This window comes from Amphiura filiformis, chromosome 8, assembly GCF_039555335.1.
Source record: "Amphiura filiformis chromosome 8, Afil_fr2py, whole genome shotgun sequence".
NCBI lineage: Eukaryota > Metazoa > Echinodermata > Ophiuroidea > Amphilepidida > Amphiuridae > Amphiura > Amphiura filiformis.
Window position 1 is genome coordinate 43,877,622 of NC_092635.1, and position 288,358 is coordinate 44,165,979.

General features: G+C 35.9%; 5 protein-coding genes across 7 annotated transcripts; 2 read left to right on the forward strand and 3 right to left on the reverse strand.

Annotated features, from left to right (window-relative positions):
* Window positions 1–26,915: 26,915 nt before the first annotated feature.
* On the forward strand, window positions 26,916–43,800 carry LOC140158373 (L-gulono-1,4-lactone dehydrogenase-like). Its single transcript, XM_072181465.1, has 8 exons — window positions 26,916–27,370; window positions 34,336–34,560; window positions 36,724–36,882; window positions 37,451–37,674; window positions 38,982–39,524; window positions 40,623–40,777; window positions 41,388–41,601; window positions 43,240–43,800. The coding sequence occupies exons 1-8, from the start codon at window positions 27,358–27,360 to the stop codon at window positions 43,798–43,800; spliced, it is 2,094 nt and encodes a 697-aa protein (XP_072037566.1). The 5' UTR covers window positions 26,916–27,357.
* A 16,299-nt stretch (window positions 43,801–60,099) lies between these two features.
* LOC140158272 (uncharacterized) lies at window positions 60,100–62,092 on the reverse strand. Its single transcript, XM_072181379.1, has one exon. It carries the CDS (start codon window positions 61,960–61,962, stop codon window positions 60,793–60,795), a length of 1,170 nt encoding a protein of 389 aa, XP_072037480.1. The 5' UTR covers window positions 61,963–62,092; the 3' UTR covers window positions 60,100–60,792.
* A 31,415-nt stretch (window positions 62,093–93,507) lies between these two features.
* LOC140159083 (uncharacterized) lies at window positions 93,508–184,560 on the reverse strand. 2 transcript variants are annotated; one of them, XM_072182425.1, is made up of 25 exons: window positions 184,372–184,560; window positions 129,636–129,770; window positions 122,026–122,142; window positions 120,345–120,641; window positions 119,539–119,925; window positions 118,917–118,973; window positions 117,922–118,098; window positions 117,371–117,477; window positions 116,226–116,453; window positions 114,819–115,047; window positions 114,238–114,396; window positions 113,382–113,445; window positions 112,794–112,971; window positions 112,055–112,104; window positions 111,305–111,437; window positions 104,344–104,453; window positions 103,140–103,239; window positions 102,461–102,623; window positions 102,171–102,237; window positions 101,533–101,593; window positions 100,048–100,133; window positions 98,782–98,908; window positions 97,863–98,019; window positions 96,289–96,581; window positions 93,508–95,593 (listed from the first exon to the last, which is right to left on the reverse strand). In XM_072182425.1, exons 2-25 carry the CDS (start codon window positions 129,694–129,696, stop codon window positions 95,513–95,515), a joined length of 3,489 nt encoding a protein of 1,162 aa, XP_072038526.1. In that variant the 5' UTR covers window positions 129,697–129,770; window positions 184,372–184,560; the 3' UTR covers window positions 93,508–95,512. The 2 variants fall into 2 exon arrangements, with proteins under 2 accessions (XP_072038526.1, XP_072038527.1); XM_072182426.1 differs by lacking the exon at window positions 100,048–100,133 and adding an exon at window positions 100,219–100,304.
* A 12,287-nt stretch (window positions 184,561–196,847) lies between these two features.
* Window positions 196,848–215,609, reverse strand: LOC140158273 (uncharacterized). 2 transcript variants are annotated; one of them, XM_072181381.1, is made up of 4 exons: window positions 215,478–215,609; window positions 212,347–212,409; window positions 199,765–199,898; window positions 196,848–197,127 (listed from the first exon to the last, which is right to left on the reverse strand). In XM_072181381.1, exons 2-4 carry the CDS (start codon window positions 212,387–212,389, stop codon window positions 196,906–196,908), a joined length of 399 nt encoding a protein of 132 aa, XP_072037482.1. In that variant the 5' UTR covers window positions 212,390–212,409; window positions 215,478–215,609; the 3' UTR covers window positions 196,848–196,905. The 2 variants fall into 2 exon arrangements, with proteins under 2 accessions (XP_072037482.1, XP_072037483.1); XM_072181382.1 differs by having other exon boundaries at window positions 215,470–215,609.
* A 1,968-nt stretch (window positions 215,610–217,577) lies between these two features.
* LOC140159084 (succinyl-CoA:glutarate CoA-transferase-like) lies at window positions 217,578–240,754 on the forward strand. The gene is made up of 13 exons (XM_072182427.1): window positions 217,578–217,681; window positions 228,990–229,112; window positions 229,799–229,871; window positions 230,441–230,514; window positions 231,005–231,090; window positions 232,568–232,618; window positions 234,025–234,145; window positions 234,753–234,844; window positions 235,388–235,531; window positions 236,195–236,365; window positions 237,217–237,314; window positions 237,784–237,950; window positions 238,663–240,754. Exons 2-13 carry the CDS (start codon window positions 229,004–229,006, stop codon window positions 238,836–238,838), a joined length of 1,362 nt encoding a protein of 453 aa, XP_072038528.1. The 5' UTR covers window positions 217,578–217,681; window positions 228,990–229,003; the 3' UTR covers window positions 238,839–240,754.
* Window positions 240,755–288,358: the final 47,604 nt, after the last annotated feature.

The window sequence follows — 288,358 nt, forward strand, 5'->3', positions numbered from 1 at the left end:
TGGTTCAAGTGCATTATCATGCCTAAATTATTCCAAAGTGTTTTTGTTCCGGAGACTGGAGAGTCTTCTTTGCTCCGTCCGAATAGTTCTTGCTCCGAAGATACTTGCCAAAGGGTTATTGACCCTTCGAAAGCTCGTTTTTTCGACGAGTTTTTAGTCCACAAAGTTAGTATTCCGGTCATTGTTCCGAAAAACAGAGTGCCCATGCTCTGAACATACTGTAATGTGTTTAAGGGTCGTTTTGCCGAAAACGCCTTGAAAAATTTGCTCCGCAGAGGCATGTTTTGGAGAAACTTCTGTCTAATCTATTTTTTTTAAAACTATACCCTTATAATATTTTCGGATAGGTCCACCTTCTGAAGAAAACTGTTCGGAATAGCAAACTTTGGATACATAATCTTTCCGAGCCTTTAAGTTTTTGGACTAAGGGCTGACATTTTCAGGCAAACAACCCTTTGGGCAAAGGAGCGCATGTCATTTGATATAGGCTATATAACCGTTCGGAATAAAACATTTTGGAATCCGGGTTTGGAATATCTGATATCAAATGATGATATCAAGATGTTCAGTTTTAATGGTGCTCAACTCACGCTATTTGAATTAGCATTTCGTCTGGCATAATTTTTTTGCATCCAAGGTTTTACCAGGGAGTGAGTGAGTTGCACTTTCCTGTATGGTGTTAATACTGACGTATTTTTTGGCTATACGCTTCACACCTGTGCAATTATTCTATACAGAATTTCTCTGAAACAACGGTACCGTCGGAAATTGAAAATTGGGCTATTCCATTTAATATCCACACTACCCCTGTGGAAGGTTTAGCTAAAGTCTTCCACAGAGGGAGTATGAGGTTAGAATAGAATAGACAACTGGGAAATTTCCATTTGAAATACTCACTCCAGTTGTGGAAGATATAGGTAAGCCCGGGGTGTCATGGGTGTATGATTTTACACACTCCCCTTGTGGAAGATATTTCAAAAATATTCCACAGGGGTAGTGTGGATTTCAACTGGAATAGCCTAATGTTTGAGTATTTTAAAAATTCCTGAAGCAAACAAGATTAAATAGGCTTATCTATGCAGTTGCATAATAGGATAGCTTTTTGAATTTGAAAATTTACAGCATCGGTCTACTTGAGAGTTCATTTTGAATCATTTACACATATTACTGGTTACACAGATTCATCATGTTCAAATTCATCATTTAATGATCTTTAATAGTATCAAGCACATAATCTAGTCAAACTATCGAATGACCCATTTATTATTTTTACAGAATCTATTTCACTTTTTTTTTTCAAAAGCTCACAAAAAATGGGAGAAAAAAAATATCAATAGTCTTTGAAAATCCAAGTAGTGGAACAGTGCCTAATTTGCATATATCCAAAATGGCCGCTTATATATTTAATTAAATTCCTTTCAGGAGCGATTGCCGAAAACTCTACTAGTCTTATTACAAGACTGCCCTACCCCTACCCTAAACCCTTACTCTAAACTCCGTAAACGAGGACTAGACTCAAGAATAGCAATTTAAGTTACACCCTATTCGGTAATTAAGTTTGTCAAACACTCTCATCATAAGGATTCAGAAAAGTATAGTTTGACCTGTCTTTCGACGTAGTTCTTGAGTTATAGGCAAATAGATCACAGATAGATTTCTAGATTGAAAAACCAGGTTTATCGACCGAGACCCCAAGTTTGCTCAAAATGGAGAAGTTGGATTTCCGAATCGAGAAACCGGTTTATTGATCGAAAAACCTGGTTTCTCGCCGAAAAACCAAATATCTCTCTTTCATTCAAGTGCAAAATACATGCCATAGAAAACATGTACAAATACACATGAATGTCCTCATTATTATGTCTTTCATGTTTTAAAAAACGGGGTCATTACCCTAACATCCATGTCTCCGATCATCTCCGCTGCGTACTGGTATATCCAGCTTGCGGTGGCTTGCATCCAAAAAAATCCTCAAATCATGTTATTTTTAGATTTTCTATAAGTCAAATCCAACCTGATGTTCGTGCTTTATGAGTAAAAAACCAGTTTTTGAACGGAAGGAAGTTGTATTGAGAATTGTGTAACGTTTATTTCTTTAGGGTGCTACGTACACGGTTAAGCAAACTTTGCGGCGAAAATATTAGCTTTTGGTTGAATTTGCCAAAGGGTTCAAGCAGAAATATCCGTGGTATAGCCATCTCTAGTACGTGTGGATGTGTGAGTTAGATCATCTATGACAACTAATAACCTTTTCGCGGCTCCCATTTGCACTTTTATTGGTTAGCATATGTGACAGATGATATTGAAGAAAGAAAAAGATGTGGTATAATAGAATATTGTTCTATTAAACTATTAAAGTTATACATCTGACAAGAATTAAGATATAAAATAAATACCGGTATACGAGTTAATTTAAGTAAAATAATGGACGCACCTATAGACAAAATTTGAATACAAATGTTTTTCTTGCAAGTGACTCTAAACACACTCCTGAACAACATATCCAAAAGGACAAAAATGACATGGTAATTTATATACATTCAAAATGGCCACTAATGCAGGGCTCAAATTTCGAAATTGGCCGAATATGGATTAAAAACCATCTAATTATATTCCTCTCTTTATTAGGATTCAGAAAAAGTATAGTTTGACCTATCTCAGATGAACAGTTCTTGAGTTATAGGCACAAAGGTCAAATACCAAATTTTGGTCTCCGCCATTGTCCACAGGGGTAAAAAAAATGAAAAATGCTCCGATTGTTATCAAAGTGGTCTCAAATTGTTCCAGGATTTTAAAGCAAAAATAACAACATTGGCATTTAGGTAAATTTTAAAAATAACATAATTAAGTATTAATCCATTGAATGTGTACGTGCAGACCGAATGTAAATGGGCTGTTCCGGGAAATATGCGCACACCCTCTACTTTTCAATAAAAGAAATGTCTTGATTTCCAAATTTGCTTTCTGAAAATGCGACTGCAATTCCATCCAGTTGCCAATTTTTCGGATTTCCGGTTTTGAACTTTTTTTTCTGCTGGAATTTTCCACTCGACACTTTAAAAGTTTGGATCTCCAACAATAATAACTGGACAAAAAGTCCGGAAATCCGAACTCTTCCATAAGGGGTGTGAATCTATTACCTGGAATAGCTCAATGTTTATGTTCTAGTGCTATACAAAGTCACGTATTTCCAAGTTCAGAACTATAAAAGATCTTAGTCCATCACTTAACCTAAATACACTGACAAGTAACCTACAAACACTTCCGATGTTAGCTGATTTATCTCTGACATAATTTATATTGTAAATCAACAAAACATCTTCCGATTTATCATGGTTATATAATATAAATAATAAGTCATTCATTATCATACATTTGAACTTGAACGTTTAAATAAACAATTGATAACAATTACTAACAAAGATGACCTTGAGAATGCAGCACATGACAAGATGAGCGAAAGAATCTAGGGTTGGGTCATATCTTACTGAATTGTAAATTATCCATTCATACATTGTTATTGAATGGGACTCTTTAAGGAAGTGTTTAAGGGGGCACACAGGATCACTCAAAGTCGGAAATTTTAAACATTATTTTGTGTTATATTTTTAAAAGTAATGATGATAAGTACATAAAAGTACATGACACAAGGAATCCAACTAGCACGGCAGATTTCTGCAAAAATGAGCCGGTTTTGAGAAAAGCGTCATAACAACTTACCCAAAATATCAAAATGGATGAAAATTGCATATTTGTGTTCTAAAGACACGCATCTAGAAAGTGTTTTCTTAAATTTTGAATTTTTCTTCGTTTTAAAAATATGGGCAAAAAAGATCAAAATTTGACTTTTTTTTTTCAATTTTGACCAAAATTTGAGATAATTTAAGGTATATTTTCAAAATGAAGAAAAAATTCATAAATTTGAGAAAACGCTTTCTAGATTTGTGTCTTTAGAACACAGATATGCAATTTTTGTCAATTTGATATTTAGGGTAAGTTGTTATGGCGGACCGAAAAAAATTGCCATGGAAAATCAATTTAAGCGCTTTTCTCAAAAAGTGCTCATTTTTGCAGAAATCTGCCGTGCTAGTTTGGATTCCTTGCATCATTTCCTTTCTGAAAATGTATACTTTTATTTATCATTACTTTTAAAGATACAATACAAAACAATGTCTAAAATTTGCCACTTTGAGTGGTCCTGTGTGCCACCTTAATACAGCTACAGTGAGAGTTGAACGTTTTACGCCTTTTTTTTTTTTTAATTTTCTAGACTAAATCAGCGCAAAGTTACCTTCATTTTAAAATATTTTGTGGAACTTAGTTGCATCCATGTCAACTTTATCGCATTTTTGTGTACCGGGATAATTTTTAACTATTCCAGTTGAAATCCATATTACACCCCATTTCGAAGACATGACCTTAATCTTCCACACAGGGAGTGTGGATTTCAAATGGGGTTACCTGAATGGGTGACTCCATTTAAATTCTACCTAATGCCTTCCATGGGAGGTGTAACACTCCGGCAATCACAACATTATGCCTTATAGTTATATGTTAGGAAAAACAATCATCAAGCACGAATCACGTTTTTTTATTTAAAACAAACACTCATATTGACCATAAAAACGAATAAAAAGAGCCGGCTCTCAACACGCGATATTCAAAATTCGCGCGCCGAAATTGCATGTGGCAATGACGTCATGGAGTTAAGTGTTTGGAGAACTGCGCAAGGAGTTAAAGTGTTTGGAGAACTGCGCAAGGAGTTAAGAGTGAAGAACGGCGCAAAGAGTGTTTGGAGTACCATTTCTGTGCGAGGATTTTATACACAAGGGATTTATAAATGCAATACTAGTGTACAATGGACTTGGCTGAACAGGGATTTTCGCATGATAAGCAAACAAGGAGATATACATCAGCCGTCCAGAACAGGCAATAGAACTCTATGATCACCAAGAAGAAGACTGCTGGTTAAGTATACCGTAGTTAAAATTGTGATATTGTGATTATATTGTATGTGCATTTGTTGTCATGTACCTATCATATTTTGTTTTCAATTAAAGACTTAGATTTTGTTAACTTAATCATACAATGTATTGTTGTTGTGCATTGGAGTGAATTTGGGTAAAAGGTGATTTTGGTCTTGAGTCATTGCGGCTCGTAACACTCTACTGTCTATGATTTCACTTGCTTGTAATCTATTGTTGTGATTTGGAAAGAAAGTGATTTGATTTGATTTGGTGATTACTTTATGAAGACACTGACTGTAATGTAATGACTTTTGTACAGGCATTCAGCCGTCACGTTGTGATGACATTGGAGTCGTGTGTCTTACTCATATTGATGTGTAGCTATTGTGGTTTAGCTGGGCCTTTTTCGTGCTAATTTATCTAATAAATAATTCCGTGTTTACGAGTACCATGTTTATCGTTTTTGAATGAGTTGATCTGTATAGGTGTTAATATAAATTATGGGCCAATAAATATATATTTATTTATTTAGAAAAAAGAAAATCATAAAACTCCTTACTTAAGTCGGAATCAGAGATGACTTAAAATTTCTAAGAAATTTTTGTAAGCGAATGTATTGATGAATTTGTTGCTCAAAATATTACTTACATTGCGCAGTGTTTAGCTGAATCATGACAATATAATAATAATAACATTTGGCAAAAAAAGGACACGTGGTATCTTGATCATTCTCTCAGAAGCATCCACATGTCAGAGATGGTAAACATAGGGTTATTTATGAGACAACTTAGCACGAAAAAGGCTCAGCTAAACCACAATAGCTACATATATCTCAACCTTTTTTTTAGAAAGGTGGGGATGAGGCTGTGGATCACATGCTCCTTTAAAAGTCAGTTCATTTTGTTGATGCCTTGAGTGCCTTAAGTTAATGTCAACCTTTCAATTCAAAAATGCAAATTTAACTATAAGGACCACAATAGCCTCATCCCAGTGGCATAGATCAATAACCTCAATTAACAATCAGGGTGCAAAATTTGATCTCAAGTTGCAGAGTATTAGTTTTTGTACTCAAATTTTCAAAGGTCATTCAATGGATGTGCAAATGTATTGGCGTTAAAGAACTGAGCCCTGATAGATGAGCATGTTGTGGATCCTAGTGTATACAGGCTGTCCCACTATCTTAAAAATAGTTGTATTAATTGAGTTCTGGTTTTCTGCAAGTTATACCTAAAATATTATGGCTTTCGCAAATTTTAAATACTGATGGTTAAAAACACATTCCTTGGAACCTGCTTTTTATGGGACACCCTGTATATAGGGATGTGTGGGTTTTTATTGGTAACAGTTACACCCAATTTTAACCAAGTAATATATTCCATAGAATACCGTACGGAATAATTAAAATATTCAAACATTCTTTACAGGAACTCTAAAAAAGGAAGGTGTAATAAAAATTAGTTGGATCGAAATGTTGGCACTTGAAATGACCCTTATAGATAAACCAAAAATGGGTTATAGTGTCTTTTTGTATAATGAGAAAGTGATAAACAAAACTGCAAATGAAATAGTAGGCGCCCACTGACATTCATAAAAAGGGAAGAATGAATCGTGGGTTAGCTAAATCTAGGGCATTCAGTAGGTAGGCTAGGATGGGATGCGCATCTTACTTCATCCACCGTTGGATGCTTCATCTAGATCGACAGAATTAATCGTTTTTACTAGACGAGTCAATTTGACGTTCGAGGTAGACGAAATTGGAATACCGGTGTTTTTGCTTGCCATAGTGACCCTAAACACCCTCCTGAACAACATATCCAAAAATGACAACAAAAAAAGAACACAGGGGAAAAATGGTAATATAATTTGCATATATCCAAAACGGCCACTACTAATGCAGGGCTCAAATTTCAAAATTGGGCGAATTTGGATAAAAAAAAACATCTAATTGTATTCCTATCATTATTTGGATTCAGAAAAAGTATAGTTTGACCTATCTCCGATGAACATTTCTTGAGTTATAGGCATAAAGGTCAAATGTCATATTTTGGTCTCCACCATTGTCCACAAGGGGTAAATAAATCAAAAATGCTCCGATTTTGATCAAATTACCATTTTTTGCCCTTTTTTGTCCTTATGATATTGTCCTTAAAATGACATATGTCCTTTTTTGTCCTTATAATACTGTCCTTATAATGACATCGGGGGAAAATCGTGCCATACTGATGGAATTTTCCTTCCCAGTAAATCTCAAGCTATGTTATACAGGGTGTCTCAACAAAGTGTAACAAAAAAAAACTCTGATTATTTTTCCTTGCATAATACCTTTTGTTATGTAATGCAAGCATGCCTTCTTTTCAGTATAACAAGACAAAGGAATTTAGATATTGAATGAGTTTCTGGGGTGCACCGCTCAGTCCGACACGCCGCTAGTGCGACACGCCTCTAGTCCGACACGCCGCTAGTCCGACTACACAAATTCCCTATACCTAGGGGTGCGTCAGTCCGAAAATGAAATACACTGCGCTAGTGTCGGACTCGATTGGCAGAGTGTATTTTAGATTCGAACAAGCGGCGTGTCGGACTGGTGCAGTGAATTTCAGATTCGGACTAGCGGCGTGTCGGTCTAGCGGAGTGTCGGAGTAGCGGCGTGTCGGACTAACGCACTGTACCCGAGTTTCTTGCCTATAGTTTAGTCACCTAAATCCTGGATCACTTTGAATTTGGAGCCGTCTTAAATTGGCCATATCTCATTAAGTATAGAGCATCTAACTACATGAAATGTAGTATGAAGCTGAGTTACTGTAAATATCAAAGTTGAACAGAAATTAATTTAATAGTTTGATGGATATAATTCAATTTTTTTCTATTTATGTTACAATTTTTTGAGACAACCTGTATGCCACTAGCTTATATAAGATATTTGATTATTTGCATAGCGAAAATGAGGAGGTGCGGGCATAGAGGAGGGGCAATTTATGCCTCTGATCATGTTCTAGGCCTACATGTTGTAGCCATGGGTCCAGGTAGCCACAGGTCTAGGTATCTGGTTCAAACCGATTAAATATCACTTTTTAAAATAATTTACCAACAGATGTCACCATGAAGTGTTGCCAAAAATAGTTTCAAAATCTTCCGACTTTATTTTTCTTATAATCTTTTCCATAATCTGCTCATACGACTCTGTCTGTATACGTCCCACGAGTATATTATGAGCATTACATAAGAAATGTTTTATAAACACACCTTTCATGTTCTATTTATTCTAGGTGTTAATGGGTAATAGGGGAGCAATATAAATTATGTAACCGGTACACTTCTGAACTCATACCCTCACCCTGGAACAAGCTTTACATGGTAACCTTTGATGAGCGGTCCGGGCAAATTGCCAGAATAGGAAATGTTACAACTCTGGTAATACCTAGCCTGATCTGGAAATGGGTCCTTGTGCATGTCTGTTGAATTCGACAACCTTAGGTAATTTTTTTTGATGGACACTTTTATTTTATTTTGATCATGGATCTTGTTTTGGACATTAGGTCTCTTATAAATCTAATGATATGTACGTGTATGTAGCTGGGAGAAAAAGCAGATCATCATTTGAAAATTTTGACCTTATTGAAGATATATCCCAAAAGACCTAAGGAGTTTTATACACAAATTTCAAGCTTTTACTTCACTCTTTTGCAAATAACTTTCGATTTTATTATAAATACCGTAGTTTCAAATTCTCTCAGAACACTGTGAGGTGCTGGCAAAACACCAAAAACAACACGAAAGAATGGAGGTATTGTTCAAACTGACTAAATATTTGATAATTTACGATTATTTTGAATGATGCTGTATAAGGCTATTTATTGTATTATGATTACAGTGTTTATTTCTTCTATTCTATAATGGGCTATTTATACACCTCTATGGAAGACACGACCTTTATCTCGCTTAGTGTGAATTTCATATGCAGTAACCTGGACAGTGAGCTTCGACTATATTTATAAATACGTTTTTATAAATACGCACGTGATCACCTCCGCGCTGCCATAACAGCTTGTAGACAGTAAGTCTCGAAGTGACCTTCTACATAGCGGGTGGTCTTCCTATACATGTGAATGCAAAGGCGGAATAACCTGCCAAAGATAAATACACCACTTTATCACAATGTGCACTTTTTAGCAATAATCAGCTCTACTACTTTCTACAAATTCTCAAGGACATGTCATACATTATGTCATGATCTGAGGTATATATCAGAAAGATATTTTCTCTCGAAAATAGTTTAAGAAGCCCTTGTTTAGAATACCCATATAGTAACAAGTTAGTATTGTTGTACACTATGGCATGTGCCCCCGAGGTTGTGCCATAAGTTTCCCTCGCTATGTCAAAGTTAAATGCACTAGTTTTTTGCAATGTGCATCAATATCATCAATAATCAGCTCTACTACTTTCTATATACTTATACTCTCAAGCCCATCACATGCATAATATGGTCTGAGGTAAGCATGACAAAGATATTTATCTATGAAACACAGTTTAAGAAGCCCTTTGTTAAGAATAACAATACAGTAACAAGCTAGTATTGTTTGTACACAATGGCCTAATTGTTGTGCTATTGTTTCTAATGTTTATTCTAATAATAGATATTTTACACCAAGAAAGCAATCCGTTTATAATAATAAAAATAAACTTTATAATAGCATTTGTAACTTCCCTATAAGTAGCTCGTGTAAATAAAAAACAAGGTGATGAACGGGAACGTAACATTTTCAGCTATAATAATTTAATCTTTTGTTGCACAATGGCCTATTGTTGTGTCATTGTTTCTCACGCTATGCCAAAGTTAAATGCACTACTTTTTCAAAATGTGCACTAGTTCAGCAATAATCAGCTCTGCTACTTTCTACTAATTCTCAAGCACATGACATGCATTATGATATTAGGTAAACATAGGAAAGTGTAGTTCTCTCGAACAGAGTTTAAGAAGCCCTTTGTTAGGAATAACAATACAGCCAAGCTAGTATTGTTTGTGCATAATGGTCTATTGTCGCGTCATTGTTTCTGACGCTCTGTCAAAGTTAAATGCACTATTTTATCACAATGTGCACTATTTTAGCAATAATCAGCTCTACAACTTTCTACAAATTCTCTAGTACATGTCATACATTACGATCTGAGGTATACATAAGCAGATATTTTCTCTCGAAAATAGCTTAAGAAGCCCTTTGTTTACAATACGCATACTGTAACAAGCTAGTATTGTTTTGCATTATGGCCTATTGTTGTGGCATTGTTTCCGATGTCCTTTCAAAGTTAAATCTTATTATAATGTACATTATTTTTGCAATAATCAGCTCTACTACTTTCTACATATTCTCAAGCACATTATAATGTATTATGATCAGAGGAAAAACATTGTAAAGCTAGTTCTCTCGAACACAGTATTTAAGAAGCCCTTTGTTAAGAATAACAATACAGTAAAAAGCTAATATTGTTTGTGCATAATGGTCTATTGTTGTGCTATTGTTTCTTATGTTTATTCTAATAATAGATATTTTTCGCCAAGAAAGCAATCCGTTTATAAACTTTATATATAATAGCTTCTGTAACTTCCCCTCTTATAAGTAGCTCGTGTAAATAAAAAAAACAATGTAATGAACGTAACAGTTTCAGCTATAATAATTTAATCTTTTGTTGCACAATGGCCTATTGTTGTGTCATTGTTTCTAACGCTCTGTCAAAGTTTAATGCACTATTTTATCACAATATACAATATTTTAGCAATAATCAGCTCTACTACTTTCTACAAATTCTCAATCACATGACATGATAATATTATGGTCTGAGGTAAACATGGTAAAGATATTTTCTCTCGAACACAGCTTAAGGTTAGCAACTATTTTAAACTGTTGCGGTTTGGTAGTTCACAGCATCTTACGAATGGTAGTGAGTTTTAGCAAAAATTACATCATAGCGAGCGTGTATAAGAATTCAAATATCACAGATATACTTTTGTAGGTCCTGTGGTCCTTTTGTAAAACGTACATAACTCATTAACAACAATAAATCAAGCACGTTTTCAAAGTATATGATTTGTAGAATGAACTTTTGCAAAACATCAAAGTGTTATTTTTCAATAATATATTGATTTAAATAATTTTTGGCTTCTTCGACCAACAATACGTCGTGTACCCTTAAGAAGATATTTGTTAAGAATAACAATACAGTAACAAGCTAGTATTGTTTATGCACAATGGCCTATACATTATTTTTAAAATGAATAAAAAATTCAAAAATTTGAGAAAACTATTACTAGTTTTGTGTCTTTAGAACACAAAATGCAAATTTGGCGCTTTTCTCAAAAACCGTTCATTTTTTGCAGAAATCTGCAGTGCTAGTTGGATTCCTTGCATCATTTTCTTTGTGAAAATATAACTTTTATGTACTTATCATCATTAATTTTAAAGATACAATAATCAAAACAATGTCTTAAATTTCCCACTTTGGGTGATCCTGCGTGCCACCTTAAGAAGCCCTTTGTTTAGAATAACAATGCAATAATGCAATAACAAGCTAGTATTGTTTGTGCATAATGGCCTATTGTTGTGCTATTGTTTCTGTAGTGTTTATTCTAATAATAGATATTTTACGTCAAGAAAGCAATCCGTTTATAAACTTTACAATAGCTTTTGTAACTTCCCATCTTCTATTTAGCTCGTGTAAATAAAAAGCAATGTGATGAATGTAACATTTTCAGCTATTTATTTAATCCTTCGCTCTCAATCAACATGATCAAGAAGATTGTTTTGAATGAATTTGTTCTTTCTCGAAGGGTTAGCATGTTTATTTAAGTAAACATGCCACCGGAAAATATTTTTAACCACTGTTTCATTTTGTCAAGTTGCGAAACAGTCGTTCAATGTTGAGAATGTTAAATAAAGGGCCCATTCACAACTATATCTGAAAGAAGCGCGATTTCCCCCGGATTACCAAGAACTGTAAGTCCGCATTTTTTAGGTTCTGACTAAAAACAATCAAATGAACAACATAGGTCTAGTGGATATAGCAAACCTTTCAATTTGTGAAAATCACGGGTGAAAGTTGCGTGATAAGTTGATATCTTTACTACACACGCAACATCGCGTGAGCTTAAAAAACAAAAGCACATGTTCTGATGAGTCCTCATATCACTGTAATGATGTTGCGTTGTCTGTTGATATGTCTCTCCCCTCCCATGATGCTATCTACCAACACGCTGAGGAGAAAAGGAAGAATGAGAAACCTAAGATCTGTGAATAAACACATCGAACAGCTTAAAGAATTTAAAGACATATTCGTTTGGAAACTTGTTTTACCAGCAAACACGAAACGTTTTCGACATCATTCGCAAAAGGTTATAACATGTTGTCAGGAAACGTTTAAATGTCGGGTTATATAAAGGGTATATTAAGAGTATAAAATGTTTTCATAACCTTAAAAAACATTGTTTGATAATCTACTGCTCAGCTAACAAAAATGTTTTACAGAAAACGTTTAAATATCGGGTTATATAAAGGGTAAAAAAACGTTTTAATAACATTCCAAAAACATTCTTGAAAACTTGATACAAAACATTCTAAACAAAATGTTATTTTGGGGTTGAAAAAATATTTTGCAAAAAATGTTTGCCCAAAATATTTTCAATAACGTTTTAAAAACGTTTTCATGACCTTTAAATAACCCGACATTTAAATGTTATTTAAATGTTTTAAAAAAACCATTTTAAGAACATTTCTGTGTTTGCTGGGTTCAAATATTTTAACATAATGTTATTTAAGTATTGACACAATATTTGGCAAAAATGTTTGCAAAAAGAGTTTACAATAACATTTTTTGAAAACATTTAAAAATATTGTTGTAGTGTGTTTTCATACAAAACGTTTTAAAACGTTATCATGACCTTTATATAACCCGACATTTTAATATTATTAAACGTTTTTACCTAAACCAAAAGCCAAAATATAACTTATTTAAAACGTTTTTAAAACGTTTTTGTGTTTGCTGGGTTGGTTAGTTTGGAGATAGCATGAATAGCCATCATCCGCATTGTTTATAGGAGGTCCCATGTCACCTGGTCACAGGAGAAAATATCCAAAGTTGACCAAAAACGGCAACAATAACAAAACTTGCACAACGTTGCGTAAAGTTGCCTAAACATTTACAAAGTTGCGGAATGTTACTCCTCGAATCACGCAAAGTTGTACACAAACTTGCACAAGGTTGCACAAAGCTACTAAGGGGTAATTAATTTTCTGTTATTAACGTCATATACCATTATATGAGTATGAGAGCAAAGGATGGATTTACGATTAGCTTAAGTCGTTTGGGTGCAAAGACTCGCATTTTCGGACGAATGAAAACCTTACGGAGGCTGTCAATTATGAGAGCAAAGGATGGATCTACGATTAAAGTCGTTTGGGCACAAAGACGCGCATTTTCGGACGGATAAAAACCTCAGGGAGGGGATCACTAAAATGAGAGCAAAGGATGGATCTACGATTAGTTAAAGTCGTTTGGGCGCAAAGACGCACATTTTCGGACGGATGAAAACCTTAGGGAGGGGTCACTAAAATGAGAGCAAAGGATGAATCTACGATTAGCTGAAATCGTTTGGGCACAAAGACGCGCATTTTCGGACGGATGAAAACCTTAGAGAGGGGTCACTAAAATGACAGCAAAGGATGGGTTTACGATTAGCTTTAAAAGTCGTTTGGGCGCAAAGACTCGCATTTTCGGACGGATGAAAACCTTCTGGACTAAATGAGAGCAAAGGATGGATTTACGATTAGCTTAAGTCGTTTGGGCGCAAAGACTCGCATTTTCGGACGAATGAAAACCTTACGGAGGCTGTCAATAAAATGAGAGCAAAGGATGGATCTACGATTGAAGTCGTTTGGGCGCAAAGGCTCGCATTTTCAGACGGATGAAAACCTTAGAGAGGGGTCACTAAAATGACAGCAAAGGATGGGTCTACGATTAGTTGAAGTCGTTTGGGCGCAAAGACGCGCATTTTCGGACGGATAAAAACCTTATAGAGGGTTGGTTCTAGGGTTACTGTACAGCATTTGGAAGAGTCAGCCTTTTCAATAAACCAGAAACTAATCATTCTGATCACTGTGTTTTGATGCCGTTATGCCTTATCTATCTGTTATAAATAACAACTTCCTTAATGATGTCATTACCGTGATTACTGCATGTGGACCTTCGTACAAATAAAAGCCTGCAGGAAAGAGGAGACATGCAGTGACAATACTGAAATAATTGTGAAATACTATAATAATTTTCACAAAAAGGGGGTCATTCAGTGTGGGTCTGCTAACAATTGGGTGTCATTGGCGGTGAAAACTTACTCTTGGGCAAATATGTGCGAAGTTTTGCCAAAATGTGTCCAAATTGTTCAAAATCAAACCGCACACAAATTTGCAGATTTGGTGTAAACTTCTTTTAAAAAAAAGGTCATTGGGTGTAGAGTTTACCTCAAAAACGGAGGTCTATGGACAGGCACATGACGCGTACCACGTATATACCAATATATGGGAGTGCCTCCCTGGGCCTAAAAACCTGCCGGCATACCTGGAACCTGTCAGGATGGAAGGGTGACAACTTCTGCTGGAGTGGAAGTGACGACATTTCGGCGTTATTAGGAAGATCCCAATGACGAACCAGATACCGTCTTAAAATTACATGAACAGAAAATTATAATTATTGTCACATTATATTATGTAACCAATGTATCTATAATTTCCTTCATGACAATCATTATCGACGGTCGGATGTATCACAAGGTGGGTGGACACCGGTGCGGAAAGTACGTGTCCATCGTACACGCCTTCTATTTCCGATCGTCAGCAATGCTTGTCGTGAAGAAAATAGTAGACAAGTTTGGTTGGATATAAGTGACAGTAATTTTACTTTCGTGTAATTTGATAAGTAGGAAAGAATAACTTATTCTGCATTTGTAACACATTTTAACTTCAATTCCTGACAGATAAAAATACAAATGCACAGGAAAATAACCATTTTTTCAAACATTATTTTGTGCTGACTCTTCTTTTGTCCACACGATAATAAACAATATGAAATATTTTTAAAAGCAATATTCAATTAATTAAAAAATTGCTTAAACTTTTTTGTCACAAAACATTTTTCCTTCTTTTCCCAAGCATACCGATCGGTTTCTGCAACTTGAATAACCACTGCAACCCGAGACACTCGTTGGATCATAATTTGACTCTTAAGTCAATTGACTCTCACATATCAGTACATGTTTCTTGTAGTATCGACAAATTATTTAATATCAATGATAAGTCCTCGGCGGGAGATTAAACTGTAAGATATACCTCACGCTGTTTTTTCATTTTGAATCCAAAAAAGTCTTTTTACTATAAATTTATCAGGTGAGAAAATACAATTGCGGTGTGGTAACCAGAAAGCTCTGGTTTCCGGGCCCCTGGCTGGCCACAGTAACCATATACTACCATTTACAAGTACCCAATTGATCCAGTAGCAACGTTATGAGTGTTAAAAAGGCTGAAAACTAAACCTAAGATGATTTTGTGGGTGCGAATCTGACAGTATCGTTTGTTGAAATAATTGTCATGTCAGATTCAATTTGACTTGACAAGAAACTGTCATAGTTATAGTGGTAACTGTGGAGTTGTAAGATCACTTAAATGGTGTTTAAAAAGTGGTCCCCGTTAAGCTACAACCAAAGCCACTAATCCGAAGGCTAAAACAGTTTCGACAATCTGTCAGTGTTGAGGTAACCAGTAGTAAAGAAGGGTCCTGAAAGATCACATTTTTGTGTGAAGTTCGTTGATCATTTTTAATGTCTTTGCAAGTATTAACAGTCACCTCGTCGTAAATGCTGGAAGATATTGGAATAGTACAGGTGTAAACTTTCAAAGTTTCATCCCAAACTGATCGAATTTGCTTTACATTAGCCATAGGGTTGATCAGGTGATAGTGTAATTGGATTTGATTTGTCAATTAGTCTTACGAAAGTGAACCAACTTAACTTTAAAGCTATCCTGTAATATCAATCTTGTATCCATACTTAATTTACGGATAATAGCCGTGTTCAGATGGTCATAGGATCCTCGCGGATCGGCGTGCTCGAGGATTGCGATCCCCGAGTCAATCCCCTAGTGCGTGTCCACACGACTCCGTCGTGGCCTGTAATCCTCGAGTTTTGCAATGCCTGATGACGTCAGTTCAAGAATTACAACCGAAAGCTGAATATGACCTCTGCAGTATCGCGCGAAATTGAACCGTGTTTTAACCTAGTGAACTATTTATCATGATTATAACTCGGCAGAACGTAAACAAACCATGCCACCAAATCAAAAGGCACCAATTACTGCGATTGCGATGTCACGATCTGCGAAGAGCATTTGTTCTTGTTTCTTAAATTCATGATGGAAAGTGGTGATGATGTTCTAGATTTGGCACTCGATACCGTTGATTGGGAGACGAGACTGTTGTGGAGAAAGAAGAGGCAGAATAAGCAACAATTGCAATATTTAATGTACATCTAGGCTACTGTAGTCACAGATATCTGTGCTATAGTGCAATGGAACTCCACCACCATGCCCAGGACGGTCAAGCTCAGTGCTCGAGAATCGCAAAATGTAGCGTTCACACGGCAGTAGAGCTCGAGCATCACTCGGGGTACTTGTGAAATCCCCTAAATTTCTAGGGGATAAATTCGGGGATACATTTGGGGAAAAACTCGAGGACTGGAATCCTCGAAAGCGTTCAGACGGCAGATTTCCCCGAGTCTGTGCTCGAGCAACGCGGTGCTCGAGGAAATAGCCCTCCGTGTGGACAGGACTAATAATACATCACAGGCACTCATTATTTTAACATTTGATCCACAATAAACTGGACGATCTTTACTCTACAGAAGTTATAATTCAAGCGTTTGATGTGATTTTTGTTTGGTGTTTGCAATGTGCTTTGCAACTTATACGTATAAAGACCCGAACCACCCTTTAGTGTCCTATTCAGAATTAAACATTAACTTTGGACGACATTTCCGTAAATTATGTAAACAGTTATCCTTCTTGATGTTGATTTACTAATGTATCAAGATTTATAAGTGACCCACTCCAAACAATAGCAAATTTGCGGATGAAAACTTTTACATAACCTCCACAAACTTGCGCTAGGCATTGAACAAAAATATTATCCAGGGATTATTTTTTGGTAGATGTGTTGAAAATATACACCCATTGAAAATTCCTAACATGTAGGGCCTATAATAAAAGAAATGTTGGACATCTATTGGTCACATACACATTCTAATCGATAGGCCCTGATCTTGGTAATGAAAGTTTGCAGAAACTTGAAGAAACAGAATGATTGACAGCTGTTGAGTCCTGGTATGCTACTTGAAGCGTAACAGCACATTTATGATTAGCATGATCGGTGACGGTAGGGCCCAACGCACTGCAGGGTTTATTGTTCTATTGTGTCCGATTAGAGCGCTGACACGCCAAGTTGTTACGGGTAATCGATCAGCAACTCTATTCAATTCATTTAAATTATGCGCCTCAAATAAGGTGGACGGTAAATAACTGTACATCGACGGCTAAAGTGTGCCTTTTTGTGCTTGTGGCTACTCATCACACCCGTGGGCTGTATGAGAACAAAAGATACCTCTCGCTCAAGTAGGCGCCTTCACAAAACTTTCTTTTGATCATCTATAGGCTGCCTAGTAAAGCGTTAATATGCTGTCAGTCAATTTACCGATTTTAAAATGGCGGAACCCTTTTGTCTTGAACAAAAGGTACCTCTCGATGAATAGCTTGTCGGCAAATCAAATCGGCACAAAGGAACAATGCGTTACGTAATTTATTGCTTCTCCATGTTATAATAGCTCCATGGGCCTACCATGAAATTCGGACATGAATAGAGAACTTTACAAAAAGACTTCCTGTGCAAGCGATCCCGGGCTCGATTCCCCATGGAGCCAAAAATCGTGTTACGATTATCCGCTCTTATTATACACGCTATTGGGCATGGGGGAACTCTAAATGATTCATCTAGGTTAAATAAGGGAAAAGTATAAACTCAAATGGAGTATTTCATGTACCATGAGCACTTATAAAACAGATCACGTGATGTTCACACGCCACATGTCTATATTTAGTTTCTACCCACCTGTATTCCAGGGACTGAAATACTTCACTTATCCATTCTATAAGACAATCTTTCAGCGTCTTCAAATGTGTTCTTTGTTTATATCTTACACAAGTATTGGGAAGTTCTATGGCGTCAATCTCAGTACCTGGTAAGAACCAGGGAATCGAGTGAACACACACATTCTAATTTTGTACTATTTTTTAAAATAGAATTCCTACTCATTTATTTTTGATCCCGTAACTGTTCATTATCACTTTGAACCGAAAATCTTATCAAAATGAATAGTTTTAGTATTATTTTAACAAGTAATTATTCAAATTGACAAGATACCCATTACTTGACAAGATTACCCATTTCATTTTGACAAGAATACTGTTAAGTCCCCCTCTGACAATACAAGCTATTCAAATTTAATTTGATAAGAACCTATTCATTTGGACAAATGACCTATTCATTTTTTAAATGACAAAGCAATCTGATCAAATTTGATGAGTTTTTTGTCATTTTGATGAGAATATCGGATTCCTTTTGAAGATAAACCGGTTCATTTTGAAGAGTAATCTTTTTTTATCTCCATCCGAATAGTTGCCCTTGTTAAATTTGACAAGTTTCTATTCAAAAATGAGTAGATCGTTTTAAGAGTGTAGAGAAATTTCGTGAAAATATAGAAGTACACTGGCTTCGTAAGATCTTCAACAGAGGAAGGGGGGACAAAACCAAATTGTGCTGATGATCAGAAAATTGGACCAAAAATAGGTCAACAAAAACGATTTTTTTTTCGGTATCTGATCACGTGTTTTTTTACTTCACTAGGAATTATTGGAAGTGAAGGGTTTTTTACTCCTGCGCCCAAATTATGGGGGAAGGCTAAGCTCCCACTAGCCACCCTGGTTCCGGGACCTATAAAGTAAGTATACGATTTTGTTAGACTTGAGATACAATGGGTCAGTTCAAATCTTTGATTTTGGTTTTCGTATTTATAGTTCTTTCATCAATATGTCATTTAACTATCAACATCCTTTGTAAGCGTATCGATCTTCTTTTTTTTTTTTTTTTTGTATCTGCTCAGTTTTTGTACTTAGGCTAAACAAAAGATACGATACGATACCAAAACACCCAGCCGTTATCGTTGCTTGTCAATCGTGTCAATCAAACCGGGTAATTCAACAATAGCTGTCAATCAATCCTTCAATAGAACAGTTTTCGGATTAGCCATTGTTAAGCGTTCCAACAAGTTGAACTGATGAGCCAGAAATGTATAAATACTTTTCATAATTGTTGACAAATACTGGACTAAGGGCCAGGCTATATAAATGTTTTTGCGTGCGTTTTCAGTTGCAATAAACGCAGTGGTTTTTTCTCCAATGCGATTTCGATTCTCCATTGCAATTTTCCTTCTCACATGCGATTTTCGATTCTCCATCACTTCTCCATCGCTATTTGTACTTCTCTATTGCGATTTTTACTTCTTTTACTGCCATTTTTGTTTCATGCGATATCCTTCTCCACTGTAATTTTCGCTTCTGTACTGAGTATTTTTGCCATTTTTGATTCTAGATTTTAGATTCACCACGGTGATTGTTGATATTTTACTGCGAATTTACTGTTAATTTTCTTCTTCTCTACTGCGATTTTCGCTTCTCGCATGCGATTTTCGATTCTCCACTGCAATTTTCACTTCTCCTTGATGATTTTCCGATAAAATGTTTAGAGGCTTTGTTCTTATTCTCGACGACGTTTTCAGTAGGCCTATCTGTTAAAAAGACTTGGTGGTGCCATACCAAAAAGATAATTGAAACTATTGCAATTCGAAAGTAGTGCCAATAATACATCGTTTCCCCTCAGCGTATACACACATTGCTATTATACTAACGAGATAGAGCAATAAATGTCCAATTGGAGATGATTTGGAGTGAATTCAAGCCATATTTTATAAATCACTTTTATTCTCTTAAACATGCTATTCCAAATTACAAACATTGAGAAGAAGCCAATATATTGAATTATTATTTAACCGTGAACGGAATGAATTCATTCTTGTCATCAAACCTAAAGCCAAGAATTGTCTGCTTTACAAATGCTAAATTCCGCTTTTCTCCGCTTTGTAATTTTAGCACATTTCTGACATAATAATATTTTAAATTGTTTGCAAACAATCCAAGAATAAACTGATTAAAAAGCCAGGCCAATGTGACGATCATTGCGATGTTGCAAAGTTGGGATGGGTGATTGGGTATCATGGCTGCAATGGGAGGTAGGACAGGCGTTGTACGGTAAATCTATGACGGATTTTACTTTATTTTGATGAATTTTGAAGACCCATTTCATTTAGTAGTTTATTCATTTCTTTTCAATTGTATTTTTTTCTTTTTCTAGCTTATTTTTGCTTATTTTTATATATTTTTTTCTCAGAAATGCGTTTTCCGCTTTACCTCCGAATTCCACGATTTTCGCGGAATTTCCGCAACGCGGAGAATTCTTGGCTTTAATGAAACCCAACAAAACATTCCCATGAATTTTGTTACCACATAGTCCTAGTTTTGAAAGTAATAATTCACGCTCACGCATGATCAAAACTCGACAGAAAGAATTGACCCGTAAAATTGTATTACCATTACAAGTGTGTGCTCCTTGATGCTCTGCAAAGTGTTCTGCGTGTTTTGAAATATTTTCTTAAAATATAAAGAGATATTTTAAGAACCACTGAACCAATACTAGGCTTGTTTGTACTCATGTTAATGCATTTTTCATTCTAATTCCAAATATGGTCATGAAAATTTACAATTTGCAAATTTTTGAATTTTGAATTATTTTTTTAAACTTGTCGTCTGTCGACACCCGCGTGGAAAGAGTTAAAATTGCGTGCATAAATGTAATTAAGAAGAAAGGTAACTAGGTAATCAAACTTTTCAATAGCTAGTTTAATAGCTTGTAATTATTACAATGAAATCGATTCTGACATGGCATACAAAGCATACAATTATAAATAAATAGTGTAATAATTAACATTTTGTAACCATCTCATATTGTTAGATATTTTTGTTTACACCATCACGCTCTTTGACATGTACTACCATTAACATAAGCTTTTTGCACCGTCATCAGGAACGTGTGCAAATGAACAGCGGGGCATAGAATAGAACCTTGAGGAATACCAACTGAAGTCAAAATGTAAAATCAGTTCATATACACAGTCAATTTATCACAGCTTGCTAAGATGAATATATAGCAAGCTGGCTTGGCACAAAGCAAGATCTCGGTCGAGTTACAAATCTACCCCGATAGAATTTTGCTTTATTACGTGTGTGGGCAATTGGATAGTTGTTCAAGATTCTGTTTGCTGCACTGGCTTGGGTTATATCATGGAAATAATGTTTAGTTTAGTTTTCTTGTTAATAATGTTATTTTCTCATAATTATTATATCCACCTCAGGATGTTGCAGGTGGTTTATTTGTTATTCGTAGTCATGTTTGTGCCAAATTACTGTCAGAATTTAATTTAATTTGATGTCGTGATGTTGAAAAGTTTCACATTGAAGGAACATTTAAGCATTGACTGAGACAATAATACTGTAGTAATCCGTTTTCATTTGGTATAAATAATAGCAACAATATTAATAAATAGGTACATATTGAGCAAAGTTCTGATACATTTCAGAAATACTTTAGAAGGCGCGGTGGCCTATAGCGGTACGTGCTCTGACTCATAATCGGAGAGTTGCGGGTTCGAACCCCGGCGGTGGTGTTATCGTGTTGTGCCTTATAGACAAGGTTCTTAACCTCTACTGTCTCTCTCCACCCAGGTGAATAAATGGCACCTGCATAATATATAAGTGTTGGGAAGGTAATACAGACTCGCTGTGTGGAAAGAGTAGCCCGGAACTCCCACAAAAAGTTACACGAAGTCTGGATGGCTCAAATGCCAAGGAAAAGGCGATGGACACTTTACCAAAAAATAATAATTGTCTGTATATTTATACAAACATGACAAATAATTAATGAATTAACAAGATAATTAGTGATCAAACTCGTGCTATATTATATTACAGTATTTGCTTCAGGTGCAGAAACCACAATACTTTCAAATCATTTAAATAATTGCTCCTGTGTTACAAGTATTGTGCAATCACCGGAATGGACCCAACCCAAAAATTATAATCCCTTATTTGTGGCCAATTAGACTGAATTAATCAACATGTTTATATTTAATAACTGAAGCGGCTTAAATTAGATCAGTTGACTTAAACTACCTTAAACGATTACTTAACTTAAAGTTCCTACTGATTATTACTGTTAATTAAAAGTATCCCTAAAATAAAGACGCGGATTTACTTATGACATATGAAACGTTTCATTTCAATTAGCATGATTATAGGTGCCCCAATCTATCATCTATAGCAGCCGATCAGGTGGTGTATGACATGCATTCCCTAAATTCAGTAAATTTTCATCGTCAACCGTGTAATTGAATGGGATTATTTTGAAATTTTAAAACGCTTGAAATATCACAAACAAATAGGCCTATGTTGATAAATAATATAAATACAAGCTAAAACCGTTGGGGTTCGATAATGAACCCCACAAAACTAACCGAGTAGGCCTATAGGGGCCTATGGAAAATGCCATACGGCCGGGCGGTTTACGAGTTGCCGGCTCGATCATGTCATCCGCCGCCTGCAGCCGATGTATACCTTGTCGCCTCAGTGTTTCAATGCGTAGAAATGCGGAGATATTCGAATGTTTGCGTCCGATTTGCGGGTGTTTTTTTTCGGGGGTCATTTCAGTCCCGTCAATGCACTAATCCAGGACAAATGCGGCATCCGCGGCATTGAATCGAACATAACTCTTCTCTAAACAGGAGCGTATAGCAAGCGGGTGGACCGTGGCCCATGTGGACAGGGTGGACGAAGTCCAGGGGCCCAGAGGGTTCAGGGGCCCGAGCAAAAGCAAAAATGAAGTGGGATAGGGATATGGCTGATAAAGGAGATGGAAAGGGCCTCGCACTGCTCCTTGTCCATGGGGCCCCGCGGCTCTTGCTACGCCTCTGTCTCTAAAACGTCAAAAATAATCAAGATCCACTAGACCAGTGAGTTTTAGCCTGGAGTGCCTGTTTAAGATTTCAAATATTAGTGGAACAGTCATTGTAGACATATACCTTAAATTCGTGATAATGCACCACAGGCCACATTCATTGGAATCGCAATATATTAAATGGAGGGTGCGAATCCTCTTACGAAAACTTTTTTGTACTTTGTAGTCTTTTTTGCCTTAAAAGAATTTACACCTGTCCTTGTATTGCCCAATTTATTTCGACGTTACAAACATGACAAACAGGTGAAATATCTTATTTTGTCGAGCCAATTATCTTAATTAGTGTCTGCATTGAGGAAGCTTTTAATAGCTATATACGCGTGTTTATTAATTTGAATTGCGTCACAAATGATTACATTTAGGTATATGATATTTCGGATAAACATGATCGTCTTACTTGGGTGAGTGTTAATGGTTATCAAAACCACGATCATGTAACAAAATGGTAAAATGAAACAGTTACACTCCTCATTTAGACCTTCATTTGCGTCACAATTCCAAACCACGTATGCGCCTAATTGGGCGAATTGGGCGCATTGGTCTCCGCTCCGCTGAAAACCCACCCACGATATACCAAAATCGCTAGACACCCCAAAACCGTGGCACATCCCCGCCCGATCCCCCGTACACCTTCAACCAGGAAGAACAGCCCTATCATTGATTGGCCCCCTCCCCGGAACCAGCGCACCCCTTATGTAGACAAATCACAGATATTGGTGGGAAAATGGTGTTAGTTTTTCCGGGGTTTTGTTTTGTTTTGTTTTGTTTTTTGTTTAGTTTTTTGCTCTTTTTGACAGGAAAGTGGTAGGTATGTACATTTATACATGTACGTTTCTAAGGACTCGCATTATAGTCTGTAAGTCTGTTACAAAACTACAGCACTCGCCTGACTCTCAGTATATGGCCATTGGCCCTATAGAATACTTGTCGAGTTTAATTACTGGTTTTGAAATTTTATGATTGACAAGAAGACGGTTCTTTTGTAATTTTTCCAAGTAATTTTCTGTCAACAAGATGGATGCTGAGTTTAGTTTAACTTGAGAAATGTGATCATTTAAAAAAAATTGTGTGAGTCACGGTGTAAAAATGCTGTTAATGCATGATCTTACGCCCAAATTGGCGATTACATTAATTAAGGGGAATGATGTGTTACTATGGTTACCATGGTGATGTCGATTGGTTCCTCAAGTTTAAAACTTTTGAACTTTAATTGAAAATCCTCTGTTGGAAATCTTAAGAACAGAAAATATGTCGGGACTGATACACGCCGGTCATTTTTCAATATGTTGATTCAGGGATGTTAGTTAATTTTTCTGTAACTTTGTAAAATGTTCCCGGGGGAGGGGGGGAGTGGCTCTCGAATATGCAAGTGACGTACCTGTGCCTACCGGAGCTGATATGAGTCCGACACTAGGGGTCTATCGGTGGCGATTTTTGTCGAAAACCGTGGGGGTAATTGTGTGGAAACTTGGGTGTCATTGACAGTGAAAATAACTTTCCATTGCCATTTTGAAGCTAAATTGCTACCAAAACGTGCGAAATTGTTCAAAATTCAGCGCCCCTGTTTTTCGAATTATCAGGCATTTAATTTGGTATATCGGCGAGAATCCAAGTTTTTCGATCGAAAAACTTGGTTTCTCGGTCGATAAACCTGGATTCATGGAAATTTGGTATATCGCCGATAAGCCAAGTTAAAGTTTTTTAATCGAACATGTAGAAAGGAGAATTGACAAATTCCATGCAGCAGAAAAAAAAAAGTTCCGGCTATAGAAACCTGGTTTATCGATCGAAAAACCTGGATTCTCGATGAAAACTTGGTATATCGGTCGGAAATCTGGGATTCTCGATCGAAAAACCTGGATTCTAGCAGATAAACTCGCTCGATCGAAAAACCTGGCTTGGGTATAACTTAGTATATCGGCGAGAATCCATGTTTCTTGATCATAATCCAGGTTTATCGATCGGAAAACCCAGATTTTTGACCGATATACCAAGTTTTCATCGAGAATCCAGGTTTTTCGATCGATAAACCAGGTTTCTAGCCGGAACTTTTTTTTTTGCTGCATGGAATTTGTCAATTCTCCTTTCTACATGTATAAGACACTTCAACCTGTTTTTACCCTGAACTGCTGAAAAGTGGCACTTTTCGGAGTGTCTTTTTTTTACTGATGGGTACAGAACATTTTGATACAGCCTGTATAATATGATAACTGCAGCGGACAATTTTGGCGTTTCAGAATTAAAGAAAAATAAATCAACATTGATAAAAACATATTTATTTAAATAGCAATTGCGTTAGGCGTAATTTAATAACATAATTAACTTTAATGAACTTCTGGGACAAGTCAAACATCGTCGTATACATGGTATACCCAGTACCCACCCGCAACTTCCGCCCATGAAAATCGGCGGCACACGACCGATACTCCCACCTGTAGAACGTGCGTGTGGTTAAACTGGGGGAGGGATATTCTATTTCTTAAAACATTTGTCACACTTTCCTTAATTATACCCACATGTCAAAGTGTGAAATAATTCTCATCAGTCTAAGATTTTAAAAGATTTTAATCTTAAAAGATTTGAGATTAAATTTTTATTTTTATTTTTAAAGAATAAAATGTCCCCCTTAAGGGGTGGGGTATGAACCTTTAAACAGTATTTTTTGTGGGACATTAGAACACATCAGACATATCGAATTGCAATGCAAAAAGAATGTCCTTCTGATGTCAAATAATTTTGATTTTTTTTTAAAATTCGCAATGTAATACACATTTTTTGGCAAATGATTAAAAATTGATATTTTTGATATTTAACAGTACTCGAAGCAAACTTTATAAAATCTGATAATGTACTTAAAGTGTATGTAGGTGGGATGAAAAGCCGACGATCAATTGAAAATTTTGACCTTTCGTATTGAAGATATGGATTGTTTTTCCCAAAACACTAACAATAATTAGGTCTTTTGGGGAAAAAAATCCATATCTTCAATATGAAAGGTCAAAATTTTCAATCATTGATCGTCGGCTTTTCCTCCCAGCTATACACTTTAAGAATATATCATTAGATTTATAAAATTTATTTCGAGGACTGTTATATATCAAAAATGTGAAAAATATCAAATTTTAATAATTTGCCATAAAATGTGTGTATTATATCGTGAATTTCAACAAATTAAAATTATTTGATATCAGAAAGACATTCTTCGTATTCAGAATGCAATTCGATATGTCTGATGTGCTCTCATGTCCCAAAAATACTTAAAGAATAAAAAATTGCAAAGGAGATACACGTTTAAATAATTTGTTTTAATAGGCCTCGTTATGTAACCTTGCAGACATGTAAGTCTAAGGACAATTAGCAATCGCCTATCGTAGAGACATTTATGATGATTTCCGCTTCCGAGTAAGGCATATAGCCTCCAAATTTAGAAAGACAACATTATTTTACTTAAGTGAAATATAATATGTTTCAAATATTATTCATGGATTTCAAGTTGATCAGTTATCATATGTTAGAAGGGTAAAATAACACGCATGATTTTAAATCATATTGCTTTATAAGACAATTACAATTTACCGCCATGTATATTTTCAATGATTATATTCTAGAAACACCGTTCTAATCAGCGTTAATGACCGCCTACGCAATTAACACAACTCTTGTTAAAAGAAGCACCACTTACTCAGAAGCTGTCACTAAATTTAACAGCGCCACGGGCTAAATGTGATGAAAACAAAACTTTTTCTCGTAATGGTAAATCCTAACACAGCATTCAAATGGCAGTGAAGCGAACCAATCCCTCTACGAAACCAGGGAAAATGTTTATATAAGTGCGACCTTTCCCGGGATTTCTCTCAAATTTCAAGCGAACTTCGCTGTGGAAATAGCTCTATCTGGCTTAGCGACCTGACGTCACATTGTATACAACAGTACAACACATATAGGAAGGAGAAAGTTTATAAACTGCATTCGAGATGATTAAAACTTCAGATGAGAGCTAAACCATTGAAGCACACGGACTATACTCATGATACTACTTTGGATAATATACTTTGATATAACTTTATTGGACAATTATAAGATATATAACTAATTGGAGATAGAGAGGGCACTTCGAGATCGCAACATGAATTATATAGGTAAGTTATTTACATTTGATTTGTTTTTTATATCTTGCAATAACATTAATGTATCACGCTTTTTCATTGCACACCGGGTGCTTCAAGTTTAATGCTTTACGCTTAGATATTAAATGACAAGTACCCGGGAACAATGACTTAATTTGAATTTTTCTTGATTGTAACATCTGTGAACATGATGGAATACAAGGTGCTGCATGCTGGTGTACGAGTATCAGGGGTGTGCGAGTTCCTCTTTTCAGCCGATTTCCTCTTTTTTTTGCCAAAAATGTTTTCTTTTATTTTCAGCCCCTATTTGGCGCTCTTTTCTTTGGATGTGGGGGACCCTGATTTTATGCAGTTTTTCAGCGTAATTTTCTTCTTTTTTGGTCTGTGGCCTCTCACACCCCTGGTGTATACATTATACAAGTAAAATCATTTAAATCTATCATTGTCACACTGAGGGACAGTTATTTGTTCTTATCATACCTGTCATATGAAATTTGAACCTATCTACGACAACATAATATTTATCATGTTTGTATGTTATCATTTTTCAAACAAAATGTCAAATTGTACAAGTCAACTAATTTGATAGGTGCGAGGTGGGACCCTTTCGTCTGAAAAAAAAAACTGTGCTAAACTAAGACAATATTTAGCCTTGTCGGCAAACCGCGGCAAGACACAAAATCTCACCTTAATGCTTACAGGTTAAATATTTCCTCTCGTCTACTGACAATATAAGATTGCTCGGGCATGCTAAAGTCATAATCCGAAAATATTAAGAGCGAAACAAGTTCTTTTCCCCATATGAATAATATTTTTATTACCCCATCACCTCATATCTCTCCCTTGGGCAGACACTTTTGCCCGACATATTTCTTGTGTTAAAGCAGTTGTAAGCAAAAAGATCGACAATTTATAGCCAAGTGGGAATATTTGAAAATTATATTTTAAGATAATAAAAAAAGTTATGCCATATTTTCAGACATAATAATATTTGGTTGTACTTTAGATAAGTATGCCAACCATTTTGTAACGACTGTTAAAGTGTCACGTGACAGATGCAGGTAGCTATTATTACCGCTTTATTTAGATATCTTTTATAATAGGGTACCTGCAGGTAATATGGGACCATTAAGGACGTTTAGCTTATTTGCATAAAACTAAAGAAGATATGCCCACAAGAGATTGTTATGATGAACAACCTGTCCTTTAAGATTAATAAAACAGGCAATGTTACCTTGTTTTTATGTTTGTTTGGACGCTATGACGTCAAAATGACGTCATCGTCAAATAGTGTCCCATATTACCTGCATGTGCAGGTAATATGGGACACTGTGTTATCTCTATGGTGAAAATCAAAAAGTTCAGAAAATCACTCTTTTGTTCTAAAAACATTTTTGTTACATGATTTTGAATGTTAAATGCAAATGTCTACAAGAAAATTCAATTTTCTAAATAGTTTTGCTTTTCGCATTGACAATGCACACAATTTCCTATGTGTCCCATATTACCTGCACCCATTCAGTTGAAAATCAGAGAAAATAATCATTTATAAAGGAAAGTGCCACTTGTCAGTGGAATTTTACCTGCTGATAAGCTTAACCCATCACCTAAAGATCATAAAAAATGACAAATGCCCCCTCAGTACCAGAGTTTTTGGATACACAATCATAAAATGTGACCTCATTGATTTTATATCAGGCCAAAAAAACGACATAATTTTTTGGGTAATTTCACTCTTTTTGCCATTGATTTCCAAGAGTTTGATACACAGACTCCAAAACTGCATTTCTAGAAGCACAATTGATGTCTCTAAACACTTAACAAATCAACTTAAAGTGTTTACCTTCTCTAAGCCTACTTTTTGTTAAAATGAAAACAGGTGTCCCATATTACCTGCTGTCCCATATTACCTGCACCTACCCTAGTTGGTATTTGTGTGGTATTTGATGACATTGGATATATTGATACATCTTTTCAGGTGTGTTACAGGTTGCTACTCCAAAGGGCCGTTAGTCCGAAAACCTAAATTTAGTTATAAATCATAACTTACCCTTTAACCCTAATTCTGAACTGCACTCTATTGTAGCCTATAAGCATGAGCCCTTCCTAACCCTTAACATGACCATGATGACCCTGACTCTCAACCTAACTCTGACCCTTACCCTATATCCCTAACACCAACCCTAACCCTAATTCTATCCCAGGAATACTACATTTTGTATAACCTAACCTTATCCACAACCTGCAACCTTTATCATAAACCTAAAAACCCCTAAACCCTTATTAACCCTTTTGACACTAATAACCCTTCGGTATAATAATAGGATGTTCCCCTCTTCTTTAATATCTTTGTTATGATTCCGTTTTAATAAACACGTTTTTTGGAAAACACCGGAACACCATACTTTTACAAACATATGACTAATATAAAAGAATTGGATCCGGTAGTAAACATATTTTGAAAAACACCGGAATGGATTAAACCCGATTAACTAATAATTCAAATATTGCGTCACCTAATCCTGTTTTGGCGGCTTGATCGAGAAAAATAACCAACATATTATGTCATTATTTGTAAACATTCCCACAACAAAGATTTGTCTTTATAGTATATTTACATATAACCCGACAAAATATGCCTTATTTGCATATAACATGTAACAGTATGAACACCAAGAGATTATTGTGAAAAGTAACTTATTCATTTCAAATGACTACAATGAAGTTTTTCAATTAAGTGAGGATGTTAAACATCAAGTCATTAAAAGGAATCGGATGTACATAATCGTCTTAAAGATAAAATACTGAAAGGACAACGTGTGTGTTCGTAACATATAGTGAAAAGAATGACACATTTTGCTATTTTCAAAATAGATTATGCGACGCGGCTGTTAAGGTACACACTTAACTTAAAGGTTAAGGTAAAAGAATCAAGCTTACATGCACTTAAGTCTCTTAACAATACGTATCAGTATGTTTAACGATGATACATCATGTTAATAATGATGATACATACATAATATTTTGTTTTACCAAAATACGTTTGAATCATCAATTCATGTTGAAGTGTATAGAAATTAAATTTGACAATGAACGATATTTACTTCCTTTTCGTATACACGCACCGTAAAAAGGAGTACTTATAAGTTTGGCAAGTTTTTTTCCCATATTGTAAATAATATTTCCAAAAATAAAGATACAATTTATTTTCCCCTGAGTCTTTTACATTAGGGGCTATAATATTCACTCAGTTCTGACAAATTGCTGAAAGTACATGCAATATTTAAATGGGGTTCTACTATTAGAGGTTAAGTGGCATCCTGCCAAAGACACAGTTACCTTGCAAAATGCAAAAGTTATACCAATGATAATTAAATATTTACATTTGAAAAGCGATTCATGGTCAGTATCATAAAAGTATACCATTTCCAAGAAAATGCTATAATATTTTACCAAGAAACCACGCGATATTTATTATATAGTTTAGAGTTAATGTGCCCTTGGACTGTTGTGTGATATCGGTTTTTTTGTGATGACAAATGAAAATCACAAATAAAAAGTAACACTCTCTATTTTCAATCATAACTACACCTTTATCTTGACAGTTTCTCATTTGCTCGCACTATTCCTTTTTAAGGGAATTTTTATTTAAATTTAAATTTTGTTTTAATATCATTGACATATAAAAACTAACTAAAAATAACAATATAATTAGCATTTAATATTTAAAAATCGTCCATTTCTTTTCTGCAAAAACGAAAAGGTTCTTTCTTGTTATATCTTTTACGAGACCCATTCTATATACGAGAACGTCTTCTTCTTTGATGTAAAAACCTCTTTATACCAGTCTCAAGATAAATATGGCATCCGCACCTGCCTGGGGTGTTTTCTCAAGAGGTCCAAAGTAAACTTGCTCTCTTGTAGTCTCTTCCTCTTGCTTCTTTTTTAGTCATTTGTTTAGATGTAAGCAGATTAGTGGAGACCCTTGGTGACATTCCTCACCACCTTTGTCACCATCTTCAGTGCTATCGGAAGTCTTTAAAACCCACCGCAACCAAACCGCTCGAACGTTGTCACTGGGAAAACTTTCTTCACATTGCTTCAGAAAACTTCCGTCCATTGTGGCTTCTCGCATCATTATCATTGATAGACCTACTTTTTTTTTAAAGCTTTTAAAATAAAATCATAATCCACAACTTCATCAGTCATCATCAGTATCAAAAGCTTTCCTAAACTCCCCCGGACGTACGTATTCCCTTGGTACTTGTTGCGTGTGGAAGAGGTTTTCACCAACCAACCTCTTTATTTATATTTTACCCATCATATAAATGGTGATAATTTGCCAGAAAATCGTTTTGGTATGAATGACTTTGTTTACCAAATATTACTGATGAGGCATGACACAGTTTGTTTTGTTTTTCTTGCCTAAAGTAGTAGCAACAAGAAGTGCGAGTAGTCAGCAATGAGTTCAATTTCAACACGTGGTATAGGTGGGTGTGGTGACAGACTAGGGATCGAGTGTCTTAATACAGCACTTTGAAGTGCTTCAAGAATTTCCACTTAAAAGTCATCTAAGCTGTGTATATTTAGGTTAACCGAGTTACCTACTTTAATCGAGGCCTAAGAAGTATCATATTTTATTAGTCATGTTGTACGTGCAACGTGGAAATACCGTACTGTTAATGTAAAAAAAAGGCGCGCTTTTAATCGGTAAAGTTACTCAAAATATTCAAGAGCTGTCTTAAGAACCACTGAACCAATGCTGGGCTTGTTTGTACTCGTGTAAATGCATTTTACATGCTGATTCATTCAATGTACAGCTCCGATTTTTTTTCAACTTTTGAAGAAAATTTGAAACTTGTCGTCTGCAGTCGAAACCCGTGTTAAGTAATTGAACAATTAAGAATTTCTGAATTGGTTTATAGTCTTTACTAGCGTTAAAATGTTTGACGAATTAAACGTTCAATCTCAAGTGAACATTCAATCATCATGATCATCACGCGATATTTGTTTACAGTGGTAAACATCAGTATAGTCCTACATTTTTAGCATTAAGATGAACTTTTAACACACCCCACCCTTTTAACACATTACACGCGTTATGTTACATGCTTAAAGCATGCTTAAGGTGCATTAAAACAACTGTCTCTAAAGTTGTACTTGCGCCAAATACAGGAATTTACTTAATTAAGGCACAATCATTCTTGGTGCTATTAATAGTAATAGTACGAGCTAAAAGACAGATCTCTTATACTTATAGGGAAACATGAGTCCGTCTTCTCTCCAGGTTTCTTCTTTTCTTTGCCTTAGGCAATCTTTCTTCCGAGGGCAATATGATGGAGCTTACACAAGCTGAAACCTAAATTGCAGAGAGCTGGAATCGAGAAAGAAAGTCTATAGTTTTACACGGCTTGTATTGTCAGAACAAGATTTTTTCTGTAATCGGAGAAGTCACAGACTGTCAACTCTGCCAGGCTTCTTCTTGATGACAACAATTATCTAGGGAAGTACCATTGTACTTTGTTGGTAATCAGAGCGCCACAAGATCGAACTAAATTTTTTGGAGTTTGGGACCTACGGCAGTTAAGCCCAATCGTCACATATAAGCGCACTTAAAATACCCTTAAAATGGGGGAAGAACTAGGAAATCACCCAGATGAAAATACCTCAAAAGTACAACACCGATGTATGTCAATATCTAACGTGAAAGATTGTGTAGCCGGCATATTGTTGACGTTTATACCGGTATATGCACACATTGAACAGTTAAAACGGTCTATTTCCCCACCAAAAATAGATGATATATTGCTTGTAAAGTTGTGGGTCAAATTCTCATTATATAAAACACTTAAAAGCGGTCCACTGACTTGTAATGCCTGGGAAAAAAGATACCGCGCGTTTACCATGGAGCAGTTAAGTGTAAAATAATAACATTAATCACAATTTAATCATCGATGTCCTAAATAAAATTCATTTAAAGCAACAATTCCATCATTCAAATGATAAGAACCACTTTTTAAAGATATTACACCTATTCCCAGGCACTTATTACAGATTATAGAACCACGTGTGTCATAAGCACGTTCAAATTAAGCAAACATTATTTTAGGTGATTAAAAATGTCTAGAAAACTGGCAACTTTACATCCTCCGACTCTACGCAAGTCTGAAAGGCGACGCGAACTCTCTCAGTCCTCGTTGCCTAAGGCGTATCTACTACACATAACTGCTAATGTTTGGGCGGGTGTCTAAAGCAGATTCTACTACCAGCAGGAAACCAGCTCTCACACGAACCTTGCTTCACTAGGTCCTCACTTTCTACTCACTTGCTACCTGGTTTGACATGCTGTATGGATGGATCTCTTATATAGCCCAATGTTATCATGGATCTTGAGATATTAACTACTGATGAATTGATGAAAATTACCAAATATTGTGATTATACAGATGATAAGAAGTCTTTATATAGGATCATTTATTGCAAATAAGGTTATTTGGTTTGACTGACTGGATTGTATAGCAACGCGAACGTTTATACAACTTTCTAGCGCTTGGACTTGTACCACCTCTATCCAGAACAGATACTGACCTTCGATAGTGGTGTTTCTTAACGGTATCCGCTGATTTGTCTTGGACAGAATTTCAGCTCAAACTGTTGTTTTATACTCATATATCGAATGCTACATAATTTGCATGTAAGTTGTTCAAGAAAGCAACCACCATGTTTGATTTCATCATGTTTTCATGCCATTTTCTTGTTGTTTGCACGGTGTTTTGGTCCCAGTTGGCTTAACGCCTCGGACCAGATCGAGTAATTTTTGTGCATTTTAGTAGGAAGGTATCTTGTGCTGGATGTATTGATATAAACTAAAACTCATTAAACTCATCGCAATCCGTGCAGTTATAGTAGCTTCCTTCACGTGACCATTAGTCTAACGGATTTTCTCTCTCCTCTCTCTCTCTTTTGCATATATCCAGGATCTTTCTTTAAAGACATCTATCAAAAGATGGCAGGATCTTGCGACATAGTGGATTGTTGCTTTGGACTACGTCCATGTCATCAATGTATCTTTCCTTGCATTAAAAAATGTGGCTATGCCAATAGAACTGTGTTTTATAACTACGATGGAACAGAGAGTGTGGAACCTTTAGTGGATTACTTCAAACCAACAAATTCACTCGCTACAAAGAATTTAGTCAGAGGTAAGTATGGTTACACCTATATACCGTAAAAACTCGATAGTTAGCATAATGTGCTTACTATTGAGCGTTTTTAAAACATGCAAACATGACGAGCCCCATCCACAAAACTGACAAAAGTGCAAAGGGTTTTGAGCAAATCATCGATACACATACGAATAAGTAAACCTGCAAATGTGTGTCTCAACTCCATAGCTCGCTTGGTAAAGCACCGGACTTTGGTACAATTTCAAAAGCGATCGATAGTAAGCACATATGCTAACTATCGAGTTTTTACGGTAATAAAATATAGATTATTAAAGAATCGTTTGTTTTTACAAAAGGTCGTGAATCATGAACTATTGTAATAGAAGAAACCAGTTCTGAATTACCAGAGCAAAAGAAACCCAAGTGTGATCAATTTGGGTTTTGTTTAGGGATTTGTATACCAATACTTCTTGGAAGTAACTAATCTTCAGAATTAATGTAACTTAACAATGTTAATGTACATTTCTTCTTTCGATACGTGAGACACATATTTCTTTCAAAGCAATGATTTAAGAAGCATTAAGTTTCGAAGGAGCTCCTGAGACTGAGGTGCGATTGCACTTTGGGGCTTTGATTACCTTTACCCCCATTTTTTTGTCAGACGGCCACCTGGTTTACTTCACCCTAGAAGACCCTTATAACCCCCTGACACCCTTTTGTAAAATCCCTTTCATACCAAACTCTGAAATCAATATTTTAAACAGCAATTTTCCTCGCTTGTGAATTTGCGCTGATGCGTGTATTTGCAAAGAAGAGGCGATCGCGTGTGTAGAGCCAATATTGCCTACAAGCTATACCTATGCTAGTTCAAATAGTTTTATATCCTATTGCATATCTGGCGTGGGAACTCCAGATACCCCTCAGGTAAACCCCAACCTTTACAAGTAGTCACATTTATACAAATATTGTTTTAATCTTTTCGGCATTGTGGAGGTTTCAATAAAATACCAAACTACAGATATGTGACAACTATATGCCACCAAGGCTATTGAAAAGGTGTGTCTCGTACATCATACAAAATGCAGCAGAAGTAACTTTAAAGACTTTTCAAATCCAAGATAATTAAACGATTCCCCTCGCAAGACTTAAGTTAAGACATGTACTAAACAAATGTTACCAAGGACGACAAAAAAGTGCTGTAACTTCATCATTAACATTGCCTCATTCAGCAAACCATTAAGGAAAGCTTACGAGGTCTGTTGTTTCCCCATGGGCCCCGCCCTTGACCATCATGAACATGAGAAAAAGTTTAGCTAGAGTCAAGTTCAAAGCACTTCCAATACATTTGTTTTGCAATGCCAGTTTGCATCTTTACAAGCAAAACACAATGTTAAGATAGGGAGTTTTCCCCTTATGTATATTTTCACTTTAAAAACAATAGGCTTATTTCAGAAAGTGCAAGTGCCTTTTGAGGAAGAAACTCTGCATAGTATTCCTCGTATTCTCTGAAATATCGAATACTTATTAAATTGATGACAATGATTAAAATAAGATAATCATATTTTGATTGAATTTGGTGGAGATGATATCTTAAGCTTAATTGTTCATTGCCAAAAACCATGACGTCTTGAAAACGATAAATTTTAGAAGGTGTATATAAATGCCACACTGTTTATACCATTCATTCTTAAAATGGTTACACTTCCTTTTCGATATCCTTACCAAAATACAAGAAGCTCGTAAACATGGTTACCGGTTATAAATCTATAAGCTGCAATGAAATGTTACCTTATGAAGAGTTTATCTCCAACTGTTCTAGTGGTGAAAACGTGTCTTGTCCTTATAAAAAGGGCAACATAAAGGCATAATAATAGTAATATCTATATATCTATCTATATATCTAGAGGACTATTCACCACATTGTAACGAGAGGCGTTACTACATTTTCTAAATAACAATTGTGTATCAAGGCAAATTTGAAACATAAATTAATGCTCTGCGTTTCAACGAAAAAAGTTCAAGTTTTGAAATATTTTCTCAACGTATCAAGAGCTATCTTAAGAACTACTGAACCAATGCTAGGCTTGTTTGTACTCATTTTAATACATTTTTCATGCTAATTCCAAATTTGGTCATGAAAATTTATATTTCTGAAATTGAAGAGAGTTAATAACTAATTTTTATTTTTTATTTTTGCAGGAATGTCTCTTGATAAGGCAGTTTTGAAGAAAGGTTTAACGGCCGTCGAACAGATCGCCGCTGTTATCAACTTTGCTCATGAGAACGAGCTAAGAGTACGAGCTGTCGGGACAGGTTCCTCTTGGTCAAAACTGACCAACGTCCGAGATATTCTTATGGGTATGTATTAAACATTGGCACAGAAAATGCTGATGATTTTTGTAATATCACGTTTTGTAACATGCTGGTTTTGTAATATCACGTTGACCATCCTTGAGAATCTACGATAAATATGCAAGTAAAAGTGTTATTTTCAGTGAAAATAACCCCCTGGTACCGAAATTTGCATCAGAAAGAGTGTTATTTTCATGCAGGTAGCACCATACACTTCTCTTTCACATTTGCACGTAAGAGTCGTGCGTGTGGGATCATTAAACAAATAACAGTGAATAACAAAAACACCTGATAAACAGTATAATTATGTCCCAAATATTTCCTAAAATGTTTTTTATTTTAAGAGAAAGAGGATAATTTTCAGCTCTATTGTGCTACAGTGTGAAAACATTTCTTCTTAAAACATTCAACTCTATACTATTTAATTTGTTTATAATACAGTTCTTTTTCAGAATTTGTGCGTAAAAGATATGTTTATGTTAAATAATTGAACAAATACTTAACACACTTTAGACAAACATACCATTTATGTATTAAATATTTGCCAAACACTTTTCTTTTTCTTGTTATACAGATATGACAAATTTGGACCAAATTCTGAAAGCAGAACCACAAAATGAAGATGGAAGCATCTATCACATAGAGGTTCAAGCCGGGATGAAGTTGCACGATTTAGTCCGGGAAATTGACGTGAAATATGGGATGAGTTTGCCTTGTATGGGGAACTACGCCGGACAGACAATAGCAGGAATAATTAGCACATCGACACATGGAACGGGGCAAGATTACCCCACAATGGTAAGCTTCAATGCGAAGTCATAATTTTTCTTACCAATTTTAATCAAGACATTCCTTAAATCAGTGCTGTATCATATTATTTCAAATCGACGAAAAATCGAAAGAAATGGTCAGATACATTATATTTACAATGCAAAAATACCATCATTTCTAAAGTTGCAATCTTGAAGTCGAAATATTCAAAAGAAGCCATACAGAATCGTTACTAGTAATTAATTAGCACGTTTGAACAATGCTGGAGGAACGGGACAAGATTACCCCACAATGGTAAGCTTGAATGCGCAGTCATATTTTCTTACCAATTTTAATGAAGATATTCCTTAAATCAAAGTACTGTATCCTCTTATTTCAAAATCGACCAAAAATCGAAAGAAATGGCCAGCTACATTATATTTACGATGCAAAAAATTCAACAATTTCTATAAAGTTGCCATCTTGAAATCGAAATATTGAAAAAAAAAACCCAAACAGAATCGTTAATTAATTAGCGCGTTTGGACAACTTGAGGTTCTCTCAAACCTAATGCATTGCTACATGTAATATAGAACTTTGAAGGTTTTCTGGTATTTTCTAAAGTTAAAACGTCATTTCAAAAACCACTTAAATTGCCCTTGTCCTTAAACAAGGCCTCTCCCTTAGGTTCAATATCAAATTGCTATAGTTATTAAGAACAACAACTGAATTAATGAGTAAATGTGTTTATATTGTATTAGTAACATGCTATGGCCTTGTTTCTACAATTGAAAGCACGTGGATTTGAAGATAAGGCGTAAGCGGTCGAAGTGTACAAATTATTGTTATAATGAAAAATAAAGTTGAAAACTTTCACTTTCTTCATAAGAGTGATGATATAAAGTGTAATTATTGATTTAGATAACTACATGAACTAAGGATAATTTATAAGTTGTATCGATTACAAACCAATTAAGGAAATTTAATTACGAGAAAACCTTCAGCCCGATTCAGCAACCTTACCTTGGTTGGCTCTGTTTTCTGCCAAACACAAAAATGGTGGTCACTTTATTGTTGCTATCATCCATTAATACAATTGTCACTAATTAACTGTACAGCCTACAGAACACTTAAGCACTAATTATCAAATTGGTGAATAGTTTTAAATAGTGATTAATCAGTTTGAAATTTGAATGAGGTGTGCGTCATTGATATGGAATGAAACGTACGAAAACTCAGTCTTGCACCTTAAAATGAAAAAGTCACTTTAATCATCATTTACACATACAAATTTAAGGTAATTGGTTTTTAATTACCATTGACACTTACTACTATTAATTTTTATTCAATTACAGTCTAATTTTGTGGTGGAAATTCACATGGTGATCGCCCGAGGGATTCAAATAAAGGTCAGAGCAGCAGCAGATGGAGAGGAAGATGAAGACTTTGAGTCTGTCGAAAGACGGATTAACGCTGCCAAATATGGCGATGCTCCACTTGAAATCCACAGTACTGACGTCTTCAGAGCTGTTGCAGTTGGATTCGGGTCTCTCGGTGCCATATATTCAGTAACTCTTGAATGTGTCCCTGTGTACAACATCGAAGAAACAAGACATTACATTGAGATGGATTGGCCATCTGACAAACAAACGGGACATTTTGAGACCCCTTCAGAGCTCAAAGAACTTGCATCGGGAGCTGGGAGATACTTTTCATTTTTTGTCAACCCATTTCCGAGAAAAAGTTGGCAAGATGCTGACAGAACTGTTCTGAGAAGTGTGTATTTCTCTGGGGAACGAACCGATGAGACGGGTAGTTGCCAATGTGACTGTTGTATGGCGTTCCAGTGTTGTGTCTGTACGGGGTGCAGAGGACAGAGTGCCTGCCAGATTGTCCAGGTTAGTAATGTGATGACAATGTTGACGTAGCCAGGACTTTTGCCAAGGGGATGGGGAAGGGGCAAGAGGGAAAGACAACTTTCAAGTGCATGGCAAACTTTGACAAATTGTCAAAATGGGTTAAAAAATACAAAATATCTTAAATATCAAGGCGGTCAGTATTCCACAGGGGTGGGGGAGACTTCTAACAGGGGCAGTTTCCCCTTGCCACTGGCTATCCCACTTATGATAAAAGTTGCAATGTAATGACAACACAGAGACATTATATGCAATAAAATTGACAATTGCTTCTATAAACTACAGATTTTTTTAGAAGTTTGAAGACTTTCAAAGTTGTGAATGTTTTTGAATGTTCTCAATGTGTTGTCATGTTTTCAACAGTTTGCTCTATTAAGCTCGGAATTAATTAAATCTTTCGTCATTGTATGTGAATCTATAAATATCTTAAACAAAATATGTCCATGATATTGCGTAATATTAAAGTTACATAGTTTGACATTCTTCTAAATGGGCGCGTAACGTCATGTCCGGTATTAGCGTTATGAAATCACGCATCAGGTTCCGCGAAACTTAACGGTCCTTCTTCCGGATCTTGTTAAACGTCTAAGCAAATAATTATCTATGATCTAATTAACACTTCTTTGAAATTGTCTTAATTACCGATGTTTAGCCTTCTAATTTCCCGATTGATACCTAACAAGTTGCAACCTGAATTTTCACGCTATTCTTAATTGAAAAGGAAAAATATCCGTTACCGAATTCTCACCTTGGCTAATCGCAATTATCTCTAAAGATCTCGATACTTAGATTTAAATATAAAGCTTATTTATTTACGAAGATGAACCAAAATGGAGTTTATGATTGTTTCATTCCATCGTGTTAATTTACACTGTAAAAACGTTGGGTAAAGCCGTAACATTAAAAGTGTTTTAAATTTTGCGCAATAATTTAACAATTAGCGCGGCTGGGTGAAACTTTTGTTGATATGTGCAATACAAATGTCTCGCCCAAATCTAATGTTACCTAAAGAATGATTGTTATCACCCCAGCTTAATTAATTATGTTAATTAATTATTGTTTTTTAATTGCATTCTACAGACGGACTGTGCGGCAACATGTCTTCAGATCGTAGCCAATTGTCTTCCATCATTCATTCCTTCCTTTGCTGATTGTGGATTGCATCAATTCGCGCGGGATGCGCCTTACATTCAGAAGTGGTACAACGTGTTAACATTCACCAATGGCAATTTACAGTAAGTTTAAATTATATCCAATTATTTTGGAGAAACGTTTAAAGCCCAAACACAATGTTTTAGTACGACATTAAACATATCCCGTTAGAACTATGAAAAAGAAAGTTGGACAGTAAATCAGACTGGGTACAATTGTGGTTTAAAATGCGCACTTAGGTACAATTCTTGTTTACCATGCGCACTTAGGTATTCTGGTTTGCGCTGCGTACTTAGGTACAATTTGGTTTACAATGCGCACTTAGGTACAATTGTGGTTTACCTTGCGCACTTAGGTACACTTCTGATTTACCTTGCACACTTAGGTACAATTCTGGTTTACCGTGCGCACTTAGGTACAATTCTGGTTTACCCTGCGTACTTACAATGACTTAGGTACAATTCTGGTTTACCCTGTGCATCCTGTATTTTATGGTTAGGGTTAGGTTTGGAGTTATAGTTAGGTTAACATGCATAGGCAAATAAGTCAGAGAAAAAACTCCGGACATATATGCCCCTGTGGCTACTTGAACACCAGACCTTTGGATAGTGCGTCCGATATATTACGTTATCATCTTTAATCTTAATCAATCTTTGCAGAAAATTAACAGTGTTATTTCCCGCCTTTTTTCAGTCTCAAGACAGCTGAATATTGTATTCCCGTGGAAGACATGGACAACGCATTAAAGGACATCGTCAGGATTATGCAAGATTACGGGAAACTTTACCGCGCTTACACTCTTCTACCCATCTATGTGCGCATGGTCAAAGCAGACGATTTGTACTTGAGTCCCGCCAATAGGAGAAGACCAGACGGCAAAGAAGTAGACAGATTTTGCTACATTGAGGTGAGATTTTAGAGATAAATTTAGCTCATCATGAGCATCTTAAGTCACATACAATTACATTTAACCTTTTCACCTCATTAACTTTTACTTAAAGAATTCGCCAAGTGACATAATTTGACGTAAAAGAATGTTTTGGCGCTACTTTTGATATAAGCATTAATCACTGTTCATGGCTCGCAGTGTTTAAGCTTAACTAGAATGTCTGTCAATTATATTAGTTTTGCCCCAAACTAGAATAGTAACATTCCATACATTTATTCCATGGAGGAATGAGTTCTATTTATTGACATTTGATGTTTGCACATGCATTATAACTAGCTGTTCTGGAGGTCTCATATCACGGAAGACATAATAATATAAAAATAAGGAGCCGAATTAATTTAGTTATTGCCATTTATAGAAATAAGACAAGTTTGATTACCACTGTGCAACTCACATCATTTGACAGTGACTTTTCAGACAATGCTGGCGGGTTTTGATAGTAAACGCTGATTGGTTGAAAGTTATGCATAAAATTGGGTCGTTAATGAACGTCTTTCCTGATCATGTGCTCTACCATGATGACGAGGAAGCAAAGTGTTTGCAAAGATTGGTATTATATGCCTTGGGGCTGGGGAAATTGTGGGTATGGCGAGACAATTTGGAGACCTGGGAAAATTATTTCCACTTGCATCTGATTTTAAAGTTTTGAGGTTCAGATTCAAAAACATACAAAGTGTATGTTCTTACATGTTCTATTACACCGCAACAAAGGCGTAGGGCAAACAGGACACGGTGTTTTGACTTTGAGAGTCCATCCCCTGTAGGAATCGAGGCACCACTTCCGTGATGAGCTGCTCAAAGTTTGTTTCCCCAAATTAAAGATCGTGGGAAGAGACGGAATACTGATACTCCTCGATTGAAGCTGGAGCACGTACTCGTGCTGGGGCAGCCCCGGGGGCGGCAATGAGCATGCGCCCTCCCGCTGTGACCCCTGACCTGTATTTGGGTAACGGTCATGTTGATCTGACCCCGTTTAGCGCTTACCTCAGGCTGTGAAAAGTACGCTTGCCTTTCGATCGAACTCCCATTTCGCTTACCCCTCAAAACGCTCATCCAACTCATCCAACATATTTCACTTCACCTACTTAAAGCTACAAACTTATTCAATGAATACATGACATTATGACATGATACTATAACTTAAAAACATTAGTTCAAAGGTCAAAAACTTTCCCCATGTTTTGTTTGCTCAAATTGCTGATTTGTTGTCTTTAGTGAATTCTTTATTCGGTAAACAATCGCAGCAGATTCATTGCCTATAGATGTGTTGGCTTTTTGCCCATTTTGATAATCGTGCTTTCTGATGAGAATTTTAATGCTACGTGAACTTGACACTTGTCGTTGGTAATTGGCAATCGTTCTATGTCGATATAGGGTTCAAGGCTGGTATCAGTGATACATGGCCATCGGGGATCACGGTATCTAAGTAAACTTGTAAGTTGACGTCTTGCAGAAAAAGACAATTTGCAGCATTATACTAAAAGTGAGAGCAAATGCATACCTATTAACTTCACTTTATTGTTAAAACAAATGCAACAATTTGGTGTCAGCCAAACTTTTTTCTAATGTGTAGTATTTCTCTGTTTTTATATTCAGGTTTCGTTTCTTCCTGGAGCATATGGCGTAGACGAGTTCCATCGAAAAGTCGAAGACTACATGTTCAAGCACTACATGGCAAGACCACACTGGGCCAAAAACCACTTTCTCAACTTCAACAGAGTGGATAAGCTTTATCCAGATTTGCACAAATGGAAGAGAGTCTACCTCTTATTTAACAGTGATGGAACATTCGATAATGAATTCACAAGGAAGGTCGGGTTCGAAGATCTGAGAGACTGTGAATGTAGTTCAGAAAAGCAACAAAGAATTAACTGCTCTCACAGAGAAACCGACCAAGTAAGCGAGACTGTGACGCAACAGCCAAGTAGAGTCAATGCCGCACATGCGCAAGACTATCAAAATGAACTGCACACGGAGTGTCTTCACAATCATCATTGCACAAGTAATGTGTCAACAGTTGACGCAGAGGTCATCAGTTCACAGCCAATGAAATCAGCAGGAGATTTTCTTCCGTCCCTTACGGCGGAAAACTCTTCACCCCGTCCTGCTAACTGCCGACAGCACTGTCTACACCACGTCAACAGAACCGACGGATAAAGAGGTAGCGCAAAATGCTGACGGTGCTTCAAGAACATTAGAAACAATTGTGTAAAGTTTATCATATATGTAGAGTTTATTTAAAGGTTTTGCATAACTTAAAAGGCCTCCTGGAATAAACCCGTTTTCATTCATTGTGTTGTAAAGCAACTGTTACGGTATAAGATACCTCATTGTTTGGCAATTAGTTTCCAAAACTTGTATTTATTTTTTTAATCCGAATTTAAAATGTAATGCAGTATTTTTTGGTGATCAATCAAAGACTCGCGGAAAAGGACAAGGAGATTTTTAATTAATTTATATCAATCAATCTAGGTTTTTACATTTGCCACAATACTGCCAATGTTACGTAATCTCAATTTCCGTATTTCCTCACCTGAATTAAATGATATATTTCCGACTTCAACTTAGAGTGGGGTTTTTCTAGGGTGGCCAATTTGTGTCATTGTGGCGTTCTACCTTTCTTTCTTTTTCGTTCATTGCAATAGTCTCATTGGACGTGATTAGTATGGCTGCGTAGGTATTACTCGCAGCTGTTATCTTGTCTAGTCTACTTGTACCTTAAAACTTTTTGACCTTCGTATTTGTACATCTGTTGTCTAACCGACTTTAAAGCAACATTCAATCACTTTAATTTCTTCAGATTTGATTACAATTCCAAACTTGCAACTGAAGAAGAACATTAATTAATGCAGTTATCCTGACACGAATCTTAATCAATTTGTTCCATTTATTTCAAAATACGCGCATCTTTATAATATTATTGCATTAAGGTGTGGTTCGAATAAAAGTGGCAATTTGCAGTTCGTGAAAAAAAGTCCGTTTTTTTAAGATTCGCGGGGAAATTTTTACGAGAATTTTACAGGAACTTGAGAAAGACAAGATCATACTTTTGCCACATGTCTTGTCAATTAATTTGATTGAAATTTGCCCGCTTACAATAGCGTGTTCATTTTAGCTTCAGACACCCTATCAAAGACGGTTAAAATTCCATTGTGATACGGTAATATGCTAAAAATTACTCTTGTGAAGTGAAAAAACTTGATATGGGTATAAAAACATATTCGGTCACTTAAAAAAGGGAGCGACTTATTATACTTCAGTAGTAAATAAAGACAATTTGAACTGTTGGTATTCGGACCCGTGAGGTTGCAAATTAACAGGTCACCATGACGGGACACGTTTGTACCTGTAGGGGGACCGTGAAGTTGATGGGATCGTCAGTTAGTGGTCTTGTACTAACACTTTGATGTATTAGACATGGTAGAGAGAGAAAAAGGAGTGTCTGATTTTCAGGGAACAAACACATCACCAGGGGCCACCCAAAAACTACTTAAGTTAGAAGGGAGATTCTTTTTGTGAACTTTTAGGAAGAGTGCATTGTAATTATCACCAGGTTTCCCTCTGGCCTATGGTATTGACGAGTCGTGAGGCACGGGGGATGAACAAGTAGTGTTATCTTCAATCATGATGGGTGAGATGTTAGGTTTTTTTTAAAAGAAGGACGGCGCGGCAGACCTCAGTGAAATCCGTGAAAAAAAGTTCCATGCGTTGCACCTGTTATCCATTTTAGGATAACCTGGGTATTGAATTGCTTATGTATCTCTGAACTTCCAAACTTCCTATCGGACCAAATCTCGTAAATCCCATTCTTGCTTATTTTACATCGTTTTCTGTCAGTTCTAAAGCTGTTGCAGAGAACCTAAGCAAACATTGACTGCTTAGTGTCAGAAGTGGGTAAGTGCAATAGCTGCCTTGTGAATATTTGGCAATTTGCATAGTATATTGTACTCATATACACATGGTAGCTACACATGGCAGCTATTGCACTTGCCCACTTCTGGCACTGAGCAGTCGATGATTGGAAAATCGGCAGAAATGTTTCGCATACCCATACACTGCTGAAATTAATTGTAGATTAATATTATTTGTTCATTTTTTTCTCATATTTCAGTGTTTTAAATCACTTTTGTTTACTACGTTCTGATTTAATGCAACATGTAGATTAAAAAAATAATGAATTTTATTATATTGAGATTACTTCTCTTTTTGCTAATAGTTTTTAATCAATATATTTCCACAAACCTTAGTGCAAAATCTTTTGCAACTCAGACCCTAAAAATCCCTTCTACCGTCTGCCTTTTTTTGCTGTCGTCTGCCACAAAAGTGTTTAAAAAGTTATTTTGCGCGGGAAAAGTGTGGCGCGTATAAAGTGCACTCACACTTAAAAGTGCTCTTGTCAAACAAACTCCCGACAATCTATCTCATACAGTGTATTTATTGAACAATTTACAGAAAAAATAACTTATATTTTATTGTAAAGATCAGGATAAAACAAGTAATTTAATAACATTGTATCATATTTTGTAATATTTGTAAAGGAGAGTAATTAACAAATCGGTGTGCAGTACTATGTGTGTGTATATTAACTTCTACTTAGTGGAGGCGGGAATTAATGCTGTTGTTTGCGTCAACGTCAGAAATGTTACGTAACCATGGTAACGTTGGTTACATTATACAGTGTACAGATTATGATGATGATCTTTACTATACATCTTATGTACTATTCAAAAAAGAGATTTAATTATTATGTAAGTATTGCAATATTAATATGTGTATATAAATGAATGCTTATTTATACTTATACAAATTCAGTGTACTAATTATCATGAACGTGATGATATTTAACACTTATGGATACTATATGTGGACGATACTTTCGTTCAAAATCCAATTTGCTGTATTGGTGGCCCCTATAATTTCAAAATATTTCAGGAGATGAATTGACAGATTTAAACTACTTTTATCAATAATGACGAAATGCCTTATGGTATGTGTAAAACATAATTCCATGCGTTATATCAAAACGTATTGTTTTGAAACACACTGTACACCCTATGTAAAAGGCAATGATGCTACTTTAAATTCAGGGATTCAACTAAACCCTGAACAAGTTAATCAATTACTTATAACATTGTTTAAAACACATTATGGTGTAAAAAAAGAAAAAACCATGTTGTAAGTAAAAAAGCGGCACATGCTCCTAAATTGTATTGAGTCAAAAACTACAAGAAAAACAACTTTTACCAACAAAAACTCTGTAAACACCATTCTCGTATTCAAATTGGAAGCAAGATACCAATAATATTTGTGGAGCACGCAATGAATAGGTTATACTTTCCTCAACTTAAATCTCCAAACTGCCCCTGATTTTACTCTCCAGTGTATCTCGTATTTATTTACCTGTGTTTTTACTTACAAACACTATACAATCAAACTTATCTGGTGAAGAAATAAAACTCTGCTGGTCACAAAGAATTTATTAAAACTAATGTGTGATTTGTCTTTATTTGTCTCAACCTATATATTTTTGTACCACTTAGGTGGACTGGCTTGTATTTTATCCAGGAGATCAACCCATAATACTAGGTGTTGTCGAGTAAGCTACTGTGATCGGGTCTCTGTGGTGGGCTACTTTCCCCAATCCCGGTGCCGCGTGAGAGGATGGCACGGTTGGTACCGTCACGAAAGGGAATGGTTAGTTGGCGAGTTATGTGGCGGTGAGTTAACGGCGAGTTACTGTTAGACCATTGGGCGAGTTACTGTTAGACCATTGGGCGAGTTACTGTTAGACCAATGGGCGAGTTACTGTACTGTTAGACCAATTGGCGAGTTACTGTTAGACCATTGGGTGAGTTACTGTTAGACCAATGGGTGAGTTACTGTTAGACCATTGGGCGAGTTACTGTTGGACCATTGGGCGAGTTACTTTTAGACCAATGGGCGAGTTACTGTTAGACCAATGGGCGAGTTATGGTTAGACCATTTGGCGAATTTAATTTGCAATTTAAATTTACAAATTTAAATTTACAAATGGGAACATTTTTTTGAAGTTGAATTTCTACTTTTTGCATGATTGTAAATTTGTAATACTTAATGGTGTACAGCATGTGAACTTTAGACTAACCTGGAAGAGCTTTAATTACAGTAAAAGTTATGTTTTTGTATATTACCAGAGATCTCCGGTTTTATTCAGAGTTCACTGATCGAGTGGTGGCTAAACACATTGCCTGCATTAATGAATCATTCAATCAGTGACGTATAAACTGTGTGCATATCGCTATTAGTCTTACGTCTTGTTTGTTCATCCTAGCTGTGTGAAACTATGCCAATATTCATGATAATAAGATGATCGGCGAGCTAACACACACATTGTATAGGCGCTGGAATGAAATAGCAATTTTCCTCGTTTTGCCTCTCTTGTTTGCCTAAAAATTAAAAGAGGACAATATGATCAGTGAAAACTAACATTTTAAAAATAGGAATCTATTCTTTAAATGCAAATCACACATTATGGCTTTAAAGGAACTGACCAAGATCATAATTTCCAACCTTTACTTTTTTCCACACTTGCAAACTCAACAACATCTTTGACCAACTCATCATGTCCTCTATGGCGACTGCTGATATAACTGAATCTTGACCGAATTAAAAAGACTAGTTTGCGTCGGACGTCATGGTAAAGGCGCGATTTGATCTGTTGCTGATCTGCGCAGTACAGCATTTTGGTCCAGTTGAGAGGACGTCATATGAAAACTAGTTTTTTTTTTGGTCTTCAATAATAAAAACAAGCAGGAAACAAGGATGGGCTGCCAATCTGAAGAAGCTACCAGTACGGTATTGAAATAGCACTAAAATTTGAGTAAATATCATCTTTTACTTCCTTTTCCTTAGAACTAGATACAAAGAAAACCAATATATAGTCTTTATTGAATATTCCAAAGATCTAAGGTTATTGATTCCCATGATCTGTACCATGAAAACACAAGAAACTATTTGGGTTTAGTGAATCTCCCCCCCCCACACACACCACCACCACCCCCATACACAAAACAACTTAATTATTGTTTTTTTGATAGAGTTCTGAGTTTAGTCATATAATCAGAATGACCCCAAAATGACCTTGCCATTTCTTGTCTTCGTTCAGTAATCATTCCCACCAAATTTCATGAACATACAACGATCTATGGCTATTTGACCTTGGATGGTCCCAAAATGACCTTCACATTTTTTGTCTCGCGTCAGTGTTCGTTCCCACCAAATTTCATAAACCTGCGACAATCTATAGTGATTTGACCGCAGATGACCCTGAATGACCCCAAAATTACCTTAACCCAACTCCCACACTCTACCCTACCCACCACACCTTAACACACCCAAGCTACAGTATAACTGCTTTCCACCCTGTTCCTACACTACACCACCACCATCTTAGCATATAATTATCCACCCAATGGTCTAACCGTAACTCGCCAATTGGCCTAACAGTAAGGCTCGCCCAATGGTCTAACAGTAACTCGCCCATTGGTCTAACAGTAACTCGCCCATTGGTCTAACAGTAACTCGCCCATTGGTCTAACAGTAACTCGCCCAATGGTCTAACAGTAACTCGCCCAATGGTCTAACAGTACATTAACTCGCCTAACGGTCTAACAGTAACTCGCCCAATGGTCTAACAGTAACTCGCCCATAACTTACCGTCACTTAACTCGCCATTTATCCATCCCCTCACGAAATAGTGATAAGCATATCCACCGTGCTATCACAGTAAATATGAATATTTTGGCGCACAGTTTAATAATTACTCCAATTCAAATAATTAAGTTCTCCAATCTGAATATTTTAGCACATGAAGAAACAATTTCTTTTATGCTTTTATGTAACATAATATAATTTCTCCAATTGGAAATAATTTCTCCAAGTACGAAATACGTTCTCCAATATGATGCATTAATTTCTCCGTCACGATTAATTAATTTTTCCATCACGATGTACTATTGCAGATCGTATTGGAGAAATTAAATTATTTAGCATTGGAGAAACCATTACCCACATAGTAAATTATTTCATTATGTGCTAAAACAAATTTACCTGGCGAAATCAATTTCACCGGTTAGTCCACGATAAATCTTTCTTGAGTGATCAGAGATTAACTATTTCTACTACTGACTACTATTATAAAACAGGTCCTACTGTATTCGACGGTAGATACTCAGGTATCTTTGGTCGGTAGGAAGGCGAAAGAGATACGACTCGTCTATAGCAAGCCATTGGGTCCATTACGTATTGCGGTAACGCGTTGCTTTCGCAATAAGCAATGTGTTGGTCCTATTGGACCTCCTATTTAAACAACGCGTTGATTTGGAAAGCAACGTGTTGCCAATTTAAGCTATGTTCCTGTTGTCTGGTTTAACAACGCGTTGCTTACTGAAAGCAACGCGTTGCCACAATACGTAATGTCTCCAATGGCTTGCTATACTCGTCAGACCAGGGATGCTCGAGTCCAGTATTACCATGATTACATTCTGGACATATCACATGCATTAAATGCCGCAGGCCAGCCAGGTGGGGTGAAATAATACCTCCAAATTTCATAGAGAAAATTGTCAAAACTTGCGTTTCTAAAGGTTTTAACACTAATATTTGACATGTTTGACATATTAGGTCAAGATAATAGCTCGGGAATCATGCCATACTCGGTTACATAATCAACCCTAAATGTAGAACAAGGAAACACCAAAATAAATGTAGAGTGTTAAAAATAGCAACGGTATTATGCTGTACCTTTAATGCGATGGTCAATACAAGGAGAGCTTACTCACATGTTAAAGGCACTCTCATATCAGTGATTTGCACAGTTTTTCGTTAAATCGGAAAATCTAAAAACTCAGCAAAATTGAACATCATTTTCACATTTTCAGAACTGCTGTTTCAGTTACGGCACCAGAAATCTTTTGAGGAAAATGGGGGTTAAGTACGGACATGTGAAGAATTGCCGACAATTTGGCAAATTCTTTTCCAAAATAGTGCGATTTTCAGTAACTTTTTATTCTGAATGGGGAAACCTAACTTGGGAGCAGACGACACGATGACGGTGGCCAAGCCTCGTTCAATGCGGCAACTACAAATATCGTAAAACAAAAAGGACGGTACACCGGCAACACTGTCTGGTGGACATTTATTTATCACCACTCGTGAGCCTGGCCTGTGAGCCGGGCCCGTAAGCCGGGCCCATGAGCCTGGCGCTGAGTGCCCGCAAGTTGAATGCAATATTTTTTCCGAGGTGCATTTTGGCTCTTTCAGATTCGCACCCATACACGAAAAAGAAGCAACAAAATATACGACGTATTTCCCAGAGCAATATGTACACCTTCACATGAAAAAAACGTGGGTTCAATGGAAAAAAGCAAACAAAAATACTACTTTTACTTTTTGCAGTGAACCGACTTTATAAACACCAACTTGAAGGATACAACGTTCACATTATACCCTGACGTCATAAAACTATAATAAGAAGCATCAGCAGTCCTCAAAGACAAGATTCATCTTGCTGTCTATATGTCACATGCCCGAGGTCACATGACCTAGATCTTAACCTCAATGGTCAGATTCCATATCAGGTGATTCCTTTATGTCCGTTCAGGGGTCCGTTCCATCAATCAGTTAAAGATGAAAATAAAACATCTAAGTTTACACTGACCACAGATAACATTGCCTCATCCGACCAAAAGTCGCCAATGGTCAACAGCGCTTTGCATACTTTAGTAAAAGGCGCTTTATAACTGTATAAGTCTAATTTTTTATGTTTATGTTTAAAAAGGGCAAGTCCAACACAATATCATATTCACTTCTACTAATGAAGATGTATGTCACGTATCGAAAATTCAAGGTTAGTCGAATTTGTTGTGCTGAGTTAGTCCATGGTCAGTATAGTAGAACCTCATAATGATTAAGTAAAATTTACATCAGAACTATGTAGTGTTTACTAAATTATGTAAAATTTTAATCAAATTAGTTAAACATTTTACAGAAGTTGGTAAAAGTTATACATGTTTATATAGTTCTGAGGTCAATTTTACCTGCCAAAACATCTTTGCCCCCCCCTTTTGGCTGCCAAAACATCTCCCCCCATAATTCGCCACCTAATCATTGCACCACCCCTGATTTAACATCAATTGGTGTTCTATATTCGTCCCGATCAGTGCGTAGATTTCTTTTTGACATGGAGGGGGGGGGGGTTGGAAAAAATATCTTGAAGTACAGTGAATTCAGCACCTTTTGTCGCCAAAATAAGTTTATGGTATCCCTGATGGTACAAATGCGCGCGCGCAATTGCCATATGGAAGCTAAAATGGTGAAAATGGTGCAAAGGTGGAACAAATTAATTAGCGCGAACTACTAAGTAAAAGTAATAATTACTTTGAATTTTGGGAGATAAATGAAAATCATGGATTTTTATGTAGAAATCTATGGTGGGCCCCACCAACCTCCCCTGGTCATTTTTGATGGTCGATCATACCCGGGGCATCATACTGTGGTGAAAATAAAAGGATCGCATCCCGCAAAGCATGTATTATATGCGATTAGCTCAAGTCGTTTGGGCGATGAACGCGTGTTTTATTTTGCCAGATTTAGGCAACAAAAAAAGTTTGTTTCCTGTAGCGCACGCGCATTTCATTTTGACGGCTTATTTTGCGCATTAAAATCTACAGGAAACAAACATGTTTTTTTTTTTTTTTTTTGGCCTTAAAACCTTGGGATCATGGTACAAATTGCACTCTTAAGGTTCGTTCATACTACCACCGCATTTGCGATGCGTTGCTTTGCGATGCCGATATATCGATTACTTTTTACCGCAACTCAACGCAACTTGTCGCATTTCCAAGTTAAAATGTATTTAACTTCATTGTGATATCGCAATGCAGTATTTTGCAGTGCGACAACGCACCACATCGCAAAGCAACGCATCGCAAATGCGGTGGTAGTATGAACGAACCTTTAGGCTAAAATGGGCAAATATGATATTAATTTGGTCAGAAACCCACATACATTGCATGGGTCAACATGGAGGGGGTGATTGTATGGCACATCCCCCTTATTTACGCATTTGGTCCCGATTTTTGCGGGGGGCATGCAGCCTGCTACCCGTCTGCTTAAAAATACGCCCCTGGGACTTGCATGTCTGCTGTCCCTACGATTACCCAGACACACTTGTATTAAGTTGCAATGAAGGTTGTTTTATCTACTGAAAACATTTCTGACCATGATAAAAGACAAAGAATTAAATTAAAGCTTAAAATGTCAAGCCAGTAGATAAAACTGCACGCACGAGTAAAGTGGAAGATGATATGATAATTATACGATAGGCCTACGATATGTTGGATCAACTCCAGATCAATACAAAATAATAGGCCTATTCGACGCCCACTAAAGGATAGGTATCTAAACTTTTTCAATTCAAGTTGTCTGTTCGGTAAGATTCTTTATTATGTTGAATTTATTTCAAACTGAATCTTTAATATATTCAACATTTGTGATTCTAATTCACGCCCTGTTCGCCGGTGTTCAAACAGTCAGGTGTTATACCTTGGTCGGAACCGACTGCGAGTTCTTTGCTATCCACTGCATAATGCCCCACAATTTCCCCGTTGCTCATCTGGAAAAGGCGGACAGATGAATCAGACCTATGAGTCCGTCTTGCCTGTCCTGTAAAAATGCCCTGACCCACTATTTACGGGCATGCACCCTTTAAGCTTTACCAAGTCACTTGGTCTGTGGTTGAAGTTTAGTCAGCATCTTGAATCTCCCTGATATTAAAACGTCAAAAGCGTCAAAAACGTTGAGAATAAAATAAATCGTTAGAGGAAATTCGTAGCGGATGACAGATAACGTATTTGTAACGGGCTGTTCAATAATCATCTGCATGGGGGAGGGCACATTTCAAAATGCTCTACCAAAATGCCCCCCCCGGCATACCAACAAAAACCTTGCCCCCCATCTCTCAGCTTGCCAAAATTTGTTTTCCCCTCCTCCACTCTCTTCTTACCAAAGAATCCTTACATGCTTACGGTCCCACTTTTTTTTTGCTTCAATGCCAGAAGTGGGTAAGTGCAAATTACACACTACTCATTTTGGCAACAAATGGACGGTTAATCCTGCCCTCTATACTAAATGTAATTGACTTTGGGGTCTAAGCTAAGCATGGTCACTAACTGTTAAAGTGACCATGTATATATACTAGTACCCCAAAATCACTTGTTTTTATCAGAGAAGATGTAAAGAAAGGAGATAGATCCAGCTATCCTCAAACAAAATATGTGTGTTGCCGGCGCCGCTCATTCAGAAGCAATCACGCTATTTAGGTTTAACAATAAAATACAACAAAAGGGTTCGAACCCATGACGGGTGTGATACACAAGTTGCTGCTTACTAGTTTTAGGGAAAGGTCAGTGTCTGTATACCATCAATACTATGCATACCATGCATGCAGATCCTAACATCCAGTTTATTTCAAATAAAATATGACCGAAGTTCCATGGCAAATAATAATTTTGCACGCTTGGTTACGCTTTCAACCTCTACGATTTATGATACAGCCTATTTTCAATTATCAAAATATTTTTATTAGGTTTGCAGGAAATGACAGGAAAATACATAAAACAATAAAATATAGATGATCAAAAATCATCCCTTTTCTAACAAAGTCCTAAAACACTCTCCTAAATAATTAATATATGTTCCAAAATGGGCGGATTTTTTTGGAATCTTTACAAAACTACATTTCTTTCTTATAGTATCCACGTGTGGCATCCCTTCAGAGCAACATCAGGTACTTAACACACACGTGTCATACTTTCAAGGGATTCTCTGTAGAAACAGTGGATATGGTTTCAATTCTGGAGTGAAAATTAATCAACCGTAGTCGGCAACACACATCACATCAAAGGCTACTTTCAAGTAGATGTGTAACTACTTGAGAATAAAGGACTATGAATAGGTGTGACAGGATTACCTACGGGATTATCTCAAGGATATAATTCCGTTCTCCCTCCTTCTTTTTCAACTTTCCTGGTTTTTATAATATATTAGGTTAGAAGTAACGGTCCATTTGTTGCCGAAAAGAGTAACATGTGTGATGTAATTTGCACTTACCCACTTCTGGCACTGAGCAGTCAACATGCCAACTTGTTGGGAACCCAATTTGCAAACTTTTTAAATAGTCTAGCTGATTAAAGTTCTTTGTCAAAACCAAAGGAGATAACTTGCGTTTTTCTGCTGACAGTTTTCGGCAGAAACCTTCTTGCTTTCTCAAAACGTTATGGTTATTGATCCATCTGCTTGGAGCGGGAATCCCGACCGGACGCTTTGAGAAAGCCAGAAGGTTACTGGCGAAACTGTCAGCAGAAAAATTCAACTGTTTCCTTTGGTCTTGACAATACCTGACAAACTCTTCAGTCTTAAATGGTCTAGATATAATGCGAGCGCATAGCGAGCAGGAAATGCTGCATTATATTAGAACGTTTCCATACTCTTTCCTGAACCTTTTTTTAAAAGAGCGTTTTAGTTCAAATTTCAAATGTATCCCGTGGGTGTGTGCAACAGTCTCTTGCTCCCTTTTTGAATTGCCAAAAATCTTTTGCCCGACCCCCACCCTTAACCTGCCAAAATTGCTTGTCGCACTTTTTTTTTTGCCCCTCTCCCCCATTCCCGACAGATAAATATTGCACAGCCCATAAACAAAACACGCTTCAATACGAGATTGTAACACTTCTATTTCCTCACTACGCCAATACGGGAATTTATTAATTATTTTAAATAGCCGAACAAACAATTTCGTCCATTCTGACAGGACACACTGACAGTATGATTGAACAATCTGTTGCAGTTGACCAATATCCCGACCAAATTTTACATGTTTGCGGACGTCTATGGTTTGTAATGAAATAAATAAACATTTGTTTACGTATATTCTGTCTCTCTTGTCGGATATTTAAAATCAAGTGCGGTTTTTACTGACAGATGTTACGTAAGCCAATATTGGTTTTTGATGCTGCACAATAACAACTTTAAGGAATCGGATAGCAACGTTTGCACAGTATTTTTTGTGGGCCCTGAGAGCACTTCAGACATATCGAATTGCATTCTGAATAAGAGGAATGTCTTTCTGATATCAAATAATTTTGATTTGTTTAAATTCGCGATATAGGCCTAATGCAAATTTGATGGCAAATTATTAATATTTTACATTTTTGATATTTAACAGTCCTCGAAGTAAACTTCATAAATCTAACGATATGTACTTTTAAAGTGTATGTAGCTGGGATAAAAAACACCTGCAATTTTTTGGTATTTTTGGGAAAAACCTATATCTTCAATACGAAAGGTTAAAATTTGCATATGATGGACGGCTTTTCATCCTAGCTACATAAACGCATCATTAGATTTATACAATTTACTTCGAGGACTGTTAAATTTCAAAAAGATCCATTTTTAATCATTTGCTATAAAATGTGTATTATATCGCGAATTTTAAAAAATCTAAATTATTTGATATCTGCAGGACATTCCTCGATGTGCTCTCAGGTCCCACAAAAAATGCGTGAAAATGTCGCTATCCGATCCCTTAAAAGACATTCAGTGATCCGTCAATCCCAAACTACACGATTCCTCACACCTGTTATATTAAAATTGTACATTTCTGAAGGCGGGAATGGAGAACAAATGCAATATTTTAATTTCTCAGCAGATTTCTTAAGGGCTGGGGTATGAACGTTTGGACAGTATTTATTTTGGGACATTAGAGCACATCAGACATATCGAATTGCATTCTGAATACGAAGAATGTCATTCTGATATCAAATAATTTTGATTTTTGAAATTCGCAATTTAATACACATTTTATGGCAAATCATTAAAATTGATATTTTTGATATTTAACAGTACTTGAAGTAAACTTTATAAATCTGATGATTTATACTTAAAGTGTATGTAGGTGGGATGAAAAGCCGACGATCAATTGAAAATTTTGACCTTTCGTATTGAAGATATGGATTTTTTTCCCAAAACACCAAAAAAAATTGGGTCTTTTGGGAAAAAATCCATATCTTCAATATGAAAGGTCAAAATTTTCAATTGACCGTCGGCTTTTCCTCCCTGCTACATACACTTTAAGAATATATCATTAGATTTATATAATTTACTTCGAGGACTGTTTTATATCAAAACTTTGAAAAATATCAAATTTTTATAATTTGTCATAAAATTTATATTATATTGTGATTTTCAAAAATGAAAATTATTTGATATCAGAAAGACATGCTTCGTATTCAGAATGCAATTCGATAGGTCTGAGGTGCTCTCATGTCAAACAAAAAATACTGTCGAAACGCAATAAACGCTCATTTTAGATCCCTTAAATTGCCCAAATCATTTTTAATTTGATAGAGATAAATATTATGCAAAGAAGTTAGGCCTATGTTATATCATTATATGTCAGGAACTCTCGGTTACGACGAGTATAAAGTACCCTATCATGACTTCACTTAGGGCCTACACGATATGATTGATATCCCGATTGGTACAAGAACCCGTGGTAACGACGATAGGCTACTCGTAACTTCACTATGGGTTTGCTTACGATATGATGGTCAAGCTTGTTGGATTTATAACAGTGATATATGGTAAAGTTACGATGAGTAGATAGAGAGTACACATGGTTTACATACGATATTATGCACTCTAAGAAATAAAGGTTCTAAATAGAATCTTTTTTGTCCTCTCAGGAGAACCCTCCCTCTTGAACCTCTCAAAAAAGTTCTTTAATTTTGAAGAACCCTTAAAGGTTCTCTAAAGAACCGAAAACGGTTCTGTATCACATTTTTGTGGGCATTTTTGACGGTTTTGGAACCATTTTTTGGTTCTTTAGAAAACCTCTATGGGTTCTCCTGAGAGGACAACTTTAGAACAACAACTTTTTAGAACCTTTGTGTGATATATAACAGGGGCCCATGGTAAAGTTATACGACGAGTAACTTTATTGTGTTTGAGAATATTCACAAATATGTTTGGTACACTTAGCTAATTGTTAAATTACGGTATTATGGCGCTTGTGTGATTTATAACAGGGACCCATGGCAAAGTTACGACGAGTGGAGTACGCGTAACTTTACTATGGGTTAATAACTTACGATATGGTGGTACAAGCTTGTGCATGGAATTTATACAGTTTATAACACACTAGAAATGAATTGTTCGCCTTGTTGACGCAATTCAAAAGGAGTAAATTTGGACAACTCAAAAATAGTGTAAAAGTTGCCAAAACAAAATTGATTTTAGTTATCCGAACTTAAAAATGCTGAAAAAGCTCAAAAGTTCCGTCAACTAATCAACTTTGTTGGCATTACTTAAAAAGTTGATGTAAGTCGTTGCGTCAACTTTTTAAGTAATGCCAACTTCTGAATTCAAGTTCAAGGAACTTAGAAAAATAAACAAGGTTCAAAGAACCAATTAGTTGAGTTATTGTAACTCAACATGTAAGTTGATGTAACTCGTCATATTAAGTTACTGGTACTTATTGTTTTGAGTTATTCCAATTTGGTACTTTGTTACTTAATTCACGTAATTGGATAATTTTCTGCACAATTAGCAGTGTTCAAATATTTATTTTTGTAATCAGTGCAAAACTTTGTATACTATAGCACACCTCTAGAAAATTATGCTAACCTAGTTTCATTTTCTGAGTTACAACTCAATAAAGTAAGTGCAAATGAGTGCGACCAACATAATGATATCGAGTCAGCGTTACTCAAAATTGTACGCGTTGGCATTACTCGGAAAGTTGACGCAACGACTTACATCAACTTACTGAGTAATGCCAACGAATAATTTCTATGAGTGCAGGGACCCATGGTGAAGTTATGTTTAAAAAGAAAGTTTTTCTGCTGATGTTGATGTAGTTAGGAGCGGGAATCCAATCCGGACGTTTTGAGAAAGCCAGAAGGTCATGGCGAAACTGTCAAAAGCAAAACGTACGTTTTTCCTTTGGTCTTGACAAAGAACTTTAATTAGCTGATTAATCCACAGACCTGATAAACCTCTTCAGTCTTAAATGGTCAAGACAAATTGCGAGCATAGCGAGCAGGAAATGTTGCATATTAGAACGTTTCCGTACTCTTTTCCTAAGCCTTTTTGAAAAGAGCGTTTTATTTAAAAGGTATCCCATATGGATGTGTGCAAAAGTCTCTTGCTCTCTTACTTGCCAAAAATCCCCCCTCTTAACCTGCCAAAATTACTTGTTCCACTTTCTTTTTGCCCCTCTCCCCCATCCCGACCCCGACAGATAATTATTGCAGAGCTGAGACGAATATACCTATAAACAAAACACGCTTCAATTTGAGATTATAACACTTCTATTTCCTAATTACGCCAATACGGGAATTTATTAATTATTTTGAATAGCCGAACAAACAATTTCGTCCATTCTGACAAGACACACAATGACAGCATGGAACAATCTGTTACAGTTGACCAATATCCCGACCAATATTTACATGTTTGCGGACGTCTATGGTTTGTAATGAGATAAATAAACATTTGTTTACGTATATTCTGTCTCTCTTGTCGGATATTTAAAATCAAGTGCGGTTTTTACTGACAGATGTTACGTAAGCCAATATCGGTTTTCGAAGCCGCACAACATGCACAATAACAACTTTAACATGTATGTTCCAGGATCTATTCTAAGATTCGTCAATCCCAAACTACTCAGGTTCCCCCATAGATTTTGAAGGTATTTAAAATCTATGGTTCCGCACACATGTTATGTTAAAATTGTACGTTTCTGGAGTCGGGAGTGGAGACATAAGTGCACTATTTAAATTTCTCAGCAGATTTTTCTTAATATGCCAAAATCCTTTTTATTTTTTGCTAGATTATAATTTAAAGAAGCTGTTATTATGTCAGGAACCTTATCCGCGACGGGTATAAAATACTTGTAACTTTTAATAATATCACGAGTTCGCTTACATGATATGCTTGGTACAATCTTTGTCATGTTTGTCATATTTGTTAGGAACCCATTGGTACCGAATACTCGTAACTATATGGGTTTACTTACGATAAGATCGGTACAAGCTATATGTAATTTATACCGGGGATTTATAACAGGGATCCATGGTACAGTTACGACGAGTAAAGAGTACGCGTAACTTTACTATGGGTTTACTTACGATATTGTGGGTATACAAGCTTTGTTGATTTATAACAGGGAGCCATGGTAAAATAACAACAAGTAAAGAGTACGCGTAACTTTACCACGAGTTTACTTACGATATTATGGACAGCTTTGTGTGATTTATAACAGGGACCCATATGGTAAAGTTACGACGAGTAGAGAGTAGGCTACACGTAACTTTACTACTTACAAAAAACATGCCAGGTTAAAAAAAAAAGGACCTCTGATACAAGTTTTAGGTGGCATATAAAAACAAGTGTATACTGTTACCTGAATGCAGTACATGTAGTGCAGAACTACGATCTTTTCACTACATTGCATCTTTATTTTTCCATCAAACACCATTATATTTTTACTTTGTCCTATAAATAACATTTATGTCCTCGTATGGTTGAGGCCCTTGCCGGTAGGACCGTTAATGTCATTTCACCTCTCTGGTTCATGTGTTTGTTTTGTTAATAGATCCAGATTGGAAAGATGGCAAAACGTGTACACGGGTACCCGAAATGTGATAAAACGTGTATACGGGTACCCGAAATGTGATGCAATATCATGATCTATATCGAGTGCATTATCATTATACTCCATAAACATATAAACATGAGCTAACATACTGTACAAAATAACAGATCGATTAAAGTTCAGTAACACGCGGGTGTCGACTGCAGACGACAAGTTTCAACACATTTTTGAAAATTCAAAATTTAAGAATTATTGTACATTTTCATGACCGTATTTGGAATCAGCATGAACAATGCATTAAAATGAGTACAAACAAGCCTAGTATTGGTTCCGTGGTTCTTAAGATAGTTCTTGATATTTTGATAAAATATCACAAAGCTTGGACTTTTTAAGTTGAAGCACGTGAGTTTTTACGCAGAGTATTTTAACTTGATCTCAGAATAAAAAGTCAAATCTGCCTATCCATTTACATGTGAAGTCATGTGCCTCGTGAGGTGGTGTCTTTCTCGAAACGTTTCATTGCAAATACTACATTTCAGTTTTTCATCCGTGCGTCTTTTACTTTCAATATCCTCCACCCCGTTACGTTTATGATGGGTGCGCATGTGGTACACTAAATCGCTGGTCATTCTAAAGCTCGCGTTACATTTTGCGCACCAATTTTCCGATGGCAACTCAACCATACTTGAAGACAAAGGGAAAACTGCGTTAGAAAGGAGATTGCGTTGCCATGGATCAACGTTGTCTTCTGGACGGGCAAATGTTACCAGATTGGGAGGTTGGGCGGAAAGGGGGTCTGCCAATCTGCGCCCAAAAGTTGGGCTAAGAGGATGCGTCGATTTGTCTATTGCGCAACGAAGAGCATAACTTTCTGCTTGTGCTCTCTCTCGAGCTATTAGTCTTTCCATGTATCTTTCAGATTCTGTTTTCAAATCCACAGCAGGTTTTGGTGCGGATAATTGGTGATAGTAAGACGCATAATGCGCTGCAGCGGCAGACGATACACCTGGATGCTGCCATCTAGCGGCGGCTTCTTGGAGAGAAGGAATAGTTGAAATAGAACCGTTTCGTGGTGGTATTACCATTGGAAAAAACGAACTTCTTAAGTAAGAGTAATCGGTATAAATTGAATTACACGGGCGTGGTTGAATATATTTATTGTTATTTATTTGCTGGAGTAAATGTTCACGACTTATTTGATTATTACAAGAAGTATTTTCATGTCGACTCCTGCTTACTTCTCGAAAAGCGCTACGTTTATCCAAATCATCTTCTTCTGGTATTGAGGGCGACATAGTAGGTTTTGACACAAGGTTGCAAACATTGGTGTCGCATCGTTTCTCAACAAACGATTCAGGTAGTGTCCGTGGCGTTGGTCTATTTGTTGATTCTTTTCTGATTTGAGAAATCTCAGGTGAAGTTGAGGGGCTTTTTCCAAAAGATTCAAATTTTTGTTCATTTTGATTTGATGCTGATATGGTCGTTTTGGACTCCACCGCTTCTGCTGTGTAAGCCATGCGTGAACGTTTAGCTGGCACTGGACTGTCTGTCACTCCCCTGCAATCGGAATGAACATAGCCGTCTTGGCCTCGCAGGAAATCTTGATTTCTTTTCTGCATTTTTACCATGTAGTCTTGTTAGTGGCATCAATCACAAAGCACACAGTTGTTGTGTCAGTCACAGTTTTAATAACCCTGTCTTACAGGTAGCGTTAATATTGGGTCGGATGCGAAGATTCCGAAAGACGCAGAATCTGTAAGAAAATAAAGAAAACAAAATCCAAAATTAGAATTAGAATGAGAACATGATCCTTTATACTCACACATGCATAATGAAATACTAAACTGAAACATGATTATCAAAAAGGAAAAGCAGGTTTATAAAACGACGTGAAAATTACAACCAATACACACGGACACACTCCAAACAAACTACGCACCAATACATACACCACACCCCACCTCACCAATACCACACAACACACAACACACATACCACACCCTTACCCCCGTACAGACACCCAGTCTAATTTAAAGGTGAAATAAAACTGAACCAATCATCCACCTGCACACCCCACCCACATTCGCGGCAAAGATAATGACATAATATATGCTACATGTATGCTCTTTATAATAATTTAATTTGATATATTGCCAGCAAGGATGCTACCAATGCAGACTCAAGGGATGGACTTTCGGTCTTCGGATGCCCTTTTAATTCAACCATGGAAGTGATTCAACCAACGTTTATATCAAATATCATCACGCACATGATCAACACATTGTACTCTATGCAGCAAGGAAGCCACCAGAGTGGACTTTCCTGTCTTTGGATGTCCTCACAAAATAAACCAAATGTTATCGATATTATCACGCACCAGATATATACCCACTGTACTTTACAGCAAGGAAGCTATCAAAGTAGATTTTCCAGTCTTTGGATGTCCCCACAAAATCGGCAAAATGTTATCAATATCATTACCACCGCCAGATCACCACATTGTATTCTACAACAAGGAAGCCATCAAAGTTAGCTTTCCTGTCTTTGGATGTCCTCACAAAATAAACCAATATCATCATGCACCAGATCAATACAATACTCTATAGCAAGGAAGCCATCAAAGTAGACTTTTAAAATCAACCAATGCTATCAATATTATCATCATGTACCAGATCAACACATTGTACTATACAGCAAGGAAGCCATCATAGTAGATTTTCCTGTCTTTGGATGTCCTCACAAAATAAACCAATGTTTTCAATGTCATCACGCACCAGATCAACTGCTTTATACTCTACAACATTGTACAATACAGCAAGGAAGCCATCAAGTAGACTTTCCTGTCTTTGGATGTCCTCACAAAATAAACCAACGTTATCGATATTATCACGCACCAGATATATACCCACTGTACTCAAAAGCAAGGAAGCCACCAAAGTGAACTTTCCTGTATTTATATAGATGTCCTCACAAAATAGATCAACTTTATCAATATCATCGCGCACCTGATCAACACATTGTACTCTACAGCAAGGAACGCGTCAAAGTGAACTTCCTGTCTTTGGATGTCCTCACAAAATAAATCAACTTTATCAATATCATAGACTGTGCCATAGTCGATTTTTGATTTGAAAAAAAATATGTTATTAATCATGATGAACGCATTCAGTTGAACTCGAAATAATACTGATATTTATTGCATCAAAATACTAGTAAATGGTTATAAAAAAAAGCTTATATAATAATATTAGTAACAGTAAAAGTAAAGTTTACGTAGGCTTATATAATTGAATGCAACATCATAATGGCATAATTATAATGATCACTGCAATACTGAACAATCCTGATTTTAGAATCTACCATGAGTTTTATTAATCGCAAAATCTCGAGAAATCATTTGGGAAGCTTACAAACAGAGGGAGTACGGTGGCTGAAAAGATCAGATGTGAAAATCTATCAATTGTGCACAAATTTTACAAATTAGAGTGTTAAGCTAAAATGCAATACCCAGAGTATGCACAATGGGCAAGTGGACTACGGAGAAATCTATCAATATCATTGCATACCTGATCAACACATTGTACAATATAGGAAGCTATCATAGTAGACTTCCCTGTCTTTGGATGTCCTCACAAAATAAACCACCGTTATCAATATCATCATTACGCGCGCACATGATCAACTCATCGAAGTAGCCTTTCCTGTCTTTGGATGTCCTCAAAAATAGACCAACGTTATCAATATCATCATCACGCACCTGATCAACACATTGTACTCTACATCAGCAATTAAGCCATCAAAGTAAACTTTCCTGTCTTTGGATGGCCTCACACAAACATTTGTACAAAATATTTTGTCAACTTCTATTAGAACGTTTTGCATCACAATTTCAAAGATGTTTTATTAATATTATTAAAACCATTTATATAACCCGACCTTTTCTGTAAAACGTGCGTTTGCTGGTACATTGTGCTCTACATGCACCAAGGAAGCTATCAAAGTAGACACAACATACGCCCGATATGAACCCACCCCACACCCCGCTCCTCACCCCCGCCACACATTAAACGTGTCTAATTTAAACATAACTGGTTCAACAGAAAACCGAAACTTGGTTTAGACCATCACCTTTTAACAAACCATCAGCATCGATGATTGAGAACAAATTATTACATTTTTATAGTATCTATACATTTGATGAGAGTTACAAGAAAAGACGCGCATAGAAACTAAAATTGTCTCAAAGTGTTTCTGGTGCCCCAATAGACATAATTCCACACTATATATGCATCATGGTGTCAATTAAGCCAAAGGCATAATGGCACACAATTCTTACAAATGTCACCCAAATCTATGATGAACTCATCTTGTTCCATACTTCAACGATCAAAATGACACGTCTAGAGACGTCTGTACACACATAAAATGAAAGATCCCGCCCAGTATTACCACTCATTTGTAAGATCAGAGAATGCTTGTAATATTCGGCAGAACGTAGAATTGCCACTGGCATTTTGCCACTTTGCGACAAGATGGTTGGCAATGGTGGGCATGTGTCTAACTCTGACTACCGTACGCCATGACGCGGGAAACTAAGGCTATAACGTTGTCGTCACTCCCGCGCTTTATCTCATGAATACGGGTCTCCTATACGAGCAAATAATATTCATAGTTATATACAGAACAGTTTTGGCTCTGAGTGAACAATAATAAAGTCTGGCTAGAAATGCAAACTTAAAAAAGGGCATTTCGTGATCCACAGCATCATCCACCACTTTTCTCAAAAAAAGTTGAGATTTTTATACTAGTGGAAACCTCTGGCTACATAATGTTTTAATATGCGCAAAAAAATTCTTGCAGATTTATTCGTTTAGCAAAAATGTCGTGAAATTTGAATTACGTTCTGGTACACCAGAACGAAATTACAACGTATTGTCTATGGAGCAGTGTAATACACATAATCATGCATAACTCGCACAAAATCGGAATCAACTGAAATTTTGGGAATAAGCTTTTTTCGTGGATATCTACTGAAAATGTCATAAAAAGAGGATGCTATGATCACGAAATACTCCTTTAATTCCAATGGAATACTAACCTAAAAACCGCAACTGAATAATTGGGACACAATACATTTGGCGAAGTTTTCGAGCATTTTCCACACTTTGTCAAAATGTCTGCTCCCAGGCCGAACATTTATGTCCACCTTGTATTTCCTGTTGGGATATCTATGATATTTTACTTCATCCACCATCTAATGTCACTTTTTATGACCTTTGATATAAGCAGCTTGACGTAATGCTCTCGCAGAAATTATCACTCAAGAAAACAAGGATGTTTCAAATCAACACTTACCGTCTGCTAAATATTTCCCGCCAAATCTTAACCAAAATCCGATTAGTTGACGGATTAAGGAGACACATATGCAAAACAATCTTGTGGTCATGAAATTATGATAATATTATCTTGTGTGGATTCTTGAATATGAATTGTATAATTATAGTGCTTAAACGAAATCTTGAAATATTTAGCATCGAATACCACACTGCGCATGCAAATATGTACCCTTTTAAAAAAAAAAATACGCACAAATCAATTAGTCTTTATTTAGTTAGGCATAACTGAATTTTGTTGAATATTTGATCTCTGTTGACATTGACAGAACTTTATTCCCTGTTTCTGCTTTTAAAAGCGTTTTGTACATAAAAATGCATTAACTGCCAGCTGGTCGTATTTGATGACGACATCACTTATCATTATACGCTCGTACCCTGGATTTATACCATACGGTAAAATACCATACGATATAATGTGATTGATAATTATTACGATCTTTGTGATTTTTGTCATTTATAATTTGCCGAAAAGCATATTGAAAGAACATTAAAGGAGGATTTCGTGATCCTAGGATCCTCTTTTTATGACATTTTTCAGTAGATATCCACGAAAAAGCTTATTTCCAAAATTTCAGTTGATTCCGATTTTGCGTTTGCGAGTTATGCATGATTATGTGTATTACACTGCTCCATAGACAATGTGTTGTAATTTCGTTCTGGTGCACCAGAACGAAATTCAAATTTGGCGATATTTTTGCTAAACGAATTAATCTGCAAGAAATATTTGGTACATAAACATTAGGCCCTATGTAGCCAGAGGTATCCAGTGGTGTAAAAATCTCAACTTTTTTGGGAAAAGTGGGGGATGAGGCTGTGGATCACGAAATGCCCTTTAAAAACCGGTCTATCTATATTGTTGTTTACGATTAAATCGCTCTATTTGAAATCGTGTTGATACTATGTAATTGAGAAAACAATATCATCAAATTAGTACCAATAATTATTAATTGATATAAAAATTGGTTTTCATTATGGATCCACTTTTTACTGAATTTCAAAAAATCGGTATAAAAAAATATAACTCGCGCGCTAATTCACACAATTGCGGGTCATCTAAAGACGTACTTGGCGTTACCGCATAGTACACCAAAAAGGGTCACAGGTTGATAGTCCTTGGGAGAATCATTAGTCCGAAAACCAGTTATAAGCCTTAAACTTTACCCTAACCCAAAACTTCACCATAATCTAATCAAAACTCGATCGCCGGTTGACCGCTGGTTCCTGGCGGTTTCCACCAGAAACCGCCCGGAACCGGCGGTCGAGTTTTGATTTGATCCCTAAGCCCTAATCCTAACATTATATCAAATACACCCCTAATCCTATAGCCCTAATCCAAAACCTAACCGTAACTCTAATCCTAACATTCACCCTAAACCCTAACCTATCTATCCCTAACAATAAACCCAACCCATAATCTAACACTATAACCTTATCCCTAACAGTACATGTAACATAATATAAAATGTCATAAACCCTAATTTTACCAATTTTTGGACTATAACGACCTTTCGGACTAATGGACAGTTCTCCCAAAATATCCTAACAGAGTGGCGACACAAAAGTATCAACTTTATGCCGTTTATATTGCTTTTTTTTATTTGCTTTGATTTTCCGAAAATGCAACCACAGTTTTCCCTTAAATTTAACAGATAAAATAACTAATTATCATGGCAAAATAGCTCAAATAAGGCAACGGTCCTGCATGGCTAGAAATTCAAATTACACTACGGTAGAAATGACTATATTAAAGCAAGCTAAGTAATACACTGTGATGTACATCCTGGTGACAGAAAAGATATATCATTCATGCAATCGTTGGCAGTCGACAGGTCTTGGTCATGATGGTTCCCTTGTTTGCCAGCATTAATTGAGAATGAACCTGGAGTCACGCCTGTTTCAATACCTTGGTGTGAACAGATAATTCACCGACATGACATTTGGCATTCTGAAGGTGCTTAGAACATGCTGTCGAACAGTGTAATCATAATGAAGTGAAATTTTATCAAATTGATGAGTTAGCTGTGGTTTATTTCTCTCATTGTAACTTATAATTCGATACCGAATTAAAAAGACTAGTTTGCGTGTGACGTCTATAACGTGCGATCGCCGCCATAAATGGGACAAATTAACATTATGTCAATTTCTTTCAGCGAACTTGACATATGTCGATTTGCCTATTAATGGCAGCGATCGCACGTCATAGACGTCCTGTCAACAACACCCACTGATACCGTACTGCGCAGGTCAGCATCCAATCACGCCGCGCCTTTGCCCGGAAGTCAGACGCAAACTAGTCTTTTTAATTCGGTCTTAGATAATAGGTAAAGGCATAGGTATAATAGTCCGAAGGGTCATTAGTCCGAAACTCCAATAACTTAGTTATAAACCTACATCCTAACCATAATCCTAACCCTAAACTTCATAACCCTAACCTAAGCCCTAGTGTTAACCCTAACTCTATAACTCTTAACCTAAAACCTAACCATAAGTCTAATTCTAGCACCTAACCTAACCCAAACCACAATGCTAGCCCTAACCCTAGAATTATCCATAACACTATCCTATCCTAACCTAAAATATCCTAAATCTTAACTTTAACCTTTTGGACCAATGATCCTTCGGTCTAATGGCTGTTCTAATGGCGGACCAATTACTGATCATGTTCTATTTTACTTAATGATTGACCATAATTGATTAATGATGTCTATTGCGACGTTCCATAATGTGTTTGCAGTGCAATTTGTGATGACAAATGAGTTTTTGACCCTTAAAGAAACTTTCCATCTTTTGAAAATTAGTATTATCTTAAATTATTGCTTATTCTTATCAATGATAGTATAATGAGAAATATGCTCCTCAAAAGTTTCACAAGATGTGCTGTTACTCTCTATAGTAAAATGTTTAGGACTCAACTTTAGAATTTCTGAATTTCTTTCACATTATAGTCTAGATGAAAAACAAAATCATTGTTATTTGTTTGATTGGGCTTGAAATAATAATCAGAATTACTTCAGAAAGACCTTTTTTATGATCATGTTAATATCTTGACACTTTGTTAAACATAATAACCCGCAAAAGGCCTTAAACCAACCAAGAATGTTCGTATGATATAGCAACGAGAGAACGCATACGGTAAGTCTTCGAATCCGGGCGCGATTCGTGCCGTCAATTTACCTATTACTTAACTACAATCTGTTAAAGCGAGGCCTTAATTCCCTTTCAGTAGATGAGTGATGATAGCAGACCATCAGCTTTTGTTTTGAGGCTAAGCTATGGTCATCCGTAAGGCTAATTAAATTGACCACTACTATCATGTCTATTAATTTCTGTCTATCTAGCCAACCTTCTCGATCTGTTCAAATAAAATGTCGAATAGTTTAAGTGAAATGGGCAGGAAAATCGGTAGTTTTTTCTTTTTGGACATGCAAATTATTAAAATAAACTTAGACTATTATACAAATGAATGTCCTTATTGCTGGCTGGGGAAAGCTATTTTTTTTATTTATTTCCCATTTAACACTTCAATAATGTATCTACGGAAGATAGCACGCTATCTATGGAAGATAACACGCTTTCTACGGAAGATAATACCGTATGCTATCTACAGAAGATCACATACTATCTACTGAAGATAGCACGCTATCTAAAGATAACACGTTTTCATAAAATGATGTTTACTGAATTGAAGATAACACGCTATCTACGGAAGAAAAAACGCCATTTAGGGGAGATAACGCCTTTTATGGAATATAACATGCTATCTACGGAAGATAGCACGTTTTCATAAAATGATGTCTACTGAATTAAAGATGGCATATGCTATCTACGGAAGATAAGACGCTACGGAAGATAATACGCGATAACGACGGATTCCTTCAACCAGTGATTTTTAACCATCTTCTTAAGAAGCTATTAATATAGAAGCTATAATATATGGTAATATAGTTTCTTATGAAGATAGTAAAAAATAAATGGTTTAAATGATAATTTCGTTATTTTCTTTAAATGAAATGTGCAATGGAAAATATTTCAAAAGTTAACATGCCTAGTTTCTAACCCATGGTGAATGATCACTCAACCAGTAATCATGGTATAAAGTAATAGCTTCAAATAGTTTATGAATAATAGTCCAAAAACAATATTTTCCTCTTGCTTTTACCATACTTTGCCAATTTTGAAACAGAAGTAGAAAACAATTTTTTTTAAACTTTAGCAAATTATATTCATAGATCTTATTTGAGCTCCCTTTTATTTTTTATTTGGCTTTGCCTGTGTATTTACATATCTGAATGCAAATCTAACCTTCATTCTGTTCCACCCCATAAAATTATCTCCCCGGCCCTATAATATTTTATCTCTATATCTGATGGCGTATGCTTTAAGTGCTCAAATGTAATTTACATTTTAAGATCTTACAACATCATGGCGCTATATCCTCTTACTCTATCGGATGGCCAGAGACCGCTAAATAGCAAAGAAAACAAAGGCATGACATATTTTGTCATCAATTTAACTCCTAGTTGATGACCCGTTTAGATTTAATCTTTATTTAGCCTGCGCATTGCGTAAATCGCGATTAACCTTTCTCTGCGCATAATTGAACGACATTTAATGCTCTGCGTGCTAGCCATAGGATTCAACATAAAAAGTCCAAATTTCGAGATATTTTCTCAAAATATTAAGACCTATCTTAAGAACCACTGAACCAATACTAGGCTTGTTTGTACTCATTTTAATGCATTTTTCATACTGATTCCAAATATGGTCACGAAAATGTAAAATTCTGAAATTTTTGAATTTGTAAAGAAAATTTGAAACTTGTCTGCAGCGACACCCACTTGGAGAGGGGTAAATATATAACTCTATTTAAAAGACAACAACAATGTACTGAATCAGCATAAAGATTCAACATGAAAGATTGATACAATTGAGTCCAAATAACCCAAGTATTTTAGTTAGTGATTCTTAAACTACACATTTGGTAAGGATCTCCAATCAGATGATTTTGAACTCTAAAACTTTAAGCCGCGTAAACATGCTTAACTCTATTATGCAGATGGTGCGCCCTATTTGAATCGTTTACACTTAAAACAAGACGGGTGCTGATCTCTTACGTTTCCTCATTCGCTTGATTACACCCAGTACCGTAGGCAATAGAGTAAAAAGCTAATACCATCCTTGGTTTGATCATCACGATAAGGCATATTTATACTAATAGCTTAAGTATTAGTGTCAGTAACTGTATGATAGCTTTTGATGTCTGACGAGGAAAATATTTTGTTTAAATGACAGAAATAATTTATTCATAAACCATGGTAACATCAACCATGCTTATTTAAAATAGGAATTGTTTTTAAGTTTGGTCATAGAACTGCGTGGTCCAGTGGTTAAGATGTTTGACTCCGGTGCGACAGGTCCTCAGTTCGAGCCCCAGTGGAGGCAAAATTCATATACAATTATCTGCTCCATTCAAAGGAAGGTTTTATTTCAAACTCTAATGGTGACCCGCAGGTCAAATTGTTAGAATTGTACATTAAACACACCTAAACAGACACAATGCAATTTGCAGGCAGCAGCTTAATCAGCGCCAATATTGCAACATTGAAACAAACAACTATACAAACATCCAATCCAACACAACCCCAATCCCATCCCCCAGTAGGCAATGAGGATAAAGTGCCTTGCCCAAGGACACAACACGTTGGCACGAGCGGGGCTCGAACTCGCAACCTATGGATTATGAGTCGGGCGCCTTATCCACTCGGCCACACGTGCTCCCAATTCATTACTATATTTGAAAAATATGAGGTCGATCTTGATACAGGTGATGACAAAGATCTCACAGCCAGTTCTGATCATGAGTAACGGAAGATAGCACGTTATCTACGGAAGATAGCATGTTATCTACGGAAGATAACATGTTATCTACGGAAGATAACACACTATCTACGGAAGATATATCTACGGAAGAACACGATATCTACGGAAGATAGCACACTATCTACGGAAGATAACACGCTATCTACGGAAGATAAAACGCTATCTTCGGAAGATAACACGCTATCTACGGAAGATAACATGATATCTATGCTTATATAGAAGATAACATGACTCATACGAAGATTAACATTTTCTACTGAATAGCCTATAACACGTTTTAAGTGCTATCTACTGAAGACAACATGCTATCTACGGAAGATAATATGCTACAACATGCTGTCTACTGACGATAGCATACTTTTTGCAGAATAAAAACGCTAAAATGACATTCTATCTACTGATGATAACATGCTATCTATAGAGATACCATTCTATAAACTGACGATAACATCCCATCTACTGAAAACAACATATCTACTGAAGATGTGAGCTTACTACTTATGAACTACTTATTTAAAAATGAAACAAAGACCTGTTAAATAATGACACAACAACTGCATGATCAATTTTAAAAAGGTCTAGATTTTTAATGATGAAAAGCATACATGTCTAACGACTGGTCCAATATGTCAGACCAATCTAGCAAATAAAAGCCTGATGAGGTTCAGGTGGTAAACCACCTTTCATAATCAATTTTGCTTGCAGAAGGACTCGACAAGCCGTGTCCCACAAGGCCGTGAGTTACGCACCGTAGATTCTCTAACTCGGCTATTTCCACGACCATATGTCAACGGCCCAGCCGGTCAGGCAGACTTCATAATATTACAATCCAAGCAGTATTTATATGCCATCGCTGATATAATGAAAAAAATGGTATAGCTTGTAAAGCATATAGCTTATATGTCACCGAGCGTTAATTGTCTTGCCAACACATCATATGCTATATTTCACAAGTCAGTGAAGCTAACAAAAGATGAAATTTTATAGGAAGCGTTATTGTCTCGAATTAATGACGATGTAAGATTATGTCACGCAATCCTTTTTTTATCAAACTCAGTTGTGTCCCCTAAATGGCGCGTTATCTTCCGTAGATAGCATGTTATCTTCCATTCAGTAAATATCATTTTATGAAAACGTGTTATATTCCGTAGAAAGCGTGCTATCATCCGTAGATAGCGTGTTATATTCCGTAGATAGCGTGCTATCTTCCGTAGATAGCATGTTATCTTCCATTCACTAAATATCATTTTATGAAAACGTGTTATATTCCGTAGATAGCGTGCTATCTTCCGTAGATATGTAGATAGCGTATTATCTTCCATAGAAAACGTGTTATATTCCGTAGATAGCGTGCTATCTTCCGTAGATAACGTGCTACAGTATCTTCTGTAGATAGCATATTATCTTCCGTATAGAAAGTGTGTTACCTTCCATAGACAGCTTGCTATCTTCCATATATACCGTATTGTGTTATCTTCCGTAGATAGCGTGCGATTTTCCGTAGCCTGTAGTGTTATCTTCCGTAGATAGCGTACCGTATCATCTTCCGTAGATACCATCCCAGCAAACACAAAACGTTTTGGACGTTGCACAAAAGGTTAGAAAAGGTTGTTTTGGTATAAAACGTTTTCATGACCTTTGTTACTAATTATTGACTGATTATTAACTAATTATCATTAATTTAAACTCAGTCATTATCTGATTTTCAATTAATAATTAGTCAATAATTAGTAATTTAAGAAGTCATTCAATTATTAATTCATGTAACTAACTAACCAAATTACGATAAATTATGAAGTCATAAATTAATCATTAGTCATGTGTAGTTATCTAATCTTCCGTAAATAGCGTCAAATCTTCCGTAGATAGCATATGTTATTCCCCGTATCTTCCGTATAGATAGCTGTTATCTTCCGTAGAGAGCATTATCTTCCGTAGTTAGCGTCTTATTTTCATAGCATGCTATCTTCTATTCAGTGGACATCATTTGTATGAAAACGTATTATCTTCCGTAGATAACGTGTTATCTTCAGCAGATGCAGATGACATGCTATCTTCGTAGCATGTTATCTTCCGTGAAAGGCGTAATCTTTTTATTTATAACATTTGGCCGAAGCCAGGCTAAACCCAATAGTGCTCAGAGGCTACTAAATTCAAGGGATGCCTCCAGATATGACGGGACAGGGATATGGGAAGAGGTCCGATTTTAGAAGCAGGAGGAAAACCGGAGCACCCGGAGAAAAACCTGCGAGGACGAGCATGGATCGGCAACCAAACTCACATGTGGCACCGCGGGGAATTGAACCCGGGCCACAGTGGTGAGAAGCGAGTGAGAAGACCACTACACTACTGTCTGTTCAATTAGCTTAGATTCTTGAATTTTTAAGATATTTGAAAAAATAAAAAATTGTGGTCAAAGTTATCAAAGAAAAGTGTTAGCACAGCCTTAGACCTAACGTGATTTATACTTTTCAAATTCTAAAGTTCAATTTAAAACCCCATTTCTTTTCAATTTTGGTCTTTTCCCGCGATATTTTTATAAAAAGCCGTAGAACGTCGGGTACCATAAACTTTTTGGAATCAATCCATTTAGAGCAATGGGGACGAATGTCACAAACGCGCAGAGATGGTATTTATTCGACCATCCACATCAGGAAGTATTGTCCAGCAAAATATTTGCCAGTATGCCTAATTTGTGTTGAAACCCTACTGTCGAAACATCACATTATTATTTATGGAACTAAGGTTTTCTAAAATAGGCTCCAGCTTATATAAATACATTCCTTGTGTATTTATTTATTTATTTATTTATTTATTTATTTATTTATTTATTTATTTATTTATTTATTTATTTATTTATTTATTTATTTATTTATTTATTTATTTTTTATTTATTTTGCGAATGGGTCTGAGAAGGTGTAGGCCTATAGGCCTATTATAAAACTACACATTTATTTTCAATTTATTTCGTTTTGTTTGTTGAATACAAACTGAAAAAAACTGTGAAACAGAAGAACTTTTATAAAAAAAAAATTATTTAAAACAATCAGGTTACATTTCTTGTAAAGTTACTGTATCTGAAAATGTCAAGCGAATGCTGATATTCTTGGGAAGGAATGGTGGTATTAAACAAAACTCAATTTACATTGTAAACCAGTTGAAATGAGAACAAAATCCATAATTATAATGTCCTTGTTTAGGAAAAAATAATGCTCAGAATAATGTTATGCATAAAACGTACTCGCGCCATATAATTTCGTGTAACAAAAACCGGTGGACCATAGAACCTATCCAATAACCGGAACGGTATAACAATTGAAATGGCAGGACAGATTGGTGGACAGATTGTTTTGCTAAATTGGATAGGGTCTATGCCCTAAGTTGAGAATGGCCCGTCCCACTCGATTTGTAAAAAGGTCGCGAACCCTTCGGTGGACCCAAGTAACTGCCCAAAATGAGGCAAAATTGAAAAGAAATGGAGTTTTAAATTGAACTTGGGAATTTGAAAAGTATAAATCATGTTAGGTCTAAGGCTGTGCTAACACTTTTCTTTGATGACTTTGGCCACAAGTTTTTATTTTTTCAAATATCTTACAAATTCAAGAATCTAAGCTAATTGAACAGACAGTAGCCCGCCCTCCTCCAATGGCGCGTTATCTTTCGTAGATAGCATGTTATGTTCAATTCAGTAAACATCTTTTTATGAAAACCTGTTATCTTCCGTAGATAGCGTGCTATCTTCTGTAAAGAGGATGCTATGTTCCATAGAAATCGTGTTTTCTTCCATAGATAGCATACCGTAGAAAGCGTGTTATCTTCCGTAGATAGCGTGTTTTCTTCCGTAGATAGCATGATATCTTCAATTCAGTAGACATCATTTTATCCTCAGTAGATAATATGTTATCTTCAGTAAATAGCGTGTTATCTTCAGTAGATAGCATATTATTATTATATTACAAAAAGGTCACTTTATTGTCCTAATAACCATTATTTATTCATATTGATTGATATTATTATTATACATCTCTCTTTTCTATTGTATTATTCAAGGGCAATATGAAATCTACATAATATAATCACGTATGCATAAAAAGCCAAAAACCATCCGTTAAAGCATATGGTCGGAATACAAAGACAAACTTGATTTGGTGTAGGGGAGAGCGGGGAGTGTTCGCCCTAGGGGCAGGTTCGCCCACCCCTTATTTCTCAGCACTACGGCTATCGGGGGATTTGGTGATGGCAAAATTAGGTGACATAGGTCATTATAAACTTCTCATATTAGCTACGCGACATATAGGGACGTGTTCATCGAACTGCAGCCAAAACAAACAAATTACACCAAAACCTAATTTTTTGTTGCCTTAATAATGTTGTATTATCATTGATACATAAATACAGATGGTTTTAATGGAAATCTGTGTTGGGAACATATGGGATATGTCAAAGATTTAATGCAGTTATAAACTCCTTATTCGATTTGTATTTTGCATATCCTGAAGAAAATACAAAAATGTGCACAAGGGGCACGTTCGCCCTTTTGAGGATGGGGCATGTTCGCCCTATATCTTCCCCGGGCGGACTTACCCCAAACTGGAGGGCGGACCTGCCCCATCAGCGTATTATGCAAAATATTGATAATTATACCATTAAACAAGGTAAAACTACTGAAAAGCATGTTTTTTAAAGTTATGTGGTATCAGTATTACTCATACCACCGTTTATGTCCTAATCCATAATCCCCCACGAAGTTGTAAACATGATATGTTCAAGCTCACTTTGGACCCCTACATTTTACCATGACCCGATCCCTGCAACAAATTTAGTGACTCCCCAGAAGAGAATGAATGCCCTGTATACTCTTGCTAAATGTTTGCATTGAATATGTTATTGTTATGCAATGTTTAAATATTTTTTTGTGATTAGGGTGAACTTACCCCACCATATGGGCGAACCTGCCCCAATATGGGGCAAGTTCGCCACTTTGCAAAACTTTTTTGTTTGCTCTATCCTGTTGCTATTGTAAGGCCTATAGTTCTGGGATTATGGCCGTATATAGCTAAGACATAGGGCATTCACATGGGCTAATCAGGTCATCCCTAACCTTAAAATTGACATCGCTAGGCTGGTCAGAAAAAAATAGGGCGAACACTCCCCGCTCTCCCCTATCCCTGTTGCATGCGCAAGCAGGACGATAGTTCACTTATGTATGGCCATCTGACTTTCCATGCTCATTACACATGAATTATATAAAATTGTAAATAATACTTGTAGCTGACATTGTTGTCATTTGCTAATGAATTATGATATAATTCGTCCGCAACTTGTGGTCCAAGTCCACAATGTTAAAACACAAATCGAACCCTAACCCCATCCCTATTATAGCCCCAACCATGGTTAGTTTTATTACGCTTTTTTTTTCAATGTCCATCTTCCGCTTAATTTGAACCTATTTCAACAGCGAGGTGCTTTTTGAGCTTTTTCTTTTAATATTTCTTGATTGGAAATTTGTCTTTAAAATAAATCACTCCTTCTCACTCTCTAACACTAAGTTGCACTAACTTAGTCTACCAACTTCACTTTCTATAGCACAAAGTTGAGTCGCAGAACAACAAATCTATACCAATTTCTAGAATACCGCCTGACTCAAGTTTTAGAAAGAAAATGCCACCCATCAATCAATGATCACACGCGCCAGCCACACGTGGGAAATCCTCTGATGTAAACTGATCGTCAACACGACTGTATAAAGCAATGTACCCTCAAGATGTAATCAACATAGCCCTTTTGATAGTTGCATTATGGTATTCAATTTGCGACAGAAGGCTCTCAATTGGGTACGCCTGCCTAACTGAATGAAAAATGTTGCACAATGTGTTCAACCTTTTGCCTTCTCACACATTGAAATGTAACTTTATAACTGTTACGGAAACTAGATAAAGTCAAATGATTGGCTAATTGGAAATATCGGTTAATTACGCACTAAAGAACTTAAAAAAACCGGAAAATATACGATATTATCTGCTTATTGAAATTAAGTTCAACACAGCGATCGTACTTGCAATGAGCTGTAATGTACTTACACAATCTTTAAATCTCTTCACGCGGGTATCGACTGCAGACGACATGTTTAAATTTTTTTTTAATTCAAAAATTTCAGAAATATAAATTTTCATGACCATATTTGGAATCAGCATGAAAAATGCATTAAAATGAGTACATACAAGCCTGGTATTGGTTCAGTAGTTCTTAAGATAGCTCTTGATATTTTGAGAAAATATTTCAAAACTTGAACTTTATTCCATTGAAGCGCATGGCTAGCACGCAGATCATTAAGTGCATAAGGTTCCTTCCTAACACTCTTAACGTATCAATTACCAAAAGTCTGTGAATTAAAAGAAAATTACACAATATACTCAGGCGTGCCATGTGTTGCGTACCCGAACACAGATAGAGTAGTGTAAAAGGCAAACCTCTGGCATGTTAACAGTGTTACTATATTCTGTATCGTAATGGGGCGTGTCACTGACAATTCATTTATCCGACTCATTGGCAAGGCGAAAACCAGAAGCATCAGATTGCAGGTTTTTTTTACATCCAATTTGACGTTGAAATATCAGAGTTAAAGGAAATATAACCCGTCCATGTTGACGCCTTACGGCAAGCCTGGTAGCATTTCAAGTAATATAAAGTGTTGACTTTATAATGTTCCTATACATAAATGTGCTAAGTCCGTATGTGAATTCTTTACCATGTTTTGAGATGTTAAAAGTAAAACTTCAAAAGACAAGCGACCTCAAAGGGAGATTTATAACAAAGTGACATGAACATGTAATCCTTAACATAGTTCGTGTGTCATGTTTGACATGCTTGTAATAAAAGAAGGGCGGTAACAAGATGTCAAAGGAACGTTGATTCTTAAAACATGACCGAGATAAGTAGGCCCTATATAACTTAAGTATAAGTAAGTATAAGTAAGCAATCAAGCAAGCAAGCAATCAAGCAATCAAGCAAGCAAGCAAGCAAGCAAGCAAGCAAGCAAGCAAGCAAGCAAGCAAGCAATCTAGCAAGCTAGCAAGCCAGGTAAGTAAAAGTAAGTAAGTATATATTAGCAAACAAAGATAGGAAAGAAAGAAAACGTTCAGTCAAGATTACAACACCAAACTGGTCATTTCATCAGTGGCGGCGCCACGGGGGGGCATGGGGGGGCAAATCAGAACTCTTCCCCCTGTTGCCCCCCCAGAAAAAACCCAAAATTACGAAAATTTCCACTTTTTACGGTAATTTTGCGCACCCCCCCCCTGAAATTTACTTTGCCCCCTAATGCCCCCCGAAAAAAAAAAAAAAATCCTGGCGCCGCCACTGCATTTCATGATTAGAGCTGGTCTCAACAACTTGTGCATGTAGAACTGGTCTCTATTTTTTTTATCCCTAAAAAAGAAAAAAAGTCTTGTCTTTTCGAAAGTCGGGTTTTTAACTTTGTTTATACCTTTTGTGTTATTCCGCCATAATTGGATGCTGTGTCACATTTTCCCTGTTTTTAAATGCGGCAGAGTTGTATCCTTTTAGTTTCATCCTCTGATTCCTGCTGGTTGGTCAGTTGTAGCAGATTTCCCCCGTTTTTATATTCAAATCATTATTATAATTTACCAGATGCACGCCAATATGGGCAATAATCTCTCTAATGGTAATAATCTCTTGTTTTATTTAAATACATATAGCTATATATATTTTTTATTTGCGCTTTTATTACAAGCAAAAATATTATTAAAGCTATACACATACGCAGCGATACGAACAAATTACACATCGACGAATAGGCCTATACCGTAATTTTATGGTGCATCTGAAATAACGAGACACTGCTGACTTTTACAGTTAAATTGGTTTTGTAAGTTAGTATTAAGGGATCTAAAATGAGCGTTTATTGCGTTTCGACAGTATTTTTTGTGGGACATGAGAGCACCTCAGACCTATCGAATTGCATTCTGAATACGAAGCATGTCTTTCTGATATCAAATAATTTTCATTTTTGAAAATCACAATATAATACAAATTTTATGACAAATCATAAAAATTTGATATTTTTCAAATATTTGATATATAAAAGTCCTCGAAGTAAATTATATAAATCTAATGATATATTCTTAAAGTGTATGTAGCAGGAGGAAAAGCCGACGGTCAATTGAAAATTTTGACCTTTTATATTGAAGATATGGATTTTTTCCCAAAAAGACCTAATTTTTTTGGTGTTTTGGGAAAAAAAATCCATATCTTCAATCCGACATTTCATAATTTTCATTTTCTCGTCTGCTTTTCATCCCACCTTCATACACTTTAAGTATAAATCATCAGATTATTAAAGTTTACTTCAAGTACTGTTAAATATCAAAAATATCAATTTTAATGATTTGCCATAAAATGTGTATTAAATTGCGAATTTCAAAAATCAAAATTATTTGATATCAGAATGACATTCTTCGTATTCAGAATGCAATTCGATATGTCTGATGTGCTCTAATGTCCCACAATAAATACTGTCCAAACGTTCATACCCCATCCCTTAAAGACACTAAGACTAAATTAAAAAATAAAGTAGTCGATATATAGATCATTTTGTTCTGCGTATTTTGATACCTCATTTGATACGATACAACTTTATTATTAACATATAACAATTTGAATAAAAAATGAGAGCTTTTCAAAAATGACAACATTTGCATTAATTGATTTTCCTTCAAAGCACCCCGATAAATGAGTATAGTGGAATAAAATCGCATCGTGCCGAATAAGGTATCAAAGTACGTAGAACAAAATTCTCCATCTATCGACTAATTTATTTTGCAATTTAGATTTAGTGTCTTTAAGAAATGTTTGTGTTTACAGGCCAGAGTGTGCATCTCTCTTTTGAAGCGATTTGAGGACAGACTCCTCTGTGTATAATGTTGCTGTTGAGGGGGAGGGGTGCCACTCATCCCTCCCACACAATGATCGTGTGAAAAACAAAACAGATCATGCAACCTAACATTGATAGTTATTGGTAATAGTTATAGGTTTTTCTCTGCATGTCGCTGATAGTGTGTTTGTCTCTCTCCGTCTCTCTCTCTCTCTCTCTTTCTCTCTCCTCCCCATCTCCGTCCTCCCCCTTAATTCCTCTGTGCCTCTCTCACACTTTTATTCTCTTTTATGCATAATAATAATTATCAAAATCGCATTCTTTAAAATGTTTATCTGTCTAAAAAATAACATATTCAATTAAACAATGCCCTAAAATCTAGAAACAAGGTATATACTTACATGTAAACACAGAATTCATCAGAGCAACACGGCCAGAAGTATATCATAGAACATTTTCATAAAATCCAGTGAGATCCCGTGATGAAAAATATGTAATTTGCACCAAGACTATAGACACGAATAAGAGGGTAACATTATTAACCTCATAATCTAAAACAGGCACTGATGTTGTGATGCTTAGTGAGAGATACACGTATAATCACATGAAGATGAAATAAAGCATTGGAAAAAACAATAGTTGCTATATCGTTGATACCAGTTTGATGTATATTTCTACGTTTTATCTCAGAAGATGCTACCAGAATGTAGATCATTTCCAATACACACATTGCGTGATAACAGAACCACTTGACACTGACTTAGAATCAAGACTGGTTTCAACCGTCGCGGTGCATACACTGGCGTTTGTCGTGATGATTTCATCAATAGCCCGGATTATATCGTGGACGTCAACTACGTACACTGTAGCGCGCATGGCACTCAGGCAAGAGCTTAGCAATGTAAGGCAGCAATGTTGGGTTAATTTACCATGACAATTCCCGCCTTTCTTTTTTTCTTAAACCAGATGTTGGAGCTCTGATAGAGTTATTTCGATCTTTGATTGCACATGATACATTGGTTAAATCTTGGTCGAGTTGATGATGTCGTATATTAACAAAACCGGATGTAGTATAGTGCATTCTCTCGAAGTATTCTTAGTGATGCAATGGATAAACTTATGGCTATGATTTTTATTGGATAAATCATAGAATTTGAAAAAAAAAATTGAAATATTTTGTTTCCTCGACGACTAATCGACTGCCACAGTACGACTTCAATAATCATAATATTTATGTTTACATTGTTGCGGCCTATACACAGCCTATACGCAATAATTCTAAGTGGTATATTTGAATGGGAGTTAAATATGAAAATTTCATGACACCATTTAGTAAGTAACACAGCATTTAAAATGCGCCTAATGCCAGAGGATACAAAGCGCAGAAACATAGAAAAACAAAAACAAAACAGACAAAAGCAACATCATGAAAATATGTTATGAAAATATAATTCATCATTCCATTATGTGTATTACACTGCTCCATACATATCAGTATTAGATACCTCATCAATACCAATATCAACATTAACATTGGATAAGTACTTCCTCAATACATTATCAGAATTAGATGGCTATTTTATCAATACCAATATCAGCAGTAGATTGGTAGCCTACTTCATAAATACCAATATCAGCATTAGATAGGTACTTCACCAATACCAATATCAGCATTAGATAGGTACTTCACCAATACCAATATCAGCATTAGATAGGTACTTCATCAATACCAATATCAGCAGTAGATAAGCTACTTCATCAATACCAATATCAGCAGTAGATAATCGTTTATAATGCCACAGTATACAAAATGAAAAACAAACAAAATACCCCCCAAAAAAAAAAAACCACCACCACCAAAGACAACAATAGGAGCATGCAGTAAAAATAACGATAAAACCACATGCACAACCCCTCACACACCACAAAAACACCCAAACAAATAAAAAAATGTTAAAACAGATTTTGTAGCAGAAGATGAACCATCCAAATTTCTTTATTCTCCATTTTAAAGGGGATTCCAATATCTGACTTTGTTTGTTTGTTTCCTATATTTACACGTTTCTGTAGTTTATTTATGGTATAAAAAGGACATTGTGGTAAAAACAAAATTAGGTTTTCTGTTCTCTAGCATGTTAATTACATCTGATGATATCAGTCCTCTCTCGCATATTCAAAGTTTAAAAAGTTTACATAACATTGAAATAAGTGATCTTATTGAAGAAATAATAATTATTACTGAAGTAAACCTGGTAAAAAAGAAGAAAAAAAAACCCACATTTTTAACAGCATATGTCGCAGTTTGAGACGCAGCACTTGCAACTGTGCACACTTCCTTTGCTCCAAGTGGTCTAACAATCCAGAAAAGATATAGTACATTTCCCACAATGCATTTGTCCACAGATATTGGAACAGTCTCAGCTTTGTGTGCTTGTAGACTGTCCCGGTAGGCTGTGCAGTTCAACATGTGTCTTCAGTGACTTAGTGACAAAATTACCTTAATGAAAAGAGCTCATCTCAATCTGGCAAATTATGATACAAGACTAACAGCCCCTTTTTTGCCAGTCTATTCTCAACTTGAATTAAGAGGTATATTTTACAAGGAGCCTATGCAAAGCCCGGGTGCAAAGATATAGCGTCATTTGATTACATGAGATGGCTTAACATATTGCAAAGGATTCTGGGAAGGGTAAAATATCTTCTTTGGGTTCAACCATTTCACGAACATATGTTTTACCTGATTGTTCATGCGCCAAACTTACATGTCTTAACGTGATGCACGAGGCAAGTAACACCCAGTAACACACGGAAAATTACGTGATTTGAAGCTTTAAACTATAATTTTGTTTCAAAAACATATATTAAAGTAAAAAAGCGCTAACAAAATTCTTTCGTTCATATTTTTTAAATGTTTACTTGTCATTAATTATTTAAATTGTGCTAATTATTATTTTTTAATAAATCTGAATTTGTAAAATAATTCTGAAATACGCAGCATGTACAACAGCGTATAGAAGGTTAAAAGAGCTAAAAAGATACAGTTACTTAAATATGACGTCGCTATTAATGTAAATGGGGTTGTGTGTAATTGATGGGTGGGTTCTCTCGACACCACGCCTAGCGATGCTCGGGGATTTCACGGACTACCAGTACCATCTGTTTGCTACTTTTGGGATGGATATCTCAATCCAGAGAAAATAGGTTACACTTCCCACAATGCATTTGTTTTTCAGTTCAACTTTCTGTGTTAGGCTGCGTAGTTCAACATGTGTCTTCAGTAACAAAACCTATCCTATCCCAACCTTATTTTGGTAGCCAACTTCGACCCCTACTCAGCCAGTCTATTCTCAACATGAAAACGACATGTTTTACAGGGAGCTTATGAAACAAAGAACCCAGCAAACACTAAACGTTTTCGACATCATTCGCAAAAGGTTATAAAAGGTTGTCAGAAAACGTTTAAATGTCGGGTTATATAAAGGGTATATTAAGAGTATAAAACGTTTTCATAACCTTAAAAACATTTTTGATAATCTACTGCTCTGTAAACAAAAATGTTTTACAAAAAACGTTTAAATGTCGGGTTATATAAAGGGTATAAAAACGTTTCAATAACATTCCAAAAACATTCTTGAAAACTTGATACAAAACATTCTAAACATAATGTTATTTTGGGGTTGAAAAAATATTTGCACAAAATATTTTCAATAACGTTTAAAAACGTTTTCATGACCTTTATATAACCCGACATTTAAATGTTATTAAAAGGTTTTGAAAAAACATTTTAAGAACATTTCTGTGTTTGCTGGGTTCAAATATTTTAACATAATGTTATTTAAGTATTGACACAATATTTGGCAAAATGTTTGCAAAAATAGTTTACAATAACATTTTTGAAAACATTTAAAAATATTGTTGTAGTGTGTTTTCATACAAAACGTTTTAAAACGTTATCATGACCTTTATATAACCCGACATTTTAATGTTATTAAAATGTTTTACCTAAACCAAAAGCCAAAATATAACTTATTTAAAGCGTTTTAAAAACGTTTTTGTGTTTGCTGGGAAGTAGGAGTGTCATTTGATTGCATGAGGTGGTGCAACATGTTGTAAAGGATTCTGGGAAGGGTAAGATATCTTCTCTGACCTCAATCTGACAAGACACTGAATTTTTCTCCTCCTTTAATATTATGCAAATAGAAGATACGTTGGCATACCAATTATTCTAATTATATGCAAATTTATGCAACAATGAAAAGAAAAAAGCTATAAAAGCTGGAAAGAGAGAGATAAATGCGGAATCATTTTACCTTTATCTGCTGTTTGATAATTTATGTTTCTTCGTGGGTCATTATAATCAATTCCATTGACGCTGTTGTTCTTTTGAACAAAGACAATTACATTATGAAACTTGCTCTAAAGGTTTCTTTTGAGAGTACAAATCAAAATTATATCCTTTCTTAAATTTCTTATTTTATTCAATGCTAACTTTTATGACTTAGCTCTGATATTCATTGTAATTTGACTAAACAATATATAATATAGATTCATCATGAGTGAAGTCACATTTCGAGGGGGAGAGCGCGAGAAAGAGGGAGGGGAGAGAGAGGGAGAGGGGGATGTGGAGAGGGCGAGAGAGGGAAAGATGAGAGAGGGGGCGGAGAGAGAGAGGGAGAGGGTGAGAAGGGCAGAGGGGAGAGAGAGAGAGAGAGAAGAAAGATGGAAGATGGTTGTCTGATTATTTTTTTATAATATGTGTATTGTTCTCTACTTTTTCTAGATTTTTTTTGACAGGAAAAGCGTGGTTTTCACATATTTAAGCTCGAGCTATTTTGAACTCAATAAGTTATGTATCATTCTTTTTATATTGATTTGATAAAATTGATAGCATCACGAATATAATATCAGGCTTCTTTATTTTGTAAGGAAGAGAATCATATGCGACACGGATATCAAAGATGGTCATATTCAACAATGCGATTACATCGGAGGCATGAGATATTATCTTTGATTGAAGTGTATTACGTAGGGGTGTTCCAGCATGTGTGTGGGTTGATGAATAAGCTTAAGTGATGATATAAGACAATACAATGAAATAACTAATACACTCTTTAAAAAAAGGTTCTTGTGGTTTTACATACAAGGCAGCTATAATTCTAGGGGTTCTATAGAATTTTAAGCACCCCAAAATGGTTCTTTCGCAGCCTTTACAGAACCTTATTCATTTCTAAAATGATTCTACCTGGCGGCCTTTGCAGAACCTTTTTTTTTAACTACTGGAATGTTCTACATGCAGAACAGCTTAAGCATGTTAAGGGGACACGCAGAATCACACAAAGAGGGACATTTTAGACATTCTTTTGTATTGTATACATTTTCAGAAAGGAAATGATGAAAAGAATCCAACTAGCACGGCAGATTTCTACAAAATGAGCAGTTTTTGAGAAAAGCGCCAAACTTGATTTTCCATGCCAATTGTTTTCGGTCTATATAACAACTTACCCTAAATATTCAAATCGACGAAAATTACATAATGTTCTAAAGACACAAAACTAGTAACGGTTTTCTTAGTTTTTAGGTTCTACTTGCAACCTGTTTTCTGAGAGTGCAAGGTTTTCAGCGAGTATACATTGGAGGTGCAAGCTTTTAGGTTTCATTCAGTCAGTGGGGTAGGTGGGAGGGTGGGTGTGTGTAGGGCCCTGGGTGGGGATGCTAGGGCTACAAAGGATACGTTTGTAAGTGTTTAGTGCAGGGGTGTGTTTGGGGATATGGGGATGGATGGGCATGGTGTTTATTTAGGGGTGGAGATGTATGTGCGGAGTGAGTTTGAGGCATGTGGCCATGACATTTTGATCTAGTATTATAGAGCAGTATGTTTGGATTTTAAACTTTGCTGTAATTAAATTATTTGCGCAATGTTTGTTTTTTAATGTTTATGATATTCATGTGTTAAGGGGGTACTACACCCCTGCCCAATTTTGTGCCTATTTTTGCATTTTTCTCAAAAATTATAGCACATTGGTGACAAGTATAAGATATGTATATTATAGGGGCAAGGACTACAACTACTGCACTGGAAATTTTATTTCAACACAGGCAACAGTTGTGGAGTTACAGTCAAAAATGAGGGAAAACCAATATTTGTTCAATAAATCAAGAACTACTTGCCATGAGTTGCTGAATGTTCAGTGCAGTAGTTGTAGTTCTTGCCCCTATAATATACATATCTTACCTGTCACCAATGCGCTCTAATTTTTGAGAAAAATGCAAAATGATATAGGCACACAATTGGCCAGGGGTGTAGTACCCCATTAAGTTACACCGGTGTGGCACAATTTTATATTGCAAGTAAAGTAATTCAAACAAAACGTTATTATGAACACTAGGTTAGGAGCACGCAAATCGCTTTAAACATGTTAAACGAACCTCGGAAAAAATAATCTGAACTTCAGGTACGAAACAACAGAAATATGGCTGTCATCATCCGGGTTGAACGGATTTGTGATAACTCTATTTTGTATTTTAAAATATCGAAACCTGATTGAAATAATAATAATACCTGCGTGTTATAAATTAATCATTGCAATCCTAATTCACCGGAAGGAAGTTGGAAGTAGTTGCAACAACTAAACTACAATCACCATGTGCTTTTTAAGAAGCTACATATCGCTAATGAAATCCGTGGACGTAACACCATATGAAGTGAAATGGCCTCCGAGTAGCGCTCACTCGTTATTGCATCTCTTAGATTTTGTATAACACTTCAGTAACAACACGGCCTAATGAACGGCACGAGTGTCGTGTAATTTAGTCTCCGTGATGATTAAAAGGCCAATTTGGACGAAAAAATCTACTTAACCAACTTACCCGGTTTCTTCATTACATGTATCAACGGGCATAAAGTATATTTTTCAATTCGATTGTTTGATATTGTTTAGTCTTTTCTTTGATTATTATCTTGTGCAAACTTATATTCCTCATATGTTTTACTAAAGAATTGCTAAAATAACGTTTTTTGTTAATCTTTCGGTTTTTATATAGAATAATCGTTGCCGGAGGAGTGCTTATTGGTGCCACAATGGAGGCGGAGCACTAGTGTTAACACACGGTATTCCAGTAAACTGATTGGACTCTAGCCGGGAGCGGAAACAAAACACACTTAGTAACAAACTTACATGTGTAGAGAGCACGCCCCTTGTATACACGTTGTTTGGTGTTGAAATAGCATGAGATATAATTACGAGTTTTGATGGTTTTCTTTATGCTCAAACTTATTATCGATCAGGAAAATAATTTTGATTCAAATCTTGATTTGATTCAAGATGACAAATTAGCTCAAAGGCTTAGGAATATTAGTGGGGTGAAAATGAAAAGAGAGAAAAAGGAGGGAGAATGAAAGACAGATAGAAGAAAGATAAAGAGAGCGGTTAATGCTCCGCGTGCTAGCCATAGCATTCAATATAAAAAGTTCAAGTTTTTAAATATTTTTTCAAAATATTGAGAGCTATCTCTTGAGCTTCTGAACCAATACTAGGCTTGTTTGTACTCATTTTAATGCATTTTTCATGCTGATTCCAAATATCGTCATGAAAATGTACAATTCCGAAATTTTTGAATTAAAAACAAAATTGAAACTTGTCGTCTGCAGTCGACCCGCGTGGAGAGAGTAAAGAGAGAAAGGAACATAGTGATCAAACAGGGGGAGGGATAAACAGAGAAACTACTTACTGCTGATATTGGTATAGATGAAGTAACTATCTGAAGCTGACATTGATATTGATGAAGTACCTATCTGCTGCTGATATTAGTATTGATGAAGTAACTATCTACTGCTGATATTGGTATTGATGAAGTAATTATCTACTGCTGATATTGGTATTGATGAAGTAACTATCTACTGCTGATATTGGTATTGATGAAGTAACTATCTACTGCCGATAATGATATTGATGAAGTAACTATCTACTGCTGATATTGGTATTGATGAAGTAACTATCTACTGCTGATATTGATATTGATGAAGTAACTATCTACTGCTGATATTGGTATTAATAAAGTAGCCATCTACTGCCTGCTGATATTGATATTGATGAAGTAACTATCTACTGCTCCTGATGAGGACGTGTGTCACACGTCGAAATATTGAGGTTAGTTCTCAATAATTTTGTGTTGAATGACTGTTTAAACTTACTTTGCTATCTACTGCTAATATTGGTATTGATGAAGTAACTATCTACTGCTGATATTGGTATTGATAAAGTAACTACCCAGCAAACACAAAACGTTTTCGACATCATTCGCAAAAGGTTATAAAAGGTTGTCAGAAAACGTTTAAATGTCGGGTTATATAAAGGGTATATTAAGAGTATAAAACGTTTTCATAACCTTAAAAACATTTTTGATAATCTACTGCTCAGCAAACAAAAAATGTTTTACAGAAAACGTTAATTTAAATGTCGGGTTATATAAAGGGTATAAAAACGTTTTAATAACATTCCAAAAACATTCTTGAAAACTTGATACAAAACATTCTAAACAGAATGTTATTTTGGGGTTAAAAAATATTTTGCGAAAAACGTTTGCCCAAAATATTTTCAATAACGTTTTAAAAACGTTTTCATGACCTTTATATAACCCGACATTTAAATGTTATTAAAAGGTTTTGAAACAAACATTTTAAGAACATTTCTGTGTTTGCTGGGTTCAAATATTTTAACATAATGTTATTTAAGTATTGACACAATATTTGGCAAAAATGTTTACAAAAATAGTTTTCAATAGCATTTTTTGAAAACATTTAAAAATATTGCTGTAGTGTGTTTTAATACAAAACGTTTTAAAACATTATCACGACCTTTATATAACCCGACATTTTAATGTTATTAAAACGTTTTTACCTAAACCAAAAGCCAAAATATAACTTATTTAAAACGTTTTAAAAACGTTTTTGTGTTTGCTGGGTACCTACTGCTGATATTGGTATTGATGAAGTAACTATCCACTGCTAATATTGGTATCAATGAAGTACCTATCTGCTGCTGATATTGGTATTGATGAAGTAGCCATCTACTGCTGATATTGGTATTGATGAAGTACCCATCTTCTGCTGATATTGGTATTGATGAAGTAACTATCTACTGCTGATATTGGTATTGATGAAGTAACTATCTACTGCTGATATTGGTATTGATGAAGTAACTATCTACTGCTGATATTGGTATTGATAAAGTAGCCATCTACTGCCTGCTGATATTGATATTGATGAAGTAACTATCTACTGCTCCTGATGAGGACGTGTGTCACACGTCGAAATATTGAGGTTAGTTCTCAATAATTTTGTGTTGAATGACTGTTTAAACTTACTTTGCTATCTACTGCTAATATTGGTATTGATGAAGTAACTATCTACTGCTGATATTGGTATTGATAAAGTAACTACCCAGCAAACCAAAACGTTTTCGACATCATTCGCAAAAGGTTATAAAAGGTTGTCAGAAAACGTTTAAATGTCGGGTTATATAAAGGGTATATTAAGAGTATAAAACGTTTTCATAACCTTAAAAACATTTTTGATAATCTACTGCTCAGCAAACAAAAATGTTTTACAGAAAACGTTTAAATGTCGGGTTATATAAAGGGTATAAAAACGTTTTAATAACATTCCAAAAACATTCTTGAAAACTTGATACAAAACATTCTAAACAGAATGTTATTTTGGGGTTAAAAAATATTTTGCGAAAAACGTTTGCCCAAAATATTTTCAATAACGTTTTAAAAACGTTTTCATGACCTTTATATAACCCGACATTTAAATGTTATTAAAAGGTTTTGAAACAAACATTTTAAGAACATTTCTGTGTTTGCTGGGTTCAAATATTTTAACATAATGTTATTTAAGTATTGACACAATATTTGGCAAAAATGTTTACAAAAATAGTTTTCAATAGCATTTTTGAAAACATTTAAAATATTGCTGTAGTGTGTTTTAATACAAAACGTTTTAAAACATTATCACGACCTTTATATAACCCGACATTTTAATGTTATTAAAACGTTTTTACCTAAACCAAAAGCCAAAATATAACTTATTTAAAACGTTTTAAAAACGTTTTTGTGTTTGCTGGGTACCTACTGCTGATATTGGTATTGATGAAGTAACTATCCACTGCTAATATTGGTATCAATGAAGTACCTATCTGCTGCTGATATTGGTATTGATGAAGTAGCCATCTACTGCTGATATTGGTATTGATGAAGTACCCATCTTCTGCTGATATTGGTATTGATGAAGTAACTATCTACTGCTGATATTGGTATTGATGAAGTAACTATCTACTGCTGATATTGGTATTGATGAAGTAACTATCTACTGCTGATATTGGTATTGATAAAGTAACTACCTACTGCTGATATTGGTATTGATGAAGTAACTATCCACTGCTAATATTGGTATCAATGAAGTACCTATCTGCTGCTGATATTGGTATTGATGAAGTAGCCATCTACTGCTGATATTGGTATTGATGAAGTACCCATCTGCTGCTGATATTGGTATTGATGAAGTAACTATCTACTGCTGATATTGGTATTGATGAAGTAACTATCTACTGCTGATATTGGTATTGATGAAGTAACTATCTACTGCTGATATTGGTATTGATGAAGTAACTATCTACTGCTGATATTGGTATTGATGAAGTAGCCATCTACTGCTAATATTGGTATTGATGAAGTAACTATCTACTGCTGATATTGGTATTGATGAAGTAACTATCTACTGCTGATATTGGTATTGATGAAGTAGCCATCTACTGCTAATATTGGTATTGATAAAGTAATTATCTACTGCTGATATTTGTATTGATGAAGTAACTATCTACTGCTGATAAGGGTATTGATGAAGTAACTATCTACTGCTGATATTGGTATTGCTGAAGTAACTATCTACTGTTCCTGATGAGGACGTGTATCACACGTCGAAATATTGAGGTTAGTTCTCAATAATTTTGTGTTGAATGACTGTTTAAACTTACTTTGCTATCTACTGCTGATATTGGTATTGATGAAGTAACTATCTACTGCTGATATTGGTATTGATGAAGTAGCCATCTACTGCTAATATTGGTATTGATGAAGTAACTATCTACTGCTGATAAGGGTATTGATGAAGTAACTATCTACTGCTGATATTGGTATTGACGAAGTAACTATCTACTGCTGATAAGGGTATTGATCATGTAACTATCTACTGCTGATAAGGGTATTGATGAAGTAACTATCTACTGCTGATATTGGTATTGACGAAGTAACTATCTACTGCTGATATGGGTGTTGATGAAGTAACTATCTACTGCTGATATGGGTGTTGATGAAGTAACTATCTACTAGCCATATTTTACAATATTTTTACTTAAAAAACACATTTCTGAGATAGTCACTTTTTTGTCAAATGATTTTAGAGGTGCACCCGGAACTATTCAATCTCTGTTTGTTTTTCTGTCCATAGGCTTATCGAAAATAGCATTTGCGTGTTAATGTATTGGCTTGTATATTAACAACTGGGATACTCATCGATCCAGAACAAAAGTATAGAACTCATTGACAAATAGGTACAATGTTGCCAATAATGCGGTTAAAGCGCCAAATTGTGCTAGTTCAGTTTGTAACATAAGATCGTTTACCACGGCTTTATATGGCTATTTAACTTTAGATGCCGGTTTTGGATATTGCTTGAAAGTATGTTTGATGGTGCAACATACATCAATAGGTATTGGATGGGTTATCAATGAAATGTTTCAAATGAGGTTTTCTTGAGGGGTCAAATAGATATGCTATATCAAAACAATATAATGAAAGTAACAAACAGCACAACAATTACACAAGTTTATATTTCAAATGATTTATTGCAAAGCTGAACCCATCAAAAAAGGCTACATTTAACTGAAATTAATTCTTCATATTAAAACATAAACTGATCTAATACTGTAACTAAAACACCAACAATACAGTATACGTTATTCCACATAAGTCATTATAAAGCTGTTCTACTTTACGATCTAAAACATGATTGTATGTATATGTAACAGTAAGAGGAATTTTCTTCATCACTACACTATGTTTCGCTCACCTGTGGAACGTTTCCGCCAGGTCAACTAGATTTGCCCGGAGAGTTCTTTAAGAAACCGATACTGAACTGTGATCAAGGAAATGAATAGATTTGGAATAACATGCTGATGCCCGGGGCGGCACAACATCGTATGACGTCATCTTGTCAATCATATAACGTCACCTGAAAGGACTATTCCGATTATAGACAAGATATTTATCACAGCATTACCATCTGCTGAAGACGCTAGTCGACCTAGCGAAAACGTTCCAGGTCATATACTAATAGTGAGCGAATAATAACGTAGTGTTGAAGTTATACTAATTAGGATTGGATGTGTTGAATACAAAATGAAATAATCATTTTGATCGTGAAATAAACATTTCGATATAAAAGATAAGGGACGGTTTACTCTTAAAATATATTCTGCAGCATTAAAGATCTGTATTTTTTCATATAATATTCATTATTTGAGGAAAAGAACACCGATTTATTATAATTTTTCGCTGAAGTAATTAACTTGGATATGGCATTCTTAAAATGCATTAACGTTTTAGTTTTTGTCCTTTAAAAAAACAAAAAACAAATATCAATACACGTTATGCAGATGATATCTAAGTTTTAGAGGGCTTTTTAATGTTACTGGCTAGGGGTTTTCTTGATTTATTTTGCAGAATTTTGCCATGAAACCTGATCAAAACGTTCATCTAGATAGTCTTAGTAACTTTAACAACTACGGATTTCATACAAATATTTTTTTTTCATAATAATAAGTGTTTACTACAAATCAAAATGCATAATTACTGATTGTTATACAAATCGTTCTGTGTGATTGTTCCAGTATACAAAAAACACTCTAAAATTCACACTTTTTGGCTTATTTTTCCTAACATTTTTGGAATATGGAAACTTTTAATTCCTAGTTAGGTTGCTAAAGATTATAATTGAGTTATACTAGTATTTCATCTGTGGGCAAAGCAGAATAATATTGTTTTTTAATAGTTCTGTATTTTTCTAGCATCGGGATTCGGGAGTAGACCTCTGATTTGAATAATAGATTGGAAAAAGTTATGTATAGTATCAAATTTCAATAAAAACAAAATCACATTTTAGGACTTAAGTAACTATTAATGCCACTATTTATCAAAAAAAACTTAAAATACTTTGTATTTTCAACGTTTTAATTTTTTTCTTAATTTTTTTTACAGATAAATACAGAAATTAAAATCAAAATAATCGTACAAAACTTTACTTGTCGATGCATCATGTAAGCAGTTGTTATCTATACAATCATCACGATACACACTCAGCTAATAATATCTTTAGTTACAATATTTCGAATTTACACTTTTTCACGTTGCACTTTTTACAAATAACAAATATACATTTTTGTTTTTCAGTTGAGCTCAACTCTTACATTTGGGCTATTCCAGTTGAAAACCATCCGCCCTATGGTAGACATGACCTTAATCTTCCACACAGGGAGTGTGAATTTCAAATGGGGTCACCTGAATGGGTGACTCCATTTGAAAGCTACACCCCCTATGTGGAAGATTAAGGTCATGCCGTCCATAGGGGGTGTATGGATTTCAACTGGAATAGCACATTTATTATTTATATTGTAATTAACCGCACAAATTGCAAATTGGAATATTTAGAGCAATCTAATAGTCTTATTATTAATTTCAGTTAAGATTTAACATAATACAATAAATGTATTATATTATACATGAAAGACATCGCACACTTACACACGCACCCCTAAAATGTCGCGCACACACCCCATACACACCCCGCATACACCCCTCTCACCAAATACCACACCCTTATTCCACATAGTCACGCCCCAATACCACACGTACCCAACGCACTCATATGAAACATTATTTACATTAAATATTTGTATACACAATACATACAATACTTAGTAAACTTATTTTCTCTTCAATACATGTACCAATAAATTCATTTGTTGAAACAATACATTACTCAGTCAAGGGGATATGAAACACGGGCATTGCATAATAATATCACCTAGGACAATGACAGCACTGAGTTCAATCTCATTATCTCTCTCATGCGGTCCATTTGACTGGACCATGTACCCTATCCTTTACTGCGGGAGATCTATTAATATCAAATTGATATTGAGACGTGAAGCACGTGCGAACAGTACCGATTTTAAAATAGACAGTAACACTCCAAATATGAGGTTATGTGCTAAATTTCCACCGGTGATGTTTATCGCTTGGTGGAATTAGCATGACCAAAGATACCAGAGATGATGATGATAATACAGCTCTTAAAAAAGGATTGGGGTCATGGAGATCGGCGCTACATAAAGGTATCTGAGTATGTCAAGTACTCAAAGTCTATTTATCATTTTAATTATGTACTATGTAGTGTATTATATAATTAAACAAAATAAGAGCTGTTTGAATGACAAACGTTATACCATATTTAATTTGAGTTCATGAGGAAATGTGTCATTGCAGCACGGGAGAACAGCGATCGCTGATCGAGATCTAAGTATAATGGTAGACGCACATGCGAACACATGGTCCAAAATGCGTTATCATGTACTAGATCTAACTTTGTCAGTTTATAAGCACTGTTTGTAGATTTAGCTGTGTAACCTATAAGTTATCTTAATGTTCTCATTTGTTCTGTTTTTAAAAATATATTGATCTTATTTATATGGTATACCTTTCCTTGATACATTTAACTTGATATTGATATAGGCTATTTTGGTTTTGATATCTCTGGATAAACACTCTGAAGTGATTTTGTTCTACAGTTATATGGCACATTTCATAATATTGCACATTTTCTCGCACATTGTTCTTAAGTCAAAAGTTTTATATATTTATAAAAAGTTCAATTGATAAATTGTCTATCTATAGTTACACGGTTGTTACCATATCTTTACTAACTGGTTGCTCCTGCTCGGGGCTGTCAGATCTAAGTGCCAGTGTTGCCAGATCCTGTGAAAAAAAAACCCCAGAAATCATTCGTTAGTCATCACGTAGATTGGGAGTAACATGTATACTAGTCAATTGAGGGGATTCATAACGACACACCATTCAGTTTGCTTGGATGGGGAACAGATCGTTATTCCAAAGGACCGTTATTCCAAAGGGTCGTTATTCCGATGGTTCATTACTCCAAAGGGTCATTACTTCGAATTTGCAATTAAATTTGTTATTCCAAAGGGTCAGTACTCCGAAGGCTCGTAACTCCGAATGGTACTTCAATATTAGGAGTAATGACCCTTCGTAGTATTCTTTGCCTGATTTCGGCTTCTTGTCTAAATTCGGAGTACCTTCGGAATAACGAACCCTGTTGTAAATTAGGAGTAATGACCCTTGTGAGTAATGAACCATCGGAGTAATGAACCTTTGGAGTAATGAACCTTAGGAATAACGAACTATCGAAATAACCCTTCGGAATAATGATCCTTCAAAAAAGAAGGGTAACCTTCAGTTGTACCACTGGGAAGAAATACTTACTATGTTAATTATGTTCCCTATTTCGGGTAATGGTTGGGTCCAGTGCCCTGTAACCTTTTCCCAGAATTATTTCGTTTGGAATATATACTTAGGACAGATATAAAGTACAGACGCGTCGCACGAACGTAACCCAGTGCAAAAAAGTTTGTAATGATCTTGATAAGTCTTACCCCTTCTTCTCTATCCGTGTCCTCTGGTTTCTTGAGTATACCCGGTATCAATTTCCGTACCAGTGTAGCGCTGCCTAAGCCAATCAGAGGTGACTCCGCCCTGGAGTCAGAACTAGATACTGTGGTAAGAGTGCGATGACCCCTGGTAGCTGGTGATCCCCTGTCATCTGCGGACTGGTGTTCTTGTTCAGCCGCACCCCCTTTACCTGCTTTCTGCTTCTTGTCTGATCGTGGACTGGTACCGCTACTACCTCCTGAACCGTGAGTTGGTGAAGTTTTACGTGATGAAGAACCTGTCGCACAAAAATAAAATCATGATGGAACAGATTCATCAGGATCGGTATAGTAAACCCCGTTGACAATGTTCTTAGTATCTGGTCTAGAAATAATGCACTTACTTCTGTACGTTTCAGCAACACATGTTGCATTTATCGTGATAATTGGTACTGTACTGTAGTGGACAGTACCGATTTATATCTCACATTTTTGATGAGTTTCTGAAACAGGGATAAAAAAATCCCTTGAAGAAAGACCAACTGGCACTCGTAAGATCAGCGCTGGAACTACTTCTAGAGTTGGTTGCCAATAGCAGTCACTACTCATCAAGTGCTGATAAAGGCAACAGGGGTTGCTGAAACGTACATAAGTAAATGCAATTTCTGGATAAAACAGACTTGTTAGCTGTGAAATAAAATTGTTTTTATCACTTTCAGAAAACAGAAATACAAAATTGTAACCGTGTGTGTTGTTATATTTATATTATTTTGAATTATATATAGGATAATTTTTTATTTTTTTATCCATTTTAATCACATGTTGTAGCAAAATAACAACAGTGGTTGAGGATCCGAGAACGGAAGATTTACATTACTTTCAAGTTTGTGCAATAAAGAGTTACCCTAAATCCACAAGCGAGAAACCTACATTACATTTGAATGGCGATTCACGGTGATTGTAGAACCGAGGACGGGGAAAACTACATTACTTTCAAGTTTGAATAGTGGACAATTATGACTATAGATCAGAGAACGGGAAAACTATGTTGCTTTCAAATTTGTATGATGGGCAATAGTAATTGTATAGATCCAAGAACTGAAAAAACATTACTTTTAAGTTTGTATTAACGTTCCGTTAGGATCAAAATGATTGTACACCCGGGATAGGGAAAAACTACACTGATTTCAAGTTTGTTTGACGGGTCGTAATGATTGTAGATTCAAGATCGGGAAAAACTGCATTGTTCTCAAGCTTGTATGCCGTGTCATAATGATCACCGATCCGAGTACAGATAAAACTACATTACTTTCAAGTTTGTATGGTACGTTTATAAAATGTAGGCTAAGCTGAGAACGGGACCATTGAAAAGGGGCACGTGACTGTAAAGAGTTATATCCATAGTGATACACACCCTGTGGAAGACAATATCTTAATCTACACAGGGAGTGTGAATTTCAAATAGAATAACCTGAATGGGTAACTCCATTTGAAATCTGCACCCCCTGCGTATAAAGATCATGTCTTCCATAGGGGGGTGTATGGATTTCAACTGGAATAGCCAATTAGGCCATACTTACTAGATCGTATTGGCACATATCTTTTATAAACACTATACTTGGTGGATCTCGGTAGACTTGGTGATGTGACGTTTATACCAAGAGAGGTGCGTCGTTCCGCAAGTAACTCTACTACCTCACCATTAAGGACGCAGAAAAACATAAAGAAAAATGCCCCCTGAAACACGTAGGAAAAGAGAGAAAATAAATTGGTGAAATTAATCAAGTGCTATACGTTTATGGAAGTGACAATTTAAAGCTTGAACCTACCCACCTCAAGCCTCGGCATATTATCAACGTCGATTCGATGCCGATGTTTTGAGGTCAACAAAAGTATGACCTCAATCATCGGCATCGAATCGACGTCGATAATATGTCGAGGCTTAAGGTGGGTAGGTTCAAGCTTCAAATTGACGCTTGCATTAGAACACCAGCTAGCCCTGACATGTAGATAGTTCCCCTAAATGGCGACCCCTATAATACCTTATCAGCAAGTATAATTTAAATGCAATGTGTACAGATCAAGAGTGGCGCTCGACTATCTTCCAACTTCTTCCCGAGTGAATCATAATCAGATTCATTGCCAACCATTTTGGATTTACATTAGCTTTGGATAATTAAGCACATACTATGATAATAAGAGTCAAAAGTTTGTCTGTTGCGTGCACGTATAAATACAAATATTTAGATTGTATGATTTACTGAACAATGAGAATAATGACTCAAAGCCTCAAACTCAAATAAAACAAAAACAACATTTGAAATAAGCTTACACATGCACATAATCAGCAAATTCGTCTTTTAAGGCACTTTTCTGCAAGTTTTTTTTTAACCATTTAAGTTAAAATTTGTGTGCGTTAAATGGGTATTAATCTATTTAGTTTGAAGTAGTGAATTATAGAAGATTCACGAGCTACGAAAACACACATACGTATATTACCTGTAATATTGTGAACATTGCAAATAAAATCTGCGGTATTCTGCTATACATGATGGCTGAGCAAACAGCAAATGCCATTGCTATCATGAGCAGAGTATTTTGTATCCAGCAGCCTTTATTATGATTTCTGTAATTGAAAAAAAAACCCAAGGAGATGATGATTATGAAGAATATGAATAAGAGGAGGATAAAGAAGAACAAGAGGAAAACGGGGGAGAATAAAAGGAAGAAGAAAAAACCGAATGAGAAGGATAAGAGGAGGAAGAAGAAGAAGAACAAAGAGGGAAATTGCACTTTTTCCAGGTGGAAGTGACATTTTTATTTATTTATAACAATTTGGGCAATATACCAGACGAAAACCCAAATGTTCTTGAATACAAATAAAGGGCGACTTAAATACCCCAAAACCAAAACAACAAAATAAAAGGAACAAACAAACAGACCAGAAAAAAGATGAACAAATTAAAAAACAGACAAAATAAATGAGATGGGGGAGGAGATGGCTAGAACACATGGCAACTAACAGCAGATTTGAAGGCGTCCAAGGATGGGCATTTGACAATATTATCGGGAGGGTAGTTCCAGAGGGTAGACCTATAGGTACATAATGAGGAGCACGTGTGGCCGAGTGGATAAGGTACTCAACGCATAATCCATAGGTTGCGAGTTCGAACCCCACTCGTGTAAACGTGTTGTGTCCCTGGGCAAGGCATTTTATCCTCATGCATTGCCTACGGTTGGTTGGGGTGGGGTTGGATGTTTGTATAGTTGCTTGTTTCAATGTTGCAATATTGGCGCTGATTGCTGCCTGCAAATTGCATAGTGTCTGTTTAGGTATGTTTAATGTATATTCTAGCAATTTGACCTGCGGGTCACCATTAAAGTTTGAAATAAACTTTACTTACTTTATGGGTAAAAATATGTTATGTGAAAAGGAAAGCCAGCAAAACGGAGGATCAAGGGAATAGCTGTTGTGGTTGCGCATGCCAGTGCGCGGATGCGGATCGAACGGGTTTGAAGATGAGCAAAGCTGGTAAAAGATCTTGTAAAAGGGGACACAGTGTGATAAGATCACGACTTTGAAGAGGAGGGGAAGATCTACTTTTGAGAGAAGAGCGAAATTTCACTTTTTGTGGATTGTCTATAATAGAGTATCACTCTATAACAAAGAATTAAATTAAGTCTTCATCAGAGTGATCACTTTAGGCAATCCACAAAAACGGAATTTCACTCTTTTACATTGAGTATATTGATTATAAAACTTACGCAATTATTTTGTTAGCTGCTTTATCTTTCATATACGAACTCTCCATGATATCTTTTAGCGTGTAAACCAATACAAATACTGTTACCTGAAATGAGTTAAGGTGATACTTACTCTATTATTTTATTGGCTTAAATATACTGTTACCTGAGACGAGTTAAGGTGACACTTACGCTATTATTTTATTCGCTTCTTTATCTTTGGAATAGGAACTCTCCATGATATCTTTTAACGTGTACACTAATACAAATACTGTTACCTGAAAAAGTAAAATATACCGGTTATTGCACGATTACAATTTGTTTCGCAACCCCGGTGAAGGAAAATAAACGTTGCTTCTGCTGTAGTTTTAGACGCAAAACAAAACAAAAAAATAAAACAAAACTAATTGTGTTAAAAATCTTTCTCATAAAACAAAAGTAATTATTATAATATAATGAATGTGTTGATCCCAACTCTCTCTCTCTCTCAAAGATCAACGTATTTTTATATAATTCCACAGGAAAATACTTGATAAAAGAAAAGCATTTGATTCTTTTGATTCAAAAAATTAAATTAAAAATAACGCAACTGATATAAACTCTTGGAAACATTTGGCTATCCCAGTTTAAAGCTTTAATATACGATTTCCGCCAAATTTTAATTTTATTATTCTTTATTTCAAAATGTTGAAATAATATTAGTAATAACTACCGGGAAGGGTTGCTGTCCATTTTAAGTTGAAATAACATGGTAAAGTGAAAGAAACCCCACTGGTTATTTTGATGATAATATGTCGAACTTTGCTCTGTTGACCTACAAAGACAACAAATTTGGCCGATTCCATTTAGGTGCAAGTTGGGACATGTGTAAACATTACAAATATGCACACACAAAAATCAGGTTTGAAAAAAATTAACAAATTTCATATTATAAGATCGTACATTATGGCTTTAATTTCCATACATCATTATGAAGATACGTGGGAAGACATGACCCAAACTTCCACACAGGGAGTGAAGATTTCATATGGAGTCACCCATGCAAGTAATCCCATTTGAAATTCACACTCCCTGTGTAAAAGATTGTCTTCCACAGGGGATGTATGGATTTTAACTGGAATAGCCTATTATCTGTTTGATTCCTATATACACGCAATGAGTACGGTATATACAAAGCAACCCCTTTTCCCGTAGTGTAATTATTTTAATTTAACACGAATCTTAATTATAAGATATTTCTTATTTTACACTCTAAAAATATACTCATCATAGGGAGATTAAACGGAAGTGCGTATCTACCTATAATTGAGTACACTCTTGCTCAATATTAAGCTTACGCAAGGTTAACAAAACTACCTAATATTTTTTTGTACACCACTGCGTAAATTATTGCCCGAATTTGAGGAAAATTTTACTCAACCAAGAGAATGGTTCCCTTTTCAATCAGCATTACGTAAACTTGTTATTTTTAGAGTGTACAGTACTTTGTGTAAATGCAAAACTTACTATCCATACACCACCAACAGGTCCTACTAAAAACCAAATATGCTGGACGTCGATTAGGCATCTGGAACATTAACAACAAGAACAAGGGTTAGTGCAGAAAGGCCATCTGCAATAGCTACCCTATGAGCATTTAACAAGTTCTGCGTTTTATATCGTACATTATCTAAATATATGGCGCCCGGCAGCTATTGCAGATGGATGGGGCATTTCCCTCGAAATTATTTTTCATTTCAAATACACTGTAATTTACACATTTTGAACGACAATATTGCTATCATAACAATGAAAAATAGTGAGAAGAACTTTCATGGAAAAGTTGAAAACATTCTGACATTTTTGTCATAGCCTTCTTTTATTTGAAAGAAGCACTTGTATATCGTTATGAGTTTAACAGACTGCCGAATCTGGATTCGTTTCTTAGTTAAATTCATGTTACACGCGAGTTCTCTTGATATAGCAAACAGAGGATCAGAGCTGAGGGCAGCATATCAATTATTTAACGGTACCCCTACGTGATAAGCGTCCTAAAGAGGACAGCACACAGGTTACAATCCCCTGTTCGCAAATTCATCTACTTACAGAGGAAAATACGAGGAGAACTAGTTATAATAAACAGAATAGATGAGAGTTATACTTACACTTCCGGGTCAAAGTATGTTTCCCATTTTAGTTTTACTAATATGCCTACAAGTATTGCGGGAACGACTGTAAAAAGAAAATATACAGTGTATTTTAATGTCAAAAGCCTTTTTATTACCTAATAATGCTGTAGAAATATTTGTATTATATCTAAATTGAATTCATCAGGACAAAACTTTCTGAATTGTTGCAAAAGTAGAGCAAAGTTTATCCAGAGGGCAGTATACATTACAAAATCTTTATAATTCTAATAATCATTTTATAACATGACAGAATTCACGTGACCTACCCCAGCCAATTACGTAATATCGTAGCATAGGTCTTTGCTGTTGTGTGTCTGTATGGATGGAATTAGCTACCTCTGTGTACAAGTTAAAGGCCTCGTTACAGACCCATAGGAATGACGAGATCATAAGGTAGTGAAGTAAGATGGCGAACATTTTACAAACGATCTGCAGAGAAAATATGGAAATGTTAATAAGATATGTTATTATCGGCAATTAAAATAATGTCTAAGAAATTTACTGGATGCCATTTGGACTAACAAATGCGCCAGCCACCTTCCAGCGACTTATGGATTGCTATGCCATTTGGACTTAATAATGCTCCAGCCACCTTCCAGCGACTAATGGAGCTAAATTTTTGTCCCTTTTTCCAAATTTTTTGATCATTTAAATTATACTCAATAACATGTCAGTTCTTGTAACTCACGGTCTTACAAGTGTATGACGTACTCCCGAATCCAGAAAAATACAGCACTATTTTTATTTTAAAAACATGTATTGCCGATTTGTACTATATAAAGACATGTATTACCAATTTGTACTACATAAACAAGATAATAATTTGTTTTAATCCAAAAACATTATTGCTGTATTTTTCTGGAATCTGGAGTATTTATTGCTTGTTGGTAATATTGGTAATATAATTATGAACAATCGCCAATAAAAATGGACAATCATACTTACTTCATTTTCTGTTCTTGCTACGCCTACTAAGAAACTCAACTGAAGAGCGACGACAGAGGCGGCTAAATTACGATGAATGGCTACTGTGTCTGTTTCACATCTGCAACCAAGTATTTTTTGATGGGATTAAGCAAAAATTAGTCGTTTTGACAATTAACTACTCATATAGCCTAGTGACCGTAGATCCGAAAACTAGAAAAATCACATTACTTTTAAATTTGCACGACTGGCATAGTTATTAATAGATTCGAGAACTGGACAAATAACATTACTTTCAATTTTGTATCGCAGGTCGTATAGTGATTGTAAATCCGAAAACTGCAAAATTACGTTACTTTCAAATGTGTGTGACGGGTCATAGTAATCATAGATCTGAGAACTGGAAAATCACATTACTTTCAAATTTGTATGACTAGCAAAGTATTATAGATCCAAGAACTGGAAAAATCACATTACTTTCAAATTTGTATGACGGGTCATAGTAATTATAGATCTGAGAACTGGAAAATTAGCTTGCATTATTAAATTTTAATTTGTACGACTGGCATAGTTATTATATAGGCTATATATCAAAAAATGGACAAATTACATTACTTTCAATTAAATATGACGATTCATAGTGATTATTGATCCGAGACCTGGAAAAATATTACACTTATACTTTCACTTTTGTATGACGAGTCATGGTATATGGTTCTTGAAATATTATATTTCTTACTTTTTTTCTTACTTATTTCTTATTTCTTACTTTTTTTGTCTTTCAAAGCTCGTGAGGGTCTTTTTTTTTTAAACTCAAATATTTCTTACTTCAAAATCAGGTATGTCACTCATTTGTGTGTGAAGTTGCACACATGAGTATAAGTTATAATCCATAACCGAATTAAAAAGACTAGTTTGCGTCTGGCGTCAGGACAAAGGCGCGGCGTGATTGGTTGCTGACCTGCGCAGTACGGCATTTTGGGTCTGGTTGACAGGACGTCATACGCAAACTAGTCTGTTTAATTCGGTCTTGAATTATACTTTTTGGTATTTGCAGCTTTTGTAGTATAAGATGGCATATTATATCGTTGATATCTTTGTGCGCCTTAAATAGCTTATAGTTATGCGCCATAGGGCCCTATATTTTGTATTGAAATCGTATTTAAAAAGATGCTTTTGTGTCAATTCTTACGAGTCATCGACATGTAAAACACGTTTTGCTTACCTTAAATATAAAAATGTTACTAGAGAGACACCGTATAAACTAACAGATATAAGAATACCAATGTACGACGCGGCATTCATCTCAAAGCGTGGTGGGTCGCCAGGATCCCACTAGAATATAAATAAACAAAAACAACAGCAAATGAAACTACATGTGCCATTAAAAATGCTAATGAATAAATAACTGTACATTATAGGATTGAATTGTTTATGACGTTGGTCAATAATTAATCATTGTAATTAATTGTCAACCGCAATTGTCATATCACTAAAGATAGAAAAAATTGATTAACATACCCTTCGCAACATTGAATGATATTGACCATAATAATTATATAGTAATTATAGATTGAATTCATTGAAATAATAATTATTATAGACTTCATTCTGAATTTGAAATGGGACTTTATAATTGATTTGCGCATATTGTTTTCACCGGGATTTGATTATTTTCACCGGCATGCCGACATGGCTTAGTATTATTTGACCTTTAAATTTCATGCATAAACCCTAGTTTAAGAAAGTGGTTGTTGTAACCCTAGCAGCGTAGCCAATCATTTTAGTGTGTAGGAACAAAGCCAATTTTTTCGTCCGCATTTTTCAATTTTTCGTCCAATTTTTAGTCATTTTCACTTTACTCTTTTGTTGTCCCCGTTTTAACCCTGAAAGTTTTCTGGGGGGATTTGTCCTGCCCCCTGGGTACGCCATTAAACCCCTCGTGTGTGTTTGCTAAATTGTGCTACTTCACCTGAAATCCACAATCCCCAAGATTTAGCTATAGTCTTTCACAGAGGGAGTATGGGTTTCAAACAGAATAGACCAGGCGGCATAGGAAGCGCAACACGTGACGTACGAGGCTGGCGAAGATACAGGGCTGACAGCCCCATTCAAAATACACGGTTAGCAATTACAAATGGAAAATTAACATACTTGCAGTGGGGTACTTTGTCGAACCCCGACGGTTTTAGAGTAAGATAATTTTGCTTTGACACCACATAACAAATTTAGAATTGTTTGTGAAGATTTCATGATTATGTGTTAATCCAATGGCGACCTCAAAATTGGCGATATCGCTTCCATCACCGCCTGAAATAGACGATTGGTTAACTTCCATTGTGGAAGAAATATAAAGCCATATAAAGCAGGAGTATGGGTTTCAAGGTAATTAGCCCTAGCCAATTAAATCACATACGCCCTCTATGGCAGAATTAAAACGGTATAGTCCATTGCACAACATAACGCACCAAATGACTTCACGTATTGTAGGACCACCCTTTACGCAATTTAGCTATGCCACCTAATCCCGCGGTATAAAGCCGACAATTGCACTTCGATAGTATAGGGTGCGATTCGGTGCGAATCCCTGGGTGCGAATCATATTATTATCATTATCTTTTTTGCTCTTAAGAAAATATTGTAAAATATATGACCCATTTGGGTCAGATTTAGGGTTTGATGCATCAAGAGTAAAGTATGTAACACTTTTCAAATTTAAATCATGATAACATATGCTACGACTATCACTAGGATCCACAACATGCTCATCTATCGGGGCACAGTTCTTTAAACCCAATACATCTGTACATTCATTGAATGATCTTTGAAATTTTGAGTACAAAAACTTATGCTCTGCAACTTGAGGTAAAATGTTGCACTATGATTGTTTAATTGAGGTTATTGAATTATGCCACTGGGATGAGGCCATTGTGGTCCATAGTGTATGAACATCTGAAAAATCAACAAGTAAAAAGAAACTTGTGGTACTTCATACAACAATAGAAACATGAATATAGAGCAATATGTTACTTCACCAATACATAACCTGCAAAATTATATAAAGAAAATGAAACACATTATATTTTTTTAGTTAAAAAGAATATTAGAGATCAAAAAGAACAAAAATTGTACAATAAAATGGAAAATTATACCATAGAGAATGGTATCTCTCTTAAATTCTCCGATTGAATATTCAATTAAAAAGAGTCAGGGACCAAATCGTTTTCGACTCAATTTTCAGTCAAATTTTCAATCTTTTTAATCAATCGAAAGGAGTGTGATTCTCAATGTTTTTAACAATTGAAGATAGAGACAAACCTTTCCTGATTGAATATTCAGTCAAAAGGATGATTCTCATTGTTTTCTCAATCTTTGCCGACTGAAATTAGGAAACAAATTCCGTCCAATTGAAAACCCGATTGAAAATATTCACTCTCTGAAATCTCATTTCAACCATGTAATGCAGCCATTTGGTAGTACTCGTAAGGAGTAATATTTAATTGGATAGTGAAATCAGTATATTTCAATCTATTTTCAATCTATTTAGATTGAATCCTATTATCAACCGTTAAAAGATTGAAACATATCAATTGGTCAATTTAGAGAGAAAAGAACATTTAAACGAGATTTCATAGTTCTAGTCCAATAAAACAGGTTCACTATGGCCATTTCAACAATGTTGATGTTATGACGACGTTTTGTTTACCACAGAGGATGCTGATTGCTCAGCAACACGGTTGTCGGTTATCTTTTTCTTCAAGAGACGTCCACAGTGAGTGAAATCTCGTTTATCATTTGCAATAACAGTCCTGAAGAACATGTTAAGTAAGATATGAGCATTATACTTAAACAAACAAGATGTTACTGGAATGTGACCTGCTACCACGAAATGATAATAAAGTCACAAGTTGGGCGTTTCGAGACATCCTGGCTGCTGAGTTGATGTTCTTTGTTTGCCGTGCACCTGTACAAACCAACAGTTATGTCCTTGACCTTCGTGAATGGCCCATTGTGCCCCCGTTTACAAAGGACATATAGACATAGACATACTAATGGCTTGAACAGGTGCGTGTGAAACTAGGAACACCGACGCAGCAGCCAGGACATCTCGAAACTACCAACTTGCGACTTTACGCTCATTTCGTGGTAGCAAGTCACAAATAAAGTATACCACAAAGAAATATTATTTTGTTTATGCGTTTCAAACTTAGTAACCTCACGATCACTCATCAAAACAAGTAACACTGCAAATATCACAGAAAAGTAGAAAAAAGTCAAGAAAGGTTTCAATCCTGCATTTGGGCAATTCCATTTAAAATCCATACACCCACTATGGAAGACATGACCTTAATCTTCCATACAAGGGATGTAGATTTCAAACGGGGCCACCCATTCAAAAAACCTTATTTTGAGTTATTTTTTAGATTAAGGCCATGTCTTCAACAGGGGGTGTATGGATTTCAATTGGAATAGCCCATTTAGAAGTTATGTCCACAAAATAAGAATCAAGTAGTTAACATTGCTGCGGTGTTTCTTAAAAGTTAGTTTAAAAGTCAGTTTAGTGTACGAAAGATTAGCAAGGTAGAAAACTGTTGTAGTCAAAGGACTCTTCTACAAGCTCTGAAGAAAGACACATGATCAACACAGCCAGAAGGTCCGCCAGAGGGAAGTCCCGGCTTAACACTCACATACCTTCTATGTTTCATGGTGAATATTAGAAATATTAAAAATAAAGTGCAGGAAATAACGATCTCAATAATCATTTGAAGTGCAAATTGTACATTACGGAGTCAGCATTTTTATTTTTACGACTTATGAATAAGTACATTACGACTATAGGAATCAAATCTCATTTCCTATCGCTTTCTGTACATGTGGTTTATTTGCGAACACATGATGGTCATTTAGTAAACCATGACAATCCATTCATTGGCTCACTACCCGGCTTACTATAGTAAATGGCTATTCCAGTTGAAATCCATACACCCCTGAAGACATAACCTTAATCTTCCACACAGGGAGTGTCAATTTCTGTGGGGTATATTAAGGTCATGTCTTCCATACTGGGTGTATGGATTTTAACTGAAATAGTCCAATAACACGAATCGTTAAGCCTAAGTAAAGTGTCTAACAGAAGGCACAATAATAAATTTATTTTCCGCCTATGCCGTTTTACTTATAGTTTTCAAAGCAGGCTAGAAAAAGATATTATTAAGTTTGAATGAACTGATAAAACAGAAAAAGCCGATATTAAGTATCTGAATTATATATTCATCAAGAAATTCCTGAAAAATTAAATAATCTACAGGACTGACGGGAATTGTAATAAAATTCGGGCAAAAGGAAGGAACTGGACTTCCCTCTCCCAACATGCTAAACTATTAGAAAGAAACGTGAAATATCTAAAGTTGTGCCATTTTTGTTAGTGTTCAGTGTACTATCTATATTGCTAAGTCAGGCAACATTATATGCTACAGATCTCCTTAATGTTTTCAGCAATTCGTCTCCGTCAAGAAGGCGTTTATACTTCTTGTTTTCCCTGTCGTAGAAATGAACAGCCTCACAAGTTTGCCATACAGCCAAGGGTAATATGACAGAGATGGAGTGCCAGTAACTGTTATATCAGATGACTTTGTTCAGTCCAGCTATCCAGGAAGTGACATGTTTACGAGTCTGCGCCTTATTGGTTGTCAAATGTTGACAGTTGGTAACAGGTGTCATGCTATAAGCCTTTTTAGCCAAAGTTTTGTTGAATGAGTTTATGACCGCCTTTTCAGCCAAGCTAAAACATTGGTAAAATTTTGGGCTATTCCAGTTGAAATCGATACACCCCTATGGAAGACATCACCTTGATCTTCAACACAATGAGCGTGAATTTCAAATGAGGCTACCCGAATGGGTGACTCCATTTGAAATCTACACCCCCTGTACAGACTGCTGTATAGGATATTAAGGTCATGTTTTCCATCGGGGTGTATGGATTTCAACTGGAATAGCGCATCTTAAGGAGTCTGTAGTCTATAATGAGAATGTTGAAATGCACATGCTAAACATATTTGTAGTACATGGGTAAACTAATTTACATATTGATTAGGGTGTAAGGTGCTACTGAGGTGCAAGATTATGTTGTGGCATGTAGGAAGGTGGTTAAACTACTTTTTAATTAGTCCGTCCGGACGTACCCCGCCTAACCACCAACCGAGCAACTGTGGCATAAGACGAGCATGCACGTGATGCTCGGGTTGACACGCTACCGAGGGTACGTCCTGACAGACTAGTTTTGATACATAGAGTATAATTAATTACATTATTCTATCGCATTAGTGTAAATATCGAAATCATCAGCCCGGTTACCTTCAGATCATGTACAAAAAGTGAGCACTTTAATACGACTTGAATACTAAACACAGTTAAACTGTCCAGACGTTAAAACCGTCTCCAACCAGCCACAAGTTAACCGGGCAGAACCGCCGGATAACCGGCGGCTGCGTTTTGAAGCCGTCACTTATCATTTTACACGGGAATGGTAACAAATCAAAAATCAGCTTAACTCATCAACTCAAATTAATTTACGAGGTGAAAATTAGTACAAGTATTTGCATACGTTTTGGCTGAAGTTCATGAAATGTTAAAAACTGTATAGACCGACCAGACGACGACACCAAACAAATGAATTATGTATTAGTATAACATTAATTATTAATACTATAATGATTTACAATTGCTTGGCTTTGAACATCGCGAGTCAGAAAGACAAAAATAACTTGATAACAGGACTCATATAAAAGTTTTTCAAACAATTCAAATGGATGTTATTAATGGACTGTTGTCTGCTTAAAAGCACATTATTCTGTATTAGGCAAAAGCAAACGAGAAACAAACAACGTCAATAAGCGAACAGCATATTGCACATTATTTTGCCTATCAAAAAGATCAATATACCTCACGATTCTGGATTCAACATGTTAAAGGAAAGGAGAGGGATTGTATATAAGTATCATAGTACTACTAATTTCATTTTAAGTTGTAAATTTATGGATGGATTATTGATTTTGTATTCAAGATTATGTTTATCAATCCATCGATCGTTTTCAGAACAAAATGGCACCAAACGACGGTGAGTCAGAAAGATTGATACCCTGAATTTGGTTAGCATTAAGTGAAAACAACACATTAGGGAAACCATTCGTTTTGGTTCTATATCGTTATCAGTGTCCCGTTGACACCGATGATTAGAGAGGTTGCGATTTCCAAACGTACGTATCGTACGCACGTACATCCATTCAAAATCACCCTTATGTAACGGGATTTTGAATAGATGTACGTGCGTACGATACGCATGTTTGGAAATCGCAACCTCTCTATTATTTCTATTGTACCGTGACTGGTTTTAACTGGTCAATAAATTAGTATCATCCAATAAGCATAGTTGCTGATAAACGAGGTTTAGTTCTGGCAGGAGTTAAGTAAAAATAACAAGTTAGGGATAACATTTGATTTGGTCCTATAAAGCTAGCAACAACCCGCTTATGTTAGGGGACGAAAGTAAATGTTATGCTAGGAATGTTAGGCACCAATCTCCGACTCGCTTGTGTTGTATAAGTTTTTCATGTCAAATTAATTATTTTGTTGAATTTGCCATTGGGAAAAATACCATTTGTGTAATCTTTTGGTACTTGTCTTTCTGACTCGCCTATCTACCATTGTCTATATAGTCTATACACAGCAACCGATGCTACATCGATATCATTCCTTTTAACAGTCATAGTCGAATCTACAAGTTTTCTGCCGAAAGCAAACATTCAATTCAACAGCCAAAAGATATGAATACAAGCCTAATTTGCCATTTTTTTTCTACTAAAATAATCTAACGAAATTGGTAACATCAGTCTACATTCGATGTTACTATAAATTCTTGTTCAAAACATAATCATTACGATCCAACTAGGCGTTAAACCCCATGAAACCTACCTGCCGGTTGGCCAAAAAGCAGTTTTCATAATCAATTTGACCAATCAGCAACATTGATATAATAATTTCACCACGCAAAAAAATTGGAGTGAATTATTTGCAAAGCTCCATTCTGATTGGTGATTAAAATGAAGATATCATGTAATTGACCAATCAGAGGTAATGTTAGATCGGCAGGTAGTGCTCCTCATTTGAATAAACAACAAGCTACTTACATCTGGATCATACATGTCGGTGGTGATGGCAAATATCCCGAAGTGATAGCAATGACAGATGGCCTCGTTAGCTTCACGATCATGATCTACGACTTCACATCCTTCTGGTATCCACTCCCAATAGTCTGGATAACTAAATAATAAAAACACATATAATTGAAGACCGAAATAAAAAAGACTAGTTTGCGTACATGACGTTCTGTCAACCAGACCAAAAAATGCTGTACTGCGCAGGTCAGCAACCAATCACGTCGCGCATTTGCTCTAACGTCAGACGCAAACTAGTTTGTTTAATTCGGTCTTCAAGTATACCTCAAAGATATATTTTATTGATGACTTTATACAACCACTCCTACTCATCTCTCCACTTCCTCAAAATGTTAGCAACATAATTCTGCTTACGACTCTATGTTGACATTGGCTAAATAACTTATTAACAAATTAGTGACTTTTCTTAGTCCGCCATTTCGATATGTGTGGCGTACTTATAGGTTTATATCAAAATGCATATGGGCAATGGCCAAATACAGAAACTGTTCTGAAACACGCAATCGAATACGTACTTGTTTCCTCTCGAGTCACTAAAGGAACTTAAAAATAATATAAAGTTTGTGATGGCATTAATATCATGCTTGAAGGAACATGTGTATGGCGAACTGTCACAAATACAGTTGAACAATATAGAAATACTAAGTACACAGTGTTCAAATCAAAGAGTAAAATCTGATAATAAATCATAATTTAGCTTACTTGTGATCCATATCAATTGTCACACACTCTGGGTGAGAATAATTTCGTGTCTGTGAAAAAAAATAATAAAAAAGACTGTCATTCTAATGTTAAACGATACATGATTCTTAAAAGTGTCATATTGTGGAATTACTACAACTGAATGGGGCGTAACAACACTTTCTTTACCAATAACTATTACCTTAACACAACTACATTACTTTGAATGTAGTCCATAATTGCGTATAATTAACTTTATTAACTATAATTATTTGCTGCTTAAAACACCAAACATACTACATGCTTTTTGACGTTTTTATATTCTTTGTGCAAGTGTCCGTAACGTGGCCGTAGGGTAGCGTGGCCGTAGCGTGGACGTAGCGTGTTCGTAGCGAGGCCATAACATGGACGTAGCGTGGCTATATAATATAGCGTGGTCGTCTATGTGTGATACTCATTACACAATCGTTGAACAAACTGCATCGCATCGTAACAACATTACATGACTGATCGACATAATAGGAAAATTTACAGAATTTACTATCATGTATCTTTTAATTATTATTTACACCTTATTTTCAATAAAGCTTTAAGAATAAAGATGTCATGCATGTATCCATCTTCGTCAACATTATTGTAAAGGTCCACTTTTTAAAGTCCCCCAAATCCCATAAAACCCAGACTATGTGCCTGATCGCCTCGGACAACATTAACTTTATACTTAAATTACTTTTCAAATTACAGTTGTGCAATAACTTACATCTGAAAACTTGAGTGTATATTCGACGGGATCCGACTCGTTAGTCATGGCGATGTATTTCCCGGCATCTTTCCCGTCGTCAAGGTGGACTCTGGCACTCAATATTACTGTGTTGATATTGTCTTCCAGATGGAGAAATTCTTTGTCTTGGTCGGAGTACGATTTGACGATAAATGGTCTGTAAATAAAACGAAAGAAAAAATCAAATTAAAACGTATTCTTATTTTGTAGGAGGCATTTTTTTTATCTCCGTAACATCGACAATCTTTAGCTATATTAATATGCAAGGGTATTTTATCATATCTGTCATTATTTGCCATTATACAAGTTAACTCGATACCTCTCACTAGGACATTTCTATTTTAAAATCTTTGATATGAGATTACTTGTGTTAACAGTGTCGAGGCTTCCGTGTTTTTACATCCAAAAGCAATAATCATTGTGTCTCAACCAACGGATAACAAATGAAATAAAATCTATAACAGTTCTATGGAAACGAAACGGTTTTGTCAGCAAAGCTGTTTCTAATACATTTTGCAGAAAGTAATTTATAATATTAAAAATCCCGATTTGTACGTTCATACTTACTCTGGGTGGTTTGGAAGCAGTCCCGGTAACGAATTGAATCTTGCGTTTGAAATACCAAGATAATCTGTAATAAGAGGTATAATTTAAATGTACTTAATAATGGAGCCAGATTTGGTCGATCTTTTCATTGACCAACGATGCTTGGTGGATCATTATTATTTATGAAAACCAATTATAATTGAAGACAGAGATAAAAAAAAAGACTAGCTTGCATCTGACGTCATCCCTCAATCAAACTCGAGCACGGTTTGTTTACAAGTGTTTTGATGATAAGTTGCTGAATGCGGCGGTAAAACCGGGCACCTTATTATTAATTTTGCACCTTCAAACATATAAATCATCTCAAAAGTTAGGTCGTTATAGTAGGAAACTTTCTTTCCCCAAGGCCCCATGTCAACAATGTCTAGAAAAGTTGCTTTTTGCCTTGTAAAAGTACGTAATTTTTCACCATTTTCTGCTATTCCTTTTCTCCGTTCGGCACCAGATAAATCGACCTTCCTTTTTACGCGCTATAAACTAATCAAGGATTGACAGTGACGTCAGACGCAAGCCACTCTTTTTATCTCTATCTTCTATTATACTTGCGATTGAGTATTGTTAATTGTTATAACATTTAATCTTTGCATGAAATATGTTGTCCATTACAATTTTTAGTTGATAGTTCCTTAATAATAAGTATCGAAGCAGCATCGACGGTCGATCGCAAGATCGATCAAGTTTGGCTGTGGAGCCTTTAGTAACTTGCATTAATCAATAGTTACTCTAACATTCAGATGTTGATGTATAATTAACAAAGACAATGTACAATATCCTAAGCATACTTCAATTAATATAAAATATTGTATCAAACCCATACCAGGCCATAGATCTTCAGGCATTTCGGTGAGGATACCTCCTGGTACACGGATTTCTCCTTTTCCGTCTGTTACTGATTTTAGGTTGTCTTTGCCAGTGGAAGGCGGGAACTTCACTTCCTTGTTGAATTGCCGAGTATCGTAGAGACGTACAAAGAGTGCTGTAACATGAAAACAAGGTTTAACTTCAGTAAGAGTACCTTGATATATTTGTACGACATTTTACTTTAACTTTATTTTCTACAGTGCAATTTAAAAGCATTTAAATAAGTTGAGAATCGGTTATAGTATTTTTACTACGAATACGCCGTCGGTTATCACAATACCGGTGCAGCCTGTCCCTGTGTGAGTGGTCGAGATTTCGTCAGATGTGTCTCTGACTTTATTCATGTCCTGATAAAGGCAGAGACACATTCGACGAAAGCTCGACCATTCACACAGAGACCAGCTGCACCAGTGCTGTGATAACCGACGGCGTACTCATGCAAATACCAGGCAATAACTTTTATGAATCCCGTCTTATAATAAGAATACTATATGAAATACTATACTAAATTATATAATTACTACTATGAAAACTTACCCAAATTGTTCTCTAATAACTGAAAAGGAACGTCAATACGCTGTGTATCATTCCATTTGAAGTGCACTACCAGACTCTTTACCAAGAGATCAGCTAAATCATTAACCACCTCCAAGACTTGTACCGCTTCGTTACCACGTGGTGCTGTCAAATTCCAGGCTCGACTGTTTATGCCTTCTCGTTCTTTACTTCCGACGTCTACTATATTATCAAGTATTTTCATTGTAGTCTACAGAAAATTAATAGAAAACATAATAAAAACGATTGCAGAAAGAGAGAATCTATGTTCCAATATTAATACTTTATAATATACAGTGACCTTGAAATAAGTGGCAGAATTCCAATGGAAGTGTAAAGACCACAATTTTACAGTGCGCCCTCTTTTTTGGGACAAAATAGGAGCACACCGGCTGGGTGGGAAAATCGATGTGCAGCGTATGAATTTGGGGGAACTTTTCATCAAAACTGTAAAATACTGGTAAAAAATGTTATTTCTGCATGTTACTCTGACATTTGTACATTTTGGGGGGAACTTTTCATCAAAACTGTAAAATACTGGTAAAAATGTTATTTCTGCATGTTACTCTGACATTTGTACATTTTGGGGGGAACTTTTCATCAAAACTGTAAAATACTGGTAAAAAATGTTATTTCTGCATGTTACTCTGACATTTGTACATTTTTGGCTATACAGCTTGGTATTTTCAGTGATTTTTAAGCACCTTTTTCAGATGCCATGCAAGAAAATAGTCCCCCTCTTTTTTCAAGCACTGCTCAGCTCTAATTTAACCCTATGAAACCTCATACAATGAATGAACAACGAATGATGTTGACGTAGAAATGGTAGAAATAGATTAGGATCTGCCATACCCCTGTGAAATGTTTACGAAAAGTGTTCCACAGTGGTAGTACGTTTTTCAAATGGAATAAGGTAAGGTTAATTATTTTGAAACCCATACTCCCCCTGTATGCGGCTTTACATATATTCCACAACTATAGTGAGTATTTTAAATGGAAGTTACCCAATTGTCTATTCTATTTGAAACCAATACTCCCTCTGTGGAAGACTTTAGCTAAATCTTCCAGGGGGGTGTGGATTTTAAATGGAATAGATCATTGATGATATGCATCGGGGATTACTCCAGCGGTTTCAATAAGCAAAAACATGTATAACAATGCCACATACAAATAGAATAGTATGCCCTCATAATACTTCAATTGGTGGTTACAACTCTTTACCACGCGGCCACGTTTTTGTCCACAGCATCTAAATGAAACGGGTGTTAAAATTTACCTAGGTAATGAGAAAAATATAACCTCTCTTCTAACACCAAAATCTCAGTTTTGATGAGATAAAATGGGGGATGTGGTTGTTGATCTGGTCACACACCTTTAAGATAAACTTACCTCTGCAAATATTTTGGTATCCTCGTATGTAGGATAAAAACGTTCTGATTTCGATTGGTCGAGTGTGTTGTTTTGGATCTTAATAAGCAGACGAACTGCTTCGATATCTGCCGCCAAATCAGACGGATTCTCAAGACGTGATAAGGCTGTGCTGCTCTTCAAATCTTTCAGATGCAATAATATCAATGTCTTATTGCTTAAATCTGTCTCTTCCGAAAGATTTTTTAGCTGAAATGGAAAGAGATGATAGCTTTATTTAGTAGCCTCCAAGAGAGCAGTGGCGGCGCTACGAAGGTGGGTGGGGCAAGGGGGAAATTTCCCCCATATTTTTCTTGCCCTCCCAGTTCCCCCACACTTTTGAGGCAAAACCCCCAAATTACGTAAATTTCCACTTTTTGCGGCAATTTTTTCGATTTTGCCCCCCTGAAATGCACTTTGCCCCCCCCCTCCTATGCCCCCCCGATTTCCACTCTCTTGACCCAAAGGCTGACCGTAAATGGGCTATTCTATTTAAAATCCACACTACCCCTGGTGAAGATTTTGGAAATGTCTTCCACAGAGGGAGTATGAATTTCAAATGGAATTAACACATTAGTAACTCCATTTGAAACTCACTTTCCCTCAGGCGAGGATTCTGGTTGAATCTTTCTCAGAGGGTGTATGAAATTCAAATGGAGCTGCCTAATGTGTTCATTCCATTTGAAATTCATACTCCCCCTGTGGTAGATATTTCCAAAATCTTCCAGAGGGGTAGTGTGGATTTAAATGAAATAGCCCAATTGTTCACATGATTTGTTGGGAGTGGCCTTCTTGTCCTTGTACTTTTTCTTCAAATATCGACTGTTCAGTGCCAGTATAGTGGATAAGTGCAATAACTGTCATGTGTAGCTGCCATGTGTAGATGAGTACAATATACTGTGTGTAAATTGCCAGATGTTCACATGGCAGCTATTGCTATGTTTTTTTCGCTTCTTGCCATAATTATAAGCCAGCATACTTACAGGCTTTTTTAAGCATGGCTTGAGCATTTTATTTGAACTTGGTCCCATGATCCCATCAGGACCCAAGCGTGTTCCACACGACGCGTTTAAACTATCTGACAAACAAATTAATAGCCATGTCGCAAACTTTGCTATAGTACATACCGTTGCTAATCGCTCCCGTTGTTCTAAAGACTGGCAATCATCTGTATTTGCTACTCCCCATATTCCAGTGTTGTTGCCCCCGTCGTAACAGTATCGAAAAGCTCGCCCTGATAAAACAAACAAATAAACAAAAGATGAGCACTAAATATATGATTTAATAATAAACCTGAAATTTTTCTAGCGACTTTTGTATCGTTTTTTGTTAAATCCTTGTTAAAGGGGCGTGGTCCAATTTTTTCACGTTCTGTTTTCTATCTTACTTTGAGGTCTTCCATTAAAATAATATGTTTCCAAATTTTGAGTTGTATTGCTCTTGCGGTTTTGATTATGTGAAGCAAAAACGTGTATAACAATGACTCATAGGATAGTACATATACTTCCGATGTGGTTACCACATATCACCACGGTTTTTTTCACACCATCAAAACGAAACGTATCTCGGGCGTATACCAAATTCTCAGTTTTGATGAAGAAAAATGGGGGATGAGGCTGTTGATTGGGTCAAGGACCTTTAATTAAACAAACATTGTAATATTGCCAGTGGTACTAACTTATTATTGGTTTTTCAGTTGTTTGATCTTCTTTCCTCCATCTTGCTTCGTTCCCCTCCTCTTCATTATGTATCTCTGGTTCCTTCACATTTCCAGGACATTCCATGTATTCAGTCGTATAAGCCTTTGTACGTGGCCACAAGATGTTTTCGGAGAATTGCAGCTCACACTGTGGTCCTGGAATAAGAACAAAATTAGGCTATTCCTTTTAAAATCTACACTACCCCTGTGGAATATTTGGGAAATATCTTCCCCAGCGGGATCGGAGTATGAATTTAAAATGGAATGAACACATTCAATCTGAATATTCCACAGAAGGAGGGTGAGTTTGAAATTCATACTCCCCCTGTGAAAGATACTTCCAAAATCTTCCATAGGGGTAGTGTGGATTTTAAATGGCATAGCCCCATATATGGTTAATATGACATTTTATTATGCAATTTGCGTCATGATAACAATAACGTTAGTTTATTTTGTGAGGACATCCAAAGACAGAAAATCTACGATAATGGCCTCCCTGCTGGCAAAATGTGTTGATCTGGTACGTGATGATATTAGAAACATTGGTTTATTTTGTGAGGACAGCCAAAGACAGGAAAGTCTACTTTGATGGCTTCCTTGCTGTATTATACAATGTGTTGATCTGGTACACGATGTTATTGAAAACATTGTTTTTTATTTTGTGAGGACATCCAAAGACAGGAAAGTCTACTTTGATGGCTTCCTTGCTGTATTATACAATGTGTTGATCTGGTACACGATGTTATTGAAAACATTGTTTTTTTATTTTGTGAGGACATCCAAAGACAGGAAAGTCTACTTTGATGACGTCCTTGTTGATAACACTGAATGAGTACAAGAACGTGCCTGATTTAGGTCATTTTCTCTTCCTGTGTGTGGTGGGGGTGTGTGTGTGTGGGGGGGGGGGGAGAGTCTTGTATATGTTTATATAACTTGTTGCCGCGTTCCTGTATAGGATGTTAATATTAACTGACCTTCTTCTTTTGTACACCACACGTCACACATTAGTTCTTTGTCCAGTTGACATTCCGCTGAAAATGAAAAAAGATGGAAAACATGAATAAGCTTTACGATTAAAAAAAAACCCTTTTATTTGAAAAGACGATGAATAACAAGCCAAGTATTTTTGATTCACATAATTTAGATTGTTACTTAATATTATTTTCGTTTTTGACTGAAAACTTATGTTTAAAAAATAGTATTAAGTGGATGATATTACACAATATTGTACCAACGATTTTGATGGTCCAATAAAACTTTGAAATAACATGGAATCACTTGGGTGGGTGCTACTGGGGTGGGTCTTTCCCCAGAATTGCGTTTGATCATAATCCCACCCAATTACAATTTTTTCAGCTCAAAAACCATGCAGTGGGGGTGCTTTACTCGGACGATTACATGGATACAAAATTGTTTCTGATTTAAAATCTAACTTAGGGATGAAATCAAAACTCGACAGCGGGTTGACCGCCGGTTACAGGCGGTTGAATCGCTTGCCATTGTTTAGAACAATAGAAACCGGCTCCAACCGGACGGAACCGTCCGGAACCGGTGGTCGACCACCGGTCGAGTTTTGATTTCATCCCTTATACAAACCTTCATTCCCTTGGAATATTTTTGATGGCCAACGAAGTTTCATAGCTCCACGTGTCCCACTTCTGAAATCAGTCCATTCCACCGCGTTGCCACAATACGTAAAAGTACAGTCTTTGTACATCTCCTGGATTCGTTCGTGACTTAAAACCTCTTGCCATATGTTAAGATAACTGAGTTCTCCCCGAAAGTGATTTGGACATGAAGAGTTGTCTCCATGATGCTCTGATTGAACTTTACACGACGACATATTCTTGAAATCAATCGTTTCATAGTTGTCGGCTGATTGTCCTAGTATTAGACGGCCGCCGTAGCTCAGCCCTTTCCCTACTGCGTACCGTGTACCTTCCGTGATCAATTCACCATTTTTGTAAACTTTCCAATCACCATCTTAGTAAAAAAAAGTGTGGATGTTAGTGTGTATTCAAGATTAAGACTGAATAATTGAAGGACCATATGGCTAAATTGGACACTCAGCGTTGTAACATGTGTATTACAAACTAAGCACACATAATTTATGATTTTAAACTTTTGATCTCAACACAAGATTAGTTTATGATTTTAAACTTTTGATCTCAACACAAGATTAGACATGCCTCAAATTTTCGGTCGTAACCTTCATCGGGAGACTGGCAATCCAAGTTTGGGATCAATGACCTTTTCGACACTTGACCCCAACACTTGGTCGTAGGCTCTTGGCAATTGGTATCGGCCAGGTCATTGATCCCAAACTTGGGTTGCAATATAAACTACGAATTGGCACACCGTATATCACATACGTGGAGAGAGTTAATGATCAATTTACTTACTCTTTCCCGTCCATGTAATTCCCAGATGAATCCATTGGTTGCTTTCAAATGATATTTTTTTGATCATTTTAGGAATCCCACCAATCAACATCCGAACTCCTTTTCCTATTGTCACTTGTAGTTCTTCACGGTACCTATTGGCGTAGGAGAGTAACGTCCCTGCGGGGCTGTCATCGAGCAACTTCAACCAACACGAGATTGTAAACGCCGTAAGTTTGGGGAAGTTCTTGCCCAAAAGAAGAGTGTAACGAACGGGATCTCGCTCTAGAAACTCCATTCGTGAATCGATAGCTTTAGCTTTGAGGTAGGAAAGGATAAAAGGTTAAACATGTCAGAATGGTTTTTATCACGTAGGGATAAAATGAGGGTGATTCCGAAAAGAAGGCACTATATCCAATAGCTGCCAGGTGTCATATATTTGGATTGAATACAGCGAAGAATGTAGAAAATTGTCAAATTGCCATAGGGCAGCTATTGTAGATATTGCCTTTTTGAACTCACCCCTTTGATATATAGCTTGATATTACCCGATCAATCACAGACAATGAATGGTAAAGCTTCCGTCAGAAGTAGTTGATTGCTCCATGAAGAAGCTGTAGTGGATGTTGCTTACATTATGTTCCTTAGCACAAGTGGAACATTAATATTCACAAGTTTTGAGTTTAAACTATAGCTTTAATAACGTGCTATCTTGAACATATCAAACAAACTCTGCCTTTAAAGAATAAATCAGTATTTTCCATCAGGGAAGTACGAAACCATGTGCTCACATAAATGTGCAGATTTTGATGTTTACAGAAAGCTGACAATAATCGATTGGGTGAAGTGTGTTTTTTTAAAGTGTCGGCTGCATTACTTCATTTCACCATGACCATTAAGTAAGACATGCTATATGCAGTGAACATAATGGTAACTTTAAGTAAAGCTTTTAGGATGCAGTCACTTATCATTCTCCAATCCATATGTTGCAAAGTGCGGTAACTTTTCTCTCTCTAGGTGAGAAATATGAAATCACTATAGAGAGATAAGCAATTGATCATCATCCAATGAAATAGCTCGTTATTTCTTTGGTTGAGAAGGACGACCCGTTTAATTGGTGATTCGGGCTGTTGTTGCGCGAATATTAGGAACAGACTCGGTTTGTATTATCAATTTTACTGTTAAATTGGCTATTCCAGTTGAAATCCATACACCTCCTATGAAAGACATGACTTTAATCTTTCACACAGGGGGTGTGGATTTCAAATGGGATTTCCTGAATGGGCGACTCCTCATTTGAAATCTACACCCCATGTGTGGAAGATTAAGGTAATGTCTCCCACAGTGGTAGTGTGGATTTTAAATAGAATAGCCCAATGTGTTTTGTGACGATAGAGACAACTCTTACATCCACAGTATGAACTCACAGTATAAGTATACTAAGTTATAGTATTTCTACGAGTAGACCGTCAGTTATCACAGTACTTGTGCAGCTGGTCTCTGTGTGAGTGGTTTAGCTTTCGTCATATGTGTCTCTGACCTGATGCAGTCTGTATGAATTCAGAGACACATCTGACGAAAACTCAACCACTCACACAGAGACCGGCTGCACCGGTACTGTGATAACCGACGGCCTAGAAATACTATAACTTATTATAAATACCCGTTTACTTATAATATGATTTTCTTAAGGTATACTTACAAACACACAGATGGCCGTTCCATTCAAAGCCCGGTCCACATTCACATTTGTACTTAAGTGTTGAATCAATGCATGCTGGTTCCCTGTAAAAGTTTGGGTTGCATACTGTTTTGTTTTCTGAAAGGCAAAACGAAATAGTTTAAATGTGCGGAATTAGCATTTGATTTGGGTTTGCGTGGGGTTAGACGAAATGGTATTAGACCAAATGGCAATAGACCATTCGCGTGATTGTATGAAGATAAGGACTCATGCATATTATAGTGGATTTTCTTCTTTTTTTTGTTCAGAAACTTCTGTTGAACAATTGGTGAAATATAAACACAAAGCAAAATAAATTAAAAACAAACAAACAAACAAACAAACAAGACAGCAAAATAGAGGTTCACCTTTATACAGAAACAACAAAACGAAAAACATTCATACTCAACTATATTATAGGGTGATCAAAAGAAATTACATTTTTAATTCAGTATAACTTTTTGTCATAGAAACGGTACAGAATTCATTGTAGTTTCAAATGAAAGCTAAGGCTTATTCGAAATTCATTCAGTATCACGTATTCACTTTTGCAGCATATCACTGGTCGACGGCGATAGTAAAAGTTGATGAGGCTTTCTGCACACAGACTGACCCTGTTTGCACTTAGCGAAAATAAGCTGCACACCCGTTCCCAACATTTCGCCAAAATGTTCTGATTTTAGGGTGAGAAAGGGTTCATTGCGCGGCGTTGGATCAAATGTCCAAAATGAAATTCTCAGAATTTGTATTACATTGCGAATTTAAACAAATCAAGGCAATGTAGTATGTCAGAAGGTATGCTACATGAGCGTGTGTGTGATTTGACTCATGATTTCTCCCGTCCCAAACGCTACCGACCCCTTAAGTAGTGAAGCTTTTTTTAATGTGGTCACATTTCAATACGATAGCTAAGTTATTTGTCAGTTCTCAAAATCAGTCAATAGAAGTGGAATGTTTGGTCTCACAAATTGGTTGAAGTAAAGGCGTGACGGAATTGAGAGTTTGAAAGAGTAATCAGTGGGTGGCCTTAGAGATGCTTGAACCCAGGACCTGTATTGTCACGTCTGAGGTTACAGGGACATGTAGTTGGAAGAATTTATTATTTTGTCAACGAAAGTAATAAGAAATATATGTGTGCGTGAAACAACGCTGCTATTTTTGTTTTTGCGTGGCTCATGTAAAGACTTGGGGGTCTAATTGTCTCGACGATAATAGCAAGGAAACATGTAATTTTCTAAGTGGTCTCGTGCCCGGCCGGCCAGACGCTAAAGGTTGATAACTGATACGTATTATAGTTTGTTCGTTTATTATTGGCGAAAATATCAGACTCATAACATCGTGATGGGGTTGGAAAAATATTTCTTGAAATATAGTGAATCGAGCACTTTTTGGCGACAGAATAAGTTTATGGTACAAATACGCGAGAAGCGCACGAAAAATGTTGCCATATTGAAGCTAAACTGGTGAAATGGGGTGCCAAAGTGAAGTAAATTCGCGCGAAGCACGCAAAAATTGTCACTTTTTAAAATGGCCAAATATGAGGTTAGTTTGGGCAGAAACCCACATACAGGCGTCTACATGGGGGATGATTTGTATGGACTATCCCCCAATCAAAATATTAAGAGGTATATCCCTAGCTCTTGATCAGAGCCCTCGCAGTACCTTAGAAGATCCAGAGATCCCCAAGTAAAATAAACCCAAGCAAGTGACTAGTATTAGTAAAGAAAATGTAAGGCCAATCCATTCTGTAAAAAATTAATACCACTCCCATGCATCACCCAGCAGTACATGTATTTGTACAGAGCTTGCCGAAGGCAAGCTTCACTATAGGCAAGTCACCAACAAGTAAAGTAGGACCACTTACAGATCACTGTCTACCTGAGATATTGGTCTACCCCTCACACCAACCGCGAAAGTCCAGTGACCGACGCGCCAGCGGAGGTCTTTACTATAGTGTCAGAGGGCATATGGCATGGTTTTTTCATTTTTTCTTTCAATTGGATGGAAAATAGGTTGGCTTTGGAGCAAAGCTAGTATATCCCCTCCCTCCTCCCCCGGATCTACTACGCCTATAGGCCTACTACGAAAGGATGGTGGGGAGGTGCTGTTGCCGTAAATGCGCTCAAACAACCCAGCAAACACACAACGTTTTCGACATCATTCGCAAAAGGTTATAAAAGGTTGTCAGAAAACGTTTAAATGTCGGGTTATATAAAGGGTATATTAAGAGTATAAAACGTTTTCATAACCTTAAAAACATTTTTGATAATCTACTGCTCAGCAAACAAAAATGTTTTACAGAAAACGTTTAAATGTCGGGTTATATAAAGGGTATAAAACGTTTTAATAACATTCCAAAAACATTCTTGAAAACTTGATACAAAACATTCTAAACAGAATGTTATTTTGGGGTTGAAAAAATATTTTGCGAAAAATGTTTGCCCAAAATATTTTCAATAACGTTTTAAAAACGTTTTCATGACCTTTATATAACCCGACATTTAAATGTTATTAAAAGGTTTTGAAAAAAAAAAAATTTTAAGAACATTTCTGTGTTTGCTGGGTTCAAATATTTTAACATAATGTTATTTTTAAAAGTATTGACACAATATTTGGCAAAAATGTTTGCAAAAATAGTTTACAATAACATTTTTGAACACATTTAAAAATATTGTTGTAGTGTGTTTTCGTACAAAACGTTTTAAAACGTTATCATGACCTTTATATAACCCGACATTTTAATGTTATGAAAACGTTTTTACCTAAACCAAAAGCCAAAATATAACTTATTTAAAACGTTTTTAAAACATTTTTTGTGTTTGCTGGGAAACCATCAAACGGCTCTATGTAATCGCCCGGCCATCCTTTGCATGCGCTCATGTTAGGAAAAAACACATGACCCTACCACCTTACCAGGAAAGGGGGTGGGTAGGGATGTCCAACTTCGTGGGTGGTGGTTGAGGCCCAGACACATATTTTTGTCCATTTGTGTAAAATATTATGATTTAATGGGCACAAACTTCCTATATGTTATATTGGTGGTTTTCTGTTATTTTTAGTGATAGATACTGCAAAAATCTGAAGTTTCTATGATTTTTGACCCAAAACCGATTTTTTGGCAAATTTGAGCTAATGTCGACTGACAATCAGCAATATTTTGAGGTTTTGGTCAATTATGTCGTTATTGGACGTCAATCTGTGGATATTTGTACTTTTTTAGTACACGATAAGATATCGAACGTTCTTTAAATAGCGATTATCCAGAGGGGGTTGCAGCTAACCCCTTCGTTAGATATATTACAAAAATACCTCAGTTATTAAACGTATACTTTCGACACCTCCGTGCTGACAAAAATACAATCCAAAAACAATACAGGGTATCCAAGGTACATCACAATGGGGAAAACAACAAAAAACAAGCAAAAATGAAACACAGAAACTGGACCAATACAAAGGACAGTAAACGTTAAACGAACCCCCCAAAAAAACACACCAATGCCCCGCCGAATTAAGAGGTGTCTCAAATAATACAGGGCTATCTTTGTCTATATTCCCGATGTCTTTTCTCATGAAACAAAACATCACTTACACTAATACGTTTCTATGCATTGTAATTAACACTTGGCTTATTCAAGAGCGATAAAGTAAAAACTTACTGAATCGTTTTATAGAAAATATAAAACTTCCAAGTATTTAAGTTATCGCTTTTCATTTTAATATTAAACGCACGAGAATTGAAAAGTATAAGTAATGTAAACATTTAATACTTAGGGCATTTTGAATACCAGGTTACCAATAACAATAAACGGTGTCAAAATTCAGCAGGCATGTTCCCATGTGATTTGCTAGGGTTGTGAGACTTATAATAAGACTAATTTTAAGTCTATGCATCCTGATTTTTTTGCAAAGGCGTTTCATATTTTCTTCTCCTTTATAATAAATTATTACAATAAAGACAAAAGAGTGTAATTAAGAGTGATATTGTAGCCTATGACAAGTGATTTTGAATGCTTAGACTTGTGCCAATCTGGGACTTTAGTTATTGTCAAAAAACGTGCAAAATAAGGATTTTGTCTTTTTTCGAAAATTAATTGAATATTGAATTTGAACTTTTATTCCCAGTTAGGACTGAACCATGTTTTATCTTGCATAGCAAGATAATATTTTTTTAACTCCAAAATTTGTAGCAATATTCTTTAAGCGGGAACAGATACAGATGCAAATGTGAGATACAAGTATTTTGTGAGAATTTAAAAAACCCAAAACATATTGATTTGACCTTTAAAGCTTATTTAATAGATATAAACATCTAACACTGCAAAATACAAGCAACAAGAATATTTTGATAGACATAAAGTAAATCTCTACGTATAGGGAAATCTCGTATATACCGCTCGCATCTAATGTGATTAGCTCTTCTGCCCTTCTCTGGTTTATATGAGTATCGTGTTTCGTATCAGACCGTCTCTTCTAGGCAAACTCAATTTTACAATACTGCCATTTTGTGGACCTCTCATAGGGCCTATGTTTACTTTGAAATTATTGAATTATTATTTTTTCTTATTTCAATTAGAGTTTCCATGATTACAAATGATCTTTGTTCCGGCACCTGTTTCCTGATTTTTTTGCAAAGGCGTTTCGTATTCTTCTTTATAATAAATTATTAAAATAAAGAAAAAAATGGGTACATAGTGATATTGTAGCCCATAACAAGTGATTTTGAATGCTTAGACTTGTGCCAAATCTGTGATTAGTTATTGTCGATGTCAGAAAACATGCCAAATAAGGATTACTTTTTCTTTTCAAAAATTATTGAATATTGAATTTGAACTAAAGGACCGAGCCAAGTTTAATCTTGCATACCAAGATAATATATTTTTAATTCCAAAAAATTAGTAGTAGTATTCTTGAAGCGGAAGTAAATACAGATGTAAATGTGAGATACAAGTATTTTGTGAGATTAAAAAAAAGAGGAATCTCCAGTGCAATTATTACGAAAAAAACACCCCAAAACATATTGATTTGACCTTTAAAGCTTATTTAACAGATATAAACATAAGCAACAAGAATATTTTGATAGACATAAAGTAAATCTCTACGTATAGGGAAATCTCGTCTATACTGCTCACATCTAATGTGATTAGCTCTTCTGCCCTTCTCTGGTTTATACGAGTATCGTGTTTCTGATCAGACCGTCTCTTCGAGGCAAATTCAATTTTACAATCCTGCCATTTTGTGGACCTCTCATAGGGCCTATGTTTACTTTGAAATTATTGAATTATTATTTTTTCTTATTTCAATTAGAGTTTCCATGATTACAAATGATCTATGTTCGTGCATCTGTATCCTAATTGTTTTGCAAAGGCGTTTCATATTCTCCTTTGTAATAAATTATTAAAATAAAGACAAAATAGTGTCATTAAGAGTGATATTGTAGCCTTTATACACGTGATTTTTAATGCTATAGAGACTTGTGCCAAACCCGTGATTAGGCCTACTTATTGTCGATGTCAGAAAACATGCCAAATAAGGATTACTTTTTCTTTTCAAAAATTATTGAATATTGAATTTGAACTAAAGGACCGAGCTATGTTTAATCTTGCATAGCAAGATAATATTTTTTATTCCAAAAGATTACTAGCAGTTTTCTGTAAGCGGGAGTAGATAAAGATGCAAATGTGAGATACAAGTATTTTGTGAGAATTTAAAAAAGGAGAATCTCCTGTGCAATATTGAATGAAAAAAACCCAAATATATTGATTTGACTTTTAAAGCTTATATAATAGATATAAACATATAACCATGATAATACTGCAAAATACAAGCAACAAGAATATTTTGATAGACATAAAGTAAATCTCTACGTATAGGGAAATCTCGTCTGTACCGCTCACATCTAATGTGATTAGCTCTTCTGCCCTTCTCTGGTTTATATGAGTATCGTGTTTCGTATCAGACCGTCTCTTCTAGGCAAATTCAATTTTACAATCCTGCCATTTTGTGGACCTCTCATAGGGCCTATGTTTACTTTGAAATTATTGAATTATATTTTTTTATTATTTCAATTACAGTTTCTATGATTACAAATTATCTATGTTCCTGCATCTGTAATTGTGTTAAAGGATGTTTTTTAGTTCTTGCATTAAGTTGCATCTCTATTTTTGTTGGCAACCAAAAGAATAATTTCAATGACATGATATTACTTATTAGGCATGTCGAAAGATGTGACGTGAAAATACAAGTCCGCACCAAATTGCCCTCTGCATCTTCCTGTTTAGCCCCAAAACAGCATTTTGGGGGCCAAAAATGCAAAATAGGGTGACGTTGCACAATTTTACGCGCTTCTCACGAACTGATTCTTTATTATAGCAAAATCACCTTTATTTTGGGCTAAACTGTCTTAGTAAAATCGGAACAAAATAGGGTTGTCCGCATCTAAATTTTAATGACACTGTCGATCTTATATGTAAACCCAAACTTGGCCACTTGAGTGCACATGCCTTCCTCAAGGTGAGTTTGGGGCCTCCAAATTTCAGCCAGGGCCCCCCCAAACCGGGTTGTTTGATGGCATGTAGAACTGTATTCATTTTTAAACAAAGTTGAACACGGATGGCGCTATTTATCTTAAATCTTGTTTGCATCTTTACAAAGGGTAGACAGTTGTATAATGGCATTAAAATATCATAAAAATGATTAACATATTGCAAGGAAATTAAAGGAATAACTCATATTATTGGGCTAAATTAAATTTAAGATATATGTAAATAGCGCCCTCAGTTTGCACACAAATATACAATTTATAGAATAAAAGGTAAAAATATATGTGAATATTAGTGTGATAGGTGTTGGTATTGTAAATGTTATTGCAAATTATGTAACGTTTTGTTAGAAGCATTAATAAATAATGGTCATATCAAACAACTGAAAAGATAAATCCGGCCCTGTATTCCACCAAGTTGACTTATTTTCCAGGCACGCACTGTATTCAACAGATTTGCATTCTTCGGGGATTTCAAATTCGTTGGTTCTATAAGGGTGGGAATGCTAAGCCATGATGATACTATAATCTGGCAACCCACTTTATATGTCAGCGGTAAATGACACTCATTGTAGAAATCAAGTCCTAAACTCATGGTAACTCGTTCCAGCCCCTGTCCTCTTTTCATACGAATACGGGAAGCGGTATGTTTATAGACGAATCCAACGAGCCAAGTCATGGTCAGGATTTGGTCGGCCATATTTGGTTCCCCGCATGCACCAACGTAAACAGGTGTTGTGAGTGCCCGATTCTTTTGTGTTGTAAACTGTCATCATTCTTTTGTCTACGTGTAACACGGGTGATAGAATGCAGTTTAAAATACCCTTCAAGGCCGCATCATTTCACAATTTAGGTAAGATAGCTGGGTCCCCGTCGCGGCTATGGCTGCCATTGAGGAGTAGGAATGCGTGAAATTGGACTCGTCTATAAACAAAGACTACCGTGTGGTAGGCCTTGGTGTAAAAATCAAGCTCTTTTTCGTATAATATTGTTGTAACTTTAATGTACCTTTGACATGCAATACAGCAGAAGACTATCTGATTACAACTCTTACCTGCGTATACTAGGATATTTAAAGCTGTGATGAATAAAAGGAGCAGCTCCGTCAAAGCCATGATGTTGAAGTGGATTTTGAAATGTGCGGTTGTCGATATCGAGACGATGCCTTCAAGTTTCAAAGTAGACCAATCTGTTAATAAAAAAGTATAGACATTGCTAAATATTAGTTTTGAGATCTGGATCCCTCCCTCTATTTGCTTGTAAAAATGTCAAAAGGACCGATGGAATGGTGTCAAAATGTTCAGACGCCATTTACTCAGAACAGCGATTTTGCGTATTCGGCAATCTGTCAAACTCATAATTATATAACGATGCAAACAATGTCTTTAAAAAAGACAACGCCATGGATGAAGATTAAAAAGTCTCATCTGGTTTATTTTAAGAATTTGCACAGACAGCAACATAGTTTTGTTTAGTTAAGAGCCAAAATATCTCAAGCGATGTGTAAGCTTTCGTTAAATTTTTATTTAGTTGGTGTAGAAATAAATAAAACTTATAAACCGGTTATTTTGATCAAAACTTATGAAGATATACAAGATGGTATATTCAAAACCATGAAAACGTGATTGTGTTTTTTTAAATCCCAATTTTAAGCCCCATAGGGTACATCACTATTCTTTTAAGACAATTTTGGCTGTTGATATATGCAAGCAAAACTCTCCCGAAAGCTTCAACATTACTTTAAACGTTTATTTATAAAACAAGAAGACGCTGTCATATGTGCCCTGTTTCAAAATATGCCATCTGTGAGTGTTCGGTTTGTATTGGAACAGTCTGTTATTTATGCATGCACATTGAGGAACATTTATTCGTTCAAAGCTTCTATATATCTTGTTAAGCATTCACTACATGGCCCAGACACGTCAAGCAAATCAGTTTTGCTATGTTGTATGTATGATACTTGTCATATCCCATAGGCGGCGCGCGTCCGTCAATACCCAGTCAAAATTGCTATGGCTTTCGAAATCAATGGTGTATATTTTCATCTGGATGTTGGTAAAACGTCTTTTTTACAGTTTAGATTCTCAGCGTTTAAGGGGTGTGTAGGGGTGGTTGTCTCAGCGTCTAAGGGGAGTGTAGGGGTGGTTGTCTCAGCGTCTAGGGGGTGTGTAGGGTGGTTGTCTCAGCGTGTAAGGGGTGTGTAGGGGTGGTTGTCTCAGCATGTAAGGGGTGTGTAGGGGTGGTTGTCTCAGCGTGTAAGGGGTGTGTAGGGGTGGTTTTCTCAGCGTGTAAGGGGTGTGTATGGGTGGTTGTCTCAGTGTATAAGGGCGGTGTAGGGTGGGTGTCTCAGAGCGGTGTTTTTCATCATTCCCCATTGATTAAAACATCACAAAAAGAACTATAGTATAAGCAATAAATTACAAATATGATGGCTGTATAACCTTACGCAAGGTGCTTGTCTTGTAAATTGTTCCACTATTACAAATACCCACTTTTGTTATCCTCCCCACGCTTTCAGCTTGTCCGGTCATTTTAATTTCTACATGGCTATAAAACATTCATGTTTCAAGCCCCAGAGGATCTGGCGCTATTTGGGAAAAGAAATCCGCTCGATTATTTATAACCCCATGAGATTAACCACCTGCCTATTGGTCAAAAAGAAGTTTTCATTATCAATTGATCCAATCAGCAACATTGTTACAATAGTTTCACCACGTAGAAAAATTGGGATGAATTATTTGCAAAACTCCATTTTGATTGGTGATCAAAATGAAAATATCATGTAATTGACCAATCAGAGGCAATGTTAGATCGACAGGTAGTGCTCAGGGAGTTAAGCATCCGTTAAGAAGTTTCCTATGTAAGAGAAGAAGTTTGTACGTGACAACACATCCCTCGAACATTAACAAAAAATCTTTACTTGATAGCTCATTTCTTTATTGAAATGGCGCGTGCTAGTTGACAGGTGCATTCAAAAAGGCGGGAACAATATTGCAGTTATTTGAAGAGGTAAATTGGTAACAGTTATGGCGTCTACTTTTCATTTCACAACGCGTCTATACTTTAACTTCTAAGGAACTTAATCCATAGATTATCAAATGACTTTGATCAGAGAGTGTACAGGCGCTATATTCATGAACTTCACTTTTCCTAAGGTTTGCTTTAGTCCGAAAATAAAATTCGCTAGCCCGAGACAAACTAGTTCGTTAGTCCGAAAATTAAAAGGGTTCACTAGTCCGAAAGATAGGGTAGGGGTTATAGGGTTGTGTGCTGACAAATTTCCTTTTGAATTATCGCGCCTTGGGGTTGGGGTTAGAATGACCCAGGGAATGACCTCGTGTATCGGGTGAGGCCCGGCGAAGCCGAGCAGCGAGGCCGAAGGTCGAGTACCGAGGCTAAACAACCTCGCTATGTGTATTTCTTAACCTCAGAGAGTCTTCTTGAAGGAGATCTAACGTATGTAGTCCGATCACAGAGCACGAGCATGACGAGAGAAGATCTTGCTTTGATACTTCTTCTGCGCTGCTTGCGTATTCTAATGTGCCCTGGGTAATTTAATTTGATTGTTTAACTTTGTTTACAATTTAAAGCTATTTCATGAGAGATATGAGAGCTGGAAACCCCTGTTCAAGTAATCATGCAAGAGGTTGTATATAAAGACATAAATGGGGAATCCTGTTTTGATCCGAAAAACAAATTCAATCTTATCTAATTTTGAATCTTGGAAATTCCCATATATGTGACCATTGTATTGCATGGTGTGGGTAAGTCCCTGTGTAATAAGGTAAAAGAGGGCTTTATAGAATTTCCAGTTTTACTACTTTGGTATAAAAGACAGACTAGAGAGTGTATCGTGGCAGATATGAGTTAGAACGTGGTTACTTTCTAATGTGTTATAGACTATAGTGCCTTTAAAAAGGTACTTGCGAGCCATTCAATTTGCATAGCCAATAATGTGCTATTATTCCAGCAATATAGCCTATAGCGAAGGAAATTTCGAGTGTAACAAAGTGCTCTTCTCTTACGAAAAGGGGAATAATTCTTATGTCGACTTGTGGAAGTCTGGTTTATCATGTTTTTGAACAACACATCTGTCGATAAAGTGGATGCAGAAAGGAGCCTGTTTCCTGGAGAAAGTGAGTGATTGGTGAAAGCAGCGCCATTTTGGAAATTGCCATTATGTGTAAGGATTTTATACGCAAAGGATATATAAATTCAAGTTAACAGTGGACTTCGCTGTCGTCCAGAGCATTGAATGCAACATAACTTTGTAATCAAGAACAAGCAGAAGGCTGCTGGATAAGTAACAGTCCTAAACAGTGTATTTTATTGATTATAAATGATGTTATGTATTTATGTTCAATTGCTAAATCATATTTTATACTAGCAAAGTGAATTTGGGTAAAAGGTGGTTTTGGCCTTGAGTCACTGCTCGAAATCTCCTTCGTATTGCTGGAATAATAGCACATTATTGGCTATGCAAATTGACTGGCTCACTGGTACCTATTACCAACTCGTAACAGTATGTACAACATACACCAAAGTGGTGCTATACTGGGTTGCAGAATTGTGCAGATAAAGGAATCTGCTAAGCAGGATGCACAAATATCAGACCTGAAACTGTTCAACTTTTCAGCGGATTTCAACTTTTTTGTTGCTCAAATTTACGCGTTTCCTTTTATTTTCAGACCAATTTGAGCTAATTTTGCCCAAATTTTACCCTGTTTTCAGCTTGTTTGAGCTCTTTTCATGCTAAAATCGCTCTTCATGCATCCAATACAACAGGTAAACACTGGATCATGGCGATGAGAAGGACATCATGGTTATTGTTTGGGTTAGGGTTAGAGTTAGAGGAGGTCATGGTTGGGGTTAGGGAGGTCCTTCTCATTGCCCCGATCCAACGCTTACCATACAAACATCGTATTCCTAGTAAAACTTTGTAATGTAATTGGATGTGACATCACGAATCGCTTCCACTTTCATGAACACTCCTGCAAACATTAGTACATCATACATGTAGTAGATGAGACATCAGTTAAGTGTATTATTTGCCGGAGTACATTTCATTATAGACATAATAATATATACAGGGGTTAATGTAACCGTAAGAGGAGTATAGAGAGTGCGAGCAATCCAATTTATCTACCATGGAAAATCTAATAATAAGTAACAAGCAGGTTCGCGACTCGAAATGTTCAATTTGGGCGGCGACTTTTTCTTTCTTCACAAAATTAAGGGTTACTTTCAGATAAATGTTGTTAACGATAATCTTCATCATCGTCGTCGTCGTTATCATCATCATCATCATCGTCATCATCATCTTCATCTTCATCATCATCTCCTTCATCTTCATCTTCATCTCCATCTTCATCTTCATCTTCAACTTAACCGGCATCTTTATCTTCATCTTCATCTTCATCATCTTCATCTTCATCTTCATCTTCAACTTCATCTTCATCATCATCTTCATCATCATCATCATCTTCATCGTCATCTTCATCATCATTATCAGCATCTTCATCTTTATCATCTTCATCTTCATCTTCATCTTCATCATCTTCATCTTCATCTTCATCTTCATCTTCATCTTCATCTTCATCTTCATCTTCATCTTCATCATCTTCATCTTCATCTTCATCTTCATCTGCATCTTCATCTGCATCTTCATCTGCATCTTCATCTTCATCATCATCATCATCATCATCATCATCATCATTATCGTCATCATCATTATCATCATCTTCTTCTTCATCATCATCTTCATCTTCATCTTCTTCATCATCATCTTCATCTTCATCATCATCTTCATCTTCATCATCATCTTCATCGTCTTCATCTTCATCATCTTCATCTTCATAATCATCACCTTCTTCTTCTTCTTCATATCACCTTCTTCTTCTTATAGGCATATCATCAACAACAACATTGAGTTCGTATGCCAATCATAAATTTAGCTTATTTGTTTGCAGTTGTTTTTTGTTGTTATTTTTGAACTGCTGTTTCACTGTATGGTTCAAAGGCAACAAAAACACATAACATAAAAATACACTCGATGTGACTAGTATTACACTACAATTACGTGGTGGGATTACGGGACTAAGCCCGCGAATCCTGGAATGGTAGGCTCTCTCAATATGTTAGTGGTAATTCTATATCACATTACTTTCCTCCCTTCCTGGGGCGACTTTCTATCGCCGTTCATATTTCAGCGTGTTCAATAAGCCACTACTTATCAATACTTCCCGTGTGCCGTGTTCTACTTTTATTTTATTTTCTTAAAGGTGTATGACCAGAATTTTATTAAAGGTGTGTGACCAGATCGACAGCCTCATCCGCCATTTTTTGTTCATCAAAACTGAGATTTTCATATCAGAAGAAGCTCATAATATTTCTCATTACTCCAGTAAAAGTTAACGCCTGGGCGGATATGTTTTGGTGTGAATAAAAACGTGGTAAAGTGGTCACCCACCGGACGTATATGTATACTATCCTAGGTGACAACTCTCTAGTCCGAAGGCTCCCTAGTCCGAAGGCTCCTTAGGCCGAAGGTTCGCTAGCCCGAACACGTAATTTACCATTCGCTAGTCCGAATTCTGAAAAAGGTTCGCTAGTCCGAATATCGGGTTCTCTAGTTCGAGGGTTCGCTATAGTCCGACTAATAAATAAGGTTCTCTAGTCCGAATATAGAATAAGGCTCGCTAACCCTAAGCCTAACCTTAACCCTAACCCTTATACTATATTCGGACTAAAAAAGCTTCGGATTAGCGAACTTGATTTGGTTTTCGGACTAGCGACCCTTCGGACTAGAGAACCTTCGGACTAGCGACCCTTCGGACTAGAGAGAAGTCGCGCTATCATATGGGACATTGTTATACACATTTTTGCTTCTCATATCAACTCTGCTGGAGCAATACAACTCAACTTTGGAAACATAATGTTTTAATGGTAAGCCTCAATGTAAGAGGAAAAACAATGTCCACCCACCTTTAAATTGGTCGTATAGAGTGGCTCCTCATCGGGCGAGAGGTTTAGTTTAATTCAAGCTATATATTTTCTTGCCACTAAAAGAGTTGGGTCTAGATGACTGACGCATCGATTACGCTTCAAACAGTCACTGCGTGGTTAAAATTGGCTTCCATAAACTTGTCATCGCTTTTGATTACGTGATTGAAAAAGGGCGAAATTGGCTTCCATCATGGACTGTAGAAATAAACTTGTCATCGCTTTTGATTACATGATAGAAAAACAGGGTAATGTCTTTACGTATAGGAGAAAATTAGAAAACGTAGGACCCTATGTAAAATAATATCTTTTCAATTATGAACATTGTCCTGGATTCTGTAACGCGGCAACTTTCTTGTAAAAGTAGAATTTTTTTATGATTAAATATCAAATGATCATACTGCACAAACTAATATGAGAATTGAAAATTATTCCTTTAAAAAAAGAATGGCGTAATTGCACAGATTATGTCGACACGTATAACCACTGGAAGACGTAGGCTTACCAATCATCATCATCTATATGGTCATTTGCATAAAATGTTTGTAAGAAATAAGTTAGTGTTTACAACCATTTTGTTCTATAATTTTGCTTAAAGCTTAAACGTATCGCATGCCTTAAATGACAAATTATTATTTTGGTTCAAGAATAATTTATATACATGCACCGAAAGGCATATGTGCAAGGTAGGTGTATCGTTTATCTTAAGGCTTCAATAATTACGCCGGCACGTGGAACCGAATTATTGCTCCTGAAGTAACACATAATGTTACGATAAATGAGTATTCGTGTGTGGTATTTAAACAAACAACACTTTCATGGTGAATTTTGATGATGGCCGGTTCCGTCCGGGTTCTATTGTTCTAAACAATGGAAACCGGACGGAACCGGCGGTCAACCACCGGTCGAGTTTTGATTCCATCCCTAAATGAATATCAAACAGTGTTATTCTTGTTAATCAATGACAAATATTCAAAAGCATCTTAATCAATAATCAAAATGCCAAGTACAGCAGTAAAACAAAAGAATCGTTAACCAGTTAAGACTATTTACTAAGCAATATCATTGTCTTACTCAACAATTAAGTAGGCATTTTTTGTATTGGCAAATTAATGAATCGTGACACGTGTTAAATTGGTATATGCACCATGCAAAATATTGATTCAATGTGCGTTTATCGTACACAGGGGCAACTCGTAAAATGATTAATACGAGTATATTTCAACAAATATATAGAATTATTTTTTACGAATGAAGTATTATGATATAAATTGATTAATTTTGATACAATAAAGTGTTACAATTAAACTAGACAACATTTAAACGAAATCCCGGCCGGCGCATAACCCAATTGAAAAAAGCAAGGATCTGCGCCGCGCCGGCATGGGATTCGAACCCACAGTTTAACTTCTGTTTACTAGTCGGACTCCTTATTTAATAGTCTACCAGCTTCCACTGGTTAATGGTGGTTAAAACTGGATACAAATGCATTCTGGGTATACAATACACACACCAGATGCGTAACCCTTTTTATTAACTAGTCTAATACCAAAGAAATATCGATTTTTATTGCAATAAGGCCAAATTATTAAAACATGTGTTCTTCCAATAGAAATTATAATGTATGAACCTAAATACAACTTCCTAAAATAATGTCACAAGAAAAAAAAAAATTATTTCACCAACAAATCATGGTACATGTATAAGTAAACCCACTTAAGAGTATGCGAGTTACTTATGTGAATTACAGATATGCTTGAAGATGGCCTTTTATATCAGCCATGTATTTTTCAAATGACTACGATGATGACGCCAAATATTAAAAATATTGATTTGGTAAACTGGGTCATATATAATGTAAATTATCACATCCAGAGAAATATGAATGCACAATGACTTTGTGATGTTCTCCGGCTAATTTATCATGCCTGATAGTAAACATGGTAAACAGGACATTGGACTGTTCCAGTTAAAATCCATACACCCCCTGTGAAAGACATAACTTTAATCTTCCACACCTGCACACAGAGAATGTGAATTTCAAATGGGGTTACTTGAATGGATGACTCCATTTGAAATCCCCACTCCCTGTGTGGTAGATTAAGGTCATGCCTTCACAGAGGGAGTATGTATTTCAACTGTAATATGCCATTACTAGTTATTCACAGCCTAAATATAACGTGAAACTGGAACATTAATTATAATATTGTGAAATTATTGACGTCAAGAATTATGTCTGTGTAAATGTGCGTTTACAATCAAAGGGATTCCTTTGTTGTATCCCAATCCGGCAGACATCTTTAGTTATTTTTAGAGTATTTTGTCTGAATTATTAAGTGATTGAAATAGGTCAATTATTATAATAATATTAATATTGATGTACAATTTTGTGTCATTATGAATCACTGCGTGCTCAGCGTGAATTCGAGTTAACTTCATAGTATTGTCACAGCAACAGAACATCAACGTCCATGGGCAGGAAAAATGTGCCTTTGGCCCTTGAACATGTTTAAAACAAAACTGCCAATTGGTTACATAGGAGGTTTTGCTTTAAACATGTTCAGGGGCCAAAGATATATAGGAGGTTTTTCCTGCCCATAGCTAGGCAGTGGTCCAATATTATGACATTTAAGATGCGAATTATCGAAGTACGAAACTATGCCGAGTCATGCGGCGTGCGTTTATCATGCACAAGGGGCTCCTAGCAAAAATGACTCCACAAGTATTTTTCAAACTACACATATAAGCAGATATGAAGTTTACAAGTCATTAATACAAATATCGGTCCTATATTTACACTACCTGTGTCGCGTAATTACATAATAAACATTTGATTGTAGATATAAATTTAGATGAGAGGAGCATAGTCTCATCCGCAGCCGATTTGATTCCATTCGTTTTCCACAATTTGTGTGTAGAAGGAACGAACAAAAACCGGCTGCGGAGAAGACTAAGAGAATCCATGTCAGAGTACGTTTACCGGGCTAAGGGGTTCTTCGCATAATGACTTCATAAGCATTCCCAAGACACTATAATGTTACCAGCATTATAGGATGTTTTATAGGTCAAGTGTTGACCTTAAAGTCAATACGGGTCTTCTTACTACGTTGAACATGCAAGCACATAGTTACATAAGCTTACATATTCAAATTCGATATTCAACATGTTCAATAACAACTGTGCAAAGTACTGCGAATGTTGGGCGAGGAGTACATTGACATACGTTAAGGAGGTTTAATAGCTGAATGATATACTTTTCCCCACAAAAATCTAAAACCACAAATTAACAACAACTACAATAAGACCAACCAACAACAATGTTAATTAATTAGTCAAGAATGAAACTGCATAGGTAGGGGACTCTATACTATATAGGTAGAACAGTTATGCTACTAATATTGGTTACATTGCGTAACTTTCTGATGGTTAAGGGTGACGTTATATAATATGCCTATACTTATGGTTAAGATTATGTCATATAAACTAACAAAAATAAACTTTTGACAGCTGCATTCCTTTTGAAAGGTATATAAATATTTCTCTCTTCCACTGTGGGTTATTATATTGTATACCCAGGAACGTGAAAAACTACATTACTTTCAAGTTTGTATTGTGGGAGTCTTGATTATATATATATTATATTGTAGACCCAGGAACGTGAAAAACTACATTACTTTCAAGTTTGTATTACGGGAGTCTTATAGTTACTGTATACCCAGGAACGTGAAAAACTACATTACTTTCAAGTTTGTATTACGTGAGTCTTATAGTTACTTTATACCCAGGAACGTGAAAAACTATATTACTTTCAAGTTTGTATTACGTGAGTCTTTTAGTTACTGTATAACCAGGAACGTGAAAAACTACATTACTTTCAAGTTTGTATTACGTGAGTCTTTTAGTTACTGTATAACCAGGAACGTGAAAAACTACATTACTTTCAAGTTTGTATTACGTGAGTCTTATAGTTACTTTATACCCAGGAACGTGAAAAACTACACTTTCAGGTTTGTATTACGTGAGTCTTATAGTTACTGTATACCCAGGAACGTGAAAAACTACATTACTTTCAAGTTTGTATTACAGGAGTCTTATAGTAACTGTATACCCAGGAACATGAACAACTACATTACTTTCAAGTTTGTATTACGTGAGTCTTATAGTTACTGTATACCCAGGAACGTGAAAAACTACATTACTTTCAAGTTTATATTACGTGAGTCTTATAGTTACTGTATACCCAGGAACGTGAAAAACTACACTTTCAGGTTTGTATTACGTGAGTCTTATAGTTACTTTATACCCAGGAACGTGAAAACTACATTACTTTCAAGTCTGTATTACGTGAGTCTTATAGTTACTTTATACCCAGGAACGTGAAAAACTACACTTTCAGGTTTGTATTACGTGAGTCTTATAGTTACTTTATACCCAGGAACGTGAAAACTACATTACTTTCAAGTCTGTATTACGTGAGTCTTATAGTTACTTTATACCCAGGAACGTGAAAACTACACTTTCAGGTTTGTATTACGTGAGTCTTATAGTTACTGTATACCCAGGAACGTGAAAAACTACATTACTTTCAAGTTTGTATTACGTGAGTCTTATAGTTACTGTATACCCAGGAACGTGAAAAACTACATTACTTTCAAGTTTGTATTACGTGAGTCTTATAGTTACTTTATACCCAGGAACGTGAAAAACTACATTACTTTCAAGTTTATATTACGGGAGTCTTATAGTTACTTTATACCCAGGAACGTGAAAAACTACATTACTTTCAAGTTTGTATTACGAGAGTCTTATAGTTACTGTATACCCAGGAACGTGAAAAACTACATTACTTTCATGTTTGTATTACGAGAGTCTTATAGTAATTGTATACCCGGGAACGTGAAAAACTACATTACTTTCAAGTTTATATTACGAGAGTCTTATAGTTACTGTATACCGTACCCAGGAACGTGAAAAACTACATTACTTTCAAGTTTGTATTACGTGAGTCTTATAGTTACTGTATACCCAGGAACGTGAAAAACTACATTACTTTCAAGTTTGTATTACGAGAGTCTTATAGTTACTGTATACCCAGGAACGTGAAAAACTACATTACTTTCAAATTTGTATTACGTGAGTCTTATAGTTACTGTATACCCAGGAACGTGAAAAACTACATTACTTTCAAGTTTGTATTACGTGAGTCTTATTGTTACTTTATACCCAGGAACGTGAAAAACTACACTTTCAGGTTTATATTACGTGAGTCTTATAGTTACTGTATACCCAGGAACGTGAAAAACTACATTACTTTCAAGTTTGTATTACAGGAGTCTTATAGTAACTGTATACCCAGGAACGTGAAAAACTACACTTTCAAGTTTGTATTACGGGAGTCTTATAGTTACTGTATACCCAGGAACGTGAAAAACTACATTACTTTCAAGTTTGTATTACGGGAGTCTTATAGTTACTGTATACCCAGGAACATGAAAAACTACATTACTTTCAAGTTTGTATTACAGGAGTCTTATAGTTACTTTATACCCAAGAACGTGAAAAACTCCACTTTCAGGTTTGTATTGCGTGAGTCTTATAGTTACTGTATACCCAGGAACGTGAAAAACTACATTACTTTCAAGTTTGTATTACAGGAGTCTTATAGTAACTGTATACCCAGGAACATGAAAAACTACATTACTTTCAAGTTTGTATTACGTGAGTCTTATAGTTACTGTATACCCAGGAACGTGAAAAACTACATTACTTTCAAGTTTATATTACGTGAGTCTTATAGTTACTGTATACCCAGGAACGTGAAAAACTACATTACTTTCAAGTTTGTATTACGTGAGTCTTATAGTTACTGTATACCCAGGAACGTGAAAAACTACATTACTTTCAAGTTTGTATTACGTGAGTCTTATAGTTACTGTATACCCAGGAACGTGAAAAACTACATTACTTTCAAGTTTGTATTACAGGAGTCTTATAGTTACTTTATACCCAGGAACGTGAAAAACTACACTTTCAGGTTTGTATTACGTGAGTCTTATAGTTACTTTATACCCAGGAACGTGAAAAACTACATTACTTTCAAGTCTGTATTACGTGAGTCTTATAGTTACTTTATACCCAGGAACGTGAAAAACTACACTTTCAGGTTTGTATTACGTGAGTCTTATAGTTACTGTATACCCAGGAACGTGAAAAACTACATTACTTTCAAGTTTGTATTACGTGAGTCTTATAGTTACTGTATACCCAGGAACGTGAAAAACTACATTACTTTCAAGTTTGTATTACGTGAGTCTTATAGTTACTTTATACCCAGGAACGTGAAAAACTACATTACTTTCAAGTTTATATTACGGGAGTCTTATAGTTACTTTATACCCAGGAACGTGAAAAACTACATTACTTTCAAGTTTGTATTACGAGAGTCTTATAGTTACTGTATACCCAGGAACGTGAAAAACTACATTACTTTCAAGTTTGTATTACGAGAGTCTTATAGTAATTGTATACCCGGGATTGGGAACGTGAAAAACTACATTACTTTCAAGTTTATATTACGAGAGTCTTATAGTTACTGTATACCGTACCCAGGAACGTGAAAAACTACATTACTTTCAAGTTTGTATTACGTGAGTCTTATAGTTACTGTATACCCAGGAACGTGAAAAACTACATTACTTTCAAGTTTGTATTACGAGAGTCTTATAGTTACTGTATACCCAGGAACGTGAAAAACTACATTACTTTCAAGTTTGTATTACGTGAGTCTTATAGTTACTGTATACCCAGGAACGTGAAAAACTACATTACTTTCAAGTTTGTATTACGCGAGTCTTATAGTTACTGTATACCGTACCCAGGAACGTGAAAAACTACATTACTTTCAAGTTTGTATTGCGTGAGTCTTACAGTTATTGTATAGCCTACCTGGGAACGTGAAAAACTACATACTTGTGTAATTTATGGGGTTCATAATTATTGCAGACCCGGGAACGTGAAAACTACATTACTTTCAAGTTTGTGCGGCTGGTAATGATAATCATAGATACAAGAACATGAAAATCAATACTTTCAAGTTGGTATAAATAATGCAACAACAGCAAAACACACAAAAACACTTTAGTATAGTAAGGTTATCATAATAACGCAGAAGTTATTAAAGTAAACGTTTCATGAAAATGACCTTGGAAGTGTAACAGTGAGATATAAATTGATGAAATGAACTTTGCCAATGCCCCGCAACAGCTGTATATATGACGCCATGTTATTGACAGTTTTATGTTGTGAAATAGAATGTTTTTGTATGTTGCTTATAGATCTATAAAATATAACAGCAGTGCAGCCATTACATTTATAGGTTAATAAATGCGTATTGTTGGGAGTGAAATTGTACAAAATAATACGCGCGTACTGAGATGTTGACGCGTCTAATGCACGGGCCCCACAGGGAAGTGCATTAGACGCATCAACATCTCAGTACAAGTGCATTATTTTGTACAATTTCTCGAGCAACAAGTATACTCATTTGTTAACTTATTTCATACAAGAGAAAAAAATCCATGATTTTTGCTATTTTTGTCTCTAAAATGTTGGAAAATACAAGTAAATATAAATGCATCACCCCGCAAGAAAAATGAATGCGTCCGAAAGCACTGCGCGTAGTAATTTCAAATGGGGTTACCTGGATGGGTGAATTAATTTAAAATCTATACCCTCTGTGTGGGAGATTAAATTAAGGTCATGTCTTCCATTGGGGGTGTATGGATTTCAACTGGAATAACTTTGAGTGCGGATTCTGCGTACTTTGTTGATAGTGTCGTCATAAAACTAATGGTCATTATAAGGAAAGGCCACCGTGCACTTTTGTACTTTATGATATCATAATTAATCATTACATAGCATCGATTAACCAATAATACCTACAAATAATATGTGTTTGCATCACGTCGAGATAATTATGATCGGCACCGCATCACCCAAGTTAATTTATTTTCAATCGATTTTTCTGTGTGTACTACACAGGTAATAGATAATGACCTTGACTTTGTAATTACATAACAACAGCTGTTACAGAGAATGGGATGTGCCATTTGAAATCCATACACCCCCCTGTGGAAAGCATAACCTTGATCTCCAACACAGGGGGTGTGGATTTCAAATGGAGTCAATCATTCAGGTAGCCCCATTTGAAAATCACACACCCTGTGTGGTGGGAGATTAAGATCATGTCTTCCACAGGGGGTGTATGGATTTCATCTGGAACAGCCAAATAACGGAAGCTGTACGGATCCTAAAATGTGTTTACGATGTAAGATGTGATCATGAGTTGTGATGGAGCTGTTCTAATCAAAGATGGCGCCTTAAGGGAAGGGGTATGAACGTTTGGACAGTATTTATTGTAGGACATTAGAGCACATCAGACATTATCGAATTGCATTCTGAATACGAAAAATGGCCTTCTGATATCAAATAATTTTGATTTTTTGAAATTCGCAATGTAATACACATTTTATGGCAAATCATTGAAAATTGATATTTTTGATTTTTTTTATTACTCGAAGTAAACATTATAAATCTGATGATTTATACTTGAAGTGTGTGTAGGTGGGATGAAAAGCCGATGATCAATTGAAAATTTTGACCTTTCGTATTGAAGATATGGATTTTTCCCCAAAACACCAAAAAAAAAAATTAGGTCTTTTGGGAAAAAATCCATATCTTCAATATGAAAGGTCAACATTTTCAATTGATCGTCGGCTTTTCCTCCCAGCTACATACACTTTAAGACTATATCATTAAATTTATAAAATTTACTTCGAGGACTGTTATATCTCCAAAATGTGAAAAATATCAAATTTTAATAATTTGTCATAAAATTTGTGTTATATCGTGAATTTCATAAAATGAAAATTATTTGATATCAGAAAGACATTCTTCGTATTCAGAATGCAATTCGATAGGTCTGATGTGCTCTCATGTCCCACAAAAAATGCTGTCGAAACGCTCAAAACGCTCATTCCAGTTCCCTTAAGGTTTGTGATGTGCTACGTTTTTTTTCCCCGATTTTTAAAATTTAGAAGATATCCATCACGCTGCAGACGGAACAATTTATTTTTTAAACCTCACAACTATATATAGACGTCGCTTTCGGCTCAATTGAACATTTCTCTGATAGAAGATTAACCATGCAAAATTGTAACGATCAAAATTATGATGGGGCAAAATATGGGTACAATGGACCTCTGAAAGCTACTGATTTTATAATAGTAGGTTCATTTAGAAGGGACAGCTTAAGTAATCAGAGGAATATATAGCTTTATTATGTTGACATCACATTGAATGCAAATCGTTTAGGTTGCTGCAGGTGGCACGGACACAATAGACAGTTATCAATGGCTTCAGCTTAAAGGGATCTGGTTTTCCCCCGAATAATGTATTTTTTTAAATTAAACTACACTTAACTACATCAACAGACGATCATTAAGTACTCTCTAAATGTTAAAGAGTGAGTACTTATGCACTCCAAAAAGAGTCAATATCACTAAAAAAGAGTGAAATTTTAACTCCGAATTTCACTCCAATAGAGTGACATTTTCACTCTTCAGGGAGCCATATAAAGGGCCACTCCAAAAGAGTTGTCCCTTTCGTGGCTCCTTGAAGAGTGATCATTTTACGGTTTTGGAGTGAAAATCACTCTTTTGGAGTGAAAATAACTTCAAAAGAGTATGTATAATTATAGGCCAATTTGATTATAAAATCTCATGCATGTTTTGTTAGCCACAGTGTCGATTGATTGCCTGATATCAGATGTGACACAACAACATTTCAAACTTTTGCCAATTAAAAGGATAAGAAGGGTATCTCTTTAAAAAATTAAAAAACCCAAAATGCTGCTTCAGCATATTTAGCGCTATAAATCCAAAAGGTGCATGACAACCGTTTTAGTTAGACGAGAATATAAGGTTACATGATGTTATTGTAACAATAAATCAATTGCGAAGCAGAGAGCTTGAGTAAACTGAACAGGATATTTAAAATACCGATGGGTTTTGCAATATTATCTTCATCAACGGTGCAGATGAAGAAAATGACTCAATTTCCTTCAAATCGACGAGCGCAAGAAGACCGTAAAATCCACTTGGCCCCTCAACATGTATACACTAAAGCTTCGTATAGTTTCGTATAGTTTGGTAATGTTTTATACATGTTCAGGGGCTAAAACAAATCTTTCACAACCTTTAATGATGCTTTCACCCTGGAACATGTATTAAAATTAATAAAACCTTACGAAACTATACGTAACTTTAGTGTATACATGTTGAGGGGCCAAGTGGACTTACGGTCTTCTTGCGCTCAGGTCTTCAATTGAACCAAACGAACAATTGATGATTTCAATACTCCCTGGAATCTGTCACAGCTGAAAATATCGGTACAACTTGTAACGAAATTTAGACGACAAAAGATTCATCCTTTTATGTTTTTTATTTGATACGACGTATAATTTCCAATTTATACGAATTGGAAGACTTATATTCAGTCGCTAAGCGACGGCCGATTGTGTGTAACTACTACTGAAGTACAGCGCCCAGTTTGCTGGTTACTAGTATTCGTCAAAAACATGTCGCTCAACGCTCAGCGATCTATAATAGTATAAATTCAATTTCGATTATGTACGAAGCGCATAGGCATTTTTATTGTTGCGATGAAAATTTCAATTCCATATGTCAATCCAAAACTGTTCACCCTCCAGATGATATGTTAGGATATTCCATCTAGACTCCACACTCCCCCTGTGGAAGATTTTAGAAATGTTTTCCACAGAGGGAGTATGAATTTCAAAAACGGGATTTCAATCCCTAAACGGGATTCACGCGATTCACGTTCATTCTCTCAAAAGAACCCTTTTCTGGCCACGCATGTTCTTCTTGTTAAACAGGGTTCATCTTGTTGAACAGATGAATTAACACATTAACCAACTCTATTTAAAACTTGCCCTCCCTCTGTGAAAGATTCAAGTTATATCTTTCTCAAAGGGTGTATCAAATCAAAATCGAGCTACCTATAATGTGTCCATTTCATTTGAAATTCATATTCCCCATGTGGAAGATATTTTCAAATTCTTCCACGGGGAGCGTGAATTTTAAATCGAATCACCTATTGCACAATATAATAGAGATGGCAATTTGGTAGAGCGTAAATGCAACAAAGCTATCGCCTACAGTTTAATACGCAAGACAGCTATTTGTCACCGTTTAATAAGCTATTCATCATGATAGCTACAATTCTAAACGAAGATCTCTTTTCACCAAACATTCTGTATCTAAATTTTACAAGGCGATGATGTTCATGGCTGTTAAATGAAGTGTTAATGCTCTGCATGCTAGCCATTGGCTTCAGCATAAAAAGTCCAAGTTTTGTGATATTTTATCAAAATATCAGGCGCTATATTAAGATCCACTGGACCAATTCTAGACTTGTTTGTACTCATTTTAATGCATTTTTCATACTGATTCCAAATCTAGTATTGAAAATTTACAATTCTGAAATTTTTGAATTAAAAAAACAACAACTTGTATTCTGCAGTACACACCCGCATGGAGAGAGTTAAGGTGATGGGGATTGGAATGTCGATTAACATCATCTTGACAAATTTCTATATAGCTTATAGCTTAACTTAAAGTGTAATTATTGTAAAACAAGAAAATAAGTGGCGGAGACCCCAGTGCTGATGGACCGAACATGTTGCACTACGATGAATAATTAACAATTAAAAAACAAGCTATGTGATTTATTGTGCGGTTTTTGTCTAACTCACTAAGCCTCTGAAACACTGAAACAAGTTCGACAGATCTTTACATACGTATATAAACGTATGCAAAATGTTAATTCAAGATAACAAGAAATCAAATATATTTTAAAAAGAAGAAGAAGAATCAATTTTATCAGTGTTATTGTTAAAACATATAATGAATATACTAGTTTTATTCGTTTCTACTTTTTAAAAAAGCTGAAGAATTTGAAAAATAAAAATATTATTTTATGACCTGTTGTACTAACTTGAAAGTAATGCACTTTTCCCTCCTCGGGTCCGGGTCTACAATAATTATGACCCGTTAAACAAACTTGTAAGTAATGTAGTTTTCCCAGTCCCCGAGTCTACAGTAACTACGACCCGTCATACAAACTTGTAAATAATGCAGTTTTTTCAGTCTCCGAGTCTACAATAACTCTGACCCGTGATACAAACTTGTGAGCAATGCAATTTTTCCAGTTCCGGGGTCAACAATACGACCCGTCATACAAACTTGTAACCAATGCAGTTTTTCCTTCCCCGAGTGTACAATAAGTACGACCCGTCGAAGAAACGTGTAAGCAATGCAGTTTTTCCCGATCCCGTGTCTACAATAACTATGACCCGTCATGTATATATATACAAATTTGAAAGTAATGCAGTTTTTCCAGTCACCGGGTCTACAACAAACTTGTAAGTAACGTAATTTTCCCCGTTCTCGGATCTACAAAATCTGTACAGTATAAAATAGCAGTATCTACAAACATGATACAATACAGCTACCGGTACTACCTTTATCAAATTTACTTGGAAGACAAGTGTTGTTTTAATTAGTCCACTCACAAAGTCAAAATACATGTAACTTCACGTAAACAACATACCAATACTGTAGTTGATCTCATAGGCAAATAGGTTACATCAGTCTATCCCAAAGTAAAAGGCAGCGTCTGTTTCCAATAAAGGATGTAAATACTGCGTTTTTACATGTTAGATTAGAAATAACAGGTCGCCATTGCATTAACCTTCTGCAGACGACAAGTTTCAAATTTTCTTTAAAAATTCAAAAATTTTAGAAGTATAAATTTTCATGACCATATTTGGAATCAGCATGAAAAATGCATAAAAATGAGTACAAACAAGCCTATTGGTTCAGTGGTTTTTGAGATAGCTTTTGATATTTTGTGAAAATATCTCAAAACTTCCGACTTTTTATATAGAAGCCTATAGCTAGCACGCAAAGCATTAAACATGCCATCACATATGGAGGCAGTCGGCGTGTTGGCATAATGTAGTTATCTGCTGCAGGTGGCTAGCGGCTTCTCTACGTAATATCGATTTCTTCGCTGTTGTTTCTTTCATCTGATTTTCTTCCTACTATGCGTACCGTGCATGTAAGCATACTACGAATATTTTCTGTAACTCGGGCACATCATTTCCTCGATCATTTATCACTGTCATATTATTGATAATTGCAGTTGCACGATTTCTTGTACGTATCGTATCAGTTAATTAGCGTTCTGTGTTCTTATCTGACAGCTTCATTTACCAAATGGGCGGTTTCATTTGAAATCCATACGCCCACTTAGTAAGACATGGCCTTAATCTTCCACACAGGGAGTATGAATTTTAAATGAGGTTACCTGAATGGATGACTCCATTTGAAATCTATGCCCTATGTGTGGAAGATTAAGGTCATGTTTTCCATAGAGGGTGTATGTATTTCAAGCGGAATAGCCCAATATTTACCTTGCACTCTAAATGGGTTAATTTCATAGTCGGAAATAATAAGGTATTTTTGGCGCCAAAAATGTTAACGCATGTTAACATTGAAAACACATGCAACTAATTCCGATTGAAAGATATAATGTTATAGCAATTGCCTGCTTCCACGGACCACATTTGTATTGATATAAATTACCTGAGACACACAGTTTTGACCTTCATCATTCAAAGAAATTGATCTAGGTCCAACTGTCATAAGATATTATTTTCAGACGAGAGGATGCTACGGTAAGTTCAATGTCTTATCGGCTCATAGGATATCTTAAGCTTCCCAGAATCCTTTGCAACATTATGCATCACCTCATTTCATCAAAAGACACTTTTATATACTTTATTTCATGTTGAGAGAATAGACTGGCTAAACGCGGGTCGATAGTCAAGAAATAAACATATTTTGCAAGATCTGGTTGTGCTCTGTTCATTGATGTACGTTTTGTCACTTTTGACCTATGTTACACTGGATAGCAAATCAGTACAGAACATTTAAATGGAAGAACTGCATTGTGGGAAGCGTATTAGATATCTTCTCTGGGCTCATCCTGGCATTGAGTAGGAGGTTGCTTGGTGCTTGGTCTATCATGATATAGACTAAAGATATATAGGGAAAATCAACGAGTCTATCACAAACAAATCTCATGGCTCGACTTACCCTCGTTTCAAGTTTTCTGTTTCGGGAGCTCTATTGTTCAGAAACGAAAACGCAAGGGATTAAGTAGGATGGTGTGTAAGTTGACTTCATTGTTACGTTTGGGGCATCATGTTTCTCATTTGAAGAGGTAATAATAGGTGCTGTCAATCACACTTATGACTGTCAATAAAGGTTGGATACGTCAATTATATGCAACACTGGCGTCTCAAGTGGGCAATCTTACTCAGTCTTACTTGAAAAAAAAAAGGACCCCTGCCTCTTCTCCTCTCGCTTTCTTCTCTTTCTAGTCTGTCTGTCTCTCCCCCTCCCCAACTCTCACCTGTGCCATCTTTTGAATTATGTGGATATCTGAATTATATTGGATGCTGTATTTCCTTTACCCGTATCCCTTATTGAAAAATCAAAATAAACGGAATAAACTCTTCCCTGCTCTGCTCGCCCCCTCTCTTCTCTCGATCTCCCTCTCCTCTCCTCTCCTCTCCTCTCCTCTCCTCTCCTCTCCTCTCCTCTCCCTCTCCTCTCTCCTCTCCTCTCCTCTCTCCTCTCCTCTCTCCTCTCCTCCCTCCTCCCTCCTCCTCTCCTCCCCTCTCCTCTCCTCTCCTCCTCCTCCTCTCCTCCTCCCTCCTCTCCTCTCTCCCTCTCCTCTCCTCTCTCTCTCCCTCCCTCTCCTCCTCTCCTCTCCTCTCCTCTCCTCCCTCTCCTCTCCTCTCCTCCTCTCCTCTCCTCTCCTCTCCTCTCCTCTCCTCTCTCCTCTCCTCTCCTCTCCTCTCCTCTCCTCTCCTCTCCTCTCCTCTCCTCTCCTCTCCTCTCCTCTCCTCTCCTCCCCTCCACCAGATCATCTCCTCGTCTAGCATCCCCACTCTCTCATAAAATATACATTTAAAATAGATTTTGAGTCTGGCAATTTTGCCTGAAGCAATTATCAGATTACCAATTCAATGAAAGAAATCCTATTAGTTTCACTTCAACGCACTTCTCTGGTGTTGCATATTACCAAGTTTTAAGGTTTATTTGGGACGAAAACAATTCCCTGTTTAATCGCTACATAATCATAATATAACCGATTTTTGCGCGATTGTACGAACAAGTACGTAATTCTTGGCAACACTGATTACTCGTGTTAATGTATATATTTCTACGTTGGGCAATTTTCACAATCTACTCCCGCTTAGACTGGAGTACCTATACACCCAACGCAAGTCAATTGAAGCCGTACAATTTATCGCGAATTTACGACCGTAAAATTTAGACACTTCTTTTGTCTAGATTAGCATCAACCCTCTCATCTCACTTTTTTTCCTGCCAGAAATTAACATAACTCCCGAAACCGAAACAGAAGTTATCTTCGTTCAATTTTTCTGTAGTCAACAAAAGACTAGAATAAAAGGATTGTTCACACGTACCATGCTAACACTTCAAAATAACAATGAGATCCGAAACCGAAACCGGAAACCGAAACCGAAACAGAAAAGATGAAAGGACCCTTACTGTCAATACCCATGTCAACCCGTCCATTTGTGGTGAGGCGACCTTGAGAAACGTGTTCTATTAACACCGAAATTGTGTTCTATTTTACACCGAAATTGTGTTTTATCTATTTTTTGTTGGATTTAAACCTAAATATTTTGTACCCATTTTTTGTGATGATGAGAATAAATTCAAAATGTGTGTTCTATTGAAGTGGCACTTGGTGATCCACAGTTTTTGCAAAGGCTACAGACAAAGATACAGGTAATGATGTCAGTCAAGAGCTTAGGCAGGATAATAGGAAACCTAAAAACCTTCCACTTTTTCCAAAAAAAATAATTGATATTTTTATACCATCAGAAACCTAGAACTATAATATTTGTATGCGGAACGTTTCTTGCAGCTTCGGTCGTTTCAAATTATGAGTTTCAGTATTGGTTTTGGTCACGTGGTTTCCTATTATCCTGCCTAAGCTCTCGACTGACATCATTACCGATATCTTTGTCTGTAGCCTACCCTTTGTTAGATTAAAACTTAAAAGTAGTTTCGGTTTTCATTTCAGTTTGTTACATAATCGTCTGACCGCAGAATATCAGGTTTGTCAAGTATACCTTGATCAAAGTATACAAAAGTATTTTGTGAATTTCGCAGTGCAATATTCGAACAAGTCAATCTACATTTGAAAGCGTGATTTAGTTTTCTAAATAATCCTAGGCTCATTTCCCTGTGAAAAATATAGACCATCATATTCCCACCAAGATTACAAAAGAATAGACACTCAAGTGATATATTCACATCTATTTATGCGCATATCGCATGCAGGAGGATCGATAGAAAGCTATGTGACTTCCAATATAGGCAAGTTGACTTTATTCAAGTTATTTATTGCTCGAAAGAAATGAGAAGAGAGAGGGGGAAGTGAGGGGAAGGGAAAGAGAGAGTGTGTGTGTGGTGTGTGTGTAGAGGGGAGGGGTAAGGGGAGGGAGTAAGAGAAACAGAGGGGGCGAGGAATGGAAGTGTGAAGAGAAGGAGGGGGAGAGGAGAGCTCGAGAGTGGAGTGGAATAGTGTGTAGGGGAGAGGAGATATCGAGTGTATGGGGAGGCTATTACGGTGCCCCATACCACTGGGTTGTAATTTCTGTCTGGTGACCATGGTGACAGACATGAAATACATATTGGGCGATATCTTTGTCAAATGGCCGAATCTACAAGTAGTTGGAAACTAGCTTCCAGTGCATTTCGCGTGTTAAAATTCAAATTATTGAGCCTTAATCTAGGAATTACCCAAAACAGAAACGGTCTTTGTACTTCTTTGATTATATATAGCTATTAAATGAGCGTTCAAGGGCATGATGAAACAGTAGCTGTCAGGTACTATTTTTGGTTGTCAATATAAGAACGTTATCCTTCGCTTATTTATTTCGAATTGCCCATTAGATATAAATCTATTCTGAACTTCATAACACCGTGGTTCAATGTCTTGATGAATCAAAGGATATAAAAGGCCCCCTAGTTGAGTGTGTAAATAGAACAGAGGCATAATTGGGATCAAATCTCTATAGCTGTTTTTTTTACAGTTGCTTGCTCCGTTTTTCGTGGTTTTACTTTCATAAGGATATATATATATCTGTCAAATATTAGAATTTAGATATAAGATATAAACATGAACTGAATTTCGCGTTTATTTATTTGTTATTATTATTATTATTATTATTTATTGCTAACTGAACACTGTTTAGGGGAATTTCTAATCCATTGTCTCCAAATTGGGCTATTTCAGTTAAAATCCATACACCCCTATGGAAGACATGAACTTATATTCTTCCACACATAGGGTGCAGATTTCAAATGGAGTTACCCCCATTTGAAAAACACCCCCCCCCCCTGTGTGGAAGAATATAATGTCATGTCTTCCATAGGGGGTGTATGGATTTCAACTGGAATAGCCCAGTCATTTAACCAATCAAGACAAGGTTATGATGTGGTGTCGAGTCTTAATTGTTGCCGCAGGTTGTAGTCAAGAATGGTTCTGAAAGTTCAAAGAATCTTATGGATGCATTTTATTGCGTTACTTTCGCAAACAAAAATCTAAATATTTAAAAAAGATATAGCCCTAATTGTCTAGACTGTACAAAAATATGTCTCGTTATAAATACACACCCAAAGAATTGCGTAATTTTCTGCATGATAATTCAATCATATGAGTTTAAATTTAAAAATAAACCTACTGGTTGCCTACAAAATAGGTTTTTACGATGTGTTGCTCAACTATTGCATTAACACACCACATGCAGGCATAGCAATGTTGTCCCCTATGAATAAACCATGTTATTCAAGCACTTGGTTTTGCACATAGCCTGCAGTCGTGTTATCTTTTAAGCAACCAATCGCGACAGTAGATTTATATAATCTTTCCAAAATAACAACGGCAATCCCCAGAATCCATGAAACAATAGAATCATGAGGTGAGAATAATAATTTTCATTTGTTTCTCATTTTACAGAGTGTGCAAGAACGATGGTCCCATAAATGCAAGTTTTTTTACAAACATTTTAAGCCAGTATGAATAGGCCCTGTGGAATAGGCATTCTCGATGGGAATTCATCATAAGTTATATTATTTCTACGAGTACGCCGGTACAGCTGGTCCCTCTGTTAGTATGGTCAAGCTTTCGTAAGAGGTGTCTCTGACTTCATCAGTCCTGATGAATTAAGTCATAAACATAATCTGACGAAAGCTTGACTACTCAAAAAGGGCCTGCTGCACCGGTACTGTGATAACTCGTATATATACTATGACATACTTTAGTATTCTAGGCAGGGTTTATACTGGCCTTAAAATGTGCAAGAGCTATTTTATTTCCTGTTTTTATTTTCTTCTTGAAAAGTCAAATATATTTCTACATAAATTTAAAATCAATTTGATTGACTGATTATTCACATCAAATTCATATAAGACACAAATACATAAACTGATTATTTTATATTTTACATTAAAACCAATAAGTTTAAAATTCGTTAACCATGCAATATTATCAAGAACATAAAGTAAGACAATTAAAGGGAGTCTCCAGCAATCATAACATTATGCCTTATATCTTAGAAAAATAATTATCAAGCACGAATCACATGGTTATATTTAAAACAACTCGTATTGACCATAAAAACGAATAAAAACATTCGGCTCTCAACACACGATATTCAAAAGTCCCGCGCAATTCTAAGTGCAATGACGTAACGGTTATTTGTGTTCAATTGTCATCAGCCTTTATTGTATTACTGGGACGTCATTGCACTGGACAATTTTGGCGCCCGGGAATTTTGAATATCGCGTGTTGAGAGACGGATGTTTTTATTCGTTTTTTTTTTTTATAGGTTTAAATAAAACCACGTGATTCGTGCTTGATAATTATTTTTCTTACATAAGGCATAATGTTGTGATTGCCGGAGACTTCCTTTAATGCTTTCATCTCTTGCCCTTATTTCTTTCAAAAATATTTCTTTTCGAAATGCTTGTGCAATTTTCTACAGATGAGACCTGTATTTTCAAAATGATTGTATAGTTACCGCATTTTGACTTAAGGGGCACGTAGACTGATTCAAAAAACCACCCGTCCCCCAAGTAAGAAGACAGTAACTGTTTTATAACTGTGTCATGGATACTGCGGTCTCATAAGCGCGGACATACAGATATAGCCTTACCGATGTCATATTTTACACATGTTGGATGTTTGGGTTCCTTTTGTTCAACAAAATCTAGACTATTGCAAGATCCCCCAGCTATTTTGATTCGAGAGTATTTTGAAAAGGAAGAACATTTCAATTGCTTTTCAGAGGCGGAAAGGTTGCATGCTCCAGTCTTTTCCTGCTAAAAATCCACCGACATGCATGCCCAATGAGATCATATATACCAAGCGTCTCTTGTGCTGGATAAGCATTGGACAGAATAATTTATAGTACCCTTTGATTTTTTTAATTTTATTGAAAACCCTACATCATTTTTTTGTAGAAAGATGGATATTTCAATTTTGTAGTTTTTTCAGTCCCCGAGTCTACAATAACTACGACCCGTCATACAAACTTGTAACCAATGCAGTTTTTCCTTCCCTGAGTGTACAATAATTACGACCCGTCGAAGAAACTTGTAAGCAATGCAGATTTTCCCGACCCCGTGTCTACAATAACTATGACCCGTCATGTATATACAAATTTGAAAGTAATGCAGTTTTTCCAGTCACCGGGTCTACAACAAACTTGTAAGTAACGTAATTTTCCCGTTCTCGGATCTACAAAATCTGCCCAGTATAAAATAGCAGTATCTACTAACATGATACAATACAGCTACTCAAATTTACTTGGGAGACAAGTGTTGTTTTAATTAGTCCACTCACAAAGTCAAAATACATGTAACTTCACGTAAACAACATACCAGATACTGTACATAGTTTATCTGATTTAAATAGTTCACATCAGTCTGTTTACCCAAAGTAAAAGGCAGCGTCTGTTTCCAATAAAGGATGTAAATACTACGTTTTTACATGTGAGATTAGAAATAACAGGCCGCCATTGCATTAACCCTCTGCAGACGACAAGTTTCAAATTTTCTTTAAAAATTCAAAAATTTCAGAATTGTACATTTTCATAACCATATTTGGAATCAGCATGAAAATGCATAAAAATGAGTACAAACAAGCATAGTATTGGTTCTGTGGTTTTTGAGATAGCTTTTGATATTTTTGTGAAAATATCTCAAAACTTCCGACTTTTTATATGGAAGCCTATAGCTAGCACGCAACGCCTTAAACATGCCATCACATATGGAGGTAGTCGGCGTGTTGGCATAATGTAGTTATCTGCTGCAGGTGGCTAGCGGCTTCTCTACGTAATATCGATTTCTTCGCTGTTGTTTCTTTCATCTGATTTTCTTCCTACTATGCGTACCGTGCATGTAAGCATACTACGAATATTTTCTGTAACTCGGGCACATCATTTCCTCGATCATTTATCACCGTCATATTATTGATAATTGCAGTTGCACGATTTCTTGTACGTACCGTATCAGATAATTAGCGTTCTGTGTTCTATATCATTTCTTATCTGACAGCTTCATTTACCAAATGGGGGGTTTCATTTGAATTCCATACACCCCCTAAGTAAGACATTTATAATCTTGCACACAGGTAGTGTGAATTTTAAATGAGTTTACCTGAATGGGTGACTCCATTTGAAATCTATGTGGAAGATTAAGGTCTTGTTTTCCATAGGGGGTGTATGTATTTCAAACGGAACAGCCGAATATTTACCTTGCACTCTAAATAGGTTAATTTTCATAGTCGGAAATAACAAAGTTATTTTTGGCGCCAAAAATGTTAACGCATGTTAACATTGAAAACACATGCAACTAATTCCGATTGAAAGATATAATGTTATAGCAATTGCCTGCTTCCACGGACCACATTATTGATATAAATTACCCGCGACACACAGTTTTGACCTTCATCATTCAAAGAAATTGATCTAGGTCCAACTGTCATAAGATATTATTTTCAGACGAGAGGATGCTATAGTAAGTTCAATGTCTTATCGGCTCATAAGATATCTTAAGCTTCCCAGAATCCTTTGCAACATTATGCATCACCTCATTTCATCAAATCAAATGATACTCCTACTTTGTTTTCATGTTGAGAATAGACCGGCTAAACACGGGTCGATGGTTAAGAAATAAACATATTTTGCAAGATCTGTTGTGTTCTGGGGTGCCGTGCCGGGTGTTCCGTTCATTGAGGTACTTTTAATCACTTTTGACCTACGTTGCACTGGATAGCAAATCAGAACAGAAAATTTAAATGGAAGAACTGCATTGTGGGAAGCGTATTAGATATCTTCTCTGGGCTCATCCTGGCATTGAGTAGGAGGTTGCTTGGTGCTTGGTCTATCATGATATAGACTAAAGATATATAGGGAAAATCAACGAGTCTATCACAAACAAATCTCATGGCTCGACTTACTGTCAATACCTCTGTCAACCCGTCCATTTCTGGCGAGACGACCTTGAGAAACTTGTTCTATTAACACCGAAATTGTGTTCTATTTTACACCGAAAATGTGTTTTATCTATTTTACAACTAAATTTTTGTTGGATTTAAGCCTAAACATTTTGTACCCTTTTTTTGTGATGATGAGAATAGATTCAAAATGTGTGTTCTATTAAAGTGGCACTTGGTGATCCACAGCTTAAACCTTCCACTTTTTCCAAAAAAATGTTGCGATTTTTTTATACCATCAGAAACGTATGACTATAATATTTGTGTGCGGAACTTTTCTTGCAGCTTCGGTCGTTTTAAATTATGAGTTTCAGTGTTGGTTTTGGTCACGTGGTTTCCTATTATCCTGCCTAAGCTCTTGACTGACATCATTGACGATATCTTTGTCTGTAGCCTACCATTTGTTAGAAACTTAAAACTTGTAGAAAGTAGTTTCGGTTTTCATTTCAGTTTGTTACATAATCGTCTGACCGCAGAATATCAGGTTTGAAGTTACCTTGATCAAAGTATACAAAAGAAGTTTTTAAATTGCACAGTGCAATATTCACGAGCAGAGAAGTCGAAAAAGTCAATCTACATTTGAAAGCAAAATTTAGTTTTCGAAATAATCCTAGGCTTATTTCCTGTGAACAAATATAGACTATCGAAATATTTCCACCGAGAGTACAAAAGAATAGACACTGGAGCGATATATACATCTATTCATGCGCATGTCGCATGCAGAAGGATCGATAGAAAGCTATATGACTTCCAATGTATAGGCTAGTGGGCTTTATTCAAGTTATTGTTTGCTCGAAAGAAATGAGAAGAGAGAGAGAGAGAAGAGAGAGGGGAGTGTGTGGGGGGTGTGGAGGGGTATGGTAAGGGGAGGAAGAAAGAGAAACAGAGGGGAGAGAGGATTGGAAGTGGGAAGGGAAGGAGGGGGAGAGGAGAGCTCGAGATGGAGTGGAACAGCATGTAGGGGAGAAGATACTGATATTGAGTGTAGGGGGAGGCTATTACGATGTCCCATGCCACTGAGTTGTAATTTCTGTCTGATGACAAACATAAAATACAAATTGGACGATGTCTATGTTAAACAACCGAATCTGCAACTAGTAGGAAATTATATAGCTTCCAGTGCTTTTCGAGTGTAAAAATTCAAATTATTGAGCCTTAATTTAGGAATTACCAAAAACAGAAACGGTCTTTGCACTTCTTTGATTATAGCTATTAAATGAGCGTTCAAGGGCATGATGGAACAGTAGCTGTCAGGTACTATTTTGGTTGCCAATATAAAAACGTTATCCTTCGCTTATTTATTTCGAATTGCCCATTAGATATAAATCTATTCTGAACTTCATAACACCGTGGTTCAATGTCTTGATGAATCAAAGGGTATAATAGGCCTCTAGTTGATGTGGAAATAGAACAGAGGCATAATTTGGATCAAATCTCTATAGCTGTTTTTACAGTTGCTTGGTCCGGTTTTCGTTTTACTTTCATATTTCAAAAATTCAAAAGGAATATCTGTTAAATATTAGAGTTTAGATATTACACGCAAACATGAACTGAATTCCGCGTTTATTTATTTATTATTATTATTATTTATTGCTAACTGAACACAGTTTGGGGGGATTTCCAATCCATTGTCTTCAAGTTTATTTAACCAATCAAGATAATGCTATGATGGTGTTGAATCTGAAGTTTTGCCGCAGGTTGTAGTCAAGTATGATTCTGAAAGTTAAAGGAACCTTATGCATTTATTGCGTTACTTTCGCAACAAAAATCTGAATATTTGTAGAAGATATAGTCCTAATTTTCTAAACGATATAAAAATGTGTCTCGTTTGGAATACACACCAAAGAATTGCGTAATTTTCTGCATTATAATTCAATCATATTAGTTGAGTTTAAATTCAAAAATAAACCTAACGATTGGCTACAAATAGGTTTTTTTACTATGATGATGTGTTGCTCAATATTGCATTAACACACTACAGGCACAGCAATGTTGTCCCCTATGAATAAACCATGTTATTCAAGCACTTGGTTTTGCACATCGCCTGCAGTCGTGTTATCTTTTAAGCAACCAATCGCGACAGTAGATTTATATAATCTTTCCAAAATAACAACGGCAATCCCCAGAATCCATGAAACAATAGAATCAGGACCTGTTTGAGTAGACATGATCATGTTTTTTCTAAGATAATAATAATTGTCGTTTGTTCAATTTTACAGAGTGTACAAGAATGATGGTCGCAATAATGTGAATTTCTTTAAAAACTTTTAAGCCAGTAAGTATATAGCATTTCTCGACGGGAAGTCGGGAATTCATAATAACTTATGGTCCAAATAAAGTGAATTTCTTTTAAAAAAAAAAAAGACAGTAAGTATATAAATTAGCTTTTCTCGACGGGAAGTCGGAAATTCTTAAGTTATAGTTTTTCTACGATAACGCCGCCGTCGCGACGCGCATCAGTTATCCAGTACCGGTGCGTCAGGTTCATGTGTTTGTGGTCGAGCTTTCGTAAGATGTGTCTCTGACTTCATCAGTCCTGATGACTTTTAAAAAAGTCATAAACATAACGAAAGCTCAACCATTCTCACCACCGGAACCTTCTGCACCGGTATTCTGTAGATACTATAACTTATTCTAAGCCAGGGTTTGTAATGTACCTTAAAATGTGCAAAAGCTATTTTATTTCATGTTTTTTTTTCTTCTTTAAAATTCAAATCTATTTCTTAATGAATTTCAAATCAACTTGATTGACTGAGTATCCATAAGGTATATTCCCAGCAAATTCATATAAGAAACATGAATTGATAAAACGATAATTTAACATTTTATATCAAAACAAATAAGCTTAAAATGTGTTGACCCTGCAATATTACCAAGAACATAAAGTAAGACAATTAATGCTTTTCATCTCTTGACCTTATTTCTTTCAAAAATATTTCCTTTCGAAATGCTTTCTCTGGGCAGTAAAAATGTGCCAACATTTCTACAGATGAGACCTGTATACTTTAGTATTTAAAATGATTGTAGTTACCGCATTTTGACTTAAGAGCCACGTAGACTGATTCAAAAACCACCTATCTCCCAATAAGAAGACAGTAACTGTTTTGTAACTGTGTCATAGATACTGCGGTCTCAAAAGGGCGGACATGCAGATATAGCCTTACCGATGTCATATTTTACACATGTTGGATGTTTGGGTTCCTTTTGTTCAACAAAATCTAGACTACAGCAAGATCCCCCAGCTATTTTGATTCGAGAGTATTTTGAAAAGGAAGAACATTTCAATTGCTTTTCAGAGGCGGAAAGGTTGCATGCTCTAGTCTTTTCCTGCTAAAAATACACCGACATGCATGCCCAATGAGATCATATATACCAAGCGTCTCTTGTGCTGGATAAGCATTGGACAGAATAATTTATAGTACCCTTTGATTTTGTTATTTTATTGAAACCCCTACATCATTTTTTTTGTAGAAAGATGGATATTTCAATTTAGTAGTTTTTTTCAGTCCCCGAGTCTACAATAACTACGACCCGTCATACAAACTTGTAACCAATGCAGTTTTTCCTTCCCTGAGTGTACAATGATTACGACCCGTCGAAGAAACTTGTAAGCAATGCAGATTTTCCCGACCCCGTGTCTACAATAACTATGACCCGTCATGTATATATACAAATTTGAAAGTAATGCAGTTTTTCCATTCACCGGGTCTACAACAAACTTGTAAGTAACGTAATTTTCCCCGTTCTCGGATCTACAAAATCTGTCCAGTATAAAATAGCAGTATCTACTAACATGATACAATACAGCTACTACCTTTATCAAATTTACTTGGGAGACAAGTGTTGTTTTAATTAGTCCACTCACAAAGTCAAAATACATGTCACTTCACGTAAACAACATACCAGATACTGTAGTTTATCTGATTTAAATAGTTTACATCAGTTTGTTTACCCAAAGTAAAAGGCAGCATCTGTTTCCAATAAAGGATGCAAATACTGCGTTTTTACTTGGGAGATAAGAAATAACAGGTCGCCATTGCATTAACCCTCTGCAGATGATAAGTTTAAAAATTTCTTCAAAAATTCAAAAATTTAAAATATATACATTTCCATGACCATATTTGGAATCAGCATGAGAAATGCATAAAAATGAGTACAAACAAGCCTAGTATTGGCTCAGTGGTTTTTGAGATAGCTTTGATATTTTGTGAAAATATCTCAGAACTTCCGACTTTTTATATGGAAGCCTATAGCTAGCACGCAGAGCATTAAACATGCCATCACATATGGAGGCAGTCGGCGTGTTGGCATAATGTAGTTATCTGCTGCAGGTGGCTAGCGGCTTCTCTACGTAATATCGATTTCTTCGCTGTTGTTTCTTTCATCTGATTTTCTTCCTACTATGCGTACCGTGCATGTAGCATACTACGAAAATTTTCTGTAACTCGGGTACATCATTTCCTCGATCATTTATCACCGTCATATTATTGATAATTGCAGTTGCACGTTTTCTTGTACGTATCGTATCAGTTAATTAGCGTTCTGTGTTCTATATCATTTCTTATCTGACAGCTTCATTTACCAAATGGGTGGTTTCATTTGAATTCCATACACCCCCTCAGTAAGACATGAACTTAATCTTCCACACAGGGAGTGTGAATTTTAAATAAGGTTACCTGAATGGGTGACTCCATTTGAAATCTATGTGGAAGATTAAGGTCATGTTTTCCATAGAGGGTGTATGTATTTCAAACAGAACAGCCCAATATTTACCTTGCACTCTAAATGGGTTAATTTCATAGTCGGAAATAACAAGGTTATTTTGGCGTCAAAAATGTTAACGCATTTTAACATCGAAAACACATGCAACTGATTCTGATTGAAAGATATAATGTTATAGCAATTGCCTGCTTCCACGGACCACATTTGTATTGATATAAATTACCCGAGACACACAGTTTTGACCTTCATCATTCAAAGAAATTGATCTAGGTCCAACTGTCATAAGATATTATTTTCAGACGAGAGGATGCTACGGTAAGTTCAATGTCTTATCGGCTCATAAGATATCTTAAGCTTCCCAGAATCCTTTGCAACGTAATGCATCACCTCATTTCATAAAATGACACTCTTATATACTTTATTTCATGTTGAGAGAATAGACTGGCTAAACACGGGTCGATAGTCAAGAAATAAACATAATTTGCAAGATCTGGTTGTGCTCTGTTCATTGATGTACGTTTTGTCACTTTTGACCTATGTTACACTGGATAGCAATCAGTACAGACATTTTAAATGGAAGAACTGCATTGTGGGAAGCGCATTAGATATCTTCTGTGGGCTCATCCTGGCATCGAGTAGGAGGTTGCTTGGTGATATAGACTAAAGATATATAGGGGAAATCAACGAGTCTATCACAAACAAATCTCATGGCTCGACTTACTGTCAATACCTCTGTCAACCCGTCTATTTCTGGCGAGGCGACCTTGAGAAACTTGTTCTATTAACACCGAAATTGTGTTCTATTTTACACCGAGATTGTGTTTTATCTATTTTACAACTAAATTTTTGTTGGATTTAAACCTAAATATTTTGTACACTTTTTTGTGATGATGAGAATAGATTCAAAATGTGAGTTCTATTAAATTGGCACTTTCTGATCCACAGCTTAAACCTTCGCCTTTTTTCCAAAATTAAATTGAGATTTTTATACCATTAGAAACCTAGGACTATAATATTTGTGTGCGGAACTTTTCTTGCAGCTTCGGTCGTTTCAAATTATGAGTTTCAGTATTGGTTTTGGTCACGTGGTTTCCTATTATCCTGCCTAAGCTCTTGACTGACATCATTACCGATATCTTTGTCTGTACCCTTTGTTAGAAACTTAAAACTTGTAGAAAGTAGTTTCGGTTTTCATTTCAGTTTGTTACATAATCGTCTGACCGCAGAATATCAGGTTTGAAGTTACCTTGATCAAAGTATACAAAAGAAGTTTTTAAATTTCGCGGTGCAATATTCACGAGCAGAGAAGTCGAAGAAGTCAATCTTTGAAATCGTGATTTAGTTTTCGAAATAATCCTTGGCCTATTTCCCTGTGAAAAAATATAGACTATCGATATATTTCCACTCGACATACATCTATTCATGCGCATATCGCATGCAGGAGGATCGCTAGAAAGCTATATGACTATATAATAGTCTAGTTGACTTTAATTAAGTTATTTATTGCTCGAAAGAAATGAAAAGAAAGAGAGAGGAAATAGGGGTGTGGGGGGTCCCCGTTTGACACACAGTGCGGGAGGGAGTAGGGGTGTGTGTGGAGGGGGATGGTAAAGGGAGAGAGAAAGAAAAACAGAAGGGAGAGAGGATTAGAAGTGGGAAGGGAAGGAGGGGGAGAGGAGAGCTCGAGAGTGGAGTGGAAGAGTGGGTAGGGGAGAGGAGATATCGAGTGAAGGGGAAGGCTATTACGGTGCCCCATGCCACTGAGTTGTAATTTCTGTCTGATAACAGACATAAAATACAAATTGGACGATGTCTATGTTAGCCCATGTTAAACAACCGAATCTGCAACTAGTAGATTATATAAGCTTCCAGTGCTTTTCGCGTGTAAAAATTCAAATTATTGAGCCTTGATCTAGGAATTACCCACAACAGAAACGGTCTTTGCACTTCTTTGATTATAGCTATTAAATGAGCGTTCAAGGGCATGATGAAACAGTAGCTGTTAGGCACTATTTTGGTTGCCAATAATAAAGAACACTATCCTTCGCTTATTTATTTGAAATTGCCCATTAGATATAAATCTATTCTGAACTTCATAACACCGTGGTTCAATGTCTTGATGAATCAAAGGGTATAAAAGGCCCCCTAATTTTTTTTATTATAGTTGACTGCTAAATAGAACAGAGGCATCATTTGGATCAAATCTCAATGGCTGTTCTTACCATGTTTACAGTTGCTCCTGTTTTCTTGCTTTTACTTTCATATGTCAAAAATTCAAAAATAAATATCTGTTGAATATTGGAGTTTAGATATCAGACATGAATTGAATTCGGCGTTTATTTATTTATTATTATTATTATTTATTACTAACTGAACACAGTTTGGGGGAATTTCTAATCTATATTGTCTTCAAATTCATGTAACCAATTCAGATAATGCTATGATGGTGTTGAATCTTAAGTTTTGCCGCAGGTTGTAGTCAAGTATGGTTCTGAAAGTTCAAGGAACCTTATGGATGCAATTTATTGCGTTACTTTCGCAACAAAAATCTCAATAATTGAAGAAGATATAGTCCTAATTGTCTAGACTGTACAAAAATATGTCTCTTTATAATACACACCCAAATAATTGCGTAACTTTCTGCATGATAATTGAATCATATGAGTTTAAATTTAAAAATAAACCTACTGGTTGGCTACAAAATAGGTTTTTACGATGTGTTGCTCAAATATTGCGCTCAAATATTGCATTAACACACCACAGGCATAGCAATGTTCTCTCCTATGAATAAACCATATTATTCAAGCACTTGGTTTTGTACATAGCCTGCAGTCGTGTTATCTTTTATGCAACCAATCGCGATAGTAGATTTATATAATCTTTCCAAAATAACAACAGCAATCCCCAGAATCCATGAAACAACAGAATCTGGAGGTGTTTGTTTCTCATTTTTACAGAGTGTACAAGAACTATGGTCCCAATAATGTGAATTTCTTTACAAAAAATTTAAGCCAGTATGGGCCTAAGTACGGGAAGTTGGGAATTCATAATAAGTTATATGGTCCCAATAAAGTGAATTTCTTTTTAAAAAAAACCCAACAACAACAACAACAACAACAAACAAACATTTAAGTCAGTAAGTAAGTCTATAGCCTTCCTCTCTACGGGAAGTCGGGAATTCATAATAATAAGTTAATTAAAGGTATTTCTTCGAGTTATCACAGATTATCAGACTGACAGTACCGGCGCGTCAGGTCCCTGTGCAGCTGTGTTAGTGGTCGAGCTTTCGTCAGATGTATCTCTGACTTCATCGGTCCTGATAACATATCTGACGAAAGCTCGACCACTCACAAAGGCACCTGCTGCACCAGCATACTGTGATAACTCGTATATAGATACTATATGACTTATTCTAGGCAGGGTTTATGGCCTTAACATGCTTAAACTGTGTAAAAGCTATTTTATTTCCTGTTTTTCTTTCTTCTTGAAAAGTCAAATCTATTCTTTAATGCATTTAAAATCAACTTGATTGACTGATATGGTGACGGTATTCCCAGCAAATTCATATAAGAAACCGTACATAAACTGATAAAACGAATATTTAATATTTTACATTAAAACCAATAACCTTAAAATTCGTTGACCCTGCAGTATTACCAAGAATATAAAGTAAGGAAATTAATGCTCTTCATCTCTTGACCTTATTTCTTTCAAAAATATTTCCTTTCGAAATGCTTGTGCAAAATTTCTACAGATGAGACCTGTATTTTCAAAATATAGTTACCGCATTTTGACTTAAGGGGCACGTAGACTGATTCAAAAAACCATGTCTACCAAGTAAGAAGACAGTAACTGTTTTATAACTGTGCCATAGATACTGCGGTCTCACAAGGGCGGACATACAGATATAGCCTTACCGATGTCATATTTTACACATGTTGGATGTTTGGGTTCCTTTTGTTCAACAAAATCTAGACTACAGCAAGATCCTCCAGCTATTTTGATTCGAGAGTATTTTGAAAAGGAAGAACATTTCAATTGCTTTTCAGATGCGGAAAGGTTGCATGCTCCAGTCTTTTCCTGCTAAAAATCCATCGACATGCATGCCCAATGAGATCATATATACCAAGTGTCTCTTGTGCTGGATAAGCATTGGACAGAATATTTATATAAGTACCTAGATTTTTTGTAAATTTTATTGAAAACCCTACATCATTTTTGTAGATACATGGATATCTCAACTTCACTATTTTTAGTGGTTACATGGAGTTTTGAATGTATGTATCGGTTCCTATACTAAAAAGAGTATATGAATGAATCTGGCAATATGCAAGGTGCTTTTTCCGTTTTCAGCTGCGCCAATTATTATAATCCTGTAAACCTATATGTAGGGGCGGGTATGGGGTGTGGTTGTGGTGGTGGGGTGTGTATGGGTGTAGGGGTGTGCAGGGGTGTGTTTGTGTGTGGTGTAGAGGTGGGTGTGAGGCAAGTGTACATGCTATGCGTTGGGATCACCCGCGTGTATGGGGGTCTCTGTCTCTGTATCTATGGTTCAAAGAATCTTCAAAAGATCTTCCTTACACTACCCAAGCAAACATGCTAAATTCATATACTCAAACGTAGTTTGAATCATTTGTGTAAGGAATACGTCATATAGGCAGAATATATGTGCCAAATATTCCATCCATTCTTTGCTTTCAGACGGCAGAATGCCATCAGATTACTGGATTTATTTAAATTCAGAATTTCGACTTTCCGTCTATATGAAATCTGGTGAACAATAATATGAAAGTCAATTCTTGATTATATTTCACCACGTATCAGGTCATGATGATAATGTGTGCCTCAATGGCTAGAACTGACTTACTCGCAATATGATTTAAAGGTGTACGTATACAGTCTCTGTATATTTCTATTAAAAGCAGAGGCGTGAATTCCGGGGATGATGGGGGGGTGAATCCATACAATATTTTGATAAGGGGTGGTCCATACAATTACCCCCACCCCGAATGTTGACGCCTGTATGTGAGTTTCTGACAAAATTAACCTTATATTTGGCCATTTTAGTCTAAAAAGTGCAATTTTTTACGCTCTTCGCGCGAATTTGTTCTACATTTGCACTATTCTGTCGGTCCGTGCCACGTCACTTCCGGTTGATGATGCGACTCAAATTTGAGTGAAAACAAGTCCTTGGTTCGATTTTTTCTTGATGATTTCTGTCATTGGTGTTGTGTATATTTCGATCACAAATAGTCAGTGGAATCAAACAAGTTTCTAAGTTTTCAGAGTGGAAGTTACTTACTTGATTTATCGTTTTATATAATGACAAACCGACAATTAAAGTCCATGGTCGAGTGTTGTTTTTTCCGAAATTGACGATCACCACTCCAGTCTGGAGTGACTAGTCTCCTTCACAGCCGGTTTCTGTCGTTCATTACAAACCGTGAGCCACGTGAAGCTTGGGCCCAAGACTAGAAGCTGGACCGACAGAATATTTCACCATTTTAGCAATATGCATTACAAATTTTTCTGTCTCCAAATTGCACGTTTTTGTAGTACATTCCCAAAAGTTTACCAAATATGAAATGAAAATTTGATTTGTATTGCCATTTATAGTTCCAACTAAAAGATTAGAATTGGAGGATATTTCAGTTGGTAAAACAGGATAATATTAAATTGTAATCCCAACAAATTAGTACTGCATTTTTATGGAATCGCGTGTACATACATAGCAAACTAATATGAGTAAATCAAGATTGATATATACCTCCAACAACAAATCCATGATAGGTAATTGGTGCCTGTTTTTGACAGGCAAACAACCATTATCCCTGCCATTTATAAATGCCCTGAATTCATGTTTTACATCCAACTTAAAATGCAAATTGGACCCAGTCTTCCCCTCCCGGTATCCGGTAAAATGTTGATGATTACGTTTGAGCCTTGGTACAAGGTGTCACGGATGGGTTGGAGTGAATACTTCTGTGATTATAAAATCGTTACTGCCATTCATTGGAAGATAGCACTTATGTAATCAGTTATTGCTATCTACTGAAGACAGTAATTACACAATTGATTACTATCTACCGAAGACAATAATTAAGCAATTGATACTGAAGATAGTACGCAATTGGTGACTATCTACTGAAGACAGTAATTTCGCAATTGATTACTATCTACTGAAGACAGTAATTTCGCAATTGATTACTATCTACTGAAGACAGTAATTTCGCAATTGAATACTATCTACTGAAGACAGTAATTACGCAATTGATTACTATCTACTGAAGACAGTACATACACAATTGATTACTATCTACTGAACACAGTAATTACGCAATTGATTACTATATCTACTGAAGACAATAATTACTTAATTGCTTACTATATTGAAGACAGTAATTACACAATTGATTACTATCTACTGAAGACAGTAATTGCGCAATTGATTAATATCTACTGAAGACAGTAATTAAGCAATTGATTACTATCTAGTACTGAAGACAGTAATTACGCAATTGGTTACTATCTACTGAAGACAGTAATTACGTAATTATTTACTATATTGAAGGCAGTAATTATACAATTGATTCTATCTACTGAAGACAGTAATTAAGCAATTGATTACTATCTACTGAAGACAGTAATTAAGCAATTTATTACTATCTACTGAAGACAGTAATTACGCAATTGATTACTCTACTAAAGACAGTAATTACGCAATTGATTACTATCTACTGGAGACAGTAATTAAGCAATTTATTACTATCTACTGAAGACAGTAATTACGCAATTGATTACTCTACTAAAGACAGTAATTACGCAATTGATTACTATCTACTGAAGACAGTAATTAAGCAATTGATTACTATCTACTGAAGACAGTAATTACGCAATTGATTACTCTACTAAAGACAGTAATTACGCAATTGATTACTATCTACTGAAGACAGTAATTAAGCAATTGATTACTATCTACTGAAGACAGTAATTACGCAATTGATTACTCTACTAAAGACAGTAATTACGCAATTGATTACTATCTACTGAAGACAGTAATTAAGCAATTGATTACTATCTACTGAAGACAGTAATTTCGCAATTGAATACTATCTACTGAAGACAGTAATTACGCAATTGATTACTATCTACTGAAGACAGTACATACACAATTGATTACTATCTACTGAACACAGTAATTACGCAATTGATTACTATATCTACTGAAGACAATAATTACTTAATTGCTTACTATATTGAAGACAGTAATTACACAATTGATTACTATCTACTGAAGACAGTAATTGCGCAATTGATTAATATCTACTGAAGACAGTAATTAAGCAATTGATTACTATCTAGTACTGAAGACAGTAATTACGCAATTGGTTACTATCTACTGAAGACAGTAATTACGTAATTATTTACTATATTGAAGGCAGTAATTATACAATTGATTCTATCTACTGAAGACAGTAATTAAGCAATTGATTACTATCTACTGAAGACAGTAATTAAGCAATTTATTACTATCTACTGAAGACAGTAATTACGCAATTGATTACTCTACTAAAGACAGTAATTACGCAATTGATTACTATCTACTGAAGACAGTAATTAAGCAATTGATTACTATCTACTGAAGACAGTAATTACGCAATTGATTACTCTACTAAAGACAGTAATTACGCAATTGATTACTATCTACTGAAGACAGTAATTAAGCAATTGATTACTATCTACTGAAGACAGTAATTACGCAATTGATCACTACCTACTGAAGACAGTAATTATATTAAAAATTGTTACCTTAAGGGCTCGATTGCCCACCTTTGGCAGTATTTTTTGTTTAATAAGTTGATTATTACGGTAGTTGATATAGAAGCACATTCCTCGTATTAAGACAATTTGGTGTGTCTTATGTGCTCTTAGGTCCCACAAAAAATACTGTGCAAACGTCGCTATCCGATCCCTTAACCAAACCAAAAGAAACTATTTAAACCTCCTGTTTAAGAATATTTCCCTTAAGCATATTAACTACATGAGAGCTCCAGATCTTCCTCTCTCTTCCCAAGACATTTGCAAACCCATATTTTGGATTTAGGGACTAGTTATTACGTCATGAGTGCGCATGAGACTTTTCCAGTCGTTTGTTAAAAGGTCAATACACTTAATACACTTGCCTTGGAGTGTAATTGATTACAAAATGAACAACTTGCTGTGAAGATACTAACATTATACATGCATAGGAAATGTTGTATATCTCCTGTGAACATGGCTATTCCAACTAAAATCCATACTACCCCTGTGGAAGATTTAGGATATATCTCCCACAGAGGGAGTTTACATTTTAAATGGAATTAGCACATTAACCAACTCTGTTTGAACCTCACCTCCCACTGTGGAAGATTCAGATCGAATCTTTCTCTGAAAGGTGTATATGCAATTTAAATGGAGCTGCCAAATGTGTCCATTCCATTTGAAATTCATACTCCCCCTGTGGAAGATATTTCCAAAATCTTCCACAGAGGGAGTTTGGAGAAATGGATTCGCCCCCATTATACACACTTAGCCCAGATTTTTCCAAATTAAATCAGTTGCTGTTTTGAACCAAAATGTGTGTTAGCGCAAGTGATGCGCATAACACATGTCAAATCTAATGTAGAAAGCTATAGCAAATGACGTTGTATAATCCAAGATTCAACGTATGTTTCAGAAACATTTGCCAAAAAGACATAATAAAGCTAACTGATTTTGTTTTAAATTATAGAAAACATCTTTAGTTTATTGCATTTTTTGTCTGACTTTCCCGCCCACCTTTCACTATTTTTTTTTTTCAACTACAAAAAATAGGCCAATCATGTACATGTAGTGCTACTTTAAAAAATAGCATTTTTATAAAGGCTATAGACATTATTTGGTACAATCACGAGGCTAACATGCTACTAAAGAGCCGTTCTTGTCATACCATGTTTTTATTACCCTCTCGTTTTATATTTAACTTTGGGAATATTACATTTTGGTCAGAAAATGTATAGCGCACAAAGAACTGTCGGTGCCAGATTTTCTCAAAATTATCTATAAGGCAAAGAAAGTTTGCTGTACAATCTCAGAACTTTAAGTGCATGCTACAGTAGTTATGTGAAAATTTATTTGTCAATTGACATCTTACACGGCTGTTTGATGTATATAGAATTGGCTTCATTAATAACTAAATGCAAACTATAGATGGCGCTATTTATCCAAAATCATATTTCTTTATTTGCAAGGGTTAGGTGATTAATACCGCCATTAAAACAGCTGGAATAGGTGAAACAAGCAACAAGAAAATTTTATAAACATATTTTATCAAACAATAAAATCAATTATTTGTATTAAAAGCTTGAAAGGGTAATTTCCAGTAACTAAATAGCGCCACCAATTTTGGCATTAATACATACATTTTATATCAAAAAAAGGTTATGTGTATTTATCTTGGGCGTATAAAGGTATCCGCCATCAATATGTTCACCCCATCGACGGCAGGGAAAGTGTCAATTATAGAAATGGTCTAATTTCTAAAAACCATTATCTCGATAAAAATCTCACGTAAGTGGAATTTACGGTATTGTCTATGTTGCATTACTGATGCATAAACACACGAATGTAATCATGCCAAAACAACATTATTAGTTCGGGTCAGATTGAGAAGTAGCATACCTATCATCATTATGTTATGAAAGACTATTCTTGCTTATGGAAATAAAACGAACCATAGAAATGCCTTTAGCATACACGTTCACATTACAATGATTATTGTTTTGATTGGATTGTCGTTTTAAACTAAAGAAACTCGTATTGGGCTTTTCCATTTAAAATCCATCCCCCCTGTGGAAGTCTTCCATTTAGGGAGTATGGGTTTCAAACAGAATAGACAATTGAGTAGCTACTTCCATTTGAAATACTCGCTCCAGTTGTGGAAGATGTAGGTAAAGCCATATACAGGGTGAGGAGTATGCATGGGTTTCAAAATAATTAGCCATAAGAACTCCATTTGAAAAACAAACTCCCCCTGTGGAAGACTTTTCTGAAATCTTCCGCAGGGTTGTGGCAGATTTTAACGGAATAGCCCATTCAGATCGTTCAGGGCCTTTGGCGTTTCGATAAATGACTGTACCCTTTAGCACGCGAAGTGAAGCAGATGTTTATAATGACTTTGAATTAGTGTGTTGAATATAATTGCGTATTATATTAGTTTCTATTGCTTCTATTTTATACGTATATCGACACTTGAATGTCATTAGGTCGTATGAGCTTTGTTATTGCTATTCACTTACGACTGATTATAAAGTTTATCAGGCAAAATTGATGGCAAAACATGTGACATCATATTTACTACTCAGCATTCATCATAATTTTTAATCATTAAATGTATCAATTTTTTAGTATGAATTTATTTTCATCGTCATCTGGAGAGGCGCCTCTATCCATTACATTTGCATTTTGTGTCATTTCCGGGTCATTGCGTACAGGGCTTCTCTAATAAGTCGACTGCTCAGTGCCAGAAGTGGGTAAGTGCAATATAGCTGCCATGTGTAGCTGCCATGTGTAGATAAGTACAATATACTCTGTAATTTGTCAAATGTTCACATGGCAGCTATTGCACTTAACCATTTATGGTATACTGAGCAGTCGAAGTACCCTATTTACTATCATCATATATCATTGAGTAAATTTATTAACAAGAAGATGAGGAGATCAGGGTAAAAATACCGGTATCATCTTCTTATCTATTCACTATATCTGAATCTTGGTGACACGACACCAAGTTCAAACGTTGACTATGTGACAATGCCTGAAAACATTTTTCTTATCTTGATTTAATAAATCCCTTTGCGCCAAGTGGAGAGAGAAAAGGGAGCTTTCTGAACTTGCTGAGGCACAGCGAATTGTCTCCAATGATATTGGCATGAGCCATGCCTGGATCAAGAAATTAAATGCCGTCTTATATATTCACAAAATATTTTATTGAACCTGTGTTTTTTTTAAAGTTTTTTTTTTACTAAAGTGCAATAATTTGCAAAACATCAATATGGCACAGCGAAATTAATGGATGTTTGTTTGTTGGGCTGCTTGTGGGTGTGGGGGTGTATGAGTGGTAGGGGTGGGGTGGGGTTGTCAGTGCAGTGGGGGTACGTAAAATGATGCCTTTTGAACAGATGTATACGAGTGTATTATAAGCTACGAATCTTTAAGGGCACATTTTGGTGTGTTAGTGATGCATTTGCTATAAACATGCACAACGTTGGCTTTCTATGTTTAGCCTCCCCATTTATAAAAAAAAAAGTCCTGCATGGTGAAATATGTGCGTGTGTATTACATAAGTGTTTGTTAGCCTGTTCAAATTGGCCTTTCATAATGATTCATGTTTTCGTTTTGTTTTCAGTTACTCTTATTAAATCGTATTCATATGCCATCAAACACCATGTTTTACTGTAAATTGTATACTGTTTGCGATATTGTCACAAAAGGATTGGTAGTAAGTCTCTGGTCCATTGATATCACTGTATAGATTTTAAAATGTATGCTTGGCAACATAAGAACCGAATAAGGAAATATATATGACCAGAAATGTGTTTGATGTCTATAAACAGGTCTTCCAAACATTCTACATGTTTTTCTCAATAATTTTAACCATTGCATTGATCATCAGCAAAATAACACATGGTGGTTTCAACCCTACACCATCCTGTCTAATATAGGCTACTAACGGTTACGAACCTGCACGTCAGGACAAAACCCCTAAGTGAATCCGTCTCGATTTTGTTTTCATGCCGTAAACCCGAGTTCAATTCAGATGTCTTTCTACCTATATGCATAAGCTTCAAATGAAAAAAAGAAGCTACAATGACTGTCTAGGTCTCTTGGGTTACCTACCTGCATTCGATAGAGTTTTAGATATAGGTATATAGGAGTGAGGTTAATTAATAAATGCTCTTTTGTCGATGGAGAAGACAGTATAGAGGGAATTAAAATCGATTTACTCTAGCTTTGTGGTAATTTCGATGCTTAATTAAATGTTCACGATCCTTGTAATTATAAACGGGCTCGTGTTTCGTTATGCGATGTATATCATTTCTCATTGTTACCGTATTTATGGCAATATATCATTGCTCTGTGTGCTAGACATAAGCTGCAACATAAAAAGCCCAAGTTTTGAGATATTTTCTAAAAAAATATAAGGACCAACACTGTGCTTGTTTTTTGTGCTCATTTTCATACATTTTTGATGCTGATTCCAAATTTGGTCATGAACATTATGAAACTGTTGAATTTTTAAATATTTTTTTGAAACTTGTCGTCTGCAGTCGGCACCAGCGTGGAGAGAGTTATGTTCTGTAACATATATGCAATGCAAGTGTTTGTGTAACACCCCACCCCTCTACAAAGCACACTATGCCCATATACACCTTAAAACCGATTTAATATTAAGAGGCGCTGCCGTGTACATTGTAACACTTAACGGGTACTGAAGTACATATCACTGAATATATATTTTGATCTAAGCGTGTTATCACCACTTTGGCGTAAAAATAATATTAAAGTTTAACACCCCATTTTACAAAAGTGAAAAACATGAGCAATATTTTTAACATCTTAGTCATTTGTTTAGCAAAACACACTATCCCTACACCTTAGAACCAATTTGCCGCTGCGGTGTACATTGTGACACCTTAACTTGAAGTGAACATGGTGAATGATAATATATTTTGATCTAAGCGATCTATCACCACTTTGGAGTAAAAATGTAAAAATAATAAGTTTTACCGTCTTAGTCGATTTTTCTGGCTTCCAACGTATGAATGACAAATGTCATATTTCAATCTGATAACAAATAATTTCATTATAAACGTACCTAACCTATCATCTTTATAATATCTGATACTGTATAAATTATACACCTCACAAGACGCCCACGGTTGTTTTCTTATTCACTGTCTAACACGCCTAATATGAATGAATAAGAACGTGTCGTACTTGGCTGTTGCATTTACATCCACATCCACACTCGACTCCCCCTGCGGAAGATGTTAGAAATATCTTTCACAGAGGGAGTACGAATTTCAAACGGAATTAGAGGGGTGTGGAATTCCAATGGATCTGCCTATGTGTTCATTTTATTTGAAATTCATACTACCCCTGTAGAAGATAATTTTCAAAATATTCACAGGGAGTGTTGATTTAAATGGAACAACCCATTTGTAATGGTGCCGCCGATGACAGTTTTCTAGTAGCCTATAATTTTACGGCCGGGTGGACCATTTTGTTACACGGTCTGATTTAGTTTCAACCTTTGAGAGGAATCATTCACACTGCAGTTAGCAGGCGAGATTCTTGAATATTTACAATTTCTATGTTCAGTAGTAATTTATTTTTGAATACTCAAGTCGAATCCACCTCATGTTTTCCTCTTTTGTCTTTAAAAAAAATTATCTTATCTTTTACAATTCCGATATTGAAAAATTCCATTTTCTGGTTCGCCTTTGATGACAAAATTTACAGCACGCTGGTGAGTTGTGCAGGGGTGGATGGTGTGTGTGTGGGGGGGGGTAGGGCAGGGGTGTGTAGTATGTTGGGGTGTGTAAGTTTGTGTGAGTCATTTGTTTTAAATTCGCGAGTCAACTAAAACGTTTGTACATTGAAGACAGTTTTTGCAAGTATATCCAAATTCAGGAAAGCCTACATTAGTGTCACATTTGTGATTGAAGTTTTGTTTCACTGAAAACAATTCACTAAGCCAAAATACAAAATACAAACAATTACTTACTGACATTGCTGTAGAATCTCGCCATATCACATGAGATATATATGTGATGTGATAAAGCAAATCAGTCAGAAGTCGGAAATAATGATTTCCAGATATAGGCCTAGACATACAAAGAAAAAAACCTTTCTTTTGTTGTCTACTGTTTTGGAAACACTTCAACTGTTCATATCTTTGGAACGAAATGTTCAATTTCAATGAGTTTTCTGCAAAATATAGCTTTGCAAATGCTTTATGTAGCAAACTGAAAATTGAATATTCCCGACTTAAGACTAATTTTTGCTTGATCACACCACATATATACTGTTTGCTATTGAATCACAATTCATACCAAGTGAACGATACTGACGTCTTAATAATGGCATCTCGAATCGGTTCATCTTTGACGTGCCGGAGTAATCATGGTCGTTCAACCCAAAATAAATCAATTTTCATTGTCTAAGATTGTGGAATTAATGAAAAGTTACACCTTGAAGATTTGAATGCGTACGGAATGCAAAACATACACTTTCAAAAATTGCTTAATGTATAGAGGTTATCAGTATTCTATAAGCTGCATATCCTATCCTATCCTATACCTTGTTTAGGATTTTCAAAAGTAGTACATGCATGTGCAACCATGACTGTTTCAAAATAGCCCGCCAAAGTCATGCAAGTAACCCCGAGGTCGTGCATTGAATTGGTTTGAATGAGGAACTACGGGAACCAGTGCCTTTTGTTATAAGTCACACATGAGTCAAGTGGATAACCTCTATTGTGATTCTTGTGAGATATGTGTCATATTATGAAGATATTCTGTTTCGACACTTTTTACATCATATAACTCAAGAACGACAAGACCTAGAAAAGTGTAACTGTGATATTGAATTCTTCGTCAAGGCCGCTCCAAAAATAAACTAGAACAGTTTTTGCCTGAGGTCATTACTATTCACAGGATACCACGATTCGACCAGTTTACAACATCTAACTACTCTAACTGGCCTTAAATCAGGTTAATCTAACATATTTTGGGAATTAACATGTTAACTGCCTGCCGTAACAGCGTAAATGCACGGTTGTGAAAGATCGCCCAATGATAATTCGTTACGGTGGGAATGCCTTGTCGCTAAATTGATAGGACTATTAAATCCTATTACATGTATTTTGTGTGTAATAATTATTAGCTCATGATTACAAGTGTGATCTTTTACCTATTTTACACATAAAACATGTGTAGGATTTTAAGTGAGCATTTTATAGTATTAAGTAAACACTAATTAGTAAATAGTTTCATACGAGACTAGTACGAGTTTAGCACACAGGTGTTTAATAATGTCAGAATATGCTGGAAAAATATTACTATTTTAACAAAGCAATACAATATTCACAACAACATGGAATAAATTATGCTAAACGATCATGTATGGTAAACAAAAACTACTGTTGCACCAATATCAGCTGCTTTATATAATGTTATTGGAGTTATCATTTTGTGGTACATTATGAGCAATAATTATATCTTGTTTTGCAACCACCACGTTGTTGAATCCAATAATTTGTGATTGATTATATGCGACATGTATTAGGAAATCGTATTTATTACATACACTCGTTATGTCAGAATTAAGACTGTGCACAATGCATTATGATGATGTAATTAAGAGTGGTGGTGAATGAAGTGCAAGTATCAAAAGTATTTCATTTCTGGTAATTTATTACATGAAAACAAAACGTAGTTTGTGTTTGATTACAAAAAAATATCTCTTAGCCTGTTATTGATACAACTAACGTCGCATATATATGACTTAAAGTCATGAACTAAAAGTATAACATTTATTTATGTGTTTGTTTGTTTGTTTATTTATTCATTTATCTTTGGCTAAGTATGATTATAGGGGTTTACACTGTTATATAAAATAAGAGCATCCGGAACATGGAAAATCTACATTACTTGCGTCTTTGTCATACTTTGGTACTGGGTATTGCTGATGTGGTAAACAATATTTATTTATTTATTTATTTATTTATTTATTTATTTATTTATTTATTTATTTATTTATTCATTTATTTATTTATTTATTTATTTATTTATTTATTTATTTATTTATTTATTTATTTATTTATTTATTTATATTTGGTAAGAAGTTTTACTATTATGTGACAGAAGGGCATCCAGGATGTGGAAAAACTACATTACTTGCGTGTTTGTCATACTTTGGTATATGGGTATTGCTGATGTGGTAAACAATGTTTCTTTCTTTCTTTCTTTCTTTCTTTCTTTCTTTCTTTTTCTTTCTTTCTTTCTTTCTTTCTTTCTTTCTTTCTTTCTTTCTTTCTTTCTTTCTTTCTTTCTTTCTTTCTTTCTTTCTTTATTTATTTATTTATTTATTTATTTATTTATTTATTTATTTATTTATTTTTTATTTATTTATTTATTTATTTATTTATTTATTTATTTATTTATTTATTTATAAGTAGACCTTTAAGGGTTATGTTATGTGAAATAAGAGCATCCAGGACATGGAAAATCTACAGTACTTGCGTGATTGTTATACTTTACTACTGGGTATTGCTGATATGGTAAGTATTATTTATTTATTATTTGTATTATACAATAATAAAGAAAATGGATCATCATATTTTAAAATGACCAAATACACGTTTAATTGTTACAATATCAAACCAATATATTCCCATATATGACTGGAGCATTCCCATTAAAGGTATTTCATTCTTCTGGTTTTGTCCCTCTTTTAACTCTGCTTCTCCCTTCCTCCTCATCTTCTTCTACTTCAGAACAACTTCAAACTAACATTCAGATATTTTTAAAGCGCACAACTTTCACAATGTAATTCGTCAATCTTACATCACCTGAACCACAACAACTAGCATAGCCTGATATGCGTAATTTATTCATGAAAGATTTCATTGAACTACCAGCTCTAGGCACATATTGGCAGGCAAGGTAAAAACCAGAACAATCCTTAGGAAAAAAGAGCTACCATCGACTTGGCCCTGCTCAACGTGCTCGAGTATGCTAGATTTGAGAGTACAAAATTACCTACATAATTATGCACTTCTGTATAGTCTCTTTTTCTGTAAATCAAAATAATACACAGTACTTATGCAGGTGTTAAAACATGCACAAGTATAACTTTTTAAATCAGGTTAGATTTTATGATTGCCAAATCCAAAAATACTCACATTAGACTTTCGCCATCTTGTTTACTTGCTTTTACTACATGTATACAAAGTTGATTTTCAATTTGTTTAATTTGTTTGTCAGTACGTAAGTTTATTTTGTTTTTGATAACTTTTTGTTTGTTTGCCGCATTGTTATTAATCTGTTTGCCCCATTGTTATTTGTCCGATTTTATAGGTATTTTAATACGTTTTAAAATTACTAGTAAATTACCAGATTGTGTATGCATACAATATTATACAAAATTAATATAGGCCTATGTATTTTAAAATACTGCTGTGTTGTTAATATTTAACGAAATTGGGCAAATGGGGTATCAAACCATCTGATTTTCTATGTTAAAATACTGTGAATATACGATTAATAGTTCTGAAGCTATAGACATGATAGAACGTAATTGTAACGACTGTGCTACTTTTTGTGACATCTTTATATGTAAATGTATTCATTTTGGTTTGAGGGCTCATTTAAAACAATTAACTTTAATAGCATCATATGATTATGACGGTGACAAGCGTCTTACATAATTTCATTCCTATCCATATTAAATATGAAATATTCCATGTTATTTCTTACAAATCTCAGTCATTCTTACGTCAAAAAGATGGTTCGTTCTTCTCTCTCACGCTAACTGTTAACCCCGGGGCCATATACTATCTATCTACGTCGCAATTGAATTACCGTTCCAAGTGTTGCCGCATACGCCATAGCCAATTCTACAAGCAAGATAGGACAGTCGCCTACCTATATATATTTACACCTACAGCACACCAAGTACGTAACTACAAAATTTAATATGTATAAAATACTTCTGACCTTAAATTTGTGACTGTAAGAGGCTGCTGTAGTATAAGTAGTTTTGAATTTTATTTTTGAAGACATTTTATACCTGCTTGAGTGATTGAATGAACACGAAGAGACATATTTTGGAGGAAAATTTGTGTGAATCCATTTTGCATGTCTACATTGATCCATTAAATATTGACATTTTAGTGCTTTAACCCTTTTCACGCGGGTGTTGACTGCAGACGACAAGTTTAAAAAACAAATTCAAACATTTAAAAAATTCAGAATTGTACATTTTCATGACCATATTTGGAATCAGCATGAAAAATGCATTAAAATGAGTACAAACAAGCATAGTATTGGTTCAGTGGTTCTTGGGAATGCTCTTGATATTTTGAGAAAATATTTTACAACTTCGATGGCTTTAGCACGCATAAAAATAAAATTCAAAAATATCCGAAATGTACATTTTCATGACCATATTTGGAATCAGCATGAAAAATGCATTAAAATCAGTACAAACAAGCCTAGTATTGGTTCAGTGGTTCTTGAGATAGCTCTATGATATTTTGAGGAAATATCTCGAAACTTTTTCTATAGCCAGCAAGCATATAGCATTAAATTTAAAATATTATGTGTAGAATTCTAACATGGATGGCGATATACGCGGGTTTCTTCTAAATTTCATGTACACTTTAAAAAATGAGTAAATTTTCTCCAAATTAAAGTTAGTCAGAATAATGTCTTATACGACCTATGTGGAAAAAATATTTAAAAAGTATTAAATTTTACAGTGATACAAAATTTGACTCATTTTGCATTCGCGAATTGCAATGCTTTCCAAAAATGACATAAACAATTTCAGGAACTAGGCCCTATACCGAAAAGCATTTGTAATATAATAAACTATTTCATGCATGCATTTGCGAATGTTATTACTAGTAATATTTCAACAAATTGAATTAATGCAGGTTACATGAGCAGCGACTACTGGTGGTAATTCCACCATTCCAGTAATAAAAGGTTTGAGTTTGCATAAGGACAATTCAATATATTTCTAAATGAAGTATCAGTGTCTGTTCAATTGTTCAGATATGATATATAATATTGATAGGAAAGAAAAGTAATCTGGAAAAATATGTAATATCAGATGATACTGGACTCCTTTGTGGCATGCAGTTCCGTTAAGGTAAAATAAGCTATCCAAATAGTTATCAAATAGTGTAAGCATAGACGTATATAAGGCGTGTAAGAGTAGTCATGGTCGTTCAACTCTAAAATCAATTTTCATTGTCTAGAGTAAGGAATTAATAAAAAGTTACACCTTAAAGAGATTTGAATGCATGGGTATGGAATGCAAAACAAGAGCTTTTAAAAATTGCTTAATGTATTTTGGTTCTTGAGATATTTGACGTTTTATGAAGATGTTTCGTTTCTTTCCATCATAATTCAAGAACCACAATATACAATTGTAACTGTGATATTTGAATTCTTCATCAAGTCGGCTTCCAAATAACACAACAATTTTCATCAGAGGTCATTGCTATTCATAGATGCTACGATTCGACGGATTCACAACAGCTAACTCTAACTATAGCCTTAAATTAAATGGACAATAAGTGATTTGGTAATTTCAGAATACCCTAAAGGTAGTTATTATTTCATATTTGGACATTTTACGAGCAAGCAGATGTGTTCACACGAAGAACTAAAAAGGGGTCTACAAAGACCAGACAGAACCATTTTAGACATGAAAAGGTTCTGTAACTACCAGAAAGAACGTAAGAGTCCATGTAATTTTCTTGAACTGTTTCTCTTGAGCTGTCTTGTATATATGTAGAGCCCCTTGAACATTTTTTTCTAAGAGTCTATCGTGCTTATTATGACAAACGTAATAACAATATATTAATACAAAATCGGAGGTATAGGATAAAACATACTTTAGAGTATAATATACTTTATAGAGTAATCAGGCATATGACCCATTTGTTAATTGAATGATAACAAAATAACATACTTTATCTTTAAATTTGTGTTGATTCAAACATAATCATGTCATTGTACATATCATAGCTCCCATTGGGCGCCCCATTCCTTTTTTAAAGGAATTTTTATTTTAAAATGTGTTTAACATGTTACAGACATATGTTCTCATTCAATAGACATATATCGTATATCTGTAATTCCATTTAGTTGTCTAGGACATATTTAATATAACCTAAGGGAATAACTGAATATGTATTTAGTTTTTACGCGGGGGTCTATATGTGAGTTTAGCTATGAAATATCAACAAAAAATATAATTTTGTTATTATATGCAAACTGTATAAAATGCTTATAGTATCCAGTTTCCAGTGATTATGGGATATCTATAATTGTCATAAACCTAGAAATTGTGGTCATGCAACAAGAGTCATTTAAAGGTTTTGTTTAGAAGAGACAGGATTTAAAAGGGTATTTCGTGATCCACAGCATCATCCCCACCTTTCTCAAACAAAAAAGTTTAGATTTTTATACTACTGGAACCCTCTGGCTACATAATGTTTATGTACAAATAAATTCTTGCAGATTAATTCGTATTGCAAAAATATCGTGAAATTTGAATTCCGGCCGTTCTAGTGTACACCAGAACGAAATCACAACACATTGTCAATATGGAGCAATGTAATACACATAATCATGCATAACTCGAAAATTGGAGTCAACTGAAATTTTGAGAATAAGCTTTTTTCGTGGATATTTACTAAAAATATCATAAAAGGAGGATGCTATAGTATCACGAAATACTCCTTTAATAAACACCAAGTGATGGGAACCAATATTGGTAATATTTTGATACACCCTTTACATGTATATCCATTCTTATTCCACGCACTCGTATTGGCGTTACTTCAAGAAGCCCTATCATGTGCAATAGCTGCCCTGTGGACAATTGAAAAAGTCTGCATTCTACCCCTCGTATCATATCCAAAAAAAATGACATCTGGCAGCTATTGCAGATAAGAATTCCTCGCACTAAATCCATCGTAATTTCTTATTGAAGTAATTTTATATATACCGTACTTTCAATGGGTTCTATAGTCCAAGTCCAGTTACCTTTCTTATACAATATAACCCATATAGAATTATTCATTAATTCCAAGCAAGTCATGTTTTTCTATTATGTAGATCAAAGAAAACGTATTTTCAGATCACTTTTTATATATCTATTCTAATGCAACGAAGCTGTATAGAATCCCGTATAGAATATGCATTTTTTCGTATATTCTATTTATCTATAGCTGCAGATGGAATATGTTTATCCCTATAAATTTCAGGTCACTTTACATGTCTATTCCGGGGTTTATTCTAATGCAACGAAACCGTATAGAATATGCATTTTTCGTCTTCTATTTATCTATAGCTGCAGATAGAATTATGTTTATTCCTAAATAGAAATCCGACTCGGCTTTGCACCTGTACCTCCCCATACCTGAGGTCATGCACATTCAATATCACCCTGAGCGACCAAATGATAAATGCTCTCGGCTGCTCTATCTCGCGTTCAACCCCTGGGCAATTTCCTATATAGTATATCCAAAACATCTCGCATGATCAATCTTATGCTAGAACGATATCTCTCTTATTTTTATATGTCAGGATTCTTAACAACAAGGAGGTTTTTTTACTAAGAAATCGAATAAACCTGCAGGGTTTGTAAAATTGTATCTTACAAAATATGTTATATAATATCTGAGATATATAGATGTGTGTTACGGTGAATTTGACACAGATTGGGATAGTAGCATGGCAATGAAATTTGAATTTATAATGGAGACATTTATCGTAGTTTGTAACAATAGCATGCTTTCGTAGTGGTGTATATATTTATCTAGTTATTAAAATATTATCAGAAACCAGAATTTAAACGTCTAATGTCTCGTATAATTTATTGTTTGTAACAAATGCATGATTTGGTGGCGTACTTTGTCAGCAGTGCAAATAAAATTATAAATTAAATTAAACTAAAAGGATAATTAAACATTTATTATCAATATTATTAAACTTATTATGATAATCGAAAATAAAATGTTTTTGCATTAATAATTGACTTTTGGTGACTGGAATTGTTTTGTAAAAAACATAGGATAATTAAACCTTATTCATCAACTTTCAATCATATAAATTAGCTATCATAATGCATTAGTCAAAACTGTAATGCGTTAGTCATATAAATATAACATGCGGTCTACAGTAAATCTACAAATTACCTTACAGGTAAATGCATACAAGGTAATCCTCACATTCCGCCATACTAAAAATAATCGAGTGCTTGCATACTCCTGCTTATTCACATATATATATTCCCGTCTTCTGTAGATAGCTCCTAGTGATAGATGCATATAGCAAAATGGCCCAGTGTGCATACGTATGATTAAACGTTGCTCGAGCAAAGAGCGAGCACGGTGCATCAACGTCAAATAAACACAGCATTTTGGCTAGCAATACTCACAGTGAATCACATAATTAAGCATAATATTTGAAAAACAATTTAAAAACACTCACCATCACAAGTGTGGCGTTACAATCTCGTCATCTTGCTTAATCATGTTAATTTATCCAAAAAAGTAAAATGGGTTCAATTCCTCAGTTAACTCATCGAAATATATTTAAGCAGTTGGGTAAATAATAAACGCAGGGTCGTCAAATCGTAGTGTTATCTCCGACATGATGGTGCGAGAACTGCCGCCACAATAACACATGTAAAGTGAAAACACTCCGGTACTCGCTTAACCACTAGTATTTCTAGTAAATAACGTATGTGGCGCTTGTCTCATGCATTAAATTATAGTAGTTTCATTGATGCTTTGGCTCCAATTGATTCGTGTTTTATTATGTTCGATTAACAGCTGAGATAGTTCCCATTGCACATTGTTGATGTTATTAGAAACCAAATCAATAGGTGTTGTTAATTACCAAAGCAATTAATTATAATTCTGTCAATAACAGATCACTGAGTCAGTCTGAGTCTATATTCGGAATGCTTATTTTGTTTTAACATACTTATACTTTGAGCTTTTAAGTGCACCGTGTTATGTGTATCAACCGATATGGTCATTGCGTGAACCATGTTAATGCAATTATAAAGCTTACCGCCCTATGGCATATGCTAGGTTACAAGATAGGCCAATCCTGTGATAGGACCAGAGGGAATAACTGGGATAAATCTGATTATCATGGCTTACTGCATGGTTGGTATTACACACCTTCAAGTCTTGGCTGGCATATGCACGCATTATGATATTATTTACTTATCTACTACAGGAATGTCCCGAAGAACTGACGTAATTCTAAGAAATGCGTTCAGTATAAATGTATAAATACATGTTTCTCTTATTTTCGAAACCATGTGCTTAATTAAAAAACACAGTATAATTATGGAAAGATACCTTAAAACGTTTTGCTGATAGCAATCTATGTAATATAAAAGCATGCTATCTACTGATTGCTGATAGCAAACTATATAGTGTAAAATCATGCTATTTACTGCTGATACCGTAGTAATATAAAAGCATCCTATCTACTGCTGTTAGCAATTTATGCAACGTAAAAGCATAGTATCTACTGCTGATAGCAATATATGTATTTTAAAAGCATGCAGTATACTGCTGATAGCAATCCATGTAATGTAAAAGCATGCTATCTACTGCTGATAGCAATCTATATAATGTAAAAACATGCTATCTACTGCTGATAGCAATCTATGTAATGTAAAAGCATGATATCTACTGCTGATAGCAATTTATGTAATGTAAAAGCATGCTATCTACTGCTGATAGCAATCTATGTAATGTAAAAGTATGCTATCTACTGCTGATAGCAATTTATGCAATGTAAAAACATGCTATCTACTGCTGATAGCAATCTATGTAATGTAAAAGCATGCTATCTACTGCTGATAGCAATATATGTAATGTAAAACGATGTTATTTACTGCTGATAGCAATCAATGCAATGCTATAGGGTCAGTCCATGTCGAAACAGATTGAGTGTACACCCACCCTCTTGGATTTTGCTCTCCTTTGGCTCAGGGGTACCTTTCATGGATCCCTAGGTGAGGTCACAAGAAAAAAATTCAAATTCCATTTCGTTTGCGAATGGCGGGCAATCAAAGTTTGGCGACCTCGACCAAAATTGTGAATTTAAGGGGTCCAAATGACAAAGTGCTCTCTTTGAGGGGCACTTTCTTCTTAATTGAATCAGTTGTGATCCTCTTTTTGAATGTGGTCACTCACTGGCTGTGTCTGAAATACCTAATGCCAAAAAAAATAGATTTCGGAATTTCGTTGGGATTTCAGAGGGGGTCAAAATCAGCACTTCGTACTGTTCAATCAAATGATCTTGATTTTGAAGGACCCATGATAATGTCACAGTGCACTTATAGGTCCTAATTATGTTCAGAATGGATTAACCATATGCCAATGTCTATGAGCAATTAAAAAAAGAGAAATTTCTAGACCCTACAGAATTTTAGGCCACCCCTAAAGTGGTTCAGCCACAAATGGCACTTAAAGTCGGCAAATTTTGACCCCTAATAACTTTAGGTGTACACCAGATATGAATTTCTAGTCTTTTGCATCTGAAAGAATGTAGTTTAATGTTACTAGGAACATAAGATTTGTTTTGTATTTTTTGTGTTTTAGTATTAAGTTGACGCTTTCAAAAATAGTCATTTTTGCCTAACATACCATGCATACAGGATACGGTACAAAATGCCAATTTTAGTATGATATTTTTTATATTTTTGATCACTTTATAGCCATTTGTATTATTTATCCTGATATTTCAAGTTGCTCTTGAGTCCAGTAATAAGAAAAAACTACTTCCTAATCCTCTGTATGGATTTTTAAGGGGTCAAAATGCACTTCCTGGCAACGATGCACATGCAAAGTACAGGTTATGGGGTCCAATTTTCAGAATGCTCCCAATTATGTCAAGTAATATATCAAATTACTCGTATGGTCATGAGGATTCCAAAATGTATAGTTTGTTATGTGTCAGACCTTTCAGGAGGGCGCTATGACGAAAAATGTTCATAGGTCAATGACCTTTTGAAAGTATCAAAACACAAAAATACAAAACAAATCTTATGTTCCTAGTAACATTAGACTACATTCTTTCAGATGCAAAAGACTAGAAATTCATATCTGGTGTACACCTAAGGTTATTAGGTGTCAAATTTGCCGATTTTATGCGCCATTTGTGGCTGAACCACTTTAGGGGGCCTAAAATTCTGTAGGGTGTCTAGAAATGTCTCTTTTTTTGAATTGCTCATAGACATTGGCACATGGTTAATCCATTCTGAACATAATTAGGACCTATAAGTGCACTGTGGCATTATCATGGGTCCTTCAAAATCAAAGATAATTTGATTGAACAGTATGAAGTGCTGATTTTGACCCCTCTGAAATCCCAACGAAATTCCGAAATCAATCTTTTTTGCATTAGGCATTTCAGACACAGCCAGTGAGTGACCACATTCAAAAAGAGGGTCACAACTGATTTAATTAAGAAGAAAATGCCTCTCAAAGAGAGCGCTTTGTCATTTGGACACCTTAAATTCCCAATTTTGGTCAAGGTCGCCAAACTTAGATGGCCCGCCATTCGGAAACGAAATTGAATTTGAATTTTTTTCTTTTGACCTCACCTAGGGGTCCATGAAAGGTACCCCTGAGCCAAAGGAGAGCATAATCCAAGAGGGTGGGTGTACACTCAGTCTGTTTTGACATGGACTGACCCTATATACTGCTGATAGCAATCTATGTAATGTAAAAACATGCTATCTACAGCTGATAGCAATCTATGCAATGTAAAACATGCTATCTACTGCTGATAGCAATCTATGTAATGTAAAAGCATGCTATCTACTGCTGATAGCAATCAATGTAATATAAAAGTATACTATCTACTGCTGATAGCAATCTATGTAATGTAAAAGCATGCTATCTACTGCTGATAGCAATCTATGTAATGTAAAAGCATGCTATCTACTGCTGATAGCAATCTACGTAATGTAAAAGCATGCAATCTACTGCTGATAGCAATCTATGTATTTTAAAAGCATGCTATCTACTGCTGATAGCAATCTATGTAATGTAAAAGCATGCTATCTACTGCTGATAGCAATCTATGTAATATAGAGCATGTTATCTACTGCTGATAGCAATCTATGTAATATAGAGCATGTTATCTACTGCTGATAGCAATCTATGTAATATAGAGCATGTTACCTACTGCTGATAGCAATCTATGTAATGTAAAAGCATGTTATCTACTGCTGATAGCAATTTATGTAATGTAAAGCATGCTATCTACTGCTGATAGCAATCTATGTAATGTGAAAGCATGCTATATACTGCTGATAGCAATATATGTGATGCAAAATTATGCTATCTGCTGCTGATAGCAATCTATTGTAAAATCATATTTACTGCAGATAGCAATCTATGTAATGTAATCTACTGCTGATAAAAATCTGTGTAATGTAAAAGCATGCTATCTACTGCTGATAAAAATATGTGTAATGTAAAAGCATGCTATCTACTGCTGATAGCAATATATGTAATGTAAACTTATGCTATCTGCTGCTGATAGCAATAAACGCATATTTACTACAGATAGCAATATATGTAATGCAAAAGCATGCTATCTACTAGCTGCTGATAGAAATCTGTGTAATGCAAAAGCATGCTATCTACTGCTGATAGCACTATATGTAATGTAAAGCATGTTTCTACTGCTTATAGCAATCTATGTATTATGTAAACCATGTTTCTACTGCTGATAGCAATCTATGTAATGTAATGTAATGTAATGTAATGTAATGTAATGTAATGTAATGTAATGTAATGTAAAACATGCAATTTACTGCTGAAAGCAATCTATGTAATGTAATGTAATGTAAAAACATGCAATTTAATACTGATAGCAATCTATGTAATTTTATGTAATGTAAAAACATGCAATTTACTGCTGATAGCAATCTATGTAAACGCATGCTATCTACTGCTGATAGCAATTCATCCAATATACAACATGTACAAGCAAGCTAATATCTAAGAATATAAAAGGACGTGGCAGTAATTCTGCCGAAGAATGAGAGTCAATAAGAATTTCACTAAAATGTTACAAGAACTGGGAAGGACTTTGGGCAATCGCAACATTACTACAACTAATAATCCCAGCCTAGCTCATAATCCATACTTCAAATTATTGAGGAGTGCGCCATCTACATTTATCATTAAAAACGCATTGTTAACCATACAATAGAGGCGCTGCCGCTCGCTGTAACAATGAGAAACATATCATTGTATGTTAGGTAGTAGTTAGGTACTTCATCATTACCGACATTAGCAGTAGATAGCTACTTCATCAATACCAATATTAGCACTAGATAGCTAATTCATCAATACCAATACCAGCAGTAGATAGCTACTTCATCAATACCAATATTAGCAGTAGATAGCTACTTCATCAATACCAATATCAGCAGTAGATAGGTACTTCAACATTACCAATATGTCAGCAGTAGATAGATACTTCATTAATACCAATATCAGTAAGATACTTCATCAATACCAATATCAGTAGTAGATAGCTACTTTATCAATACCAATATCAGCAGCAGATAGCAACTTCACCAATACCAATATCAGCAGTAGATAGCTATTTCATCAACACCAATATCAGTAGTAGATAGATACTATATAGGCCTACATATATAGCAACATCAGCAGTTGATAGCTACTTCAACTCGTTATTTTGGTGACATTTTAGGGGAATTTATAAGCCTCTAGAAAAAAAAGTAGGAAAAAAAAGAAAGAAAGAAAGAAAAGAAAGGTCTTCCCCCTGTAGAATAGGGTTTTTTCGTCGCCTAACAGTTTAAGAAGGCCCTACCTGCAATAGCTGCCCTATAGACATTTGACCATTTCTGTATTCTATATTGTATATATTTAAAAATATGACATCTGGCAGCTATTGCAGATAAACCCATGGACATAAAAAACAATTAGGGATGATTTCAATAGAGTGTATGCAATAAACCAACCGGAACAGTAAAAAATTTAAATGGCAGCCATGTTGGAGGACAGTTCTAAGATAGCTTAAGATGACAGAGGGACAGGTCTCTAGATCGATTAAATGAGGATGACTCTGCCATGAGTGACATAGTATTGAATACCCTCTATAGTGTATCCCCTATTGTATCAATTTCCACACCAAACAAGAGCAACACTTGAAGATTTAAAGATATCTGTTTAATAAATGTTTTATTAAATTACATTAAATTACGTAATAATACAAATACAATCTTGATTTGTGCATCATAAGTATAAAATGATATGTATTGTAAGAAGGCTATTCCAGTTATAATCCATACATCCCCTATGGAAGACATAACCTTAAAGCCATATTGTAACATTTGCTGAGGAAGACGACGCGACCTCAATGTTTTTCACAATTCTGTTTTTTACAAGATTATAATGTACTTCATTAACTAACATAACCTGCAAAATCAAGACTTTAGGTGCTGTAGTTCAAGATTTTGAATAAAGCGTTGGACCATCGTTTAATTATTAAGATGGAAGTATTAGGCAAACACGTACATGATGTTCATAACACAGTACGTACATGGCATGCGGGGCTGTCATACACACATCAAAGAACCATGCCGTAGCATGGCCGACGGACTGATACGCATGGTAATAAATTATTCCAATATTCTTTGCTTTACCTCGGTCATTCAGCTCAAAATTAAAAGGGAACATATCTGACAGTAAAAGCTAACATTTTATGGAAAAGAAATACTAATCTATTCTTTATGGAAATGTTACAATATGGCTTTAATTTTCCACACAGGGAGTGTGAATTTCAAATGTGGTTACCTGAATGGGTGACTCCATTTAAAGTCTACACCCCCTGTGTGGAGATTAAGATCATGTCTTCCATAGGGGGTGCATGGATTTCAACCAGAACAATCTGGCCATTATGCACTTGCTGATACGCAACCATGCATAGTGTACTAGGAAGACAATATAATTCTTTATTGTTGTGTCTACTTCCTCACAGAAAACTTGCCAAATGTACATGAATGTGCTCTAAATAGTTCCATATTATTAAGAGATAATACATTCAGTTATCCAATAAGTATTTTTAATATAAATATTTCATTTTGAATATAATTGTTGTATATAATTTACATGTATAAAAATTGAATACAAAATCATTCATCAGTATTCCATTAAAAACAATTATTTCATGTTAATTGTGTACAGATTTTGAATACATTCAAAGTTTTAAAAGAATACAAGATCATTACGTAAACTTGCATTGTCTTTTCTTGACCATATCATAATAATTTATATAATAGGTACAGTACTAACCAGTTTGGTTGATTTTCCCGTATTTATCATATGATACGGTACATAAAATGTCCAATATTCCTCTTATTATTATAAAATATCTATTACTATCTTTTTATCAGATAATAAATACTCAGAGGAGAATGTTATTTGACAAATACAACCTGAGCTTTGCCATTTGAAGTCCATAATGAGTACAATAGTAATGTGCCACATAACAGGCAGAGTATAGTTTGCTTAATTAAACTCTCCCCTTATACTACTTGCAGATGACTCTAAATGTTATAAAAACATCTCTGATGTCTCTGATTGTCACATGCTCCAAAGTGATATTGATGCATTATTTAATTGGAGCAAAACTTGGGATCTCCATTTTCATCTCTCTAAATGCCAGATCATATCAATCACCAGACGTAGGAATGCAATTTGTCATGATTATAAAATGAATGGTGCCGTTCTAGACCGTGTTAGTTCCATCAAAGATCTTGGTCTTGATATTTCCTCATCTTTCACTTGGGATGATCACATTAACAGGGTTGTTAAAAAGTGTAACAAAAAACTTGGTATGATTAAACGCACCATTGGCTTCAATGCCCCTCGTAATGTATCCAGGACTTTGTACTCAGCCTTGGTTCGTAGTGACTTGGGAGTATTGCAGTCCCCTCTGGAGTGGTACCTCAAAGCACAACATCCAGAAAGTTGAAGGGGTCCAGAGAAGGGCAACTAAATTCATTTTAGATTACCCCGAGGCTGAGTACAAAGAAAGGTTAACCCAGCTAACTCTTCTTCCATTAAGTTTTAGAAGAGAATATGTTGATCTCAATATATTTTTCAAGTGCAATCTGGGATTATATGACATCAATCTAGATGATTATGTAGTTTTTAATGGTATTAACAAAGACCGTCCCACCACCAGATTTTCCTCTGATCCTTTGTTGCTGGTAAATCAGCTTTCTAAAACTGAGTGCCACAAGATGGGCTTTTTTCAGCGTATGGTGCCCATTTGGAACCAGCTCCCTAGTATTATCAGATCTACAAATTCTGTTGCTTCATTTAAGCAACAAGTTTTGGAGTTTTACCAGTTTAAATTTGCTCGCACCTTTGATGTAACTTCTGTTTGCACTTGGACCTCATTTTGTAATTGTCCAAATTGCAGGCAAATGTAACTTAACCTGCATTTTCCCCCTCTAATTTATATTTCCTTCCCTTCTTTTTTTGGATTTGGTGGGGGGTCTCAAAGGTGCCTGGCACCTGTTAAGCTCCAGCCATTCACTGGACTTTTTAAACAAATATGGTTCCTTTCATAATATTGTGTAATTTTTGATGTAACTTATGTGCAATATTATATATTTTTGTGTAATTCTGTGCCACTGATAAAGTGTTATAAATAAATAAAAATAAAAGAAATAAAAGAAAAAGTGACCGAAATGTTGACATTTCCATGCCATATTATGTTAGCATCCATGCATCGTAAGTAAGCTTAAAACAGGCATATCATCATCGCGAAATTGCATGGACAAAATTGTTCTTGAATCAGCACAATCTAAATGAAAGTAAAAATCAGTATATTTTATATAACTTTCCAAACTAGACTAACAAATATAATAATTCACACTTATAAGTCAAGCACATGTCACTGAAAGACGACTTTTACCTACAAGACCTCTGAAGGTCTGAAAGACCCTACTGACAGCACACCATACACAATACAACCAGTTTGTTACATGCATAGACTAATAATAACAATTTGTGCATTAGAAGTGGCAATTTTGTAACAGTGGTAATCTCTAGGATATGATAATGGCATATGCGTACATCCATATCAAAACGATGCACTTGTCGGCTGCTACATGTGTCTCATTTCACATAATAGCTAGGAATAAATACCAGGCTCATCTTAAGTGGAGGTCACTTCAAATAATCCCCAAAGTCACATGGATAAGGAATGTTCTCTGTATTCCTAAATTATGTGACTTGGGAATGATTTGAAGTGATCTCCACTTGAGATGAGTCTGGTATTTATTCCTAGCTAATGTGAAATGAGACACATGTAACAGCCGACAAGTGCATCGTTTTGATATGGATGTACGCATATGTGGTATGATATAGTCCATGGGGGCCAAAGGTGGCAAATCTGACATTGAGATAAAGGCAACAATATGGAGTAAAAAATAAAAATAAATAAGAAAATAAACATTACAAAACTTCAGAGCTTTAGAACTAAGTATGCTAGACCTATGGCGCCCGTTTCTCGAAGCATGGCTAGTGGTCTGGTCAGACTTCCCAAGACATCGAGATTAAGCTCAATTAGCCCTATATACCAGTGCATATAATTTCACATCATACATCACCATGAAAGATATATCACTAAAATGGATCCACATTGGTAGGACTAGCTAACTGCCTTAGGAAGCCTGACCACCACAAACTCTTAGAAATCAGACCTTGGTGTTTTCACTATATGATTATGATAGCCCAATGTTTTGTACAAGTTAATAATAATGGTAACTCAATTTTCAAAAATGCCTCTTTTGGCCTCCATGGAGCAGATCATGTCACTTATAGTATCAATCCTGAGACCACGTTTGATAGGAAATGGGTATAATTTGCTCGCGCCATGACATTTCAAGACATTGTCCTACTTGAAATGAGTATTTCTAGAACGTACTTTACAAAATCAGCACAAATTGTACTATGTGTATAATAAGACACACACATTATTTGCTATAAATCACATAGGCACCAATCATTACTTCCTACACTTTGCTTTGAGTAGACCTATGCATCCATGAAAACTCCATTATTCTATTAAAAACAATTTACATTATTTCATTTTACAATACAAAGTATGATTACATAATCCTGAGTATAATCAACCGGTAATGCTTCATTGCAAAAAATAATACATATGTGACCAGCTCCAACAAAACCCGAAACAAGTCGCCAGGCATGTTTTTGAGTTACAGGCCTTTCAAGATGACATTCCATAAAAAAAAATCAAATTTCGAAATTCTTATTGTCATGGTATTTGACCTTGGGGCTGAGTTGACTTTCAAATCCTTGAAAGTGCTTATTAAAAAGAGGTTTATTTAATCAATAATTGACAGTTGAACTATGATAATCCATAATCCTGGGCAAAGCAGGAAACTAATTAGCCCATTACTAAGAATAGCATTTTGGCGAAATTATAGGGGAATCATTTACAAAATTATCCATATCTTGAAAAGTATTGATGCTATATAAATAATTTTGGTATCATTTTGAAGCGTATTGTCCAGTGCTTACATTTTTATTCAAATCATGAAATGTCAAAATGCGACTTGTTCCTGGTTTTTGTCAGAACGGGTCACATATATTAAATAGAATAGACCTATGACAATTTTATTATCCGATCAAAAATAACTTACTGTATGGCAGAACATTTTAGCATTTTTAAAAACTTTTTGCGACTTTAAGGAGTATTTCGTGATCCTAGCATCCTCTTTTTATGACATTTTTCAGTTGATATATCCACAAGAAAAGCCCATTCCCAAAATTTCAGTTGATTCCGATTTTGTGTTTACGAGTTATGCATGATTATGTGTATAACACTGTTCCACAGACAATGTGTTGTAATTTTGTTCTGGTGTACCAGAATGTAATTCAAATTACACAATATTTTTGCTAAACGAATTTATCTACAAAATATTTTTTGTACATAGACATTATGTAGCCAGAGGTTTCCAGTAGTATAAAAATCTTAACTTTTTTGAGAAAAGTGGGGGATGATGCTGTGGATCACGAAATGCACTTTTAAAGTTCATTTCAGCGGTACATGTATTTTAAAAACATTTCTAGATATAGTGAAATGCTGCTAGCACAAAGCGCTACACATGTATTATGCGCAAACTGTGATAACATTCATGCCGGCTAAAATATTCCAATTGTCATTCGCTTTTGCCCTTTACTGTAAAACTGCAAAGTTACACTACTTTGATCTCTATGTGTCACAATTTAATACAGCAGATTTATCATACATGCATACTAGTATCAAATGGCTACATGTGCATTCAATCCACCTTCTCTTAATTTAGTTCTTTGGAAACATTCCACCTTCTATTTTTTAGTTCTTTGGAAACATCAAATATGCAGCACAAAATTGGTGACATAAATATCATTATAAGTTTGACAATTAAAGCAAGGCACACAACATTTTTGGTATATACAATTTTTGGTTTGGAAGGAAACCTGAAATTTACGTTTTCCTGAAAACATTTCATCAAGGTGTTTCCCGACATTTCTCTTGGGCAGTGGTGTAGCAAGGGGTTGTAGTGCCCCTAATGCCTGAAATAGTTGAGCAGACCTTCAAACGACTATTAAAGTTAAAATTTGTGTAAAGAACCACTTGGAGGGAGTGCATAATCGATCTAGGGATGGCTGAATTGGTCGATTCGGCCCCCTAAGACGGCACCCAGGGCATGTGCCCTACCTTGCCCATAGCTACACCACTGCTCTTGAGAATCTTCAATAAACTATAAAATTTATTCCCATAGCTACCCAAGACCTGACTGCTTGATGATTGCTGTCAATATTTGATTAAAAATAAATAAGGCCAAGGGGAAAACAAAAACGTTTGTCCCCATTGCTCCACTAGTTCTCATGCACACAGCCAGGCACCGCACAATTTTGTGAAAAGAGTACAACATGCAAGAGGTGATCTATTTGGTATTAATTAAAGTATACGCTGGCGAAGTGACGTAATAAATCAGATTAACTACCATACGCTGGCGAAGTTACGTAATAATCGGATTAACTACCATAGCAATAGGTGAAAACAATTTTTGAATATACCGCGCTGCACTGATACTTTCACGCGGTACCTCTGCATTGAACCATATCATGCTGATCACTTGCACCTGTAAGATTAGTATCTTTGAAAAGACCAGTATTGTGTTCAATCTATGATTGCAGATATACACAGGTGATTAGTTCAATCTGCTTGTAGTGCAGCGCGATATGTTCAAAATTGTTTTCACCTATTGCTATGGTAGTTAATGGATTTATTACGTAACCGCCAGCGTATACCAAATAGGTGAAAACAATTTTTGAATATATCATGCTGTACTACAAGCAGGTTGCACTCATCATCTGTGTATGTCTGCAATCATAGATTGAATACAATATCGGTCTTTTCAAAGATACTAATCTTACAGGTGCAAGTGATCAGCATGGTATGGTTCAATGCAGAGGTACTGCGTGAGCCAGTGCAGCATGGTATATTCAAAAATTGTTTTCACCTATAGCTATGGTAGTTAATCAGATTATTACATCACTTCGCCAGCGTATATAATCATGATGTTGTGGGTCTTGAGATAGCTCCTGCTTAAAAAAAAATCAAAAACTTGGTTTATCCTTTGTGTAAAAGAGCACAAATCAACTGCTCAGTGCCAGAAGTAAGTATGTCATGTATGTGCAATAGCTGCCCTGTGAACATTTGGCAATTTACACACAGTATTTGTACCCATGTACACATGGCAGCTACACATGGCAGCTATTACACTTACCCACTTCTGGCACTGAGCAGTCGAAATCAGTAACTTAGCACAGCAACAGCTTTATTCTGTAAGCTGCTTAATTCCTCAATGGAGTCTACACACTGTTCAACTCATGAATATCTTACACAAAGGATACACAAAAAGTCTTACAAAAATCTAGCCACTACAAGAGCTACTATTGACAGTGTGATGCTGACAGTCACTCTGACAGCCGTTCCCGGTGCCTCTGTATTGCACAGGTCCCCTTTACAGCACTTCATACATTTGCCCCAGTGTGGTCCATTGCAGTTGTTGCTTCCTGCGCAGCTTCCCTTTGAGCACCCTTTAGTCACATACCACCAGTCACCACCAGACTGGAAGGTTTCAGACTGTGGAGGAGGTTAGATAATACAAATATAATAAGGTTAAAGGTTAAATACAATATCATCCTTAATTTGTTTTTGACCATGACATCTAATGCTGGCTTTTGAAAGCCCTGTGACCTTTCTCATTTTACAAGAACATTAAGTGTAATAGGGGTGGTGTAGTAATAATGTGTAGGGGAAACGTTTTTCAGCAAGCCTGGTAAGGGGATGCATTTTTTGGCAGTTTGAAAGGAGATACACTCAGTGGCGGCACCAGGAATTGTTTTGGGGCGGGGGGGGGCAAAGTGAATTTCAGGGGGGGCAAAATCGACCAATTTTGCCCAAAATTGCCAGCAAAAAAGTGGAAAATTACATAATTTTGGGGTTTTTGCCTCAAAAGTGGGGGGGGGCAAGGAAAGAATTAGGGGAAGGAATACCTCCCTTGCCCCCAAGTGGAAAGCCCTTATTTTTGTATATTGATCTTGTGTAATACACTAAGCCAAAAAAGAAAGTTATAATTTTTCACAAGGCCATATCTTAAAATCCTGTCCATCAAAATGAACCAAAATTACACCCAGGATTACTTCAATACTCTTCTAAACTCATGTCAGTAACCAAACAGTTGTCCATCTGACACAACAGCAAAATGCACTGACATGGAACAGCTTCCTGGACCACATTCACAGTCTAATAACTGGCACCTAGCACAAGATATCTGTGAGAATGTGAACAAGGTCCTTGCACAGATGATAATTCCCAAAGAGTAAGTGGAATAGTGTGGAACAAGACCTGTTTCTTAAAGAAATGTGTGAAAAGCAGAAAGCAGCACCGTTTTGAAATTATCATCTGTTCAACAATTCTCACAGATTTCTTTTGCTGGGTGCCAATTATTGGGCTGTGAATGTGGTCCAGGAAGCTGTTTCATATCAGTGCATTTTGCTGTTGTGTCAGTTTGCCAACTGTGTGAGTGCTTGGTTACTGACATGTTTAGATTAGAGTATTGAGGCAATCCTGTGTGTAATTTTGGTTAATTTTGATGGACAGGATTTTAAGATTTTGTGAAAAATAATCAAAAAGGTTTTTTTTGGCTTAGTGTATTACAGCTGAAAGATGCTTCCTTATTTTTCACACAAGTATAAATCATTCAAATGCACACTGTTGACTTTTGCATCAAAAGGGATTGGAATGTGCATGAAACTGAACACAGAGCTCTCCGATGTAGGGCCTACATGTTACTTTTTGTCATAAACTCACACAAAACAAACACCACCCCCAAAGTTGCTATACAATATTATTTCACCATAGACCTCCAATCTAACAACAACTCAGTTCCTGGCATATAAACAAATACATATAATTTTTATGGTCTCTAAAATATGCCCAGTTAAAGTCCAAAGTTCATGAAGTACTTTGCAATAAATTCACACTGCTTGCTGTTCCAGGCTGCACCTATTTTTGTACCTTCACACTCAATGCAGCCAGTGGTGTCAATCTGGGGGGAGGCATTTGGCTTGGATAGTTAAAAAGTGGCTGAAAACATCAAAAAATGGACCATTTGGCCAAAACAAAAAGGAGGGGGGCACACCCGCATGTTCCCCAGGATTGACACCTATGACATTGATTGCAGCTACCACAAAAATAACAACACACAATATATTCCTTTAATGTATAGATCTAAGAAAGCTTAGATTCGCATAAAACCTAGGTAAAAATTGCCAAAGTGTATGAACAATTATCTGCGCAAAAATTACCACTTTTACATTTTAAGGTTGAAATACATTGATGAGCCAATACTATAGGTTGGTAGCTTTATAATCTGGCCCCAAGAAACCCAAGTCAGAAATCTGCATAGAGCTGTTGCTTGTATTTAAATATATAAAATCATCTAGCAGTGATTTGAGTTCTTCAGTTGCAGCTTCAAAGAAATCTTGATTGTGTGTAATTAATGATAAATCTTGCTTGTTTTGTGAGATACCATGAGGTCATATCTACAGAACTATCACTTGTTGTGTGTACATAGTACCTTACATGTGTTTTATCATGTCTACTGTCCAGTTACTGTATGCATTTCATAAAATGCTCTAAAAAGATTTTACCAAGTAGGAAAACAGTATGGAAATGCTCTATGCATTCTGCTTGCTATCCTCTTATTCAGTGCTGCTGAGAGCCATTACGGGCACGGGGGTAAAATGATCGCACAGGACCCCTTTTTTATGGGCCCCTGAGGTATCTTTTCTTTGCTTTTATGGACCCTTTAAGGTATGCTTTCTTTATTGCACCCCCTTAACCCCCCTTGTTGGCGACACTGCTCTTATTATATATCGAGAGGGGAGGCTGAGACGAGGAGGGCAAGCATTTTTTGTCAGGCCATTTAGAAATTTGCATCACATATATATTTTTTTATATCCACATTGTGAAGGAGGGACTGTGCTATTCCAGTTGAAATCCATACACCCCCTATGGAAGACATGACCTTAATCGCCCACAGAGACAGTGTAGATTTTAAATGGAGTCACCCATTCAGGTAACCCCATTTGAAAGTCACACTCCCTGTGTGGTAGATTAAGGTCATGTCTTCCATCAGGGGGTGTATGGATTTCAACTGGAAAAGCCCACTTCAATCCTGTCAGGGTGTGGTGGGTGGGATAAAATGATACTTACAAAGCAAGCGTATTCACAAGACACAATTTCTACACCAATAGCGCCATCTTTGGCTGTGTTATTCCAGCAATCACTTTTCAGAGGGTCTACTTCATCGTTACATTTGTAGCAATTTCTGGTATCACCATAAACACCTGTACAAAAACCAAAGAATCTCATTTGTAATTGTAAAATTTTGGTTATGTCAGACAAAATATTTAGTATAATCAGGATACAGCTAGTATACACAGACTGACCGCCACTGCTCTCTGTTTACATTTGTAATATTGATCAAGTATAACCAGGATACAGCTAGTATATACCCAACTGCCACTGCTCTACAAAATGTATGTATATATTTGTAATATTGTGTCTACATAATGGCCACTTTTGAGATTTATGGAAATCAAACACTTCTGAAAATAACACGCATCACAAAAAAAAAAAGCACCAATAATATTATGTTGATTTTGATAGAACAGTAGACAATTCTTTCTTGCCTCCTCCATTATGGGAGGGGTTCCTTTAGCATGGTATACCCCCCCCCCACACACACATACCAAGTGCCATAAAGACACATTTGGATTATTTTGGCAAATGATCTGCCCCAAGATTTTAAAAATTTTCACACAACGACTCTATTCTTTGAATTTCTTGTTACAATTTTTTTCTCCTTCTCAAGAACAGATCTGAAAGACTTTTATGAAATGTATTCCAAAACGCTAATTATTTCAATTTCATAATAAGATCCTGTATTCCTGTATAATCAGTGGCAGACTTTTGTATGGTTGCTTTAATGGCACAGAAAATTGTGTTTATGACATCTACTTTTTGTGTGTGTGGTTTTTTATGTGTGTTGCATTTTTGGAAGTGAGACTAACAATTTGCTTTTTGGGGTGCCCGCTACAGAGGCACCCCTATATTGGCTTAAATAATTTTTAATTTTTTCAAAAAGAGCATTTTTGACTTTTTTGTGATTGGAAAACTACATAGAGTTTGGACATGGAATGTTTTTGGGATGTTGCCAAGTTCAATAAATCAGCTTAATTTATGAAAACAGATAATTTGTTTAAATGTGATTTTTTTCTCACTTTATACCCACTGCATAAATCTGGTTTTTGATTTGTGTTGTTGCAAAGATGTTAATTAATAAGAACAGTGATTGTTTTCCAAGATATTAGTCTTATCAAAGGAGATTTTAATGGTAATGTTAGTACTTTTCAATTTTCTTGACTTTTTCTAGAAACACTAAATGACCTCAATTCTAGAATTTTTTGAGCTAACTATAAGTCTAATTTTAACAAACAAATATGAAAGGTATCAAATTTAGACAATTCTCTCACCAGCTATTTTTATTTAAATGTTTCTATTTCAAGTTATAGGTGTTTTTAAATTTCCCTAAAACAAAAAAAATTATAAATTATTTTTCTAAAAAATGAAACACTTTATCAAAAAAAGCTAGCGAGAGAATTTAGGAATTAAGCTTATACACCATCCCTGAAACTTTGGAAACCATAGCACACTCATGTAGCCTAAAACAATTAAAATTTAGGTAATTTTCAAAAAATTAAGAAATACATAAAAATGTTAGAATTTGTATGAAACTCTAAAAAAATAGATGGAGTAAGGACTTATCTTTAGTTTGTTCTTAGTTATAATTTTTAATGCACAATTCTCATTTGCTACTGTGGCTGATAGATCCTTTTCAAACAGCACTACATGACATGTTATGTATCTCTTGGTGCATGGAGGAGGATTTCAACACTTCCCACTTATAATCCACTTGCACATTGCATAATACCGTATTGTCTGTAATAAACGCTCCCCCTCTAATAAATAATTGACTAATAATAATTGACAAAAATGCAAACATTTCTCGTGTGAGTAAGCTTAAAACTTGCATCAGTCATGTCATCAGTGACGATTGCTAAATGCATGGACAAAATCTATTATGACTCAAACTTCCATCCATTTCATTGCCTGATCATTCACTAATTTCATCTGATTCTAGGTTTGATGATGCACTCACATGTGTAATTTTGTTGTATTTATCACAAAAATGTCATTTTCCACCTGATTCTGTGGGCACTGAAATCAGTAGTGGCAGTCCTAGATCCCTCCTTTCTACAGGAGCACCATCGGAAATTCTAATTCATTCTAATAAACGCCCTCTTTGGAAAAATGCAACGCCCCTGGGGCGTTTATTACAGACAATACAGTACTTAAGTAAAATTGAAAGCCACATGAATGTTGTCATTTGTGTTTGGCAAAGATGAGGTCATTATAATTACATTACAGTACATTATGGGCTTAATCAGTGAAGTATAAATAATTCAATTTGGAAATGCAATCTTCTCCATTAACTTTAAAAGGATTGATCTTTCATTGGCACTGCAGTTACAAATACTTAGGTTTATTATTGCCATGCAATTACTTATACTTGTTTATCTATCACCACGGTGACTACTAATTATAATTGCTTATTATGCTTTTAATTATTAGTGTACAGTGGTAATTTTTCATAAAATGAATTCGTTGCCACTTATCTAATAGTATTAAGTTCATATTTGCTTCTTACGTACCTGGGCATGACAACATGTTTTTTACCATTTTCTGTGAATTTGATTAAAAAAAAGGCTGAAAAACACAACAAAAATGCTGAAATCAGCTAAAATGCTGACAATTTTCATGCCATGAAAATAATAATAATAAGAAACTCAAGCAGACTGCCTGAAATGTGTCTTACGCTAGTTGGCGCGATTTGTGTTGCAAGGAGATCACTGGCTTGGAACTTTGGAAGTATGAACAACAAACTGGCTCAACAGAATTAGAATTGTGGTTGTTTTGTTCATTCGATTCCTAATCCTACTGCAACTTAACATCAAGAATGCTCCCACTTGCGCATCACTTTGGACAGTCCTACCAGTTCACAATCTGCATCATTCTTCTTGCCTCATCCATCAAGTCTCCGGTAGATTCCAGATACGCTCCACGAACCAAAGGATTCAATCGGGGATTCAACCAATACAACGGGACCGGACATCGTACCATGCTCCCATCACAAAACACAATGCTATTGGAACACCAAACTAAAAGCATGTACAATGTAAGCAGCGCTTGGCGGTGTGGAATGCTGTGTTTGGTGCATGAGAACTGTATGTCGTATAACTATGCCAGGACATCAGGAGTTTGTCAACTGAATAATGTAGATGCTGAGGTCTATCCGTGTCATCTGGCTGAGAGTGATGAGTTTGGATACTATCAAATACTTGTTAATGGCAATACTTCGGTAATTATACAATTTATATGCTTGAATGTGAAATGTGGATGTGTCATCCATTTTGTGTATTATGTTGTAGAGCAGGCATCTGAAAATAGCGGCGTGCGCGCCACTTATGCCACACCACAGGTTCCAGAGTGGCGCATTGATTTTTTTTAAATCAGAAAATTAAAATTTTAAGTTTTTAAAAATTAGAATTTGAATTAAAAGGTTTGCATGCGGGATGATACGGTCTTCTTAAACTTTTTTTAAATTCTGGTTTCAGGATCCACCTGAAGTTGCAGCTGAATGCCAAACTCCAAGCACTGACACTATAATTGAGGGACACACAACAGGAATAATAACCAATACAGAGGGACACTCAACAGAAATGACAACACAGACTCCATCATCAGTCACCACAAAAGAGATATATTATGGACCTTACTATAACTGCACATTGCCACTATCAGGTAAGAGCACAGATTGAAATTTCTAAAGAAATTTTTACTCTGCCACCTTCGTAATCAGAAATGTTGGAAATGTAAAAGATTAAGTGCTAAAAGAATAAACTTTGTCCAGAGAAAAACGTGGTCAAGAAAAAAGTGTTGAAAACAAGCTTCAAAATAACCAGGCATCCAGGAACCATTTATCCAACATTTAGCTCCTGGTCCACACTAAAATCATATGAACCAGGCTCTACATACATGTACATGTTTTTAAAATAGAGCCTGGTATATTGTAGTCAAAACAGGTTTTGTATTTAATGTGTACAATTGAAATTGAAATGACTCTTAGCTCTTTAAAAATGGCTCCTGGTTCACTACATGTACTGTAGATAATCTCAGGACCAGGAGCTGCTTTTTCCAAATGTGTGGCTCCTGGTCCAGATCTGCTTTAATATTTTGAGGCTTGTTTGAAAAATGTACATAATATGACAGGTTCCACAATGTATGGTACAAAGAAAGCAGGACTGCCTCCTTGATGCCTCCTTCAAAGCACCTGTGGTCTCTGTCCAAGACCTGGACAAAGTCTTATGTTCACATGTATTAGGGTATATTTCCCTTTTTTCCTTACTTCCTTTTTAAATTTTTGTGTTTTCCAGACTGCACAACTTTCTGGGCAGAAGAAGACGTTCAGGCAACAATGAAAGTTGAAGGCACTGGTGACTTTAACTGGTCTGTGTCTCATTTTGCTAATGCAGACCAATTCATTAACAGCAACCAACCATGTACTGAAGAGTGAACCTGAAACGGAGCCCTACATTAAGTACAGTAAGTGATTATAACAATTTTATTTAAATTATTTTTTTACTACACATTTTAAGCCGTAAATTGCATATACATGGAACTTTATGCCTTGAACTTTTTTTTTTTTTTTTTTTTTTTAAATATTTTTACCAAAAAAAAAAAAAAAAAAGTCCCGGGCCTATTTTTAGGGTCAGTCGGGTTACGCCAATCAAACAATTTATTTTAAGCCTTATTGAAAATAAACTTCATTGTTTCCTCAATGTTGTGCTCCCAAAGACTACCAAAAGGTGTTTTGCAATGTACGAGGGGTGGTCAAAAGTAATGAAAGTTGACTTGTGACCCCATATGTGACCCCTCGGCACAACTGAGCCCTGAAGTCGCCAATCATCATTTTTGAGATATTCAATCAAAATATTCTGCTTGAAATTAGCTTTAAAATGATGTATATCATGTCTATAGTACTTGACATTTAAGTAGTGAAAATCAATAAAACAGTCAATAAATCCTTTGTTTCCTATTGTTTATTGTTAAGTTCGATGGAGCATATCTCAATAGTGGCACTGGCGACATCCGGGCTCAGTTGTGCCGAGGGGTCACATATATGGTTTATTTTCAGGGCATTTCTCTGTACCTTTGTCTTTAAAACGACGTATACATGTAAAACTTATATCACACACTTGATTATGTAACAGCAATAGCATAAAAACAATAGTCTACAGTCACTGGCTGAAAATGAATCATTTTTGTTTTAAAGCCTTAATGTACGATTTCCGTCAAATTTTAATTTTGTTATTCTTCATTCAAAATGTTGAAATAATATTAGTAATAACTGCCGGGAAGGGTTGCTGTCCATTTTAAGCTGAAATAACAGGATAAAGTGAAAGAAACCCCACTGGTTATTTTGGCCATTTACATATTTTTTGTAACATGCAGTTCTATGGGAGGACTTATTATCATAATTTTTAAAATTATGATAATATGTCGAACTTTGCTCTGTTGACCTACAAAGACAACAAATTTGGCCAATTCCATTTAGGTGCAACTTGGGACATGTGTAAACATTACAAATATGCAAAAAAATCAGGTTTGAAAAAAATAAACCAATTTCATATTATAAGATCGTACATGTACATTAAGGGAAATACATGTACAAATGAGGTACATGTTATTTTAGATATTATTGTTCTCCTACATGTAATAACACTTATCACAATAAAATCAGTTGTTACATGAGTATGTCTTCTATTTCCCCTTTTTTCCAGAAATATTCATAATTTACCACAATGACACGACAGGTGGGTTCTTCAAATTTTGCTTGACCCATCGCAACAATACAGGCAGGATAGACCAAAAATGTACCAGTGCAGTGGTACCACCATAGTAGAGATACCGCCAATGGAGTTCTCGCTACAAGGCCATGTGTCCAGATGGTCCATTCTCTCGGCTCCGCCTCAACAATCTTTTGAACTCGAATTGAGCTTTGACGCCACTGGTTTTCATCGTTATTTTACATTGGCATTTCGCAATATAGGCCTAGATAAGGGTGAAGCATGGCACATGTGCCGGATTTTGTGAATGTCAAAAATGATGGTCCTGCAATGCATCATACACTACAATCCAGGACAAAATGTGTTGGATCAACCAAGGTGTTTTTGAAGCTTCAAATGACCTCACAGTCACCATGGAATTCAATTATGAAACATGTTGATTTGTAACGTACAGCTTAAACCAATACCTATCCCCCAATCCCTCTCCTTTCCCCCCAGTCAATGTTGCGTACTTCCCAGTGGCATAGATTTCTTTTTGACATGGGGGGGGGGGTGGAGTTGGAAAAAATTCTTAAAGTATAGTCAATGCAGCACCTTTTGGCAACAAAATAAGTTTGTGCGTACGAAAAATTTGCTATTTTGAAGCTAAACTGATGAAATATGGTGTAAAATTTGCACTTTTGGGGCTAAAATGGGCAAATACATTGTATGTGGTTAATTTGGTCAGAAACCCATTATCAGGCGTCAACATGGGGGATGATTGTATGCCATCCCCTCTGGCAAAATATTGGGGATTTATCCCCACATCCCCCGGGACCTATGGTACTTCCACAACATCAGAAACCAAATCGAAGGATTCAACATTGATAGGGGGAAAGGGGATCAATTCCATGTACAAAGCACATGCAAAAAGTGATCCAACAATTTTGTCCCACATTGTCTAAGTCCTATAAAAACAGGTGTCTGTACCTTCACTTTTTCAACCGTCATTTCAACACGCAATGCAGGAATTCAATGATACTTTTACATTCATGTAACAATTTAGTAAGCGTCATGATGCTTTAAGAGTATGCCAAATTTTCCCAAATCATTAGGGAATGGTCAGTTGGTCACTTGAAATCACATAATTAATAAAAGAAGCTGAATTTTGAGTAAAACGGGTGCATATTGCAAGTATCATAATGACATTTGGAATGAAACTACATCATGCGCACTTTCTTTGGTACGCCCATTTCCTTTTTAAAGGAATTTTTATTTTCTTCTTTTTTACAATTAAATTTTTTCTTTCTTTTTTTGTAAATAAAGAAAAAAAGGTCGGGTTATACCAATCAAACAATTTTTTAGGCCCAAGTAAAAAAATAATTGGAAAATAAACACAAATACCGGTATTACAAAAAATAAACAAACAAACAAATAAATAAAATCAACAAATATAATGATAATAAATTCTTACAAAGAATTAAGCATAAATATATTTATGTAAATAAATAAACAAACACATCAATAGATGGATAGATAAATAACAAATGTAAAAATAAACAAGTAAATTTAAAACAATCGATCACATAAATAAACAAACACTTAAACAAATCAAGAAACGAACAAAATAAATCACTAAATAATTAACAAACACTAAAACAAATCAAGAAACAAACAAAATAAATCACTAAATAACAAACAAACTTGAAATAAACTGACACAAGAAGATTAAAAAAAACCCATAAAAACAAATATATAAACAAATAACAAGTAATAGCTTAACAAATTAATTAATGTAAATAAATTATAAAAACAACTAAACAAACATGTAAATAAATAGCAAATACAAAAAATAAATAAATAAACACAGTTTTAAACAAAAGCCAGTAAACACATAAATAGATGCAAAACCTTGTATATGAAAGAAGTGTAGGCCCTACATGTACCCCATGTTATTTGCTATTACATGTACAGTAGAAACTCATTATAACGAAGTTGTCAGGGACAGAGAAATTAGTTCTTTATATCCAAATTTCGTTATATCAGGGTTGTAAAAAAAAAAAATAACAAAAAATTTTGTATCTTGGTTCTGGAAAAATACTTCTTTATAACAGGGTTTTTCTTGTATCCGATTTCGTTATAATGAGGTTTTACTGTATTATGTCACATGACCTGCAAACATTAACATAGGTAACTATAATGAACAAAATTGTTGTGTAAGCCTATAATGTACATTATGCATAAAATAATAAACATCATTAATAACTGTGTGGATAATGACCTAAACAATTAATTATTCAATATATACGGCCGTGTGTCCTGAAGTCGCCACCCTTAGCGTTACATGACAAATATTATGAATTTTTACACCAACCGGGTTTCTAATTAGATTATCTCGACAATCATCAACCCTAAACTAGCAAAAGTATACATTTTTGGAAAGCTGAAGGCATAAGCAATTCAAATATATACATCTCAACTCATTATACAGGGTAACCTGCAGGTTATACAGGGTGGAATAAAAAGATTGTGATAAAAAATGGGTCACTCAATGCATTGCTTATTACCAACTTACAGTAATAAACTGGAAATAACCAACATTCATTTGGTTAGAGGATATGGAGAGCCAACTGACTTTGGAAGAAACCAAAATCGCAGCTGTTTGGTAATCTTGGAATATTGGGTGTCCCAAAGTATGTTAGATTTGTTTACAATTCAACATATTTTGAACCTAAACATTTTCTCCCTAACCCATACAGAAAAAATATGTCCATATTTAGATTCCTCGTCAAATTTCCCTTCAGAAAATCTATACTTTGACTATGATAGGATAAGTAATTAAAATTTTATAGTAACCTTTAGATTTTGAAGACATCTGCATTACTTACTACAGTGTTTAATATAACAACGGGTAGTTTTGTGTAGAAAAGTTTGTATTTTCTAGACTAAACCAATCATAAATGATTAAAAACAATTAGTAGAAAAGTTTAGCTGTAAGGCCATGAGTCTTTTAGATGCTAAATAGAGTCCAAATCCAATTTACAGCCTTTACAGAAGCAGATTACGCACTAAAAATACAAATCCCATAGAGTTTGTGTGTACCACATCCCCCACACCACATCCCCCACCACCGCCACCCTGCCCATTCTGAATTCTATGAAGCACAGTGTCAGTATTAAAAAAGTTCAAGTATTTCTTTTTACAGGGTTGAAAGTGCATTTTGTTTAGCAATAAAATGAGACCACAAGCATGACAATAACTACTTGCTTGACATAGATATCATCATTTGTTTTGAGTCGACTTTGGCAAAATGTAACGTCGCCACCTTTTTTTGGTGGTGAGCTGAAGACACACGACCATACATGAGTGAAAGCCTCTTGAAGTTGTCCATAGGCCTACTCAATTGCAATGAATGCTTTTAAAATTTAAGGTTGTATTGGTTTTTTTTTTTTTGTTACATTGGGCAGATTTTAAGCGACTGGACACATCAAGGGTCAACATAACTGTTACTATCTTCTGTAGATAGCAACTTCATCTTTGTGTACATTTGAAGAGCGTACAATATGTGACCCCTCGGCACAACTGAGCCCGGATGTCGCCAGTGCCACTATTGAGATATGCTCCATCGAACTTAACAATAAACAACAGGAAACAAAGGATTGATTGACTGTTTTATTGATTTTTCACTACTTAAATGTCGAGTACTATAGACATGATATACATCATTTTAAAGCTAATTTCAAGCAGAATATTTTGGTTGAATATCTCAAAAATGATGATTGGCGACTTCAGGGCTCAGTTGTGCCGAGGGGTCACATATGGTATCAAACTTTAATTCCACGGTACATGCACGATAATACGGAATAGAGTTTCCTGATTTGATAACCGTTATGTACATGGGTGAGTGTGGGGGGGCAAGTGAATGGAGATAAAATGAGTGTACATATTCAAAGAAAGTTGATTTTTTTTTCTATTGGATAAAGAGTTAGTATTACATATAGTGTTGGCCGATCCAACCCAAGATCGGATCTGCCGATCTCCGATCTGAAAATTAGCAGATCGGGCCGATCCGATCCCGATTCAGCTTCCTTAAATGTTATTCTACAACCAGTACAAGTTCATTCAAGTCGGGCTCGGGCCCCAGTAATGTTAACGGCCAAAGCTTAATTCCCCAAACCTGTAACTATGTAATATGATGACCGTTTTTAGAGGTTTTTCATGTCAATATCAACCCAAATAAAATACCATTTTACACCCCAAGTCCCAGCGTTACTCACTCAGTGCCTCCGATTGTCGGAAGTTTAATCATTAATCCATTTCTCTTGATTGTTTTATTCTTCTTTCTTCTCCGCGAATCAACTTTGATTTGCGTGTGTACCAAGTTAGGAATCACTGCGCGAATTGATTCGATGACCCTGCAGCTAATCAGCTCCATCGATATTATAATAATTTATGCATATGACGTATTGGGGAATACCGCTGAATTCCCATCCTGATTGGTTGTGCAGAGTTGTTTACAGAAAGAATTCACGTGTTCGGAGATTAAGAGATGAAATCGTCCGTGTGAGGAGGAATAGCGAGAATGTGCGCGATTCTAAAAATAACATGCCCTCAAATTCACCTTGGGAAACCCGACATTGAAGGGCGCACGCGTCGAGTGTTAAAGTGTTTACAAATTTTTCCCAGGGACGCACTGTACAGTCGGGAGTGTTGTCACTGAGTGGATAATATTATAAAATACAGTATGAAACGACATGATTCTTGCGGTGGTAACAACGTTTTTTGGAAATATATTGGCATTAAATAGTAGTAATGTTACATAAGAAAGTAAGCTTAAAGAATTGTTGTGTACTTTTATTACTGTCAAGTTCAGAGATCGGTAAGCTAGATCGGCAGCTGATAGCTCATCTGCCGATTCAGATTCAAGGCCGATGCAATCCATATCGGCACCGATCTCAGATTCACAGATCGGTATCGGCCAACACTAATTACATACTATCATAGGCAGTATTTTCAGGATACCAAACACATGATGCTGCTGATTATAACCAGAGTCAGATTTTCGTGTTCTTTTTGTGCATTGAGTCGGGGGTTGTGGGGTAAATGCAATTTTACAATTCTTGGAAAAAGTTTTAAAAAAACATTTATCCTGAATCACACTGTTCAACACCTTATCCATCATACATTCGCTATATATCTTTCACTACAATACCACACACTACTATATGGTCGATTGGTCGTATAATAGACTACATCCTCCTCATGATGTACCATTACAAAGAGTATTGAAATGCGTGCAAGCATAACAATAAACCAAATTATATTAGTAAGTTAAAAGAGTCAAATTGTTTGTTATGGTTTATCGTGGTATTACCGTTGATTCACACATTTTTGATCTCATAAAATAGGGTGTACTTTGATCAGTACACAACCATAAAATCTGGTCTGCATAACTTGCCCTGATTGCCCTGCTCTATTTATAATCCATTTTATTGTAATTTTGTTGCAACCACAGGTCCAAAGGGTGTCTTGTTTAATCACTAATAAAATGTACCGGTACTCTTTATTTTTAATGAAATGCCATTTGAGAAAAATGTCACAATTTTTGGTTACTTATAATTTTTAAACAAGAAAAACCTCCTGCCATATTCAATCGGACTTCAAAATGTAATGAATTTTTTAACTATTAAAATCAGGCAAATATTTTGATCTCTTTTTCTTAATGTTTTTAGTAGGGCACCAACTTTTGCTTTTGAAGCCCTAGAAATGATATGCATATTTTTGTTGTTTTTGTTCTTCAGTGTCGTTTTGGGGTAAAATTTCCCAAATTTTGTTATTGATTATTGTAAAAAAACTTGTAATAAAAAATGAAGACAAACAAATATGACTGGGGAAAAATCATTTTAAAACAATTACTTAAAGGGGGTACTACACCCCTGGTCAATTTTGTACATATTTTTGCATTTTTCTCAAAAATTATAGCACATGGTGACAAGTAAGATATGTATATTATAGGGGCAAGGACTACAACTACTGCACTGAAAATTCAGCAACTCAAAGCAAGTAGTTATTGATTTATTGATCAAATATTGGTTTTCCTCATTTTAGACTGTAACTCCACAACTGTTGTCTGTGCTGAAATAAAATTTCCAGTGCAGTTGTTTTAGACCTTGCCCTTATAATATACATATCTTACTTGTCCCCAAGGCGCTATAATTTTTGAGAAAAATGCAAAAATAGGCACAAATTGGGAAGGGGTGTAGTACCCCCTTAAAATAAAATACAAAATCAATGGAAAAAGTACAAACCTATCATTTTGGTATTTAAACTCCAATTTATAAAATTGATATGACAATCAAAATAATTGAAGAGCTTTGTTGCAAAACCCCTTACATCCACTTGAACAATTTTGACAACACATCAAAAAATCATCCAAAAATCACTGATCATATAAGGGGTTTTCAACAAAAGCAGTTTTTGGCCGGATGCTCATCCTACCCAAGCATCCCGCCAAAACCGGCTTACTTGCAAACCCCCATATATCAGTACTTTTTTTGATGATTTTTTTGATGTTTTCTCAAATTTGCCCAAGTGGATGTAAGGGGTTTTGAAACAAAGCTCTTCATATATTTTATAATTAATCTGATGAGATTTTGTTGTTGCCTACATATTATTATGGGTTTTTTTAAAGTCTACGTGTGCTGGATGGTGAGACTGAGAACCAATAACTTACATTCTTAGCCAAAGACAGTTACCGGTACCAGGAAAAAAATGTTTATATACCGTAATTTTTTTATACAATGTAATTAGGCTCCTATATTATGAAAAATATTATAAATGCACTTACCAATAAGGAAAAGAAGTAAAATTGCTAAGATTTCTGCCTTCATGATGAATTCCAAAGTTTCACCTGTAGCAAATGAGAATAAAATCAAGATTTAAAAAATTTTGGAATTTATTAGTCAATGTGTAATTGCAACTAGTGATAGCATTATAAGGACTAAATAAACACCTCTGTGTCTTTTAGGCATTGAGCATGTTGTGACATTTACTATTTGCGGATTAAAAAAAAAAGACACTTAAGTTTTCGGCAACTTTGGAGAACCACTGGACCTATTCTGAAGTGCTAAGATCATTAGGATCATTGGGGAAAAATGGAAAAAAATACAGTTTGTTATCCTTAAATGTAAACCACAATGTTTACCTCTTCATCTATCACATATTATAAATGCATTGGTTTTCCATGATTTATATTGTATGTGATAGATGAAGGTCTAGTTTGTGGTTTGCATATTAAGTACCGGTAGGTATACATGTAAAAGGTACCAGAAAAAAAGTTACTTGCATTTATGCAGGTAACATAGAAAATCTACCTGCACAAAGTGAAAGTAACTTGCACACAATTTAACCATATAAAATAAGAAGTTAGTGCTGTGAAACTAATCATCTTTTTTTACAAATGAAAAGTAAAAATTGGTGTCATTTCGTAAGGGATATTTACAAAATGTATGTTACTTCTTTGATTTACAATGTAGAGGCACATGTTATGTTTCTGATTCCAATTGTGTAATTTACAACTAAAATTCTACATGCACAAGTTTGTGCACGTACATTTGAAAAGTTACCTGTACAGTGTACACAGAATCAAAGTCACAGGCAGAAGTGCAGTGGTAAATCGAACACTATAGAGTGAGTTGGAGTGAATGACTGCAAGACTCTTGCGGCAAGAGTCAAGACAAGTGACAACTGGCAGACAAGTCAACAAAATTTCTCTTTGACTTTACAGCTACATTGTAGGTATGAGAGGCAAACCTTAGTTTTAACACATTTTCTAGTCAGCCAAATTGGCCTAAACCGGGACCCAAACACAATATATAAACATAGAAAATTAAAAGAAAAGATAGGTCAAGGAAACTTACATAAATATGTTGTCAATACTTTACTTGACCCAAATATATATTTTTTTTGTGATGAGACAATCGCACATGGAACTTTAGAGGGATTTTGATAGCAGTTCCATATAGAAAATCTGCACTATCATGAGACTACATGTACATGGCAAGCTGTTTTGTTTTTTAATTGATGCATTAAATATTGGCCGAATATTTTGGATGAAAGTCAATCTTTGACAAGATGTAACTTTGCTACAGAAAGTGCTGACAAAACGGTTTTCAGTTTTGACTTTCTTTACTCAAGGCAGTCAAGGGCTTTAATTTGATATAAAATGATGCAGTTTGATGGCAAATTTAAATTCACCTTTCATAAGTATGAAAGGTGAATTTAAATTTGCCATCAAACTGCATCATTTTATATCAAGTATGAAAGGTGAATTTAAATTTGCCATCAAACTGCATCATTTTATATCAAATTAGTATGAAAGGTGAATTTAAATTTGCCATCAAACTGCATCATTTTATATCAAATTAAAGCCCCTGAGTAAAGAAAGCCAAAACTGAAAACCTTTTTGTCATAGCACTTTCCATAGCAAAGTTACATCTTGTCAAAAATTGACTTCATCAAAAAGATTCTACTATAGAAAAAATATTAAATTCGTGAACATCGTGGAATATTCAACTACGCTTGTTACTCCGCGACTAATCATGCTAACTACACATGCGTACAACGCTACTCTACGTGTCCATATTAGCGAGGCTATCTGCATACAACTGCTTACTACGCACAGCCACGCAAAGAGTATGTTCCACGATGTACACAAATTTGATAATTTTGCTATATAGTAGGCCTACTGCTCGCAAAATATTGAAAATTCCCCAAAACAGCATTTCGGTGGTGTTTCTAGATCTTAGTCTCATGATCCCTCTAAAATTCCATGTGCGATTGACATATCACCATAAAAAATCATACATGGGTCGAGTGAAGTATAGAAAACATATTTATGTAGGTTTCCTTGACCAGCCTGCAGTGTTCGCAGGTTTTTGCCGCAGGTTGAAAAAACCGCAGTTTTAACCACTTGGCAAAAACAGTTTTTGCCAGTTTTTGCCGGCAAAATTGGCAAAAACTAAAAAAGTCGAATTTGGCTGACTAGCAAATGTGTTAACTATTAAGTAGGTATCCCAGGCAAACCTCAGTTAATACATTTGCTAGTCAGCTAAATTCGCCGAGACCGGGGCCCAAACACAATGCATATTTACATAGAAATTTGAATTTTTTTCGAGAACAGGTCGGTGAAGGAAACCTACATAAATATGTTTTCTATACCGTACTTCACTTGACCCAAATATATGATTTTTTATGGTGATAATCAAGTCGCACATGGAGTTTTAGAGGGATTTTGATAGCAGTTCTATTAAAAAAAGCTGCTATAGCCATGAGACTAAGATCTAGAAACACCCCTAAATGCCGTTTTGGGGAATTTTGCGAGCACAATCTTTTTGATGAAAGTCAATCTTTGACAAGATGTAACTTTGTTACGGAAAGTGCTATGACAAAATGTCTTCAGTTTGGCTTTCTTTACTCAAGGGCTTTAATTTGATATGTAAAATGATGCAGTTTGATGGCAAATTTGAATTCACCTAGCATACCTAATTACCTATATTAAGGTTTGCCTCTCATACCTACTATACACAAAATGTATGATTGTAGTTTTGTACTACTACTAGATTGTTTGGAGTTCTGGTTCTGGTTCTGGTTGAGTCGGCATTGCCAGACAAGCTGTACATGTACTTCACCAACTAAACTAGTTATTTCTTTATCGTCAACAATAATGTCCTACAAATCAATAAATGTACTTGAAGCAAATTTAACACTATAAAGTCCAAAACATTTTCTAATTGGAAATTTCAGGACCACTCCATAGACACCCCATGAAAAGTTTCACTCCACACAATGCTCCAGTTTGGTGAGTGAGAATGTCAAATTCAACAACCCCGGTCACTGCACTGCACTGTGAATGATGATCAGCACATAAATCAAATTAATTCTTAACCCTACGACATGCATACTAAATAACCTACTTACCCAAGATATTTGTAATCAATCAAATATTACTGCTTTCAATATTCCCTTAGAATTTCCTTGTGTTATTGAAGGTAAAGGTGTCCACGTTTCAAGTTTGTTTTCAGCAACATCCAGTTCCGCGACATTCCCATCAAATCAATCATGAAATTGTTGATTGATTCATTTGGCTAGGCATGGGCGTAATACGATACGAAAGTATCTAATTTCTATATAGTCCATGAGCCATTAAATCAATTTTACTACAGCCATTTTTTATTTTTGTTGAAGTTGATCAAAAAAAAAAAAAAAAAAAAAAAAAAAGTGTCCTAGATAATTTATATCTAGTTTAATTTTTTTGTTGATACGTTGCCCGAAAAACAACATCCGCTTTTTAAAACCATTTTGCCCAAATTTGTCCTCACAGATAGATTTGTTAAAGTCTTAGTAGGCTACCATTCTAAATATATACTTTAAATAAATATGAGGCCCAAAAGTGCCTAAACCTTATATTAAACCCTTTTTGGTGACCCTGCAGATGATGAGATTAAAGGTTTATTCAGTGCTCCCAACGAAAGCTGAGTAAAAAATTAAAAATTGTGTATTTCTTGTTTAATTTTTTTAGTTCAATCGGTTGTTACTAAAAATAATATTAGTAATAACTGATTGAACTGAAAAAATTAAACAAGGGAGCAGGCCCGTACGCAGGATTTCATTTGAGAGGTGCTGATTTTGAAAAAGCAGACTTTTTTTCCAAGGGGAAGGGGGCTAAAAGTGGACTTTCTTCCCAAAATTTGGACAAACCTGATTTTTTTGCTCCCTACGCTCGCAAATTCTGAAATTTTGGCAATTTTTGTATACTTTTCAAAGCTCTCATTGTCCCTTTTCATGTGTGTTACTTTTATAAATTTAATACATAGGCCCTAAATTGAAATTAAACTTCATACATACAAGTAACAGTATGTGAAAAACAAAACTTGCATGTTTGTAGGAAACATATAAATAATTAAATAAATGTAAACATGTATCGGCTAAATCAGTGCCGCCGACAATGGGGGTTAAGGGGGTGTGTTACCCGGGGGGGGGGACTCACTAAAATGGGTGACGGGGATGTGCGGCCACATTGATCCATTTTTCAACTCGCTCTCACCCGAATGACCCCCTTTTTTGTTTTACTGAACTCCCTCTCACCTAATGACCCCCTTGTTTGTTTTCCTGTCACCAAAAGACCCCCTTTTCTCAAAAAGTTTTGGGAAAATTCTGATAATCTATCACTGAATGACCCCATTTTTTCATTATTTTTCGAATTTTTTTTATCAACTTAGGGCCTATATATCTTGACCCAAAATTTTTCCCAGTCTCACAGAATGACCCCTTTTTTGGTCAGAATTTCCCAGTCTCACGGAAAGACCCCCTCTTTTTGGAACCTAGGCTCTCACCGAAATCCTCGGACTAGTTTCGAACTACTGTCCGCACATCAGTGCCCCCGGGGTGTGTTACCCCTAGGCCCGGGGTCCTAGGGGGCCTGTAAAAATAAAGAAAAATTAATGGGTCCATAAAAGCAAAGAAAATACACCGTAGGGGGCCTGTAAAAAGGGGACCGTAAGCTCTCGGCGGCACGTCAATTGTGATTGAGGTAAATGCAGAGGAAGTTGTTTTTTAAACATCTAGGAAAGGGGGGAGGGTTGTCAAAAAGTTGTATGCTTATTGGGTCAAAACGTTTCAGGTTCTCTGGAGGGGGGTTAAAAAAGTGCCCAGCTCCCCCCTCCCACCAAAGTAAGTAATGAACACGCCCTAATAATGTTTGGCAAATATGTCTAACAAAATTAAAATTTGATCATAGGCCCTACATCATAGGCCTACCAGTTAAGTTTTCTACAGAGCTACATTATTTTTGATGGGATATATACATGTACATGTACCCATAGTGTTACTATATCAGTGCTATAATTCCATCATCACTGATAATTCCATCATACATGTAGATGACTGGAATTATCTTATCCTAGTTTCTGGCAAAGTGTACCGAGCGGTATTAAATTTTGTCTTGGCTTCTCGACTATTTTCTATAGTGATGGGCGTTTCAAATGCATAGGCTGTCAATAGCCAAGACATTGACGACGAGCTGTGAGCAAAATATAAATCAGCTGACCCAATAATTCTGTACTGTTTGTATTTTGGATTCGCTTGTTTAGAAGTTATTTTGCCCTTATCATCGATTTTTGAAGGTAATTAGTAATTATTTAAGTTATTTAATCTTTTTATGCATTTTGGAATGAAATGAAAATGGGATAAGCAAAATCTAAGCTTACTTCGGAGCCCGCTTCTGACTTAGACTGCCTAACTGGCCTGTATCTCGTTTCGGTCAAAGTACGTCTGTAATACATACCTGTTTTTAATGACCTTGCAACAATGTTTCTATTGTCAGCAATAACAGCTTGCATTCACACTTTTGAGTTTATATGGTGAATTTTCGTACACATCATAAATAAGTGAAATCAGAATATCCTGAAAGGAATTTAGGTAACTAATTCAACGACACTGACCTCGCAACAGCTAATGTTTTCATGTAAACATGGCGTCATTAGACATGTTTAGCCTACGTTTCGTATACTACTATCGGATCGTTGAAACAACGAAACCTCAATCCCCGGCCTCATTCACGAATTCACTCACCTTCCTACACCACCAGTTGAAATAAAACTCGAAACATCCCGTGTTATTCCTCAAAACTACGTGCACCTTCATTAATAAAAAATTGAAATCCTAGTAGAAATCCGTTATCGAAAATTGTTTGATATAAAACGTCACCAAAAGTAATTTTTCTGAAGAGTAGATACAGCGTGTCAAAATGGCGGCCGCAGTCGCATCCCCCAGCTTTGTACTTGTACCCAGGTCACGGTATGTCTACGTGACGAACAGTCAAGGTCAGAGAACAGCGCAACCTGTCTGCTGTCATGACGTAATATAATGGCTCCGCCCAATGAACGGCGCTGTCAATCATCCTTATTGCCTTTGTCGAACAGACTTTTACGCAGGTAAGAGCTCACGCTGTCCTCACTTTTAGGATCGACGAGCGTCAGGCCGACACAATCTGGTTGTGTAGGAGACTATCATCGTGATGCCCACGTTGGAACCATTGAGTACGGAAGAAATATTCATACCAGGACTGAAGCAAATGTGGCCATTTCTATGTTTGTACCGGGCAAGTACCGGACATTTTTCAACACGGAGCTAGCGGAAAATACTGCAAATTCGTCCAAGGTAAGCAAAGGGTTGGGGATCGCATTTTTAACTTTGACTAAACTGTTTCGGAGTTAAGGCACGCTAAAAGTAGACCATTTCGGGGCTGTATTTGGTGTACATGTGACGTTTTGAAAAGAGTAAAAAATCGACCACTTATTACGCTATTGCTGAAGTATACTCGCTGAATCATGTACCAATACACAAGGTATTGGTACATGAGATCAGGTATACTTCTGACTGAGCTCAACAGCTAAAATGACAAATGTTACACACCGACACCGCCTAGACTCGCTTGCCAGTCCTATATACGCCGTACCTATGTATATTGAGGACTGGCTTACGCCATTTTGGATGTCAATGGGAAATACACACTTAACGATTTGCGCCGGTTAAAAAAAAAAAAAAAATCTTTAAAATTTCATCAATGTATATAAAAGTGGTACCAACCGTATTGTGCTTGCTAATTTAAGACTCGGTTGAAACAAAATTAAGGATCGAAAGCATTTTAGTGTCCAAAAGGCAAAATTATCGTCAAAGTTCTGCGAAATCGGCACCCTTGCGAAGGGTTCAGAATTCGAATCGAAAACGAAAATAACCGATCTATGATATCAAAACAACAAAACTACAACATAAAACATACTATTGGCAAAAGACATTATTACCAAACAATACAGAATAGAAAATTTGACATCATTTTCTCAAAATATTGAAAAAATTTGCTCACTAGACATCGAAAAAGTACGCAATCCAATTCCCGTTCAAACGCGTGGGAAACTGAAAGTGCGATAATCGTGACTAACACCGCCTGGCTAATAATTATTTGGTGGAGCCACAGCAGAGACATTAAAATGAATACACGGGATCGATACACGTGAATTGCTATGCACGATTTTGATATCAGACGAAAATCTTCGGATAGTGGGTTAGAAATTGATGAATATCTCCCGCAAAAGAATTTTCCTCAAGACACCAGAGGTGGTCTCATCAACTTGAAAAGACAGAGTGAACAGATATGATAGTCGCTAGAATGCGCTTTGAAAATTGGCGTGCGCTTTGAACTCAAAATCTGACCATTTTATATTGCGTTGGTCCTGTATTACAGCGTGTAGTACAGCTGCACTCACTGTAGGCAGTATAAAAGTCGATGACCATTGACCTCAATGGGGTATACAAGCTTATTCACGCACAACCAAGATCAATTACACGGCTATTGTGAGTAGCCTTAGTTATGTCCCTCGACTAATTACCGTATTCGTCCGAGTATAGTCCCACGTTCGAGTATAATCCCACCCCCCATTTTTCGAAAAATTTCAGAAATGGTAAAAAATTCAAGATATTTTGTATTTTTAATATGAAAATTGATAAATTAGTATTCATGTCATACTCTATTAATGATTTCAAAATGCATTGAATTTGAATGCATTTTGAAATCATTAATAGAGTATGACATGAAAACAAAGTATCAATTTTCATATTAAAAATACAAATTATCTTGAAAGTTTTTTTTTTTTAGTTTTTTTAGGTCAACCATGAATGATCCTAGCATCTAGGTCTAGGTCCAGGGACACTCCAAAACCGGAAAAAAAAAAACTTAAAAAAAAAAACAAAAAAAAACCATTTTTTTTTTGTTGAAATTTGAGTATAATCCCACCCCCCAATTGTGAAAAATTTTCACATAAAAAACGGGTGGGACTATACTCGGACCAATACGGTATTAGTTTTAAAGAGCTTTAAAGGTTTGAACCAAATGGCTAATCGTGGCTGTGGATTCAACCTACCATGGCGATTCCTGCCATGAAGATATAGGGTCGATGACACTGTGTGTTATAGCTGAATTTATTGTTTGTTTGTACATTTGTATGTTTACGTTTATGTCTCACGCATTTGGTCACTTTCTCATGGTCTCACGCCAAGGACGGTAGTATAATCTCACGCCTAGGTAGTAAATCTCACGCAAAAAGCTAGAAAATGGGTAAAATCTCACGAATCGTCATGAATATTATGTTGCTCCAACCCCCCCCCCCCCTCCCGGTACGCCTCTGTCTCACGCCAAGCAATTCCAAAAAGTTGACAGCCCTGTTACCCATGGACGTACTAAGACCTTATTTAGTACGTCCATGGTTTACCCAGGTTGGTCCATTTATACTAGATCGCCGAGCAACATAACATGCACGATTTGAGGATGGCATGTGGAGTTTATTTTTCATCAAGATGTCAACCTCAAATTAGGTACATGTATGTATGCCAGGTGAATTCAAATTTGCCATCAAACTGCATCATTTTATATATCAAATTAAAGCCCTTGAGTAAAGAAAGCCAAAACTGAAAACCTTTTTTTCATAGCACTTTCCGTAGCAAAGTTACATCTTGTCAAAGATTGACTTTCATCAAAAAGATTCAGCTAGCAAAATTGCAAAAAAAAGCATTTCGGTGGTGTTTCTAGATCTTAGTCTCATGTTGATAGCAGCTTTTTTAATGGAACTGCTATCAAAATCCTCTAAAATTCCATGAGCGAGTGACTTATCACCATAAAAAATCATATATTTGGGTTAAGTGAAGTATAGACAACATATTTATGTAGGTTTCCTTGGCCGGCCAGTTCTTTTATATTTCTATGTAAATATATGTATTGTGTTCTAGGCGAATTTTGCTGACTAGCAAATGTGGTAATTAAAGTCATAATGTACGATCTTTTTTCAGAATTTACCTTTATTTTTTTCAAAACCGATTTTTTGGCATATTTGTAATACTTACACATGTTCTAACTTAAATCTATGAGCAAACTGTCAAAATCGTCCTATTTGTAGTAAAACGGGACGATTTTCTGTTGGTCCGACATAAAGTCATAATTTTTTTAGATTATGACTTTATGTCGGCCACGATCGCAAACCGTAGTCTCGTACAAAACTAGCTTGGTTACGCTCCCTCTACATGTGGAGGGAGCGTAACCAAACTGGCCGCGTAGGAGACTAACTCTGAGGCTGCACTCGCTGTGTACTCGCTGTCCTAATCCAAATAGTGCGAGATGTTTCGAGTGATACAGGTGAAGTTTATGATGTTGTTTCTTTGCAAATTCCCAATGTTTTTCAAGCGTCCAAATGTATTGGGAACTTTCATAATGATTGCATATTATCATTTTAGAAGAAAAAAGAAAAATCTAAAAATTTAAAAAGATCGTACATTAAGGCTTTAAGGTTTGCCTGGCATACCTACTCAAATTGTGCACTGTGTCTCGACATGACCGAGCGACTGTGATGCACTGCTTTTGGAAATTAAACCGGAAAGCGATGGGCAGTCACCAAGGGTCGCATTCTTGTGTGTTTGTATGTCCTGGACCCCTTACTTTTTGTTTTGGACCCCTTCAATTACTAGTTGAAACTGCGGGTGAAACTGACCAATAGGTCCGATCAAACTTCATGAACCCCTTAAATTTTACGATGCAGCTTTGTGCAGAAGCTTTTTTCCTGTAATTTATTGCTGAGTTGCTCTTAAAATGTTTTGTCATTGTTGATACAAAAAAGGAACCAATTATGACACAGAAAACCTAAGAAATCTTCCAAATAGAGCATTAAAAAATCATGAAAATAATCGGTCAATACAATAAACAACGCAATATTAAACAATATTAACATCAACCTTGACAAGTTACCCCATATTCCTGGTTACGAATGCGGACCCCTTAGATTATTACTGGACCCCTTAAATTTGTGTTTGCAGGGCTTAAAGGGTCTGGAAAAATCAACTGGGCCCTTAACATGTTTGAGTTCGTGCTACATTGTGTACCTCTGGCAATTGTCAAATTTTACGATGCATCACTCGTCGCTTTTGCATTTATACTTATCACGGGGATAGCGATTGCAGATGACAATTAAATTATTTCTAAATGCTACAAACTGCATTTTTAGAACATTCATTGTGGTCAATAATTATTGTTTTGAATTAATTCACCACTTGCTCGAGAAGTCTAGCCACCAATTTGCTCACCGATAGCTTCACATGTAGTCAGATTCGCTGAAGCATGACACCGTGTTAAGCAATGGGAGTTCAGAAGTAAACACAGCCGATCACGACGAGCGATTGCATCAAAAATATTGCTAAAATTGCACATCAACAAAATTTTAGACTGTTCAAAATAGGCAAAGTTTACTATAAGATACAATTGAGTCATCAAAATAACTTTCATCCAAATTTCAACATTAACAGAATAAATAACATCGGTTGCAAAAAATGTCAATGCTGTCCGACCAAAAATGATACCAACATACTCATCGAATGCATAACTACTAACTATCGTGTGCAAATTCGAAGCTAGAGTTCTCGAGTAATTCAAACCAAAAGTTTTAACTTAAAATAATTGAGAAAGTAAATTAATTTGCAAAATAAAAGATCCAGTTGGTTGGAAATGATGAGTGGTTGATGCTTTCACATGTCAAGCGACATCGCCCGGAAGTTGACGCTCTAAATACGGAAGTAAACACTGAGCATGTGTGAGAATCGCTTTCCTAAAAAAAGCAATCAAATATAAATTCAGCTTTAAGTCCGATGTATACTCCACTTCGCGACCGCGATTTCACAGGCCGCAAGTAATTTGAGCTGAATTTTACGACTTCCACAAGGAAATTCCTTCATGAGCAGGTTTTAAACGCTCATGGAGAGTTGGATTTGGTTCAACTTTTGGGGGTAGGCCAGCGAAGTTTCTATATGAAAGCACAGAGCGGCAACAATTCTTCGCGATACTCGGCGATATTTTGATGAAGTATTCATGAGTGCCTTTGCGCGAAGCTGCGAATTAATTTTTTCATCACAGCTTCTCTCGAAGTGGCAAAGTGGAGTATACATCGGACTTTACAGCTTATGCACAGATTGAAACTCTCAGCTACGACTTTCGAACATATCTTCCAAGTTACAAATTTTGTCAACAGTACACTGTGACTTCCCAAATGGTCAATACCGGTACTCACCAACACTAGGAACAATACTCAAGTATCATAAGATTTATGCACATTGCACACATCGATTCCTTATGATTTCCAATACAAATAGTATTAAAATACCAATGTACTTGTTTACAGTACTAGTGATCAGTGGTGTAGCCAGAAGGGGCTAGGGGCAGTTGCCCAACCAATATTTTGTTCAGTCGGTTCATATTGGTATTGTCAGTTCATTTTGAGTGGTCTAACTTTGACCTTATTTCACCTACGAACTAGACCACTGTCACTGAATAAGACTTGTTTACAACTTGACATTCCAAAGACATGAACAGGTGTTACGATGTCACTGACCTTGATACAGTGACTTTGCAAGTTGCAACATAGTCTACTGCACTGATGTCATTGACCTCAGTTAATGATACATACTTGTTTACAATTTGACATTCCAATTACATGAACAGGTGTTACAATGTCACTGATCTTAATACATTCCAATGTATGACTTTGCAACATAATCTACTGCACTAATGTCATTGACCTCAGTTAGCAATATACATACTTGTTTACAACTTGACATTCCAATTACTAAAGTCTTATTCAGATTTCATTTGACAGCTTAACCATCGCGTATACGCGCGCGACGTCAAGCGTGTGCATTGGACCTTGTGGAAATAATACGCGCTGGACGGCTAGCAGTACGCTTAATTTGTAAAAGGGAATCCGAATAAGACTTTACATTGAACAGACATTACAATGTCACTGATCTTGATACATTCCAATGTAAATCTACAGCAGGGTCTACAGCACTGATGTCATTGACCTCAGCTAGTGATACATACTTGTTTACAACTTGACATTCTTGACATTCCAATTACTTGAACAGGTGTTACAATGTCACTGATCGTGATACATTCCAATGTAGACTGCAACATAATCTACTGGCATTACAATGTCACTGAATGAGCTTGGTACATTCCAGTGTGTGACTTTGCAACATAATATACTGCACTGATGTCATTGACCTCCGTTAGTGATACATACTTGTTTACAACTTGACATTCCAATTACATGAACAGGTGTTACAATGTCACTGATCTTGGTACACTCCAGTGTGTGACTTTGCAACATAATATACTGCACTGATGTTATTGACCTCAGTTAGCAATATACATACATGTACTTGTTTACAACTTGACATTCCAATTACTACATTGAACAGGCATTACAATGTCACTGACTAAGCTTGGTACATTCCAGTGTGTGACTTTGCAACATAATATACTGCACTGATGTCATTGACCTCGGTTAGTGATACATACTTGTTGACAACTTGACATTTCAATTAAACGAACAGGTGTTACAATGTCACTGATCTTGATACATTCCAATGTGTGACTTTGCAACATAATCTACTGCATTAATGTCATTGACCACAGTTTATAGCAATATATATACCTGTTTAAAACTTAACATTCCAATTACTACATTGAACAGGCATATCAAATGTCACTGACTGAGCATGGTACATTCCAATGTGTGACTTTGCAACATAGTCCACTGCACCGGTGTCATTGACCTCAGTAGTGATACATACTTGTTTACAACTTGACATTCCAGTTACAATACTACATGAACAGGTGTTACAATGTCACTGATCTTGGTACATTCCAATGTATGACTTTGCAACATAATCTTCTGCACTGATGTCATTGACCTCAGTAGTGCTAGTGATACATACTTGTTTACAACTTGACATTCCAGTTACATGAACTTGCAACATACATGTAGTCTACTGTGCTGATGTCATTGACCTCAATAGTGATACATACTTGTTTACAACTTGACATTCCAAAGACATGAACAGGTGTTACAATGTTACAATGTCACATTCAGGTATTTTTTACTTGTCCAATTTATAAAATTACTGCTCATATAGTTACTTTGTTTGCAATTAGTATTTCAGCCCCTTTCTACTTTTTTTTTGCCTTTGAGAAGTCAACAATGATCACCATCCTTGGATCTGTGGGTTTATTGGCACATTCTCCGATAAAGTGTTCAAAATGCGAAATCTGTGTCGCCCATAGTTTCAAGTCGTATTCAGACTTGTTTCATCAGAAAGAAATAACTTTTATTAATGTAACTTATACTTAGGAGTTGCTTTCTAAAATGTGTGGGGCTAGAGGTTATAACATGCCTAGAAAGTGTATAACAATAAAGCTGAATATGCATATATCCATTGTTTTCCTCCATGTCGCCAGCCAAGGTGCATTCCGTATAATGGGTCCCTGCTCGCTAAACATGCGCGCATAAAATGGATTATAGGCAGGGACAGGCGATTTGCGCGGAACTTTTTTTCCGCGCAATTGGCTATTTTTTTCCTATGGGCAAGGATACATGATTTGCACTGAAAAAAGAGTTCCGCCCAAATCGCCTGTCCCTGATTATAGGTACTTTTCATTAGCTGGAATCATGCCCTAATTATAAAAAGTATAAGACATATCACAACACAGGTTATTAAATTTTTCCAACAGGTCTTTGAGACTATGTCGCCAATATTGTTCACAGATACGTTACCATATTTCTAATGGATAACAATCTGTGAAAATAATTGGCTAGATGAATGTTCTCATATGTGATGGATCAAGCAGGCTCCATAGTTATATTATATATGCGGTACATAACACAATGGTTTCAAAGTAAAACAAATCAGGTCTATTAATGGCAAAAAGTCATGATGTTATACGTTCATGTAGTCACAGATACGTTACCTAAATTCTGCTCCCCTCGGAAAAAACGCTGTGATAAATGAAGCCAAATACCATACCAGACTTTAGTACATTGGGTGATGACTGATCAAGTATGGGTATTAAGTCGGTAAGTTTTTACACTTGCACGATTAAGACAAAGGTGGGAAAGGGCTTCACAGATACGTTACCACAGATAACGTTACCCCCAATACGTACAAGTAATATTGCTCAAAAATGAAGTATTGTTGAAAAATCACCCATTCATTGTTTTGTGTTCTGAAACTATTAAAGGTTATGATTCTGAATGATTTTCACAAATTCTTAGTGGTTGGCATTTTGTCATTCCTGAGACCAAACTTGAAGGCTTTTGACTAACACACGCGTCGCGTCACGTCACGTCGCGTCACGTCGCGTCACGTGACGTCACGTTGAAATCTCCACGAGCGAACGAACTTGCACCCGCTGGGCCTGTTGAAATCAAAACAAAGCTTTGCCGGGGTGTCCACTCTTGCAGTAATGTTCATGTCAAATCCGACCCCATTTAATGGGTTCTCTGGGTTCAAAAATCCCACTCAATCAGGCCCAGGAAACTCCACAAATTACCCTCACGGAGGCTCCCAATACCGCTCTAAAAAAGAACCCCAAGTGCCCCATCTACTGCAAGAGTGGACCCCGGCAAAGATTTGTTTTGATTTCAACAGGCCCAGCGGGTGCAAGTTCGTTCGCTGTCGATATCGGCATGTGTGTATCATATGCAATAGAGCAGGCCATGGAAAACACGTGTGCAACAACGTGACCAAGTAAAACAAACACAGCTGTATGGAATTTTCCATTGAAAACTCTGAGGTCGTATTCTTGAAGACGGGTCAACCTTAGGCCTGGGAGGCTCTTTGGCCATGTCAAGTGGGGTGGGCTGGGTGGTTACGGTTCGCTATCTCTAAGGTTCGCTATCACTAATTTCAAATAAGGTTCGCTATCTCTAATTTTAAATAAGGTTCGCTATCTCTAATTTCAAATAAGGTTTGCTATAGCGGTCCCTATTTAAAATTAGAAATAGCGGACCTTATTTGAAATTAGAGATAGCGGACCTTATTTAAAATTAGAGATAGTGGACCTTATTTAAGATTAGTGATAACGAACCTTAGGCATAGCGAATCTTAATCGAAATTAGTGATAACGAACCTTAGAGATAGCGAACCTTAATTAATTAGGGATAGCGAACCTTAAACAAAATTAGTGATAGCGAACCTTAGGTATAGCGGACCTTTATTGGAATTAGTGATAACTTGAACCTTAGAGATAGCGAACCTTCAATAAATTAGTGATAGCGGACCTTATTCAAAATTAGTGATAGCGAACCTTATTTTAAATTAGTGATAGCGAACCTTATTTAAAATTAGTGATATCGAACCTTAGAACTAGCGAACCTTATTCTAAATTAGTGATATCGAACCTTAGAAGTAGCGGACCTTTTTTTAGGTATAGCGAACCTTTTTCTCTATTAGAGATAGCGGGATTCTGATCTCCATAGACTTTACACGTTAGTGATAGCGAACTTAGAGATAGCGAACCTTAGAGATAGCGGACCTTAGAGATAGCGGGATGTCACCGGCTGGGTCATGTTATTGCGCGGTTGTGTTGTTCATTTTTTCGTGGCGTCTGCGGGTTTTTCTGCGGGGCCGGGTGTGTCCTGGGACGGTGTTAGCCCCTTTGCGAGAATACGCCCGGGTATTTTCCACAGTTTAAAAATAGCCACGCGTATCCCATGCATTCATATCGGGTCTTTTCAATGGAAGTTCCTAGTGCATGTTCATGGTATGTGCTAAGCATTAAACATTGATTGGGGTGCAAACAAGGGTCATGTTGAGTTCTGGCTTGTTTTGGGTGATTGGATCGGGTTGTCAAAAGGCAGTAAATACAGGTGGTTGTCAAGCATTCTCAATTGGCAAAAGAAATACAAACTAAGTGGCGAAGGGAAAAAGTTTCCGGAAAGTTTTTATCAAATAAAAATAAAATAGGAAAATAGGAGTTGAAAACAGAGAATTGAGGGACCCAACGGTACCCAGTTCAGCTAGGGGTGTTATGTGGCCCACCTCGGTGCATTCACCCAATGCCCCCAGCTTGATAGAGGTCAAGGTTTGTTTGTAACTTTTAAGACTTTTAAGAAGATATCAACGTGACGTGACGTGACGCGACGCGTGACGCGACGTGACGTGACGTGACGTGACGCGACGCGTGTGTTAGTCAAAAGCCAACTTGAACGCTTTATCGGAGAATGAGCCGATTGATAACATATTTCTATGGAACTGCACCTATTGACAGATTACCTCTCTTTCCTTGTCTCTCTCTCCCACACTCTCTTCCCCTCCCTCCATCAGGGGCATAGCCAGCTTTCTTGGTCGCGATTGGAGGGGGCAAATACAATTTTGAGGCAAACATGGAAAAAATTCCCAGTTTCAACACAGTTCCCAGTCCCTCCATTCATTCTCTCTGCACTGGTAACAGGTAAGGAGTGGGAGCCCAAATATGTGATTTTGCCAGGGGTATGCAATTGCCCTCACCCACATGCATATGCCGCTTTTCATTCTGTTTCAATTTTTTGGTATACATAGGTTTGGTACCAAGGATGTTTCATCATGGATACCTCACAAGAATTGGCAAGCTGTTTACAGATGTACCAGTGGGACAGATTGCGGCAAGACAATGGCTGCCTCAACAACCATGGATCAGAACAGGTGTGTAAATTGGGCTATGCCAGTTATATTCCACACACCCCTTTTATGGAAGACATGACCTTAATCTCACACACATACACAGGGAGTGTGAATTTCAAATGGAGTTCCATAGGAGGTTTATGGATCAGAACAAGTGCATAAATTAGGCTATTCCAGTTAAAATCCATACACCCCCTTATGGAAGCCAAAAAAGGGCTGATTTTTAATGTTTTTTATAAAACAGAAAAAAGATGTTAAAGAACATCACCATATTACTGAACATCTGTAAATAATCGGGGTAAAAACTTTAGGATCTATTTTCATTGTAATATCTTCAAATTATATAACTTCAATGTTCAAAAACAATTAGGTACAGTTTTTCAAATTTGGTATTCATTCCTCAAAATAGCCTCTTTAGGGACCGTTCACAATCAAACTTCACAAACACTTGGGGGTCCCCCTTTACAGACCTCTAAAATTTCAGCCCCCCCCCCCCTTTTGACATGAAAATTATGGGTCAACCCCATAGAAAAGCATATAAACTTAATTTTTCCAGGAAAATTTGTGGTCAATTTTTTTCAGGGCCCCCCTTTAGGAGGATCAAAATTTTCAGGGCCCCCCTTTTTGCATCAGGCCCCCCTAACAAGTGTTTGTGAACGGTCCCTTATAATAATTAATGATTTACACATTTTTTCTTCAATGTATAGGTAGGTGTAGGTGCTCAACCTCATCCCAAGTACACAGGCCATTAGAGGGCATACGGATCCTGGATCTAACAAGGTACTGTGTACATTAAAGGAGGATGTTCCAATCAACTACCTCATCCCAACTTCTCCATCAAAATGAAGATTTTGGTATTGGTGGAAAGCCAATATATTTGCTCCTTGATCTTGTGCAATATTAGGGCTGAATGATGTTTTGTTTAGGATTTTGCAAAGAATGATCGAGGGTTTGACAATTCAAGCTTGTAATAGTCACCTGCATACCAATAACTGAATACTCAAGTCTAACTTTCTGCAAAATTAAGTAACCTTTGCATCAATACTCTGCCAATTTCAATGTTTTTATGTATGTACCTTCAACCTTAGGAAACAGAATCAAATTTGTTCCATCTTTGGATCGGCCGTCGATTTTGCTTTGATGCTTCTTATTAATGAACTAACAAGTAATTAATGAGAATTAATGCTATAAAATTTACATTGGTCAATATCAATACATACTAAGATTTATTATGTTATCACAATGAACAATAGTCATTTAATTGATTTCATAAAAATAAAGATCGACCAATCCTCGATGGTCGATTGAAAGATCAAATTAATTTGTGTCTATTGCCTTATTTGTTTCAGAGTTCTAGCTGGTCCATTTTGCGCCATGCTTCTTGGTGATCTGGGAGCTGAAGTTATCAAAGTGGAAAGACCGGGTAAGTATAGATGTGCATTTTGTCAGTAATCAGGATATCAGCTTTCCTGCAATTTGAAACTGGGGGAGGTACAAGTAGGGGTGGCATTCCCCCCTCCCAAGTTGAGTAATGCAAACTGCATAAAAATTTGCCCAGAAATGTACCATTGTTTGCAAAATAAAAGTAGAATATATATGTTTTGAGGAGGCATCCCCAATGACTATGCTGTAAAAACTCGATAGTTAGCATATGTGCTTACTATCAAGCGCTTTTGAAAACATGAAATTGTACCATAGTCCAGCGCTTTACCAACTGAGCTAAATGGGGGTTGAGACACATTTGCAGGTTTACTTGTTCGTACATGTATATAACTATGTGTATCGATGATTTGCTCAAAACCCTTTACACTTTTGTGGATGGGGCTCTTCATGTTTGCATGTTTTATAATTTCAGAATGCCAATAACTACAAGATATTGTTATTTTAAGTTAGAAGTTTATTTGTATTTACAGATGGCGGGGATGATACACGTTCATGGGGACCACCCTTCGTTGCAGACCAGAGCTGTTATTTTCTGAGCGTTAATCGTAACAAAAAGGTATGAGATTTCTTGTCAAACAATTTTCTAACAAACAGAAGTAAGTGTTGGATGCCTTGTATTTTATTTTACACTTTTAAATGTAAAATACTGCAAAAATGCTTCCAGCATTTTGTTATATTCAGAATCCTGAATCCCGAGAGCCACAAGATAATCCAGGGGAAGTGGGTACATATCCATTGTAAATTTTGTATATTTATATTTTATGGGTGGTGTGGTCCAAAGTTAATTTTAGTCTCAAATGGAAGCTAAATCAAAACTTGACCATTGTACTGTGTGTACTGTGTACCACATCTTTTACATTTATATCACATCACAGGTTTATAGTTCTTGAGCAAAAGGCAAAAGAATCCTTGCAATACCATTGAATTCTATCTACAATCATATATGCCTCTAAAAAGAGGGTTTTTTTGTCTTACAAATTTAAATATACTTGTTTGTACAGCCACCTGTATCAATAATATAGTTGCTGAAACTCCAAATGATGTTTTTGTGGAGGGTGTCTGTCTTTCGTCTCTTTCATTAAAAAAAAACCCTCATAGAGGCCATCATGCTTGTAGATGAAATTCTACGGTATTTCAGTTGACAATTGTGATGTGATCAAAACCAAATTCGGATGTCAGGAATATTTTCAGATATAGCCGATGATAATAATCAACTTCCTTTGTTATTTTATTGTTCTGAGCAACACTAATGGCCATATCCCTGGAACTGTACTGGAACTGAATAGGTCTGATTATGATAGGGGTTCCGGGGCACTTGTATGTCAAGGTGGACACCATGCAAGTGTAAAAAAACAAGTAAAAAGGGTTGTTTTTCAGCATTGGGCAAGTACAGCGCTGTACCTGTTTAGGGTGTCAAAAACGCCAAAAATCAGGAAAAAGGGTATACTTTTCCAAGCAAAATACTTGCTTAGGCCTTTTTAGGGTACCAAAGTTTAATGGCAAAATAAAAAAGGGTGAAATAGGTTATGTTTGGCTTCTATCAGAACAAATCGTAGGGTAAAACATTAAGAAACATCAAGCTACTTATATTAAACAAGAACCTGAACATTAATTTTTTCTTTCTTAGTGTTAAAAAAATGGCAAAATACTTGTTTAGGGTATGTTTTGCACGCGCTGAGTAATACTCGTTTAGGGTGCGTTTCGAGAGTCCATACAGGAGCATGGTGTCCATCACGTAATGTAAGTGCCCCGGTAGGTGTTTCAGCAAAATAAAGTTCTGAGAATGAATGGCGCATGTAATGAAATTGAAAACATTTTGATTTTGATCAATATCAGACTCATTTAGCTTAGGTTGTTCTTAACCCCAGAATTATAGAAACTTGTACATATTTAGAATGGCAAAGACTTGACAAATCCATCTGTGAGGTCAAATTTGGGTAAAAATCCTCAATCCTCATCAACTCACAGAACTAAGTATAATAATTTAAACTATATCTTCTGTTTATTCCCTCTCTTTTTCATTCAAATTTTAGAGCATTGGTGTGAATATACGGAGCCCAGGAGGAGTGCAAATTATCCACGATGTAAGGTGCTTGAAATGTTCCGCAACCGCAAAAAAGTCCATCCAGCAAGTGTGATCCAAATTTGTTTACCATGTCTTGTGTAGAACTACTGTATATTCTCTAATTAAAAATTAATGCCCCTCTAATAAATGCTCTCCCAATTAAAAGAAATGCATTACGTTTTGTTACCTGGAGAGATTTGATCATGTCTCACCTCCTTTTTCAACCAAATCGACGGTAATCACTCTTGTAGTGAGGGATCAACATTTAACCACAAAATTATTACCTCAGGCAAAACTCACTTCCTGGGAACTGAATACCACACGAGGTCATTTTTATGTAACTCATTTACTCATGTGTTATATACTGCCTCTAGCTATAATGACATTATGTGATCTGGTCAACTCATTGACAGATATACCAACCTCAGGAGGGAATTCAATTTTTGATAAATTCTCTGCAGGTAGTGAAACCTAATGGTTAACATTTCATGCTATCTCGTTTTAAGCTTACGATGATCCACACACGATTGGTAATTGCTGAAAGTGACATTGCGTGACATTTAAGCTTTCCTATAGATTATTTTAGTATTTTATAATTGAAAATTTGACTCCAAGAAACGCTCACCTTTTCAAAAATCTGATGCCCCTGTGGCATTTATTAGAGAATTTACGGCATGTTCAGTAGTTGTTTTATATGTAGGCCTATATGTTTTGCTTGCTTGCTCACATGGTATCTTAATGTACATACCCACACCCTCCCCATCCACTCTTCTCTCACACAAGGGGCTTTCCAGGCCACTTAGCCAAAGGGAGCAAAATTTCTATAAAAAAAATAGTTTAGAGTGGGTCAAAATTAGGTGATCTAAAACTGGGCAAAAGAAGATGCATGTGACAACTTTGGTCAATTTGTCCCGATATTTTGATCCTGAAGATTAACTTACTTACCTCGGCTGGTATGGCATGAAATTTCCATGTAGTTGCATTAGGCCTAAAAAAGACAATTGTTTTGTGGCGTAGCCCGACCGACCCTAAAAATATGCCCGACCCTAGACTTTTTCTTATTTTTTTTGTAAATTTTTTTTTTTTTAAAAAAAAAAATTAAATTGAAAAAAAGAAACAAAAAAGTTCCAAGGCCTTTATCATACACAATTTACAGCTTAAAATGTGTGTGTAAAAATTTTAAAAAAGAAAAATTGCTGACAGACCTACCCCAATTCTTTTGTGATGTTATGTCAATCAAACAATTTTCTTTATTAGGCCTTAGAATACTAAAGTAAATAGCTACTCTGGTCATAAAATGATATCTACCTGTTTTTTATACTTTAACAAAAGTTAATAATCCATTTTGAAAAAGACATTTAGTCAGTAATAAAATTATTTTTGTTTAAAATATCTAACTATATTCTTATTTTCATCTGTTTCCAGCTGGCTCAGAAAAGTGATGTTGTGTTAGAAAACTATATTCCAGGCAAATTAGATCAGTTGGGTGTTGGATACAAGGATCTTCGAAAAGTAGCGCCCTCAATTATATACTGTTCCATAACAGGTAAGGCGCTTCATGACTGGAGGTGAGGTTTCATACCAAAATAATTTTGATTTGCAATTTAGATGTTGAGACAAAAAAGAAAAAAAGTGCCCACATAGATTTTTAGTTTTGAAATTTATTGGTTGTAAAATCAGCCATTTTTTGGCCAAAAGTGGATTGAGTTGGACGGTCGGTAATTATTGTTTCCAGGTAACATCAGAAACCTTCTCTCAGCTGAAGAGGGGGTCCACGCCACAGCCTGTCAAGGCCTGTGACGCAGCCATCAAAAATTTTCGAGGCGATTCTCCTGTGGCATCACTCCAACTGTGTCACGGGTCAACATTTCAACGCCAGCCCATTATTGGTCTAAAAATAGCGTAGTGATTTATAGTGCGCTACGCACAGGCACAACGCGTAGACATTGATCCACAAGCCTCAGCACACTTTACAGGTTGTCGCTAACCACTACAGCCCCACATTCCATAAACCATTTAACAACTCAGGGCCTTTGCAGCTTTAAGAGCGCACACTCTAAACATTCTACAAATGACCTTCGCAACTAGGATCAGCTCCCTCAGTTTCGTATGAGTTACAATAGTAGCATTTTATATTGTGCACCATATTACAGGTTATGGTTCTGATGGCCCATATTCCAAAAGAGGTGGTTATGATGTTGTAGGAGCTGCCTTGTCTGGACTACTGCATATCACAGGACCACAGGTAAACTTTGTTTGGCTCATAATAATTAGCAAAAATTATTCTGTTTTTGTTACATCAATGAAGTTCCAATTTGCATGAGTGCAAGCCAGTTATGCATTACACAAGATGCAGCTAGCAACTAGAGGGGGGGCAAGAAGTTGACTCCTCCAATTTTTCTTTACCCCTCCCAAAAAAAAAATCACAGAATATTTACCATTTTTGGCCAAATTTGCCTATTTTTGGGCCAATATCATCCTTTTTAGGAAAATTGTCAGAATTTTGGCCCCTTCAAAATATGGTGTTTCTTTTTTCTTTATAAATTCAAGAAAAAAAATCCTGATATGGCCATTGGTAGTTTGAAAGATTTGACCAACCATTGCATTTAGCATATTTAAAATATACAAAAAAGTCTTTTTCCCCTTACTAGCCGATGTGCGCTGTTTGGAATGCACCAGCTAAAGCGCAGGTCATCTGTTCTCTAATTCAAAAAGACTCATGGATTTGGCCGCCAGTTAAACTCATAACAATATCCTATGTTGACCTTAACGACCTTTCCCGTTTCAGGATGGTGAGCCATGTCGTGTTGGTGTCGCTATGACAGACATGACAACAGGCTTGTATGCTCATGGAGCCATCATGGCTGCCCTACTACACAGATACAAGACTGGAGAAGGACAGAAAATTGACTGTAATCTACTATCATCACAGGTAGGTAGCAGGCTTTCCTGCATACATTGGGCTGTTCTATTTGAAATACACACTACCCCTGTGGAAGATTTAGCTTGAAGTTATCCACAGAGGGAGTATGAGTTTCAAATGAAGTAGTCACTCCAGTTGTGGAAGATATAGGTGAAGCCATATACTGAGGGAGTATGGATTTCAAAATAGTTAACCCTAAAGTTAATTTTTTATTACTTCCGTGGTCCAAGCTGTGCACCAAGCGTAGACGAGTGTACACACAGAAGAAATAAACAATCACGCTGATAGGCTGATCAACGCACTTGACAACAAGCCGGTTGACCCATTGGTCGTCGCTGCGCATGTAGTAGGCGACCTTGTCCTTGTCACTTCTATGTGGTCGCAATTCACCAGCTCGTACCCGGACCACGGAAGTAATAAAAAATTAACTTTAGGCAATTCCATTTGAAAAACATACTCCCTCTGTGGAATACTTTACTAAAATCTTCCACAGGGGTATGGCAGATTTCAACATTTGCCAAATTCTGGAAACTTTTTGCAGATTTTGCTTTAAAAATATAAACAATTGGCACTTTTTTCAGAAAATTTTTGAAAAAACAACCAGTCTCTTAACCAGTTTTCTGAATATTTATTTCCTGAAAAGCCAAACATGTTGTTTATTAACCATTCCAGGTGTCTATAATGACCCATATTGCAGCCAACTATCTTATATCAGGTTGGGAAGCCAGGCGGTGGGGGACAGGGCATGAGAGTATAGTTCCATATCAAGCCTTCAAAACCAAAGATGACAAATACCTCATAGTAGGTGCTGGAAACCAAAACCTCTTTGAAATATTATGTAAGGTGAGGCTTTTTGTTTGTTTGTCTGTCTGTCATGCTGTCTGTTTGTTTGTTTGCTTGCTTTATTGTTTGTTTGATTTTCAAACTGGAAATTTGAGCAACCGACCTGAAGGCAGCTTGTTAGGGAATGGGCAGTGGCGGCATCAGGAATTTTTCTGAGGGAGGGGGAAAAGTGAAAATGTTGGGGGGGGGGGGGAATTTGCAAATTTTCCTAAAATTGGGCATTTGTGGCCTAAAATATGACAAATTTGGCCCAAAATAGTTGATTTTCTGTAATTTTTTTTGTCCTGACCTGGGGGGGGGGAGGAGCAAACTGGGTAAATTGAAGGGGGGGGGGGTCCCCAGTTACTCCCCATGGTGCTGCCACAAGGAATAGGCAAAGCACAGAAAACAAATGGAGTGGTACACTTTACCAACCAAATTTCATCTACTGTATATGTATCAGCGGTTTTGTTGAGTAGAAAGTTTAGATCAGAATTAATCAATCTGGAAACTGTACTTTGTTTCAGTCACAGAGAAGAGGACTTTCTTTGATCTTTGGCTAAATTTGGTTGATCTAACTAAGGAGGAATTTTGGGAATTTTAGTGCCCATTTATCAACCTCAGTCAAATGGGTTTACCTGAAAGGGTGACTCAATATGAAATCTACACCCCCTGTGTGGGAGATTAAGGTCATGTCTTCCAAAGGGGATGTATGCTCATACAAGCTCATCAAATTCCACCATGGCCATTTTTATTGTTGTTGTTGATGCTGTTACTGTACATTCATACCTGCATTCATGACAATTCCATAGAAAAATTGCCAGTGATCTTTGACTCAACTGATTGACTCATATGTCATCTTTGCATTACAGAGGATTGGTGCCGAACAATTGCTAGAAGACAGCAGGTACCAGGACAATCAGAGTAGGGTTGAGAATAGGGAATCACTCATAGCAGCATTATCTGAAATGTAAGTAGTCTTTTGGTGTACAATAATTTTCTATTGCCCAGGGTGGGCAAAAAAAAGGGAAAGCAATTTTTTGCAGGGCAAAAGGGGGCAAGCAATTTTTTGCAGGTTGAAAGGGTGGGGGGGGGGGGCAAGAGATTTTTTGACACACATTCATGGGACATCTTTTAAATAAGATGCTGTAAAAAGGCTTTGGAAAAGTACAGTAAATAATACAGTCTACTGTAAAAACTTGATAGTTAGCATACATGTATGTGCTTACTATCGAGTGCTTTTAAACATGCATGCATGAAGAGCCCCATCCACAAAAGTGTAAAGGGTTTTGAGCAAATCATCGATACACATAGTTATATAATTATGAACAAGTAAACCTACAAATGTGTGTTTCAACCCCAAAAGCGCTCGATAGTAAGCACATATGCTAACTATCAAGCTTTTACGGTATAAAAGTGTTGTGTTTTTCCGATTACAGATTTTCCCAAAAAGAAATGTCTGTGTGGCTGGCAAAGTTTGAAGGGTATGGTCTTCCATATGGTCCTATCCAAAATATGCAGCAAGTATTCAGTGATCCTCAAGTGCTACATAATAATATGATTCAAGAATTCCAACATAGTACTGCAGGCACAGTTAGAGTTCCAGGTATGTACATTGAAAAATATCGGCTGCATCACATACTATCGTATCTCAATAAAGCTGCCTTGTGTGATTTTTATTATCGTCGTTGTATTTCATGTTGTTATTTTATATTTCAGCATGCTTCTCCCTTTTATAAATGGGCATGAGATTGTAATATTGTGATAATACCTCAAAGTTAATATATAAAGTTAATTTTACAAGTGCATCTCAATACAAAGAGATGACAATAATAAAAAGTCACTCAAGGCAGCCTTTTGAGATAAGATGGTATGTGATGCAGACGATGATATGTCACAAATATTACCAACCAAATATCACAAATGTTATCAGTGGTACGGATAAAGAAATATTTGTTTCCCACCTAGGTGGCCTGAAAACCAAATGGTGTTTTTTTAATTATTTTTTTGAGTCAGGATTAACAGTAAACAATGATCTGTAAGGCCAGACAGGCTTGTTTTTTATTAATATATTAGAGTTGTGCGGTTCAAATTACATATAGGCAAAACATTTTATACCAAATATATGAAAATTTGAGTATGGATAAAAAAACCCAGAAAATGGCCCTATTATTTCAGGTTTTAAAATCTTCTTATTTTTAGGCCTTATAAGAGGTGTAATAAACATCAGTGAAATAATTTCAAATAATTTCGAATGTTTCCCTTTTATGTCGCCAAAATATCACCAAAGCACGGACCTCTTATATATTTTTTTTCAGGTCCAGCTGTCAAATACAGTACAATTGACACAAGTCACTGCACAGCGCCACCTAGGCTAAGCGAACACACGCAGGAGGTATTACAAGAAATGCTAGGATACTCCGATGACAAGATTCAACAACTTCATCAAGACGGTGCAATAGGAATTTTAAAAGATGGACAAAATGCAGGCTGAAAATATTTTGAAAGTGTTAGATATTGAATATTATGAAAGACTGCAATGATTTTAATCAAAGTATCAAATAATTTATACCATATGCCCAATAGGCTACTCCAATTAAAATCCAAACTCCCCCTGTGGAAGATTTTGGAAACACCTACCACATGGGGAATATGAATTTCAAATGGAATGAGCACATTAGAAAGCTCCATTTGATTTTCATACACCCTCTGAGAAAGATTCATCCTGACTCTTCTCCTGAGGGAGAGTGAGTTTCAATTGGAGCTGCTAATGTGTTAATTCCATTTGAAATTCATACTCCCTCTGTGCAAGATGTTTCCAAAATCTTCCACCTGGGGAGTGTGGATTTTAAATGGAATAGCCCATTGCAGGTGCTCCTGGATAACAAATGCTCCCAAATCACAGCAGCTGAAGGAAGTATCCCATCATACATTGCAGTGCTTGCGCCATAGCAAATGTATACAAAAATTATGTGAGAGCCGCTTAGATATTGAAAGCTATGGATAGTTTTATAATATACTTTAAGGGTCATATTTTGTCAAACAAAAGTTTAAGCACCCCTGCTTTAATCTAGTAATTGAAAGTTGAAAAGCACTGAAAGACCCTTGATTTTGATTTTTTCAGGTGATTTTCAACCAGAAAGCCATGAATGACCCTTGATTTTGATTGTTCGCAGCTCCAAAAGACTTCCCTTTACCTGTTTGCTGCTCCCAAAAGATTCCCCTTTGTGGGCCCTGGGGTAAACATCATATTTATTGCACTACCCCTTATAAAGATGGGCAGTTTTATTGGGAACTGTAGGCTTGAAAATTTGAATGCATTTTAATCAAAAAATCCCACTATTTTGGTTTGGGCAAACAAGTAAGGTCTTGCAAAGGGAGTTGTCGCACCCCGCCCATCATCATCACCAGTGTCATCATATTGTCATCATCATTGTCGTCATTTATTGTCATCATCATCATCATGATGATGATCGTCATCATGATCATCATAATGATCATCATCATGATCATCATCATCATCATCATCATCATCATCATCATCATCATCATCATCATCATCATCATCATTTATTGTCATCACCATTATTCCAAAGATTTATTTAGCCTTTTACATAAAATGTAAAGAATAAACAGTTAATCCAAAGAATAAACCTTGTCATTAAATGACATAAAAAATATAATGGCTATTCCAGTTGAAATACATACACCCCTATGGAAGACATGAACTTACCCACACAGGGAGTGTAGATTTCAAATGGGATTACCTGAATGGGTGACTCCATTTGATATCTACTCCCAAGGTCATGTCTTCCATAGGGGGTGTATGAATTTAAACTGGAATAGCCCAATTGTTTATTTGATAACAGCTAGTCCGTCTAGAAGGTCCGTCTAGAAGGACTAATAGCAGCAGCTGATATCATCAATCAGAATGCTGGTCACTCGCTGGCTATTGTTATACAAGGCTCACTCAGTCATTTAATTAGGCACTGGAATCGATCGCATTTAATAGTGTTGAAATTAGCAAAATTGTGAGCTACACTTTTAAAGTTTATTTTCTTGGCCAAATGAAAAGCAATAATTTAATTTTTTCAGTAAATATCAGAGAGCTGTAATGCTTGATACCATATTTAAAAAAATCCTGGTATTAAATGTAGGCGTGAAATGCAGTCTTCTAGTGTAAGATTTTCGATTTTGACAGGCCTGAACTTCGCCCATGAGCATTGGGTGGGGGGGGGGGGCAACTAAGAACATGTCTAATTGTAAAACTAGGATTTTTTTAAAGGTAAATCTAAGCACTATGGTTTTATCTGGCATTACTGAAAAAAAATACAATCATTGTAGTTTATTTGACCGAGAAAATTAATTTGAAAGCACGACTATGCCTAACAATAGCCGAGAACAGTAGAAATTGGTCAGTAGCGTTCCGAGTGTCATGTGTTGAATAAATTATATTAAGATTGAAGCAACAAAATTTTTCACTGGTTGTCATTTATGTATGCATTGGTATGTGGAGACTTGTGTTAAAAACCTTTAGGCCTGCTATGGTTTAACATGTTGAATGAAATTACAGATTTTATAATTTTAATTGAAAATCATTTCACCACACTGAGCTTGACAATGATGTATTACGAGGATGCAACCGGGACATTTATTTGCCCCTACCCCACCAATCTGGAAAGAAATTAGGCTTTGTTCATGACCAAGAAAGCTATATGCGCAGTATCCGCCGACTACTCATAGTACTCAACATTTGCATCCGACTGGCGCCAACTCAACATCTGCATTCGTCGCCCAGATCCGTCGCCAGTTCAACATCTGCATCCGTCGCCACCCCAGCATCTGCATCCATCGCCACTGACTCATCCGCCGCAGTTACAACATCCTGCACAGTGTGGGGTCCAGTCACACAATATGCCACTTGGCAGCATAAGATCGTCCCAGCGAATGCCGCAATCATCTCTACCGCTGCTAAGCTGGCAAGAGCAATGTGAGCATTGAAGACAATGGTGTTATTGTCAGTGGTGTCATTGTCAGTGGTGTCACTGTCAATGGTGTCACTGTCAGTGATGTCACTGTCAGTGTGTATCTCTGTCTCTGAGTGAAGACTTATGTTCTCTGTCTGTGAAGAGAACATAATTATTTGTGGGAAGTTACAATATCGTTATGATGAGTTTGGGCGGTTTTGGCAGACAGCCAAATCCAGATTCGTCTTTTTATTCAGCATAATAATTAAGCGAAAGAGGGTAGTATATACAGGGTTATCTAACGAGGCAGTGCCACAGTTCAGTCGCGGGCCGGATTTACCATTGGGCCAGATGGGCCCAGGGCCCCCAGATTTTTTGGGCCCAAAAATTACAAGGAGAAAAAAAGATTTTGAAAAAAAAGAGACGGGAATGTACAGAACCTGGAAATGGAAATGTCCATTTTTGATTTCTCGAAGTTGGACTAGACGTAAAATAGGCAATTTGTGTGCTACATGTCTTTTTCAATTTCTCAGTTTATTTTGGTGTTTCATATCTTGTGAAAAACCCCTTGCTGTCTACCGAAGATAGCACTCAGACAAAATAATAAGCATTAATAATTGGTTTCCTGCAATTTCTTGAATTTGAACTGACAAAATGGTCTTTTGATGTGTTGGGGAAATGTGTAAGGGTTTGTGTGTGGGGTTATGTGTGGTGCGTGACCAAAGAAAGTTTATTTGGTATTTTTATCACTTTTATACAAACTTTTTTGGAAACCTTCAATTAAGAAGCATGCTATCTACTCAATATAGCAAAAAATTAAAAGGCGTACAATCTTTTCAAATTCTCAAATGGGCGATGATCAAGAAAGTTTACTATTTTCATACCTTTTATCAACTTTTTTTGGTGAAAAAAAAACCCTGCATGCTGTCTACTGACGATAGTAGAAAAATTAACATAATCGGTTTCCTTCAATTTTGTGAATTTTAGAACCAAATGTAATGGTCTTTTGATGTGAGGGGAAATGTGTGTGTGGTTGGAGATGCGTGACCAGGAGCTACCAAGAAAAGTTTATTTTGGTATTTTCATACCTTTTATCAAACTATGAGAAGCTTGCTATCTACTCAAGACAGATAAAAATAAAGTTGAAAGAATACAATATCTTTCAATTTCTCATTTTTCTATGGGTTTTTAAAAATTTCAGATCGATGGTGGTGCCCCCGTGCCCCTATGTTGCTATGCCACTGCCACAGGACCTATAAAAGTATATCTGTGATATTTGAATCTTAGTACACACTCGATCTGATATGACTATGCAATTTTTGCTAAAGCTCACTACAATTCGCAAACTACCAAATCGCAACAGTTTAAAATAGTTGCTAACCTTAACGGATTCTTATTCTTACCCATTTCTCATACGCCACATAACTACCAATAGCTAATGGAGCAATTGCAAAAACCATAGACATGATAGAAAACACCATGTATGTACGAATCTGAAGAAAGCAATATCAAGAATGAATCATGATGAGTGTCTGTCAATCGATTTTTATCATTAATTTAATAGCACAAATTTATTTATTTATTTATTTATTTATTTATTTATTTATTTATTTATTTATTTATTTATTTATTTATTTATTTATTTATTTATTTATTTTATTTTATTATTTATTTAGTTAGTTAGTTAGTTAGTTAGTTAGTTAGTTTTATTTAGTTATTTAGTTAGTTAGTTAGTTAGTTAGTTAGTTAGTTAGTTAGTTAGTTAGTCGATAACTTACCATACAAACATTGCCCTTTCTTGCTGCATTACCAATAACGCCAGACAGGAAGAAAATCTTTACAAGAAAGTGGAAAAAATAAATATAACTAGAGCTAATTTCGTATATACAACAGTGGCATAGCCAGGGGAAAAAGGAAGGGCAGCTGCCCCCCCCCACTTGAGAAGTCTTGCCCCACTGTGGAATGCTGGCCGCCCTGATTATGTAAGATTTTTAGCGCTTTTTTGTGTTTTTTGACCATTTTCGCCAACGCCCCCCCTAAAAGTTGCCCCAGTCATAATCAAAAGTATGTTGCATTCTTATTCTTGTTGGAATACTGGCCAACAATCCTGCTGCATTAAAAGTAGGCAAAGTCCTAGACCGCTAGATATCTTGTTTGAGGCTCATGTGGCCAGCATAGGCGTAGATTTCTGTCCCAACCGGGCAAACGGCTATGCCACAATCCAACCGCTTGGAAGTAAGACTAACGGTATGAATGCACGTATAAACGCCCGTATGCACGCACGTACCACGTGAGGCGTATGGAACATCGCAATCACTCTTATAAAATCACAATAACTTACCACTCCAGCTACCATGGTAAAGATGGAACCAAAAGTGCCAAGTTTAATATTAGCATCCAATGGGTTTCCTGGATAAGTACATGCGCCCAATACAATGGTAGCCACTCCACATACTAGCTGAATGGTTCCAGTAACTTTCCCCCCAAATCGTTTGTATTCATTATATCGTTCGGCAGCCTCTTCGGACATTTTTTATAAACTTGTCCCTGTATAAAATAAAATGCGACCTTTTCACTGTAATTAATTATCTATATTAGCTAAAAATGAACCTTTTTTAGAGTCGTAGCTAGTTGCAACATAAACACTGGAAGAGGGTCTATGGTTGCCGGTTTTTATGATCAACGACACTTACAAATTCTCATTCGTCAAAAATTGACCATGTTCAGAGTTTTCTAAGGCCCTGACACAAACACGTTACTCACCTGCTTCAATAATATTTCAGCAAAAACTCTTGATGACTACACAGCATAAAAGGTAGCTTCTGTCACAGTGGCGCTTGATGAAAGTGCAAGGTATGATTACAGCTAGAGACTCTTTAATGAAGAATGGTAAGATGCATATCTTTGAATCTCTAAGCAAACTTTCTTGAAAAGTACATTAACCATACAGAATTGACGGTAAACTCAATAAGGAGACAAACAAATAAATGGGATAATTATGCCGATATGCCATGGTGGGTAGATTATGTAGGCCATATAGTCTGGTGGCAGAGCAGGGTAGATTGGTTTGTCAATCAGAATTGAGATAACAGTTCTAACAATTTGAGCCTATTTTTTTTATCAAAATTAGAGCATTTTATCTGTGGATCTTCAAATTCAACCTTTGACCTTTTGGCTTATAATTCCGGAACGACAAGTCGAAGGTATGTCAAACCTCTACATTTTCAATTTTGACCTCTGTATAAACTTTGACCTTGAAAATCTTGAATTGCCCCGGTGGTTACAAGTCTACCCCGGCCCCTCACATCTTATTTTGTACCACCTATAGAAAAATAATCAGAGAAGAAAAACACTTGATCTGGCAAAACCATCTAACCTGATAAAATAATAGTTTAGTAAAAAACATGCATTATGCTAACAGACACTTCGATTCCCCAATCAAATCAAAAGTTGATTTTTGTAGCCATATTTGGTCAATACCTGAGCAAGAACATCAGCTGAGCATCACATGCGTGAGCGGAAAATCCCATCCCCATTGTATTTTATTTTAATTTTATATAATTTGATTCCAAGTAAAAAGTTGCTATTCTATTATGTTTTGCAATAAAAAAACATTTTTCTTTGTTCCTGGTTTTCTTTAAGGTGTTGTAAGCTTTATCTGGCAAAAGCTCTTTAGATCAAAGAAGCTTATACCAACTGCTCATGCACTCCAACTTGCAAGGAAACTCAATCAAAATTTAGTTTTGATTAGAATAAAAACAACTTAACATGGTTTTATAATGTTCAACAATTGTTTTGTCATTTTACGTTGTTTGAATACAATTACAAGTTGTTATTGTATTCTATTTGGAAACGAAATCTGGTACACTTTGAGGAAACTAAGAAACTGTAGTTTCGATTAGAATAAAAACAACTTTTGCATTTTTTGTGTCTTGATTTTTTTCCTTCTTGTTCCTGATCTCTGCTATATAAGCGCCGTTTAAAATTTTGGTCAGGTTCGTCATTTTAGCATTTCTTTATAGTTTTGCATTCGGCCTATTGGCTATTTTGTCCTGAGCGCGCAGTCAATTAGTACAGCCCTGTTGCGTACTGAATCATCGTCTACGTTGCGCACTGAATCATGAATTAGAACGCGTGTCCAGCTGAATTTTTTACTATTGACAAATAGGGTAACGCGCTTTCCACAACACAGCAGAAAGCGATGTACCTTGGTTCAAAACCAATCGCTACCGTATCGCTTAACGATGTAGTATAAATTCAGCTTTAGGTAGTGTTTTTTGGAACATTATTATTTTTCATGTTTTTTGCTTTGTTTCCTATCTTCTGAAGAAAGCATTTAGGGCCTACGAAGAAAATAATAATACCTCCAGCGGAATTTGTTAAAAAGTCTTTTCGTATAATATATTTTTTTCTTTATGTTTGATGTTTTTTTTTACTATCTACTGAAGATAGCAATTACGGCGGGTTTATATAATTACGGCGAGTTTATATCAGACAAAGGATAAATGTTTACCTCTTTTTTCCCCCCTTTTTTTTAAAATAGCGCGGCATAGGCCTATATGCCGAATACCGATTTTTTTTAAAATTCGGGCAGAGTAACCGTGCGCGTTTTAAGATTTTTTTGCTATATCTACTGAAGATAGCATTAAGAATCTCATCCCGATTCATTGCATCTTTCTACTCTAGAAGTAATGTTTTACATTATTTTCTCTAAATTTTTACTTCATCATGTAGCGGCGAGTTTTTTCTTTCTAATACATCAGTCCCGATCAGAAAGTTTAAAGCGATATTACAGACTCATCACTTTCCGCATCTGCCTGTTTCTATATCTTTACCTCTATTTTCCCCTTTTTTTCATAGCGCGGCACATAGGCCGAATGCTGATTTTTTTTAAAATTCGGGCAGAGTAACCGCGTTGTGCGCGTTTTAGGATTTTTTTGCTATATCTACTGAAGATAGCATTTAGAATCTCATCCCGATTCATTGCATCTTTCTACTCTAGAAGTAATGTTTTACATTATTTTCTCTGAAATTTTTACTTCATCATGTAGCGGTGAGTTTTTTCTGTCTAATACATCAGTCTCGATCAGAAAGTTTAAAGCGATATTACAGACTCATCACTTTCCGCATCTGCCTGTTTCTCTATTTTTACCCTTTTTTTTAATAGCGCGGCATATAGGCCGAATGCTTTTTTTTTATAATTCGGGCAGAGTAACCGCGTTGTGCGAGTTTTAGGATTTTTTGCTATATCTACTGAAGATAGGCCTAGCATTTACAATTAAAATTATAAACCAAAACAAAATGTAGCAACATTTGAAATTTTAATTTGATCTTCAGATGATAGCACATCAGTAACATGATTCTATAAAATATCGCTTTAGGGCCCATATACCACTAAATCCGCCTGTGAAGCGGTTTCCGGTAAAAGTTTATCACGCCTATAGTCCCAAACTTTGCATAAAAATTCTAGAAAATCGGTACAATATTAACAATTTTAGTGTTGAAAATCGTGTTTTACTAGAACTTGTGAATGTGATCTCTACAAATTTGAAAAGAAAATGCGAACATTTGAGTGATTATTTACGATTATGTGCGCATGAACAAACGAGGTCAGAACGCGGTTAGCAGTCGGATGTAAACACGGGAAAATGTGGCCTTTTTATATAGCACTAATTTTCTCAAAAATTAGTCGGACCTAAAATGTGTAGTGATTTTCAGAAATGCTATGCAGAATTTTGTTCTAGTTAAGATGATATCAAATATATATTTCAAAGTTGGACGTAACTCGACTTATGGCCAAAACGCGGCCTATTCAGCACGTAGAGTCTCTGGAAAGCTTTTTTACATCGCGTTCAGCAGATAAAACCGACAACCAACGGGCATTTAAATTTGAGCTATCTGCAGTCGATAGGAAAATCACACGAATCCGACAAACACCAAAATGACATAAAACAGATAGAGAAATGTAAAAGCTTTATTTCAAAGTTTGTTTCAGCGTCATACGGTATTTGGTTCTTGAGATATTTCAATTTTAATATTACCCATGTAAATCAATGCAGGAGCTCTATAGACACCGGCACCAGAATCGAGCAAATTACGGCATATCTCGCCACATTTTCTTTTAGTATAAAAATCGGCACTAGGCCGAATACAGTGCTATAAAGAAATGTTAAAATGACGAAGCTGACCAAAATTGCTATCTTCAGAAGATAGCAAGCAACAACAAAAAAAATAATAATATTAAAAAAGAAAAAAAAAAAAAAACATTGCCTAGCATGCGTTGTAGATGATGATTCAGTACGGCGCGCGAAACGGTAAAACTGCATTGCACGGGGTTCGCGCTCAGAGAAAAATCGGCATTAGGCCGACTGCAGAGCTATAAAGAAATGTAAAAATGACGAAGCTGACCAAAATTTAAAATGGCACTTATAAAGCAGAGATTATCATCTGCCTGTTTCTCTATTTTTACCTCTTCCCCCCCCCTTTTTTTCTTAAATAGCGCGGCATATAGGCCGAATGCCGATTTTCTTTAATTCGGGCAGAGTAACCGCGTTGTGCGAGTTTTAGGATTTTTTTGCTATATCTACTGAAGATAGCATTTAGAATCTCATCCCGATTCATTGCATCTTTCTACTCTAGAAGTAATGTTTTACATTATTTTCTCTAAATTTGTACTTCATCATGTAGCGGCGAGTTTTTTCTGTCCAATACATCAGTCTCTATCAGAAAGTTTAAAGCGATATTACAGACTCATCACTTTCCGCATCTGCCTGGTTCTCTATTTTTACTTCCCCCTTTTTATTTTATAATAGCGCGGCATAGGGGCCTAGGCCTATAGGCCGAATGCCGATTTTTTTTTATTCGCGCAGAGTAGCCGTGCACGATTTAAGATTTTTTTTCGCTATATCTACTGAAGATAGGCCTAGCATTCACAATTAAAATTATAAACCAAAACAAAATGTAGCAACATTTGAAATTTTAATTTGATCTTCAGATGATAGCACACCAGTAACATGATTCTATAAAATATCGCTTTAGGGCCCATATACCACTAAATCCGCCTGTGATATATAGCACTAATTTTCTCAAAAATTAGTCGGACCTAAAATGTGTAGTGATTTTCAGATATGCTATGCAGAATTTTGTTCTAGTTAAGATGATATCAAATATATATTTCAAAGTTGGACGTAACTCGACTTATGGCCAAAACGCGGCCCCTATTCAGCACGTAGAGTCTCTGGAAAGCTTTTTTACATCGCGTTCAGCAGATAAAACCGACAACCAACGGGCATTTAAATTTGAGCTATCTGCAGTCGATAGGAAAATCACACGAATCCGACAAACACCAAAATGACATAAAACAGATAGAGAAATGTAAAAGCTTTATTTCAAAGTTTGTTTCAGCGTCATACGGTATTTGGTTCTTGAGATATTTCAATTTTAATATTACCCATGTAAATCAATGCAGGAGCTCTATAGACACCGGCACCAGAATCGAGCAAATTACGGCATATCTCGCCACATTTTCTTTTAGTATAAAAATCGGCACTAGGCCGAATACAGTGCTATAAAGAAATGTTAAAATGACGAAGCTGACCAAAATTGCTATCTTCAGAAGATAGCAAGCAACAACAACAAAAAATAATAATATTAAAAAAAGAAAAAAAAAAAAACATTGCCTAGCATGCGTTGTAGATGATGATTCAGTACGGCGCGCGAAACGGTAAAACTGCATTGCACGGGGTTCGCGCTCAGAGAAAAATCGGCATTAGGCCGACTGCAGAGCTATAAAGAAATGTAAAAATGACGAAGCTGACCAAAATTTAAAATGGCACTTATAAAGCAGAGATTATCATCTGCCTGTTTCTCTATTTTTACCTCTTCCCCCCTTTTTTTTTCTTAAATAGCGCGGCATATAGGCCGAATGCCGATTTTCTTTAATTCGGGCAGAGTAACCGCGTTGTGCGAGTTTTAGGATTTTTTGCTATATCTACTGAAGATAGCATTTAGAATCTCATCCCGATTCATTGCATCTTTCTACTCTAGAAGTAATGTTTTACATTATTTTCTCTAAATTTTACTTCATCATGTGGCGGCGAGTTTTTTCTGTCCAATACATCAGTCTCGATCAGAAAGTTTAAAGCGATATTACAGACTCATCACTTTCCGCATCTGCCTGGTTCTCTATTTTTACTTCCCCCTTTTATTTTATAATAGCGCGGCATAGGGGCCTAGGCCTATAGGCCGAATGCCGATTTTTTTTATTCGCGCAGAGTAGCCGTGCACGATTTAAGATTTTTTTTCGCTATATCTACTGAAGATAGGCCTAGCATTCACAATTAAAATTGTAAACCAAAACAAAATGTAGCAACATTTGAAATTTTAATTTGATCTTCAGATGATAGCACACCAGTAACATGATTCTATAAAATATCGCTTTAGGGCCCATATACCACTAAATCCGCCTGTGATATATAGCACTAATTTTCTCAAAAATTAGTCGGACCTAAAATGTGTAGTGATTTTCAGATATGCTATGCAGAATTTTGTTCTAGTTAAGATGATATCAAATATATATTTCAAAGTTGGACGTAACTCGACTTATGGCCAAAACGCGGCCCCTATTCAGCACGTAGAGTCTCTGGAAAGCTTTTTTACATCGCGTTCAGCAGATAAAACCGACAACCAACGGGCATTTAAATTTGAGCTATCTGCAGTCGATAGGAAAATCACACGAATCCGACAAACACCAAAATGACATAAAACAGATAGAGAAATGTAAAAGCTTTATTTCAAAGTTTGTTTCAGCGTCATACGGTATTTGGTTCTTGAGATATTTCAATTTTAATATTACCCATGTAAATCAATGCAGGAGCTCTATAGACACCGGCACCAGAATCGAGCAAATTACGGCATATCTCGCCACATTTTCTTTTAGTATAAAAATCGGCACTAGGCCGAATACAGTGCTATAAAGAAATGTTAAAATGACGAAGCTGACCAAAATTGCTATCTTCAGAAGATAGCAAGCAACAACAAAAAAATAATAATATTAAAAAAAGAAAAAAAAGAAAAACATTGCCTAGCATGCGTTGTAGATGATGATTCAGTACGGCGCGCGAAACGGTAAAACTGCATTGCACGGGGTTCGCGCTCAGAGAAAAATCGGCATTAGGCCGACTGCAGAGCTATAAAGAAATGTAAAAATGACGAAGCTGACCAAAATTTAAAATGGCACTTATAAAGCACCGATTATCATCTGCCTGTTTCTCTATTTTACCTCTTCCCCCCCTTTTTTTTTTCTTAAATAGCGCGGCATATAGGCCGGATGCCGATTTTCTTTAATTCGGGCAGAGTAACCGCGTTGTGCGAGTTTTAGGATTTTTTGCTATATCTACTGAAGATAGCATTTAGAATCTCATCCCGATTCATTGCATCTTTCTACTCTAGAAGTAATGTTTTACATTATTTTCTCTGAAATTTTACTTCATCATGTAGCGGTGAGTTTTTTCTGTCTAATACATCAGTCTCGATCAGAAAGTTTAAAGCGATATTACAGACTCATCACTTTCCGCATCTGCCTGTTTCTCTATTTTTACCCTTTTTTTTAATAGCGCGGCATATAGGCCGAATGCTTTTTTTTTATAATTCGGGCAGAGTAACCGCGTTGTGCGAGTTTTAGGATTTTTTGCTATATCTACTGAAGATAGGCCTAGCATTTACAATTAAAATTATAAACCAAAACAAAATGTAGCAACATTTGAAATTTTAATTTGATCTTCAGATGATAGCACATCAGTAACATGATTCTATAAAATATCGCTTTAGGGCCCATATACCACTAAATCCGCCTGTGAAGCGGTTTCCGGTAAAAGTTTATCACGCCTATAGTCCCAAACTTTGCATAAAAATTCTAGAAAATCGGTGCAATATTAACAATTTTAGTGCTGAAAATCGTGTTTTACTAGAACTTGTGAATGTGATCTCTACAAATTTGAAAAGAAAATGCGAACATTTGAGTGATTATTTACGATTATGTGCGCATGAACAAACGAGGTCAGAACGCGGTTAGCAGTCGGATGTAAACACGGGAAAATGTGGCCTTTTATATAGCACTAATTTTCTCAAAAATTAGTCGGACCTAAAATGTGTAGTGATTTTCAGAAATGCTATGCAGAATTTTGTTCTAGTTAAGATGATATCAAATATATATTTCAAAGTTGGACGTAACTCGACTTATGGCCAAAACGCGGCCCCTATTCAGCACGTACAGTCTCTGGAAAGCTGTTTTACATCGCGTTCAGCAGATAAAACCGACAACCAACGGGCATTTAAATTTGAGCTATCTGCAGTCGATAGGAAAATCACACGAATCCGACAAACACCAAAATGACATAAAACAGATAGAGAAATGTAAAAGCTTTATTTCAAAGTTTGTTTCAGCGTCATACGGTATTTGGTTCTTGAGATATTTCAATTTTAATATTACCCATGTAAATCAATGCAGGAGCTCTATAGACACCGGCACCAGAATCGAGCAAATTACGGCATATCTCGCCACATTTTCTTTTAGTATAAAAATCGGCACTAGGCCGAATACAGTGCTATAAAGAAATGTTAAAATGACGAAGCTGACCAAAATTGCTATCTTCAGAAGATAGCAAGCAAAAAAAAAAATAATAATATTAAAAAAGAAAAAAAAAGAAAAACATTGCCTAGCATGCGTTGTAGATGATGATTCAGTACGGCGCGCGAAACGGTAAAACTGCATTGCACGGGGTTCGCGCTCAGAGAAAAATCGGCATTAGGCCGACTGCAGAGCTATAAAGAAATGTAAAATGACGAAGCTGACCAAAATTTAAAATGGCACTTATAAAGCAGAGATTATCATCTGCCTGTTTCTCTATTTTACCTCTTCCCCCCCTTTTTTTTTTTTTTTCTCGGCATATAGGCCGAATGCCGATTTTCTTTAATTCGGGCAGAGTAACCGCGTTGTGCGAGTTTTAGGATTTTTTGCTATATCTACTGAAGATAGCATTTAGAATCTCATCCCGATTCATTGCATCTTTCTACTCTAGAAGTAATGTTTTACATTATTTTCTCTAAATTTTACTTCATCATGTAGCGGCGAGTTTTTTCTGTCCAATACATCAGTCTCGATCAGAAAGTTTAAAGCGATATTACAGACTCATCACTTTCCGCATCTGCCTGGTTCTCTATTTTTACTTCCCCCCTTTTATTTTATAATAGCGCGGCATAGGGGCCTAGGCCTATAGGCCGAATGCCGATTTTTTTTATTCGCGCAGAGTAGCCGTGCACGATTTAAGATTTTTTTTCGCTATATCTACTGAAGATAGGCCTAGCATTCACAATTAAAATTATAAACCAAAACAAAATGTAGCAACATTTGAAATTTTAATTTGATCTTCAGATGATAGCACACCAGTAACATGATTCTATAAAATATCGCTTTAGGGCCCATATACCACTAAATCCGCCTGTGATATATAGCACTAATTTTCTCAAAAATTAGTCGGACCTAAAATGTGTAGTGATTTTCAGATATGCTATGCAGAATTTTGTTCTAGTTAAGATGATATCAAATATATATTTCAAAGTTGGACGTAACTCGACTTATGGCCAAAACGCGGCCCCTATTCAGCACGTAGAGTCTCTGGAAAGCTTTTCATCGCGTTCAGCAGATAAAACCGACAACCAACGGGCATTTAAATTTGAGCTATCTGCAGTCGATAGGAAAATCACACGAATCCGACAAACACCAAAATGACATAAAACAGATAGAGAAATGTAAAAGCTTTATTTCAAAGTTTGTTTCAGCGTCATACGGTATTTGGTTCTTGAGATATTTCAATTTTAATATTACCCATGTAAATCAATGCAGGAGCTCTATAGACACCGGCACCAGAATCGAGCAAATTACGGCATATCTCGCCACATTTTCTTTTAGTATAAAAATCGGCACTAGGCCGAATACAGTGCTATAAAGAAATGTTAAAATGACGAAGCTGACCAAAATTGCTATCTTCAGAAGATAGCAAGCAACAAAAAAAAATAATAATATTAAAAAAAGAAAAAAAAGAAAAACATTGCCTAGCATGCGTTGTAGATGATGATTCAGTACGGCGCGCGAAACGGTAAAACTGCATTGCACGGGGTTCGCGCTCAGAGAAAAATCGGCATTAGGCCGACTGCAGAGCTATAAAGAAATGTAAAAATGACGAAGCTGACCAAAATTTAAAATGGCACTGATAAAGCAGAGATTATCATCTGCCTGTTTCTCTATTTTTACCTCTTCCCCCCCCCCCTTTTTTTCTTAAATAGCGCGGCATATAGGCCGAATGCCGATTTTCTTTAATTCGGGCAGAGTAACCGCGTTGTGCGAGTTTTAGGATTTTTTTGCTATATCTACTGAAGATAGCATTTAGAATCTCATCCCGATTCATTGCATCTTTCTACTCTAGAAGTAATGTTTTACATTATTTTCTCTAAATTTTTACTTCATCATGTAGCGGCGAGTTTTTTCTGTCCAATACATCAGTCTCGATCAGAAAGTTTAAAGCGATATTACAGACTCATCACTTTCCGCATCTGCCTGGTTCTCTATTTTTACTTCCCCCCTTTTATTTTATAATAGCGCGGCATAGGGGCCTAGGCCTATAGGCCGAATGCCGATTTTTTTTATTCGCGCAGAGTAGCCGTGCACGATTTAAGATTTTTTTCGCTATATCTACTGAAGATAGGGCCTAGCATTCACAATTAAAATTATAAACCAAAACAAAATGTAGCAACATTTGAAATTTTAATTTGATCTTCAGATGATAGCACACCAGTAACATGATTCTATAAAATATCGCTTTAGGGCCCATATACCACTAAATCCGCCTGTGATATATAGCACTAATTTTCTCAAAAATTAGTCGGACCTAAAATGTTTAGTGATTTTCAGATATGCTATGCAGAATTTTGTTCTAGTTAAGATGATATCAAATATATATTTCAAAGTTGGACGTAACTCGACTTATGGCCAAAACGCGGCCCCTATTCAGCACGTAGAGTCTCTGGAAAGCTTTTTTACATCGCGTTCAGCAGATAAAACCGACAACCAACGGGCATTTAAATTTGAGCTATCTGCAGTCGATAGGAAAATCACACGAATCCGACAAACACCAAAATGACATAAAACAGATAGAGAAATGTAAAAGCTTTATTTCAAAGTTTGTTTCAGCGTCATACGGTATTTGGTTCTTGAGATATTTCAATTTTAATATTACCCATGTAAATCAATGCAGGAGCTCTATAGACACCGGCACCAGAATCGAGCAAATTACGGCATATCTCGCCACATTTTCTTTTAGTATAAAAATCGGCACTAGGCCGAATACAGTGCTATAAAGAAATGTTAAAATGACGAAGCTGACCAAAATTGCTATCTTCAGAAGATAGCAAGCAACAACAACAAAAAATAATAATATTAAAAAAAGAAAAAAAAAAAAAAACATTGCCTAGCATGCGTTGTAGATGATGATTCAGTACGGCGCGCGAAACGGTAAAACTGCATTGCACGGGGGTCGCGCTCAGAGAAAAATCGACATTAGGCCGACTGCAGAGCTATAAAGAAATGTAAAAATGACGAAGCTGACCAAAATTTAAAATGGCACTTATAAAGCAGAGATTATCATCTGCCTGTTTCTCTATTTTTACCTCTTCCCCCCTTTTTTTTCTTAAATAGCGCGGCATATAGGCCGAATGCCGATTTTCTTTAATTCGGGCAGAGTAACCGCGTTGTGCGAGTTTTAGGATTTTTTTGCTATATCTACTGAAGATAGCATTTAGAATCTCATCCCGATTCATTGTATATTTCTACTCTAGAAGTAATGTTTTAAATTGTTTTCTCTAATTTTTTACTTCATCATGTAGCGGCGAGTTTTTTCTGTCCAATACATCAGTCTCGATCAGAAAGTTTAAAGCGATATTACAGACTCATCACTTTCCGCATCTGCCTGGTTCTCTATTTTTACTTCCCCCTTTTATTTTATAATAGCGCGGCATAGGGGCCTAGGCCTATAGGCCGAATGCCGATTTTTTTTTATTCGCGCAGAGTAGCCGTGCACGATTTAAGATTTTTTTTCGCTATATCTACTGAAGATAGGCCTAGCATTCACAATTAAAATTATAAACCAAAACAAAATGTAGCAACATTTGAAATTTTAATTTGATCTTCAGATGATAGCACACCAGTAACATGATTCTATAAAATATCGCTTTAGGGCCCATATACCACTAAATCCGCCTGTGATATATAGCACTAATTTTCTCAAAAATTAGTCGGACCTAAAATGTGTAGTGATTTTCAGATATGCTATGCAGAATTTTGTTCTAGTTAAGATGATATCAAATATATATTTCAAAGTTGGACGTAACTCGACTTATGGCCAAAACGCGGCCCCTATTCAGCACGTAGAGTCTCTGGAAAGCTTTTTTACATCGCGTTCAGCAGATAAAACCGACAACCAACGGGCATTTAAATTTGAGCTATCTGCAGTCGATAGGAAAATCACACGAATCCGACAAACACCAAAATGACATAAAACAGATAGAGAAATGTAAAAGCTTTATTTCAAAGTTTGTTTCAGCGTCATACGGTATTTGGTTCTTGAGATATTTCAATTTTAATATTACCCATGTAAATCAATGCAGGAGCTCTATAGACACCGGCACCAGAATCGAGCAAATTACGGCATATCTCGCCACATTTTCTTTTAGTATAAAAATCGGCACTAGGCCGAATACAGTGCTATAAAGAAATGTTAAAATGACGAAGCTGACCAAAATTGCTATCTTCAGAAGATAGCAAGCAACAACAAAAAAATAATAATATTAAAAAAGAAAAAAAAGAAAAACATTGCCTAGCATGCGTTGTAGATGATGATTCAGTACGGCGCGCGAAACGGTAAAACTGCATTGCACGGGGTTCGCGCTCAGAGAAAAATCGGCATTAGGCCGACTGCAGAGCTATAAAGAAATGTAAAAATGACGAAGCTGACCAAAATTTAAATGGCACTTATAAAGCAGAGATTATCATCTGCCTGTTTCTCTATTTTACCTCTTTCCCCCCCTTTTTTTTTCTTAAATAGCGCGGCATATAGGCCGAATGCCGATTTTCTTTAATTCGGGCAGAGTAACCGCGTTGTGCGAGTTTTAGGATTTTTTGCTATATCTACTGAAGATAGCATTTAGAATCTCATCCCGATTCATTGCATCTTTCTACTCTAGAAGTAATGTTTTACATTATTTTCTCTGAAATTTTTACTTCATCATGTAGCGGTGAGTTTTTTCTGTCTAATACATCAGTCTCGATCAGAAAGTTTAAAGCGATATTACAGACTCATCACTTTCCGCATCTGCCTGTTTCTCTATTTTTACCCTTTTTTTTAATAGCGCGGCATATAGGCCGAATGCTTTTTTTTATAATTCGGGCAGAGTAACCGCGTTGTGCGAGTTTTAGGATTTTTTTGCTATATCTACTGAAGATAGGCCTAGCATTTACAATTAAAATTATAAACCAAAACAAAATGTAGCAACATTTGAAATTTTAATTTGATCTTCAGATGATAGCACATCAGTAACATGATTCTATAAAATATCGCTTTAGGGCCCATATACCACTAAATCCGCCTGTGAAGCGGTTTCCGGTAAAAGTTTATCACGCCTATAGTCCCAAACTTTGCATAAAAATTCTAGAAAATCGGTACAATATTAACAATTTTAGTGTTGAAAATCGTGTTTTACTAGAACTTGTGAATGTGATCTCTACAAATTTGAAAAGAAAATGCGAACATTTGAGTGATTATTTACGATTATGTGCGCATGAACAAACGAGGTCAGAACGCGGTTAGCAGTCGGATGTAAACACGGGAAAATGTGGCCTTTTTATATAGCACTAATTTTCTCAAAAATTAGGCGGACCTAAAATGTGTAGTGATTTTCAGAAATGCTATGCAGAATTTTGTTCTAGTTAAGATGATATCAAATATATATTTCAAAGTTGGACGTAACTCGACTTATGGCCAAAACGCGGCCCCTATTCAGCACGTACAGTCTCTGGAAAGCTTTTTTACATCGCGTTCAGCAGATAAAACCGACAACCAACGGGCATTTAAATTTGAGCTATCTGCAGTCGATAGGAAAATCACACGAATCCGACAAACACCAAAATGACATAAAACAGATAGAGAAATGTAAAAGCTTTATTTCAAAGTTTGTTTCAGCGTCATACGGTATTTGGTTCTTGAGATATTTCAATTTTAATATTACCCATGTAAATCAATGCAGGAGCTCTATAGACACCGGCACCAGAATCGAGCAAATTACGGCATATCTCGCCACATTTTCTTTTAGTATAAAAAATCGGCACTAGGCCGGATACCATGCTATAAAGAAATGTTAAAATGACGAAGCTGACCAAAATTGCTATCTTCAGAAGATAGCAAGCAACAAAAAAAAAATAATAATATTAAAAAAAAAAAAAAAAAAAAAACATTGCCTAGCATGCGTTGTAGATGATGATTCAGTACGGCGCGCGAAACGGTAAAACTGCATTGCACGGGGTTCGCGCTCAGAGAAAAATCGGCATTAGGCCGACTGCAGAGCTATAAAGAAATGTAAAAATGACGAAGCTGACCAAAATTTAAAATGGCACTTATAAAGCAGAGATTATCATCTGCCTGTTTCTCTATTTTACCTCTTCCCCCCTTTTTTTTTCTTAAATAGCGCGGCATATAGGCCGAATGCCGATTTTCTTTAATTCGGGCAGAGTAACCGCGTTGTGCGAGTTTTAGGATTTTTTTGCTATATCTACTGAAGATAGCATTTAGAATCTCATCCCGATTCATTGCATCTTTCTACTCTAGAAGTAATGTTTTACATTATTTTCTCTAAATTTTTACTTCATCATGTAGCGGCGAGTTTTTTCTGTCCAATACATCAGTCTCGATCAGAAAGTTTAAAGCGATATTACAGACTCATCACTTTCCGCATCTGCCTGGTTCTCTATTTTTACTTCCCCCCTTTTATTTTATAATAGCGCGGCATAGGGGCCTAGGCCTATAGGCCGAATGCCGATTTTTTTTTATTCGCGCAGAGTAGCCGTGCACGATTTAAGATTTTTTTTCGCTATATCTACTGAAGATAGGCCTAGCATTCACATTTAAAATTATAAACCAAAACAAAATGTAGCAACATTTGAAATTTTAATTTGATCTTCAGATGATAGCACACCAGTAACATGATTCTATAAAATATCGCTTTAGGGCCCATATACCACTAAATCCGCCTGTGATATATAGCACTAATTTTCTCAAAAATTAGTCGGACCTAAAATGTGTAGTGATTTTCAGATATGCTATGCAGAATTTTGTTCTAGTTAAGATGATATCAAATATATATTTCAAAGTTGGACGTAACTCGACTTATGGCCAAAACGCGGCCCCTATTCAGCACGTAGAGTCTCTGGAAAGCTTTTTTACATCGCGTTCAGCAGATAAAACCGACAACCAACGGGCATTTAAATTTGAGCTATCTGCAGTCGATAGGAAAATCACACGAATCCGACAAACACCAAAATGACATAAAACAGATAGAGAAATGTAAAAGCTTTATTTCAAAGTTTGTTTCAGCGTCATACGGTATTTGGTTCTTGAGATATTTCAATTTTAATATTACCCATGTAAATCAATGCAGGAGCTCTATAGACACCGGCACCAGAATCGAGCAAATTACGGCATATCTCGCCACATTTTCTTTTAGTATAAAAATCGGCACTAGGCCGAATACAGTGCTATAAAGAAATGTTAAAATGACGAAGCTGACCAAAATTGCTATCTTCAGAAGATAGCAAGCAACAAAAAATAATCATAATATTAAAAAAGAAAAAAAGAAAAACATTGCCTAGCATGCGTTGTAGATGATGATTCAGTACGGCGCGCGAAACGGTAAAACTGCATTGCACGGGGTTCGCGCTCAGAGAAAAATCGGCATTAGGCCGACTGCAGAGCTATAAAGAAATGTAAAAATGACGAAGCTGACCAAAATTTAAAATGGCACTTATAAAGCAGAGATTATCATCTGCCTGTTTCTCTATTTTACCTCTTCCCCCCCCTTTTTTTTTTAAATAGCGCGGCATATAGGCCGAATGCCGATTTTCTTTAATTCGGGCAGAGTAACCGCGTTGTGCGAGTTTTAGGATTTTTTTGCTATATCTACTGAAGATAGCATTTAGAATCTCATCCCGATTCATTGCATCTTTCTACTCTAGAAGTAATGTTTTACATTATTTTCTCTAAATTTTACTTCATCATGTAGCGGCGAGTTTTTTCTGTCCAATACATCAGTCTCGATCAGAAAGTTTAAAGCGATATTACAGACTCATCACTTTCCGCATCTGCCTGGTTCTCTATTTTTACTTCCCCCTTTTATTTTATAATAGCGCGGCATAGGGGCCTATAGGCCGAATGCCGATTTTTTTTATTCGCGCAGAGTAGCCGTGCACGATTTAAGATTTTTTTTCGCTATATCTACTGAAGATAGGCCTAGCATTCACAATTAAAATTATAAACCAAAACAAAATGTAGCAACATTTGAAATTTTAATTTGATCTTCAGATGATAGCACACCAGTAACATGATTCTATAAAATATCGCTTTAGGGCCCATATACCACTAAATCCGCCTGTGAAGCGGTTTCCGGTAAAAGTTTATCACGCCTATAGTCCCAAACTTTGCATAAAAATTCTAGAAAATCGGTACAATATTAACAATTTTAGTGTTGAAAATCGTGTTTTACTAGAACTTGTGAATGTGATCTCTACAAATTTGAAAAGAAAATGCGAAAATTTGAGTGATTATTTACGATTATGTGCGCATGAACAAACGAGGTCAGAACGCGGTTAGCAGTCGGATGTAAACACGGGAAAATGTGGCCTTTTATATAGCACTAATTTTCTCAAAAATTAGTCGGACCTAAAATGTGTAGTGATTTTCAGAAATGCTATGCAGAATTTTGTTCTAGTTAAGATGATATCAAATATATATTTCAAAGTTGGACGTAACTCGACTTATGGCCAAAACGCGGCCCCTATTCAGCACGTAGAGTCTCTGGAAAGCTTTTTTACATCGCGTTCAGCAGATAAAACCGACAACCAACGGGCATTTAAATTTGAGCTATCTGCAGTCGATAGGAAAATCACACGAATCCGACAAACACCAAAATGACATAAAACAGATAGAGAAATGTAAAAGCTTTATTTCAAAGTTTGTTTCAGCGTCATACGGTATTTGGTTCTTGAGATATTTCAATTTTAATATTACCCATGTAAATCAATGCAGGAGCTCTATAGACACCGGCACCAGAATCGAGCAAATTACGGCATGTCTCGCCACATTTTCTTTTAGTATAAAAATCGGCACTAGGCCGAATACAATATTATAAAGAAATGTTAAAATGACGAAGCTGACCAAAATTGCTATCTTCAGAAGATAGCAAGCAAAAAACTAAAAAATAATAATATTAAAAAAAACAAAAAAACAAAAACATTGCCTAGCATGCGTTGTAGATGATGATTCAGTACGGCGCGCGAAACGGTAAAACTGCATTGCACGGGGTTCGCGCTCAGAGAAAAATCGGCATTAGGCCGACTGCAGAGCTAGGCCTACATGATGAAGTAAAAATTTAGAGAAATAAATATAAAACGTTACTTCTAGAGTAGAAAGATGCAATGACTAGGGATGAGATTGTAAATGCTATCTTCAGAAGATAGGCCCTATGACGAAAAAAAAATCAACGCACGGCTACTCTGCGCGATTAAAAAAAATCGTCATTCGGCCTAATGCCACGCTATTAAAAAGAAAAAAAAGGGGGGGGGGGGAGGAAGAGGTAAAAATAGATTTAAAAAAAATAATTTAAATCTGTAGGACTAAGATTTAATTTTAAATCTAATACTTGATTGGTCCCTGATCACAATACTTTAGAATTTATTTTAAACCCTTGAAATTTAGAGTGTACATTTTTTATATCGCTTTAACTTTAGAGAAAATGATGTAAAACGTTACTTCCAGAGTAGAAAGATGCAATGAATAGGGATGAGATTCTAAATGCTATCTTCAGAAGATAGGCCATATGAAGAAAAAAAAAATCAACGCACGGCTACTCTCCGCGATTAAAAAAATCGGCATTCGGCCTAATGCCACGCTATTAAAAAAGGAAAAAAAAAAGGGGGGAGGAAGAGGTAAAAATAGATTTAAAAAAATAATTTTTAATCTATAGGCCTAAGATTTAAGTTTAAATCTAATACTTGATTGGCCCCTGATCACAATACTTTAGGATTTATTTTAAACCCTTGAAATTTAGAGTGTACATTTTTTCTTATATCGCTTTAAATTTAGAGAAAATGATGTAAAACGTTACTTCCAGAGTAAAAAGATGCAATTAATCAGGGTTAGATTCTAAATGCTATCTTCAGTAGATATAACGAACAAAAATCCTAAAACGCGTACCGCTACTCTGCGTGATTTTAAAAAATCGTCATTCGGCGCGCTCTTAAAAAAAGGGAGGAAAAAGAGGTAAAAAATAGAGAAACAGGCAGATGCGGAAAGTGATGAATATGTAATCTCGCTTTGAACTTTCTGATCGGGACTGATGTATTAGAAAGAAAAAATTCGCCGCTACATGATGAAGTAAAAATTTAGAGAAATAATTGTAAAACGTAACTTCTAGAGTAGAAAGATGCAATGACTAGGGATGAGATTCTAAATGCTATCTTCAGAAGATAGGCCATATGACGAAAAAAAAATCAACGCACGGCTACTCTGCGCGATTAAAAAAATCGGCATTCGGCCTAATGCCACGCTATTAAAAAGAAAAAAAAAGGAGGGGGGGAGGAAGAGGTAAAAATAGATTTTAAAAAATAATTAAAAATCTATAGGCCTAAGATTTAATTTTAAATCTAATACTTGATTGGCCCCTGATCACAATACTTTAGGATTTATTTTAAACCCTTGAAATTTAGAGTGTACATTTTTTCTTATATCGCTTTAAATTTAGAGAAATGATGTAAAACGTTACTTCCAGAGTAGAAAGTTGCAATGAATCAGGGTTAGATTCTAAATGCTATCTTCAGTAGATATAACGAACAAAAATCCTAAAACGCGTACCGCTACTCTGCGTGATTTTAAAAAAATCGTCATTCGGCGCGCTATTAAAAAAAGGGAGGAAAAAGAGGTAAAAATAGAGAAACAGGCAGATGCGTAAAGTGATGAATTTGTAATGTCGCTTTGAACTTTCTGATCGGGACTGATGTATGAGAAAGAAAAAAATCGCCGTTACATGTACATGATGAAGTAAAAATTTAGAGAAATAAATGTAAAACGTTACTTCTAGAGTAGAAAGATGCAATGACTAGAGATGAGATTCTAAATGCTATCTTCAGAAGATAGGCACTATGGCGAAAAAAATCAACGCACGGGCTACTCTGCGCGATTAAAAAAATCGGCATTCGGCCTAATGCCACGCTATTAAAAAGGAAAAAAAGGACGGGGGGGCAGGAAGAGGTAAAAATAGATTTAAGAAATAATTTTAAATCTATAGGCCTAAGATTTAATTTTAAATCTAATACTTGATTGGCCCCTGATCACAATACTTTGGGATTTATTTTAAACCCTTGAAATTTAGAGTGTACATTTTTTCTTATATCGCTTTAAATTTAGAGAAAATGATGTAAAACGTTACTTCCAGAGTAGAAAGATGCAATTAATCAGGGTTAGATTCTAAATGCTATCTTTAGTATATACTAGCGGGATACCCGCGCTTCGCGCGGGTCCCCGCTAGATGAGTAAATGGGAGCGTTCACTATAACAGGAAGAATTACTGAACAGGTAGAATCATTGAAAAGGTACGTTTTTTAAAAATCTAAATCTGTCTCTTCTTACATTTCCTTTTTTTCTTCTTTTTTTCTCAGCGTTTCTCACTACATGGGGCTATTTTGTTCCCAGTTTTAAAAACTATTTGCTGCTAACTTGTGATTTTCCGTTTCCATGTTATTTATTTATTTAACCCCTTTCCCACTATATTCTAAATCTGTTCTTTCTTACATTTACCTTTTAGCTTCTTTTTTATTTACTGCTTGTGATTTCCCGTTTCCATGTTGTTTTTTTATTTAATTCTGTTCTCATTATTTTAACCCGTTGGCCTAATTACTAATTTTAATCTCATTTTTCTTTATGGTATACCGCTTCATGTTGTTTATACAACACACATCTTTTTCCCGTATTTATTACGTCATCTCATATCGTGTATGCGGACATGTTCACCGGTTATCATAATCCCGTGAGCCGTCCATGAACCTTTTTGTCCTTTATTTTTCCTTCTTTTCGTATTATCATGTCCACTGGTCTCTGGCTCGCAAGTCCCGTGGCTCTGCGCCGTTTACGCGCGCATTGGCGTAGTTCGCATTACGCACGCGGCGTCAACGCGCTGCCTGCCAGCTGCAGTGACGCGTAGGCTGGTAACCGATTTTCATATCAAAAACCCCGTTTTTACCCATATTTTCACTGTTTTGCCGTCAATTCTTGACCGATTTCAACCAAATAAAGTACATTACCGTCTCGGTATATTTCTCGATCTCCTGTATGAATTTTGCGACATTTGAATCAAAACTGACGGAGCCTTTCTTTACATGCTCACATAGATACAAACAACATTCCCCTATTTATAGTAAGACTAGCGGGATACCCGCGCTTCGCGCGGGTCCCCGCTAGATGGGAGCGTTCACTATAAGAGGAATAATTACTGAACAGGTAGAATCATTGAAAAGGTACATTTTATTTATCTGTTCACCCGTTATCATAATCCCGTGACCCGTCCATATACCTTTTTGTCCTTTATTTTTTCCTTCGTATTATCATGTCCACTGGTCTCTGGCTCGCTAGTCGCGTGGCTCTGCGCCGTTTACGCGCGAATTGGCGTAGTGCGCATTACGCACGCGGCGCCGACGCGCTGTCTGCTAGCTGCAGTGACGCGTAGGCTGACAACCGATTTTCATAACAAAAACCCCGTTTTTACCCATATTTTCACTGTTTTTGCAGCCAATTCTTGACCGTTTTCAACCAAATAAAGTTTAAACACGTTCCCGTATATTCATCGATCTCCCGTATGAATTTCGCGACATTTGGATCGAAACTGACGGAGCCTTTATGTGCCCACATAGATAGATACATACATACAACATTCCCCTATTTATAGTAAGATAACGAACAAAATTCCTAAAACGCGTACCGCTACTCTGCGTGATTTAAATTAATCGTCATTCGGCGCGCTATTAAAAAAAGGGAGGAAAAAGAGGTAAAAATAGAGAAACAGGCAGATGCGGAAAGTGATGAATATGTAATGTCGCTTTGAACTTTCTGATCGGGACTGATGTATTAGAAAGAAAAAATTCGCCGCTACATGATGAAGTAAAAATTTAGAGAAATAATTGTAAAACGTAACTTCTAGAGTAGAAAGATGCAATGACTAGGGATGGGATTCTAAATGCTATCTTCAGAAGATAGGCCCTATGGCGAAAAAAGATCAACGCACCGCTACTCTGCGCGATTAAAAAACGGCATTCGGCCTAATGCCACGCTATTAAAAAGAAAAAAAAAGGAGGGGGGGGGAGGAAGAGGTAAAAATAGATTTTAAAAAGTAATTTTAAATCTATAGGCCTAAGATAGGCCTACGCGTCAGCTGCAGTGACGCGTAGGCCGGTAACCGATTTTCATATCAAAAACCCCGTTTTTACCCATATTTTCACTGTTTTGCAGTCAATTCTTGACCGATTTCAACCAAATAAAGTACATTACCGTCTCGGTGTATTTCTCGATCTCCTGTATGAATTTTGCGACATTTGAATCAAAACTGACGGAGCCTTTCTGTACATGCTCACATAGATACAAACAACATTCCCCTATTTATAGTAAGACTAGCGGGACACCCGCGCTTCGCGCGGGTCCCCGCTAGATGAGTAAACGGAAGCGTTCACTCAAACAGGAGGAATTACTGTACAGGTTCTTTCTTTTCTTTTCCCCCTCCCGTACCCTTACGATATTTATGTCTTCGTCGTAGGCCTAATCCCGTTATCCCATATCCCGTACACCATAACCCTGAGCGAAAGTTGGCTATGCGCACGCCGCACCCGTGCGTGCAAGTCAAGTGGCGCGCGTCGTGTACGCCGACGCGCTAACGGCGCGGTTTATGCTAGACATGTGGACGCGTTGGTTGGCATAGGCCGTAAAGAAACAACCGCTACAAATTTGCCCGAAAACCCCACTTTTTTACTGATTTTGAGGCCAATTCTTGACCGTTTTCAACCAAATAAATTTTAAACACATTGTCGTATATTCCTCGATCTCCCGTATGAATTTGGCGACATTTGGATTGAAACTGACAGAGCTTTTGCGTGGACACACATACATACACACAACATTAGCCTATTTATAGTAAGACTAGCGGGATACCCGCGCTTCGCGCGGGTCCCCGCTAGATGAGTAAATGGGAGCGTTCACTATAACAGGAAGAATTACTGAACACGTAGAATCATAATCATAATCCCGTGACCTGTCCACGTACCTTTTTGTCCTTTATTTTCCCTTCTTTCCAAGTTTACGTATTATCATGTTCACTGGCATGACTGGTCTCTGGCTCGCAAGTCGCGTGGCTCTGCGCCGTTTACGCGCATTGGCGTAGTGCGTATTACGCACGCGGTGCCGACGCGCTGTCCGCCAGCTGCAGTGACGCGTAGTCTGGCTACCGATTTTCATAACAAAACCCCCGTTTTTACCCATATTTTCACTGTTTTTACAGCCAATTCTTGACCGTTTTCAACCAAATAAAGTTTAAACAAATTCCCGTATATTCCCCGATATCTCGTATGAATTTGGTGACATTTGGATCGAAACTGACGGAGCTTTTACGTGGACCCGCCACATACTCACAACATTCCCCTATTTATAGTAAGATAACGAACAAAAATCCTAAAACGCGTACCGCTACTCTGCGTGATTTAAATTAATCGTCATTCGGCGCGCTATTAAAAAAGGGAGGAAAAAGAGGTAAAAATAGAGAAACAGGCAGATGCGGAAAGTGATGAATATGTAATGTCGCTTTGAACTTTCTGATCGGGACTGATGTATTAGAAAGAAAAAATTCGCCGCTACATGATGAAGTAAAAATTTAGAGAAATAATTGTCAAACGTAACTTCTAGAGTAGAAAGATGCAATGACTAGGGATGAGATTCTAAATGCTATCTTCAGAAGATAGGCCCTATGGGGAAAAAATAACGCACGGCTACTCTGCGCGATTAAAAAAAATCAGCATTCCGCCTAATGCCACGCTATTAAAAAGAAAAAAAAAAAGGAGGGGGGGGGAGGAAAAGGTAAAAATAGATTTTAAATTTTTTTTTTAAATCTATAGGCCTAAGATTTAATTTTAAATCTAATACTTGATTGGCCCCTGATCACAATACTTTAGGATTTATTTTAAACCCTTGAAATTCAGAGTGTACATTTTTTCTTATATCGCTTTAAATTTAGAGAAAATGATGTAAAACGTTACTTCCAGAGTAGAAAGATGCAATTAATCAGGGTTAGATTCTAAATGCTATCTTCAGTATATATAACGAACAAAAATCCTAAAACGCGTACTGCTACTCTGCGTGATTTAAATTAATCGTCATTCGGCGCGCTATTAAAAAAGGGAGGAAAAAGAGGTGAAAATAGAGAAACAGGCTGATGCGGAAAGTGATGAATATGTAATGTCGCTTTGAAATTTCTGATCGGGACTGATGTATTAGAAAATAAAAATTCGCCGCTACATGATGAAGTAAAAATTTAGAGAAATAAATGTAAAACGTTACTTCTAGAGTAGAAAGATGCAATGACTAGGGACGAGATTCTAAATGCTATCTTCAGAAGATAGGGCCTATGGCGAAAAAAAAATCAACGCACGGCTACTCTGCGCGATTAAAAAAAATCGGCATTCGGCCTAATGCCACGCTATTAAAAAAATATAAAAAAAGGGGGGGAAGGAGAGGAAGAGGTAAAAAAAGATTTAAAAAAAAATTAAATCTGTAGGCCTAAGATTTAATTTTAAATCTAATACTTGATTGGTCCCTGATCACAATACTTTAGGATTTATTTTAAACCCTTGAAATTTAGAGTGTACATTTTTTTATATCGCTTTAACTTTAGAGAAAATGATGTAAAACGTTACTTCCAGAGTAGAAAGATGCAATGAATCAGGGTTAGATTCTAAATGCTATCTTCAGTAAATATAACGAACAAAAATCCTAAAACGCGTACGGCTACTCTACGTGATTAAAAAAAAAAAAATTTCGTCATTCGGCGCGCTATTAAAAAAGGAGGAAAAAGAGGTAAAAATAGAGAAACAGGCAGATGCGGAAAGTGATGAATATGTAATGTCGCTTTGAACTTTCTGATCAGGACTGATGTATTAGAAAGAAAAAATTGGCCGCTACATGATGAAGTAAACATTTAGAGAAATAATTGTAAAACGTAACTTCTAGAGTAGAAAGATGCAATGACTAGGGATGAGATTCTAAATGCTATCTTCAGAAGATAGGCCCTATGGCGAAAAAAAATCAACGCACGGCTACTCTGCACGATTAAAAAAATCGGCATTATGCCTAATGCCACGCTATTAAAAAGAAAAAAAAGGAGGGGGGGAGGAAGAGGTAAAAATAGATTTTTAAAAATAATTTTAAATCTATAGGCCTAAGATTTAATTTTAAATCTAATACTTGATCTAATACTTGATTGGCCACTCTGCGTAATTAAAAAAAATTCGTCATTCGGCGCGCTATTAAAAAAAGGGAGGGAAAAGAGGTAAAAATAGAGAAACAGGCAGATGCGAAAAGTGATGAATATGTAATGTCGCTTTGAAATTTCTGATCGGGACTGATGTACTAGAAAGAAAAAATTCGCCGCTACATAATGAAGTAAAATTTTGGAGAAATAAATGTAAAACGTTACTTCTAGAGTAGAAAGATGCAATGACTAGGGATGAGATTCTAAATGCTATCTTCAGAAGATAGGCCCTATGGCGTAAAAAAAATCAACGCTCGGCTACTCTGCGCGATTAAAAAAATCGGCATTCGGCCTAATGCCACGCTATTAAAAAGAAAATAAAGGAGGGGGGCAGGAAGAGGTAAAAATAGATTTAAAAAATAATTTTAAATCTATTGGCCTAAGATTTAATTTAAAATCTAATACTTGATTGGCCCCTGATCACAATACTTTAGGATTTATTTTAAACCCTTGAAATTGAGAGTGTACATTTTTTCTTATATCGCTTTAAATTTAGAGAAAATGATGTAAAACGTTACTTCCAGAGTAGAAAGATGCAATTAATCAGGGTTAGATTCTAAATGCTATCTTCAGTATATATAACGAACAAAAATCCTAAAACGCGTACTGCTACTCTGCGTGATTTAAATTAATCGTCATTCGGCGCGCTATTAAAAAAGGGAGGAAAAAGAGGTGAAAATAGAGAAACAGGCTGATGCGGAAAGTGATGAATATGTAATGTCGCTTTGAAATTTCTGATCGGGACTGATGTATTAGAAAATAAAAATTCGCCGCTACATGATGAAGTAAAAATTTAGAGAAATAAATGTAAAACGTTACTTCTAGAGTAGAAAGATGCAATGACTAGGGACGAGATTCTAAATGCTATTTTCAGAAGATAGGGAAAATGGCGAAAAAAAAAAATCAACGCACGGCTACTCTGCGCGATTAAAAAAATCGGCATTCGGCCTAATGCCACGCTATTAAAAAAATATAAAAAAGGGGGAAGGAGAGGAAGAGGTAAAAATAGATTAAAAAAAAAATTAAATTTGTAGGCCTAAGATTTAATTTTAAATCTAATACTTGATTGGTCCCTGATCACAATACTTTAGGATTTATTTTAAACCCTTGAAATTTAGAGTGTACATTTTTTTATATCGCTTTAACTTTAGAGAAAATGATGTAAAACGTTACTTCCAGAGTAGAAAGATGCAATGAATCAGGGTTAAATTCTAAATGCTATCTTCAGTAAATATAACGAACAAAAATCCTAAAACGCGTACGGCTACTCTGCGTGATTTTTAAAAAAATCGTCATTCGGCGCGCTATTAAAAAAAGGGAGGAAAAGAGGTAAAAATAGAGAAACAGGCAGATGCGGAAAGTGATGAATATGTAATGTCGCTTTGAACTTTCTGATCGGGACTGATGTATTAGCAAGAAAAAATTCGCCGCTACATGATGAAGTAAAAATTTAGAGAAATAATTGTAAAACGTAACTTCTAGAGTAGAAAGATGCAATGACTAGGGATGAGATTCTAAATGCTATCTTCAGAAGATAGGCCCTATAGTGAAAAAAATCAACGCACGGCTACTCTGCACGATTAAAAAAATCGGCATTAGGCCTAATGCCACGCTATTAAAAAAAAAAAAAAAAAAAGGGGGGGGAAGAAGAAAAAATAGATTTTTAAAAATAATTTTAAATCTATAGGCCTAAGATTTAATATTAAATCTAATACTTGATTGGCCCCTGATCACAATACTTTAGGATTTATTTTAAACCCTTGAAATTTAGAGTGTACATTTTTTCTTATATCGCTTTAAATTTAGAGAAAATGATGTAAAACGTTACTTCCAGAGTAGAAAGATGCAATTAATCAGGGTTAGATTCTAAATGCTATCTTCAGTATATATAACGAACAAAAATCCTAAAACGCGTACTGCTACTCTGCGTGATTTAAATTAATCGTCATTAGGCGAGCTAAAAAAAAAGGGAGGAAAAGAGGTGAAAATAGAGAAACAGGCTGATGCGGAAAGTGATGAATATGTAATAGCGCTTTTTAACTTTCTAATCGGGACTGATGTATTAGAAAGAATAAATTCGCTGCTACATGATGAAGTAAAAATTTAGAGAAATAATTGAAAAACGTAACTTCTAGAGTAGAAAGATGCAATGACTAGGGATGAGATTCTAAATGCTATCTTCAGAAGATAGGCCCTATGGCGAAAAAAAATCAACGCACGGCTACTCTGCACGATTAAAAAAATCGGCATTAGGCCTAATGCCACGCTATTAAAAAGAAAAAAAAAGGAGGGGGGGAGGAAGAGGTAAAAATAGATTTTTAAAAATAATTTTAAATCTATAGGCCTAAGATTTAATTTTAAATCTAATACTTGATCTAATACTTGATTGGCCACTCTGCGTAATTAAAAAAAATTCGTCATTCGGCGCGCTATTAAAAAAAGGGAGGTAAAAGAGGTAAAAATAGAGAAACAGGCAGATGCGAAAAGTGATGAATATGTAATGTCGCTTTGAAATTTCTGATCGGGACTGATGTATTAGAAAATAAAAATTCGCCGCTACATGATGAAGTAAAATTTTGGAGAAATAAATGTAAAACGTTACTTCTAGAGTAGAAAGATGCAATGACTAGGGACGAGATTCTAAATGCTATCTTCAGAAGATAGGCCCTATGGCGAAAAAAAATCAACGCTCGGCTACTCTGCGCGATTTAAAAAATCGGCATTCGGCCTAATGTCACGCTATTAAAAAGAAAAAAAAAGGAGGGGGGGGGGGAGGAAGAGGTAAAAATAGAATTTTAAAAAAAATTTTAAATCTATTGGCCTAAGATTTAATTTAAAATCTAATACTTGATTGGCCCCTGATCACAATACTTTAGGATTTATTTTAAACCCTTGAAATTTAGAGTGTACATTTTTTCTTATATCGCTTTAAATTTAGAGAAAATGATGTAAAACGTTACTTCCAGAGTAGAAAGATGCAATTAATCAGGGTTAGATTCTAAATGCTATCTTCAGTATATATAACGAACAAAAAATCCTAAAACGCGTACTGCTACTCTGCGTGATTTAAATTAATCGTCATTCGGCGCGCTATTAAAAAAGGAGGAAAAAGAGGTGAAAATAGAGAAACAGGCTGATGCGGAAAGTGATGAATATGTAATGTCGCTTTGAAATTTCTGATCGGGACTGATGTATTAGAAAATAAAAATTCGCCGCTACATGATGAAGTAAAAATTTAGAGAAATAAATGTAAAACGTTACTTCTAGAGTAGAAAGATGCAATGACTAGGGACGAGATTCTAAATGCTATCTTCAGAAGATAGGCCCTATGGCGAAAAAAAAATCAACGCACGGCTACTCTGCGCGATTAAAAAAAATCGGCATTCGGCCTAATGCCACGCTATTAAAAAAAAAAAAAGGGGGAGGAGAGGAAGAGGTAAAAATAGATTTAAAAAAAAAAAAAATCTGTAGGCCTAAGATTTAATTTTAAATCTAATACTTGATTGGTCCCTGATCACAATACTTTAGGATTTATTTTAAACCCTTGAAATTTAAAGTGTACATTTTTTATATCGCTTTAACTTTAGAGAAAATGATGTAAAACGTTACTTCCAGAGTAGAAAGATGCAATGAATCAGGTTAGATTCTAAATGCTATCTTCAGTAAATATAACGAACAAAAATCCTAAAACGCGTACGGCTACTCTGCGTGATTTTAAAAAAATCGTCATTCGGCGCGCTATTAAAAAAAGGAGGAAAAAGAGGTAAAAATAGAGAAACAGGCAGATGCGGAAAGTGATGAATATGTAATGTCGCTTTGAACTTTCTGATCGGGACTGATGTATTAGAAAGAAAAATTCGCCGCTACATGATGAAGTAAAATTTAGAGAAATAATTGTAAAACGTAACTTCTAGAGTAGAAAGATGCAATGACTCGGGATGAGATTCTAAATGCTATCTTCAGAAGATAGGCCCTATGGCGAAAAAAAATCAACGCACGGCTACTCTGCACGATTAAAAAATCGGCATTAGGCCTAATGCCACGCTATTAAAAAAAAAAAAGGAGGGGGGGAGGAAGAGGTAAAATAGATTTTTAAAAATAATTTTAAATCTATAGGCCTAAGATTTAATTTTAAATCTAATACTTGATCTAATACTTGATTGGCCACTCTGCGTAATTAAAAAAAATTCGTCATTCGGCGCGCTATTAAAAAAAGGGAGGTAAAAGAGGTAAAAATAGAGAAACAGGCAGATGCGAAAAGTGATGAATATGTAATGTCGCTTTGAAATTTCTGATCGGGACTGATGTATTAGAAAGAAAAAATTCGCCGCTACATGATGAAGTAAAATTTTGGAGAAATAAATGTAAAACGTTACTTCTAGAGTAGAAAGATGCAATGACTAGGGACGAGATTCTAAATGCTATCTTCAGAAGATAGGCCCTATGGCGAAAAAAAAATCAACGCTCGGCTACTCTGCGCGATTTAAAAAAATCGGCATTCGGCCTAATGTCACGCTATTAAAAAGAAAAAAAGGAGGGGGGCAGGAAGAGGTAAAAATAGATTTAAAAAAATAATTTTAAATCTATTGGCCTAAGATTTAATTTAAAATCTAATACTTGATTGGCCCCTGATCACAATACTTTAGGATTTATTTTAAACCCTTGAAATTTAGAGTGTACATTTTTTCTTATATCGCTTTAAATTTAGAGAAAATGATGTAAAACGTTACTTCCAGAGTAGAAAGATGCAATTAATCAGGGTTAGATTCTAAATGCTATCTTCAGTATATATAACGAACAAAAATCCTAAAACGCGTACTGCTACTCTGCGTGATTTAAATTAATCGTCATTCGGCGCGCTATTAAAAAAGGGAGGAAAAAGAGGTGAAAATAGAGAAACAGGCTGATGCGGAAAGTGATGAATATGTAATGTCGCTTTGAAATTTCTGATCGGGACTGATGTATTAGAAAGAAAAAATTCGCCGCTACATGATGAAGTAAAAATTTAGAGAAATAATTGAAAAACGTAACTTCTAGAGTAGAAAGATGCAATGACTAGGGATGAGATTCTAAATGCTATCTTCAGAAGATAGGCCCTATGGCGAAAAAAAATCAACGCACGGCTACTCTGCACGATTAAACAAATCGGCATTAGGCCTAATGCCACGCTATTAAAAAAAAAAAAAAAAAAGGAGGGGGAGGAAGAGGTAAAATAGATTTTTAAAAATAATTTTAAATCTATAGGCCTAAGATTTAATTTTAAATCTAATACTTGATCTAATACTTGATTGGCCACTCTGCGTAATTAAAAAAATTCGTCATTCGGCGCGCTATTAAAAAAGGGAGGAAAAGAGGTAAAAATAGAGAAACAGGCAGATGCGAAAAGTGATGAATATGTAATGTCGCTTTGAAATTTCTGATCGGGACTGATGTATTAGAAAGAAAAAATTCGCCGCTACATAATGAAGTAAAATTTTGGAGAAATAAATGTAAAACGTTACTTCTAGAGTAGAAAGATGCAATGACTAGGGACGAGATTCTAAATGCTATCTTCAGAAGATAGGCCCTATGGCGAAAAAAAAATCAACGCTCGGCTACTCTGCGCGATTAAAAAAAATCGGCATTCGGCCTAATGCCACGCTATTAAAAAGAAAAAAAAGGAGGGGGGCAGGAAGAGGTAAACATAGATTTTAAAAAATAATTTTAAATCTGTTGGCCTAATATTTAATTTAAAATCTAATACTTGATTGGCCCCTGATCACAATACTTTAGGATTTATTTTAAACCCTTGAAATTTAGAGTGTACATTTTTTCTTATATCGCTTTAAATTTAGAGAAAATGATGTAAAACGTTACTTCCAGAGTAGAAAGATGCAATTAATCAGGGTTAGATTCTAAATGCTATCTTCAGAAGATAGGCCCTATGGCGAAAAAAAAATCAACGCTCGGCTACTCTGCGCGATTAAAAAAAATCGGCATTCGGCCTAATGCCACGCTATTAAAAAGAAAAAAAGGGGGAGGGGGGCAGGAAGAGGTAAAAATAGATTTTAAAAAATAATTTTAAATCTATTGGCCTAAGATTTAATTTAAAATCTAATACTTGATTGGTCCCTGATCACAATACTTTAGGATTTATTTTAAACCCTTGAAATTAAGAGTGTACATTTTTTTTATCGCTTTAACTTTAGAGAAAATGATGTAAAACGTTACTTCCAGAGTAGAAAGATGCAATGAATCAGGGTTAGATTCTAAATGCTATCTTCAGTAAATATAACGAACAAAAATCCTAAAACGCGTACGGCTACTCTGCGTGATTTTAAAAAAATCGTCATTCGGCGCGCTATTAAAAAAGGAGGAAAAAGAGGTAAAAATAGAGAAACAGGCAGATGCGGAAAGTGATGAACATGTAATGTCGCTTTGAACTTTCTGATCGGGACTGATGTATTAGAAAGAACAAATTCGCCGCTACATGATGAAGTAAAAATTTAGAGAAATAATTGTAAAACGTAACTTCTAGAGTAGAAAGATGCAATGACTAGGGATGAGATTCTAAATGCTATCTTCAGAAGATAGGCCCTATGGCGAAAAAAAATCAACGCACGGCTACTTTGCACGATTAAAAAAAATCGGCATTCGGCCTAATGCCACGCTATTAAAAAGAAAAAAAAGGAGGGGGGAGGAAGAGGTAAAAATAGATTTTTAAAAAATAATTTTAAATCTATAGGCCTAAGATTTAATTTTAAATCTAATACTTGATCTAATACTTGATTGGCCACTCTGCGTAATTAAAAAAAAATCGTCATTCGGCGCGCTATTAAAAAAGGAGGAAAAGAGGTAAAATAGAGAAACAAGCAGATGCGAAAAGTGATGAATATGTAATGTCGATTTTAACTTTCTCATCGGGACTGATGAAAAAAAAAAAAAAAAATCGCCGCTACATGATGAAGTAAAATTTTGGAGAAATAAATGTAAAACGTTACTTCTAGAGTAGAAAGATGCAATGACTAGGGACGAGATTCTAAATGCTATCTTCAGAAGATAGGGCCTATGGCGAAAAAAAAATCAACGCTCGGCTACTCTGCGCGATTTAAAAAAAATCGGCATTCGGCCTAATGCCACGCTATTATACGCCTATATGCCGCGTTATTTAAGAAAAAAGGGGGAAGAGGTAAAAATAGAGAAACAGGCAGATGATAATCTCTGCTTTATAAGTGCCATTTTAAATTTTGGTCAGCTTCGTCATTTTTACATTTCTTTATAGCTCTGCAGTCGGCCTAATGCCGATTTTTCTCTGAGCGCGAACCCCGTGCAATGCAGTTTTACCGTTTCGCGCGCCGTACTGAATCATCATCTACATCGCGTGCTAGGCAATGTTTTTTTTTTTTTAATATTATTATTTTTATTTTTTTTTGCTTGCTATCTTCTGAAGATAGCAATTTTGGTCAACTTCGTCATTTTAACATTTCTTTATAGCATTGTATTGGTGAGACATGCCGTAATTTGCTCGATTCTGGTGCCGGTGTCTATAGAGCTCCTGCATTGATTTACATGGGTAATATTAAAATTGAAATATCTCAAGAACCAAATACCGTATGACGCTGAAACAAACTTTGAAATAAAGCTTTTACATTTCTCTATCTGTTTTATGTCATTTTGGTGTTTGTCGGAATCGTGTGATTTTCCTATCGACTGCAGATAGCTTAAATTTAATGCCCGTTGGTTGTCGGTTTTATCTGCTGAACGCGATGTAAAAAAGCTTTCCAGAGACTCTACGTGCTGAATAGGGGCCGCGTTTTGGCCATAAGTCTTACGTCCAACTTTGAAACATATATTTAATATCATCTTAACTAGAACAAACTTCTGCATAGCATTTCTGAAAATCACTACACATTTTAGGTCCGACTAATTTTTGAGAAAATTAGTGCTATACAAAAAAGGCCACATTTTCCCGTGTTTACATCCGACTGCTAACCGCGTTCTGACCTCGTTTGTTCATGCGCACATAATCGTAAATAATCACTCAAACTTTCGCATTTTCTTTTCAAATTTGTAGAGATCACATTCACAAGTTCTAGTAAAACACGATTTTCAACACTAAAATTGTTAATATTGTACCGATTTTCTAGAATTTTTATGCAAAGTTTGGGACTATAGGCTTGATAAACTTTTACCGGAAACCGCTTCACAGGCGGATTTAGTGGTATATGGGCCCTAAACGATATTTTATAGAATCATGTTACTGGTGTGCTATCATCTGAAGATCAAATTAAAATTTCAAATGTTGCTACATTTTGTTTTGGTTTATAATTTTTATTGTAAATGCTAGGCCTATCTTCAGTAGATATAGCGAAAAAAAATCTTAAATCGTGCACGGTTACTCTGCGCGAATAAAAAAAATCGGCATTCGGCCTATAGGCCTAGGCCCCTATGCCGCGCTATTATAAAATAAAGGGGGAGGGGGAAGTAAAAATAGAGAAACAGGCAGATGCGGAAAGTGATGAGTCTGTAATATCGCTTTAAACTTTCTGATCGAGACTGATGTATTGGACAGAAAAAACTCGCCGCTACCTGAAGTAAAAATTTAGAGAAAATAATGTAAAACATTACTTCTAGAGTAGAAAGATGCAATGAATCGGGATGAGATTCTAAATGCTATCTTCAGTAGATATAGCAAAAAAATCCTAAAACTCGCACAACGCGGTTACTCTGCCCGAATTTAAAAAAATCGGCATTCGGCCTATATGCCGCGCTATTTAAGAAAAAAAAAAGGGGGGGGGAGAGGTAAAAATAGAGAAACAGGCAGATGATAATCTCTGCTTTATAAGTGCCATTTTAAATTTTGGTCATCTTCGTCATTTTTACATTTCTTTATAGCTCTGCAGTCGGCCTAATGCCGATTTTTCTCTGAGCGCGAACCCTGTGCAATGCAGTTTTACCGTTTCGCGCGCCGTACTGAATCATCATCTACAACGCGTGCTAGGCAATGTTTTTTTTTTTTTTTTAATATTATTATTTTTTATTTTTTTTGCTTGCTATCTTCTGAAGATAGCAATTTTGGTCAGCTTCGTCATTTTAACATTTCTTTATAGCATTGTATTCGGCCTGGTGCCGATTTTTATACTAAAAGAAAATGTGGCGAGACATGCCGTAATTTGCTCGATTCTGGTGCCGGTGTCTATAGAGCTCCTGCATTGATTTACATGGGTAATATTAAAATTGAAATATCTCAAGAACCAAATACCGTATGACGCTGAAACAAACTTTGAAATAAAGCTTTTACATTTCTCTATCTGTTTTATGTCATTTTGGTGTTTGTCGGATTCGTGTGATTTTCCTATCGACTGCAGATAGCTCAAATTTAAATGCCCGTTGGTTGTCGGTTTTATCTGCTGAACGCGATGTAAAAAAGCTTTCCAGAGACTCTACGTGCTGAATAGGGGCCGCGTTTTGGCCATAAGTCGAGTTACGTCCAACTTTGAAATATATATTTGATATCATCTTAACTAGAACAAAATTCTGCATAGCATTTCTGAAAATCACTACACATTTTAGGTCCGACTAATTTTTGAGAAAATTAGTGCTATACAAAAAAGGCCACATTTTCCCGTGTTTACATCCGACTGCTAACCGCGTTCTGACCTCGTTTGTTCATGCGCACATAATCGTAAATAATCACTCAAACTTTCGCATTTTCTTTTCAAATTTGTAGAGATCACATTCACAAGTTCTAGTAAAACACGATTTTCAACACTAAAATTGTTAATATTGTACCGATTTTCTAGAATTTTTATGCAAAGTTTGGGACTATAGGCTTGATAAACTTTTACCGGAAACCGCTTCACAGGCGGATTTAGTGGTATATGGGCCCTAAACGATATTTTATAGAATCATGTTACTGGTGTGCTATCATCTGAAGATCAAATTAAAATTTCAAATGTTGCTACATTTTGTTTTGGTTTATAATTTTAATTGTAAATGCTAGGCCTATCTTCAGTAGATATAGCGAAAAAAAATCTTAAATCGTGCACGGTTACTCTGCGCGAATAAAAAAAATCGGCATTCGGCCTATAGGCCTAGGCCCCTATGCCGCGCTATTATAAAATAAAGGGGGAGGGGGAAGTAAAAATAGAGAAACAGGCAGATGCGGAAAGTGATGAGTCTGTAATATCGCTTTAAACTTTCTGATCGAGACTGATGTATTGGACAGAAAAAACTCGCCGCTACCTGAAGTAAAAATTTAGAGAAAATAATGTAAAACATTACTTCTAGAGTAGAAAGATGCAATGAATCGGGATGAGATTCTAAATCGGCATTCGGCCTATAGGCCTAGGCCCCTATGCCGCGCTATTATAAATAAAAGGGGGGAAGTAAAAATAGAGAAACAGGCAGATGCGGAAAGTGATGAGTCTGTAATATCGCTTTAAACTTTCTGATCGAGACTGGTGTATTGGACAGAAAAAACTCGCCGCTACATGATGAAGTAAAAATTTAGAGAAAATAATGTAAAACATTACTTCTAGAGTAGAAAGATGCAATGAATCGGGATGAGATTCTAAATGTGACACGATTTGGTCCATGGGGGCCAAAGGCGGCAAATTTGAAACTGAGATAAAAGCAAAAATATGGAGTAAAAAACAATAAAATACATCAAAAAATAGACATCAAAAAACTTCATGACTTTAGAACTAAGTATGCTAGACCTTTGGTGTTGGCAGTAAATGATAGCTTTTTGTATGTATAATGTAATAATTACAGTAACTAAATTTTCAAAATGCCTCCTTTGGCCCCCATGGACCAGATCGTGTCACAAATGCTATCTTCAGTAGATATAGCAAAATAATCCTCAAACTCGCACAACGCGGTTACTCTGCCCGAATTTAAAAAAATCGGCATTCGGCCTATATGCCGCGCTATTTAAGAAAAAAAAAAAGGGGGAAGAGGTAAAAATAGAGAAACATACAGATGATAATCTCTGCTTTATAAGTGCCATTTTAAATTTTGGTCAGCTTCGTCATTTTTACATTTCTTTATAGCTCTGCAGTCGGCCTAATGCCGATTTTTCTCTGAGCGCGAACCCCGTGCAATGCAGTTTTACCGTTTCGCGCGCCGTACTGAATCATCATCTACAACGCGTGCTAGGCAATGTTTTTTGTTTTTTTAATATTATTATGTTTTATTTGTTTTGCTTGCTATCTTCTGAAGATAGCAATTTTGGTCAGCTTCGTCATTTTAACATTTCTTTATAGCATTGTATTCAGCCTAGTGCCGATTTTTATACTAAAAGAAAATGTGGCGAGACATGCCGTAATTTGCTCGATTCTGGTGCCGGTGTCTGTAGAGCTCCTGCATTGATTTACATGGGTAATATTAAAATTTAAATATCTCAAGAACCAAATACCGTAAAACGCTGAAGCAAACTTTGAAATAAAGCTTTTACATTTCTCTATCTGTTTTATGTCATTTTGGTGTTTGTCGGATTCGTGTGATTTTCCTATCGACTGCAGATAGCTCAAATTTAAATGCCCGTTGGTTGTCGGTTTTATCTGCTGAACGCGATGTAAAAAAGCTCTCCAGAGACTCTACGTCATGTACGTGCTGAATAGGGGCCGCGTTTTGGCCATAAGTCGAGTTACGTCCAACTTTGAAATATATATTTGATATCATCTTAACTAGAACAAAATTCTGCATAGCATTTCTGAAAATCACTACACATTTTAGGTCCGACTAATTTTTGAGAAAATTAGTGCTATATAAAAGGCCACATTTTCCCGTGTTTACATCCGACTGCTAACCGCGTTCTGACCTCGTTTGTTCATGCGCACATCATCGTAAATAATCACTCAAATTTTCGCATTTTCTTTTCAAATTTGTAGAGATCACATTCACAAGTTCTAGTAAAACACGATTTTCAACACTAAAATTTTTAATATTGTACCGATTTTCTAGAATTTTTATGCAAAGTTTGGGACTATAGGCGTGATAAACTTTTACCGGAAACCGCTTCACAGGCGGATTTAGTGGTATATGGGCGCGGCCCTAAAGCGATATTTTATAGAATCATGTTACTGGTGTGCTATCATCTGAAGATCAAATTAAAATTTCAAATGTTGCTACATTTTGTTTTGGTTTATAATTTTAATTGTAAATGCTAGGCCTATCTTCAGTAGATATAGCGAAAAAAAATCTTAAATCGTGCACGGTTACTCTGCGCGAATTAAAAAAATCGGCATTCGGCCTATAGGCCTAGGCCCCTATGCCGCGCTATTATAAAATAAAGGGGGGGGGAAGTAAAAATAGAGAAACAGGCAGATGCGGAAAGTGATGAGTCTGTAATATCGCTTTAAACTTTCTGATCGAGACTGATGTATTGGACAGAAAAAACTCGCCGCTACATGATGAAGTTAAAATTTAGAGAAAATAATGTAAAACATTACTTCTAGAGTAGAAAGATGCAATGAATCGGGATGAGATTCTAAATCGGCATTCGGCCTATAGGCCTAGGCCCCTATGCCGCGCTATTATAAATAAAAGGGGGGGGGAGTAAAAATAGAGAAACAGGCAGATGCGGAAAGTGATGAGTCTGTAATATCGCTTTAAACTTTCTGATCGAGACTGGTGTATTGGACAGAAAAAACTCGCCGCTACATGATGAAGTAAAAATTTAGAGAAAATAATGTAAAACATTACTTCTAGAGTAGAAAGATGCAATGAATCGGGATGAGATTCTAAATGTGACACGATTTGGTCCATGGGGCCAAAGGCAGCAAATTTGAAACTGAGATAAAAGCAAAAATATGGAGTAAAAACAATAAAATACATCAAAAATAGACATCAAAAAACTTCATGACTTTAGAACTAAGTATGCTAGACCTTTGGTGTTGGCAGTAAATGATAGCTTTTTGTATGTATAATGTAATAATTACAGTAACTAAATTTTCAAAAATGCCTCCTTTGGCCCCCATGGACCAGATCGTGTCACAAATGCTATCTTCAGTAGATATAGCAAAATAATCCTCAAACTCGCACAACGCGGTTACTCTGCCCGAATTTAACAAAATCGGCATTCGGCCTATATGCCGCGCTATTTAAGAAAAAAAGGGGGAGGGGGGGAAGAGGTAAAAATAGAGAAACAGGCAGATGATAATCTCTGCTTTATAAGTGCCATTTTAAATTTTGGTCAGCTTCGTCATTTTTACATTTCTTTATAGCTCTGCAGTCGGCCTAATGCCGATTTTTCTCTGAGCGCGAACCCCGTGCAATGCAGTTTTACCGTTTCGGGCGCCGTACTGAATCATCATCTACAACGCGTGCTAGGTAATGTTTTTTGTTTTTTTAATATTATTATGTTTTATTTTTTTTTTTTGCTATCTTCTGAAGATAGCAATTTTGGTCCGCTTCGTCATTTTAACATTTCTTTATAGCATTGTATTCAGCCTAGTGCCGATTTTTATACTAAAAGAAATGTGGCGAGACATGCCGTAATTTGCTCGATTCTGGTGCCGGTGTCTGTAGAGCTCCTGCATTGATTTACATGGGTAATATTAAAATTTAAATATCTCAAGAACCAAATACCGTATGATGCTGAAACAAACTTTGAAATAAAGCTTTTACATTTCTCTATCTGTTTTATGTCATTTTGGTGTTTGTCGGATTCGTGTGATTTTCCTATCGACTGCAGATAGCTCAAATTTAAATGCCCGTTGGTTGTCGGTTTTATCTGGTGAACGCGATGTAAAAAAGCTCTCCAGAGACTCTACGTGCTGAATAGGGGCCGCGTTTTGGCCATAAGTCGAGTTACGTCCAACTTTGAAATATATATTTGATATCATCTTAACTAGAAAAAAATTTTGCATAGCATTTCTGAAAATCACTACACATTTTAGGTCCGACTAATTTTTGAGAAAATTAGTGCTATATAAAAAGGCCACATTTTCCGACTGCTAACCGCGTTCTGACCTCGTTTGTTCATGCGCACATAATCGTAAATAATCACTCAAATTTTCGCATTTTCTTTTCAAATTTGTAGAGATCACATTCACAAGTTCTAGTAAAACACGATTTTCAACACTAAAATTTTTAATATTGTACCGATTTTCTAGAATTTTTATGCAAAGTTTGGGACTATAGGCGTGATAAACTTTTACCGGAAACCGCTTCACAGGCGGATTTAGTGGTATATGGGCCCTAAAGCGATATTTTATAGAATCATGTTACTGGTGTGCTATCATCTGAAGATCAAATTAAAATTTCAAATGTTGCTACATTTTGTTTTGGTTTATAATTTTAATTGTAAATGCTAGGCCTATCTTCAGTAGATATAGCGGAAAAAATCTTAAATCGTGCACGGTTACTCTGCGCGAATAAAAAAAAAATCGGCATTCGGCCTATAGGCCTAGGCCCCTATGCCGCGCTATTATAAAATAAAGGGGGGAGTAAAAATAGAGAAACAGGCAGATGCGGAAAGTGATGAGTCTGTAATATCGCTTTAAACTTTCTGATCGAGACTGATGTATTGGACAGAAAAAACTCGCCGCTGCATGATGAAGTTAAAATTTAGAGAAAATAATGTAAAACATTACTTCTAGAGTAGAAAGATGCAATGAATCGGGATGAGATTCTAAATCGGCATTCGGCCTATAGGCCTAGGCCCCTATGCCGCGCTATTATAAATAAAAGGGGGAAGTAAAAATAGAGAAACAGGCAGATGCGGAAAGTGATGAGTCTGTAATATCGCTTTAAACTTTCTGATCGAGACTGGTGTATTGGACAGAAAAAACTCGCCGCTACATGATGAAGTAAAAATTTAGAGAAAATAATGTAAAACATTACTTCTAGAGTAGAAAGATGCAATGAATCGGGATGAGATTCTAAATGCTATCTTCAGTAGATATAGCAAAATAATCCTCAAACTCGCACAACGCGGTTACTCTGCCCGAATTTAAAAAATCGGCATTCGGCCTATATGCCGCGCTATTTAAAAAAAAAAAAAAGGGGGGGAAAGAGGTAAAAATAGAGAAACAGGCAGATGATAATCTCTGCTTTATAAGTGCCATTTTAAATTTTGGCCAGCTTCGTCATTTTTACATTTCTTTATAGCTCTGCAGTCGGCCTAATGCCGATTTTTCTCTGAGCGCGAACCCCGTGCAATGCAGTTTTACCGTTTCGCGCGCCGTACTGAATCATCATCTACAACGCGTGCTAGGCAATGTTTTTTTTTTTTTTTTAATATTATTCTTTTTTATTTTTTTTGCTTGCTATCTTCTGACGATAGCAATTTTGGTCAGCTTCGTCATTTTAACATTTCTTTATAGCATTGTATTCGGCCTGGTGCCGATTTTTATACTAAAAGAAAATGTGGCGAGACATGCCGTAATTTGCTCGATTCTGGTGCCGGTGTCTATAGAGCTCCTGCATTGATTTACATGGGTAATATTAAAATTGAAATATCTCAAGAACCAAATACCGTATGACGCTGAAACAAAGTTTGAAATAAAGCTTTTACATTTCTCTATCTGTTTTATGTCATTTTGGTGTTTGTCGGATTCGTGTGATTTTCCTATCGACTGCAGATAGCTCAAATTTAAATGCCCGTTGGTTGTCGGTTTTATCTGCTGAACGCGATGTAAAAAAGCTTTCCAGAGACTCTACGTGCTGAATAGGGGCCGCGTTTTGGCCATAAGTCGAGTTACGTCCAACTTTGAAATATATATTTGATATCATCTTAACTAGAACAAAATTCTGCATAGCATTTCTGAAAATCACTACACATTTTAGGTCCGACTAATTTTTGAGAAAATTAGTGCTATGATAAAAAGGCCACATTTTCCCGTGTTTACATCCGACTGCTAACCGCGTTCTGACCTCGTTTGTTCATGCGCACATAATCGTAAATAATCAATCAAATTTTCGCATTTTCTTTTCAAATTTGTAGAGATCACATTCACAAGTTCTAGTAAAACACGATTTTCAACACTAAAATTGTTAATATTATACCGATTTTCTAGAATTTTTATGCAAAGTTTGGGACTATGATAAGGATAATGAACTGAGTGCAATGCATTCGTCAAGATAATCGCACGCGCCGTGGAGTTATTGCATTTAGCTTGAGAGCCGATAGGCTCGAAAGCTAAATGCAATAACTCCATGGCAAGTGCAATTATCTTGACGAATGCATTTGCACGAGTACATTATCCGTCATACACTTTGAGTGTAGGCCTATTAAAACAATAGGCAATATTAATTGCTGCATTCATTATATTAGTTTTAATATTAGGGAAAATATCTTACATTTTAAAAACACCGTCAGGACATTGACCAGCTACGTAGCATTTAACTGGTAAAGAAAATCAATCCCTGTAATCAATGGTATCGATTGCGCCATACGTCATACTTAGGTAACTTATTCACGCATTGACTTGACTTTATGTTGTGATCATTTAATATCGTGGTTTCGAACACAGAGAGCACTGAACCAGTTGGAAACGATCGATTTAGATGTCAGACTAGTACTACGGTGAATATCAACTGGACTTTATAGCTCTATAATTTGAACTACTTATATTAAAACACACGACATTGGGATTTAACAATTTGTTCAGTATTATCATAGGCCTTCAAACACACGTGTTTGAAGGCCTATGGTATTATAAAGCATGATCATGATATTATGCGCTAGTGTGTGTTTCCCGGGCCCGGCTTTGTTATTTTAGATATAGGCCTACATGTATTTCATTTTGTAAAATGCTGAATATTTTGCAATGGTGTCATCTTGTATAATTATGATCCACCTGTTTTTGGCCCTTTTAATTAATAGAAGCTCGATTATTCTCATTTGATGTTTGATTTATTTGAGGTCATTAATCATAATTTATGACAATGATATTTGCAAGGGTGCAACTCTACTAGTCTTATTACAAGACTGCCCTATCCCAACCCTAAACCCTAATCCTAAACTCCGTAAACGAGGACTGGACTCAAGTCTAGCGAGTTGCACCTTATTCGGTAATTGTACACTATTATAGAACACCGTTTGTAACTATACCATTTTAACACCACAGAATGTATATTCGTACTTTTTGTTGGTATATATATCGAACAGACAATTATATAGTTATGTGATCTCTGTGTCTAAAGCGCCACCTAACTCTACTTTATGGTTATGTGAAAGTAGTATTTCTAGTATTTGAGCGTGCACGTATTATCTAGAATCTATTGTTTAGCGTGCAGGTTTTAGATAATGCATTGTTTAGCGTGCAGGTTTATATAATTTGGGCTGTGAAGGGTAGTTCGCGAAAATAATGCACGGGAGAAGAATACATAACGATGAATAGAAACGGGCACTAGAAGTGTATAGGCGTGATAAACTTTTACCGGAAACCGCTTCACAGGCGGATTTAGTGGTATATGGGCCCTAAAGCGATATTTTATAGAATCATGTTACTGGTGTGCTATCATCTGAAGATCAAATTAAAATTTCAAATGTTGCTACATTTTGTTTTGGTTTATAATTTTAATTGTAAATGCTAGGCCTATCTTCAGTAGATATAGCGGAAAAAAATCTTAAATCGTGCACGGTTACTCTGCGCGAATAAAAAAAATCGGCATTCGGCCTATATGCCGCGCTATTTAAGAAAAAAAAAAAGGGGGGAAGAGGTAAAAATAGAGAAACAGGCAGATGATAATCTCTGCTTTATAAGTGCCATTTTAAATTTTGGTCAGCTTCGTCATTTTTACATTTCTTTATAGCTCTGCAGTCGGCCTAATGCCGATTTTTCTCTGAGCGCGAACCCCGTGCAATGCAGTTTTACCGTTTCGCGCGCCGTACTGAATCATCATCTACAACGCGTGCTAGGCAATGTTTTTTTTTTTTTTAATATTATTATTTTTTATTTTTTTTTTTTGCTATCTTCTGAAGATAGCAATTTTGGTCAGCTTCGTCATTTTAACATTTCTTTATAGCATTGTATTCGGCCTGGTGCCGATTTTTATACTAAAAGAAAATGTGGCGAGACATGCCGTAATTTGCTCGATTCTGGTGCCGGTGTCTATAGAGCTCCTGCATTGATTTACATGGGTAATATTAAAATTGAAATATCTGAAGAACCAAATACCGTATGACGCTGAAACAAACTTTGAAATAAAGCTTTTACATTTCTCTATCTGTTTTATGTCATTTTGGTGTTTGTCGGATTCGTGTGATTTTCCTATCGACTGCAGATAGCTCAAATTTAAATGCCCGTTGGTTGTCGGTTTTATCTGCTAAACGCGATGTAAAAAAGCTTTCCAGAGACTCTACGTGCTGAATAGGGGCCGCGTTTTGGCCATAAGTCGAGTTACGTCCAACTTTGAAATATATATTTGATATCATCTTAACTAGAACAAAATTCTGCATAGCATTTCTGAAAATCACTACACATTTTAGGTCCGACTAATTTTTGAGAAAATTAGTGCTATATAAAAAGGCCACATTTTCCCGTGTTTACATCCGACTGCTAACCGCGTTCTGACCTCGTTTGTTCATGCGCACATAATCGTAAATAATCAATCAAATTTTCGCATTTTCTTTTCAAATTTGTAGAGATCACATTCACAAGTTCTAGTAAAACACGATTTTCAACACTAAAATTGTTAATATTATACCGATTTTCTAGAATTTGTATGCAAAGTTTGGGACTATAGGCGTGATAAACTTTTACTGGAAACCGCTTCACAGGCGGATTTAGTGGTATATGGGCCCTAAAGCGATATTTTATAGAATCATGTTACTGGTGTGCTATCATCTGAAGATCAAATTAAAATTTCAAATGTTGCTACATTTTGTTTTGGTTTATAATTTTAATTGTAAATGCTAGGCCTATCTTCAGTAGATATAGCGAAAAAAAATCTTAAATCGTGCACGGTTACTCTGCGCGAATAAAAAAAAATCGGCATTCGGCCTATAGGCCTAGGCCCTATGCCGCGCTATTATGAAATAAAAGGAGGGAAGTAAAAATAGAGAAACAGGCAGATGCGGAAAGTGATGAGTCTGTAATATCGCTTAAAACTTTCTGATCGAGACTGATGTATTAGACAGAAAAACTCGCCGCTACATGATGAAGTAAAATTTAGAGAAAATAATGTAAAACATTACTTCTAGAGTAGAAAGATGCAATGAATCGGATGAGATTCTAAATCGGCATTCGGCCTATAGGCCTGAGGCAACTATGCCGCGCTATTATAAATAAAAGGGGAAGTAAAAATAGAGAAACAGGCAGATGCGGAAAGTGATGAGTCTGTAATATCGCTTTAAACTTTCTGATCGAGACTGATGTATTGGACAGAAAAAACTCGCCGCTACATGATGAAGTAAAAATTTAGAGAAAATAATGTAAAACATTACTTCTAGAGTAGAAAGATGCAATGAATCGGGATGAGATTCTAAATGCTATCTTCAGTAGATAGGCCCTATAGCAAAAAAATCCTAAAACTCGCACAACGCGGTTACTCTGCCCGAATTTAACAGAAATCGGCATTCGGCCTATATGCCGCGCTATTTAAGAAAAAAAAGGGGGGGGAAAGAGGTAAAAATAGAGAAACAGGCAGATGATAATCTCTGCTTTATAAGTGCCATTTTAAATTTTGGTCAGCTTCGTCATTTTTACATTTCTTTATAGCTCTGCAGTCGGCCTAATGCCGATTTTTCTCTGAGCGCGAACCCCGTGCAATGCAGTTTTACCGTTTCGCGCGCCGTACTGAATCATCATCTATGTACAACGCGTGCTAGGCAATGTTTTTTTTTTAATATTATTATTTTTATTTTTTTTGCTTGCTATCTTCTGAAGATAGCAATTTTGGTCAGCTTCGTCATTTTAACATTTCTTTATAGCATTGTATTCGGCCTGGTGCCGATTTTTATACTAAAAGAAAATGTGGCGAGACATGCCGTAATTTGCTCGATTCTGGTGCCGGTGTCTATAGAGCTCCTGCATTGATTTACATGGGTAATATTAAAATTGAAATATCTGAAGAACCAAATACCGTATGACGCTGAAACAAACTTTGAAATAAAGCTTTTACATTTCTCTATCTGTTTTATGTCATTTTGGTGTTTGTCGGATTCGTGTGATTTTCCTAT

Excerpts from the sequence above, each read along its gene's own strand:
- LOC140158373 (XM_072181465.1), top strand. Across the intron at positions 36,883-37,450 it reads CGTCCGAGATATTCTTATGG|ATATGACAAATTTGGACCAA; the intron begins GTATGTATTAAA and ends CTTGTTATACAG. Across the intron at positions 40,778-41,387 it reads TTCACCAATGGCAATTTACA|TCTCAAGACAGCTGAATATT; the intron begins GTAAGTTTAAAT and ends GCCTTTTTTCAG.
- LOC140158272 (XM_072181379.1), bottom strand. The coding sequence starts at position 61,962 with ATGGTAAAAATGCAGAAAAGAAATCAAGATTTCCTGCGAGGCCAAGAC.
- LOC140159083 (XM_072182425.1), bottom strand. The coding sequence starts at position 129,696 with ATGGCTTTGACGGAGCTGCTCCTTTTATTCATCACAGCTTTAAATATC. Across the intron at positions 116,454-117,370 it reads AACGGGAGCGATTAGCAACG|CTAAAAAATCTTTCGGAAGA; the intron begins GTATGTACTATA and ends TTTCCATTTCAG. Across the intron at positions 115,048-116,225 it reads ATACCAAAATATTTGCAGAG|ACTACAATGAAAATACTTGA; the intron begins GTAAGTTTATCT and ends AATTTTCTGTAG.
- LOC140158273 (XM_072181381.1), bottom strand. The coding sequence starts at position 212,389 with ATGAAGGCAGAAATCTTAGCAATTTTACTTCTTTTCCTTATTG. Across the intron at positions 199,899-212,346 it reads TTTACTTCTTTTCCTTATTG|GTGTTTATGGTGATACCAGA; the intron begins GTAAGTGCATTT and ends GTTTTTGTACAG. Across the intron at positions 197,128-199,764 it reads CTTGTGAATACGCTTGCTTT|TCTGAAACCTTCCAGTCTGG; the intron begins GTAAGTATCATT and ends CCTCCTCCACAG.
- LOC140159084 (XM_072182427.1), top strand. The coding sequence starts at position 229,004 with ATGTTTCATCATGGATACCTCACAAGAATTGGCAAGCTGTTTACAGAT. Across the intron at positions 234,845-235,387 it reads TGCATATCACAGGACCACAG|GATGGTGAGCCATGTCGTGT; the intron begins GTAAACTTTGTT and ends TTCCCGTTTCAG. Across the intron at positions 237,315-237,783 it reads ATAGCAGCATTATCTGAAAT|ATTTTCCCAAAAAGAAATGT; the intron begins GTAAGTAGTCTT and ends TTCCGATTACAG.